The sequence below is a fragment of the Struthio camelus genome, chromosome 2, assembly GCF_040807025.1.
Source record: "Struthio camelus isolate bStrCam1 chromosome 2, bStrCam1.hap1, whole genome shotgun sequence".
Classification (NCBI taxonomy): domain Eukaryota; kingdom Metazoa; phylum Chordata; class Aves; order Struthioniformes; family Struthionidae; genus Struthio; species Struthio camelus.
The window spans coordinates 116,041,191-116,303,134 of NC_090943.1; the positions used below are offsets into that span (position 1 = coordinate 116,041,191).

Here is a 261,944-nt window from a genome sequence, read left to right on the forward strand (position 1 = left end):
TTCTGACTTCAAAAGCCTGGGATTTGACCAAGTTCTTAGTTTTCAGAACTTTTTTTTTTTTTTTTTTTTTTATGTTTGGAAACATAACAGCAGATCCCTGAACGATGAGCTTGATTTTCAGGAAGCATGCCCTAAATTACAAGGCACTCTGAATGCTGTAGCCACAGCCTGTAAAGAAGTGGCCTCCCTTTCCACCCAAAGCTGTGGGTATGGATGAATACAGGCATAAATAGATGCTGCATGGCTTAATTCACCCCTTCCTGACTCAAAAAGGAAGACTAGGCAATAAAAAACCAGCACCACTCAGTCTGAATTTTAACATGTGATTACTTCCCATATATTTTTCCTCTTATTACAAGTATTTGCCAAAAAGTTTTTCCTTCTAATCTTCTCCTCTGGACTGCGATCACAGGGTTGATCTTTTTTAGAATTTGCTGTCAGCACCAAATAATAAAGAAATGAAAACCTGAACTTTTGCTTCACTGCTGAATTAGGCAGAAATAAACATGGTTGTGAGGAATCAAACCACAAATACGTTCAAAAACTAAGGAAACAACATTGTTGGCCTGAGCAATTATTTATTAAGCTCTCTTCTCCCTACCCCTTCTTCTTCTTCTTCACAAGAATCACCTAAGTTCCTGTCCACTACAATTTCCAAACATTCTATTGGAAAATGAGAAATAGAACTGTACAAGATAATATTGTCTTCAAATAAATGAAAAGTCTACAAAAAAGATTACATGTGAAATTGCTGGGAATTAGACCATCTGCATTCTAACTCTGCTGAATTCAGCAGATCCATCTACCTACAAAGCATGGGATCACACCTACACACCCTTATCCAGAGGACAAGAACTTGCTAAATAATACATGCCCTATCAATTGCTATAAAAAAATTTCCAACTAGTTAATCCCTTTTCTTTAGCACCAAATATTGGCAGCCTGAAGACACCAGGAGATTATCAAAACAACATATACATGCACGTTAATTTCACTAACTGCCCTATCACATATTGCTGGAAACAGAGTATCTTCCAGCAAAGCAAAATGCCTAGTTTCATCACTATATGAGACACACACACATTCAAATATTTTGCCACAAAAAAATAAGCTATAAATCTGAAATCTTTATCACGTGTGTGTGACTTCAACTGATAAATTTACTGAATTAATCAGTGGATCTTGTGATATTGGCGTGCCAGGGTCTTTAAGCAGCTCATTAAGGAATTTAAAATTCACTGGAGGCAGTTTGAGCCTTTTTAAAGAGTGGTTAGGGCTAAGAAGATATTGCCATCTGGTGGCGACAGCTTGCTGAACAATAATCCTCCTGTGCATTCTCTGAAGAACCAAGCCACCCCTCTTCAGAGGGCTAACCACTAGAATGCCCTGATTGATGGGGAAGCAGGGAGATAAGCAGTTAAAAGAAAATAATTATAAGATGTCAAAATATTCCAGTGCAGTCACTTTTAAAGCACAGTTACGTAAGACTGGCACAGGAGCGATAACAGCTTTTATTAGACCTGCTAATACACTTAGGGGAGAGGGGAGGCAGAGGGGAACCAAAACCAGACAAGCTTTAAGCTTCACAGTCCCTTTATCAAGGCTAATAAGCAGAAGAAGAATTAAAGTTAAACAGAGGATAGAGATGCTTTCTCTTAGTCTGATTACAACAATTATTTAGACCACGTAGGAGGGCAAGTTAGCAACAGGGGAGCAGGGGAGCGTCAACAAGGTAAGAAGGTGACACCATCATCTTCTATGGAAGAGAGAAAGAAAAGGGTCATCAGAGCCTTCGTAACTGGGCAAATTAATAGCAAAACTGTATTGGCCCTTAAACCAGTGTCTCTGCTGAGTCCATGGCTCTAGCATACAGAAATTAACAGATACATCTTTTAAAGATACAAGTCTTCCCTGGGGGGTCAAGTTAACACTAAAATTTCATTCCATAAGGTGATCTCTCCTTACCAGGAGAGCGCACCATCCATGGGATTGGCAGTGATAAAGAAATAACAAGAATTACATTCAAAAGAACTCTGAAGTTGCACTTCCAAAAGTTAAGAAATGCAAAAAACGAAGCTTTGCCCTTGCAACTTTCCCTGCAGCCTCTTCTGCATGTGCAGAGTCAAGACAAAACTCTGCAAACCTATACAATATACGCTAAAGAAATTCGTTCTCCACGCTCCTTCAGGAATACTGGGGAAATGATTGTTTGCATGTTCTAAATTGTACGAACCACTTCTGTGATAAATATATAGAGAGAGAGAGACACTTACACACATACGATAAAAACATGTATTTTCGACTTTACATATATAAAGACTTCATATGCATTTCTGCAATATTAATAAGGCAGAACAGTGATGTGGGAATAGATTTATAGTTCAGTGATTTCCGACGGTCAAGATACGCTTCACAAGAAAAAGATTCTGCACCTGAGACAAAATTCAGCTACCAATTTTTTTTTTTTCGGATTGGGCTTGCTTCCTCCTCATCAGTTAAGCTCTTAAGACATCACCCAGCCTCTCTTTCTGCAGCTTCCTACAGTTGCAGGATACAGAAACCTGCGACCCCAGCAAGTCCCCTCTCAATTTCGTCTTGGGCAGGGAGGAGCAGCAAAGCTGCTGGAGAGAAACCACAGGAAGAAGAATGGATCTGGCTAAAATTACAAGCTTGACTTTATACATACGAAGTCTAAAATGTATATACAAAAGCACAATGGAAAAGGCAATGGTGTATGTGTATGTGTATATATATACACACACACACACACACACACGCCTCATATATGATGTGGTGGTATTTATTTATATATTTATTCATTGTATTATCAAAAATTTAAATAAATTCCCAAATCCACTAAAACTGTGCCAAGAGCCACACAATCAAATGCGCTACATATGCTATAAGTATTACTAGATTTTGACAGATACTCTATACCATTTAAAATCTTAGACTATTGTTGACTCACTCTACTTGCAAAAGCAAATGCTTTAACTTCCGTGATTCCAAATAGGACTAGTAGACAACCATAACTCCATGAGAGGGAGCATTCAGGACCTAAGTGAGCATCAGGCACTGGATTGGAAAGAATCTCCTATAAAAATAGCTGAATTTCTCCATAACTAAAAACATTTTTGCACTGACAAAGGAGATCTTAGCACTTCACAAAAGCAGCAGCAAATACTTCTAGATGTTGGAAATCCACCTATTTTCACTCTAGTTTAAGCCCCCAGTTTCTGGTTTTCCAGGTCTCAACCTAGCACTTGCAGAGACTCAGAGCATATTCTGGAGGGCATTTTGGACAAGAAAGCTCCCATTTGGTGAAAACGAAGGAAACATTTCTGTAGCCAGTCACTCTAAAAATCAGTGATCTTAAAGTTGCTCAGAAGTTAGAGATGTCAGAAACAGTTAAAGGAGGAAAATGCAACACCTGAAGCAGTTACAGATGTATGATGCAACGTAAATCAGGTAGTAACTGAGTCCACTGTAATCACCAGTTTGCACATGAACATATGGACACCCCAGAAAGATTTGTGCACACATGCCTAAATATACATGTACACAAACAGACTTAAGGAAAATAGCATAACCCTGTTCTTAGGCCTGCACCACAGGGGAATTAACATTTGTGTGGGTCACCTAACATACTGCATTGCACACGCAGGGTGCTGTTCTTTGGCACAGAAGAACTCGTCTCCTACATTGTTCTTCTTTCATCGCACTCACATAACACTACTGAAGATAAGTCAAGAGGCCCCTGTTTGTGCATTGTTGGTTATGTGGCTAAAAATGTTTGCTTTTGGCCAGCTGCTCCATTTCTACACCCTTAGTTCCACAAATGCAACATCAATATAGCTCTAAAAAAGACCCATAAAACCACAATTAGTTTTTTCATCAAAACATCAGTCACATCTACTCTGCATATCAAACTCCTTGTCTCATCAATCGGCAATCATAAAATCGTTATTTCCAAAGTGCCTGAGCAGAGCAGGTTGGAGGATGAGGATTTAAGCACAAAGGACTGTACTTTTTTCCAAGTTTTCCAAGCACTTCTCATCCCATCGTGTTGAGAATTTTGGCCCAGTACTACAGAACCTGCCACATTCCAGGTCACGTGAGAAATTCATTCTAGTAACCTCAGGATGTTGCAGAGAGAGCTGAACTACCAAAATAATTTTCTTATATAGGCTCCTTCCTGCCTCCAGGTAAGATGTTTGAACAATGCCTGGGCTTGGTGAGTATGTGAGCGTTAATAGGGCAAATAGCAACCACCAGGACAGGTAGCTCTTCAGTTCGTTGTGCAGGCTTGCCCTTGATGGGAGCACGGATTTCAAGGTCTTTTATTTCAATGCTCATTTTCTGGTAATCAGAGGTAGTTGGCATCTGTGGAACATCAACATTTCTGTCAAACGTGGTTTAAATTAGATTTCAAATTCGTATGGGGAGAAGCAGCACAAAGATGCTGCAATCACGTAAAGCTTGTCTCTTTAAAAAAATTCTTCCACAAATACACTGACCTTCCTTTGCCAGCGTAATCTGGTTCCTGTGGAGGCAGGACAAAGATAATTTCATCTAATCAGAAAAGCAATCTGTTCTGATTTTCTCAAAGCTGAGGAATGCAGTAAGAGGCCTAAGGGCTAAAGTATTTCAAGGTATTACAGAAGAAACTCAAGCATGAAAGCAGTACCATGAAGTTGGCTGCATTAGAGATCTGACGTTAGGCAATCATGGGCATGAGCAGTGACAGTCTTTTCTCTCGTTCTCCTGTTTACAAGGCTGGTCACCGTGTTTTTAAGTTTTAGACCCTTCAGATGGAGAGAAGTCCCTGCTCTTGAAAAAGGCCACCAAAGTTTCTAGCACATGTTTAGGGACAAGGCAGTATGCGCAAACCTTTCTAATTCCCCAATTTCCCTGAGAAAACAAAGTAATCAACAAAGCCAACTCTGAAGTCATCTACTACCAACCTCACCTTTCTCATGACTGCCTCTTCCTACCGTACACTTGACAGCAACCACTTCGTAGCTCCCACTTGAGAGCTGGGGCAAGTGGCTCGTAATTTCAGAATTTTCAACTACTCTGAGGTGATTAAGGCAGCAATCAAGAAAAATTAGCCACGGCATGAGCTCCCAGCCTCCGAGAAGCACTCACTTTCTTCGTTATCAAAGCTGCACTCTTAAGTGCTTCTGATTAAAGCAGAGAGCTGTCTCGGCATTTGACACAGGGCTCAAGCTTTGTTTTCTCTATCTCCTAAGCCTTTCCAAAAAAAAGTTTTATAAATTAGACTGTCCTACAGAATGACTTAAGCCAAGGCCTCTCAACCATTAAAAGCACAGCATCAAGTTTATAATCAAGATAATTATTAGAGTCTCATTATGAATATACTTTAAACCAGCCCTTGTGTCAGTGCAGTAATATACTGCAGCTTGAAAAGCAGTAGTAACAGCAAAGGGTTTACTAATTTCAAGTAAAAAGACATCAGCCGATTTAGTTCCCCTAACAGTCTACTCTTGCTGGAGTGCCTTTGCTTGCAAAGGTCAAACACGATTAAGTTTTACAAAGCACTTGGCACTTTCTAGAAAGTGCCTCAAAAAAATTTCAAAATTTCAAAAAATTTCAAAATCTCTCTGTATCATCTGTATTCAGACTAGAAGTAGCCAGTCCAAAAATATTTTGCCTCTCCCGTAAGTGCAGCAACATATAACGTCACTAAGACACTAGTTATATAGAGTTAGGAGTGTTTCTTTTCTTGTACTTGAACGTACGAATGACACTGGATCCACAGATTTCTTTTCTGCTACACGGAAACACTTGTATGTTCTAACACTGAAAGTGCAATGGAAATGGTGTGGGGGGCGCTGTCATTAGTAGAGGTCAGTCTATAATCCCAGTCAACCTTTCATGCTTCTGACATTACTGCCCATTTAAAATTCAGCTCCAGAAAGGCAACAGCTAAGTCCTTGAGAAGGTGCTTTAAAGGCTTATCCAAGATTTCCAAGCGACATGAAGCAGCGTTTTGGAAACCCAATAAAAAAAATATTTAGACAAGGACCAAAGCAGGTTTGCTAAGAAGCAGGATGGAACGCGTGTTCGAGAACAGGGGCTTGTGCCTGAAACATCCCTTCCCAACCATTTGCCCCAACACTTGTGCCTCAGTTTCCCTGTCTGTAAAACCAGGATAAACCATGCTTACAAGACAGACTGAAAGACTCATGAAGATTGCTATTTAATTACTATCCACTCTGAAAACAGCCTAGACATTGATCACCACTGACCACCTCTCTGAAATCACCTATGCACTTGAGCCTACATCAGCATTAGTACAAATATAAACTTTCAAGAACATCTTGAAACAGTTATTGCCAGCAGTATTTTTTAAAGCAGAACCAGGATGATAAACAGACCAACATTTTTTAAAAAACAATTTAACGCAAGTTTTTGATACACAAGTTGAAAAGGTAAGAATAATTATTTCAATCACCTTCCACTTCATTTTTATTCACTCATTTCAAGCGTCTGAGCTCAGACTCCTTGGCTACAATAACAGCTGTCTGTCTCATGCATCCATGCCTGGATACCTTACCAGCCCTTAAAGCTTCTCTAAAGAAAAGGGAGGGAAGGGGCAGCATTCTATCATTGCCAGTAAGAGAACTATAAACTGGGATTCAGGACCCTGCTGGCAGTATCATCACTGTTACACAGCCTGGCATCAGGGTTTAAATAAACTGGCACTTTAACATGGTTGGAGATGCTTAGATCACAAACGTGGACTTAGCTAAAATCAAATTTAATACACAAACTATTACATCTAATCTAATACTACAAACTATTTTTCACCCCTAACAGTTCCCAGATCCAGTTGACTATGCAGACACATAAACCCTTGACCCAGCACAAGAGGAACAGACACCGACTGTTTCTTTGGATGGTAGTACCAGCCTAAGGCACAGATACTTTACCTTCCAATCTAGCAGTAATGAGAAAGCCAGAGAAAAAATAAAAAAATAAAAAAAATCAATCGTTTTGGTTTTGTGCAAGACATTTCTACGTAACGCTTCTGATTTAAAGGGCATATATATATATATGAAGGTAACACTATCACTACCCTCTACTCACGCAGGCCTGTCAGTATCTTCTTAAAAGCAATTCTTCTTAAAAAAATGTGCACACTCTAAACAAAGGAAAACAGAATTAAAAAAACCCACAGAACCCCTGATTACTACTGGGTTACACTGTTTGAATGCCCCTGGAAAATAAAGGGGGAAATAAAGAAATCTGTCTCATATTTAATTACGTCATTAGTTCTCAGTCCTCCCTACAGGAACCCAAGCGCTTGTGAAGGCTGACTTATGTGCTCAGCCTCCCCCTCCTGGCCAACATTTAGATGTACCACCAGACTAAGGCAGCCACAAGATCAAGGTCAGCAAAGAGGGACACTCTAGTGTTACACAAGTATTTGTGCTCCAGGATACAACCTGCAAAGTCATCCAACGGGAACTGGTGTAGAAAGCAAAACAGTGAGGTGCACTGTTCACAGCAATGTAGTTACAAAGAGGAGATGCAGTATTTTATCCCAGCTGTAAATACAAAGAGCGGGGCTTTTCCACATTATAGTAAATGTTTATTACGGCTGTTCCGTAGCCAAGTAGATCTTATTCTATCTTTTACCACAGGCTGACGCAAGTGTTTGCCCTGACAAGTCTGTTGAGGCATCAATACCTAGGGACTCCAAACAGGAAAAAGAAAACTCCGTTTGTCACGATGAGTACGTAAATCCGACAAGCCATCAGCATCCTCAGTGTTGTGTGCATTCAGGCACCTGCTCTCCATTCGAGCACTGAATCTTCATCCAATCCAGCTTCATATTTACAAGCGGTAGCTAAAAGCAGGGCAGTATACAGCCTGTAAAGTGAACTAGATACACCTACTCGGTATTAGTAAAGTCTTTTCAATGTACACTCAGGGAGAAGTTTCAAAATAAGAAGGACACTACTACATTTTCAATTGTTTATTTACACTTCAGCTTTTAATATCTTTAAAGAAGGCCTGAAAAATACGTTTCGCTTATTGATTTTGTCTTTTCCCCTTTGGCAAAATGTCACTCTTCCATCTCACTCCTCCCAAGAGGATAATGAAGTTTCAAGTTAGTGTTTGTTTTTTTTCCAATACGTAAATCAGCTTCAATCATAGCAGCAGAAACATGCAAGCCTGGACAATAGTGTCTGTCAACAGCTTTTAGAGAATCAGTAGAAGTGCACAAATAGTTTGTGCATTAATACAAATATTTTTTTTTTTAAATGTACTGGATATAATTTAAGTGGGTTAAATTTCGTGCCCAGAATAACTACAGAAGCTATATTTTCTACTTAACAAGGGGTTTTTCCCCTAAACCAGTATACTATCTTTTTAAAAGTGCTATATTCATAAAACTTTAAAATACCACTTTGATACTGTATACTTGTTCCACTTTGTCCTTTTGAGAGATCAGAAAAGCAACCTCTGATGCATATTAAACTAAAGTTGCGCATTTAGCCTCACATGACTTTATAGGCATCATCATTTGATCATATCACTAGGAACAGAGAAGACTATTTCCCCATGCTTACATACACAAGTAAGCAGGCAGACAAAGCAGGAAGTTCTAACCATTTCAGGAACAGAGACAAACGATTTAATCCATATTACATAATTCACTGAATACAGTTGATCTCATCCAAAGTCACTCCTGAGAGCAAAATAGTTTTAGCATTACATTTTATACACAGCTAATGAAGGGATTACTGGAAAGCAACAGTCTCCTTATACCATTAATGAGTACGTGGGTTATGAGACCTCTCCACACTTCCATTTTGAAGACTTCATGCCAACCAATGACCACATTTTACCACCATCTGTTTTGTATGTATTTAAAAAAAACTTTATCATTATTTGTTACTTTATTACTGGTGGCCCTTCATAGTACTGCTGACAGACATCAAACCTGAGTTGGCTGCACTGACAAATGACTCCTTTTTCCTGCTTGCAAGTCCTGAAAGTGCTGGTTACCCCTGAAAACCCCTGTGCACCGAGATCTCTGTACACTCTAAGATCTTCCCAGTTTGTTTGTTTGTTTGTTTGTTTATTTCCCTCCTTCAAGGCAGGGTTGACTGCCCTTTCTGAAGCAAACTACATGCCGCAACTATTGCCCTCATCATTTTCCATGCGATCAGTTTGGATCAGGCTATGAAGTTTGATGTGTCAATGTTCTGTTAGAGATAAAATTGGAGAATTACACCATTCTCTACCAGCGGAATCAAAATAATCATGACCTTAGCACAGTTCTTCCAGTTACTGGAGTGAAAGGAGACTTGAACGCAGACACTGAAAACCTATAACTGGAAACATCTGTACTTGCATGCTTAAGTGAAAAGACAAGCAGTATGTGTATATTCATCATTTTCCTTGCATATATGCAAGATTTTATAAAAATTATATCACAGACAGCAATGACAGTACATGATGTAATCACAGGATTAAAAAAAAACTAGAAATCAAAGGCAACCAATATAATGTAATTCTTCTCTAAAACATTTTTCTCAGCTAACATAACGTGTGCGTATACCAAGGTCTAACACGCTTAGCTGCACCACATCAAGTCAAGCTGTCCAAGAGCATACACAATTTTGCTTACAGGAGTATCTCTCTTCCATAATTTTTCAGTTTACGAATAATTCCCTGCATTGGATTATGCTTAGTCAGAAGCACGTATAATATTTTGTTCCAATATTACTGTTGTTGTTTTAATGACATATTCAGAGATGAGGCAAGACACAGGATTAAGTGCAGGGAAGCATTTCAGACCCCAAAAATACATTCTTTAAAATTTAGATATACATGGTTAACACAGGTAGATCTACCCACAGTTGCATAAAAATGACTTTCCTTTTCCAAAGGTGAGCAACTAAGGCTCACTCAGTAAACATCAACTCTTCTGCATCGTGGAATTCCTTATGGGTGTCTGAATCATTCAAATTGTGATTCTGAATATCTGCTAAAATGGAATTACAAAGTGAGTAAGTTAGCATTCTTGAATTAAGTACCCTTATGAAATCCAAGGATAATTAAGCTGACACCTGGAAGACACCCAAAAGACCCCAAGATGTAACAGAAGGTTGATTATTACATTCCCGCACAATTCAAGCAAACTGTTAATATATTAAAAACATGTATTTATGCTATTTATACCTGCTGGATATTCAAATTATTCTGTCCCAAAACAAGATGGATAATTATCCTCTCTGCAGCTGAAAGCAGCCAGAAAACAGTTCACTTCTTAAGAAAAAGAATGGAAACCCTTATTAATTTTTTCAAGCTTCAATTACAACAGTCTAAGCCAGAGACTTACGCAAGTAAGTTTTAAAATAGCCATTTGTTACAAGTAGCAAGTTACCATGAACAATGAACTTGTTAGGAATCCCTTCTAAAAGTACGACACACACAAACAGGCTACCCAGCAGAAAATCTGTTAACAATTTTATTTCTTTTGTAATGTTAAATATTATGGGACAGGATTGTAAGGATGAAAAACTCTCAACAATGCCTCACAAGGGATAAGAAAGAAATTCTGCCATGATACTAGCAAAGTAAGGTAAAGAGAAAATTTACACAGAAAGAGGCACCATTTCCCCCAGAACACCTCTTGTCATATTCCTGAATGAGTGGGATTAGCAATCTAATAAATCATTTTTCAAGAGGTAACAGCAACAGATAAAATTTTAAAGGATTATTAAAATAACATTTACAAGACTCTGAACAATTTTTGAACTCTTATTAAAACCACAGAAAGAAAGAACAATTCTTTATTTATGAATTTTCATAAAGGACTGAATGTGCAACTGACATCTGCTATTGATGATTTAATGTACAATTTTGTCCAGTAGCCGAACAGTTTGTCTTTTTAAATTGTATTTTCTAACCGTGCGAGATCATTAACGGCAAAGCCTGTTATGATGCTGTACACAAAAATGGTCACTTGGGCCATACTACCAGTGAAGTGGTAGATAAAGAAATCTTTTTATGGCCAAGGGAGGAGGAAAAAAAAAGGGAGGGGAGGGGAGGGGTCAAGGGAAGAAAAGAAGCCGCATTTTGCATGCTTCTCTCACTCATTCTTTCTACAAGATGAATTTCCCTAGAAAGAATCCAATGAAAATGGCTGCAATTACAACAAGAAGTGAAGGAAGAGAATTAGAGCCATTATCTCTGAGGGCCAAGGCTGTGGGTGATCCAGATTTATCCGAGTGTGCTACCTTTCTGAGCCTCAAGCCTTCATCCTGAGGGGGGGAAAAAAAATACATGCAAAAAATTTATGAAGATGTCTTCTTAATAATCATGAAAATTTAACTCAAAAGCCAATCTGACTGGTGAACACCTAAGTGAAGTAAAAAAAAAAAAAAAAATCATATGGAAAGTAACACTGTACCACACCAAAACCCAAATATCATTGTGAAGCTTGCAAACTATAACATCTCAAATGAGAATAGAGAATCCACCTGTGCATCTCCTCACCTCTGGTTAAGAAAGACTCTGAAATTCTTTCTAGGCACAATAAAGATTCTTGCTTTTACTTACATAGTAAGAATTAAACAACAGTAACTCCTCATTAATTTTGTGCTGTATTTCTCTAAATGTTCCATCGTCACCAAAATTACAGGTATGGAGACAACATTATTTCAGGATTCTTTAAAAGGCTTTGATGGCCATTGCAATTTTCAGCTACCCAACAACACACACAAAAAAGTCACAAAAAGTCACAAACTGACTAGTTATGGGTTACTGAAATGGCACTACTAAATAAAGTTACTGGAGAGTAATATATTGTTTGTTTACTACCTCTGGCCATTCATTTGTTCTTGTTCACTGACCTTTTGTGACACAGTGCTACTGCTTTCGTTCTCACTTATTCATTTTTAAAAATGAATACTAATGTGCTTTTATACAAAGCTACAAATTAAGTCTGCAATAGAGAAACCCAAAGTAACTGAGACCACCTTAAAAGGGAATATCTTTATTTCATTTCATTTAAGAAGAAAATAGTGTAGCTTCAGTACCTCATTCGTAACAATGACAAGATCTGTCACTGAGGAGTGGAACAGATATTTTAAACGTTAATTTCACTTGCACATATTCCTGCATTGGGAATCACTAATTCTTAGATCAATTTATAAACCTAACTTTTAGAAATAAACTTAAGCTACATATTCAACTGCAGACAGACTGCACAAGAAAAGGTACAATAACGTATGTTATGAGGGTATGAAGACACACTACTCAACACTTGCCCTTAAAGGACAAAAAAATTACCTTACAAATTAATTTTCACATTTTAGTAATTATATCTACTTTCTGGAATACACTTGCTTAACACCTTTCATTATAAACCAGACCTGCCAGCCAAGAAAAGTGGACCCACTTCAATATAAACATGAAAGCAGAACTTACTCTCAAGTGCCGATTTTCATCCGACAGCTTCATAACTTCTGCCTGAAGTCTTTTGCACTCCTCCACTAGCTTCCTTGTTTCAGTATCATTAAGTGAAACACTATGTGGTTTTGGCATCGGTCCATCCTGTTTAGATGTATTCAGTACTGGGGCGGATTTACTTGCATCTATATCATTCTACAAATATTAAGAATGGCTTGAGAATTTTACTTACCTAGAGAAAAATTATTCACAGCTTAAAACTGAAACAATCCAGCTACTAATGTAGGACAATGAAGTTTATATTTACAGTAATCTAATCAAAGACTTGTTACCAGTTCAATTCTGATTAGCACAAATATTAAAAAGCAACAGAATATTTGCACAGTTCACATTCTGTACTAAATGCCACTGAGACAGAAAGCAATATTTAAGTTTCTTAACACTGACCCCAACAGGCACCCAAAAGATAGCATTCACAAAATACACAATACATACATAAAATAGCACTTGAACTCGGGGAAAAAAAAATAAGGGAAGCAAATAGTGCAACAGTAAAAACAGATCAAAGTAAAAAGTAAACAGCTGTTCTTACAAACTAATTTGTTACAATTGTAACTAGTTACAAACTAATATGAAGTATGTATGGGAAAAATATTTTGCGCTTAGAGCACTCCTTACTAAAGGAAAACAAACCATTGCATGAATACGGAACTTAAGCCTCACAGCATTTCTGAAATACATGTTACTAATTTTGAATACAAGCGAAGCATCACACAAAAGGCTGTGAGAAAGCTATAAATAAAATTAATCTAGTTCCTGCAACTCTGCTCAAAGTATACAGTTATCTTCAGCAGACATTAAAAATCCAAAAGATTCAACTGTATAGCTCAGGCCACCATTCACAAAAACATAGCGTTCATATGGCAATACTCTCAGATATAGCTCATAGCAGAGATTCAAGCCTCTATTCTTGCTTGATTTGCTACGCAGCTACGTCACTTAGACCATGACCACATTGCAACCTTTCAGAACATCAGGTTAGTCCAGGGTGAGTACTAACTGTAACAGAGAACCTATTAAAAGCTAACATAGCTATGTAATAACAAAACAAAACAACTAAATAAAGATTCTGATTTGCAAGATTTTCATCAGTTCCTATGCAAACAACGGTGGTTTGGTCTACTGCCTCCGCTTCCATTTTACATCTTCCACAATACCACCACAGACAGCCTAAGAGCCAAATCCTGCTACATTACACAGGTACTCCTAATGGGATTAAAAATAAATAAATGAATACTTACTCATGAATAAGTAGAGCACAATTTGTTTCTTTTTTGCTGGTTCACTAGCTAAACAGTACTCCTTTAGTAGTACTGAAACCTCACAACATTCTTAAGAGTCATCTCCCTGGGACAAACCTGCTTCTTCTGGTGTCTGACCTCACTGACTGGTTCCTTCATGTCAATCTTCTGGCTAGGATTGGGAGGCATCTGAAGAAGGTTATTGCTGACTGGAGTGAAATACATGCGTCCTGGTGTAGGTATATCCTGAGGTGGCAGGTGAGCCTTACTCTCAGGACCTGTCTGATTTCTTTTTGCAAGGGAGTGACTAAATCAACTAAAGGGTTAGGTTCTGCAACCACATGCTGCTACTTCGAAAAATGTAAATATTATGGACAGGCAATAATATGAAGGTATCACATTCAAGGAAAGTACAAAAGGTGTTAGTTTTGTACAAAGCATTACATTTTGCTGATGACATTTTAGTGTAAAATTAAAAATAAGTACAACTTTTCTAATATCTAGGATGTAATTTAATAACATGATAATAAACATAGAAGAAAGCCAACTCAGTACCTTCATAATAAATGTTTAGCTATTATAGTTTTAGAATTTAACGCAAATATAGGCAGCTGACAGCTGAATAAGAGCCTGCATCTCTTAAGTTAACATTTATAAAAAAATTACATCATACTGACCGACATCTGGTCTGAAAAATATCCTCACATTACACTCAAAGGTATATTAAATAAGAATAGTTACAAAGGCAACCACTGACCACCTAGCAGCCTTCATTCAGATCCTTTATGCATGCAAATTATGATACTTTCTTTACATGGATGGATTCTTGCTACTTCCCCCAATACACCCTACAGATTATTTTACAAACTGGATAGTGTTAAAAAAGACAAGTCCAGGCCATGGAGTGAATAAGGCTGTTCACAGATATCCTGCTTCAGCACTTTAATTCACAATGCTAAAAGCAGCAGAAAAAGAAACGCAAAAAAATCAGAGTTTACAGTATTTACGCTATAAATCAAAAATTTAGGGTTATCAGGGTAACAAAATGTTAATGCATAAAAAGTTGTCACATTCTTCAAAACTTGTAGGTAACTGACAGTTAACTATTATTCCAACTATCAGGCAACACAAAATAGACTTCTTCAGTCTCACCATGAATTTATCATCTCTACACAATTAGAATAGATTGTATATGAAGTGAGCAGCATGAGGGAAACAGTGGGAATTTTTTTTTTTTGTCTGATTACCCATCCTTTCCACTACTTTAAAGATGCATTTAGGACTCCCAGAGCATATACACAGACCTACCCCTAATCAGTACTTCCTTTTCTAATTCAGCTGAATTAGAAACAGAATGTTTAAAATTAAAAGCATTTAATACTTCAAAAAGCAAAGAAAGTAATTCAGCTGTCACTGTATACAGTACCATGCTGTGCTGAAGATTCTGTTTTGTTTTTAATTGGCAGCAATAAAATGCTTAAAACAAATATTCTCAAGAGAAGCTACAATGGGAATTACATATAACCTGTAAAGGCAACACTATAACCTCTTTGCACTGCAATGTGTAACTGTGTCTACAGAATGTCAGTATTCATACTAAAATTTAATACAGCTCACTCCACACGTCACTATGCATATTTACATCAGTATAATTTGGAGTCCAGTTTCTCTCCAGAATTGTTGAACTGCTATTAGAGGTAGTAAATAAAAACTGTATAACAACAGGATTTTTGTCAAATGTTAAAGATGGCCTTCTATTTTAAGATTCATCTCATTAACTGATTAGGATGTGATTCCTTAGACACCATGACTAGGACTCAACTTACTGAACTTCAGCTTTCTAGACGACCCATTTCTAAAGCTGGTTTTCTAGCCTCTCTTTATTAGTCAACGTAGAAAGAAAAGAAAAACAAACCTGGAGATACCAATTTTATTTGCCATATCCTAGAGGCAGGGCCATCAGTTGACTACAGAGAGACAGATGCCTAAATTCTAACATTTCTAACATCAGCTAGCTAAAAATATATGGCACTGATACCATAAAGCAAGTTATGATAAATCGTTATCATTGTCAACACTGTGTGAATTCACAACGTATCAAAGGGCTGCAGCCATCAAACAATGAATGCTGGTGAGCGGTGAGAAGATCAGGCCTCAGTGAAATTCGGAGAAAAAAATAATCACGGAGAAGTTGCATATTGCACATCCCTCCTGTCTGTTCAATTCAGTACAAATACCTACAATCCATTTAACTCTCAATTTAAGTATCTTTCCAAAAAAAAAATCAGGACAAATTTCTGTGATATCCTAACAACCAGTGCATCAAATAGTTTCTTACTCTTTTCTTACTTACCAGTTTATCATTTTCGTTGGGCATTTCAAACACACATCTCAACTTGGAGTCCATTAACTCATCAGGTTTTGCCTCTTTCCACTAAGACAACAGTTTATATGGTTACTTAACATGTCAGAGTTATGCAAACATTGAACAGTTCTTGAACTTGCTCTTCAAATCCCCCTCATATATAGCTGAATCCTGTCCTTACCCTAGCTGCAATTTTCAAACTAGCTTTTAAACAATTCTTCTATTGTCCATTTTTCACTATTACATAAATAACAAAAGCTGTTAAAACCTAAGCCTGGAAATGAAAATGTATAAACTGAATGCAAGGATAGATCCAGACTAGATTGAGAGGGATAGCAGGGGACAGGGAGGGACAACACAGTGGTTTTCTGAATGCACAAACAGGAAAAAAGTGACGTTTGAGTTGGTCTACAAACAAAGTTACAGCCTATCATTCCTTGGTAGATGTACTCCTTATGTCCTACTTTGGAAGCATCAATGTTAAACAATGGATTGAAAGACATATTTCAGTGGTCCATATTTATTTCCAGAATAAACGTTTTTCAATTATTCGTATTTTAGATTTTTTAATCACTTCTTCCTCCTTTTACTCTATTAGATTATTATTTGTAACTACCATAAAATACTGTAAAATTACATTATGATTTGGGCCTACAAAATACTTCAAAGCAGTTTACAAAACAAAAAAAATTAAATTCTAATAATTATCAATATATTTAACTAACTGTAAAACAGGCCTGAATGTCTCTGCCCAACTGACAACTAACTTTTCATTCATGTGATTGCCTTAAGTCTTTAGAGTGAGGGATTGACCTGAGGTCTGCAGCAATTTTGTTTTCCAGTAATAGGTCCTCTGAAGTTACCTTAAGAGTGGCACGTCTTGCAGAATGAAAGACCCAAGATTTCCATAAAACCTTTGTAATTTTTGTTATGTTTTTTCAGTGGCATTAGTTGGATAGTAATTTATAACTACAATAACTGATTTTCTGCAAGATTTGTCTTTCAGTATTCTATACTTTAATATACTGAGAAAGCAAGTTATTTTAAAGCTATTTCTAAAGTGGATTTTTATATTCTTACCATATAGTTACACTTCACTTAACCACACATAACCTAGAGCTATCAGACTGTGATAAGTAAACTAGACCAACAAGGAAGAAAAGCTTTTGAAACACGTGGTTAAAAAACCTAACAAAATCCAAAAGGTTTTCCACTATTTCCAGTGGAGAGAGTCCGTGAAGAGAGACGCCACGAGCGGTCTTTACCTTCGTGTAAGGGGACACAGCCTAAGCCTGCCCAGATCTAACGGACTTCAGTGTGTTGTAAAAGACTGCTCTATCCTTTGTTTCATCCCCCCTCCTCTACCTTGAGCTACTAAAGCGAACACTGAACATACCTGTGGAAAGACAGGCAGTCCTTAAAACACTCTATAGAGACAGTAGCCCGGGCATCATTCCCCTAAACCTTAACATGCATGATTATGAGAGCCCATGTACACCCTGCTAAATTCTGACAATTGAAGGCTTCCCACTGCTGCCAGCTTGGGAGATCAGCAACAGGTGTCCTGACTTCTGAACAAACAAGCACAATCTATCCTACTAAGTTCCTAAATCTCCTCTTTCTGGATCTTCATCAGCCCAATTTGCCCAAGAACTGAATCAATAACATGTTCTATTAAACAGAAAGTAAATCAGCTGTGCAGGCTTTAACTGCTTGACTATCTTGTAGAGGGACATTTGAGGGCCTTAGCCTCTCAAACATCTGAATTCCTCAGAAACCCATTCAACATTTCAGACAAACACTTCTTACACCAAACGCACTCATTTCATATAGCTTACTTCAGGCTCGCGGTTTGTACGTACTCTGCATTCCTTCGCTCTCAACCTGTTTATCCTCTTCCTATTAGCTGCATATAAGATACAACAGGCCCATCGTTTTACCACTAACCTAATCTTACCTAAGATTCACTATTTTCTTTCCGTTCACTAGGCAAGTTCCAAGCACTGAGGTTGTATTTAATATTCAAAACCCTGAATCACTTACGGAAGTCATATTTGTTCAGAGAAAATCCAATTTTTTCCTCCAAAAATGAATTACAAATAAGTGATTCATTTAAACTAAAACTTAAGTCTTAGAGAAAAAGCTACAGCAGTCATTCTACCTCATTTTTACTTACCACTGCCTCCATATCTGAAATATTTGGTGGTGCATAGATTGTCTGTACCATGAACTTGTGTTTACTCTTCTCATTTGGGTCATAGTCAAAAGGCTGTAGCATTACTGTTCAAAAGAAAAATAAAGTGTAAGATTATGTGGTTCTTCAGCTAATCACTGTAGTAAGCACTTTAGGTTTACTTTTTACTAAATAGACACTGAAAGGTAAAATGTAAAGGCAGTTCTGGAAATAGAGCAGAAATACACTGTAGCAATAGCTGGTGACAGGAAACAAATCTTACAACTGTTAAAAATTCTGGTTTTTAACAGTGTTGGGTAGTTTGGAAGATTATTTTTGCAATTACCATAGTTAAAATATATTTAACATACAAGTAAGGATAAAAAAAGATTCTGCAAGACAGATGGGCAAAAAAATAAGCAAACATCCTAAGACTTCTCTGTGCAATAGATACGTTTTGAGGTTACTCGAATGGAAAGATAAAAGATTTATAGTACATATTACGACAGCTCCTCAGGGAAAAAAAGAGGGCCTACATTAGGCCCCAAGTAGTAGGGCAAGTTTGACCGATTTTTAAAGACATATTAATCTAAGTCGGGATGTAAACTACTGAAATACTTAATTTAAACCACAATTATTATAAGACGTCATTATACAGTAAAGAGCTGCCTAGGAGCTTTAATGGAGCATCTTTGCACTACCTTCAAATTCAGCTTTTTTTTTTTTTTTCTTTTTAAAAAGATTTATAGTGCTTAGCTATGGAGTAACTACACAATGCACTTTATTCAGGTTTTAACACATTCTTAACTTTAAGTACAGTCTGACAGTTAATATTTGTCCAAAAGTACTCCAAAATCTAGGCAGACTACTAAATGCTACAGCGCGTTTTGGGCCTCCAGCGCATTCTACTGGGGGAGAAGGAGAGGGAAGGGATTCAAGATCAAGTTCTTTGTAAAGGTGATTTTAAGTGATATATTAAAATAAAGCTCATAATACCCTCTCCTGGTGTTTAATTTTATATATTTTTGTCTGTTTACTTTCAGACTTCTACACACTCTAATGTAGGTTTAAAAAAAAAAAAAAAACCACTCCCGAATGAAACTGCACGTTTTGACACATGACCGTTTGCTCTACAAGTACCAGAGGTACCATAGGCGAACAGTTGGGGGTTCTGTAGGAGTAAAACACTTCTTGAATGATAGCATTTTTACCGTACTTCCAGCTTTCCCAAGCTAACAGTTCTGTTGGGTAAAGAACAGAAATTTATATTGCTGAAGCTATTACTCTGAAGTGTACACAAACTCGGTTAAAAGCAAAAAAAACAACCCACATCAACAACACTATTTGCCATCTCCATTATTTCTACAGCATTATGAATATTGCACATTATTTTTAAATGAAAGCTTTAAATACAGAAATACAGTACCTTCTTTCATGTTGTACAATGCCATCCAGGAGCAGACTGTATGTTTTTATACTGCATAGAGTTGCCCAGGTCTCCCTGGCATCACTATTTTTTAGGGGTGGGAGGGGAGAGGGGGGTAGCTCACAAGGACTGAAATAACATGACATGCATAATACAGATCAGGAGAATCTTTTTTTTTTTTTTTTTTTTTTTTAAACAGGATATAGTCACATATTCTGGGGCACAGTATAAGCGTTTGCAGAAATAGCTGAATACATGAAGTTTGTTAGGATAGTGTTGGAGGACTGCTGAAGAGAGGGATGCACAGCTAATACAAGCTACCTCTTGTCCTTGCTGTCTGTCTGGAGGAGATCTTGAAACAAACTATCACATTAACCCCTTGTTCGCATTTCCCTTCTGAAAATATTCGCTGACTCACTCCAGACAGGAGCCCAGGACCACACAAATTTAAATTTAAAGTGTTTTTCTGTGTGTATACGTATACAACTTGGACTCCTAGAGGATGAGGACTCAGAGTAAACAGTAGAGCTAAGTTATTTGACAAGGTAAATACACTTGTCTTCCACCGAGAGTGAATTTCAGTTTAGCATATCCTTATACAAAATAAAATAGAAGTTTAAGTCATTTCAGGTAAAAATTAAAAAACTAAGAATCACATTTATGGAGTCTTATCAACAGGTATCTCTACACTTCTCTATTTTACAGCAATGAAAAAGCTAATGCAGAAATACTGATTTAGCTAGGAAAACACACTGCACGCTCTGAACAAGGTCATCATATAGCCTAAACCAGCTTGCTCTGTGAACTTCAGTACTGCTGCACATTTTTCATCAATTAGATTCTATTTTCCACAAATCTGAACCTTCATTGTGTACTTCAACATTTTTGTTTTCACTAACAGAGAAAATTCTTCCTGGTAAGAATAAACTACAGTCTATGAAATACAGTCTATAAAATACAAGATACAGTACCAAAATGACTTAATGGCCTCTCCAAACTCACTAGTACCTATGAAGTTATTCCTCAATTTGATTGTATTTACTTATATAACTTAAACCTGAGATATTAAGTTGCATGTTGCAAGTGGTTGCTACTGCATGATTATCTGATCTTTTTCTTAAATGTTGCATATAGCATAATCAAAGGAAAAGTAAAAAATGGCAAGAAGATGTATTTCACAAATGAAGCACATGCAGCACTTGACGTGCTTTCAAACAATATATTTGGAAAGGTTTAATGCTAGGTTTCTTTAATCCTTGATCTCGTTGCCCACATCATAACTGAGCGAACCACAGGCTTCTTCTAAGGGTGCAGGCTATAGAACAAGTCTTAGAGGTAAACTGCTGTGAACATATTATTGAATAGCATGCAGTATTTCAGTTTTACTGAGCCAAGGAAACTGATGGAATAACCTTAACGGTGGCAAAGTCAGGTTTCCATCATCTGAGAACTTCTTCCTACACTGGCAGAATCCTTGGGTAAATAAATAACTTTATGTTCTTTGACCACTTGCTCTCAGATGAAAATCTGACTGGATTGAACAGCTGCACAGGTAAAGACAATCCATAGATTCAGAGAGCTCTTCAAGCTCTGCTAGGTTTTAAAGAATCATGGAAAAGCACATCAATATATGAGGCCAGAATTTTCAACAAGTGTTCCTGAGGTGTCTGAATAGTGCTCAGATCACTTCTAAGGGAACCTAGAAGGGAACCAGGCTTCCAAGGGAAGCCTTGTTAACAGGCTTAAGTTTTCAAAGCAGGAGGACTTTAGTTCCACAAAATAAATTTTAAAGGGGTCTGAAAACCAAACTTAATTGTGAAGGACAAACAGTAACATGCTATACTCGGAAAAGAAAAATCAACAATAAGCAATTACTATACATGATACAATAACAAATAGTTAATTTAGATCATCAAACTAAAGGGCAAGCTATGCAAATCAACAGTAAAGAAAAATGGCTATAAAAAATTAGTATTTCTGGAAAACATACAAACGTGGTTGAAAAAGGTTACCAACTTATTCAAAGTTGCACGACAGACAATATACCCACGGACTTCCCTTAAAATGAGTACTAAGTCCTACATCTGAAAATTAATTTAAGAACTAGCTTGACTCTGAATCAGTATGATACATTATACAGGCTGAAGACAGCTAACAAACACCTCAATATTTAGTTTTGAATATGGAGTTTCAGTCAGTGGTATGTTATAGTGATTCTTCTCTATACAACTATGCGAGAGAAATCTATTTATAATGATATGAAAGATAATGAGGCAGCACTGAAAACATTCATTTGAGAGACTGATGAGATAAAGTGGGTCACTAGAAAAATTCTCTGCACACTTGACTTATCAAACGACCCAATTAAAAAAATAAAAAATTAAGACCATACTTCAGGGAAGAGAACTTAACTCTGAAAAGCATCTTGGGCTTGCTGCAGCTAAACAACTGTACATAAGCTTCTGGTAAGACAGAAAAAGGAACACCCAAGATTTACAGCTATGCAAACTGGAGACTCAACCAACAGGTTAGTTTCCCTTTACTGGGGAACCTGAAGTTCAAATATTGTTTACAACTCAAGTTATTTACTGCTTGTAAAAGAACATTTAAAAAGGGAAATATTCAAAGAATTGCAAACATGCTTCACAACAGGCAAAGGGAATACTTCAATCTATTCAATTCACTGAAGAGAAAGTCTAGTGATATCTATCATGATCTGTATACGACTAGCCCTGCGGAAAGTTACTCTAACATTTTAATCAATCATAACCCAAATTATAATCATTAACTCAAAATTTTCCTGAGCTACTCCTTGCAACTTTTGGATATATCATCTGAAACTACTTCCCCCAACTTCTTTTCAGCTGAAGTATATGAAACTGAAAAGTTCTCAGGATTGCTCAGTGCTTCCTTTTTGCTTCGTTACAGTTCTGCAGCGGTTCTACGAGAACCTTAACTACACTACCATCAGCTATAGATGTTACAGGTATGAGCTTCTAGATCTCCTCCAGCCTCTAAAACCGCAACTTAACAACAGTTGATTTCCATCTCTCCAAGTTGGGAAATATGATGGGTCCACAGGAAAGTAGAACTCTCTCTCCTCTTGCAGTCCTTCATTTGAGAATGTCCGTATTCAGGAAATTTCTGCATCACAATGATCAGGAGAATGACCCACCAAAAGCATTTACCAAGCCAAAAACTGATACCTACTCTTTCCCCATGTCTTTGAGAATGTCCACTTGCCTGATTCTTAACATCTAGTCCTTCTCACAGTCCAGTACAAGCTTAAACCATTTTATGTCCAGCTAGTAAAATTCCGCTGACTGTCAAAATAATGTAAGCCAAACCTACATGGAATTTCATGGAAAAAAAAGATTGTATCCTCTGGCCTCAGGGCTCATTCTCTGCTGTATATTAAACTTTTTTTCTTTTCACAAAAATGGATTAAGAAGTGTTTCTATAGTGAAACGTAGTAGATTTTTTTAAACTACAGCTCCACCTAAATAACAAAAACTCTCTTTCCTTAAGTGTCATTTAACGGTTACCACTTAACACATACCAACATAAGTGGATAAATTAAAGCGATAAGGTCCAAAAAACAGGCACCAATACTGTGGTCAAAACAACCACCCTATCATTCTGAACGTATTTTTTAAATGCCATAAACTGCCAAACGTTAAACTCCAAACACATCGGAGCGGCCAAGCAGTGTCCCACTTCAAGATATAAGCATGAATATAGTAGACTGAAGCAAAGGTACTGTTAATGCCACTGCCCATCTCCAACTTCCTTTCTGCTTTACACATTGAGAACTGCAGGTAAATGTGATAGTAAATATCTCTGTATAGAAGATTTCCATACATTACTGCAGCACTACCAAAAGTTGACAGTTGCACTAATGAAGAGGAAGAGTTTTATTTTTAAGAATCTTTTTAAAAAGCTGATGTACTCCCAACAGCCTGTAAGATCACTGTTAGAGAACTTCACAAAAGGTCTAAAAACACATAACTTACAACTGAGTATATACGGATACCTGAAACAATTACAGACAATCCTGGATCAATAATTCCACTGTTCGGCCTCACGCAGTATCGACGAGGTGCTGTGGTCTTCACTTTGAAGCATACTTTTCTATCTGATGGATTTCGTAGTTTAAGATTTGTGGTTACTACATCTGTGAAGGGACCTGAAAAAAGGGTGTTTTTTTAAAAAAAAAAAAAAAAAAAGCATGTTTTTCAGAAAAAAGACCTTTGTACAGTACCAATCACTCTTAAAATATAATATGATTACAACAACCTTCTAAAAGCAGAAAGTTAAATCATAAATCTGTTAACTTATGCTGTTACATGCAAAGCATGCTCTACCACTTTAGTTATGCTAAAATACATTACAGCAATGAACAAATATAACTCTTAAATAGCATGAAAGCTGGTGCAGAAAGTTCACATATATATTTTCACACAGACTTGATTATGCTTATTTTCCCAAAGCTTTCTTAATATTCTAAGTAACTAGATGGTAATGATCATATGCCAAAGTAAATTTTGGTGTATCTTTGTTTAGAAATGGAAGCAAAATACAGTTTGGAACTCTCTCAAATATTAAAAAAACAAAAACAAAAAAACAAAAAAAAAAAACAAAAAACGAACTGTTATACTGAGATATACTATCTGCTCTTGAAACTTCAATTTCTGCTGCGCTACTGAGCGGCTACAGCCTTAACTGAAAGAGACACCAATCTCATATTTTAAGCTCAAAAATAGGCTTATACAATGTTTATATATAAACTCTAAATGAGCCACAGAAAATAAATTTTCACTGCTGTATTTACCTATTTTCAATGCAGCGTATTCTCTAAACCGTGTTTTTTTGAAACCATCAAGATATGAATGGCCTCTAAGGCTAAATCAGGCAACAGAGGCAAAGTCAGCTGCACAAGCTCCTCTTCCAGCATAGATCATCTTCACGTGATGCCATAAAGCAACAGCTTGACAAGGAATAAACGTTCATAGTGTTCTGAACTGCGTTCATCTCCCTTACGCTTACGACATCTGAAAGCAAGACTGTGCAGGTACTGAAAGAATATAACTTCGGGACTGGATTTTTATATAAACATGAAATTTTTTCAGTACTATTTAATGTGTACATTAAGAACGCTCTTTAATGTTATTTAAAAATTATACATCAAATTACTACAAAATACATTTCATAGTTATTGAAAACATGACAACCACTTACTCATTTAAAAACATACACATACATACACGCACACACACAGCAAACCTTTAGATTAAATAGGATGAAAAATATGTAAGACATGAACAAGTGGCAAGGTAAACTAAGCTACTAATTGCATGAGATAAGGGAAGTCAATTCTCCTCTGGGTACATTATTTCACAACAGATGTCTCTGGACTACTCCGAAGCAAATGATACTGACCACTACCAAACATGACCAGAGGGCTTACTATCCACTATTAGCTAGAAACTTTCTTCCTATAACCCTACATTCCCTCAGTCCAAATCCTCGATTCTGAAAGAATGCTAACCACAGTCTTGACATAGAAATGATGAGATACAAGTCAATAATGAACTAAATTACTAAAAGTGGAATTATCGAAAACCAGAACATAATGATTTAGATGGAGACACACATGAATCAAGTTTACATTTAGTAAGGGGGGAGAGGGGTTGTGTGTTTTTTGTTTGTTTGTCTGTTTGTTTTGAGAAAATAGTAACCGCTATTCTAAAAAACCTGAAAACTTTGCTTCTAATCTGGTTTTATATGGTAGAGGAAGATCATCGCCGTCTTAATCCAAGCCAAGATGAGGTGGTCCCCTGCCAGGAATCTTTACAAAAACTGCTTCAAAGTTTCCTGCCACTTGTCTCCCAATAGCTCATGCTGTATTCAGTCACATTGGCTTACAGAGTTTGATCCAGAAATAACGCCCATCTCCCATACCACAAACAGAACAAATATCAAATATCTGAAAACTCTTCTAAATCCAAGACTGCCAGTATACTCAGAAAGGTCCAAACCTTTATTTTTTGAGCTATACAAACATTTTCTGAGGAAGTTATTCTGGGAATTTTACCTACAGCCATCTAGGAATTGCCCTTGCAATGCCCAGCTGCATACCATACTTTGGATTTGGCTTTCAAAGCCTCTTCTTTTGCAACTCTAAACAACCTGAGGTTAAAAGTAAGAACAGAGAGCTCTAACTGCTTCTTAGTCTTCATGAATACTATTGCCAAGGAAATTCTGCTTAAACAAAAAAAAAAAGAAGGCCCAGTTCAGAGGTTCATTCTGAAAGGCACTGTCATCATCAAAAGGAGCTACATCATTCCCAAACAGGCCTATCTCAAGACATGGAAGCAGCAAATTTCTGAAGTGACGATTTTTTTTTTTTTTAAATTACAGTGGTTTTTTTTAAAGACATGAAAGGTCCCTTCATGCCTTCCTTCTCAAAGTTTGCACAATAACAGTAAGACGTGATTCAAAATACTCCTCAAATTATTCTGATATTTCCCCTTTGAGTTCTAACATCACGTATGAAAGAAATCCTGCTTTTGTTCCCCAGATACAAATGTGTTGAACACAACACATTTCCTGGATGCTCTCCCTCCCCTCCAAAAAAAGCCTTTAGCTTTAGTAACATTTTTTAGCATTAGACATTTCTCCAAAAGCAGATTGAAATCTTTTTCAAGGACTACAGCACCCTTTTAACAATTCTACCTTTCACCTGCTTTCCAAGAGCCTCAAAGGAAAAAAACTATATAAAACCTCCCAAGACTCACAACCATTACATTTAATAAATAGCTGCTAACAAACTGCTGCACAGAGAGAAACAAAAGGAAAAAAAGACTAGGTACCACTTTCTTGCAGACCCCAGCTACTTTGGTAATTCAATGGCATACTGACAGACAGCACTGACCTGGCCACGGACAGGCAGGAATAAGACCTTTCTGACACAAGGGCAGTAAATCAAAAAGTATCTGCTAGCATTCAGAGAAGCAGCACGGTCTAAATTACATGACATATCCCACAGGGGAAAAAAGAACAAAACAAAAAAATATGAAGCAGCAAACGGAATACTGGAGTTCCCACTCACACAAACATACATACCACTACCCCTGTGCAAGCGGGGAAATAAAAGACGACCTGGAACTCACAGGCTGAGTGCAAAAGCATAAATTATATGATTCCATGAGGAAAAAAAAAGAAAAAGGGATCGGGAGGAGAGAAGGGATCGGGAGCAAGAAACATTTTAGGCCATGCTACCCAGTGACCACATCATTTAAACTACATATAGGCTCATTTCTCTCTGCACCCACCAAACAAAAATACCTCATCTACTATCCTTTGCCTAATACTCCCATTGTAGACTGTCTGATACTATCTTTTATTTTTCCAAACTAAAACTAGGAGCTCTTGGATCTGCAGCTAGGGTTTACAGAAGCTGTGGTAATTCAACTAATAAAATCCTCAAGCTATACTGATTTAACTGTGATGTACTCTGGGAGTCAAAGCTATTCTGAAGCGCATAGGGAGTTCAAAAACCTTTTTGGCAGTGCAGACTCTAGATACTAATTTCACCATCTTTCTAGAAAAAAAGCTGGAGGAAAACAAAAAAGAAAAAAAAGCTAGTCTATCACCACTGTTTTGAATGGGGTAGTGACTATCTAGGCCAAGATTTTTCCTATTTGACTTTTTTAAGAGCCTTAGAAAGGCATGAGAGACACCTGCCTAATCACACTCAGAAAAACTAGAGATCTCCAAAAATACCATGCAATAGATTTTTATTCCAACCCTTTTACACTGCAGCCAACACAAAAATTAATACAGGAGTTGCCTCTGGCAACTACACACCTTGGACTAGATCAAATAGTGGCCAGGAAGAAATGACACAGATTCTGCGGTTTCCACTGCTGAAGTGCTGTCTCAAGTTTGCCTGCTTGCCACAAGCTTGCCTGCTACGCTGCAATAAAGCCAAAATATTATCTACAACTGGACAGGCAGGAGCTGTACAGAAATATTTTTGACCTATAGTGTCATATTTTCTCTTCAAATTTAGGTCTCCTTCCAATCATGAGCTCTGAAAGTCTGCCTTCTGCCTCCTGGAACGGCCAAAACACAGGGTAAAAATGATGATGTGAATATGCCTATCTACAGTAATAAGGAAGAGCTTAAAGGAACCTTGGCATTCTGCAGCACCCACGGGAAAAGGCAGAGATGACTGCAGATATCTCCGCTTGCTGGTAGTACAGAGCAAACTAACAGAAACAATTTTTGAGAACAGGAAAGGTTTGCTTATCAGAAGCTCAATTCTTGGAAAGTTAGAAAAGACTACCATGATGTACACACAACACGTGTCACAGAACACCTCTATCTTTGTATAGAATTACATAAAATTTTCAACTAAAAGGCAACTTGTAGAATTGTACAAAACGGAGCATGCATTATTCAAAAATTCAGTAACGGTTTATGTGAAGCTTAGTTCATGCTTTAAGTTTACCATTCTCTTCAATTTAAGATATTGAACTGTAACTGTTCTAAAATCTGATACCTAAGCTGACTCTGCCAGAAGGCACTATACTTCATGCATGGAACCTAAGTCTAAGCTGTAAATTACCACAGTAAAATAATATATTCAGCTACATCTAAACACTATACAAGCACACATAAGGAAAAAAAAAAAAAAAGTACTTAAACTGGCAAAAAAGAATCTGAACGTCTTTAAAAAAAGGGTAAGTTACAGTGTTACCTTCAAAATTTTTCTGAATGATATGCTCTTTTTCCACTGCTGCTTTATCATCTTTGAAATTTTAGAAGCACTTAAAACATACTGAAAATATCACGGTATCTTTTCCAAAACAAACTCAGGCAGGCTATTTTTCTTTCAGTGTACAATAAATTCAGGCTGGCAGATAAAGAAAAATCATTTACCACACTTGAAAAGTCTGAGCCCTAATGAATGAGAAAGCAGTTAACTGCATGATATCAGTTAGATAAAACTAGCAAGACAAATTTTGAGAGGAACAGGAAAGTTCCAGGAAACTTTTACAGCACGCATGACACGAACATAGTTAAGATCTACATCAACTCATTCTACCACTATTAGAAGTAACAGGAGAATAAATAAAGAGTGTGTAACATAAAAACATTTATTACAACATATGAATGTAGACTATATGAGAACACTTTCCTTGCTCATCATTTGACAAAGCAGTTTACCGAACCATCTGTAAAGGATGTTCTCTAATGTCTGGGATGAACTTCAGAAGTAGAAGCACATCCAGCTATTTGCTTCCTTTAGGAGTCACATCAGAACAGCAACAACAACAAAAAAAAAAAGAGATGCATTCAAAGAATGGGCTGGACATATTAGAAAGCATATCTTTCCTGTAATGTTAGAAAGCATATCTTTCCTGTAATGTTTTGCTATTGTGTGCAATGCATGAGTAGATATAGACGACGCTATTAAGATTTCTTTTAAATAACTGGCTGAAATATCCACTATGATATACATAAGCAACTACCTTCAAAAATATATATGCTGATTGTGATACTCAGCGAAGTTGAAAAGAATGCAGTGACTTGGAGACAACAGTACTTTCTACAGGTTTCTTACAGTCAGAAACTCCAGCTTTCCTTCAGTGTAGGTAGAACGCTAATGTCCTGATTACCTTCATGTTTTCCCTCATATGAGTTTATGCAGTTACTCTAAAAGCACTTGGGAACATTGATTTTTCAGCTTATACTACTACAAAAGCAAATTTATATTAAAAAAAGTATAAGGAGAAGGAGAAAAATAAATTGCCAGTGTTAAGCTGAAACTTGCATTAGGCAAATGAACTTTGGTCTAAATGGAAAACTCTGAAGGCAATCTTCAAATATACCCAAACTCCTTCTAATTACTTCATGTACAATGTACTAATTTCTGATGTTCTTCTAAGGCAGAAGAAAACATAGGTAACATAGCTGACATAAAATAAACACGAGGAATGCTGTTTATTTCCTGCAACTACAGTTTTGAAAAATTAATACTCAGATCTTTGTGAAAACAAAAGGAAACCGTAACATCTGTTGCCAATGAACATCACGCATTTATCTTCCTCTTGAAATAACCAAAAAAAAAAAAAAGTCATTCAAATATCCTATAAACTCATGTGGAAGAAAATTTCTGACTCTAACAAATCACCTATTTTAAAGTTATTCATGGTCTATGATGCATAACAGCTTAGGCTTCATGAATTAATGCTTTAACATTATAGGTCTGAATCACCAGGAATAATCAGTAGATGAAGTTGCAAGACTAATAATATCTACAAATGATCGTGGCTCTCACACAGTCTTTTACTTTTTGTTCTGCCCTGGCAGTTGAGAAATTGCTATTAATTTTTTTCTGTATTCTGACACTTATGTCCAGATTGATTAAAATTTTTTTTTTTTTTTAGTAAGAGAGCTGACACACCTGAATGTCCACAACTCTGAAAGACTGATTCTAGGCTACCACTACTTATCATGAGTAACAGATTTTACCTGAGCTCCTCACAATGACATGTTGTCAGCATCCATGCTAACTGTGCATCTGTCAAAGATTTTTTCCTTAAGAAAAATGCTGAGAGCATGTCCATTTTTTAATCCTAAAAGAGCTTGTCTACCTCTGTCAAATGGACAAACAGCCCAAGAGCAACATACACACAGCTTAATAGAGGTGCTTGTACAGATGCTGACATGTACACTTTACTGGGAGCAGGGAGCAAGAGAAACGGGACTCAAAATCTTTCGCTTGCCTCTCAGCCATGGAAAAGACATGAATACCTGGCATTTCAAATCTGACAGAGCAAAGATTTTTTTCTTACCATTGCTTCCAAATTCACCTATTTGTTACTGATTTGTCGTTAGTGACCAAAAACCACAATGAAAATGCAACGAGCATCTATCTCAAGGGTTGATGACAGCCACAGATTGGGACCAAGAATTCTGGTAAAGAGAACATTTGCTAGCTAATAAATTGGATAAAAAGGTAATGTCTCACATTTGATGGTAAACATGGACAAAGGTTTCTTACGCCTCAGCAATAGTAACAAAAAAACACTATTAATGACATGGTATTACATGAAGTAACCTCAGCCAAAGTTATTAATGCTTGTATTTCGTTTCAGTTTTAAAATCTAACAGTCTAAATCAACTCCAGTTATGTGCCCATTATTTATTATTTTCTGTTGAAAGTTCCATCATCCCTTACTTAGAAGGGAATGTTTAAAGAAATGTCGGTACTAATTCCATACCTGCAATTTAGCTTTATTTGATTACAGTGGTATTCTTACCACATATATAGTATTCCACATCAAGAACACATTAAAATTGGTAGTTTATAATTCTACTAGGATAGCGTTAAGAACCTAATGATAATGTTACTCACTCCCAAAGCTCTCTCACCATTGAAATAACAAGAGCAGTAGAAATAGTTTACTACCACTAAATATTAATATTTAAAACAGCAAGCGATGCTCAAAGTTCTGAAACAGCTAGTAAAACACAGAAGCACTCTTTCAGTGCAGACAGACACAATACTAACAATTTAGCTCCATAAAGGCTGTGTTTATAAATAGGCAGGACAATTAACAAATTTGATAACTACAAAGAGCTTCTTAGTTTTGAAAGAATACCAGTAGATCTGAGCAACAGAACCAGGTAAATAGCTCCCCCCTCCTTTTTTTTTTTTTTTTTAAAACTTGTGATGTGTTTTAACCAGCTATAGCTTACGAAAGGTTTCAATGGTGCTAAAGTAACCAAGGTCTGCTAGTTAAAATGCTCAATATACAACAACTTAGAACATGTATGCATCCTCAAATATAAAATTTGCAATTAGATACATCTTTCTGATCTGAATTGTAACATACAAGACACTCTTCAAAGTACAAGTATTCTGACTCCTGCTATGTAATTAGCTCAGATGACAGCTGTAATGACTCATAGTATTCCAAGGAAACCAGACTTCCTACAGAGCACCTGACCAAAGGCAGTTATCTAACACTTTTTCCAAAACCTTGACATCAAGGAGGTCAGGCTCAAACATTAAACATAATGCAAAAATTCTCATGGCTATGGTCAGTTTCCTTGCAAGTAGCATCCCAGAAGCCTAACAAAGTAAGTTTTTTTTTTAATTCACATTTCTCCCAGTACGGGCAGGAAGTTGTTAACCTGTAAATCAGTTTAAGGTGCTTTGCTTTTAGATAGCGTCCAACCTGACCCTCTTGGTACAGATCAGAGACCAGGCTAAGTATCAGACGTTTACATTTTCTACAGGCAGGTCTAGCTAACACTGGACCAGCTCCCAAAGACATCAAAAGCTCACTTCAATTTCAGGGCAGAACCACAGATTCCAGTGACCTTTCATCCAAAAGCAAAAAGATCCTCTGGATCCACAGAGTAGCGGTCTCCAGTTCCCAAACTCCTGAAAGCCAAGTACAGCATACCCTATATACTCAGGAAAGCATTAAACATATGCTTTAAATAAAAGTTGCATTCAGTCGCTTTCTCCTTACTCTGACATAAACTCTATTCCCCCGTTATCTTCACATCACAATATGAAGCTAAGCTAGTGCAACCATTTTTTCCAGAACCTGATAGCTGAACTCTACAGAATTACTTGGAGTTCTAACTTGAGCTGTAACATGCAGGTGAAAGGATGTCTAGCAGTTACCCAAAATAAACTGCAACAATCTTTATTTTCATTACGTATATTAGATTTAGTGCCCATATTAAACTAACATCACACTCCCACAAATTGTAATTATTAAGTTGACATTACTCCTATGTATATGCATTACAATTTCATGAACGACCCCTCTTGCAAAAAAAAAAAAAAAAAAAAAATCCAAACCTCCTTGTATCAGTCAGGCTTTTCTAATGTCTTAGACTATATCATGAAATATCGGCTGCCAGCTTAAGAATATAATTAAGTATCACCATTGTCCTGGCTATCCTTTAGGAACATTAGAAGGTTTCTCCTAGGTCATGAGGTTACCAAGTCCACGTTAAACAGATCATTTTGTAAGATGGCATCTGATCAATTCAAAACTACTTGGGGTATTCTTGCCCACATAATTTAGTAGGTTGGCTCAGACTCATACGATTAAGATTTGAAATTCAAATAAAGTTTATTAAAAAAAAATCTATATATTCATAGCCACTTGATAATAAATCATTTTTGTACCAATCCTACACCCTTTAGCCTGCATAGCTTTTTGTCTTCCCTAGTGCTTACTTCTCCTAATATATTTATAAATAGCAATCAGATCCCATTTCAACCTTACTTTTGCGAAAGAGGCCTCACTTTTGCTAAGATAAACAGGCCAAGCTCTTCTACTTTGTGTTAGTAACTTTTTCCTTGCACTATTCCCATTTGTGTTCATCTTCTCTGACTAGGTGTCACCAGGCACAGGCAGATAAAGCTTCATCAATACCTTAGACCATGATGTTAATACTCCCCTTACTACAAAAGCAAGGTATCCTATCTGCCCCTTTTCATGATGCATCATGTTCACAATAGGCCTGTGATTTGGCACTATGTTCCAGTCTTACTTCTCCTTCATTACTTCCAACTAAAATGGGCTAACAACAAAATTTCTGTTATTAGTGCACATCAAATACATGATTTTTTTTTGCATTCATCATGTCTAACTTTGCATTACCAGCGAGTTCCACAAGCACAATCCCACCTGTACCAAGGTCAATAATGAAGATACTAAACCCAGTTCAAACCCAACTCCCAATCCTTTAGAAACTTGTTTATTAAGCTTCCAGCAGGCCAATACTTCCTTGCAGTCTATTTTATAACTTGTCCCTTCTCCTCCTTGCGTTTTTCCACTAAGCTCCTTTCATCTGCAACTTTAAATTATTTGATAGAGAGGTAACTGAGAAACTAATAACAATGACATCCAGTAAATCCAGTGGTAAGGTCAGATTTTGTTGGGCCAGTGCAGGGAGAAGGTAAAGAGCTCAAGAAAAGAGACAGAGATAAAGAAGTTAGACTGGCACATTCTACCCAGGGCGCTCAGGCTGCACTTTATTCCATGTTCCATTTACCTCCATGTCTTTAATTATTCTTTCCTCCAAGGCTTTGCATACTATCAAGGTCAGACCTTTTCAAGCCCCCAAATGTCAAATTAAAAATTACTCCAAGTGAGACACACTTACAGAAACATAGGAGGAAAGACCGGTGATGTGACTGTCTTTTTTAAATTCAGTCAAGCAACTGTTTTCCTTTTTCTTCCTTATATATGCTTAAAAAAAATAATTGCTCAGAGTCCTACACCAGGATAATCTCTTGCAAAAGAAACTTAACTCTCAAGATCTTGTTCATATAGAATGAAGTTAAAAATATTTAATTCACATAACTATGTACTTCTAAACCAATATTTTCAAATTGTAAGATGAAACGTGACATCTACATACTCAAATGATGTACGATGCAATTAAATAACAATATACAATTTAACAAAATACGAGAAGTCATGAGAAGATGAAGAGGTCAAGAGCATTAGAAATTTTATAACAGCTTAATACCTTAAGGAAAACAAACTTGCTAAATTCTAAATTGTGTTTCTACATTTCTGTTTTCAACAAGTATCACATCAGAAATTGCACTATTAAAACCATTTTCCTTTTCTTACACAAGACATTAGCATATATGCATTTATTTGGCTCACCTGACAAAAAAGCCTTCAATTTTGACAACCTTCACACTGGAAAATGTAGTACTTTCTCATTAGTTAGTAATTTTTATTTTTCCCCACTTTACACAAGTTCTCTGCAGCAGTCTTTTCCAACTTGAATGTGTGGCTTCTAAGCCGAGTGTGTTATAACCCTTTAATGACTGATGTTCACAAAGATCTGGTTATCCAACATCTCCCAAAGACTAAACTGGTCAGAAAATAAGAGAGATTCAAAAACCACATTCAAGGCAAACTAGGAACAATTTCTTATAGTAAAATGGACCATCAGTACACTAAATATTCAGACCTGTTATTCACATAACAGCTCTTCTTGTTCACGATAAGGTCCTATTTTTCAACTTGACTTTAAACAATGATATAGCACTCATAGACACAATTTATAATGATATATTATAGTGATTTCAAACACTTGCTTAGGCTATCAACAAGCACAATGAGTAGGCATTTTGCAGTAACTATGTGTAAAAGTGAAGCTTTTATACTAATGACCAGAAGCACAAGATGATGAGGTCTGGAGAGTGTTTCTCCATTTACTGAAGGTGTAATATTAAGTAAAACTGAGTCCCATTAATTGCAGGGAAAGGATAAAACATCTAGATCTTTACTGCTGTATTCTTCTACGCTTACAGTAAAATCATCCATAATGGAATCTTAAAAAAGAAAAAAAAAAAAAAGACAAACTAGATTTGCCAAAATATAATCTAACACCTATAATACACCTGGCTTGACAAATCAACACCACCTTTTATTAATCAGTTTTAAATGCAGTCTAACTACAGGCATAAGAATTACCACATCACCTCATGAGCAACTAGGTTAAAAAACGAATAAAATAAATAAACCTCTTCCATTCTGTCTCTCAACACATTCACACCAATCAGCCTCAAGTTTCACTAATACCCATCATAAAAATTAAAAAATATATATTAACAAATATTGCATGTGAGTGAGGAATCGACAGATAGGAATATAGGAAGACAAAGTCATTCCAGTAATCCTTTTCCAATTTTAAAATAAAATAAATCAAAGACTACTTGTTGAATGTTGGAATTCAACTCAATATGGGATGTTCAATTTTTCTTATTATATAATATTCACACTTAGCCAGAAGAAATATTAAATGAAAAGGAATCATTTCAAAGTGTGAAAAAGTCACAACTGTGCTAGTAATCATTTACAACCATTTTTTCCCCCTATGCAGTCTCACTGTTTAGTTTCAAAAATGTGATTTTGATTTCCTGATATCTTTATTCAGGAACATTTTCTACCCAACTGAGAAAACTGGAATGCCTCAAATTTACTGGTACTCTGAGCAGAGTGAGAATAGGGTGTAAAATTTGACCTAATCAAGACACACTCAAATAAGATAGTCACATCACATTTAAGGAGTTCAAACCCTGCCTACACTAAAGGATATCCTGGGACAATTTTGGCAACGAATCTTGGGGGCAGGGGATGGACTTAACAGTCAGCTATTTTTACCTTTCAATTCCACCTTCTCAATTTGCAGTAACACATAGCCTGTGTGCCAAGAGCAGTGCAGTGATTATAAAATAATCTACACCAATATTTTTGTATTTTTTAAAAGGTGATGGACACCTGCACTTCAGAATAAGCTGTAATATTACAGTGAAGCACTTTCTACTTTACCTGAAAATAGTCACTTGAACATATGTCAGCTGACAGGAGATGATTTTATACACTAACAACCCTAGTTTATGAATCAGATTAATAATCAGAAATTAAGTATTATCAGTCATACTGATCATTTCCAGTAACTCAAATCATCAAAGGGAAAATTTATTGGACACAGACATGCTCAGAAGTTGATTTTAGGCTGCCTATTTGCTGACTTATTTCTAGCCTCAATGCGATAAAAATAAAAAATGAAAGAGTGCGGCTCACTATTTTGAGACCTTTACAAAAGGCAATTGTAGCTGGATTTCACACACTTGTAAGCAAGAACTTCAGCACAGGACATCAATTTAGAATATTCAGAAGTTTCAATAATATCTGGCACTATTCCTTGTCAGATACCTCTGAATCACTTGAAATAAATGCTGAACACTCTCTACTAACCTCCCAAGGCTCATCAAATCAGTTAGCATTGATTTTCAATTAGGTGTTGCAAAAGCATGTCTTATAACTGCTACAAGATTTGGAGAAGCTTTTTTTAAAAGGACAATCAACCAAGTCCAACTTAAACACAAGCTATTTACAATTTAAAATTGGCTTCTTTGGTTTAACAAAGACCAGTCGAGATTCCACAACAATGCCGGAAAGCTTTGTACTGAAAATTTCAAGTGCTCTTACTTATCTATATAAGTGTTTAAAAAAAAAAAATTTTTTTAATTTATTTACCAGGAACCAATGGCCAATTACAGTAATCCTCACTCAACAAGAGGTACAGAAAATGACTATATGCATGAGTCACATGAAAAGACCCTAATACTAGAGGCCAATAATGTTCCACTTTCCAAATCAGTTGCTTTTGAGTATCTCATTTTCAATTCTTCCTATCCAACCCTAAACAAACCCAAACAATTACAGATTTGAAAAGCTAAACAAAATGCATTAGACTAAAATGCAGAAGAAAATTAACCTAAACAAGTTAATATGGCTCAAGACCTGGATACAAGAACCGTGGGTCAAATTCTCAGTGCTTTTCAGTGAGACTCTGAAAGTGATATTCTGTATTCTATCCACTGCCTCTTTTTCATCACTTTTAAGTATAATTATTTCCCTTGCAACGTGTGCACAACATTCTGAAACGCACTCATTTGTTACGTGGTTTTCTTTAGATATTCCTGATGGTTCCACAATCCAAAGAAACCTACCTATTACAGAAAGAGAGGGAAATAATCATGCTCCCAACAAAACGCTATTAATGACTGAAATGTCTAGGAATGCAAAATACTACAAAGACAGGATTCTAATATTGCAGTCACAGACAGAAATAGGTAATGTGTTAACCACCATGAGACAGCTTTTTAGACCTCCCTCAGAATTGAGTAGAATAAAATTCAGCATAAATGCTTTATTTTGGCTGATGAGAAACTTAAGAAAAATCAAGAACAGATTCATCAGGCAATGATGAATTTTAGATCTTGTCAAAAGCTGCTTGAGATAAGTCCTACTTACTTTTTCATCTAAACCATTGTTTGCATAAGAGCACATTAACAATTTCATTGTTCTCCTAAATGTCAGCAAATCCAAGTACAACTAGAGTACAGAGTACGAGTGACTCTCTGAGGTAAGAAAATCAACAAAACTATGTTGTTCTATTCAGAGGTTTAGACTTAAATCTGATCTGTTACACACGCATCATCACTATCAGGTCAGTAACAGCCATGGACAATTGTTGCAATAAAAAGAACCTTGAACAATCAGCTACACTGAAAAAAAAAATACTTTTTTTTTTTTTTTTAAACAAAGGCGCATGATTTTCTACACATAATTACACTTATTCTGAGGCCTACTCTCTCTTACTAACCAATCTGGTTTTTAAAAGACAATTCTCAGAATTTCCTTCTGCCACTACTATACTATTTAATGCAATACTTTAGAACTGAATTATTGTTTGTGGTACATAAACTTTTTTAAACAGCTCAGAAAAATAAGCAGTTAGAAAATATTTACTGAGAGAGCATTTGATGTGCTGCTTTTCCTACAGTGTATTGAAATACTACAGTCTCATTATGCTTCAGGTTTTGTTTTTCCTTAGTCTGCTCTACACAAGTTTTCGTCATACATGCATTAGCCCAAAACCAAAGTTCATGCCTAAAGATTACCTATTTCATACCGTAAACACACACCCCAATAAAGACTACTGATTGGCAGTCGCTTCACACAGACCTTCTAATCTAATATTTATTTGGTATTCCTTATATCCACAGTTTGTTTGTATCACACAAATACAACTTACAGAGTTTCTTCAAGCTGGAAGTGTTTGCAAGCTGCAAATTAGACATGGCAACTTTTTTTTTTTTTTTAATATACATAAATTTTCCTCCAACTTACTCTGACAAGAAGAGCACAGTGTCTTGAAATTTCAAGTGCAGGCAAACATGGTAGCATTTTAATAACACAAAATACAAGTGAAAAAACTAAGTTTCCACTATGGTTTTGGCTCTGTGAATGTGCAATTTAAAAACTGAAACTGTCAAAATAGGAAGATGTGGGATCCAACAGATTTTGGGTTAATTGATCTGATGGATCAATAAAACAATTACAATTTGTTATAAATCTCTATGATAAACCAGACTTAAGCTTTATTTATGAAAGCCAGGCCAATCAAAGGTATTTTGGGGGGAATACAATGTTTCACTGTAAAACAAATATTTATTTGCTCTACTCGGCCATTAAAAAAAAAATTTACAACATCATAAAGTCTGCTTTATCCCCCTAAGACAATATAAAAATGAGCTTACTGAAAATAGAAAAATTTACAGGATTAGACAAGTGCATATGCTGACGCTGCTTACAAAACTTAAAATCAGCAACATTAATTTTTTTTAACATGATCAATGTTATTTAAACTTATATTTTGAAACTGAAAAGTTCATGGAGATTTTTCTCAATACTCATCATGGGTACTAAAAAGAAATTCACTGAATACTGAAAACTGTTTATTATACCATGCTTTTTTAGACCCCTACTTATCAAGTATCCCTCTTAGCTTTGGAAAGAGCTTATCTTTTCACAATCATCTAATTTGTGATTTATTAGGAGGGAAAAAAACCCAAATGCTAAAGCACTGACTGGAGCCTATTCCGACAGATGCATCTCATGCCACTCATAGTCATGTGGTTGGCATGAAATACCTGAAATACAGAAACTTCTGAAATGCACACGTTCCTTTCTCTCATTCCCAAGGAGCGAACTGCCTTTTTACATAAGTCCAAGTATTAACTGACAACCTGCCTGAAACATGACACCCAGGGGAAAACGGGGGCGGGGGGGACAGAGGAAGAGGGTGTCATTCGCCAAGCCAGTGGGTCAGATTCCCTCAGGGAGAGGGCGCGGGTGACCTGCTCACACATCCGATGAGTGATGGTGCAAAATAACACCACAGATATCAGCACCGGTTAACAGCTAGACTCAAGAGGCGTGCCCACACCGTGGGCCAGAGCGCGGGAGAGGGAAAAGGCCAGATGCGAAGGTAACCGAGTCCTCCTCCTCGGCTCCCCTCGCCGCTCGCTCGCACCACGGCAAGGCACCCGCTCCTGGGTCTCCCCTACCTGCTACAGATAGAGGGAGACCTTACGGAGCGGCTCGGGAAAGGATCCGCAACCACTCAGACCCCTGCGGCCGCAGAAGTGACAGGAGCGCGATTCCCCCTTGCCAGGGAGGAGGCCGGACCCCAGCCCCTCCCCGGCCGCAGCCGGCCCCGTCGCTAAAGGGCCGGGCCGGGCCGGGCCGTGGCGCGGCTCCGCCCGCCTCCCCAGCGGAGCCGTGACACGGCAGGGCCGGTGCCCGCGTCTGGGGCACAAGCGGGGACAGGAAGGCGGCACCGTGCTGGGGCGGGGAAGAAGGCAGCCTCCGCGGCCCCGACGCAGCCCCCACCCCCGCCCGCGGGAAGCGGGCGGCCGAGCAGCGGGCGCCGTGTCCGGCGGGGGCCGGGCCGCGGCGCTGCCGGGGCCGAGGACACGCTCGAGTCCCCGCCGGATCCCAAGATGGCGGCGGCGAAGCCCGTTCACCGGCTCGGCGGCGCCCCCTCCACCCTCACGGCGGCCCCGGGCAGGCGGCGCCCCGGCCCCGCCGCCCCAGCCGAGCTCAGATGCCTCGAAGCGGCCCAGCGCCGAGGCGCAGCCCGGCCGTCCGGCCGCCGCAGCGCCGCTCCCCCCCGCCCTGCCGGCCGGCCGGCCTGCCCAGCCCGGTTCCCCCTCACCTTTGAATTTGAGGTCGGTGGGCGGATCGAGCACCAGGATCTGCTCGTGTTTAGCCAGAGCCCCGGCGGCCGCCATCTCGCTCACTCGCTACCGCGGGAGGAGGAGTGGGGGGGGGGGGAGGGAGGGAGGGAGGGAGGAGGAGGAGCGGGAGTGGGAGGCGGGGAGGCCGGGCGGCGGCGGTGGCGCCGCTCCCTCGCAGCGGGCAGGCGGACGGCGGCTCCGCGCTGGTGCCGGGTCGCGGGCCGAGGGGCGGCCGCCGTGCCGCGTCGCGTCGCGTCGCGTCGCGCCCCCTCCGCGCGCTGCTGCCCCACACCCGCTCCCGGCTCCTCCGCGCCGCCTCCCCGCTCGCACTGCCTCAACAGCCCGGCGACGCGCGCGCGCACGGCCGGCAACGCCAGCCTCTCCGCAGGCACGAGGGCGGCGGCGCGGCGGAGGCGGCGGCGGGCCCCTTGCGCGCATGCGCACGCCTCACTTCCCCCCCCCCCCCCGCCGCCAGTTGACAGCTAGACCCAGCGAGATGCCGCCGCTCGGCGAATCACGCGCCGCGGTGCCCCCTCCCGGCCCCGCCCCTCCCAACTGCCCCTGCGCTAGAGCTGCAGGGGGCGCGCGAGCGGCGGGGGTGGGGGGTAGGGGGAACGGAAAGGAGCAACGGCCCCCTCCTCCTTCGGGAGGACGAGGCGGGAGCAATGCGCATGCGCGGGAAAGATACTGGGCCGCGCTCCTGGCTCGACGCTTTGGGCGGCTTAAAACTCGGCTGGAGGGACTACGGCTCCCGGCATGCAGCGCGGCGGCCGGGCGGAAGCGTTGCGTGCTGGGAGTTGTGGTCCTTGCGCTCTCCCCGCCCCGGGTGGCCGCCGGCCGGTGGGGCTGGCAGCGGGGGCGGGCGGGGGGAGGTGAGGAGCCTCTCCGTGCCGCGCGGCCGTTGGGGCTGAGGCAGGGGCCCGCCGCCATGCTGGGGGCAGAGACGCGGCCTTTCCGTCCGCCGCGGGGAGGGCTGCCTGCGCGGACGGGCTTCAGCCTGCGCAAGGGCAGCCCGCAGCGACGTCCCAGGGCACAACGATCCTCGCTCCGAGGCGCGCCGGGGTGAAAGGCCCAAGCCAGGTTATAAGCAGGGCAGCAGCATGCAAGATCAGAGAGAGGAGGGGGGGGAAAGGGCATCTTCCACCTGGCTTTAAGGTAGGCGGTGGAGGAGCAGCAGGGAAGGAGTTTCCAGAGGTGTGGCTCGAAATGTTAGCTAACTCCTGATTTCCACCAAGAACCAGCATCTGCTTTAAGGGTCACTGTTGACCGGCATGAAAGCAGTTCTTGACTCTTGCAATCTGGTGAAAGTATACTAGGAACATGTACAGGAGGAGAATAACCTATTTGAAAAATATGTCCTGCTGATAAATACACTGAAAAAATCACTTAAATGGCCTTCAGCACGAACTCACCATGGTTAAGAGTTGAGGCTCGCTTCATTTCCTCGCTGAATACGCCTCCCTCAGCCACAACCACAAGGAAGGGTTTTGAGGCCATTCGGCGGGGGGAGGCCCTCGGCGTAAGTTAGGTCCAGGCTCTGCCTTGGCTTGGGCAGAGCTTTCACGCTCCGTTTCAGCTGTCTGCCTCTGCTCCTAGTCTCCCACTGTTGTGTCTCCTTCTATCAGCTCTTCAGCACCTTTGTCCATGCCATCCCTTTCAAGCCACCAGGTCCAGCAGTTCTCCTGCCTCAGCCTCAACAGTCTGAGTAACTGTCCCAAGGGCAGTATTTCTGGCACCGGTCCTTCTTGGTCCTAAGGTTTGAGACATTCTACCACACTAATGTGAGTTTTAATATTGTCACTGACTGAAGAAGAAATATGTTGAGAAACACTGTAGAACAGTATCTCAGCCTATTTTTACCTAATTGCAATTGGCTTTAATAGGTGGAGTTTTGTGGTACGTACCTGAAAATGTTGCTAAAGGCCTGTAACTATTTTGGCTGTAGTTTTCCTGCTACACACTTACTTTATGATGCCCATAAAATAAGTTCTTAAATAGTGTCTTTATTTACAGTACAACATATTTAAAGTTATTGTCTGATGCTGGGCTTTGTTAGCATTACCATGTTCCGCTCTGTTTATGCATTCTTGCCCTTGGGATCTGGAAGATAAAGTGAAAGACAGATACATTTTTTTCTGTCCTACTATATTTGTTCTTCTGTTGTTAACCAGGACAGTTACTCTATTGCCTCCACCTTCTGTTCTTTTCTATTCAGGAATCCACCAAAGATTAAGCCACAATGTATGCCTCTCAGAAGTGATAAGTGAACTTAACCCAAGCCGAGTTTCTCCATACCAAAAGAATTTTTGGGTCTTGGCTTTCAAAGAATCAAGACGTGGAGAACTGCTCTAAAATACTAAACGCTACGAAAGGTTCTATCCTTTCTCCTTTTAACAGGGTGAAAAATAATGGTAGAGATCACAAATTCAAAAGTAGCTCCTTCAATCTAGTTTCAGAAGAGAGAAATACCTGTGTTTTCTAATTCTTTTATACAACTCTGATATAGGAAAATCTGAGGAGAAACAGGAGTTAAGATCTTTCCTTAACATGACAGCATGTCTGACAGGTTTTCTCATGCATGTTTTTCAGTGCAAACGCATTGATGATATACATGGTTGCATGTTAGATTATGACACGTGACATCAGTGGGTGTGTGCAGGTTGGAGGAGGACTGGGTTAATTCTTCAGCAGCACGTTAAGAGGAACTGAATGGACTTCAAGCCTGGGCCCAAAGCACGTTTTTGCTAGCAGAGGGAGCATCACAGAACCAGTCAGGTTGGAAGAGGCCTCAGGAGGGCTCTAGCCCAACGCTCTGCTCGAAGCAGGGGCGGTCAAAACTGAGTTCAAGCCATGTTGCTCAAGGCTTCGTCCTGTTAGGTATGAAAGCCTCCAAGGACAGAGATTTCACAGCTTTCTTGGGCAGCCTGTATCAATGCTTGCCTGTATGCCTTGATGTTTGTAGGGTTCTGCTCATGTAGTCTCACAGTAAAGGCAAAGTTAGTACATAAACACTGAGTGAATGGGTTAATGGCAATTATTCCTGAACATGTATTTTTAATGTAGTGTTTGTTGTTGTTCAAACATGTACAACCTTAGTAATGCATTAATGTATTTTGTTGCATTTAATATAATTTCTGATCTCATGCTTTACACAGTACTGCTATTTCACCCAAACTGAAGTCATTTTTTATATTAAACAAAACCTATGTTGTTGATTAGCAATACCTGGCAGCCTTCTCCAACATATGATTCATTTTTTTAAACACATCATAGCAAAGTTGAGGAATGAAATCTTGGCTCTATTGTAGTCAGTGGAAAACCTCTCACTGATTTGAGTGAGATCATTATGTCATCCCAGAAGTATCCTTAGTGTATTCATTGCTGGCAGAAGACTAACATTTGCTTAATCTCAGGTTAACATTTGTCCTGTGTGTTTGTAGATCTTAATGTTTTTCACACGGTGAGTTTGGTACCACTGTTATAATATCTCAGTTTGGAGATGGCTGGACATTTTTCAAAACCGTTTGCTGTTAAATATTAAATGAGTTCTCTCTATACCTGAGAAGTATCAGTGTTTATTCAGTCTCATAATACTGTTTTGCACTGTTTATTATTCAGGTGGTTTATTCAGTCCTACCAATTCTGAACTTGAAAATGTCTTTCAATGAAAGACTATCGTGACCCTCTTGGCAATTTCTTGCTGTTATTAAGATTGCCAGAAAAAGCAACTAAGTGCTATATCAGTTTGTCATATTAATGGGAAAATTCTAGATCTCGCTCACTGAAGTATCATATGCATGCTCCATTGCTAAGTCAGTAAATAAGTCAGCAAAGGTATACAGGTAAAAGAACATTTTAATTTCCCTTTAAGGAAATAACTTGCCTCTTGGTGCTGCAATTTATCTTTTGAAATACAAAACTATTCTTAGCATACGCAGAGATTAAGCATGATGTAGTCATAATTTACTTGGCTGCTAATGAATTCCAAATATAAATTTAGGCCCACTTGTTATATTGTAAATCAAAGGTAAAACCAAAGTCCACACTATTATAGATTTATAGCGTTATTCAAATGTTAGCACAGACCAGAGGAGTAGGTCTTAGTTGGATATCTTCAAGTTTGTTCAACTACAGGGTATTTCTCTACTTAGTGACCTTATGATAAAAACATACAATGTACTTTGAATAGGCAAGCAGAGAAAAACTAATCCTGGGAAACAATCAGTAACACAAAACATAATAGCATCCTGATAAATAGCTGTAGTGTAAAATTTTTGTACACTTCATATTTTGGACTTGCTTCTTTTCTTGCTGAAGACAAAAATGCTCGAGGCCATTGGTGGTACCTTAGCATTTAAAGAATTGACTGATTCCTCAGCCAACTGAAAATGGGCTAAAAGCCATTAGACATTCAAGGACACATCAGTGTAAGGCAAATGAAAAATGACAGTGTTGTTAAGGGAACAGATTTTTGAACACCATTTTCGGCAATTGATTCTTACAATTCTCATACATTCATGAGGGATGTAATGAGACAACTGAATATACAGAACATGGAATGTGTAATGTGTTGGTTTTATGTTATTTTCCTGTACTTGGTGGAATACATTGTTAAGTCAAATATAAGTATGCTTCCATCTGCTAGAGTGCACACAAGAATGATATGAGCCTTTCAATAGTGAGGTTAGTCACTGGAAGATCTTTTACTTTTCCTCTGCAGCAGCAGAAAGCTATGATTTGACCACAAACATTTTTGGTCTTTCTTCTTTTTTGTAAGGGTGAGATTAAGACCCTTTTTGTACGTAGTTATCATTATCGATGATGGCAGCAGCGTCAGGCTTCAGAGCATTCAACTACCACTTATATAGTTAGGCCCTTCCTTGTCAGTTTGAATTTAGGAGATAGAAAATGTTGATAATTCTTTGTGCCATTTTCGTCCAAATCTGGGCAAAGCAATTGATGCAAAACACTTCAGAAAGTAATTTGCATCTGAGCATAAACTCAAGCTCAAGGGCCCCATAATCTTTGAAGCTGCATCAACTGATAAATGGTTGTGTGCTGGGATGTCACTAGGACTGTCTGATAGCTAGACAGGGAATTTATGAGCAAGATTAGAGCAAGCAGATCCTGCGGTATCTCGAGCTGCCAGGTTGACCGGCAATCAGTACGTGGGACACCTCATGAGGCACCTAAACAGCAGGTCTTTCCTGAGCATCAGGATTACTGGGAGATCTGTACTATGCCATAAGTGGTTCTGGTGTGGAGAAGAGCCTTTGGTGTAGCTGGTGTTTTCCGGAGTTCCTGTGTGACGATGAATGCGGGGAGCAGGGAAGAAGGGTTGCTATGGGAGAGACTGGAGAGGTGGGACTGTGTGGGATAAAGCTCTAGAGTTAACATGCCAAAGTACCCAGCCAGCTATTGTTAATCAGAAGGTTAAAATTGCTAGTGGTACCTTAGAATATAGGAATGGCTGTTGTGGTTGAGATCAGGGGCAATATATCCCAGTGTGCTGATTCTAACAGCAGTTAGAAGTGGATAATCAAAGAAGAATAAAAATAGGACAGAGAGATGTATATGACACTTCCCAAGAGCAATCTCCAAGTGTCCAACTGATGGATTTCCTGCTCTCTGTGGACGTTTTTTCCAAGTACTTACCCAGTCTCCTCTTGAACACTTTTTGCATGTGTGACATCCTTCGACAAGAAGTTTCACAGATCTGCTATCCATTGCCTGGCCAAAACCCTCCCTTCCTGTTTGTTTTGAGAGTGGCCCCTTTGTTCTATTTGATGGCCTCTAGTTTTTATACCGGAAGAGACAGTGAACAGTCAAGCTCTAATCCATCCTCCCTGTTTTTGTAGACATCTATAACATTGTCTCCATAAGTTGTCTCTTTTCTACAACTGTAGCAATTTCAAGAGACAATGTCAGATTTTGATAACGTCAAAATCCAGTTTGCAGTGACTTTAAGAGAGTGACCTAAATAGCGGGAGATTTTGGACCAATTCTTTGAAGAGTTTCATCAGTTGAAGAACAGCCTGAGACAAAAACTGAGTTTGACAAGTCAATAGAAACATAAAGATCAAACTGCAGTTCCTCTCTCCCCCTTTCCATCAGAGCAATGACAAGTAGTGCACTGGAGTTAAATTTTTAAAAATGTATTAGCACTGTACAAAAAAAGTAGCCAAAAATAAAGAATACATAGATAAGTATATAAACATAAGTATGTAATTAGAACTGACCACCAGACGAGAAAAAACTGTCTTAAATAGCAGTGGTAACTTGAGAAATAATTCTACAAAACCAGCATTGTGGTGTTCTATGCTCATTACATCCCTATCAATTTGATATTCTTACAAACAAAATCGTGCTCTTTATCAGTGTTAGTTTGAAGAATTCATTTGGCAACTGAGAGTCAAATTTTACCTTTCCTTTGCTGTGTTAATACACACAGCAACTTTGTGATGCTAGTTCTGACCTCAGCATCTCCCGAGCATTCGCACGAAGCCCTCGAATTATATTTTCAAATTATGCCTAGGTTGAGTTGTAGTGGGTCACAAGGTAAATAGAATGGAATAATGGCATACTGATGTGCAAAAAGGCAAGCATTGTACTGACATTCATGAATTGCTCTCCCCCTGCTAGACACTGGTAAGACCTGCACCGAAGCCCTATCCAGTTTTGGGCACTGTCCTTCAAGAAAGTTGTGGGATAACTGAAGGGAGTTCAGAGGAGAGCCCCCTTCATGCCTAAGGTCCAGAAAACATGACTTATGAGAACAGATTGAAAGAACTGAGGTTGTTTAGCCTGAGGAAGACAACATTGACTCATGCATATGTTAATAGTCTTAAAATACATGAACAGCTATTGCAAAGAGAAAGACAATAGTCTGCTCTCAATTACCTTGGGTAGGACAGAACATAATGGGCTTAGACTGGAGTAAGAACATACAGCAGATATGAAGGACTTTTAAGAGTAAGGGCAATTAGTGAAAAAGATTGCCTGGAGAGACTACGGAGCCTCAGTCAACGGAGACCTTTAAGAACAGGTTAGACAAACATCTGTCAGGAGACACAGATTTAGCTGATCCTGCTTTAAGATATGACCCCTGGAGTCCCTTCCAACCCTATGCTTCTCTCACTGTATAAATTCCAATGTGCTCAAAGATTAAACTGATTATCTGCAGTGGAAATGTACATTCCCTAAGGTTTAAGCTACAGTGCATTAAATCAACAGGAATTTTTCCATTGATTTTAACAAGCATTGGATCAGGCCCTAATTGAGTGTGTAATTTGGAGCTGAATATGGAATTTGGTCTACAAGTCTCCTAATAGCATTTGCAAACGAGACGAATCCAGCTCCTTTTCCCAGGGTACGTTAGCTCTGCAATGCTTACAAGAGAAAGCAAATACCCGCTGAAAAATCAGTGCTATATTTTTCTTACAAAATCAAGTAGAGTTGACTGAAGATAGACACAAGGAGCAGACCTCAGGGGAAAATTTAGCAACTTTTCTCAAGGAAGAACACTTTAAACAGCCATATTTTACAGCAGCTAAGCAAGGCCATACAGAAAGAGGCAGCAAAAGATATATCAGCAACACTTTAAAAATAAATAAGTATCATGAACATGAGAACAAAACGTTTGTCTCTCCTGAAATATTAAATTAGTTGAGAGTCTGAAAATGGGCAGTGCAGAAGAAGAGGAAAAGCAAATTGAGAAATTCAAGTTGTCAATGAATTCAGTTGGTTACATAGCGATGGACAAAGAAAGATCCATTCTCCAGTAGTCTGTTATCAAAGAGCATAAAGATTTTACTCAGAACTGAATGATCAGTTAAATCACAAGCACTTAACGGCAGCTAGAGCCCTGCTTGTGCAAATGAATAACTTTAGATCCTCTGAAATCCAAGTGAATTCTCATATGCATGCACTCAAGTGTTTGCGATTAGCAAAATCACAGCCTATGCGGGCATCAGCAGCCATTCTGCCTTCGTGGGCTGTGTGCCTCTCCTGGAAATTCCTCCTCTGTAACCCTGGTGTTGTGGTAGGAAACAGATAAGTGTTCAAGAGGCGATTTTAACAGGCACAAGAAGTTAAGGTTACTAATATAACAAACAAATGAAAAATCTTTGCTGTTGATTAACTCATATCGAGGAGAAAAGACACGAGGTTTTCAGAATTATCTCCTAATTCCAGCCTGTTGCAAAAATGTCTAAGTGTACACATAAGCTTGGGCATTTTACCTGATACACCATTTATGAAATATTTATTTCCTTTGCATTCAAGGGAAAAAAAAAGAAAAAAGTCTGCATAAAATTATTGATGGAATCTTTCCCTGCCAAATACTGAATTATTTATAGCTTAATTGTCCAAATGATACCCATGAGAACTTGCTAGCTTGCAATATGCAATTGATACATTGTGCACAAACAGGGACTTGTCTTTCAGACTTTGTTCTGGTGCTTTGGTGGGTAACCTAAAAACAGGTACAATCACTTTGCAGAAGGGGAGTTGGAATACTTGCAACATCTTGCTGTGGTCCTCGGGACAGTGTTTTTGAAATAGCAAGGGGTAAAAAGGTCTGCAGAACACCCCATGTCAAAAAGGATGCTCTGCCATAGGATCTCCCCATGTAGGACCTTTCCATTCCCAACCCACCCACACCCATTGCTCAAAGGTCTGTTATGCCATGCACTGTTGCCCGACACTCTCCTTTCCCTGTAAGCAATCCATTCCCTTCTGCCCTTCAGCAAATCCTACTTGTGCTATAGGCACAGCAACCGTGTGCTCCATTCACCACCTACAATCACGAGTATTCACCGTGTTCCTCTCTCGACACGAAGCGCTAAGAGGGGAAGTTAGGTGAGCGTGCCACCCACTACTTTGGTCCTGTGCCCACATGCCTGTTGGAGAGAAATACATAAATAAATGTTTCACTGTTAAATTCCTGAAGTCAAATGCTTGTAAATGTTTTGTGAGCATGCCTTTTAATACGGACTTTTACCACGCAATCGCTATTTTGTTCCACAGGTTTCCTGGCTTCAGTTCTGCTTTTCAGAGGGAAACACATTATAGTGCATTGAGACCCTTCTGCTCCCACTCCGTCACCCCAAACCTATTTTCTGTCCTATTTTGCTCTTCTTCTCCCCTGCCTTCTTTCCTAGTCCACACTGCTCCTGCCCCTTTCTCCCTTTTGGCTTACAGACACATAGGCCTGGAAGCTCCTCCTCCTGTCACTTCTCCTCCAAGTGAGGCACATGCTTTTTCTCCTCCGTTCAGTGGAGCCACAATGGAGGAAAGTGTTGTCCCTAGTATGAGCGAGACCAGTCTAATACAAAATCCAAGTCAGCCACTGCAAACCTGGGTTTTTCTTCCTGTGCCTGGCAGTTATTTCATTTTTTGCCCCTTCACTGTGAAAGGCAATTAAAAATTAGGAACGTGGGAATCTATAGCAGATCAGCCAGTAGGCTCTATTCGTCTACCACCCTTCTCTTGGGACCAGCACCGGAGGCTTTGGAGAGGTGCAGGTCCCACCTTAGGCAGATGAGGGATGATCTGTATTCCACATTAAATCTCATCCTATTTTTAAATAATGGAATATATATAGGCTTAAGACCTGAGGGATGATGTTAAATATCCCTTAGCTTTTTTTTTTCTTTAACCTCTTTACTCTTTCTTTCTCCAGCAATTCTTCTGTCATTTGCAAAGTTATCAGCAAAGATTTTTATCTTTTCTTCCAGATCATTGATAAAGATATTGAACTGCATCAGTCCCTTTGAAGCGCTTGAATAACCCCACCAGAACAGAATAGCAACATACTGATGTAGCTGCTAACCAGTTCTCAGAGTACTTGATACGGGTAAATTGGTTTTGTATAGTACTGTTTTTTACATGACTGTAAAATAATGTCATATCAAATGACTTAAAGTAATTCATGTGTACTAAGTCAATGTATCTACCTGAAGCAATTGCATTTTAATTTCATCTCATTTTATTGTTTGAACGCACCTATTTTCCACAAAAAATGTATTGATTAACAATGCATATGCTATTATCTATGAATTAATTTCTATTCCTTCCCATATCTGTCTTCACATTATTTTGCCCAGGGTTTATGTTGTGCTTGTAATTACCTGAACCCGTCACATTTATTCTTTACAGCCTGCCACATTCACTTTTTACCAGTCATCTGAATTTTTCCCTGTGCACCAATATTTGTTCAGAATGAATATGGATGGTTCACGGAGTATCTCTGCCAGTTTTTTTAATACTCTTGGGAGCATTCAACCCTGAAGATTTAGAAGTGTTTTGCTTTCACGGATGAAAATTCTCTCACACATACCGTGAAAGAGAGAGAATTTCCTATCACTTCATTATTGTAACAGAAAAAAAAAAAAAGCCAGCTTTACAAAGTAGCTTAGTAAAAACTGTGCTTTCTTATCCAGGAACTATTCCCTAGGTGAATTCAGTTTCACTCACATCAGAAGCAAAAAAGAAATTACTGCTTTTTGCTCTTTGTTAGCTATTCAGAGACAACACAATTCTGACAGAATGAGCTGAGCTGGATTTTGGCTTACGCATCAGTAATGAAACTGTTAACCAGCTTAAAATGCTGGATGTTCATTTTGGGGGATGTCTAAGCCAAAAAGATCATTCTTTGGTCAATTTTCACATTCTAAGCTGAGTTTCCAAGTCTGGCATGCAATCTTCAGCAAATCTTAGGAGACTTAATCTGGATATCCTCAGTAAAAAGAGGAATTGCATCATTACATTTTTACTAAGTCACATTTTAAATCTGAGAATTATTTAACGAGGCTTTTCCTTAAAGCGTGTAGGTCATGAGTTTGGGAATGCTTGTATATTCCAGTGACATCATGCATGATATTTCTTCACAATTTTTTTCCTTTAAATTCATTCAAAAGTGAAATGAGCTTTTAAATCTTGTTTTCTGTCTCTTTGAAGGAAAATAGGATAGAGGTTTCTGGATGACTTATATAGGCCACTGACTCAGTTTTAACGTTTCAGTAACATCATCTGAACCGTTACAAAAGACTGAACAGGAAAGATGGGCTTCTGGCCACGATATAACTGATCAGATTTCAATTCTGTTTCAGTCTGAATAACATAGATGGATTTATTCTTAAGCCCAAGCAGAAGTAATCCACTTGATGGAATGACCATAATGGCACATATCAGTATCTGACTACTTTTTGAGAAAGTAGCAGAACAGTAGGGTGTACCTAAGGTGAGCTAAAACACAGACTTTTGCACATTTTCCGTTTTCACTGTCTTTTTTTGCCTTCATGTGATTTCAGTAGCTAATTAAATGCAACACTTCCCATCACTGAGTCATTAGCAGATAGCAGATGAGATCATAAGTAAATGAAACATTTGCAGTTGCCTCACAGCAAAACTTAAAAATGCACATAAACAGCATGAAACCTACTCTTACATGAGGAAATACAGAGGCCAGTTCTGAAGCGGTAGAGTTGTCCCCGAGAGTGTGCTAATTCAACATATACACAGGCAACCTCAGTCCTCAAGGCCTCAAAGCCTGACTCAGAATCGCTCTCATTCAATGGATTAATTGAAGGATGACAGTTTAAGAGAGGATGGATCCATAAACTGGAAGCAACTACCCCGGTGGGAGAAGGGTAACAATTTACATTCTATCAAAATCTCATTCTTCATAAACTAGCTCTGTGTACAAAACAAGCAGGTAAAGGACATACTGTGACATTACAGTAACGGTTCAGTAGATGCCTGGAAAGTATGAGAGAAAATGTTTGCATCCTCTGATCACTCATTTCCTATGGCATGGTTATGTATGAAATCAAATAGGCTACTTAGCTTGAAGCATGATTTGCTTTTATTTCCAGCATGACCTGAAGATACCAAAAGAAGGTCAGGAATTCCTGAATTTTGTTTTCTTGCCTGTGGCTGGCTGGTTTAAAATATACTTTGGAATTATCTGACAACCAGGATTTAGTTATGCCTTGCAGCACCTGCTAAGTGGAAGGAAAATCTCCAATGCTTATTGAAAATGGCATGGAGAACAACATCTTTCCTTGAATGTCTCGGGGAACAGGGATCTCTCATGGGAATTCGGGCACCATTTGCCCCAAAAAGCAAGCGATCTTCAAAAGCAGACCTGTCAGAAGGCACCCCCGACAACTGCAGGCACTCCTGTGCTACCAGAGATGTGGGCTGAGTCATCATGCTGAATTGCTAAGTAACCACTTTCCCAGAGCTTGGAAACCCATAGCTCCCAGACATCCTCATCTCTCTGTCGTTGATGTGATGTGAAACAGGGCTCTCGCATGATGGCTCACTTTCTAATCTGATAGATGCTTCAGGCCCTGTAATTTTTTAAACTGTGTCTATCACACAAGGAAAGATGCAATTTTCTGCATGATATGCATTTTTCACTGGTGCGTGATTTGTAGTGAGATGTCTGAAAGACTTGCCTGCTGACAGCGATAACTTGATGACTCGTCTTGTGGATTTTGTAAGGCAACAATTTTTTCCTGGGAAAAATAAAATAAAAATTCCTCCATTTTATCATTCACTGACAGATATATTGTTATTGTAAAGCCTTTATACTCCCACCAGTACGCACTTAAGAACATACTACATGCTGCGGTTAAATCAGTCAATGCAAATGCACTATATTTGTCACCACCTACCTCATCCTTTCTTCCTTAGCCTTCTCTGGAACAATTTGTCCTCTTTCATGCAAAACTGCCCATCATTCCAAGACATCTTTTGCCCAGAACCAAGCTTAATGGCAAGCTAAACTATACAGGCAAGATGGCTACATTAAGTGCACTGGTGCTCCAACTCAGTAACCTGAGTAATCTGTCATGAGCAAGTAATCTATCTTGGACTATGTGAATGGGGAGCATCTTTTATTTAATGGGCTTTGTGCCTTGTAAATTCCGACATAACCAGAGGTAAAGACAGAATACTACTTTTTACAAGTGGAGTCTTTAGCCGCATGATGCAGGCTTAATGATTAATTAGCTAGGGTTCTCAACAACAGTGCTATGTGGCAGCACCTTGTAATGTATGTTGTATATCCACTCTTTGGCCATTTGTAATGTGATATCCTTTTTACCAGAAAGCTAAATTTTCTATTTCAGACATCCCTTTTATTCCCTATCACCTCCATGGGGCTGTGACCCACCATGAAGAGTATCTTCCAGACTAGGACATCATCATGTTTTTTGCTCTGTCTTTTCAGTTCTAAAGATTATTTTCCCTCTTCAGAATTTTATAATCAATGATGTGACTTGTTGACTTTGTTCTCATTTCATGAAAAATATTTCCTCTCCAGAAATTTCATCCTCTGGAAAAGTAAAAAAATTGACAGAGTGAGATGAAAAACTTCCAAAAACAGGGACTCATTTTCTGATATCTCTGATATGAGGCAACGAATTTATCTGTTCAGACCCCTTCTTCTAGATCATTATGAGTTCACATTTCCAGCATATCTCAGAAGCCGCCTTTGTATTCAAAGCCACTGAACAACAGAGTCACCTCCATTGGAAATGTCAGCTACCAGGAAGATTTCTGTTGCTTCTTACTGCGACTTTTGGGAGCACAATTGTGAGGAGAGCTGGTTAGGTGCCAGCAGGCAGTTTAGGTTGCCACCTTGAAAGCAAACGTCCCTCAGAGCAAAGAATAACCTCTAGAGTGTGGTAAAGCTCAGAAGGTGAAAGGCATCTCTAAAGGGAATGGTGCCAGGGAAGCTATTTCATTCTCATTTGGATTCCTGAACGACTGAAGAAATAGCACAGAAAATTTAAGTCTTTATTTTAAATGTCCTCCTTTCTGAGGGCTCTTACTAAATGCCTACGCCACATTTTATGCTTTTTTTGGTAATAATATACAGTGCAAAATTCTATAACATGATGAACGTGGATAGGAAATGCGATATTTGGTAGCAATTCGGGGTTTGTTGATGACTTGATTTTTTGCAGAGTTAGCATAGTGAAAAGGGATTTTGAAATGCACTGTGTCATCCAGGTTGCATCCATTGCTCTTTCATATTAAACTGCTATGAAACTTCCCAGCATATATTTGTCAGCAAAGCGGCCAGATTCTTTGAAGAAGACAAGCAGCAAGGATTTCTTTTATAACGGGCTTAATCTGTATTTCAACTCTATTAAACAAGTTAAGAGAGACTGTTAGTATCCTCTTATTCATTTCTATTTATTTGCAAAAACAGCCATGCTATCACTTGCCCTCAAATCCTGTTATATTGACAAACAGGATGAAATGTGTGATGTTCGTTTTGCTCAAGGGCATCTCTTAGACATGTAATCTAACTTCCTTATTGATTGACACTAGCCAATATATACTCAGAAGCCTAGTGATTGTCTCCCTCTGTCTGTAACAGATCATTTTCACAGAGTATTCTACTTACTGTCAAAAACAGTAGGGGAACAGGGATTTTGGTGCTTGAAATTTATCTTCTCATTTAAAACATGTATTTTATTGTAGTGAAGGGAGCAGAAGTAGCATTCACTAGGCAAAATAAGTGTGGACTAAGTGGCCTTCAGTGGAAATACATTTGTGTTTTCTAAAATACTCAAAGTGTGTTAATCAAAAAGGTTGAGTTTTTCATCATAAAAGAGGCATGTGTCAGAAGTTCTGAAAGATGGTGAGAAAGAAAAAGCTCAGGTTCTCAGGGAGGTTTTAAGAAAACCAGGTCAGTAATTTTCAAAGAAGGAGCACACCTTTCTGAAATACTTCAGGGAAACTCAACGATAAAAATGATTTCTGGCTGGATTAATTTAACAACAGACAGAAGAGGCTTCTCAGGCTGATAAATTTTGAATATGGTATCCAAAACCTACCCAGAAACCTCAAAAATCTTTTCTACCATAGTGCCAGACTTGTCTGCAGTGAATAATGACATCTTATTAAAAACTTGTTAATTGGCATGACACTAAATGCAAGTTAGTGCAAGTCTATTACACTCTAACTTCTGCCGGTGTACTATCTTGAAGTTTTCACAGTAACTGTGTTACTAAATAATTTGAATACACTGATACACTGAATCTATTGAAAAGGCAATGATTGTGAATGCTAATATAATGAGCACGTCCTCATAGTCCTACAAAACACATAACAGTAGTAAGTGCTAATGCAAACTTAACTGCATCAAAACATGCTTGTGGGTAGATTTTAAGCAATCAAAGTGTAGAAATACAGACGGTTTCGCAGTAAGGACACTCTTCTTGCTCAGCTTAATCCAGAGAGGAGAAAACCATCTGAAATCAATTTTTCATACATGAAAAAAGCTATGTTATGCTACATTATGCTATATATTATGCTACATTATGCTATAACTTATCCCTTCTCATTTTAACCTGCTAAAAAACATCAGCCATTGATTTTATGGCTTCTAAAGAGAGTCTTACTTTTGGACAGTGGAAGAGAATTTATATCAAGTCATGAAGTCATCATGTGTCCAGATATTAAAAAGCTGATCTAATCACAAGCAGTTCTTAGTAATGGTCAAGAACACCATGACACATGAATGCATATCTATACATGAATGCAATCCTATTGTTGAAGCCGAGTCCTTCGGGAGCAACCTGCACCAATTAATGGAGGCGTTTGTACAAATACTTTTAGCCAGCCTGTCCTCACAGGAGTGTTTTAACACGTCTAAGAAAATTACTCTGGGGCTTTGTGTAAAACAGCACAAAGGAAGAAAAAAGGATCCTGCAGCCAAGCTTACTGTTTTGCTTTCAGGGAAAAAAAGACATTTCACAAACCTGATAGTAGCCTAAATGCTTTTACAGATTAGGTGAGGGGGCGGGAATATGAAGGAGATACACAGACTAGTTCATCAGAGTTACTGCCCTGATTTTGGAAGAGCGCTCAGGAGATCACAGCAGGGTGTCCTATGATGCTCTTTGCAGAAAGACTGAAGCTGCGTTAGTGAGGTTTTTTGAAATCTGAAATGCCATATACTTTAAGTACCTCAAGACACAACCTTTAGTCTTCAAAAGGAAAACAGGGGGTTCAATTTCCAACCAGTTGTGCAGCTCCCCTCTTATTGCCAAATACAGCCCCAAACTGACTACTAGAGCAATGTAAAACATCCCATTGACAGTGGGAGGACGCATGTGTCAAGGTGCACAACTGTCTTTCCTCACTGAAAAGAAAAACTTCGGATTCACTTCTGATTTTCCAATATACAGACAATAGTTAAAGGGGGCTTACTTATGCCTTTCTTGAGTTAAGTACACACCACCTTTTGCAATTTATGATTACATATCTGGGCTTGTTTTTATTTATGAATAGCTGGAAATAGATGCATAATTTTTCAACATGATTATACACTCTTTAAAGCAGGGAACTGACCCTGTTAGGTATCGTCAAGCAGTAAGTAAACTTATAAACTGTGTAATCTCTCCTTTGAATTACCTGTTTTTCCTTGTACAGAGAAATGTGCCATGCTGTTATTCAAAGCTATTCACAAGGTTTTATACTTTGTTTCTCATGCACTGGTGTACGTTGAATTTACCATGGCAGTTAGAAAAGACTTGCTCCAAAATCCAATTAAAAAAAAGGGAAAACTTTATTCACAGTCCTCATAGTTGCAGTAACAACTTTGAAAATGTGAAGCAGACAGTGCAAACAATTTCTAGTGATTTTGAAGACCTCTTAAAACAACAGCACTAGGTAGTATGAATTACTGCATACTTCTTAAGGGAGTGTTAACTCTAACCCCTAAAGACAAGCTCTAGGGACATCAAAAAAACAAATGAAACATACTCCTAAAAATAAAAATGTAAATAATAGAAAGTGTGATTTGAGCCATACTACTCATGTTTGCTATTCAAAGCGAGTGGTAACTGCAAGCTTGCTTTTCACTGACAGCCTCCCTTCCAAATTTCCAAGCTGGTGCTGGCTGCTCAAATACCTCTCTTTTGCTGGGTAATTTAAACAACTTTTAGCAAAGGGATTTTCAAATACTCTTTTGCTCTTTAAAAAGGCTCACCTGCACTCTAGGATCCTTCCGGAACGCATTCAGTTTCTGCCAAAAGGGCAGTCGCACAGGTTTCAAGCAGCATTTAAATCCGAGTTAAGCAATCCACAGACTGCAGAGAGCCCTTTTCCAAGGGCAAATCGTGTGAAAAAGGTGATTTATTTTGTTCTGCTTTACTGAAACCAGAGACATGCCCAAATCAGAGGTATTTAAAACATTTATTAGCGTTAATCATTGTAGGTTAAATAAAACACAAAAACTACATTTTAGGCCAAAAAATATTATTAGGTATGATACAATTAATATGTAAAACAGAAGGTAAAGTATTAACAGATTGCAGCATCCCATACATGAAGCGAGTGGGTCCAGCCCAGTCAAAGCCCTTACATAAAACAAAACAGAGGAAGAGTACTTAGCATGTGTCACTTTATGCTGACAATTTATCACTGACTCTGGTTTAAATAATTAAGGTTAGGATAATGAAATAGATCGTCATTGTACTGAAAAGGTCTGATTATGGGTCAGAATGCTCTCATGTACAATCTATCTGGTAATGCTAATTACCACGTACAATGAAGGAGTATTGAAGACAAGGGATGAAAGGTGACTTCTCTAGTAATTAATAGAGACCCAGACTATGCTGAAGCACTTCAGATAGAACAGCTGTACCATAAACAAAAACAATCACTTTTTTTTTCCTTTTTTGGAGTGTAACTAATACTTCGGAGTCCCAGTTTTTGGATAATAATGGCCTTTTTCATATTTCTCAGTCTGCAAGACAAACGCTTTCTGTCATATGCCATTTTCATGCATAAGAATGGCAAGTCAACAATTGTACCTATGTGCATCTCCATCTTATTGCTACCTTCAACCTGTAGACCTGTAGCTTTAAGTTCAAGATGAAATGATCATTAACCAAAAATCTACTTACAGTATACAATATGGAATATATGTGAACCAGACATAGTGAAAAAACACTACATGTCAGCATAACAATATAAAACTATACTTATATACACAAACATATGCAGAGCATATATGAAAACTAGTTCCTTCTTATTTTTTTAAAGTAACTAGTTCATGACAAGCCAGAAAAGCAAGTCACCCACAACTGGACTGTCACAGTCTTGAGTGATGGTGCAAACAGACTCCACCAAACATACTTGGCACTGCAGCTTGTATTTCAGTCCTGTCACCAGCTCTCTTGAGAAAACCCATCTTTGACAAGTCCAGCAAGAGCTGCCCAGTGTAGAAATGCATCACTATTATTAGAGCAGATCAGCTATGGAGTCAAGTGCTCCCGTACAGTAACTTCATTCTTAACCAGCCACTAACTACTAAGAGGAACAATGGCTGCTACTGAAACTTTTGCCTTCAAGTCCATTTTTTCGTATGTCATTTTTCCAACTATTTATGAAGGGTGGCAGTACTTTCCAAGCAACAAAAGGAAGCTGAAATCATGAATTTTATTTTTGAAAAGCATAATTTCTAAAACAAACCATTCCCCATTTGAAAAGGCAGATTGACACACAGTGGATAGGCAGCACCATAGTCACAGGCTAGCCCTGTCTACAAAGCAAATGCAAGTTACTCTGCACATCACAGTGGCCTATTATTCTTTCACCTGTAACTTCAGAGGTAAAAAATTTCAAATTTCAAAACTTTATTCAGTCAAAATACTTATTAATTAAAAACTTTTCCTGGACTAAAACTAGAATTTGGTGATTTAGATTTGGCCTAACTAACGTAAGAATATCTTTAAGCCTACTTTGCTAGCATTTGAATTTTAAAATTTGCAAGAGAACCATTGTGACAATTTCCAATTTAAAGCTGTTTAGCATATAACTCATAAATCTGTTCTGCTCCACATACAGCTCAACAGCAGCTGTGAGAGTTGGTTGTTTAGGGCAGTAATTAGTCCATACAGATTGGCATCTATTGCCGATTCTAACATGAGTTGTATTACGAAGCTTTCACACATCTCAAGTAGAGGTTAATGTGTTTTTGGATGCCACGTTAAAAAAAAAAAAAGTATGCCAAACTTCGGGTTATGAAAACAACTTAAACATCAGTTATGTGCAACTAATGTGTATTGAATGAAAATTTCTAATACCTTTAAAAATGCTGGTTCAGGCTCACCTTGTTTTCTTGGAAGCTGGGGCAGCCTTTTGCTGGTATTTATTTAGGAAGAACAAGACTTCTCGCAGCACAGGTCCCATAAATTTTATGCATCTGTGCTGTTGATCAGTTTGATATTTCTTGAGTGCTGAAGGTCAGACTAACCTCATCTGCATTACTGTAGTTGCCTGGGCTCCCTCAATAGGCAGCAGAAAGCAACAGGCACCCCTGGCAGACTCCCTTATAAACTAGGATGAGATGAAACGTTCCCTAAAAGAGCCTGTCTGCTCCCTCCCCGCACTATCAACAAAGGCTAAGATGACTGCTGAATTGTCACTTGAGGAACCCTGGATTATCTCTAAAATGCTTTCTCCAACTAAGCAGTGGTGCAGATCATAGATCAGCACAGGTAACAAAACTGAAAGTTTACCTTAGACCCCATTTCTTCTGCTTGTTCCCTGTATCTGATTCTGTACGTATTATCCAAGGACATATTCTCATGCATGAGTACTTTCCAAAGAGTCCAAAATATCTAAGACACGGATTGTATGTGAAAAAATACTGTTGTTTAGATTCTTAGATAAAGTCAGATGGGATATTTCCCACATGTAAATGGCCCTCTGAAGACAAGGAAACGTTCCCGCAGATTTCAGCTGGCTCTGGTTCAGGCACTAATAGCCAGTTCCATTTTATCAAAGTAATCTCACAACAAAGCAATCAAGTCTGTTTTCGTGTATAAACATGGATGCCCACCTCTAGCCTGCCTGCACCTGATTTAAAGTGTAAAGTTATTTTTCTCTTTTGTTTGCTTTTGATACAAGTCCCCCATCAAATGTACAATAAGGTTAATTTTCCTAAAAGAAAACAAATTAATATTGTAGAATGCAGGCTGGTTCTGAAGTCTGCACTTCTTACCCTGCTTCAGATTTCCAATGGAATTAATGAAAAAGAGAAATTTGTAATTTATCATCTCAGTCACACACATTCAGAAAAGATAGAGGTGCAGAACACATACCATTTTACATTATTGCTAGTTCATAACCACCATTTTTTTCTTCTACACTGTATTTTCAAGTGATTCAAGCTTTAAAGGTACTGGAAAAGGGTCTGCCAGACCACATCCCAACATCTGTGAAGAGACTATTCTGCATGTGAACCAACTGCATTTTAAAGAAACATTCCGTTTCATTTTGTTAGATTCCAGCCTGTAACCTCAAATTATATCATGCTCTCTTAAGCCATTTTTGCACAAAAGTATTGCTCTTCCATCAACCTCCCTGACACTTCCTGGAAACCTACAGTGAGACAAGGATGGTGTCCTCTCGACTCACTGTGGCGGTGTGGCTCTCTGTCTTACAAAGGAAGCGCTATCTTTGAGCGGAGAACTGTAGTCTAGGGGACAGGTTTGGAGGAAACCTCAAAAATAACCAAGATTAGGCTGGCATTTATGTTCTTACAATTCTAGTAATTAGTAAAGCCTCAGCCTTGGAAAGGAAGTACATTTGGACAAAATGCAATGGCTGGAACTTCAGGTCCTTCTGGGACAGACAGGGAACTGCATGGCGTTCAGCCATCTCCTTTATGACAACTCCTTCTTTTATATGCTCAACATCTCCTGGCCCAGATTTTGACTTACAGCCTGTAAAAATTGCACTCATTTGGATCCATATTTCTAATTAGTAAATTCAGTCCATTTCTTGCTGATGTTTACTGATATCATGAGATGAAGCTACAGGTTTAGAAAAACACAGAAGCAGAGTCCAGCTAGAAAAATGGCAGAGAAACTGCAAGACAAAATTCAGGTTTTATGGTTTTTTTTTGTTTTTTTTTTTTTACACACTATTACACAGAAAACTGTAAAAAAAAATGCCAAATCCACTCTGCAATGTAAGAAGAGAATATTTTCTAGCAAATCTAAAATTGTTTATGTATAAAAGGTTCTTTTTATTTAAAAAAATCAGTCATTGGCTTAAACAGAGAATCAGAGTACTTTGCCACTGTAATTTTGATAGGATATTAGAGGATTTTCCAACTGGGTTTTGCAAAATCCCTTTGAAGTAAAGCTTTTTGCTTCTGGTCCTTGCATTATTACTCATTGGGAGTGTTGATATTACTGCTGTCAAGATAAGGAGCCACATCACTGAGATCACGAAGTCCTTTCTCAGTGAAAAAGCAAAGGGTGCTGTTTTTCAAGTAAATCAAAAGAGATCAAGTTGGGTCAGCAGCACCGCCTACCCGTCTGTGAAGTCTGCTTTCCAAGTTTGATTGCTCCATTGTTACCATTTTCATGAGGGTCTAAGGGTGGAATTTGCCGACCTGAAAGACATGAGGAGACAGTGAATTACATTTTCCCGATGTAGCCACAACACAGGCAGATACTAGTTAGGATGATTTAGCTTGCGTAAGAATTACATCTGAGATTTCACCAGAAATGACCGTCTTCTGTGTACCTTGAATCCTCTTCCTTGCATCCTGTTTATAAGAGAAGAATGTTTTCACAGCTTAAAAAAAATTCATCAGATATGCCCACTCAGAAAGCACTAAATATACGTATAACCTAATTTCAGTGTATTTCAAAAACAATTATCTTACTGAGAGCCCTTACAACAAAGAAACAGAAATTTCTCAGCTTTCTCCTAATTTCACTTAAATGTGTGAGTGGTGCTAGTTTAATTAAAGATCTCGACTCTGTTAAATCTCAAAGGCATTTACTTCTTGTACACTGGAGCTTTACAAAACACTGGAACTAAACACACGCTGCCCACGCTTGGAATAGAAAAACAAATCCGTTCTTTTCATTGAATCCCTCTCTGCTTTTGCTTGTACCTGTGTCTTCCCATCTGACAGCTTTGATTACTTGAAAAAACAAAAACCCTACACTCTGTACTTTTTAATCACCTTATTGTGTGATTATTTAAAGTGTTTGGAAAGAATTTCAGCATCACAGGAGCTCCAAAGATCTCTCCTGAGGCAGAAAGCATGGCTCCAAGCCTCTGCCATGTGCACCTCTTCTGTGCTGCTGCATCTTTTGTCTAACTGGCTTCCTACTCATGGAGGACATGTAATATGCTCACTAATTATAATCATAAAAGCAAAAGCAAGATCTTCCCAGGTCCAGTCCTCTGTCACTGGTACAGGCCTGGCTTTTCCATTAAGCCCTTTGTGTATTCTCTCTGTCAGTATCTTGGAGAGCTTGCCGTCACGGTAACTTACTTTCTCATGACATTGTGGATTTGCTATAGATGTTTCCTGAAGTTGAATCTGCTTTCTGTGAACTACTCCTGGTTTTACCATTACCCATGTCAAATAACAAGAGTTACAATATTTAACATGTTTGTTATGTGATACTTTCAGAGCATAAAATCACTGAAGAACTCTTCATAATGCATCTCAACCTTGCAGTTCAGACTTCTCCTCACCTTTTGCTGTATTTATTCACAGTTCTGTTGCTAAATGTTCTGTAAGTTTCATATGTTACAGTCTGCTAATTACTAGAGATTTTTTTGGGCGAGTTAAAAGCATTTAGGAAAAATTCAATCCCAATGAAATTAAAACAGCAAAATTTAATTTGCAAAACTCATCCCTAAATTACCTTTAATCAAAGCCATCAAAATTTCATCTATTGTATTCAACGATACGCCTGAATGTACGCCTGCTCAGTTCTGAACAGGCATTTTCTGCTGCAAAAGCATATGACTACTGAAACGGAATCTTGGGTGTTTGTACAGCCAAACAGGAGGGCAAAAATTCCTCACAGTACTAAGATAAAAATACTGTATTTGACCCAACATGGTGAGAAATAAGTATCCTGAGGGCTTCTGCATGCACTGACATTACAATACTGCACTTTGTTTTAAGTCACTAAAATATCAACTTTACCCCGCTTATAAACGTTAAGTCTAAACATAATGCAAATGCCCTTCCAAAATAAAATAAAAAGCAGAATGAGTGGTCACAGATAGACATTACATGCATCAGTTCTGCCGATTTGGTTGGAGACAAAGAGAGTCCACTAATTCTTTAAATCTAGAGAATATGCAGAACCTATTATTTGTAAGAGGCTTTTCCAAACAGGTAATGCTGACATTGTAGAGATGCAGAGAGAACAACTGCATTAGGTTGTTCTAATGTTCAAGCCATTTCCAAAGCGCTTGAACTCAATCCCAGCTAAAATAAAACCCTCTCCCTTTGCCTTAGAGCACAACGTAGCTGAAAATGTTGGAATCAACTGTCATGATTTCCGTAACATACCACTACGCAAATGCTTTCTCAACATTTAGTTCTTCTACCAGTAAGCTTGGAGGAGGAGAGCTTGTACAGGCAAACTAGCTTAAAGTCTATTTTAGAAGTCCACATGAATGATTTATTATGTTACCTCTATTTGTTTTTCATCCCGCATTTCATAGTACTTACTTCAGAGTTTTAAGTCTTTTCTAAAGCACTCTGATGGGTATGCACAAGAGCTTGCAGGCTTATCTTTGGAGCCAAAATATTGCAGGCTTCAAGGTCAGTAAGCGCTTTGTCCAATTCAGAACAGGACATAATATAGTCGGACAGAGGACACAGTTAAGAATCACCCTGGTTTATTCCATTTCTCAAAACAACAAAAACACAGATAAAAACTACAAATAATAAAAAAGAAAAAGGTCTCTAGACATAACATGTGCTGTTAGCTATTCTGGCTTTTGAACATAGGTACTGTTTGCTATTAACTGGTCGTGTTTTCTGTTGGTTGGATTCCCCCTTCGTATTCAATATGAGGAAATAAAGTTTTAAACTGCATTTTCAAGTTTCCAAGATTTTTTTCAATAGGTGAGTACTCTCTCACTTATTATTTCTCTTGTTACCATAATTGTTAAGCCATCAAGTTAAATCATTTTAATAACAGGACTTATCCCTGTTCAAGGAACTTTTAGCATCTGATATACAATTGACAGTAGCAACTCTCTCAGAGCGTAAAACTCAGTCTAACAACTCGGAATTGGCCCCACAGCCAATGACACTGTGATTCTTCACCAACCGCCAGAGGAAATAATGTTAACTTTAAAACTGTATTTTCATTACAGAGTAATGGATCTGGGTAACAAGAAAACATCAGTCAGAAATCTGTTCAGCTTTAGAGAGAAAAGAAAATACTGGGTCCAGTTTGCCTCTCCCTGGGCCTCCTTAACAGCTAGTCTCACAACAGAAAGGTTTAAGAAAGTGCCAAAAGAACTCTAAGGATCAGCAGTGAAATGCTGAGCCTTCATCTACATTTGGTGCTTCCAAACCAGATGAATCACTATAACTGCCTAAAAGCACTGCAATCATCTCATCTCATAACTCAGCTCTTGATAAATACAGCATCAGTAGCCCCAACACCAACTCAATCTAGCTGGCACTGAGTCAGAATCAACAGAGGTCATATGCTGAAAACAGTATATACAGTATATACTTTAAAACAGTATATACCATCTCATTGGCATATAGTCTCTGTTCCAGAGGAATAAAAGACACCTCTGTATTAGATAACCTCCAATATTGTTGTTTATGCTACTTCTTTCATGCAGTTCAAGTCAGAGGAGAGCAGTAGTACCCTGACATTCAGCCCAGTAATTCTCCAGTTTAAGAAATAAATAGATTAAGACAATTCATCTTCAAACCAAAGACTACTCTATTAAGATGAAGTATTCTCAAAAGTTCCAGATGAAGTTCAGATGAAACTCTCCTGTTGCTTAACTTAAAAGAAGACAAACTAGACCACAAATAAAGTATCTTTTACACATTTTACATAGCAGGCTTATAATTAGCCAGCTTACCATTTGGCTAAAGAATACAAACAGCATTTCATGACCACATGAAATGGTCAATCACCCAGAGAAAAATAAATGTACGTACATTTATCTAAGAACTCTGGCACTGTACTGGTGAAATTGGGAACTTAAAGATATACAATTAAATCATTCTAATAGAGATAGTATAAAGTTCCATATGGTTCCTATTGCTGGTATTTCTATGCAGTAAAGTCCATTGATTGTGATTTAAGATCAGATTTTGTAACTGCATTAATTACCTGATTATATATTTGGTTCTACTTCACTGATGTTTAGAGCATCATTCTTAGATTATTTTGTGCAACAATACTGTTTTATAAACAGGCATCTCTACACATGGGCACAGGTCTTGGGGTCCTCTATGACCTCCTGTTAGTAAACACAGCATGATGTGTAAAAAAAGTAAATCACAAGAGACTGCTCAAAGATGGAATTACAGAAATTGTCAAGGCTCTGAAGTGAAACATCCAAGTTAAGAGGTGGAAAGCACTACATCAACTGTAACTCCCCTTTCTGGCATGTCTGAATTGGGCTGAGGCAGCCCAGAATGAAGGTCAGAGCCTTCTCCATATGCCTGGTAGAGTTCCAACTTAGGCTATTGAATCTGAGACTTGTTAATGTAAAGAGATTAATCAGCACTCTGGGAGTTGTGGTTCTGAGAGTGCCAGAGGCAAAGAGATTGGGAAATGAGAGGGTGGGACAAGAGGTAAACAAAATGAGAGGAGAGAAAAATGAAAACTGGAGCAAAAAGCAAGAGAGACAACAGGGACTGGGCAATAGTTCTGCAAGAAGAATTAAAAAAAAAAATCACAGATGAGGATTGCTTTGTTGCAGCACCACACTTCCAGCTGCAACAAAGCAATACTCATCTGCTTTTTTTCTCAAGTACTCTCTTTGTTCCCTTTCAAGCGTGATACTCCAGTTACAAGCTATGACATCCATTAGCTCAGAAAAATCAGGCTTGGGCACTTTTTTTTTTTTTTTTTAAATGAGACTAGTATTATCACTGACCAGTGCAAGACTGTACAAAAGGTTAGAACATCCTTAAAGTGGAGAATGGGCTACTGTGCTGGCAAAAGTACAAACACCACAGTCCCTTGGATACAGGGTGCTTCGCAGCGCGTAACAGAAAGAAAATGGATGTGACTGACCCAGTACCATATCGATCCAAGCTGGTACATCCAGACAATCCAATTCAGGTGCAAAAGAAGCACAGTCCTATTAACAACTGCAATAAATCTGGTTCTGGTACTAAATGGCACATCACAGTGCTGCACTGTGGTTTTCTGTGCTTTTCTTCCATCTGTTCTTTTTCTGAAAATTGTATAAACTTAATTTTTAGGGGCTGGAAGAAGGGGCTTTTCTCATTAGTGCACAATGTGAAATCGATTCCTTGGGGCTCCAGAACAGCAGTCTGACAGCTGTCACAGCATTCTGATGATATGACTGCTGCGACTCACCTGAGAAAAGCTAGACTTCTTCAAGTAACGGTACAACGGTCAGAATCTCCTCCTAAAATTGCCATCTGTACTACAGCAAGGTGAGCCCCTGCAAAGCACTGCTCTCTATAAACCATGTCAATAAAGCACAGCCACCCGTGAGATTCACGTGCCTGCTTCATTCACAGCAGAATGAAGCAGGTACATCTCATCCAACAGTTCTGGTATTTGCATACATGATCCTCTCTGCGCCTGTACGACTTACAACAGTCATACTTCTTATCTCCCTAAATCCTTTCACCCTTTGAAACCAGTTTCACTGGTATTTTAGGATTTCCCCATGTCTCTCACTTGGGTTATATAGTTTGGCCCACTTCACTAGTAAGGGCTAACAGCCACTTCTCCCCATTCTCTTTTTCTCCTCCATTTTTGCAGTGCCCCAACTGACACAGAGAGGAGTGCTGTTCATTTATTTTTGTAAATTTCCACACAAGGTAACACATATTTACAACATCAACAACATCAAAGATATTGCGTAATTAAACATAATTAAGTTGCAATTATTTTAATATTGCTAATAACTTATCTAATAGCATCTCAATGCAAGACCCCCCCCTCCCCCCTTTTTAAGCAAGAAGTGCAGAATTCTGATACTGAAGTTCTGGCTAGGAGAAACACTAACAACTATATTTTGCTCATGTAATTAAAATCTGCAACAAAAAAGAAGACTTAAGATCTTACAATCATCCAAGCGAACAACAAAATGCCTAATGACTGTAATTACTAGGCGATCCAACCTTGATTTGAGGTTCTGCTCTAATTAACTTTGGGCTCTTTTAGTTTGTTTACCAGTTTATGTTGAGGAGATCTCTGATGGTTGGAGAGAAATCCCAGCACCTTACAAATTTAACAGTTGTCCAGAGGCTAGTAAGTTTTGCTCCATTAATTACAATTTGAAGGCAAGAAGAGGAGACATAATCCTTGAATATGAGGAGCAAAGCCACAAAGAAAATACTAGCCAACATTCATTTTATGTAAGCCAGGGCAATGGTTTTTATCCTTTCACGGTAGATGACTGTCCCTTACAAAAATTCAGTTTTGAGCTTGGGCTTCCTTAAAAGTGGCATATGTGGACTGCTGTGTAATATAAATGAACTTGCTGCCTTAAAATGCCTTTCATAGACCTCTTCAAAGCAGTTCACAGACGTCCATAAATCAGCAGACAACAGAATAAAAACCACAGTATTTCTCTTTCACAAAGCTCTAGAATTGTCCATCTACAATTCCATTCATCTAAGCAAGTCCATTTTAAGTCAGTCAGTGCAAGGATCAAATGTGTTTTTTCATCTGAAAAGGATCACGCCCAGTTCTCACAGACAGACATTTTAAACGTCCCTCTGTAGTCTTTCCAGTATACAACCTGTTAAACCGTATACGCTAGAGGTTTTTTTGTTTTAGTCTCCTAGGTATTTCTAGGAAATAATCATTTGGGTCACATTAAATACGCAGCATCAGAGTTGCAGGCAAGGCATTAGGAAATCAATAGCTTCATATATTTAAAACGGAGCATTTACCACATGAAAGGTTATATCCTGAGCCAGAAACACTCTGCTCTAATTAGGAAGCCTCGTCTAGGAAGAACCTTCTTATATGGATATCAAAACATGAACCTGTCTCACATTCTCTGAGTACTGGCATCAGTAAGATTGAGTGCTAACAACTCTTTACACGCTTTCTGTACAGCATTTCTGATCTTATTCCTCACTTCGCTCTCACCCGCATGAAAGAGGCTGAAATGCTTCAGCCTCAGCTTCTGTGGCAGCACACTAGTCCCCAGTAGTTGCCAGGCTTCAAAAATAATGTACAACCATCATTTCTTTTTGTTTAAGCACTTGTTTATTTCATATTTCATTTAGCTAGGTATTCTTCAGTGGTTTCTTTGTCTCACTGTCTGTTTACTTTTGGACCTGCTGAGGCAAAGTGGTATTAACCTAGGATGGACATTCTCAGCTCTGACATTTAAAAAGGGTGGCTTGTATCAGTTATGTATTCTTCTGTTTCATATATGGGACACCTTCATGCTATTATAGTAGGCAATATATGTACATTAAAGAGAAACAGCTCAGTGCGTGATAGACGTGAATAATACAGCTAGGACTTATTTTATTTGTTAAGTGAATGGGCCCCTGAAAATTACAAGGATGTAACTGCTACAAAATTACAGTACACTTGGGAAAACTTGTGTAGTCATTAAAAACCAGATGGGTAAGCCACCTTCACAGGCACAATCAATGGTCAGTGCGCTAAAACCCCACAAAAAAGAAGGGACAATACAGAAGTGGTATGACCCACTTGTACAGTCCATGCATAACTTTACTGCTATTGCTTAATACATTCCTGGCATTTTTGTTGCTGCTGAGGTATAAACTGGTGGCAAGCTCCAAGAAGCTGCTATGCATACGATTATTCTAAGGCTGGAAAAAAGAAATTAAAACCAGTTGATCCTACGAACTCTCAACCATTAAAAAAATGTGATGTTTCACAATCACAGTACGTCTTTAGTCAGGCTCTGCTAAATGCAATCAGGATGGATTGCTGTCTGAAATCAGAGGTACAACATACAGCCAGGAGTTGCATTCAATCATGCAGCTTAGTGCAAACTCTCCAGGGCAGAGAACATCGGCTTGGCTAACAATTTGGCTTAGTCTGTCTCCTTGACTTTATTTGCTAACCATATCGACTGCAGAATCCCCTTCCTCTTGAATTTGCTCCATTTTCCCGAAATCAAAACCTTTCATTGATTCTAGTCCTTCACATCTTGCAGTTTCCCCGAGAAGAATAATTAAGGACAGTGTATTTGTGTTGAGACTGTGCAACTAAGACGTACCTCAAAGCAGTCTGCTAATCCTAAGAGAGACTTCTTAAATAAATAAATATCTTTTTAAAATAGTGCAACATAATATCCTTAAAAATAGTCACCTCTCCATAGCCTCCATAATTTTGTTAAGATTCATCTTGTTACCAGCCAAACAACCCAGTCCCCCTTTCCCCCCCCCGCTTTAGATCATTACCTATAGTAATTCCTCCCCCCTTCCTGTTACGCAATTTCACTCAGGTCATAATGTTTTCCTTGGAAAAGGGGCAGATGTTAGACACCTTAAAAAGGAAAAGTGATTATGCTGAAATACTCCTGGGAAATGAAAAGTGTAAGCAAGCACGAGGTAACTTTCTAGTTACATTAAAATTTAGTTTACTTTTTCTGTTTGTTATATCGACTTCAGTAAGAATTTTAATGGAGAAACTCTCCACATATGTTGGAACATCCTCTCAAAGCCAGGCTGTAAAATAGGCAATATATTGAATTAACTGTCTGCCTAAAAAGTCTTATGAAAACTGAAGTTGCTGCCTCGTTGTTAAGAGGCTGAGGAGCAGAATCATGCCCTTCTACAGAAGCACAGTGAGAAGCCACAAACTCTCAGGCAGTGTCAAAGGAAAACTAAAGCCGCAGCATGACTTTTTGGGCATCACATGGATAAAATTAGTCAACAGGCCAGAAGATATTGCCACAGAGAATCTTCATACATAGAAAAGGCAGAACTGCTGCCACTGAACTTGGGCCAAAGACTGACTTTCTTGGAAAATGCAGCCTACTCAGTTGAAGCCCTAAATTCAAAGACTGAAGTAGCATAAGACAGGAGAAAGTTATTATCCAGGCCCTCTGCTCAGTCACAGAAATAATCTACATTCATATTAACTCTCCTGGCAGTTAAGCATTTTTCACTTGGTTTTCACTATATTTCTATAAACATATACCACCAAATCTCTCCTTTCTCTCCTCTGAGTTCTTGATAAGGTCACAAGTACATCCATTGAGACCAAATATTTCTATATATAGAAATAATTGCCTGTGGAATTAGGTGCACTTGCTTAGTTATCTGGTTCATACTAAATTCAATTTAGCTGATTTTCTTCATCTAATATATCCATTATTAGGGGCAGTGCATGCTGCCAGCTGCAGCATTGCCCATTAAAGACATAAATTAATTATTTAGTTACACAGCATGGAGGAGTTCCTCTACTAGAACATTCGCAACCACTATACACAGATAATCAAGTAAACTATCACAAGGAAGTACTGGTTCCTTCAGACAGCCATGTTACACATTTGTACTTTTTCTAAATAGGTAATAGAAAGGTAGTGTCTTCTAGGAATATCAATTCTCATTAATTCACAATTTCAAATGCATCCTTTGCAAGCAAAGCAACACGTGAACAGGCCCTGTCTCAGGCAAAATGTGGTAGATGATAAGGCAATCATCAACATATGAAGAGAAAGAAAGAAAGAAAGAAAAAAAGACCTTAAAGAAACAGATGAAGTTGAAATTGAGCTGCACATGATGGCTCCTAGGCTTCCGTGCCCTGAAACAGGATTCAGGGAGAGAAGGAACCACCAGTACTGGAAAAGGATCAAGTTAGCGATCTCTTACGGAATCTCAACCCCCCTGCAGGTCCAGAAGGGGACAAGATGGGCTACATCTGCCCATCTTGGCGTGCTGAGAGCAGGCCAATGATGATGCAAGGCTGCTCCTTATCACCTCTATCGTCTTTGAAAGATTGTGGAAATTGGGAGAAGTCCCCAAATGACTGAAGAACGCCAAATGTGACACGCCATTTTAAGAAAGATCAAGAAGAATGAACCAGGGAACTACAGACTGGTCAGCCTCACTGTTGTCTCTAGGAAAATCGTGGAGCAAGTCCTCTCAGAAGCCATTTCTGAGCGCGTGAAGGTGAAAAAGGTAACCAAGAACTGTCAGCATGGATTTACCAAAGGTAAACCATTCCTGATCATCCTGATCGCCTTCAATAATAAAATGACTAGATCTGTGGACTGAGGGAAAAGCAGTAGGTGTTATCTACCTTCACTTTAGCAAGACTTTCAACACTTTCTCCTACAGCATCCTGGCATCCAAGCTGGGATGTTACAGTCTAGATAGGTAGACTGAATCATCAGACTCAAAGGGCAGTGGTTAACAGTACGTAGGCCAGTTACGAGTGGAGAATCTCAGAGGTCTATCCTGGGACCTCTCCGTTTAGTATCTTTCATCATCGGCCTGGAGGAGAAAAATTCACTATTGTCTTCTTTGAGCAGAAGATTGGACTGACGACCTCCGAGGTTCCTTCCAGCCTGCAAGGCTATGCAATTCTCTCTCCGCTTTCAGCCAGGAACTGAAACTGGAATTCCTAGAATGCAAACTGAGTAAGACTTTTTTTTCCTTCTCCCTGTGAGGGATGTCAATCTCACCTTGTTTAAAAGATCTGGAAAGAAAATATTTTTTTAATCGGATTCCACTGCAATGACTATTTTCTACTTATCTTAGCCCTCCAGGCACTTTCTCAACAAAAGAAAGTTTTATCAACATAATAAGATCAACAGTATCTCCTCTACAGCGGGCTTAGTGTGAAACGGAAGATGTGGCCCAGGCCGGGATTTATATACAGAATTACGTGGAATAGGCTTACCAGTATATACTGTTTTGCTCTAGCGTATTCAAAGTCATTCTTACTTTACACTGACATAAACACCAGTCATATTACCAGCCCAGGAGGTTGTTCCTATTCTTGGGAAAAAAGTTCTTAGACCTGAAAGAGAATTATTTTCAGATGCCCTCTGAACAACCACCGCAAGAAAAATTACTTACTTATTCCTTGAAAGAGTTCCTCAATGTTAACGGCATTCTTAGCACTGGTTTCAACAACAATTGCACCTATAGATTCTGCATACTCTTTGGCATCCTTCATAGGAACCTCCCTACAGAAAACATTGACAAAAAGAAGAAAGCAACTTTTCAAAAAAGATTTTAATTTCTTAGTTGCAATTTCTCATATCTTGATCTTAGATTGATTAAAATTCATTGATAATTCCTGTTTCCACCCAGGTCCACGTAAATACAACCAAATAACCCAGCATGACCAGGTCCAAGACATGAAAAACCATTGTGTACTTCACAAAATAATGTGTTTCAAAGGGCCCAGGTGTTTTTAGCACGGTATGTGGTAGATTCCTTCTTAAGAAGGAAACCAGTTCCAGAATGTACACGGCTGTTTATTCAAATTAACCACTGTGATCGTGCACTTGATTTCCTTTCATAAGTCAGTGAGTTCTTAAAAGCCAGACTATCACATTAGTACCGTGAGTTAATATGTACCACATCTGCCCAAGCACAGCTATTCCTCATAATCCTCCTTCAAAATGGCTTCATTTTCATGCTCCTGTTTCTTCCCTCTCAAACTCATATGAAGATAAGACTATGATTCACATGTGTATCACAGCTGTCTGCCTATCTGACCTTTCCCTAGCAGAAATACTATTAAAAAGAGTTTTGCAGCCAAATAGTTTGTGTCAACCATACACATTAACTAAATCTGAACCTTCCTGTAGTGCAACATAAGAGACCTTAAACATGGATTAATCAGAAATGCATTAGTATGACCTTCCTTACAAAAGAAGTGTCATCTTTTTTCTTGTTTTGAAATTTAGATTATCACACTCAAATATCAAAATTTCACTGATGACTGGTTTGCAGATTTCTTGGACCTGCTGCTGAATCCATGCTTTAAAAAAAGGAAGATAATTTAAGTGACATCGCCATTTATTCTTTTGTTGGTTTGATTTTCAAATTTGACTCTACCCAGAAAAGCATTAAAACACTATAGAAGAGACATACAACTCTTCTGATCCAGCCAGCAAGCAGAACTATCCATACCAAGCACTCAAACAAGGTGCGTTACAACTCTTCTAAAAGAAAACAGTAAGAGCCTCATATATCTAAGTGTTTACAAGCAGCAGGAAAACAAGACAGATCCCGAAAGAAATATGAAGGCCACTGTCTTCAAACACATCAGCATGAACACTCTGAGTGCGCCAGATTTGTTGGGAGAATAAGACCAGTCAGCGCCACTTTATGAAAGCAAAGTTGCCTTAAAATTGCTGGTAGAATATCCTCATTTCGTAGCCAACGCTTCAAATGTCAAAAGCTTGTAAATGCAACTTAAAATTTGCAAATGACCTCTGCTTCAGATACAAAGTAAGCCCCATGCTGATTTTGTATCTGTCTGAGTCAGGTGGGTAAAGCCAAATCTGGATCTGCCTGCTACTGTCCGTAACCATTGCTCTTCCTCATTTTTGAGCAATAGTGCAGAACCAGAGACTGGAAGCCAATGCGCACTGCAGATGCAGCAATTCAGGGGAATACACGTTGGGACTCGGGGCTGCCAGAATTGTTTTCTTTCCAATTGTTCAATATATCACCTAGCATGTTTTGTGCGGCATTATAGTCGTCTGTTGCACACGCAGAACTGGCTTCAACCTGTTGACCTCACAGCACTGAGGTACCAATCCAGAGATTCCTAGTACAAGTGTCTTAGACTTTAACAGAAGGTACCTAGACGAGAGCACAGCAATATAATTTCACAGTTAGTTTATAGAGGTAGATATTTTAAATAAATATAGGTCTGCTGGTCATAGGAAAGAAGTAGAGAGGCAGAATAATTGCTTCCCATTTATTACAAACTGTTTCCAAAAAACTAGGCTGCAATTCCAGTAACCGAATTTAGATCTTGTTTCCAGTAATTGCTTACTCCTATTAAATGTCTTTCTATTCCAAAAGACACAGGGAAGGCAGCACTCCTCTTAGTAATTCTGAAATGGCATCTTGGACTTTATTCTGAAAGGTACCACCATCTGCAGATGATTGGGAAGGGGGGGAAAAAAAAAAAAGGAACTTAACTACATAACATTCAAACCACTGCAATGAAAGAAATTTGGGAACACAGGGCTATGTAATGAGGACTTTCATCTTGCTCTGATTTAGAGGAGAAGCACATTTTAGAATTCTGGGCAAAGGTAAAACAGCAGCAAGTGACCATATTCCTAGGAAGCACTATGAAACTTCTTAGCCTTTTCTGACAACGTTTCTAAAGGAAGCCTATAAGCTTCCACTACAAGCGGGCAATAAGCATGCCATCCAACGCTGCCAGGACTGAAAGGCTGTATACATCAAATGTAGTTATCCTAACCTAGACGTCAAGATTGCTGAGATTCTACTTTGTGTGAAAGAAAAAGCACAAAAGCCAAGAAATGAATAAACATAAGGCAAGGTGAAGTGGCAAAAAGGCAGGAATCGTCAGTGGAGTGCTGAGATAGTATTGTTCCAGGGCTACAGGGAAAGTGAGAAGAATTCTTACTTTGAAAGGTGCCAATTATTTCATTTGAATGTTTCCCAAGCATTCTGTTCATTCAATCTGCCTTGAGATGATCTGAATATTTACTGAATAAGTGTTCTAGATGAACAAATGAATGATCTGAACAGAATTCTCTAACCAAAGACCTGGCACTTTCCAGTGAACATGATTTATTAAAAAGGTGCGCCATATTTTTAGGGAGGAAAAACACTTCTCAGTTTCTGTTATGACTGACTGACTTCTATGTTGCTCAAAAAATATTTTGGACACTTATAGCATTTTAATATTCAAGTCTCAGCTCCTTTCTGTTAGACTGTTTTTCAAAGACCTGTCAGAAGGAAGAGATTGTTATTTAAAAATACGCCAAACACTCAGCAGTACTAGAGTTAATACCAAAGATGAGGATTTATACTAATCAAAATTGCCTGTCCACCAGTAGAAATTTCTTCAAAGTCAGGGAAGAAATTTATTTTGATAGAGTGCCAAGACCTGCTGATAGCCTATTAACGACACTGAGCAGAGCAGCATGAGTCCCAAGTCTCCCAAATCTATCTTGGCAGCTCAAACCCTAATTTTAGGTGATAAATGAGGAGGGTAACATGTTAATGATTGTAAGAAACAGTGCCAGCCTCTTCCTAGAGGAAAATAATAAATTCTTTTTGCTTCCGTTCATTCCTCCTTACATTATCTCCTAGAGTGACAGAGATGGCTGAATCAAAAAACTGGGAGCCGGTCAGCTTGTCCTCTTTGCTTCTATTCATGTTGGTCATAAAAGCAGCTCTCTAATACCCAGCAAAACATCTGTCAAAAGTATAAAACCGAAGCGAGATGCCAAAAAAGCATTCAAACAGCAGCTTGCTCTTGTGTGTTCACATCATATTATTTTTAAACTCTCCAACCCAAAAGCCTATGTATTTCCTACACCCTGGAGAAAAAAATGCGATAAATTGGTGACACATTTCACCTAACAGCAGTTTTACTGAAGTTAATTTTAAGACAGGAAACAGTCAGAGAATACATACCACTGCATGTTTTGCATAAACAATCAGAGTTCTGGAAGAACTGTGAAAACATATCACATATAATATAGCCCACTCTATTTGCTCACCAACATCTCTTTAACCGGACATCACCGGAGAACTTTAGAAGCAGAAAAGGCTGGGGGAATGCAAAGAAAATAACTCCATGAAGAAAAAAAATTCCCAGAACTGTTCTCAACTATTTAAACAACCACAACAACAAAATGAGCAAGAGGCATTTGCTATTTTGAGGACAATGAGCAGCATGCAACACCAGAATATTTTGTGCATGGAAGAGTTGTACTGACTGAACAGGAGCAAGCAAGAGATGATCAGTCAACAACAGGTATTGCTTGAGGAAAACTCAGTGGGAAAACAGTCACTCTGTGAGGAACTATGGTATTCTCACACCACTTCACAGTGGAAGTTTTTCTCATGTCCCCATGCACACTTGTCTGTGGCAGAACACCAGTTAAAAGCTTGCTGGCATGGCACATACCACCGAAGGGCATAGCATTGCCTTTTAACTCACTTGATTGATTCATTTGCACCGATTGCCATCTGTGACAATCTCCAGACTTAACATCCTTGATTTAATCTGATCTAATCAAGTAAATGTATTGCTGAGAACATTTAAGCAATAAATTTAAAGTGAGTCTCAGGGAAACCAAAAGCTCCAATTTGTCCTCTTTTTTGTTTTTACTTTTATAATTCTTTCTTCCTTTCTTACTTCACATTTGGAAACCTTTTGTCTCATGTTTCATGACTTGCTTTCACAGTGTTGACAAGCTGATTGATAAGTGTTGACAAGTTGTTCTTATCATCATGTAGGAGATGGCAATATACTATCTGTATCCTCCACTTTTAGGCCAACAGAAGTCAGGAATCTTGTAGGGTCAGGGCTTGTTCAGGTCTTAACAGAAAGCAGTGATTTTTTTTAGTTCGTGTTGGTTGATAAGTGACAGGTTGGGGGGGGGGAGGGAAGGGAACCAGCACAGGTCCATCCATATGCATATGTACTGTATCATGTGATTGAAGTTACACATATGTATCACGGCTGTGGTGAATCTGGGCCAAAGTAACAATTATAAAACAGGGGAATGTATTTGAACCATTATAAGAGCCTATGGCGTCCTAAGAGGACAGTATCAAATTTGGCCACTAAGTCTATACTCAGAGCTGAAGCAAGAAAAGAGAGAGTTATGGCCTGACACAAAGGATTACTGTTGTACAACAGAGCGTGCTTCCATTTCCAGAAAGGACAAACACAAATGCAAAACAGAAGAGCAAACAGAAGAGCAAACCTGGCTTCCAATGCATCACAAATAGGATCATCTTGGTTCGTCTGCAGGAGGGTTGAATCTAGCCCTCCCCTTATTTACCCGGGGAGTTCTCTGCTTTATACATGGGACATGAACTTGCAAAAATCCAGAACAAAACAAAAAAACATATACACGCAAAACTTTCTATACCCAGTATTAAGCCTTCATTTGATTAAAACGCAGCATCTCTGTCACTCCACAACAAGGGAGGCCTGAGTTGTCATGAAGCAATTTAAAATGACACTGGTACAATCAGTTAAATAAAATGATCAGATGTTTCAGTTGCTGTGAAGTGTGGTAAGTTCACAAAGCTTCTCTGAGAATAAATGTATTCTATTTTAGGCCCATCCTTCTAGCTTTACATCGCTGATTTTGCTCATGGCTTAGTATGTGCTGCACCTTTTAACACAAATTAAAAACAAGGACAAAAAAGAATACTAGAGTTTTCTGTTCCCCGTCATTCAGCACCTGGAGGGTACAGACTGTACAAATACAGAGGAAGGGCTGCAAAAGAGAGATTGAAAAAATATGTATATAATTCTAGTTGAGCTGCTGATGCTGAGGTGTGGTTGTATATTCTTGAAAGCAAACATATTGATAGGATGGCTGGTGTTAGGAAAGACTCAGTACAGATGACCAAAATGATATACTATGATAACAACAAAGCAAAATGATATCTGTAAATATTAACAGCAATCAATGCTACAACAAAAATAGAGGTATTACCTGATATCTGAAAGATCACATTTGTTTCCAGCAATGGCCATTACAATATTTTCAGGACCATGTTCTTTTAGTTCTTTCACCCATTTCTTCAAAGTATGAAATGAATCCTAAATCAGAAAAATAAAAAATAGCTAACAGCCTCGTCTCAAGTATTTGGTTATTTTTCAAAATTAAAGGAACACAGCTTTGATGGTCTTAATGCAATGATAATCTCACAGATCACCAGGCCAAAAGAGGATCACTGTAGCTATGCAATCTGCTTTTCAAACTTAAGGTCACGAGGCTTCCCCAAATTAATTCTTGCTTGAACTTAAAAACTTCTTTTTTTTTTTTTAAAAGAAAAACATTCAATGTTGATTTTTTATATTTTCACTGCTGAAGAAACCGCCACAGCTCTTCTTTTAAGTTTAGCTAGTAGCTAGTATCTCTCACTGTTAATGTGAGCTTCACTTGTTTACTTTTAACTTCTAGCCAGTGGATTACCATCTCAACCACTGTCATACTTTCAGCAGCATCTAGAAGAGGTATGACTCCCACCAGCATTTCTAACTCTGTGACGTGGTAAACCTCAATTTATTCTTTCCTAAACTGAAGAGCCAGGTGATAGTTCATCTGGCTTTTTCTCTCCAAGTACAAAATTCAAACACCTGTTGAGGCTGCCTACTTTTTAATAGCACAATTCCAATTTTGTTATACTAATGGACTAATAGCATTAAAATCACTCTTGTTCCTAGAGATTCAATTTTATTGTGGGATGGTTACTGAAACTCAAACAGAGCTTCTAAATAAGTTATAGCCAAATTTTCCCATCAGAAGTGCACATGCAAGTTGTGCCTAAATCAGTAAGGGCTGTACCTGTATCTATGAGGGGACAGCACAGCCAAACATCTGGGGGAAAAAAAATTAATTCCACTATAATAGTCAACTCTCTGAACATTAAGCATCAGAAAGTGAAATGCGCATTCACCTTCCTCTCCTATTTTCCTCTCTTCATTCTGCAAGTTGTTCCACATAAGATCTGAGAAAGGCTGGCAGAACATAGTTCTATTCTTATAACGCATTACAAGATTAACTATCAGACTATCAACTATTTAAATTAAAAATAAAAATCCATCAGATGATTCACTCTTCCTCATGCTTTCTTGGCAAATTAGCAAAGGAGAACAGTACCACTGTGCAACAATGGCCACAATCATCAGCAACAAATCATTGCCCTTAGGCACTGGAGAACCAACCTTGCCCTCTCACCCTAGTAGTAAATAATTTAACTTGCAAGAAAGCATAAAAGTGTAAGCGAACTATCTTGACCATCCCCATATCAATGTCTCGTCTAACTCGGCTTTATCAGTGGGGGTTTCTTTCAAAAGCAGTGAAAATGGAGTATAACTAGAGCTTCCTAGCCTCTTCTGTATGAGAAATGAGCAAGAACAGTTTATGATCTGAAAATAGTTTTCATTCCAAATTAATAATGTCGAAAAAAGGTCAGAGACTTACTACTTCATTACATTTTTCAAAATAAAGCAACCATGGACGACTTCAGTATCTCAATACAAACATAAGATTATATGCATACTTAAAAATGATTAGTTTTAAAAGCAGTAATATGCGAACAATAGAATTTCTATTCAGTTAATAAAGCAGCTAGCTGCTTTTTGTAGTAATAACTCAATTTTATATAGAGAATATAGGCTGCAGGAGGAGGGGTGTTGCAGGATATCATGCTGTCTACTTAACCAGAGGAAATTCAAAGCACCTTCTCTAAAATACAGTCTCTAACCTTTGTCTGGACAAATTCTAAATAACACAGAAGCAGGACTTTACATTTAAATTTTGAAGACACCTAGGCACCTCCGTCCAAATCTAAACAAACTACTCATGCACATGTACCCGACTGATATGAACAGGAAATAGCATGTAAATGCTTCTGTAGTTGTGGGTTTTAACTCAAAATTCAAGTGGAATAGTTAGCATAGAGAAACAGTATACAGAAAGTCTTACCTGTTTGGTGATATCATAAACTATCACAGCTGCTGCTGAACCTCTATAGTACATTGGAGCCAAGGAATGAAACTGTTCAAACAAATCCCCCCCCAAAAGAAAAAACATCATGAATCAATCAGGATTATCACCCTTTGCCACGTCACAAAGACATGCCATGATTATTGGACCATGAACTCTCATTCAAGAAAGAACAGGCCTCTTCAGTGGTTGTCCATCTCTAATTTTCCTCAAATCCCAATGAAAGAGACCTCCCTTATCTCCTGGTGTTCTTCATCCCACTGTATTTATCTAATTAGCACTTTCTAGTTCTACGCATCTTTTCCATTATAGTGTATGGACTCTGAATAAAAGTTTTCATGTGAAATTCACCTATATTTGGAGGCTAAACCTAACAGTATACACCTGTAACATAGGTAAAAGAAAATTTTGCTTTGTAGTTTCAGCAGGCTGAATTCAAGTTGGGGTTGAGTTTTATAAAACATAGCAAATCACTCAGATAAAATTAACTTGTAAGAAAACTATTAACACCTGTCATGTTGTTATTCTGTACAATACCTTTTCAAAAAAACCACACAGGTTCTTGTTTAGTTATCCTGTACTATCACACCTATTTTGAAAAACACAAATTCTTGCAAATTAAGTGTCTCTTCAGCTTCCCCACCACCCCCCGAGGGAAAAAACCTTAAAAAAAAAAAAGTAATAAGTATGTTTGTTATAAAAAATAGCTTGCCAATGAATAGCACAATTTTCATCATTTGCCATGACTACACAGTTGGTTTAGAATTTGAGCTTATAATTACACAGATAAAGGCAGTCAATAAGCCTTTTTGTTGATTCACCTAAATCTTTTCTTAAGGATACCAAAAATAATCTTTCTCGGAAAATATGTTTTGTCTCACTGTACTCACAGAACCATTTTGCAAATTTTTGTTTGTACAGAAAGTGGTCTGTAAAATCTTCATATAAAGCTGTAGCTACTAACTAAGGTCAAGTCCTAAATTAAATGTGCTATTAGGGCTGGATTCAATCTCAACACCCAGTGAATGCGCACAGACCAATGCGTTATACTGCATACCTCTGCAGACTTACAGCGGGATATATGCCTCAGAACAGTACTTATGAACTGAGCATTCAGACTTAGGTAGTCCAAGTCTTCAGGAAGCTTCCAACGATAGCTCAAGGATATATGCATTCCTGCCCTATCATTTTCATCCAGTACTAACTCTGAGGCAATTTTCATGGCAAAATAAGCAGAAGTATTATTTCACTCCTGATAATACTGTCTAGTCATGTTTCTTGTCCTGCCATTTTTCACCAAACATTTTACTAGGAACACAGGCTCCACAGTCATGCTGCTTCACATGCAACATAAACCAAGTTATTTGTCAAAATGAGTTAGGACTGTTTGCCTGTTTGTACGGTATTTATCACAGACCACGCATTCTAGTTCAAGGTCGATACTCTCTTACAAGTAAGGATGCATACTACACACTAACAGTGACAGATGGTCAAGTGCTGAAGTGTACTGGGGAGAGAAGCAGGTGGAATAGCTCATTAATAGGAGAAAACAGCAGGAAGGGGGGTGAGAAAAGAAAGGGGCATCAGTCAAGAAGCTAGGTCTGAGGAAAAGTGATCAGTCAGGAGGGAGTTGGGTAAACGTGTTTTTTCTGGGCTTTTAGAGAGTGGCTTTAGTACGTGTTTAGTGCAATAAACTCTTTCCAGAATTTTCAGCCTCCCAGACCACTGCAGAAATTCCCAGTGTGTTATGTTAAAGCACCTTGACTATTAGGGAGCGTATCCGTGGAGAGCAGATTTGACTTTTCACTGTGTATACAAACCCCTCCCAGTGTGTCAGCTTCGCGGAAAAAGATGTCCTACATACGCTGATTTCATTTTAATCTAGATTACAAGGTATTCATGAATTTACAAAGAGCTCTCAGATAACAGTAATCACACTTCACAGGAGCCATGGAGTCAAGCTCGCATGCTTCAAATTCCATTCAGGCTGGCCCAGAAAGCACATTAAGAACCTGTACAATTTCTTGGGAATTTTTCTCTGTTGCTATATTGACCAGGTGACAAGTACACTTTTCATAATAGCTATTTCACTGAAGAACATTGCCAATGTTAGTGCCAGAATAAAATATATATATAAAAAAGCAAGGTTCTTTCACTGGATGCTGGACAAGTAGTTTTTAAAGGAACCTGGATGTAAACTAACCTATTTTTTTGGTAGGATTAATTTTTAGCTGGATTCCCAAACCAGCTCACTGTGCATCAGAGCCCCAGCCTCAGCTGAAAGGAAGGAGTGAGAAAGTCCTGAGCAAAAGGAGGAAGGACAGGACCGCTAGAAGCTAGATTTACATTTAAACCAAATTCAGATAGCTCCACACTTGCAGAATAGCTTTGTGCACATCTCAGCAGGTGCAGTCTATTCCCACGGTCATTTTTACCCTTTTTCCTGGAATGAAAGCAATAATCATTTTAATCATGCAGGTAAAAATAGAGAAACAAAGAACTTCTTTTAGAAGATTTTGGGGGATATTTTTAAGCGCCATTTGCATGAATTAAGTACTTGAACAGTGTGTTGCGTTTCAGTAACAGAAATGCCAGACTAAGTCAGTTGGCCTGTTCTTGTGTCAAGAAACAATAAAAAGTGGCAAGCAGAGGTACAGTAAGCAGGAGGAAAGTTTCTCTGATATTTAAGACAAAGTAATCTACTTAAATATTCCAATTCCTTGCAAGCTTGGAAGGAGGGAAAGCAAGAGTACAAGCAAGGTAGATTCAGAAAAGCAAACGCCTCTGAAGGGCACTCATATTCAGTAGTTGTTGTTAACACACACATGTGACCTTCCTAATCTAACATACTGAAAATCTGTTTGCTTGCTCAGCTGAGAGGGTAGTTATTTCCTCTTTCATTATTTTACAGCAATATTTTAGCTATAACGAATGTTAAGAAGGGAATGCTTTTTATCCATATTTGGACATGTAGCTTCAACATTTTTTTAAAAATCAAGTGATGGATTTCATCATTTAAGTTTATATTTCTATTTGGATAAATCGACATTCAAGATTTCATGCTTTACAATAGAGAAAGTGATCAAAATGGTATTAAAATATATGTTAGTGCATTTTCCTAGGGTCTATGAGGAAAAAAGTACTTTGAAATTGCTCAATATAAACTGAAAGTGCACTAGTAACAAATATCGCAAGAAATCACTGTTGTCCGTGAGAAAACATAAAAAGACTCTCTGCAACGGTGAATGAATCAACAGGGATTGAAAGTTTGTACTTCAGAATAACTTTCATCATTAATAACAGACTCTCTTAACAAATGTGTTTTATGACCATGGATTTTCAAAGATCACAAAAATATCAGTAAAAGTATTAGGCAAATAATAAAGCAAAGTCTTGAACCTTCTCTTGGCCTAATTACCTGGAAAAAAGAGTCGCGCAAAATTAATTAAAGGGGTACAAGATACTAATGTGCACATTTTTCACCTGCCAAGGACCAAATGTGGGACAGAAGCCCAAAACAAGTGACACACAAAAAAGCAGTTCACAAAATTAAACCTCATGGGATTACTTTCCATATTATAAATTCCAATTTCTATAACCTTGATTTTATAGTTTGGTATTTCTATATCCAGTAATTCCCAAGCAAATAAGGAGAAACAGGAGCAGCTCAAGATTTGGCATTAGAACAACTGTTTCTCAAGAAGCGTTGCCTGAACACTAGGGTGGCCGGCCACCCATGGCTCTGCCCCACACACCTGCAATAGGGACACTAAGGTTCCTCTTCAGCTGCACCTCCTACCTGGCCGAGGGGTCAGTCCCTCTGTGTCCTACAGCTGAGGGCAGCCCTTCGGCAGTTCTAACCTGCACTTGGAACTAGGAGCAGCACCCATCAGCTCAGGGTAACAGGGAAATGTAGGCCTGAAAGGGTCATCAGTTAGCTCCCACCATCAGAAATAACCACAGCACTTAAACTCTTTCAAAAACTGATCAACGTCCAGCCTAAAACCACTCTTTTTTTTTTTTTCCATGCTGCTCCTACTGGCATCATATTATTTTGATGACTACAAACATTCTGATTTCCAGCCTGCAGGTGTTCCTGACCAATTTACACCCATTCACTGGATCAATGCTTGCCTTTCCGTGAAACATCAATAGAACACAGGCTTTCAAGCTTACTTTTGCCAGGCTACTAAGCTAAGGCTCTTTTAGTCTAAAGATGAGGTGATCAGGAGAAGGCCACTTTCTCTGCACCTGGTCCACGTTAAGTTCACCTTTCCTGAATGCTGGTGACCAGCTTTGTATGTAGCTTTCTAGATATACAACAGCATTAACTGTACTTTCCCTAATACGTATTAGTAAACACACTTCCCTTTCTCGTGGCTGCACGATCATCCTGTAATTAGTAAATGCACTCACAAGCTGCTTTTCTTCTCAGTTTCCAAAAAATCATCTAAAACTTTATACCATGCATTTTTCCTATGAGTCATAGGGTACAGGGACTTGCTATTTATACTACTGATTCTCCTCCCACTGCTTCATTCTTCATTCATCCTACCATTTTCCATAGTGTCCTTCTAAGCACTGAGAATACCTCCCACCTTTGTATAATGAGTAAACTATCACTAGCAGCTTACCTAAGATGGAAATTTAAAAGTTCTGTGCATCTCATTCAGTAACCACAAAAAGTTTGCCGATTTGCACATAAGCGCTAAGGTGACATACAGGGAATACTGATCCATTCCTACCCCTCATGAGCCTTTTCTCCTTTTGTGGGGTCTGATCACTACTTGTACAGCTGAGGTCACTAACCCATACATTGCATCAGCTTTAAATTTTAGGGGAGGACTTTTCAATTCAACAGCTATATCCAGGCTGAAAGGGCCACTCCAATATAAATAAGGAACCTATTTTACCACATATACACTTACCAAAGAACAAAATGAATGACTGGTGTAACTTTGTGCAGTCTTTATGACTCTTCTTCCCTAGAGCATACTATATGACATAAAACAAGTTGTGTAAGGATTGGGGAAATGCTGAACTGGGTTCAGGGGACCTTGTACTTACACCTCACCACCACCACTTTCATTTTGCATTTGTGGTTCATCTAAGGAAGAGGTTTTGAGGCCACATGTCTGTTAGCAAATTTCCTCTGAAAGCAGGTCCTCTCTTTCTCTCAGGATCTGATTAGAAACAACACAATATTTAAAGCTGTACAGCTCCATACCATAGAGGACAAATTCAGTCTTAGGTTGTGTACATGCAAGTTCAGTATAACCAGAGGGTATAAGTTGCACTGGTTGACTGCAGGAACATTTGGTGATTCTTCAATCCTAGATCTGGCCATCTCACTGAAGTCAACAGAAGCTTTGCCCTCGCAAAGGACAAGAAAATGGAACAAAGAGGAGCCATTAAGTAATTTACCACCTATTTAAAAGCTCTAAAACATTCTGCTTTCTATTTCCTGTGCATTTCATTATGGAGGGATATAATGCTTTTTACATTTCCCCTGTAACAACACTACAGAATTGAGAAGAAGAAAAACCCACAAAGTAGCCATATCAGAATACTTAGAAAAGAAAAACAATTTCAAAAAAAAGCACAACATAAATCACACCCAAGCTGCTGCACTGTAAGTCTCTTAATCATGTCTTATGTAATGCTGGTTTAGAAAGCAAAAAAGAGACCAAATAAATCCAGAAATGGAGAAGTACCACTCCTGCCTATCTATAAACAGACTGACAAACACTGCTGAAGACAGTCTGGATTCATTCAGTCTGCCAGGCACACCAAGGAACACTACTAATTCACGTCTGAAGCTCTTTACACTATCCTATAGTGCTACACCCCAGCACTGGCTTACTGCCACACCAGCGCTGTCTCCTCTAAGCTCCAAAGCCAAGGGAAAAAGATACACACAACCCCTCTATTGGATTTCTTTTGCCATCACAGACTGTAAACAACATTTTTTCTTGCTGCAAAAAGGATTATATAACTGTAATACAATACATATAATATAAACAAACATAGCTGGAAAGAGTAGAGAGTAATCCACATCAAATCGGTGCTTAGTTAGTATCACACACCTTAAATCAGGGGCTGAATATACCTAAGACTTTTCCACACAGAGCCTTTTCAAGCATCTGCAGGTGCAAAACAGCACAAGATTTGCTTCCTGCCAGCTGTAATTATTTGACTAGATTTCATTCCCATTTTTGAGAAGCTGCTCTCTGGCTATGTATGTAGTATCTGAGTGGCCAAGCCAGACCACTCAGCTACTCCTGAGGTCAGACTCTTATACTTCATCAGGGTGCCATTAATGGTAAGAACAGCCACAGCTTCTAGCACTGTGCCAGCTGCTCATATGTGTGGGCAGTGACATACCTTTGCAATTGTCGTCGTCTTCCTTTTTACACACACTCACATTTCTAGACTAGGAGGCTCACAGTCCTTGATTCCCTCACCCACTCAGCAGTTCATTCCCAGTCACTCAGCAGACAATGCCAGGCATCCCATCTCTCCAGTCCTCAGCCCTTCCTGCCATGCCACCCGCCCAAACCCCTTCAGTCCTGTCCCCTAACCCACTTGAAGCACATCCTTCCTCACACTCCAGCCCTGTCCTTATATCCTGGACCAAAAAAAATACAATTCTGTTAACCACTGAGGTTCTTGTCATGAAGAGCATGGCAGACTAGTGTGAGAAACATGTTATTAGTGGTCTATTTAGGAGAGCTGCATTAACCGCTTGTGTGGCACAGGTCTGATAAGCACACACATGGGAAGAGTCAGAAGTTGTCACCACTGTGTCTGCATAGCACAAGCTCTTTTGGCATGGTTCGTGTACCATCAGCAGTATGTATTCCACAGCTTGGAAATCTCTGCTTTATGCCTTGTCCAAGTCCGGGCAGTAGTGCCCTGTTCTGGTCTTCTCTGAGGCAGTGGCTGCCAATAAACAGGAAATGTGGTGTGTGAAAAGAAGCAAAGGAAAAAGGCAGAAACATCAAGTAGATTATCCTGAAACATAAGCTTCTCAAACAGAAGAAGCAAAGAGAAGGATACTAAATTCCTGAAAGTCTCAGCTGGCAAAGAGTGAACGGAAAAATGTTGTGCATGATGCCACTATTAGATATGATGTAGTATTTTATAACCTCGAGTAGTTTTTTCCCTACATAATTCAAGGCTGAGATTCTAGTTCTCAGGGGAGGTCCTTACACTGGGTATAGGAAACTGCCTTCATGCTGCCTAAGCTGTGGGCTACCATCATTGTTACGCAGATAAAACCACAGAGCAAAATTAAGGCTACGTCTTTACTGCAGAACTAACTCAAGTCATCTATGCTTGCTGTTAAGTCCCCTCAGGGTAGTCTGGTTTTAGTGGAAACATCCATGAGCTAAATGATTAGGCTAGCAAGGCACATGCTAAGAATTGTTGATCTGTTCTCATTTGAGATTGAATCCACGCAGACTAGCAAGTTCTAGCAAAACCCAACAGTACTGAGTTATGGGGTTTTGTTTCTGGAGAACAGTCAAGTTAGCATGCAGTTGGATGTCACAGCTGAACCAAATTCAAATGGTTTGTTACTACCAAACAGCAAGGTCCTGTCCCTCCTTTCACCCCAACTCCTGCCCTTGTGGTCTTCCCTAGTCTGGGCTACAACTCTCTCTCTCTTTTCCTTTTTTTTTTTTTTTTTTCCCTAAACTCTGCCAGGTTGTTTTTCTGCAGGATTAGCAAACGGCACAGACTAACTGAGAAGCTCAGCCAGCAAAAAAAAAAAAAAAAAAAAAAGCAGAACCACGTGCCTTGGAGCAGAGGGAAACAATACTTTCCCTTAAAGAGCAGTTTAGATATCACATCTAATTGCCAACTTAGGGGAAACCTTCCAATCAGGGCTGCAGCAAAGACAGTGACACTGTCTTTCCTTACCTTGTGACTGTGTTTGAATCACCAAAACAACTATTGTCACTCAGAAGGGACTGTAAAATGCTATAGATATCTGGGCTAGTCTTTTACTAGAAATGGAACAGTAGGAAAGAAAGATAATAAAAACACAACCAAAAAAAAAAAAAAAACCAACCCACCCACCATCGTGAAAGTACTTCCTATTAGGGTTCAAACTGGGCTCAAGTACCTGAGGCTCCTTTTTTAAACAAAACAAAACACCCTGGAGTTAAATATAGTAAATTTTAAAAGGACATAGATAAATACTCTTGCCCTGGAAACATGGCCCTCAGGCTCCCTATTTGCTGCATTATTCTTCAGCTGGCAAAATGGAAAGCTGGCAGCCACCCAAGGTATTCAGACAAAGCAGTCTAATTAGAAGCTACTTAGCGCATCATGAACCGAAATATATGCTAATAAAAACATCATTAGCTAACTTGTGAAGAGATTGCTCTTAGGGGAGGCAATCTTCGCTAACAATAACATAACTGTTGTGAATTTAAGTCCTGAAGTCCAGGGCAACAATTCAAGGCTGATGGGGAAAAAAGCAAGATGGAAGAAAAGAAAAATGTTTCAAAAACATTTTGGAAATAGTTGGGTGGAGGGAAGTGACACTGAAAAAACAGAGTAAGTGAGCCGATCTGACAGCGCATGAACACAAAGCACTTGGTTCTGCAGAGACCAGTACTTAGACAGAGAAAAGCAGAGGGATTTTTTTGTTAAGTGTGCAGCTGGTTTAAGGTTCTCTCTATATAAGAAAGGGAAAAGAAAAAGCAAGACAAAAGGCTTAACAAGCTCTCTCCTTTTGTAATCAACTAAACTACAGTGTACATTCTCTGCAGCAAATGCTGCTGGAAAGCCGTGTACTAATCTCCAGGGTCTCCTTTGAGAAGCATGCTGAACAGGCACTTCTGTCATAATGTTGCTGGGAGTGTTTTTGATCTCCATTTCCTACTGTATTCTTGTCGTTACGCAGAAGTGACATTTGCTCATTATTTCCTACAAAAATGGAAATTCCAATTCCTTCTCAGAGAACTCTGACTGTGTATCCAAGTTTCCTCACACAAAAGAAAAAAATATTATATCTAGTATCCCTATGAATCAGAAGCCATCTGTTCTCCATGACCAAGCTCTTGACTTCCTAGCCTGTATATTACGTTCCTTCAATGAACTCAGGTATTACAATAAGCTTTGTGAACTAACAGCAACCAACATTTCTGAAGGCTTGACCAGTTGAAAATGGATATCTGAATGTTGATTTAACGCCTCAAGGGGGTGCTGAGTGCTTCCAACTCATTTCCCTCTCGTCTATGCTTCCTGAGCACCCAGTACATGACTTGTTTTCCAGAAACAGCCACATGAATTTCCACAGTTTTTCCCAACTGACTGAAGACAGCCAGTAGGCACACTAGTTCTCTCAGAGGATTGCTTAAATAAGCATTTGTGACTAAGGCATTTCAGAATGGTTTGTCTACACCCTTCAAGCCGACACTTTCCTAGCCTGTTACACAGAGAAATCTATGAACGAGTAGCACAGAAGTGCTGCTGCTGTTATTACCTCCTGCCAGGTCTACTGTTTTTAAGGGCTGAGCATAACTTTTAAGCCTCAAGGAGGCCTTCAGTTACATCTCCTAGGAGGTACTGTCCTGCTGGTAAACTCTGCTGTCAACAGTGGTGCGTAAGAGCAGACTGAGGAAGTTCAGCCTGGAAAGCACGAGAGAAGGACACCCTAAGCACGCAGCTACAGCAACAGGTGGCACAGCTGGGGAAGTACAAAATACCCTGACTCCAGAATAAGCACACCTAAGTCCTATGCTTGGCCTTGCATTTAGAAGAACAAAGCCAAACGATGACAATATTGAAAGAGCAGTAAGTCCTAAACATAGTTCTTAGCAGTATAGACAACAGAAGTGTTGAGGAAACATGCAGACTTATCACTGGAACACAGACCTTAACAAAACGACAGGGAACAAAGGAAGGACAACAGCTCTCAAGGCATAAACACTGTTTGGAATACATCTGTTAGTACACTGTGAAAAACAGTGATAGGCCTGAAGTTTGGGGTAACCTGGAGGTTTTGCATAATCACTGTTGTTCAGAGAAATAAATTAACAGTGGCAGACATTCATTCTTGAACAGCAGATCAAAAAGAGTAACTAAAGTAACTAAGTAGCTAGAATCCCAAATACAAGTTAGAAGGAATAAACAATTGAGAAGCACAAAGTGTTGAGCTGTAAAATGGGGATGTTCCACGGTATTGAACTACTTGGAACAATATCGACCTCATCCTGGGAAACTGAGCTCTCTCGGTAGCTAGTGCTCAACATCCATCAACATGATTTACTGTACCACTGCAGATTCCAAAGGCCCTAGTAAAGGATTGAGAATAGATTGTGCAAATACAGAAGAAAAAGATGGTCCCTGGCCTAAAGAGGTTGCAGCTCAGGATTACGCATAAAAACTGTAACCTCATTTATCTGGAATAGATGCACAGCAATTTAGCCAGATTTTGGTGGTCACTGCTCGTTATCGTTGGATTAAAAAAGAAAGAGAGAGAAGGCACGAATGAGCAAGAGAGAGATCGCACATGCACGTGAGCAGATGATGTTTAACTGAAGTATATTTTTGGAAAATGACTAGCTCAGTCAAGAGAGGAAACATAAGGGACTGGATGGGAAGGATGAATTTTGTGTCCAAGAGTCACAGCTCAGTCACAGATTTCCTGCTTCAAATGAGGCATAGTGAATATGATTTATTAATATATACCTACTTCAAAAAGTAATACTCTTAATGTGTTTCGAGATGCTTAAGACTATGTGGGAAATATACTAGTTATTATATCTAAATCTCAAGAACTGAGTTTTGTGAGCTAGAAGGAAAAAAGAAAGCAGGGTGCGGCAGAGAGAGAGAATAAACACGGAAACACAAACCATGGGAAAGAAAACCGAACCTCTGCTACCTATGACCACTGAAACTCCACATACACTTGCCATATTTAGTTAGTTATCAGTTCCAGATTATGCAAAAACAGAACAAACAAGATTCAAGGCAAGGGAGGATGCTGTACTTGACATATGTTTTTAAAGATCCCTATTCCCATCATAAATAACATACTGAATTGCTAAGAGTCAATGGATTTCATCAGGCACGCTTTACATCATACTTTACATTGCATTTAAAAACACAAGCATTTCCTGCACCTAACAGCAAAAATCTTTATTGCCTACAAGTCCCATGCAGGGTGTGAGGAACACAGTAGGATGTAGAAGAACCCATATTACAGTTTGAACAAGCATCTCATTTTTCCCAATCCTAAAATGAGAATAACAGTTACATTTTTCTAATAGCAGGAACAGTGTCATTTCACATGAAAGCATGAAAATACTTTATAATAGGTGCATGGGTTTTTGCATTTCTTTCAAATGTCCCAACATAAACGTGGGCATATACTATGAGAACTCTACAGTCAGCCTATACAGAATATTGCTGCCATTAAGACTATTAAAACAAACAAACAAACAAACTATGCCCATATTCAATGTCCCAACACAGGAGAACCTCAGAGCCACCACCTATGCTCAGACCACCGGCCAGGCCATGTACTAGATGTCAAGCTCCTTCCAGTGTGAATGAAAGCTGCCACACATAAAACTGATGAAACAACAGAGGAATTGCCCAGCTAGCTAAAGACTGGTTGGGCACAGCCTGAGCTGTGCTGAGGGAAATGACCAACCTGATTCCCACGGCATGACATCAGCTGCTGCAAAAGATCTGAATCTGGGCAGAGGTAACATCTGCAGGCTGGGGCACAGCTCTGCAGGGAAAAGGAACCTGAAATCCACAGTGGGCTTCACTTTTAGGTAAGCTGTGTTGTCAGCCTGCCTCTGTGTTTTCCCATCCGTGAAATGGGAACCTGTACATCAAGTGACCGCTGGCTACCTAGTTCACAGAGCCCTGTAAAGATTCATTAGATTTATACTCGGGAAGCCTGAAGCTGAAAAGAAGAAAAGTGCACCAACACTTCAAAAGAGATGAGTATAACAAAAATGTACCGCAAAATAATACTCACCCGCTCCTGACCAGCTGTATCCCAGATCAGAAATTTATGAAGCTCATTCCCACAAGGCACAGTTTTAGTCATGAAGGATGCTCTGCAAAGGAGAAGTAACAGCCAGATCTCCTTTACTGATAATCCCCGATAAAGAAGGAAACAGGAATTCGTAAGACCACCAATATACCACTATACATGCTACCTATAGACTTTACGCACATTTGCTGGGTTAGACTACATACGGGGAAACCCCAAACTCTTGATAAAAACACCCTCTGAAATGAAAGCACCCGTATCAGATTAAATATGTAACACATATATATTTATTTCAAAAGGAGGGAAAAGCCTTTGAGGTTCAGATGGCTCTTTGTGTGTGGGCCGAGGAACTCAAATGCTCCTGCCACTCACACGCTGCTTCTACCGCTAGTTAGCTCCATCTTCTTGGAGATGTGGACCTGAGAACAAGCAAGTCAGCATCACACCAGGCTACGAATACATGATTTCTCAGTTAAATCTAGGAGACTGGAAATGTACACTACCACTGATTATTTTGAATCAGACAAGTCACCTGCTGAAACACACACGGTAAACAAATAGAAGAGAGTTCTCTCCTAAATATAAAAATCTTTGTAGCCTCTTTGCTATTTGTACATTACAGCACGAGCTTACAAAGATGCATTTGATACAATGCACTGTCATTACAAAAGCACCAAATTACATCAAATGACATACAACTGATCAAAATATTTCCCGGGGATGATACACCAGAGTTTCCCTCTACAGCCATCTGCAAATTGCTCAAATTTAGCGATGCTGCACTGCATATAAAAATATTAAATGAAGGCAAGAAAAGCAGAGTTTTCTTTGGTTGGCTTCAGGGTGTGCGCTTTCATCTGTCATACTTCTCGAAGTATTAAGCAACACTTTACAGCTTCAAAAACAGGAACTTTAGAGCATCAGCAGCTGTTGTGGGTTACAAGGATCATATATTTAATACCTTTGGTTAATTCAGAGCGGGAAAAAAAAACTTATCCACATAGTTGGCCTTTATAGACAAGCAATATCACCCGCATGTAAACTAGCACTCACATTTGAATCCTCAAAAAGAAAAACATTTCCCTCTGTTACCATAATAATGAAAAATAATGTTTTTTTTTTTTTCATGTGAGCAGAAGACATTGACTTAGCAATGACAACTACTTGGGAAAAAAGGCTGATGATGATTTAGAACTAAAGGGTCACTCAAGTTTTCATCAATTCCTTCACTGCAAACAAGTATCCTTCAATCAACAATGCTATTCATTATATGCTTCCCTCCTTCCCTTTTCTCTGTCCATTTTCCTCTACTCATTATATTCAGGAGTCCAAAATTGTTCTGGAACCTCAAAAGGTAATGTCCAGCTGACATTCCTTCCTGCATTCAAAGATAGAGGTTTGGAAGAAATCTCCTAACCCTCTGAACAATACACTCAAACAGCATTAGTCCTTCACAGAAGATTTAAAATAGCTATAACCCGCAAGCAAGATCAACCCTTCCCATCCAAACTATTCCTTTGTAAACAACATAGATCAGCTTCCTCTCCCATAAGAGATCAACAATTTTCAAAATTTTCCAGGTAATTATGGACTAGGGAGATTTATTCCTAAAATGGTAAAAAGAAAACTTTTTGGAATTAAAGTCAGCTATATGACTAATAGGCTTCTGATGGTCTGTCACTCAGAAGTTTGGCAGTTTTATGATAAACAGGGGCGAATTAATTATATTTTGTTTAAATTGCATTATCCTGTCATTCTAAAAATAGGGACAATGTGACACATCCTAAACTTAGATGAAAGCATATACACATCTGGGAACAGATGCTGTTAACATTTCGGGCTAGCCTGACAATACCTACAACATAGAACTGCTGGGAACCCTTAATATTCCTACTACCATTGCTTGAATGTAGGACGTCTTGGTAATCATGCAAACCACAGCCTGTTTGGGTTGTGGGGTTTTGTTTCTTCAAGCTCCAAGGATCAGATTTGGTACTCCACTGACTAGTAGGAACTAAAGTGATTTTAATCCTAAGGTCCTATGACCAAGGCATCATCTAAAGTGGGAAGCTCTTGACAGATAAAAAGAAAAAGATGCAGCGTGAGTAAGAGACCTAAGAACCTCTCTGTATAATATGGGTGAAGAAAAATATGGTCAATTGTGCAATGGACAGCACTAATAAAGGATTTATAGTATTATTTAGGTTTTAGGGGCTTACTTATAGTAAAAAAGAGCACGGTTAAGTTTTTCTGTTTGTTTGTGTTAATGGAAATCTGAAATCTCTCTACATTTACATCAATACAAACAAGATCAGGGCTTGGCCTCAAGTCTTTCTTCTGTGAAAACCCAGAAGAACTAGTCCTCACTTATACTGATTTCCTAATTGTTCTGGTACATAGAAAGGAAACGTTTAGTAGTGTAGGTGCCATCGTCACCCAGGGAGTCCATGACATATATAATACCATATACCTCTGCAAACAGTGAAGTAGACCAAACAGCTGGAAGTCACGACTGTACGCAATAAGTCAATATAGAGTGCTTATAGATAGCTCCAGAGGAGAGGTGATTTCAGGAAACTCCAGTCACATCAGAAATGGCACAACTTTGTCAACTTCTCTATGACATACTGCAATATAGTAGGCTGAGGCCCACTCTGTATTACCAGAAGAACGAGAGCAGAGTAGACCTGGTTCTGGGCCACCCTGGACACTCTAAACAGGTAACGTGAGGTGAGAAGAATTAAAGGCTTCTAAAGGGTTAAAAAGAAATGATAAATTAGAAAGAAAAAGAAGACATACAATTACTCAGAGCCTTTAAAGTTGGGAAAAGAAGGGAGTTCAACTGAGGGAAACAGGATAAAAAAAAGTATATTAAAAAAAAAAAGATACCATGCAGAGTACTTACCCAATAGTAGGACTAATATTGTGATCAAAGTGGTCCTGGACAAATCGACAAACTATGCTTGATTTCCCAACCCCAGTATCCTGGAAATAAATGAAAGCATGACAGTGAATTCAGCAGATCAAGATACCAAAAGAGTCAAATATTAATTTGTGAATAAATTCTCTCTACTGGTAAGTGGAGCAGACTAGACATTTAAAAAGAAAAGATAGTGCATGGATTATTTTTAAACTGTCATCATTGTGCACGTAACTCCCCAGTTCTCTTCCCAAGATTCCCTTCTCTTGGGGAAGGGGTGCATTTTATATTCCTGTTGCGAACATTGCAGTAATTTACGCGCAGCCATTTACGAGAAAGGAAATGCTGCACTTTCAAACACATGGTACATCACCCAGCAAAACCGTCATCCAAAGGGACAATTTCAGTCAGACCTGTTGCAAGGGTAGCCCAAGTATGCTTCCAAAATAAAACGCTACTAACCTTTGGTATACTAACTGTACAAACTTAGTACAACTAACCTTTTTAGGGAAAGACAAACAAGCATACTGGGTAGAAACTCCATAAAGGCTTTAGGTGTTTCTGGTAAGGCAGGAATCCAAAGAGCTGAATACCCCACAACACGCAAATATCCCTACGCAGGTTGTGTTATCGGACTGTGGTAAAACAGTATTACTTAGATACAGCACAAGTTGCTCTATACACTGCAACACGGCAGCCCGCTTCCATTTGCGGTAACAATCTTTTCCCCCAATCAGTACGGAAAAATAACACGACTATACAGTACTAGAATCAACTTCAGAATTGCCTCTGGAGGAAGGAGGGGTGCAGGGGAAGCTTGATATCACTCAGTAATACTATTTTAGGCATTTAAGGTATGAACAGCGTCCCCAAGAACCCATTGTTTTCCAGTTTCTCTGCTGTTCCATGAAGCCTCAATGTTACGTACAAAAACATAAGTTACACAGAAAATTATAAAGGAAAAATTATAGCAGTATCATTGCATCTCCAATAGAACTGCAAAGAGCCTCCTCAGAGACAAAAAGGATGCAAGGAAATCAATCTCGACCTTTCCAAGACATTAACAAGGAAGCCCAGGGTCCAATCTAAGTCATTAACAAGTCATTGGAAAGTTTTCCATTAATTTCATCATAATTGATCATAAGGACTATCTGTAAGTTCCATTCGTTCCACATTTTAAGACGTTGAACTAATTTATACAAATTTCTCAAAAAGTGGCAAGGCAAGAGAGCACAGTTTGCTGATAACTCTACATACGTAATTACATATGAGAAGGAAAAAAAAAAAAAGCCTTTGCCTTTCCTGTAAACCATTTTGCAATCTTGCAGCTTCTATTCAACTGTGAAAGAAAAGAAAAGGTAGTATTTAGAGTTCCTTCCCCCACGTTTACACAAATCTGTATCACCACTGCAAGCAGTCTTTATATACAACACTTACTAGAAAATCATCATTTAAACCCTCGTATTTAATTCAAGACAGTCCTTAGTCAGCTTAAAAGACATAATAAATGCTCATACTACACCGACTGTTGTTTATATGTTCAATCAATACACAAAGATCAAAAAGAGTAACAGTATTTAAAACCAGCCCAGTAGCCTTTGGTCAATAGCAGCAACACATCCTCTTGCTATTCCCAAATTTTGCCTTCATTATCAATTCCAGCTGATATCTCTGTACAATTACTAGACTAGAATGGCACAGTGCATTTTTTAAAAAGTCCTCTGTGCTGAAACTGAGAATCTAATTATTTTGTTGGACTTAAACATTCTGGAGAAAACCAGAACTACCACTCTGGAAGAGAGTTGTGGGGACACTGTTTCCTACACAGTACTTAGAACCAGATATTGATCCCTGTGATGATGCCTTACTCTCCTGTACCTTTTTCATCTCCTTTGATAAGTCACTAATAAGGGCAACGGCAATTAAATCACTTCAGTAAGAGGATCTTGGTGTCCGGCAGGGATGTGACATCTACAAGTGAAGATTAAAGCATAGCGCATTTTTCTGCAAGCTCCTACATCTTCAACTTTCAGTTCATGACTCTTACTAACATTTCACGCTAATGTTAACAAACTTTACAAGTTTCTGTTTCCCTAACATCTCTCCCACCAAGTACAGCCAAACTTAGGTACGTAGAGGCAATCTTAGACTTCGCTCATGTGATTGCTTAACTATCTAGTGGGCTAAATTTACCCCTGTGAATATATAACTCCAGTGAAATCAATGGACCTGGACCAGAAATGAACCTGGCTTACTGTCTTTAGGACTATCACTACTGCAGCCAGTAGCAAGAGCTTTCCAGGAGCCAGTTAACTTAGTACCTGAAGGGGTTCAGTTGAAATATGCACGCCCAGCTTCTGTTTTATTGCCTTGAGGAACTAAAAGGCCAGCTACCAGAGTATAATTAGACCACACAAAGGAAATAAAAGAGAAAAAACTTCCTTCTTAGAGTAATAATTATTATTCTATCTCTAGATTAAAACTATCCAGACAATTTTCAGTCCATGTTCCTATACCCATCAAGTAAGACACCCACCTGCCTGAAAGCAAAGCAAATCATGATGTGTGAATGTTATAAAACAACTTGAAAACCTAGTAGAAATTTTATATTGCTAATCAGACCCTATCTTTCACTTACAATAGGGAGGTATCTTCCAGGTAGACCTCTCAGAAGTCAAGGAAAGCATGGCTGCTTCAAAGAAGTAGAACAGGCATCCAAAGAAGTAGAAAAGGCATCCACTTCACTGCTTTACTTTACTTTACTCTTTACTGCTAAGGCCAGCTCTGACCCCAATTCCTGACCCCAGAGACAAGAGAGAAAGTCTAGAGAAAGAAAGACTTTCCCTTGGTCGAGGAGGATCAGGTTAGAGATCATTTGGGCAAACCTGACATCCACAAGTCCATGGGCCCCAATGGGATGCACCCACGAGTGCTGAGGGAGCTGGCGGATGTCATTTCTCCAGGCTCAACACAGGTACATCCCTACGAGTAAGAAGTCCAGTAAAGTGGGCAGAAGACCTGCACGGATGAGCAAGGAACTCCTGGCAAAACTCCAGCAGAAGAAGGAAGTAAACAGAATGTGGAAAAGGGGACAGGCCACTTGGGAGGAATAGAGGGACGTTGTCAGAGTGTGCAGGGATGCGACAAGGAAGGCTAAGGCCCAGTTGGAATTAAATCTGGCAAGGGATGTCAAGGACAACAAGAAGGGGTTCTTCAAATACATCAAGAGCAAAAGGAAGTCTAGGGAAAATGTGGGCCCGCTGCTGAATGGGGTGGGTACCCTGGTGACAAAGGAGACAGAGAAGGCAGAGTTACTGAATGCTGCCTTTGCTTCCGTCTTCACTGCTAAGGCCAGCCCTCAGGGATCCCAGACTCTGGGGACAAGAGAGGAAGGCCAGAGAAAGGAAGACTCTGCCTTGGTGGAGGAGGATCGGGTTAGAGATCATTTGGGCAAACTTGACATCCACAAATCCATGGGCCCCGATGGGATGCACCCACGAGTGCTGAGGGAGCTGGCGGATGTTATCGCTAGGCCACTCTCCATCATCTTTGAAAGGTCCTGGAGAACAGGAGAGGTGCCTGAGGACTGGAAGAAAGCCAATGTCACGCCAGTCTTCAAAAAGGGCAAGAAGGAGGAGCCAGGAAACTACAGGCCTGTCAGCCTCACCTCCATCCCGGGAAAGGTGATGGAACAGCTCCTCCTGGAGGTCATCACTAAGCATCTGGAGGACAAGAAGGTGATCGGGAGTAGTCAACATGGATTCACCAAAGGGAAATCATGCTTGACCAATCTGATAGCCTTCTCTGATGGAATGACTGGCTGGGCAGATGAGGGCAGAGCAGTGGATGTTGTCTTTCTGGACTTCAGCAAGGCTTTTGACACTGTCTCCCATCACATCCTCCTAGGGAAACTCAGGAAGTGTGGGCTAGACGAGTGGACGGTGAGGTGGCTTGAGAACTGGCTGGATGGCCGAGCTCAGAGGGTTGTGGTGAATGGCGCAGAGTCAAGTTGGAGGCCTGTGGCTAGTGGTGTCCCCCAGGGGTCAGTCCTGGGTCCAGTCTTGTTCAATGTATTCATCAATGACCTGGAGGAAGGGACAGAGTGCACCCTCAGCAAGTTTGCTGAGGATACTAAACTGGGGGGAGTGGCTGACACACCAGAAGGCTGTGCTGCCAGTCAGAGGGACCTGGACAGGCTGGAGAGGTGGGCGGAGAGGAACCTCATGAAGTTCAACAAAGGCAAGTGCAGGGTCCTGCACCTAGGGAGGAATAACCCCAGGCACCAGTACAGGCTGGGGGTTGACCTGCTGGAAAGCAGCTCTGCAGAGAGGGACCTGGGAGTGCTGGTGGACAACAAGTTAAACATGAGCCAGCAGTGTGCCCCTGTGGCCAAGAAGGCCAATGGGATCCTGGGGTGCATTAGGCAGAGTGTTGCCAGCAGGTGGAGGGAGGTGATCCTGCCCCTCTCCTCAGCCCTGGGGAGGCCTCCCCTGGAGTACTATGTCCAATTCTGGGCTCCCCAGTACAAGAGAGACATGGCGCTGCTGGAGAGAGTCCAGCAGAGGGCTACAAAGATGATGAGGGGACTGGAGCACCTCCCCTATGAAGAAAGGCTGCGAGAGCTGGGCCTGTTCAGCCTGGAGAAGAGAAGACTGAGAGGCGATCTGATCAATGTCTACAAGTATCTGAAGGGAGGGTGTCAAGACGGTGGGGCCAGACTCTTCTCAGTCCTGCCCAGTGATAAGACAAAAGGCAACAGGCAGAAACTGAAACACAGGAAGTTCTGTCTGAATATGAGGAAAAACAACTTTCCTGTGAGGGTGACAGAGCATTGGAACAGGTTGCCCAGAGAGGTAGTGGAGTCTCCTTCACTGGAGATATTCAAAACCCACCTGGACACTATCCTGTGCCACGTGCTCTAGAAGACCCTACTTGAGCAGGGGGGTTGGACTAGACGATCTTCACAGATCCCTTCCAACCTTGGCCATTCGGTGATGCTGTGATTCTGTGATTCACAGCAATGCATTTAATTAAATCTTCTTACTAAAGCTGCAGAAAGCATTCCTGCTGTCATGTTTTGTCCTTTGCTATCTGGTCCTTCTCTTCAGATATCCTCCTCCTCATTGGATTTGAGAAAATTGGGTGTTTGTTTTGTCCCTTTTTTGTCAAGAATTATAACAGATCTGTCAAGCCACGTGTCTGGGTAACACTCACACATGCAGATGACTTATTTTTCAGTTTTTAAAGTTCTGCATTTCATTAGATTTTTGTTTTGTTTTGTTTTTTCACCCTGTAATCTGGTTCTTTTGTTTTTCTCCATGTTGGTATATATACAACATCAAACATGGACCAAGGAATAAACATTCAGCTTATGTAAAAGGTCACAGCAGTACTGAGCTGAATGGATTTGACAAGTTTCAGCAGCTGAGAATATGCACTCAAGAATTCTGTGGCACTTCAAGAAGCAGATCCTGTACTTCTTCAGAAATATCCTTATCCATGGGAAATCCATGGGTTTCAGCACTATACTAATTGGCACATCATAATCAAGAGTGTATCACTCCATGAAAGGAGGGGCAAGAAAAAAATAAGTATAGAATATTTATTCTGAATGAAGATGTTCTTGATATATTTGCATGGAGTGAGAAAGGTATACTGAGTCATTTATACCATCAAAAGAACGTTCAGGTGAGTCATTCATGGGACCAGTTGCACGTTTTGCTTTTCTCCTTGCTTCTTCATAAGCCTCATAGCCCACTTACAGAACATTAATTACAAACTGCATTGTACCAAGATAAGCAAATGGGGTGGGGAAGGAAGGAAAGGAGTAGAAATGTAATAGAAATAAATGAACGCCTGTAAGCTCACGAGAAGTAGCCACAGTTTCAGAATCTCCCACTGGTCAGCAAAATGGATATGCTAATCCAAAACAGATAGACATTCTTGATAAATATAAGGAATCGATATAAGCATGAGCAGTTCCTTTCACCCTGGAAACACGCTCTCTATTCCTCTAAAATCCCTTATCCACAGATTTAGGTATGAGGATTTTAATAACACCAGAATGGAGAGTAGCACGCCACAAAAGCAGCATTTGCACCCACGTTCCTACTCACAGAGAACCAACCCATTTGGCTCTGCTCAGCTCACAATACTGTAAAGAAGATGAGATTATATTTCAAGTCAGCAGAATTACAGGATACTGGCAACCAATTTGCAAGTAAACAACAATTCACATGCTGATTTCTTCCGGTCAATTTGCAGCAGCATAGAGGAAGATAAGAAAAAACATAAGTTCAATTTGAACAATATATCAAAAAACAAAACAAAACATATTCTTATTACAAATAGGCAATTGGTATATTCCTCGCTCCTCTCCAGATGGGTGCATGTTGGCAGAAAAAAACTAATGCAAGAAGATCCAGCTCTGTAGTTTAAATCTGGATGTCTCATTTATACCTTTGCATAACTATAGGCCTCAGTCCTGCAATCATTTTTCTAAATTCAATCGAACTATACTACTCTGTAAGCATGTCCCTGATTAGGGACCTATTACTTCGCCTTGCTATTATAATAGCTTTTAATGGATTCAGATGGGTCAAGGCCTAATGTGCTGAGCAAACTAAACTCTTCATGTAAATTATTTTTACATCCAAATTGGAATAAATGTTGAATTCACAAAAAAAATCCACACACATTGTGACTGATGACTAAGCAGCGGTCCTATAATTATGCACATTGCTGCAGCAGCTATTTCATTCTTGAGTATGCAGTATCTTTCTATGCTGGGTTAACAAGCAGGGCTTCTTTAATATATGTAAAATAAGATAAACCATGCAAAAATCCTTTTATGACTCGAGGGTTTTGGAAATGCAAATAAAACTAGACTACCATACAGTATTTCACAAGAGGAAACAGCATGCTAAGAACAAACATACTGAAGAAACTCCCTCCTGTCCTCCCACTTTCAAAGTGAAAAGAAGGAAAAAGAACATCTGGCTTGTAACCACTACAGATCTCATGACTAACTTCCCATTTCAGCTTTAAAAGGCAGTTCAGATACTCTGGTGATGGATGCCACAAAAATCTGCATGCAGAAGTAAAGGAGAGCTGATCTCTACAACATATGGATAAAATACATAGCTCCTTTGGAGGGGCAGGAGCTTTGCTGTCGACTTAGACAACGCTAGGAGTTGACCCACAGTATTTCAATCTGTATAAATTTTACAAAATTAAAAATATCTCTCCCTCTAAAGCATTTCTTGTATCACTAGGATTCATTTGTGGCAAGATCTACAGGCAGATGTCTCATTAAAATTGCCTGGGTTTAACGCGTGTTACTCATATATCACAAAAAGAATGATCACAGAGGTTATTAACTTTCAGGGTTCAGAAAAAACAGAAAAAACACCTTATTTTTCAACAGTAGTATCAGCAATACTTGAAAGTGACAACTCTTTATCTTTTCTTTATAAGCAAAAAACCTATTCCAGGCCTCATCAGGCTTCTACTGAACTCAGCATGGCACCCTCAAACCCTCACAATGGAAATATCTCTGTCCCTTAGAGCCAGTTGGTGCTGGGGCTCCCCAAAGGATCACCTGCTAACTACCCTAACTGCAAAGGCATCACAAACGTTTGACAGCTCAGCCCTTCCTCTAAGGAGCGCTGGTCAAGAGAACAAGAACACGACCTACGTAATCAGGGTTGATTTAACGGTATGCCCCAGATAGCCTCTCCCGGCGTACCTTCTTCAGCGCATATGCAGCTGGAATTACAAGGCTGCTCACGCTAATGAAAACCCAGGTTGTAGGCAAAAGGCAATACCAGTAAACTATTTTGAAGCTTCTGCAGGTCAAGTTAGCATCCAGGGGTGCAATAAATTCTTACATGCACCAGAGACAGCAGTGGTCAAATTTGGCCCACTGTTGATCCTCGCGATGCACCTTTGAATGAAATAATGCTGTCCTGTGTCATCAGCTCCAGACACAAAGAGGAAAAAAAAAAAGCTATATCAAACATGCAGAGCAAGGGTACAGTTAAAAGCTGTATCACTCTCACGGAAAGAATGTGACCTCAGCTCAGAGAGGAAATTGGCATGTGAAATAAGGAACAATTCCTGGCTTCCAGGCACATATTCATGGCACTCGACAAATCTCTTGGCTGGCTTATTACTAACTGAAAAGTAACAAAGTAATCAGTTTATGCTCAAGATTTCCCAAGCTAAATTCTCCTCTTTGTTATGCCGATTTCATTCCTGTCAACGGTAAGACAGACAAGAAGCAGTGGTCCTGCTTTGCAGAGCACAGAATTTTCATTGTTGAAGGAATTAAGATGTAGAGATAAAAACATTTTAATTGCCTGAAGTTGCCAAAAAGGAGAAAACTGTCCTTTATCTTTACCACGTGATATTTTAATTGCAAAAAAGGCCCTCAAAATCTCTGCAACTGGCCAGTCAAATCTGAGGTAGAAAGACAGATTAAACTCCCGGAGAAGAAAAATAATCAATGAGACTTAAAAATAAATAAATAAATAAAAAAGTGAACGTGGAGAGGCCTAGTACTTCATTCTAGTAGCTCTACCAGGCAGTGCTGTATAATACAGCTGGCTTTGACTTGGCAGTTTAGCTTCTGCATATTAAAATAACTGTTCTTTCCACTGTAAGGTTTGGCCATGGTTTAGATTTAGATTTATAGTTCAAACTGCCTGGCCCATACCCATTATCCACAGCAGGACTTTTGATGGCATTTGAAAATTCATAGCAGTTCAATCACATGCAGTACTGCCAGATGGTTAGCGTTTTATTAGCTACCATCAAACAAATTGCTAAGCCTGCACCATAAAGTATTGCTGGGATTTTGCAGAAATGTATGCTCAGTTCTGGTCAAGCCCAATCTATAGGAAGAATGTCCTCATGCAAGGTTTGGCATGCAGCACTGAGCTATTTAGTCTGCATCTTTGCTGCTTTCTGACATGCCAATCCTTAACCCAAAGGCAGATGGTAAGGCCTGAGTATAGGAATACTACTATCTTTTAACTTCCAATACGAGGCAAAAAACTAAAAAATCATCCAAAAAACAAACCAAAAAAAAAAAAAAAACTGTGAAGCTTTGTCATTTGCAGCTTGCTTTAGTCCTCTATGCTCTCCATTTACATTTTAATCATTATTCAGGCCATCAGAAGCAAGCAGTATTGCAATATTTTCCATGTCTTACTAATCCAGTTACAGCTGCTCTGTAAGGCTGTGGCAGGCAGCTTGCAGAGCATCTGAAACTTGCTTTGGATTTTTATCAACTGTATGAACATACAAGGAGAGTTATGCACAACAGATTCCTGATCATAGTTTCCAAGGGCAGTATTTTAATCCAAGAATCATTATACCCAATAAACTTTTGCTAGCCTTAAACACGACCTTCCCTGTATTTGAGTATCACTTACTTGTCTGAAGACACTACTGTAAGGAGAAATAATACCCTTCAGGAGACCTAGGTTCAGACATACCACTGGGACTCATCTGAATCTGCCAAGTGTCAGGCTTGTCCCAGTGAAAATGTAGCTATTCATGAGCAATGGTGGCTAGGAAGAAGAACAAATAGCTTCTTGCTGTATTCAGTTTTTCCATCTGTAAGATGTATCAAGTGAGCAAACCCCACCGCTGCATAAGCACACAGATGAAAATACAAGAGTAGCTCTTAAGATTGACACCTTGGCTCTCAGCTGCTTCGTAAAGCTGCCTGAGACTTTAGGCTGCACTAGAGGAATGCAGGCTGAGGTGCTCTGAAGCCTTGCTTCTGTGCTCAAAAGAATATGTAGCACATTCAGGACAGAGAATTTTTGTAAATTCCAGTTTTCTGTACAGCCCTGTATAATGAGAAAAAAAAAATCCAGGACGCACAACATGATTATTGGAGAAGATCCTTTTCCTGTTGATTTGCTGGACATATGTCCCAGAGTTATGGAACTGGGCCATGGGCACACCTGCTTCCCAAAGGAGCAGCGTGATTTTTCAGCTATGGAGCCACCTCCCAGACAGTCTCTCTACCAAATGACAGAGCCTCCTCCCCAGTTCTGCCCCATCACCACCACCTTTAACTGGCATTTGACTTTATGACTACTCCTGGGACCTCTGGTGAAGAGCTTGCATAAGCCTAGCATGTACTTCTGCAACAAGAGCTCCAGACAGGATCAGATACAGTCTTACAGTGATATAGACAATTACTGCAATAGTCTGTGGGACACTCAGTTGCAGAGCAAATTCTGAAAGCAAGGAACTGGAGGCAAGAGCTGGCCTCCAGGACTACTAATGTGTTATCACGCACCTTCCTAAATGAAAGCGATTTGCCAAAAGCGCATAACACTCTCATTTAATCCTGGAACTCAGTTACTCGGGATCCGAACAGAAACTCACTGATGTTGATGCAACTATGTTTTAGGGGGAGAACAATTATTTTGCAGTTTCTCACTTCTTCAGTACAAAACACTGCTGTTCTTTTGGCCATCTCTCCATGTAAACCATACAAGAACATTCCAGCCTACATTTCTGTTTGTCATATACCCTTCTTTTAAGCTCAAGGTTATGCATTGTTATTGCTATCTTTTCTCATCTTTTAAGTAGGTCAGTATATTATAAAGTTGGAATGATCTGTGTCAACTTTCCCCACAGTAAACATCCTACACGCCACTTGTAATTGCCAGCATAATTTCAGGCCAAAGATGGTACTGTGCAGCATGAGTTAGCTGCAAAATAAGGCTTTTTCCTCTGTTGTGCACTAGAATTAGATTACATCTAATTCTCTCTACAAGTAGGAAGTGCATTGCTTGTTCTCAAAGACATTTTTCCACCCCCAATCAGGTCAGTCTTCTTATATTACAAGATAGCCTTCCCTCCTTGTGTTGCAAGGATCGTATTTAGCACAGAAATTATAAGCTCAGGACTTGGCTCAATCAATCTGAAATCACTAACTGTTACATGAGAATAATAATTACTTGATTTCACCTTGCAACAGCATTATGAGAATTTAAGGTAGAGACAGTTGTAAAGCCTGCAGCCACTGCAGTAACAGTGAGCAACTTAAGTGCCTTAAGAGATAGTCAAATGCTGAGCTCATTGGTTTGGTATTTACATGCACCTCAAATATCACCCGTGTACTCCTAATAACCATTTTAAAATAGAAAAGTAGAAATAAGCCCTGGCAAGCAGATATCTGGCCTCTGAGCGTACAATGTATCAACTCATCCTTTCTACTTCTTTTCTGTTTGTCCTCATTGGTTAGTAAAATGCTTACAATGATCGCCAGCTCTGCTTTGCCTCCGAGCTGGATGTGTCTACATAATCCTGTGCACCTCTCCTATTCCCACACAGCCATCGAAGCAAAACATCTGCTGCCAGGTTTTGGCTCCCTTGCCAATGTGATTATTCAGCATGCGGCTTCCTTTCGCATGCATCCTGCACACATCCTACTGTGCAATTAAACTCAGGCACGGATAACCTCTCTGCTATCTACTGTACTTGGAGCCAGCAAATGCAGTCTTACTTGCTTTGCTATTTTGTAGATTCCTTCATAGTTAACAGGTCTCTCCACACTCATTGAGACAGTTTCTCGCCGCTGCATCCGACCAGATCTTAGCCCAGTAATCTTTTAAAGACGGAAAACCCAAATGCTCAAGTTTCAAATACACCTTCTTATATACTTTCTTTAATAATCTCCTGTATCTTTTGCTTTCTCAAAGACAAAGAAATAATATTTTCGACCCCTTCCACCCCACTCCTGGACTGTAATGTTAGTTAAAATCTCTCCATCTACCTTCTTGTATCAGAAATATGCCCAGAGACCCCAACCAACACCACTGCCTCACCAAATCAGAAATTTCAAAACCAAACCCAAAGGCCTAAACCATTTATCACCCTATCAAAGTGCTGTGCTTGGCCAGAAATGGGAGAGATGGGACCGAGACAGATAATATCTGTACAGTAGCTAACGTTAACAATTAACTAATGTTCCTAGAAACGATCGTATCTTTGTATACACACAGTCATACAAAACCAAAGCCTCCCTGGAGTGCTTCTAAGATTATTTGGCATTATCCTGCTGTCATAACTAGGGCTCCAAACTCAAGCTCTTCACGCTGAGTGGAAGGCATGGACAGTCATGGCTGCAACTTGAAGAACTTCAAGGTGAGCAGACTGGCTCCTCTCTCTTCCTTTCCTTCCCTCCTCTGTTCCCCAAACATTTGGTTTTCGAAAGAATTTGCCCAAGTGTTCTCTCTCACCTGGCATTTAGATATAACAAACCAGGACTCATCAACTTCTCCTCAGCTAGCTGGAACTGTCTTCACTCCACTAGCTTCAGCCAAAGATTTGAAATGTAGAAAGACTGCTCCAAAAGTGGGGACTCAAGAGAAAAAACATTATCACCTTGACAGAAGGCGAGACTTTGCTGGAAAAATGACACAGACAGTTAAAAAGAGAGTTATCTTTCCTCAATACAAAGTCCACTGAAACGGCATTAGATCAGCAGTAAGGAACAAATCCTTGTTTTACATTGTAGTAGCACTGGGTGACAGGATTAGCAGTCAGCTGAACTATCCGAGAAACCAAGAAGCGGCCCACACGACTGCTACACACTGACTCATCCAGAGCTTATGTACACAGCTGCTCTTCTATAACCTGCCAACCCTATTTTTGTAAAGTTGGCATGGGAATAAAAGGAATCTTTATCTGTGAAAAGGGGGACTGAGAAGGAAAAGGAAAAACAATGGTGCTTCCTTCAAAGCTATTTTTAATAACTCTCATATAGAAAACAATAATAATAATAATGAGGCAAAACAGAAACGTGGTCGATGAAGACAACGTGGCCTGGGGGTCAATTCTCTAGCTACCTCAGCTCCTTTTTCTTCAGCATAACTCATGAACAGCAACATTGAACTATTAAAATAATAATAATAATAAATTAAGTCAGCCTGTAGATTTAAAGCATTGGAATGCCCAGCTCTGCAATTTTTTTAAAGCTCATCCACTTAAGTCAAAAAAACCCTCCATACTCTAATTCTAATTTATATGTTTAATCATTGCATCATACTATAGAAAGCAGCAGCTAAGCACACTGCCATGCTAGTATGTGGCTGGACTGGAGAAATAACAGTTTTTCTAGCATTATTAACAAACAATTTTCCCATGTCAAATTTCTAGCTAATTCTCTGCATCTTTTCTTACACATTTCCTTCCCTTCTCCACACAAGATATCAAATTCAGAGCAGTAGCTAAATTGCCAGGAGAAATTAAGATTTTAAATTGAGATCAAAGAGCAGAATCTCAATCAATCAATTTCGTAAGCCCTTTACAGGCATGCGGTAGGGACTGCTGCAGAGGAAAATGTGCTTAGCCTGGTGAAAAAGAAGATGGGAACTTGGTGTTGATTTGCATTCCTCTGTCTCAAACTATGGCTTTTGGGGGCATCAGCTATTCAGCCTCTACAGTTTCAAAAAAGAGCATGATGTTTACAAAAAACAGGTGGAAATAAAGTGCTATCGTTCTAGTTAACTCTAGCAAGATGAGAGGATGACTGGAGAAATAAGAGGAGCACCTTTCAGGTAGCAGTCACACGTACGCGCGCACACACGTGGGCTCGCACAGACCTCTCCTCCCGAGTGGAAACAGACGCCAAAGAACCTGCAAGAAAATTCCTGGGGAGAACCCAGCAGTGCAAAGTCTGAGGACATCTTTAGACTTATTTACGCTTTACACTACAGTAAAGCAGCCTTTGAGTACAACAGCATAGTCACAAACCGCATAGAAGCAGTCCTGCCTTTTTGCGATACAAACAGAGAATGCTTTGTCTGACAATTCACAGCAAATAACTTTGCTTCAAAAATTGACTCAAGACAAAACCCACAGCAGAGAGCAAAATCCTTTGCTACTTGACACAGCTACCCACAAAAGAAACTACATCAAAACTAAACAGCCTAAAACTGCTCTCCCAAAGGCTGCACAGCACTGCAATGCAAAGAAGGGCATTTAACTGTGTAACAGCACCACCTGGTGACTCCAGGTACAAAGGGAAAAGAAAAGGTGACAACTTGGCCATAGCAGGACAGGAGGAATGGAGAAAGAGCACTGGATAAATTACTCAAGTGAGCTGGGAACCAAGAGCCTGGGTAAGGAGGCAAAGATAATTAAATGGTAGAGCTGCAAGAACTAGCCAGGCGGGACAGACAGGAGGCAGGGACGGTAAGGAGACGAAGATTGCTGGAGCAGCTTCCTTCAAAGCATGTCTGACCCATGCCACCGACAAACATGAACTTTTCTCATTGCTGTTAGCACCCAGGAGTGTTTCGTGATGATGAACGATGGGCATGCAGCAGAGGCAGCTGTGAAGGTACGTCTCATATCCCACCAATAAATGATTGTGGTACCACACTAAGAAAATAAAGAAGCCCCAAATCTGCAAAGTGTCAACAATGCTGTACACCTCAAAAGGAATTTTCCTTTGCCCATGTTTATGAGATATACAGCTGTTGTATTTTACAGAGCCATTACCACCCAAACAAGAATCATGTCTCTCTACTTGCCCTCTACTGATTTCTGAATCATAGGACCCTGTTGACCAAGGCATAAAACAGACAGACAAGTAAATCTACTGTGCCAGATGTCCTGATAAGAAAGTGTGTTATCTCACACTCTGTGATATGCTTTCTCATCTCTTCACTCCTACTGTCCTAATTCACCTTAATGACCTCTCCTAGCTACTATCTTGCTGATTTCCCATCTGAGTATCACCACAGACACTTAACTACGATCATTTCCTACTACTTAATTTTTCAGATGAGGAAGAGAAAGGAGAGTCACAGCTTACCACAAGAAAATTCCTAGTCTGGTGTCACAGATGGGTGGTGGTCACTATTCATCCCCTTCCCCAACTAAGCAGTGCAAGGAAATGTGCAGATCCCTTGAGAATGTGAAACTTCGCCAAGGAGGAGCTAAATAAAGCCAAAGTTAAGCAGGACTTGCAAATTTTAATAAATAAAAAAAATACCGGCAAGATTTTACTGACAGCAAGATCTAATTTAAAACAAACTCTGACCAGTTGTGTATGGACAAATTTCCAAGACAGTCACCTTTTAATGTTCATACAGCTCCATCCTTTTCCTACCCACTATATCTACCCTTTTCCTACCCACATGCATTCGCAAAAACCCACTTGACCTACTATGTTTCACCCAGATAAATTCCCATTAAAAAAATACAGTAAAAGTTTGTGTGAATGATAACTGCTTAAGAATTCAGATAATTGGCCCTGAACTTGCAACATGTAAGGAAGGGACATGTGTAAGGAAGAAACAAGTCACTGTACCTCACATTTTCAATGATAATGAGTATTGATTGTAGGCTGTTATCTGTAGAGGCCAAGTGCATTGCACACTGGCATAACAATCTGGTTAAGTATCGTTTATCATCATCACGCAATGCAGTGATCAGAGAAACTGAACTCAATTTTCAGACGAAATACGTAAATAACCTGAGGCTTTCATAGTTCAGTAAACAGCATCCTGACAAATTTTGTTTTTGAGTACAGTTTTGGCAGCAAAGCTGGTATAAACAAGTTGCTGCTTGATACGAGTTTCTGTTTATACAGAACACCCTGTCTCTGTCAAGGGTCATAATTTTAAGATACAGACTCATTAGTGTCATTTACTAAATTAAAAAAAAAGGGGGGGGGAGGGGATTTGAACACACACCTGTCGCCATGTAGAAGGTATACAAAAACCTTCAGTTGGTCTGGAATTGATAATCCCAATCCAGACACTATAGTTTTACATTACAGAGTGCCCACAAATCCCAGTCTGGATCAAAACTTCTTTATGTAGCTCAGATATACAGAGTTATTTTCTCTCATTAAAAGAAAGAAGTGATTCTTACGCAATCAACTATATGCACATCAACTAGGTATAGTATTTGAAGAAACAGTGCTCGGTGTTCAGTTTACTGTTTTAGTAATATAAAAATTGCCAAGGTGTTGCCTGAAAGACTTGTAAGAAGATTAAATTGCCTTCAAATTTGCTTGTGCAAGCTCAGTAAGCAACTCAATTCAGTGTTCAGACACTTCCCCCAATCTGTAACTAGCTCACCTGCACCATATTATTGCATTTCATACCAAAAGAGGAAGGAAAAAGCCATGTATATCTTGAGTGTCAACTGAAACACCAGGCAATTCTAGAGAAAAAAAAAGAAGAAAAAAACCCCTCCAAACTGATCCTTTCTCTCTTGCACCAAAGGGCAAGAGAGGAAGAAGGCACAGTTTCAGGGTGTATCTATATAAAGTCATTTCCCCTAACAAATGGAAATCAGCATTATGGCTCCTGATCTTTGCTCTGAGTTAGAGGAGCCCTGGTAAATGTCAGCTAAGGACTACCTGAGACAAACTACTCTTTCTTGCTTCCATACCCTCCCTTTCCTCTGCGCCTGCCCCTCACATACTGGACACCACCAGCTAGCTACAAAGATCAGTTCCAGCAGCAGCTTTAAGTTGGCCAAATACTTCCCTCTGCTGGGGGGATTCTCAGCTGGCCAGATGTGGCCACACTCCAGCTCCCTTGATTAATGATTTCATAACCTCCTCTTCACTCATGTATCCTATGGATTTGAAGTTCTCCCCAATTCAAAAACTATCACCACTTAGTTTAAAGTGTCATATAAGGATCCATCTGTTCCTTTTTCCCCTCTGTCACCCATGCAACTAAACAGAAAAGATAATAGCAAGCACAGGGTAATAAAACCTGGGGTTGAGTTATTTTGTCTGTGGATTTACTATGCCCTGCTGTGAATTTACTGAGAGTAAAACCTTCTGCACAGAACAGGTCAATATAATAAACGGACAAAATTATCAGTATAAGGCCCTGAAGAAGTTGACTTCCTGAATATTTTCATCTCCTGTGGATTTCAGCAGGAAAGAAACTCAGCACCTCCTAGAGTGGGCACCACTAGTGCTATGAAATTCCATTTTTAAGGGAAAAGTCCTTTAAATGGCTGAAAAGTTTTGTTTTGTTTTGTTTTTTTAAGGGCATCTTCCTCTTTTTATGACAGAAATAACCAGGAAATAAGCATATGAACAACTGACTCACAGAAGAAAGTTTTGACACACCTGGCTAATTTTTCACTTCTTCACTCAGAAGTCAGAATCCACACTAACAACAGTCAAAAGTATATGGACTTTGCAAATCTCAATTTAGAATTGGGAAACATTTCAAATGGCAATGCTAAACCATGAACTTCAGCACAACTAAAAATATCTACTCAAGGGAGAAGAATGGCCCGGCTAGATGAAGAGTGGATTTGATCTCCCTCTCCAAAGCAGGAAAACAGTCACACACAAGGGATGGAGCACTCCCTTTCTGCAAAAACTATTGGGATTGTAGCCACAGTGCTCAGATCTTTGCAGGACTGAGTCCAAAGTCCCCACACACCACAGACCACGGCAGAAAGACAGGGACAGGATGCTGGACAAGATCTCAAGTGGCCCATAAAATCCTACGAGAAGCTCCCTTTGATTTAGCAGAGCTATGACAGAACATTCTCGAGTGGTCAAAAGTTATAGCTTAATTTAACGCAACATAAACAACACTTCTGCAAGTTCAGTTGGAGCAAAAAATGTTTTGAAATGTGAAAAAAATAAAGCTAACTTGCACAAAGTTACAGCTTTAAAAGCAAAAAGGAAACTGAAGACTAAAATCAAGGGAGAAGTGTTGGGGTATTTTTTTTTCACCTCACCTTATTTTTTAATATATTACTCCTTTTCTTCTCCTGCTCTGCTTTGTGTGGTTTTCTGTTCCTTACTTTCAACTTCCCTCTTCCCCTTACTCCTTCTCAGGCGTTACCTTCTGTGTTCCTCAATCTCTCCCACCGGTCCCCTATGACTCTTCTAATTCTTTCCCTCCCACCTGAGTCTCTCCATTTCACTTCTCCACTTCCTCTTTCTCCATTATTCTCTTTCTTTAATACTTTGTTTCTAAGTCTGCTCTATGCTGCCTTTTACATACATCTTTCTACTAATCATCACTTAACTCAAGCTATTCCTGGAACAGTTTCTGGGCTGTAGGACCCTTAAAATAAGTCCTTTTATTTTTTTTTTTTAGTTATACTACAAGTCCCAAGTGTTATTTCTCTCTCTCTTTCCACTCATCGGCCTAAAGGAGAAGGCAAACCCGGCCACGCAGAATTCTGGATCAAATTAAATTACCTAGTCAAATGAAGCACTGTCTCCAGAAAGGCTACCAGGTCCTGAAACCCAAGCAGAGGGAAAACTGGGCTACCTCATCTACTTGCAGTGTTAAATGACAGCAACCACTCAGGAGCTCTGTTATCTTAAATACCTAATTTACCTGAACTTTTTATCTTTGTCCTCTACACAGCACTGCATTCAACAGTGTATTAAAGTATATGCTTAGCTTTAAGCTTGGAATTAAATTTAGCCTATTCAGCAAAGGCCGAATTATGTACCCGGACATACCGCTGAAGAGGGATTACCCACGTACTTAGAATTAAGCATGTGCTTAAGAACTCTGCTCAAATTAGGGCTTCAGTAACATAATCTTAAATCAGCATTTATGTTATCTGGATTTATACAACCGCCATTTTTACTGCTTAAAATGTGCTCCAGGTGCCAGTCTAACGCCCAGGCAGGCTAACAAGCATACTCTGAAGGAGGAAAAAAAAAAAAAAGACAGAACAATTGATTCTGAAGACAATTAAACAGTACAAGTTATACCGTGCTGCTGGAGTTATAACCGTTAAAGAGACTAAATGTGGGACGCAACATTTAATTTCTTCATTGCCATTCAAGCAAATTAAGATGAAAACATACAGTACAATTTTCCTTGAATTGTCCACAATAGTGACATCATAAAATACATAAATATACAAAAAACTGACCTAAGGGATAAGAAAGAGGAAGAAACCTTGTTTGTGGCATGCTCAAGAACTGATTAAAGGATGATTAGCTGCGTAGTATTGCAAAAGTTGAAGTCAGCATGGATTGTGCACCATGAAAGGCTTCTGGCCTAAATTAAACTTATGTGGTTGGAAGCTTCCTGTTCATACCAGCTTTAACAAAATATATTGGAAGCGTTGATTTTATGACCCTTAAAAACAGATCTACTTATATTCAGCACATTTTGAAAAAAGAAAAAATACAGCGAAAAAAACAGGTTGCCTATTCAATAAAGGGAATCTGTTCTCTTTCATTTCCCAGATCCCTCCAGGAATTAACCAACCACCAGATTTATCCAGCCACAAACTGGAAGTGTGCCCTTATGCACTGGAAGTGGTCTGTGTTAGTCAATGACAGTTTTCTTAAATTAACAAAGACTATTTTATGCAAAAAATATATATATATTTGCTTCTATAGCAAAGATATGATAAAACACCTCCAATTTTTCAAGTGTAATATGCTTCTAAGTCATAAACTACTAGCCACAGGGATAAAGTGGTTCTCCCCAATCCAGCTCTAAGTCACGTACTTAAAAATGCATTGAAGTTCCAAAAGCCAAGCTGAGTCTTAGTGTAACTCCACAGCATTCAAGGAAGTCCTTTCTGAGACTATTTTCACTTCATTCTTTTGAAAGCCTGGCAACCCCTACTACAGCTTCTCTACACTGGCACACAGCAGATTTTGCCCACATACCTATGAATTCCTCTTCTGCCACTGAATTCCCAATATCAGCCTCACAAGCAAGAAATGAGCATGCTAAGCATAAACCAGAGAAGTCTAAAACTGCTCCAATGGATCCCAGATATACTGGGATACATTAGAGCATACACATGCGTCACCAGTGAGCATGTGAGGACATGCAAATGATTTTAGATTGTCCCAGCACTCTGAAACACAGCTTTGATAATGAACTATTAGGTCATATTTACACTTACTTAGTCCTGCAGTAAATAAAACTTAATAGGCCAAAAATATTAACAGAAAGAATTCAGAATTAAACCCTCTTTAGGAACCTTTTCTTACTACTTCAGCTCCATAGAGAGGTTTTAACGTAAATCCGCCTTAGAGAGACCCTAATTACAGATGAATTCATGCAAGAGGCTGATACTTATCGTTTTAAAAGATTGCTCTGACAATTTGTATAGTCCCCTGCAGTTTTGCGTGGCAGTGACTGCCCAGGCCAACTGGGACACTCAGTGACGTCAGCAACATCCTGTCACTCTGCTGACAAAGGAAGAAACATTAACTCTGGGATACAAAGTGTTTAGTAGCTGGATTTCACATACAGCTAACATATACTTCCACATATCTCCCAAGCAAGTACTTAAGCTGTTTGAAACAAAAAGTGCAAAACCCTAGCCGTTCTACTGTATCCTCCAAGAAATACAAAAACCACACACTAGCATTTAGCTTTAAAAATAGCTGTATGGATATAAAAAAACATTTGTTCTACTGACTGTTGTTCAGCTTTCAATAGTGGCTGCAAGGCTAGAGACTGTAAATTAAAACTACGATTTGCTTATGTAAGGCTGTGTTATGAACTGGCCCATTATCCACGTTCACTGATTGTTTTCTTAAGCTTGGATTTTTTTCTTATGTTGCTGTTCAAAATTGCAAGTTGTCATGGGAAGAGTGCATAAAATGTTTCAAAAGAGAGAAGAAATTTCACCTTTCCTGCTGTATTACAAGTTCAGTTGAGGTGGAAGTTAAAACACACACACACACACACACACACACACACACACACACACAGAGCCCACAAGACCCAGCCTTATTTAGGCCCTAATTTTCTTCTGCCTTGCCCCTTGTGCCATTATTCAGCCTGTGAGGTAGGCGGAACATGCTACTCCATGAGGATAACACACTGTTCTGTGTTCATTTACTTTGGAAGTCCCTGTGCTACGGCAGCACTCAAGCACCTTATGGTGAGAGGCTACATAATTCCTTTCATACGAGCTGCCAATGGGCTGCAAAGGTGAAGTAAAGCCAGCAGGCCCGACAAGCCCTTACAAGCTGTGGAGCGCTCAAGGCTTGTTCTGGCCCTTTCTGAAAAGCTGGAGATGATCTAACCAATCAGTGTGATTAGTGCTGGATGGAGAAAGGGTGTTTTTTTTTTTTTAATATTTTACAATGCAGCTAATTAACCAAAGGAAGTGGAGGGGAAAAAAGAGCCTAAGCAGATGGCTTAAATCTGATTTAAAGGTTAGTAGGCTAAGCAGTTACAAATAGCAGGCCATGTAAACTACATGGAGAAGACTAGGCTGAATACTAGTTTATATTAGCTTTCAAAGGGAAGTCCATCAAAGAAAGAAACTGCAAGGAATACAGAAAACTGTGCATCCACAGCACAGATTTGGAAACTAAGAAGCAGAAGAGGGAATAGGTTCTTGTGTTACGGGTAAGCACTTCCAGCTCTGAGACAGCAAAAGATTGTTTAAGTGAAGGCAAGATCATTCATGCTCCCAGCTTACAGATGAGCTTATTGAAAGAAAGAGCCTAGTGCTGAAAAAGACTGAAGCGTTTGAAGGGCATACTACCTAGTCTAGTGAGGACAAAAAGGAATTTGCTCCTTCCAATGTCAGGATCCAGTACACTGGACTAGAGGAACCCACCCAGTACCCCATTACCTTTCCCAGTCCTTTTGGAGGGTATCACTGGAAAGGGTATCGCCTTCGACATTCGGCTGGCCCCAGAAGTCATTCTGGGGATAACCCAAGCAGAGGAACCCCCAAACATCCAGACCGAGATGATGACAATGAGATCAAAACCACGATTCCAAACTACAGCACCATATCAGCAGCTGTTGGGACCTGATCACTAGACCTTGTGAAGCTGAGAAAATACAAGTTCCCCTGCACTGAACAGCTTGTTTTCTGTTTTTCCCAGCATCCAAACTGCACAGAAGATGGGGTCACTAGTGGAAACGTGCTAAAGCCTACTGTGTTCCCTTTCAGCACAGCCCTTTGTCTTCCTCCTTAAAACCAAAGTGTAGGAAAGGAAGAAAATGGTGCACAGACAGATCTCATCCAAAGTGGGATGCAACGGGGAAATACATGATCAACAACAGTCCACCCAGGTAGGGTCTTCGAGCCCTAACAAGAGGGTAAACGGAATTTGGAAGAGGGAGCGCAAGCGAGGCAAAAGAAAAGAAAGCAGCTGCTGGAAAGCAGCTAGACCTGAGCTGTAGTTGCAGCCTCTTTGTAAGTAAACGCCTCTCATCAAGCAGTTAGTTTTAGAAACAAGGGGTCCTTAAATGTTGTCCTCCAGTAGGAGATCCACTTTACATCAAAGTCATCCATCTTTTCCTTGAACTTGATAGGAAAACAGGAAAATTCAGGTCAGCAGGGATCTCTGGAGGTCTCTAGTTCCACCTCCTGCTGAAGCAGGGTGAGCTATGAGGTCAGACCAGCTTACTCAGGGCAACTTGAAAACTAAGGATGGAGATGGGAAGGTTGCTATTGGGCCTCACATACCACAAGGTAGCTTTTTTTTTTTTTTTTCCCCTCCAGAAGCAGTATTTCACAGAATCACAAAATGGCCAAGGTTGGAAGGGACCTCTGGAGATCATCTAGTCCAACTCCCCTGCTCAAGCAATTTGCCATTTGTAAGCAGATGTTAGCTTATTAATACCATGTCAAAAATGGGTTTTGAGGACTAGACTGTGATGCTAGCTGTGCAAGACAGAGAGGAAAAAATCATAAGCTTTGCCCACCTCTTTCCATGTACATTTAAAGAGAGGATGCAGAATACTGGAATAAAAGAGAAGAAGGTCCATATACTTTTGCTTAGAGCCCACGCAGGGCAAAGAGGGGAGAGCACACTACCTATCTGAAGTACAGCAGAGCTGGCAGTCCGATGTCAGCTACCAGGACGCCCTAGGTTTTAAGGAACATTTTTGCATAGGTGTCCCCTAGAGGCGAATCTCTACCCCATTCCTCCTTGCCCTCTGCCACCCAAATTGCAATCCCAATACGTTCCTCTGGGAAAAGGTATATGCCTTCAAGTCTTAATTCAATTCTAATTAAGGAGTCCCTTCTTCAGGAGTTACAAATGAGCAGCATTGTAACATTTTTTCCAGGTATTGGTCTGGAATTACCATGTCAAATTACAAGGAGCTGTCTGGCTAAACAGGCAAGTACATTCAGCTAATACGTTGCTGAATACCTGGTCTTTTATCACTAAGAACAATAGGCAACATCTGCCTACAAGGAATTTTCATTAGACTATAAATTACTTTTAGTCACTTTATGCAATGAATGTGGAAACTGCAGGACCACATCTTTAAGGGTACTGCTATGAATTGATTATGCGAAGGAAGAGATTGTATCAAAATACTATATACTATATATATAATGTATACTTCAGTGTTAATTTTCAAAGGTTCATGTGCACACTGCAAACTCATATATAGTATGAAAACCCTACTCTAAGTACCTATACAGTAACGGCTATGTGAAAAGGATGAATAGTCTGCATATACATGAAACAACGTCTATCCGGCCAGTACACTTACAAGAGCTACAACATCCATGTACTTTGCTCAGACACAGCCTAACTTTTGCAAAATTTGCCAGGGCTGTAATTTATCAACACTTTTCAAATACAAAGGCCCTGCATATCCAGAGGCCTTTGTCTATGACTGGCCTGGCTAATATAGGTTACATTTGTCTCTTCCTTACATTGCAACAAACCTTATCAATAAGGTAAACCACTGCCTTAGAAACAAAATCTTATTATCAATAAAATTCATAGAAAATATATTATAAATGTTAACAAAAATGGCCTTTGAATCTGGCCTGATTTTAAAAACCAGTTAAAAGGAATCATCTGACCACAATAAGAGGGAATTCTTTTCCTTTGTTTTTTTCACAGGTATAAACTTCTTATATGCAAAGTTTCCGACTGCTTCACACAGCCTGCATCAGTGCAAATTTACTAAGTAAAGCTGGAACTGACTTTGGGCAGCGTTCAGAAAATGGAGTTTATTACCGATTCCACTTCCTTATTTTGGTAAAAAGAGAATTGATTTTTCTCAGAATTACTGTGAAACAAGAATAAGTAGTATTTCAGCCAATATTAAGAAATCAAAGAGAGGGACAGAAGCAATGGGTTGGGGAAACCTACACAGGCAATTTGTTAACACTATAACCAAAAGATACATAAACACAATTTGACAGACAGTACAGCTACAGCCTGCCCATGATTTATGGATGATAGCCAAAGCTGGACGGCAGCATCTCCTTCAACAAATAAGTATAATCAGCAGATCAGAGCTGTGAGTCGGTTGTCAGTTGACTGGAGCTGATTATTAGTCTTCCCACCAACAGGCAACAACCAAGTGCAATTATTTTTCTGCCTAGTTTATTAATAATAAGCAGCTTCCCACTCAGGTGTCTCACAACTACTGAAAGGAAAACCTGTTTCAAGTTCTGCCTACTGCTGTTTTACAACCACTCAAGAGCCTTCAGTTTGTTGCGTTGTTGTAGATGAAAGCAAACTTTGGCTTCCACACTTATCTTTTCCTAGGAGGCTGTTTCAGGTCTAAGACAGTTTTCTACACCATTCCATCCAAAACTTCTGGAAGATATGAATAAATAAAAAAGCGCTGGAAATATTTCAGGAAAGCAGTAAAGGCAAGGTCAATATGAAAACCTGAATTCTGTTCCTCTGTGACTGTATATGATAAGTTATTTACATATAGATTTAACGTCTACATCGCAGAAATTTGATTGTACCCACTTAAAAATTTTGTAAACAAAAAGGAAAAGGTTAATTTGGGCTTCTGAACACAACTATTTGCTGATGTAAGAGGAAAAGCATTTCTCACTTGCTAGATTGTTGGATTTTCTAAGCAATTCTTTTCCCCAAAATAAACTAATCACAGTCCTAGTCTTCTTCAGGATCCTGGTAGACTGTTCTTCTGAATGGCAAAGGGGACAAGGTAATACGGACACTGTGTTTATGCACAACTACAAACTTCAGAGTATTTTTCACCAGGTTTCCCAAGGAAATGTAATCACACTGTCTGTGCATCTGGCTGCCGGCCTAATAACCGTACATGCACAGACTTTTAAAATTGCTGTCCACTTTTAAACATGATTGGAGGTAGGGCTCGAAGTCCTAAGATATACTTTTCCCTACACTGCAAAAAAAAATAAGTGGCCAGGAAAGAGACATAGATGAAGGCTCCTTTGATGGAAATGCTGCAACAACGGATACTTGACACCAGGGACAGCACAAGACAGCCATGGGAAGTCGTGATTCAGAAATTTCTCTCATGAAGGAGCTACTTGTTTAAACAGTAAACCAATGAAATGCATTTAAATGAATCAAGAGATGGTCATGGACCATTAGCATGAAAATAGTCTCCGTTCTTCACTTGAATTGCTATTTTGTAAATAAAATCTTACAAGGCACAACATTTAGTTAACAGGCACAATTTTTTCCTTTCATGGCCGCCGTAGTCTTCTGCACTACTTGGGTCCCTTTTGTTCCATTGTAGGCCATAACATTGTCGATATGTGCGTGCCTTCCTTGCATGTACTCAGCTTAAAGAAAGATCCTGAACTGGTACAGCCCACCTAGGGAAACAGTTGTCTGTTTCTGCAGCGCTCCTATGTGGGTTGGGGCATCGAGGCACAAAGAGGCACATTAATAACAACTAATGTTTTTAAAGTCAATAAAGAAATAAAATTGTTGTCTTTGATAAACACCAAAACTACCTTAAGGATTCTCAGTCATATGTGTTCAGTATAACATCTAGTTAAAAAAGAACAGTGAGCACTTAAATTTGTTACTGAGAAGTTCTGGCAGATTTTGCTACAGGCTTTTTGTTCTGCATCCAGCAGAATCCAGGTCTTTCCATTATCATAATATGAAGATAGGAACACCGGAGAGATTTTCTTCTTAATAAAATCACAGTGCATATTCACCTTAAATAATCAAACAATTCTGAGCTCAATTCCCCAGTCTGAATGTGCAGACACTGCACACTGAGATGTACGATACATTGACATTGGCAATAGACTGTTCTCCATATATAGCAACAGGGATTCAGTTGTGGAGTAACTCCTGTGGAAATCTCCTTCTCCTCTATAGAGAAAAACCTCACTCGTTTTACAAATTTAGGCTCACAAACTTCGCAGTATTTTAAGACTATGTGCTAACAGAATACAGGCCAGCAAGTGTCTTCTAATGGGCAAGAGAATGGAAACACAAACAAGAGGGTGAAGAACTGGAGTCTCAGGCAAGGAAGATTTAGGCTCTGTGTTTGGAAAAAACTTTCTACAGTAAAAGTAGTTAGGCTTTGGAACATAACACCGTGGAGAAGTGGAAGATTTTTAGGAACAGGTGAGACAAACATATACCAGAAAAGTTTTAAGACGAGTTGATGGAGGTTTGGGGCCAAAGGATGATCTCCTGAAGTCTCTTCCAACCCTAACTTCTATCATCCTAGGATGATCAGTCACAACATAAAAATGTAATAACAAAAACAAAAGGAAAGGAGTAATGGCGGTCTCTTGAGATGGCGGTAAGCCACCTCCTAAAGTTGCTCCAAAGAACAGTCAGTTTCCTCAGGAAGTGGCAAAGACAAGAAACTTTGCCTCAGCTGTAAACCTGGCAGTCTCTTCAGTGGATGCCACACACAATTATGTCAGGACTTGGCAGAGTAACTGCCTGCAAAAAGAAAACGTCACTAGCACACGGCTCTCAGCAGCCACCACCAGATTAGAAAACAAGGGAGCTCTTCCCCACTGTGCACCCCTGCCACATTTCAGCACTGAAGGAAGGCTCAGGAACACACCAGCCCCTCTTCGCCGCTCTCTCCTTCGCTCCCTCAAGAGAGTTTCTACTCAGGACAGAAATGTCAGGCAAGCCACAGAGGAGCTGCAGTCCATCTCACCACATAGATTTGGATGCAGCTAAAACCTGCTCAGTACCAGAAGCAGGTGGCCTCTACACAGAGGCAACCAATGTGAATAAACAGCAGATTGGAGTAAGAGATCAGAAGAATTTGGGGTAACAAGATAAGACATTGTGCAGATGCTTAAGTTCAGCCTAGTAAACGCAAATACATGTTCCACGTGCAAATACATCACTGCCCAGCAGCGATAACTCTCTTTCATACCTCTGTTTAGGAGCAGGCTTGAGGCCACTTGCATGGCAACACGCTCAATAGGGCTATTCAAATTGTAGCTCTTACACCTAGTGCTGTGAGGCGCTGAACAATTAGCCAGGCATCCTGTTCCTACCGGCCCACCAGCAAGCTGGAACCATCTCTCCTCAAAGAACATCACCTTCCCAAATTCATGAACAAAGCTCCATGACCAACAAAGCCTAGCTCCCAAACTGACTCATGCGTAGGCTTGAGTTGCCCCAAAATTCCCCCTCATCATTCTCTTGCTTCTTTCACAAAACTTACAAACCTCATGTCTATCCCCTTGTTGTGCACTACTCGAGGCTGCTCCAAATTTCTCTCAAGTTACTTCTGAGGAGGAAAAAGTGAAACGTGGATGCCCAAATCCCAGTTTTGATAGATTTATGTTCAGAACTATGGGCCAGGTTCTCTCTTCTGCTACAGCATGACCTGGGCAATGCGTGGGAGACAACCAAGAGCCAATAACTTATTCTCCATCTCTATCGCAATGGCTCCGGGCCAAGTGCTGGCCCTGAAGTACTAGACTAGTTTATAAGAGCTGTTTTATGGGTTAGTAGAAAAGTGGCAGCATGGAGCACAGCTCTGGTTTCTCCATTCCCCTCTCTCCTCACCCTCCCAATGAGACCTTGTACAGCTGAGCAAGGCTCCGGGGCTTGTGGAGAAGGTGGCTTTGCCAGTGTTACGCCAGCTGCAAATTCTTCCCCACTAGGGAATTCTGAGCTGGTAGAAACAGACACGTTCCAGGCCCTTTGCACAGCTGAGGGCTGTAGATTGTCAGGGGAACTGATACAGAACGGAACTGTGATCCTCCTAACTGATTTAGGGATGCAATCTAAGGCTCTGTTGAGAAGAGAAGAGATACATAGGTTAGAATCCAATTTAATGCTTCCTGTCCGACAAGGAATTCATCTCAGGACTTGGGCGTGTCAGACTTTACTGATTACTAGGGGAACTATTAGACACAATACAGATTAACTTGCCCTGTTGCACAGATCTAGGGAACTATGTCCAGGACCTACTGAAAAGATAAGTATTAAGATTCCTTTGGATAGATCTGAAAACATATTTTAGGGTTGCCATGTAACTTCTAGGCAGATCAGAAGATTAATGGTTGCACTTGTTCACACAGAGAGGTACACAGTTGCCCTGTTTTGGAAAGCTGAAGCTTACAAGTGATTTGTCTATTATGGACCCTGCCGTTTTGGGAAAACAGAACGCCAGCCTCCATGGTAGGATGTCTATGATCACAAGTAGACGGTTCTCCAGGATTATAGCCTATTAAAACTCAGGAAGGAACGGCTTCTCACCAACTACAGACACTTGTATCTTCCTAAATGTTTCCACTGCCACCCTATCATTTTAAAGAATCTACTGAGTAATGGCATACTCCAAGTAACACAGAGCTGCTTTCTGGGCTTCTCTTCCTGTCTTAAAACAAGTAAACAATTCCCCTGCAAAACCTCCAGTACTTTTCAATGTTACAAAACAGCAATAAATTATGGGCAAGAGGAATGTCATTCCACAAGACATTTCATCTCTAGAACATTACGGGATTTTCTCCTTGGGGAAAAAAATAAAGGCGCATCCACATACTCTACCACAGACTCCTCAGGTTTGTTTAAACCACATTTATTTTGTCTCTGTGCCATTTTAAAAGCTGAAGGCAGGAATTCTTACTGAGAAAGGATGAACGTTCATTGCCAAATACTTCGGGTTGAACTCTTCAGTGTCCTGGCACCACGTCCTGGCTCTTACTCCAGGGCAAAGTACCCACTCCTGCTGGGGTAAGTGTCAGCACACAGCACAGGGAACTGGAGTGTCTATATTTGTTTGGTTTTTAAATCTGCAATCCAGTTATACTCCATGAGTGAGAATTTACTCTAGAACACCTTCAATCACACAGCTTTTCTGAAACTTAATGGCAATATGGGCCTAAAAGCTGTGTAACTTATGCCTGGTCTATTTGATACATTTGATAAATGGCATGCCCTGCTAGTAACTATCAAAAGATCTGGATCTGTATGGGGCTCTCCTAGCAGTACTTGTAACAATTCCATGAGCACATTTTGATGTGAAGTTCCCTCTGAGCAGGGCAAAGACGGGGGCAGGCGGAGCCAAACTGCAAAGCTAAGCACATTGTTGCTCCAGATGTTAAACGCACATAACGATTACACCCAAAAAGGGAAAGAACAAAAATAATGAGCTCGCTGAACCAAGCTTTAACGAACGCAGGCAAGTAACCAAACCAAGCACACAGCAGATAACTTGAGGCGTATGAGAGAAGACAGGAGGAATCATCTCTTCGCACAGACACGGAGTTATGATTGCTGCTTTCCCTTCTTTTCCATCTCCCACCACGCCAGCCTTGGTTCAGCTAAGCCGGCAGGACAAGTGACAGAAACTTCAAGTCTCCCGCAAAGAGGAGGCGGGAGTGAGAAGATCGAAAAACCCTTCGGGGCTCCGACACGGGAGGGAGGCGGCCCGCTGGGGGCGGGGGGGAGGGCGGCAGGCTCGGCCGCGGCTCCCCCCGACGCTACCATCTCCCCGCTCCCCGCGGCGTGCGCGCCCGCGGGGAGACGGCGACCCAGCCCGTCCTGCAAAAGTTCCCCCCCCCCAAAAAAAAAACCCCACCCCCAAAAACTACAAAGCAAAACAAGCAAACAAAGACACCCAAACCCTCACACCCACCCCGCTGCCGGAGGCCGGCGCGCTGCCTCTGCCAAGTCTCGGCGCGGAGGAATTCACCGCGGCGACGGGCGGCCCCGGCCCCGACCCCGGGCCGCCGCCGTCAGCCCCGACGCCGGCGGGGCAGAGCCGCGGGCCGGGCAGGCGCTGCGCCCGGCGGAAGGGAGAGGCGGGCGCCTCCGTGGGGAAGCGCGGTGGGGCGCGGAGCCGCTTCCTCTTTCCAGCGCGGCGCCCCCCCCCCCGCCTCCCCTTCTCCCGCAGCCCTTCACCGCGGAGGGATGGGGGTAGAGGAGGCAGAGGAAAGGGGAAGCCTCCCGGCCCGGCGCCGCCATCCGCCGCAAGCAGGGCGGCCCCGCCGCGGCGGGGAACGGGGCGCGACCCTCCGCGGCCCCTTCCCCGCCCGCTACTCACTCCAAGCAGACACACTTTCAGCTCGCGTATCGCCATCATCTGCGTGGGGCCGAGCCGCTCCGCATCCCCCGCCGCGCCGCGCCTCTCCGCTCCGCACTGCCCCGCCGGGGCCGCCCCCGGAGCCCGAGCCCGAGCCCGAGCCGCCGCCGGTCACATGCGCGCGGCCGCCGCCGCGGCCCCGCCTCGCCGCCGCGCTTCCCGCCCGCCAGCGGCCCGCGGGCGGTTCCCGGCGGGGCGCGCGCGCGAGGGCCGCGCGGCGGCCGTTGGGCTCGCGGCGGCCGTTGGGCGCGCGGCTCCCGCCCGCCCGCCCGCTCACTCGTTGAAGTGACACGAAGGTGGCACCAGGCCGGGGCGCCGCGTGGCTGCGGCCCCGGGTGGGTTTGGTCAGCCACGCTGGGGCCCCGGGGTGAAGGAAGGTTGGTGGGTTCAGGTGGCTTCTTGGCATCAGGAGTGAAGGGGCTCATTCCCGAGTGGGTCAGGGAGCGGCCCCCCAGCTCTGAACCGCCCCTTAAAACGGGGCAGCCGAGCCGGTTGGTGACCGGGGAGGTACGGTGTAAATACCTGCCGCTGTGAGAAAAATAATTGGTGAGGTCCGCACCCGGCATGGGACTACACGTCTGCTTAGTCCTACACACCAAGTGCTGGTCGAGATGTGGGATCTGAACTGTTTCGCTTGTGAACAATCTGAATCGATCTTAACTTTTTTTTTTTTTTGACTTTATATGTGCAGTAAGCATTTCTGTACCTAAAAGAGTAACTCTGCTTTTATGCAATCCCGGTACGAAATAGCTGCATTTAATTAAAATATCCACTCTAGGGTTGACAATAGGGCTGTATCCCACACATAAAGAAATCTGGTAAATAGTGCATTACCACTAACTTCAGGACCTGTCCACTGAAATCAGTGAGAGGGATTATAAACCGCTCCAGCTTTTCTCTGCTCTCTGTAGCCAGAGTCCTAGCGTTTATGGAGAACGGTTGCATGTTATAATCTTGAAAAAGCAGAAAAGAAGAGTCTGTCATGTATTTTAAGTCCATCCATTCTACTCATGGTTGGTTTTGGTTTTTTTTTTTTTGGCTAATTTATCATTTTAAACAGGTAGAATTGCTAAAGGATGATTACGGCAAACGTGATTAGTCATTATGAAATTACTGCCACGTCACAGGAGCTTCCTGACAATAAACTCTTGTGGCGTTCATTATGTCATTAATTAGTTCCACATTATGTCCTACGCTCACATTGACAGGCCAGAGGAGAACGCGTGCACTCTTCCAACTCTCCCCAACCCTAGGCCAAGGAAATGCTTGGAACAGAGCAGTTCCTATCCCCAAGGAGGAAAACACAAAAGCATTTTTAGTGGAGCGTCACAGCTTGTCAGAAGAGAGTATCAGAAGATAGAGATAAAAGGAGAGGCTCATCAGAGAGATGCTTGGCATTTAATTAAGTGGGGTTTTTTGGAGAATTTAGAGAAACAACAATCACAGGTTTCCAATATTCTGCAATATTGGCAGAATATTGCTAGAATTCTGTCTTCTCATTGTCTTTCCACAAGAATGGATTATACAATAAAGTCTTTCAATAAGCAAAGAGGATACACTCACTAACATGGGACAATTACAGCCTTGCAGTCATAACACAACTAATTCAAAGCAACTCCAAATTTTAGCCGGGAATTACTTCTACAGTGGACAGGAGGTGCAAAGTTTTAAGGCTTTACACTATCCAATTCCATCTTCTCTTTCATTTTTAAGGCTGAGTTAAATGTTGTTCCTGTGACCTTGATTCAAACTTTTCCAGTGTTGAAGGACTACGATTCACAGCCGGTATTACAGTTCAGGATCATCTTTTGCATAAATTAATTATTGATTTTTTTAAAAAACATTTCTATGTCCTTCAAATATCCCTTTGGTTCTCTAATCTCACCTTTTCTTTGCTCCAGATTTTGCAATTTTGAACTTTAGGAATTTTTGCTTGTTGTATAGAAATGAAATGCTATACCAAGTGAACTAATTTCAGTAAGAAACGCTTGAATGCTGTTATGCTAGGCTGAGGATTACAAGAAGAGACTGATAGAGGAGCGCTGTGTTCAAAGCTGCTCAGTGTCACAAGTACAGCTGGAGGGTTTGTCTGTAGCTGCACTCAGATTAAGCTACAATGATGTAATGGTGCTTTATTCCTAAATGGTATCCATACATACAGCAGCTTAATGTACTTCATTATATGTTGCATTGACTTTACAGCCTTAGTTGAGGGGCCTTAACTTTCCCATGCATCTCCATGCACAAACACGCAATAAAAGTTCCGATTCTGGAAAGCACTTGCTTAAGCCTGTCCATTTTCAAGATAGTGTCACATCCCACTAACTTCAACGCACGTCAGGACGTGCTGAATTGCTGTCTTGATTCAGTACCAGCGTAATACAAAATAATGCCTGAGAAATCTGTCGAGGAAAGCAAGTCATATTTCACATTTCCATATTTCTTCTTATCTGTGGAAACTTTTCCTAAAATATGCATGATGAAACAGCAGTCATCACTAAAAGCACTGCAAGTACATACCTCAGAAGCTTACTTCTGAAGACAGCAGATCCTCAAGCAGCTAGTTACAAGCAATCAAATTGCTTAGAACAGTAACATGAAGGTGACCCAGTGTAAACTGCTCAGGCTTGAACAGCAGGAGGGCTAGTATCAAGAAAGGGCAATTTTACTTGTACAGACAAAAAGTCTGATGGGCTGGAAGGAAAAACACCAGAAGGAAAAATAACTCGTTGTACTGGCCTAAAACAGAGAGGCCCTAAAAAAACCCACAAAAATTAGAAAAAAGTGAGAAAAACAATACAAACAGACATATGCTCAAGTATTTTAAAAAAAGCTAATGACGTTCCTTCTTCCAGGAATTGGCATAATCCTTGTATTTGTCTGCATGCAAGAAGCTGTGGTCAGGAAAACATTTTTGAGGAATTTGTCATGTTTCAGTGTTTTCACATGTCTGGTTAAAAGCAAATGAAAACAACCCTTTGCATCCTAAAGGTTTTCTTTTTTTCCTTTTATAGCAACTGAATTAATAAATATAAGTTTTGAAACGACGTCTCACCTCACCTCTTTTTACCCTGTATTTCGCTTTTGGGTATTTCCAAGCAGTTCCACTTTTCAGTAGCAGTCCCTCAGGACTTTCAAGTAATTCACTCTCTCCTCAGAAATCATTTGCTTCAGTTTTCAAAAACTGCAGGAACCAAATCATCCTTTAGTTTATTCTAATTTTATAAGAGTGCAGCTTCACCAATTTCAAACTTCAAAATAAGAGTGATTACTCCTAATCTACCCTTAGTGTGAGAGATTTAGGTCCTCAGAGTCGGGCTTCAGCCACCAAGATGTGATCTGGTCAAGGTGTTCTGACTATGATATTTGGAAAGTTTATTCAGGCCTGTCTCCATCATGAAATTCAAAGTAGTCCTACTTGCCATGGGAGAATAGCATTGAGGAATCCTTCACTTTGATTTCCTGTTCTGGAAAACCTGCTGGAGCAGGACTATCCTCTCACTCACCCTAGGTCTGTAAGTGTAACACTGCTGATTTCCTTTGAATAGGCCCAGCAAACTGCACTAGAAAGGAAGGAAAACAGCCTTCTGGTTAGAGGCACAAGACCAGGAGGCACAAGATCAGGAAAACTGATGCCTCCAACATGGCCTTGCTATGTAACCTCAGGCTAGGTACTTTACTAAGCTCTGTCTCACCATGTGGTTTTGCAACAGTTTCTGGAAATTGAAGCTGGGGCTGCTGCCATCCCGTCCTTTGTCCCTAGCCACATGTTCCTGCCCCTCTGGGGCTCGTGTTGGCAGAAAATGTAATCCTACATTAAAAAGTTTCCTACGCCCTCTGTCTCTTCCTCTCTGAAAGAAGTGTAACGGTATTTATCTAGCCCATATGGTAGGCAAATGGGATACTTGTGAGGTGCTGGCGGGGTTCCCAGGCTTAGGAAGCATCTGCCTTCTTCCACCTGCTTTCTCTCTTTGGTGAGCGACATACGCCGAGCTAGATCCCGTCATGACCCTGGTGTGTGCTCAGCTCCCCAAACTGCTGCTGTCTGCCCCAAGTACCTGATGAGTTACTTCCTTTCTCTCACTGCTGCTTTCCCTCTGGATTTCTTGGCAAGCATCTTCCTCGCACAAAAATGTTATCCCTCCTCCTCAGCTCAGCCCAGGCCCTCCTACTGCGGGCCGCCAGCCATCCCAGTTCTTATTCCCAATGTACGGAAGGAGGCAAGTTAACCCCTCGCTGCCGGCAGAGAAACATGCGTGTGCCTCCCTCAAGGACATGAACGTGCAGCACAGTCATGACTGCTACGACAGAAATTTCACTGGGGTCTGCCCAAGGAACTGCCAAAATCTCTTGAAAGGAAGGCAGCTGCCACTGAGCAAGCAGTTCGCAGGGCAGGAAGAGCAGCTTCTGGCTCAGGCTCTGTACCATGTGCAAAATGCACTGGTTACAAAATGGCTAAATTTCTGGAAGATGTTCTTTTCTGTTTGTTTGTTTATTTAACTATTCAGAAGGTTAGAAAAAGGCTGCCCATGTCCCTGCCCAGGGACATGAAAACTAGGAAAGTGCAGGAATAGCATGGCAGAAGTTGAAGGCTCAATGCTGATTTCAGTCAGATGTCTTAAGCCAGTGCAAGTTTTTAACTTCAGTAGAGTTTTTCCACTTCATTTGGTGTGCAAAAAGTAAAGCAGATCCTTCGTCGCCCACCGATTCCACCAATAAAGCCAGGAGAATCTGCAACTGCCTGTTACTTCATTTTATTGTAGAGCTGCTTCATATTTTAGCATCCCTTGTTTGTGGCATTTATACGGTCCAGTCACTCTCTCTTTAAGGGAAAATCTGTTGGAATAAATTGGAGGGAAGTAAACCTCTGCAGGTTTCTATTTACAGTTTCCTGGCAATTACTTTGAAAAGCAGCATTATTGCTTTCAAAAAGATTGGGGATTATTTGTATAAAGCCTATCAGTATGCTTCTTGATGGAACCTAAAACAGATGTGCTGTTCCTAATGTGGTAGGAAAGATTTCTGGCATAATGCATGTCAGTTTGTAAAGAATGTCAAATTTAAGAGACTGGTTCTCTGATAATCCACAGGGCAGATATCATAGGGGATTGCTAGTGAAAAGTAATAAAAGTTTTGTCTTTTGCTGCAACTGATGTGCCGTAGCCCCAAGCTGATGATAGTAACACATTTATCCTCTGAAACCGTTCTACATGGAGAGAATCAAAAGAGCTTCTTTCTGAGCCCTGAAAAACAGAAGCTGAGATGCAATTTGAGAATACTCTACAAATACTCTATGTGAGTAAGCACAACGAAAGGATAAAATCTTATTTTAACTGAAGGAAAAATTTTGGCTTAATAAAAAAGGAGACCTAAATTGGCCTTAAAGGTCTGGTAGACTGGTAGCTAGGAGTAGAGCTTTCCGAGGCTTTGGAAAAGTTTTCTAATGGCAGCTCCCAGGGCAACAAATGAAAAGCAAACTAGTTTCAAGGTAGAGCTTGATAAATGGAAGAACAAGTTCCTGAGATGACTTGAATTAACAGAAGTCTGGACTCAGTCATCCGACAGATTGTTTGTCTGTGTTGCAAAGTAGATCTGCCAGTTAGTAACAATTGTTGAAGTTCAGACATCAGGACTGATGTATCACCACAAATGAATGAAGTTAGAGGTCTTTCTATTGAGATCAAAATCACCAGTGTATTTCATTTAGTCAAACAAAAGTTATCCAACTGTTTCAGCCCCAACCTATGTAGGCTGAATTCATATTATTAATTACTGATGAAAGTTACATATCTAATTAGCAATCCCTTTTTCCATATGAATCTTTAAAAAATACTTATATAAGCCAACAATGTTGGCTGAGTTCTTTCTCAAGTTTCATTTCATACGAAACATATGCATTGACTTGCTGTGTTTATAGTGCAAACAGCAATTCAAACAAAAGGTTGCTGTGATTTCATGTGCCAATGCACAATTCAAAATAGGACTCTCATTAACTGTGGGCATTCAAGGTTAAGTTTCAGTAGTGTCCGTAGCTATTGTAACATGTTTCATTTTGCAGACCTCCTCCTCAGGCTGCCCATTTTGAGCACAGTTGGAAACGTCAGAGTGATAGATAATCATGAGTGAATCCATGAAGGTAACATGAATTGTCTCAGTTTTTACTTTCTGTAGTGCTGACACTGGTTTCCTCCTGTCTTTTCATGCTTCTGAGGTATCTGATACTTGTTAGTCGCTGCCTGAAAAGGGGAATGTAAAGATTAGCTTCATCGGCTACATGCTGTCTGATTGGAAAGATTATCTGAGAGATGTCTTTACTTCTGGCAGAAAGCCTTTTAAAACCGCAGGAACTCTTTGCAGCAGGGCAGCCATACCTTCTTGCCTTCCAGTTCATTGCAAGAGCAGCCCAGTAAAGGTCTCGTTATAAATCACAGCCGGATTTACTGAATAGCAATGCTGTTTCTGTCTAGCAGTATATTCCACAGTGCAGTATTCTCATACAGAATAGTACAGTATCCAATGATTAACTTTGCCCATTAGCTTTGTATTGGGTGAAGGAGCCTGTGTTTACTGCCAAATGAAAGGATTTTCCACAATCCTCCTTTTAATTAAGCTTAGCCGTGTAAAGTATGAAAAGGGCATTATATTAAGGCCAAAGTTTTATTGTCAAGTAAGCAGGCTCCTACTGTGTATATTGCCAAGTAGAGATAACAGGGCTCTTATGCAGACAGAAATTCATGTCTTGCCAAGTGGGCATCAGGTTTGTCTAAAATGTGCCCAGTGTGTGTGTGTACTGCCAGCCAAAGAAGATTTGCACTTCACACTGATTTTGCTCACAAAATTCTCAAGCAGTGACTGCATGTGGATAGGTGCTTCTTCTGTTTACAGAGGACCCAAAAAGGGATCTTGAAAGTAAGTTTCACATTAGAATTTTCACATTGGAAAGGCTACCTGCATTTGCCCACCCTGGCGTTACAGTAGTTTAGCTGGTGAATAGAATGCCTGTAGCCAGTCTGTGGTGTCACTCCTAGCTTTTATTATTGGTGAAACTGGATATTTATCATAAACAGTTGTGAGGGGACTGAAAAGGTTAAGGTAAAATTCTGGTGTAAGCAAAGGGGGTGACTGAGGAGACATCTTATTAACTCAACTTGACCTAGTTGTTAAGATTTAATAGGCTGAATAAAAACAAAAAAAAAGAAAAAATGGTTTGCCCTGATTCACCATCACCAGAAATCAGCTGGGTTCATACAACCTTGCACATCATTATAGTGAATGGATTCTTTGCAATCTGAACAGTAAATAAGAAAATCTGAGAGAGAAATCTCAGAGCAAGAGAATAAATCTAATCAAGAAGTTGCTGTAAAAAGTCTATCTCCATTCCAAAAAACTCTGACAGCATGAAAGGTAGAGTTCCCAACAATTTTTTTTTGTTTGTTTCTGGAATGAAGAAAGTTTTGGTGGGTTTGACCGAGTTTCAGTCTGAGGTTGGGGTGTGACCTCTTGTCTCCTTACCACTAGTCTAAACAGTCCTGAAACGTGGAGGATGTTTGTTTCAAACCCAACCCTCTTTTTTGGGTCTGTGTCCTTTATGAGGATAAAATAACCCCACTAGAAACCTCCAGTTTTGCAAAGCGCTAGCCATGCTGGCACAGGTTATAAATTTGTTGCTATGATGTCAGAATTTTTCTTCTTAGGGACAAATCCTTGTTTAATACGTGTTCCAATTTCCATGTACTTCAGTAGTTGTTTAGCCTGTTTATGGACTTTAGAATTTCCCTCCAACACAGATAGTGGAATTTGTTCAAACCTAAGAATAGATTAGAGGTACATGCTTTGTTCTGGAGGTTTTTGAATGTTTGGTAACGAAATATTCTGCAAAGAGGGAATGCATTATTTGATCAACAACACTTTTTTTCTAATGGCGAGCAAGAATTTGTTAATCTCTTCAAATTAAAAATAACTTGTTTGGGTCCTGAGCACACCAACAGGTTCTAATTGCCCTCTCATAACTAACAGCTAAGGGAAGAGCCGAAATTTCAAATGTGTACAATTCAGAGTATTTTATCAGCCCAGATTTCTGATCCTCCCCTTATATAATTTTTGATGGTTTCTTTAGAGATGACTGAACTGTGGTGGATGCATCAGGTCCAAAGATCCTGCCGTATGCTGTAAATGCTATTGCTTAGGACAGTTAAATGCCAGGCAGAGTTCTATACTGAGCCTGCATTTTAAGGGTACACAGACATATCTTCACCAAGTAGCAAGTGGATGAGGAAATCACATCATCTCACCCTCACAGTTAGAAAAGCTGTAGGAACTGAGGAGACTAGAACACAGCAATAATTGTAAAGCTCCCCTGTGAAGGTGTAGTTTAAGGAGAACTGGCACCAGCTATCTGTAGTAATGGAGACAGCAAAATGAAGATCTGTCTGAAGAACAACCTTCAAGAGAAGCTACCACAGTCGTAATCTTTATAATGATATCAGAAGGGTGATAAAGCGGATTAGAATATTATTAAAGCTTTGACACTCTGAGGGAGCCAAAATATCATTCAGTCAAAACTGGGGAAGGAATCAGAAGCCTCGTTTTGGTGCTAGGGCATATAAAAAAAAAGCCTATTCTTGGACGAAATCTGAGTTTGAGATAGTGCTACTGAGGCCAAGTCCTTCCAGCAAGCCAGGTGGTTGGAATGGCAGCGGGTACCTGGCTCCCTGGTTCAGGTGTTCACACAGTCTTCAGCAAGGGAGAAGCACAGACGGGGAGCAGTTCAGATTCTGTTCAAGCTACTATTTTCACTGAACTTCTGGGCATATGTCTCAACTCTCGTCCCCCTTCTGAAGAAGATCAAATGAACTGCACCTCGGTGGAAAGATCCCATTTGGCTTGGACAGAGACAATGAGAGCACTTTTCTTCCCTTCTGGGCATCTAAGTGCTCTATGTCGTAGCGCTTGCTGGTGGCTGTATACCAAACAGCAACCTGGCAAGCAACGCAGTCAGACCTGTGGAAATAACAGAGGGGGCATGGGAAGCTGGGTCCCGAATGGTTTGCACAGAGGATGGTGAAGAAGTGAACTCACAGTTGGCTTTATTCTATAGGAAGGGAAAGTAAACTACACTTTGTAAGGCTCTAAGACTCCTGTCAAAATGCAGAGCTGTTTCGGTGTGTTTTCCCAGCAGCAAGTTCATAAAGTCTGATTTATTCCAACATAGCAGTGAGAGCATAAGCATCACTTTGAGGCAAACATCTAGAAACAGAAGGGGCACCTGTGGAAATATTTGTGGGCTGGTCATCCTGAAAAACAAGTTCAAACTGAGGGTTGGTTTGTTTAACCAGCCCAAGGGAAGAAGAAAGACACACAAGTAATCATGCTCAACGTACATATGCTGAGTTAGTGGTATTTAAGGAGCTAAATGTATAAGAAGCAAGGATGCAAAGAGTTTTAAGGATAAGAACCTGTAAAGCCTATCTTAAAGCAAGACATTCTACTCCCAGCTCTATCTGTATGAAAATCATATCTCTGGATCGAAGGAACAAGATAGGTCTAATGGCTTGGGTTTTTTTAACGTAAGCCAAATGTTCACTGCCTCACCTTTAACTTGCACTGGCATGCTGTACGCAGCATGCTTTTGTGTTTGCTTACCAGAAGTTATCATGTGATGAGTAACGTATATAAACTAGAGCCTTCTAAGAGAAAGTACTTTTAATCTATTCTTAGATCCCTAATATCTTGAAGTCTTGTTACTTGACAGCCTTGATAACTACACAGATTAATTTTTAAGTGTGTAGGTGGAGGACACAACAGCAAGCATGACCTTCTGTCTCATCTATTTCTTGCTGAGTCAAGGTACAAACTAAAATCTTCCATGTATACTTAATCTAATCTAATCTTAAACTACATTTGAGTGAAAGGATGTAATCTATTATTTAGAGCTGACCCATTAACATATGGATTAGTAGCATTCATACCCATAAAATAACTCAGTCGACAGGAAACTCGGAGAACAAGATAGTGTCTGTGAAATATTAATTCCCTATACCCAGGTCTTTAAAAACAGCAGACTGCCTTTCCAAGTCAAACGTAGGAAGCCCTCTGAAAATGTTGAACCATTACTGTTTTCTGTACTAAATCTTTTCCAGTTAGGACTTGTCTTTCTCTTAGCTCCTGTAAGCAGTAGAGTTCACCTTGTCCCATTCGGTCCCCATTTTGGAGGAATGTGACTCTTGCAAGCTACCTCTCCTCCATGAAACTCTTCCTCATGGAACAGGGTATCCACAGCCTTCCTTTTGCTGGTTTTTCTTTTATTCTGGTAGGCTGCCCTACCTCACAAGGTTTCATCACAGAGGCAGCTAGTGCCATGCATCTTCTGGGTGCACACAAAAGCGAAGTTGCTCTGTCGATCGGCCTGCTGCATCCCTCAGCACTGCAGTGCAGTGGGAAAGCACAGCCGTGCCCTGCCCCTTCAGAGGTGACTATGCCCCAGGAGTGGGTCAATGTGGAGAAAGCAGGCATCGGAGCAGACTACTCTGTTCCTACTCCTTAGCAAGCAGTATGAAGAAGAGAGGCAGAAATCTCTATGAGGAGTCAGAGACAAATTAAACACACTATCTTTAAACAGAATTTTTATAAAGATAATGTTTTCTGTTTTGTTTTGTTTTTTTTTTAATAATTGGACATAGGAAATCTCTATTGCTTATGCTCGTATGAGACCCTCTAAGTAGGACTTAGCCTCCCGGTCTTAGAGCTCATTGTTCTCAGTACAACTAGCTCTTTAGCCTCAAACAAAATTAACACTGTGGTTTTCCAAATGCTGCCTGAAAAGAGATGTGCACAGTGCAGAGAATGTGAGGTATATGCATGCCAATGTACAATCACAACAAATCCAGCTCAGCAGGCTTATATATGTTCAATTAATAAACAAATTTTCTTTAGCTAACAATGTTACAGCCACTTTACTAAAGAACAGATTTTTTTTTTAAATAGATTTTTCTCTGTGTTGGAATTGCAGACAGTGTCCCTTTAAATCAATGTCAGTTTTATTAGCTTTATTCATTCCCCCGCCCTTTGCTCCCAACAAGTCCGGCTGAAGTCTCCTTGCCAATGGAATATCTGAGGGTGAGTGATGCAGCTTTCTTATTTTGCTTTGCCACTTTGTTATTTTCACTGGGGTCACTGCAATAAATGATACTTGAGAATATACTGATATTCTCATGGGATTAATCCATCTTTTTCCAGAAAGATTTCCTGAGACAAACATATTCCACTAAACCATTCCTTTGATCCCACCCACATTCCAATACCACTGTGCATACTTTGTCTGACTTTCTTTATGAATCACCCAATAAAACTCACTCAGTTCAGGAGATTATTGGCAATGCTACAGTCTACATACATTAAATGTCATTTTAAACAAACACTTTCAAACCTGAGATTTTGCCAGTGCTCAAATCCAAGAAAAGGTTAAAATGCAGTAATGTAAAGCTTCTTAATGCACTCTTGGTAAAAAGTATATCTCGCATCCTTGAAATATTCCCACAATTAAAAACTATTACAACTCACGTTTATAACACAAACAGGCTCCTAGTGGTTCAGGCTCTATATCATGGTAAAAAGAGGAAGAAGAAGAAGAAGCAGTAGCAGCAGCAGCAACGGTCATTTGTATATCAAGTAAGCAAGTTGATCTGGAAATTATTGAGACAACGAGCCTAGCCAGGAATCGCTTTAAGAGTGTAATTGTCCTTTAACATCTTAGGTAATTTAATTAAACAAAGGAACTATTTTTGGATCAGACAGTTCTTTAAACTTTTGGTACTTGGTATTACAAATGATCTGGCTCTGTATTTTGTCAGATTTCATAACTCTTACTGTATCGCCAGCTTTCTCAGAGATTATACATGTTTTTATTATCTTGCTTTGTATCCCTTCCAGTTGTGTGTACATTTATTTCTGACAAAACACGTCATTCTTTGGATTTCCTCCCAGTTCAGTAACTGAAAAATTCTATTTGGAAACTGGCATATCTCATTCAGTTTTCCTTCTTGGTTTTGGTAGCTTTTGGTGATTTGTTTTCTCTGCTATACAATCCTTGCTCGTAGTCTGTAGCTGCTACGCATTTTCTAACGCTGAAAATAACACACAAATTGGGTCTTTTAGAACATTCTCAGCCTCCACTTTTAAAAGAACAACAATTTCAATTATTTCTTCGGGGGACTGATCCCAGCTATGTTTTGCTTATTTTGAGTGTTTTCCAAATGAAATGAGGTTTAGGTCATGCTACTGTCTGTCCATACATCTGTCTGGGCTCAGTGCAACATGAACTGTAATGACACGGTTGCTGACTGAGTTGGAGCACAGGTAGGATGAGTTCGTATCTGTCCTCAAAAGACTGTGTAGACACACCCAGCTAAAGGCTGACTCTTCCAAATGATCTAAAATACATGCGTGTAACTGTCTTCCCTTGAAATTCATTGTGCGTCCTATAAATGCTGAGGTTCTCTAAAAAAGGAATCTGGGGGATATAACTCCTTGACTTCCCCGACCCTAGCATTTCTCAGGTTGATAGATTCTAGCAATTGCACAGACCAGGACAATAAGCCATGCTCAAACCGATCATTCTCCTGACATGCATCCCACTGGCACCTACTACCCTTCAGATCAGCAAAAAAAGAGCTTAGTTGCCTGTTTAGGCATGTACCCGGTACTCCCTGACTAAATGGATTACACTGTTTTTGCCTGAATAGGGTGGCCAAGAAGACTTCCAGCCAGCTAGCATTCACATGGGTTGCAAAACAGAGTCACTGCTGAACCTGACCTAAGCCCAGCTAAAATCTGAAAAAGATCTGTAGGCATGTTGCCAGATGCCACTTCTGCTAGGGCTTGGGCTTTGTTTCTCTTTTACTTGGGAGACACAATGTGGGTATAAGAAGCCAATAAGAAGGTTGAAAAACTGTTTATGCAAAGAGAATTAGAAATGCCATACACAGAAGCTTGCTGAGAGGAGTTTGGGATGGAGGACTGAGAGGAAACGAGACCCTATAGTCAGAGGACAGTAGGAAGGATCATAGGAGGGGACTAGCTGGAAGGATGTGAAACTTCTGTTGGGGGAAAACTGCCAGCAGGGAAAGCAGGTGGTAATTCAGTCCAACTTTTCCCTCTGGGATATGTACTGGAAGCTGAAAAACCAGTCTCTGGTTCTGAAAAGGAAGAGTGTGAGCCTATTATTTGAGCCAATATCTAGGCAGACCTTGAGAGATGCAAATTTAAACTCAGCAGACCAGGAAATGAAGTAGTAAAGAAATGCAAATAATATTCATCTGAAAATCAGATTAGGTGCTGCCAGGTAAGGACTGGTTTGGTGGGGAAGGGAGGCTGAGGAAAGGCTGGAAAACCTGCCTGACTCAAGGGCAAGTCTAATAGGGATGTAAGGTCTCGCTTGGCTTACAACTCGGGGTTGGCACATTAGAATCCATGCATTAGATTGCTACCTGTCAGATATGTAATGGCATCAGACAGTGACAAAGAGCACAGAATTTTTTTTTTCCCTATTTTCTTCTTCCCTCTCAGGCCTGATGAGCAGTTACATGCACATCACTTTGCTTCTCTTGTTCTCTCTTTACCTACAAGACAAGAATGTATTTCCTTTCTAAAGGACATACAGATCGAGGATGAAAGGGGAGGATACCAGTGACTAGCTACAATAATGTTCCAGGTGCATACCTATGTGGTGGCTGTAATTTCTTGAAATAGTCGAAGTTCAGACATTGTTTCTTTTTCTCTCTATTTAAAAACAAAATCTGCAAGAGGCATTTCAGCATGGAAAAGGTTCTCAGTTTGTGGTCGCCCTGTCACGTTTTCTTCCAGTATGTCAGTGGGACATAGACTTCCGAGAACCAGGAAATCCAGAGCTACGGCACATCAGCCCACCCTGAATTCTGTCCTGTTTGAGCAGTGATTCAGTCTTCCCATGCAATACGTACGCAGGACCACACACATCATTCCTGACACAGAGCAGCTGACGGCTGTAGCACAGCTCTGTTAAAGGAAAACCTGCGTTCAGGTGAGTGGTACTGCAAGAGCATTCCCTGTGTGTGTGCGTGTGTGCATTTCCGTTGAGTATGCTGCACCCAAACGCTGAGACACAGATCCCTGAAACAACTTCATGTACATTAATTCTTTGTCCTCTTTCACTTGCGCACCTACAAGATCAGATATAGAGGCAGACTTTCAAGTTGCCCACCATATACCTCACAGGACCCACTCAAGCAGTGCCCTCAGCCAAAGGAGCTGGGGATTTACCACTGATGGTGTCTGCAGCAAAAGGAGGCTTGTGGGCTCCCTCGTAATAAACACGCCTCTCTTTCTTTTGACCACACACAACTCCGCTACCATCTCATGCCACTGATGCAATAGGTTTGCCTACAAATAAATGCCAGTAGCCATTGCAAGCTCCCAGTGCAGCCTTAAGGTTGCATTAGTAGGTGCCTCAGTTTTGTACGTGCTAGTTTTCAGAAGTTTAATTATCACTGAACTTGACTTCCTGCAATGACATGAGATACCCACGAGGCAAACTTAACTTTACGTTAGCAAAGTTCTTTGTCAGCAAATTTAGACTAATTCATTCATGGCTGTCATACCAAAAAGCCTCCTAGATCCATCAAATCCTGTATCTCAGCAGAGTCCTGAACAGGTACAACTATTCACGTGCAGTCAGCAAAATTACTAATATGTATATTGTTTACAATCTTTCTGCGAGGCCTGCACTTGGAGCAGTGACAGCTGCATTCTGATATTCACAAATAATCACCAGCTCAGGCTCTTACTCAGGAAAATGGGGAAATTAAATAAAACTGTGGTGCACAATCAAAAAATTTGTCATCCACGAGTGATGAGTCAAAAAAAAAAAAAGAACTCAGGTATTTTTTACTGGGGGAGAGAAAAGCACAACAGGTAATAGGAAAGGGAAGGGAAGAGAAGGCTTTACAATGTACAGCCCTTTTTAGCATAAATGCTCCAATAGATGATGTATTTTCAAATGCAAAATTAACATGTTTCAGGCTTCAGCCTCCAGGTTTTTACATATGTCCATTTGTATTATAGGTACTCATTTGTTTATGTGGGTATATATAGTCTAATGCTTGTGAGCTTCAGTCATGGGCCAGTTTGAGCTAGACACTACAAAAAGAACAAAAAGATGGTCTATAAAGTAGACAACTCATTGTTTTACCGTAAAGCAAGAGACAACAGATGTATGCAGACAGAATCCCGGGGGAGGGCAAGAAAACTATGAGTCAGTATTACTCAAGAGGATGAGCAGTTGTCTCAGTGCACCAGAAGTCTAACCCTGAAAAAAGTTTTTTGTAGGCTTTACAGGAAAAGAGAGTTTTTGAGGAGGAATCTGAAGGAAGGTAGCAAGATGGCTTTGCAGATATTTATGGGAAGGACTTCCCACACAGGAAGGGAAGCCTGGGAGAAACGCAAAGCGGGTTAACTTGCGGTCATTGAAAGCCTGGCATTGTTTTCTGATCAAACAAGGAGACTTACTTCTTCACAGCAAAGGAGAGCAAATAAGATATTTTCACGTGTGAGTTCTTGGGCCTGCAGTGTTCTCGAGCCTGAGGCCTTTATGCCTGCAGCAGTTTTGACTGAAGAAATGTCAGTAACCCAACTTCAGAATAACTTTTTGCAAATACACTCAGGTGGATATGAGGTATCTTGTGTTTAACTTGGTCATTTTTGTAGTTTTGAAAAGATTTATGAAGTACTTTATATAAATACTATAAGGATCTTGTTAATTGCTATGGGCTTTTCTGAGATAAGTCACGTATATATAGCAATAAAGATGTCTTCTATCACACGTGAAGACTCTTGCCACAGTGTCTTCCATTTGTATCTTCTCATTCATAGCCTTGGCGTCCATCCTTTGAGCGTATTTTTCTTGGGATATAGCGTTCAAACTTGAGTTTATCTATGCCTTAAATTTCTTATTTTCCAATGCCTTTAAGGGTAGTCAAACAGATTATTAGAACACCAGCACAAAATGGGCTAGAATATTTTGGTAGGTGCAAAAGTATCCTTAACACGCTTCAGCTAATAAAATGAGAAGTTTCTTATGAAATTTTTCTTTCAGAATTAGATACATTATTTTATGAAAGTCGGCTCATCACACTATCTGAGAGAATCAGTGCGTATTCTTAGAATATACTTAGAAGGTTTCTATTTGCCTTGTTTGTGACCAGTAGGAATCTGACAATTAACCTGAACTTTAGGTTAGGCCCTTAAATAGTGTCTGGGGAGATCAAGGTATAGAATTTATGGTCTCCTTAAGCCAGGAAGTTTAGAAGTAGGGCTATCTAGTTACTTATTCATTATGTGGGATTTGGTTTTGTGTGGTGGCATGAAGCCAAAAAAGGGATTTTTCTCCACGTATGTGTCACGGTATGAGCCAAAGTTTTTGCCTCAGTATTTTTATTTGCATAGGAAGAGACCTTTCCTGCTGACTACTAACAATGGTACTAGGACCAGTTTCATCTGAGGAAAACAGTCTACTAGTTCACTTGTAGGAGAAACAAAAAAGCAATTCCTGAGCAGTTATAATTTGTCTTGTAAATCACCCTGACCCTATCCATATTCCCACCTACAAACAAAGAACTAACCACCACTTAGGAATACCCCATTCACATAGGAAGACCCCAAAATTGGTGTTAAATTATGTCAAGTATGCTCTCTTGCATTCATCATTTTACCCTGTTCTATTACATAAATGGTCAAGGTAGTTTTGATGCTCTCAGACCATAGTAATCTATATTTAGTATGCATTACTACCTGTTTGTAACGAGTAGGAAAAAGGAACGGAAAACCTTGGTTCCTTCAAGAACAGCAAGTGCATACATTTTAGGCAATTGCTACTGACTTCAGAAGAAGAAAACCAGGCCTTGATTATGGTGAAGACTGTAACGTGGAGAAGAAAGAAACCTTCCTGGAAGTAATGTACAGTAATGGAGCTAATAAAAAGTTGTTCTTTGAGTATGCTTTATTTTTGTGTTCTAGGCCTATTGCTATCATATCCAGCATCGCCAGCTATTTGTGATGTCAAATATTTCTACCGAGTCTTCTCTTAAATTACACTGGTAGAGAATAGCATGGTCCATATCATGTAGTCATGGTGAATTTACTTGATTTACTCAGTTTTTAAGGTTATATATTTGAATGAAAGAAATGCTGGATAATCTGCATCCAGTGGGCCCTAGTGATTTCTCTAAGGTTTGAACAGCTGTGAAAGAAAGCAGTTTGTTCTTACAGGAATGGAAGGAAAAGGATGTGTGCAGTTTCAAGAAAGATTATACATTTTCAGCCACTATGGCAAAAAGAAGGAATTACTATAGGGATTAAATCCTTAAGTGATTCACAAAATAAAATGAAAACAATGGTTCGGTATTAAAAAACTACTTACAAGACATGACGTCAACCCTGTTGAGTTAAAAATTGATCTACTAAAATTGCATCCCTTCTGAATAAAATGGACAAAAAAAAACTTGTTTTGCTATTCTATATCTTAACAACACCAAAGATGATTACAGAGATAACAAAAAGATGGTGGAACACTCAAGACTCCCAGTTAGCATCAGTTTCGGTAACGGTCCTTTTCTTTAGCAAGTGCTACGGGTAGCTGCAAATTAGAGCATTTGTTTTATCCAGCTTCTATAATCTTCCAATTTACAGTGGAAAAATCTATCAAAATAAGTACAATTAATGACAAAAACACCCCCGGTTTCGGAGGGCCGGTTCACCAGCCGAACTGTAGAGGTGCCTCCACGCGAGTTACGCGCCAGGCAGGAGGTTGCCGGCTGGCTAAGCCGGCCGAGGTGTCCGGGTGGTGGCCCGGCCGCTTTGCGGTGACGGTTCTCTGCAGGGTGACCTCACAAAGCCCCAAAGCCGGGACTTTTGTGACCCGGCCGCCTCGTGGGGACCCTTCTCTGCAGGGTGGCACTAAAAAGCTCGCGGGAGGACTTTCGTGGCCGGGACACCTGGCAGGTGACCCCACAAAGCCCAAAGGCGCAGACTTTTGCGGCCTGCCCGCTTCGCAGCGACCCTTCTCGCCGGGGTGACCCCACGAAGCCCGAAGTGGGGACCCCTCGGGCGAGGGCAGGGCCGCCTGGCTTCACCGCCAGCAGCCGGGGCAGCACCAACGCCAGGCGGTGCGGAGCGGGGGAGCCGGAGCCTTTTGAGAGGCGGCGGGGGGTGGGAGGGGAGGGGGAAGACGCTAGGAAGGAGCCGGCCGGGCCAAGGGGAAGCGGCGTCAGTGCCAAGCGGGCTCAGGCCCCGGCAGAGCGGGCGGCTGGGGGGGGGGGGTCCGCCAGCGGCGGGGCTGGGGCCAGCGGCGCGGCCAGGTGAGCGGGGCGGCCGGGAGGCGGTGGCCCCCCGCTGTGCCCCGGCCGCGGCGCCCGCGGGCAGGGCTGGGCGGCTCCGGGCGTGAGTCAGTGCGAGGGGCGGGGAGGCGAGGCGAGGCGAGGCGAGGCCGGGTGCGAGCGCGGCTCCGCCGGGCGGAGGCGGGGGCAGCGTGTCCAGCCCAGACCCCTCCTCCCGCCTTCCTGCGCCCGCCCGCTCCTTGCGCCGCTCTCTCGGGGACACTGGGAGACGCTGCCGCCGCCGCTGCCGCCGCCGCCGCCGCCGCCGCCGCCGCGCCGGGCCTGCCCCCCCCCCCCGCCGCCGCCGCCCCGCTTCGCCGCTCCGCAGCGGGTTCAATGTAGCCCGGCACCCCGTGGGGGCTACAGCAAAATGGCGGGTAGGTAGCACCCCCCCCTTCCATCCTCCCCCTTTCCACACACGCCGCCTCCCTAGCGAGGCACCAGAGCCCTCCTCCCCCCTCCTCTCCCCTCCTCCTTCTCCCCCGCCCCGGTTTAGGAAGCGCTTCCCGCAGCGGCGCCCCCTCCCCGTGTCTCCGTCCGTGCGTGGGGAGCCGCCGGGGTGGGGTTGGCATGCGAAGGTGGGGCGGGGGAGGGGGTCCGCGGGGCGGGCTCGCGCGTGGGCGCGCCGGTAAGGTGCGTGCGTGGGGGTCCCCTCCCCTGGTGGAGGGGGGGGCGCGGCGGGCGGGCTGCGCGGGTGCAAAGCGCGGCCCCGGCGCGTGCGGGCGGCGGGGCCCCGTGGGTGGGTGGGTGAGTGGGGGCGTGGGGACACGCGGGGGGCGGCGGCGGTGAAATGCGCCGGGGCGCGTTGGCACATTGTGTGTCTCCCGCAGATCTGTCGCTGCTCCAGGAGGACCTGCAGGAGGAGATAGACGGCTGTGAGTGGGGCCGGGGGGCGCTGGGGCGGCCACGGGCCGGGGGCTTTTTTGCGGTTGAGGAAGTAGCTTCAAATGTGAATGCCCACGGTGCATTGTGGGAGGAGGAGGAGGAGGCCATGCTCCGCGCTTCCTTATGTACATAAAATCCAGCCGGGCGTGCGGGGGGCAAGGCCGGGCTGAGCAGGGCTTTTCCTGGCGGCGGCGGCGGTGGGGGCTTGCGGAGCGGGGCAGGCTGGAGTGAGGGGCTGCTGTAAGCGGGCTAACGCGGCCGCAGGGAAACGCGCTGCGTTGGGCGGGCGCGCCGGGGAGCTGCCGTTAACGGTCGTCGCGCGAGGGCCGCGTCCCTCGCGCGGCAGCCGTTAAGGCGGGGAAGGGGGGGAGCGGGTGGGGAGGGGGCGGTCATCGCTCCTGAATTGCGTGGGGAGCTTCTCAGGAGGAATGAGCCGGGTGGGTGCTCTCGAGCCTGAGGCCTGTGGAGTTTGTTTTGTTTTGGTGTCCCCCCCCCCCACTCAGCCCCCTTCTTCTTGCAACTGATGGGGAGAAGGAGAATCGATGTTTGGGAAAGTGTTACGTCGGGGGGGGGGGCAAGTTGCAGTACATGATTCCCGTTCAAAGTGCTAGTTCAGAGGTATGAAGGTTGAAAGTGAGGGCTGTGCAACGTGAATGCAGGTGAGAAGGACGTATATGGGTAGTGTCAGTGTTAAAAGAACTTGGAAGCCAGATGAATTTTATATAGAAAGTGAAAATGGAGGCGTCAGCTCTTCTTGAGGTGATTCATAGCATAGGCTTCGGCTATGCGGTCTGCTGTAGGTTTGCAGACCCTTGTCACTGTCTGAAGGTACTTTGTCTACTGTGCAGCCTTCACAAGGACTAGATTGCAGCAGTAAAAGCTTTCTTGGCTTAAATGCTTCTGGGAATGTTATTTACACTTTCCAGAAGTTAACTGGAAACATCTTAGTTGTCTTCTGTTTTGTGAACTGATTAAAATTTGTTCTATTTCTTTTTATGTTGTGTATTGCCTTGCACAAAGAGAGAGCCTTTTTGTAAGACTCTCCTCCCCCTCGCCACCCAGTTCTGATTGCTTGAAAATCAGATTGGTAGTGTAGCTGTTTGAAAACTTTGTGATTAGGTGAGGACTTTTAGAAAAGTGTCACACTTTTAAGAATGTATGTCTTTTTTTAATTTCCACTTAGACTGTGATTTTTTTTTTTCTTGACTGTAAGACAGTAGTTGAAGTAAGAAATGATTATAGTCTTTAGAGAGATGATTTGTAATCCTTGGGTTCCTGGAGGTGGCTTGAATGTTGCAGTCTTGCCTTTAAAAAGGAAGAAATTATATATGCATGGAGATATGACTCAGTTCAGATGAGAGCATTTTGAAGGCAGCAGCCATAGAAATCTAAAAATTTGAAGCCTCATAAAAAATTAGTGAGGTTCTGATGGAAGTAGATAAAAGTGAATAGCTCATTACTTAAGTGTATTATTTTTAGAGAAAGCAGGAATCTGCATGAAACAGCATGTGCTGTCTGGACATAATTTGGTCACACCTGATGTCTTCTACAGTTTTGAATTTTATGTGATTTTGTTTTCGAGAGGTGGACATGAGCTAAAGAAAAATAACACAGACTGAAGAGACTGTATGTATGTAGTCGATAGCGTTATTTCTTACACTTCTTTGAAATAGTCATGCTTTGTATCTATGTACAACAGGTCTTATGCAATTTATGAAAGCTTTCCCAGTTGATGCATTATTTAGGATTACATTTCATGTTTGCACATGTGAAATAGGCAGTTTCAAAAAAAACGACAAACGCTGCAATTTTTGCCTGGCTTTCCCAGGCCTGAAACCCCAGCCTACAGTACCTCTCTGTTGTACGTTTGAAAGCTACTGTTTTCAGCATTGGAGTTAGAAACTGGTTTTGAGACGTATTCCGGAAGTAGTAGAATGTACTTGTGAGGACACTGGAAGTGCAGGCAGCTTTTATGCGTGTGCAGTTCTGCCAGCTGTGGTCTTGCTATTAGATGTGCTAAGCTATAGTAAGGACAAGCAAGGAAAAGGAAGCGTGGGCATACCTGTAGTCCAAGTGGTATAACTTAGAAATTATGTAAATGTAAGATAGTATGAATTATAAGAAAAGACTGAGATGAGATAGACTGGCTGGCATAGATTTTCAGTAAATCTTTGTGTTTTTTAATTGACTGGGTATCAAGCAGCAACAATAAAAACATCTCATCTGCAAACTACACTGGAGAGAAAGGCAGGAGCGGTTAAAACTAGCTGAATATGTGAAGATCTGGATTGGACATCTGAAACTGGACCGCTGGTTAGGCGTACAGCTCAGAACATTTTACTGGACTAGGCATTTTTCAGTAGCTTGTTGATGAGTCCGGGTTTGATTCTGAATCACAGAATAGGTTTTTCTGGTAATGATAATAATTCATAATGTGGTCTACTGTTTTCCAACACAATAAAAGCGTAATTGAAAATAAAAGAAGGATGTGAATCACTAAGGTAACTAATAGATACCTTTTATTGGTCATGTTCTAAAGCAGTAGGAGAAAGTTCTGGAGTTGAGGAGAAACAGCAATATGCGGTTGCTGCTGAAAGTATCTATAAACCAATCTATCTATAAACCAAGTATCTATGCATCTTTATAGCTATATAAAGCTAAGAAGAGCTTTTTAATGATTTTTGTCTTGGACCTCTCAAGCGTTTTACTTGAAAGTTGGAGTTCAGTCGACAGTTTGCCCAACAAGTTTGCAGTTTGTGCCTCTTATTTATTTTGCCTACTCATTGGATACTAATTCATCTTATTATATATGTAAACTATTGTATCTTTGGAGTAGTGTTTTAATAGTTGCCTGTAGAAGAAAATTTGCCTTTTTCCCAAAGAAAATTTGATAAATGTTTAGCTTAAATGAAACATTTCTAGATTTCAAAAGAGATTAGTAAATCTACTTCTGGAATAATAGGAGATATTCAGAATGTAAGGGGAAAACATGGATTTGCAATTCACATTTTTGTTTGTTTATTTAAGGGGCCAGAGATTAAACAGGAGCTTTCATAAGAAAGGCTTTCAAAGAGTGGTTGATAAACTAGCTGGATTGAGTTTAAATAATTCATTTTCTCTGTGGTTTGCATTTCTATTTTGAAAGCTCCATATTATTTTCTGTTCTTGGTTGCTTGGTAACCGTTAGAAAGCTCTAATTTTTTTCAGGTGAACGCATGCTTTACACCCGATGGTATATTTCCTGGACCGTTCCTTTCCGTAGTTGCATAGCTTGGCACGTGGTTTTTCAGTACCTTAGTTTTAGATAATATTTTGCTTCTGTAGAGTTAGCTGGTGATGTTAAAAGCTATGACAGTGATTAAACAAATTCTTTCTCCTGTATTCAGCCAGTGGTTTTTCCTTGTTCAGAAGTTTGAAGTAAAAACATCTGCAGGGAATGTATCCTGGTTGAACATAGAGAAAATTACAAAAGAAATCCAGGTCTTAAAAGTTAAGTTTTTATTGTGAAATGCAACTTTATTATTAACTACTCTGCAAAATTAGAAACATATAATTGCATTTCATCTGTGTAAAGGTGAACCTAACAGTCTTTTCATGATAGCCATTAAGGAAAAAACTGAAAAAATGGGGAAAAAGTTCCTGTTGGCAATGGGATGTGGAGTCTTCTGTAGGCTTCCAGGCTGAATTTTCACCCTTTCTGGCTACTATACAAAATAAGGTAGCAATTCTCTTTCAGCTGTACGGTTACCCATAGCTCTCTTTGGACTAACTGGCTTCCTTGATTTTCTGTCTGAAATCTTGAACAGTAAATGAAAAGAAATAAATGCAAATGTGGCTTTTATATGTATCTTGTGAATACAAACTCAAAATAGAATGATGTAGCTGTCTAAGCTAAACAGAGAACAAAACAGAAAATAAGCAACAAAGATGATTGAAAAGTCAACAGGGGAAAAAAGGCAGAATTAAATGTTTCTGCTGGCAAATAAAATGTTCTTTATGGCTCTTCCTAAAGAGGTTTCTTCCCCGGGGATGTTTCTGAAGGTTGAACTGGTCAGTACAGAGAGATGCAGTCAAACCTACCGTGATGCTTCTGTCTGTCCATTGACGTGTGTAGGATGAGTATGCTGAAAAATGGAGTTATCTGTAATTAGAATCCAGATTGTAAAACAGGGTAGCTTTATTTAAGTCAGAATTTTAATTGTGATTTAAACCAGCAGAGGAAAGCAATTTTGATTTAATAATTGTTTTCAATCTTGTTTTGCATTTGTACTTACTTTTTGAAGAAAAACTTATTCTCACAGATAACTGGCAGCTGTATTTAAATACAGTCCTCTGATAGTTGTGAAGTAACATACATGTTTTGGCAATTATCTAGCTTAACCTAGATCTCTTCAGATTCTGAAGCTTTACTACTTATCGTGTCAGAAAATGGTGAGAGCGTTTATCTTTTTCTGTGCACTTAGTGTTCAGGTGTTTTAATTAAAGATGCAGAAAGCCGTATTTTACTATCTAAGCATCTTTTAGATAGTTCTAGTTTATAACTGTTAAATGAGCTACATTTTATATATATATATATATATATATAAACCCTATTTTCCATATCATAACAGTTTAACAGTAAGGTATTTTTTGCATTTAACAAAGATGGTGTTACTGGTGTGTATTTTTCTAATGGAGTAAACAAATAGTTCTAAAGACTTGAAAATTAGAGCGAATATAATATAGCAGCTTTTAGCGCTTAGCATTTTTTAGTGCGTAGTTCTCTTCCTTTGATTGGAAAAGGAGGACAGGCCTTTCTAGCCTTTCTTCCCAGTAGGCTTCTCAGCTCTGAGTCAACCAGTTATTTAGCTGAGTCGAAGAAAATAGTCTTTGCGCATCTGCAGATGTCAAAAGCTGATTTGACATTGGTGAAACGGTCTTGTCTCAGTTACTCAGAAAATCATCCAGCACTAGCAGTGAGTTTGTGTTGGTTGAATGCTTTTAATTAAATTTTTCTATTATATTTTGTGTAGTACATAAGAATCCTTTCAAATAGAAGCTAATTTTCATTTGAAATGCTTAATATCAATTTAATTTTCAAAGTTAATTTTTCATAATACTGAAAGTTAAAAGTTTTAGTTTCTTTTGTTTTCTGTATTTCCCTGTGGTGTCAAATCACAGTTACAGTTTGATGCTGTGTTTTGGCTCTTGTTCTCTTGCAGTGAATTAGGCATTGTGTACTAGGATAACGTGTGTTTTATATGTTAAAACTCACCTTACCTCTCCAGCAGCTGTGCATAGTAATATCAGGAGCTTTTGTTTTGTAGTTCCTTTGTTCCTTCGTACTGCTTTACCACAGAACAGAAATTACCACATTTTTTATGCTATTTATTGTTACGTATGGACTGCAAATCTGATCACTTCTTAGATTTGTTTCTGGCTTTTAGTGTAATTAAACTTTTGACATGACATTAGAATGCCTGATCTCTTAGTCCCAGCAGAGACTTTTCTCTCTGGTGAGAGAGCACTAAGATGGTCTGAGTTCCTGGGTTGATATTTCAGTAGCATGCAATATTTAATGTCTGCATTGCAGAAATATTAACACAAATTATTGGCAGCCTTTCTGTAGTGCTCAGAATCAGGTCTCTAGTGTGACTGTGATTCTGTTCGTTTGGGAATCTAATAATCAGTTTTTAATGCTAATGAAGCATACTTGTTAAGTCTGTTGTTTTCCCTAGAGATAACATTTTAATTCTCCTGACTCTTCAGTTCATTTATTTGTCTTTTTAATATGGTGACTCTCCCTCAAAGAAACTAGGAGACTCAGGTGGATAGCTGTTTCCCCATGGAATTCTGGTTTTAGTGGTCTCAGGTGGATAATGGTTAGTCTCTTTCTCGAGCGACCTCCTAGGATGCTAGAGACAAGGAGGTGATGCGAGAAAAGGGTTGTGCTTGATTTGACATAGGCTAATGAACCTTCCTCATGCAGCTGCACATTTTTTCCTCCATTACACCTAGCAGAGGATTGAAGAGGTGGTAATTTTCCAGGGTTTCTGCTTTCCAAGGCCAGTAGCATCACTTCTGATGTGGAAATATGCTTTTTACCAACTACCTTTTGTGGTGTTGTCTCTGGTGAGAATCCTCAGGTAAGGTTGCCAGCTCCCCCTTTCTCTTTCTTTTTTTTTCTTTTTTGTTCCCTAATTTTTGCCTAGGGCTACAGGGATTCTCCCTCTTCTACCTTTCTTTCCCCATTTGGAGAAGAAGCTCAAAAAAGGAGGAGGGAAGGAGTCAGGAAAGACATGGAAGTTCTCAAAATCTTGAGATTTAAGGTGGAAACCTTGATGTTCATGCAGTCGTTTCTGCCTGCTGACCTATTGTGGAGGTGGCAGACTGCAGCATGTTGGAGATAAAATGTCTCACTTTCCTGTATGTCTTTTGCTGCTATGACTTTCCCTCTGTGTGGGCAGAAAGTTTTCGTGTTAAGAGTAGTAGCTGAAGAAACGACTTGTAGCAGCAGCAGAACTGGATGCAGTGATATCTTCTGCTGTGACAGCTGGAGTAACAGTTCTGTCTTTGGAAAGAGCGAGCCAGGGACAGCTGCCCCCAAAGGAACCCAAAACATCAGGGCTTCTTTGTCTGCTTGACTGAGATGGTGCATTTTTTCTTTTCTGCCAATGGTGTGTTAAGATCTGGTCCTATGGCGTGGGTCAAAAGAGGCATCAAAATACTTTTGTGAAGTAGAGTTTTTTTTATTTGCCATTTGCAACAGCAGAGCAACTACACTGAGAGTTGAGAGTACTGATGATTTTTTGGTAATAATTATTATTTTAAAGGTAAACAAAAATGAAAGGCAAATGGTACAATAAATATGAATTATTCTCATATAATTTTTGTAAAAACTAGAGATATTAATTTATGAAAGTGACATTCTATACGGATGATAACACAGACTCTTGAACTATTTTTTCTGATGAACAAGTCTGCTTAGGTGTTTTTATGTCTTGTTGCCATAGTATCTGAATGGCTCTGAGAATTTGAATGTAAGAATGACCACCTTTTCCTTCCTCCCTAGCCTGCGGGATAAATAGCTTGATTAGTCTGTAGGGATACTTGTATGTGCATGTATGTATGCTGTATTGACAAAACCCTACATTAAATAATTCTGAAATTGATGCCCATGGCTGTTCTTACTTTTTTTTTTAAAGAGTGAATCCAATGCATTCTTTACTTTTCAATATTCTCCTAGTTTTACACTTTACACTTTTAACACAAACAGGAAAAGCGTGAAGAGTTGCACTACGAATTTTCCCCTCTGAATGCTCAGGAAACACTAGGACATGTCCCACCAAGGCCTTGGAATGCTGTCAAGCACAATTTGAAGACTATTATCTGGGATTTAAGAGGAGAGAGGCAGTTGGGAAATGGAAAATGATTTTATATTTGCAAAACTGTATTTTATAGATTATGGCTTTGCTGGTCACAGAGCTTGTCTCCTCTGCAGCTTCTAGCCCAAGTAAGCGTATTTCAGATACTGCACTACGGCTAGCCAGACTTGATCAAAAGTAAGCGCGCGTGAATGAAGTAGAACAGTTGGGTTAAGTAGCTGATGAGCTGTAACCCAGGGTGTCACATCACCGTTGCAAAGCTAGCGCAAGCCCTTGAAGCATCTGAGCTTCAACTGCTTACTTCATAATACTCTCCCTCCCAGTTATTTGAAGTTCAAAGCATGGGTAATTGGAACTTGATGTTTTTGCGTAGAACAGATGCTGAGTTGGGGCAAAACTCGAGTGCTGCTCCCAGTTCTGTGAATGCGCGGGTTCCGTTGCAGCAGGACTGGGCAGAACGTCTCAGTTGAAGATGGAAGTAGGATTCTCGGCATAAAGCTGCAAAATGCTCAAGTAGTCGTAGGGCAATCAAAAAGAAGCAACAGTGCTCCACAGTTTGAGGGTGGATACCTTTGTCTGCAGGGAACTTCCCGAGGAGGAAAAAAACCCAACAACCTTAGACTACTTCCTGCTAGCATTATCTGACTTTTACCTGGTCCCAGCCTTGTTCCAGGATTCTTAACTGTATGCAGTTGTTTGGAAAGGATAAGCGAAGGGGACTTAAATAGCAGGGGACTTGGATACCATGGTGATGGGTGTGACATGCTCCCAACAGGAAATTGGTGGACAAAATATAAATTGTTGATTGTTTTAACTGGTAGCTTGGATGTCCTTCTCTTTGTTTCAATTTCCTTTGGAGCAGGTTTTGCTGCAGATCAGACCATTAACCGGTGGAATGTACGTTCCACTGTTGTGCAAATTAATAGCTAGTGAACAATATGAGGTGGAACAAGTTTTCCTTTCTTTCAGAGCAAATCGGAACTTTTCAGTGCTGCTTGTGTATGCCTTGAAGAGACAGATGTATCTGTAGCTACACCTATCCTTGTTGCTTAAAGGATCTGGTATCACCCCTTGTTTCCTCTGATGTTTGGATGAGAAATGCAGTTCCTTTGGCATGCTTTATAACTGCATTTTTTTTCTATTTAAAGCTTTTGCTAAATGAAAGTGTTCTCTTAGTCTACGTTATGTTTGGTCTAGTGCTCATTTAGATTTGCTGTGCCATACTTGTGTAAGGCCTGTGTGTAAATAACTACAGATTTTGAGTCCTGCATCTTTCCTTTACCCACTCCTCCCACAGTAAAACCTATACCCAAGCTTTATTTTAATGGATTTGCTCTATCTGTGCTTCAAGCCGTTAGCAAGTTCTGCTATGAAAGTACTGCACAGGGTCTAATGTGGTAAGCTCAGTTGTTAGCACGCAACTTTGCATCAGGGCTGGCTTGCATTTCCCTCTTCTTGTGTTCTTCCTTGCTCCTGCTTTTTCTTCCCTACCTTCTCCCCCCCCCACCAAAAAAAACCCATGAAATTTTGAATGCGGGCAAAGAAGTTTGCACATGCAGATGTGACTTACTAGTCAGGACAGTGCTCCCTGTTTAAAGGGGGAATTTGTGAGAAGAGGCAGAGAAAAGGAAGTGTGGTCCTTACTTGTGCTAATATGCTGGCCAGTCTGGAATCTGCGGTTATCGCTTACTGATCCTTTGTATACTTCTCTTTACCTGTCCAGTGCTTTTGACGAGCAGAATCGTACGTTGTTCAGAGTTGCAGTTTTCACCATAAACATTCACCCTTATCAAGGTAAACTTGTGGCATCTCATTTGCATTTTTGCTCTCGGACTACAGCAGAAAAATAGAGATAGTAGATTTTAAATGCGTCTTGGAAAAATCACCTCTTACTTTCTGACAGTGGGGTCTGTAATCGCCAGCGATTGATTGCCTGGATCAGGCAGACAAGGTGGTGGAACTCAGTATTGCAAACATAGTTTGTAATATGTATATATCTGTCATTGTTATAGTGTTTGGCTAATGTTATTGAAGCAGTGCAGTAAACTTGTGGTAGTAAATGAAGCTGACGTAGCATGACTGATGCTTTGGCCTGTGATGTCACTCTGCTGAACTGGAGGTGGGATACAGGGCACAGCAAAAGAGCAAGAGTAAGGAATTTCTAACTGTGGACAAATACAGATGTTTAGTTTCCATGCTTTACTAAAAATTTTATTGTTGCTGCCGTGGATTTCCCATTGCAGAATATCACGATGCAGAATGACATCATCTCTTGCAGAAAATGAGATGAAAAATAATGTGTTTACAACATTGAAGGGCTGAGAAGGCTGCTTATGTTCTAAAGAAATCTGAATGCAGGGTGAATTTATTCTTTCGTAACATAGAGGATGGTAATTTAGAACAAAACTTGCTGCTATTATGTTGGGATACGAAATCAAATGTTTGCACTCGTAGAGCTACTATTTTCATTTTAGAATTAAACTGAAAAATTCCTTGCTCGAGCAGCAAAACAAAAATAGGTCCTTTCTGCATTGGAGTGCTGTATTAACCTGGACGTCCTTATTGCAGCAGTCATTGTAGAGTGTAACAAATAGCCTATGCTGCAGTTGAATAAAAACTAGTCCTAAAACGGACTACTTTTTATTCGGACTTACCTGTAGCAATTGTTGTAGAGATTTCTTAATACGTCTTGAGAATGCTTTGGAAATGCAGAAGATAAAATGAGGGAACTTAATGCTAGGTGGAGATCTTGAATCTTTAAAGTTATTTGTTGCTTGATTTTGATAAATGAAAAATTGCTCATTAAAATGAATGCCACGGAGCCCGTAACAGATACAGAAGAACTCAAAAAAGTGTATGTCTAGCCTCGCTACCAAACAGTCTATGGTGTGAGAGTCGCTCATGTATTATTAAGCAAAAGAAAGATTGTAATTATTTTTGCAAACGTGATCTTGTGCTCCTTTGTGGCAAAGACGCAATCTGATCAAGCTTTTTTGAAAGATACTGTAAAGATGAGATATGTAGTATAAAAATTAGCTCACTTGAAAATTGTCTTGTAGGCTGTCGTTTTTTAGGTAGCTTGAGTTTTAGATGGACTTGTGCTTTGTTGCTGTATGACTTCTCAACTGGGCTGGTCCCTCGTTGACTGAGTGCCTCTCTGCATAGTCTGTCTCAGCAGATGGCTGTATGGTCCACGTTAGTTAATAACGGTGGCAAGTCATTGTTGCATCTGTGCAATAGAACACAGGAGAATTTAAGGAGGGATGCATGTGTGTGAACATATTCTTGGTACCGTATGGAACAGATGCAAGAGAGATGGGGAACCCTGAAGAACTTGTACTAAAAATAGTCAAGACGGACAAATGACCGAACAGGAAAACGAAGGTGCAGAGAGAAGAAATGACCTGGCTTGTGATCAAAGGTCAGTGGTAGAATCAGATGTTGAAATGAAATTTAACTACCAGTCTGGTGCTTATTTTGTTATGCTGTGGTGCTTGTGTGCAGTGGTAGTAGTGTAGACTTTTGAAGAGAAAATTGCAAACTACTCAGTACAAACACAAGCAATCTAGGTAAATTAATGCATTTCTTCATTTTATCCTACTTTGGTGCTTATGTGGGCTGAAAATAGTGGTATTGTGATTACTTTTTGCACTGTTACTCTGTTATTGTTCCTCATCCCACCACCACTAGTTACTTTGAATGTACAGGATAGGACAGTTTTACAGAAACTCCTGGTTTCTTAACTCTTCTTCTTCTGCATGTTGACGTGAAAATGTAAGCCCAGACTATGAATACCTGGGCACTGAACTAGCGTTAGTTTCGGTGATGTTCTGTGAGCTTTAATACCTTCTGAGCATTTGGTCCTGACTGACTTGTACAGGTTTGAAGAAGGACAGGAACTACAGGAAGCGACCTAAAGTTTTTCTGCAACGGGAGAGAAAAGTAACGTGTAGCCCCGTTGCTTGGTCTACATTCTGAAACGAGAATGAATCTGGACGTTCGCGTTTGTAAAGTGTCCACTAAACAAGCCACGTCTTAATTCAGAGGTGTTTTTGCATTTGTTCCTTTGTAAAACTTACAGCACGAAAAGTACTGTGGTACTCAGATTTGAGCACTCAAGGCTAAGTGGAAAGCAGAGAGGGCTGGAGAGGCAATACTTTAATTAATGTTTGCTAACATGCTTTGCTTGTCTTGTTTTGAGTGCTAGCTGTCTTGGAATAACCTTGAAGTATAGGGAGTATCAGGACTGACTAGGTTTATTGAGTAACATAAAATATGCTTGTGACACGTTTTGGATGAGAAGGGGTCAGACTATTGGTGAGTCATGTTTGGGGCAAGTTAAAGACAAATAGCTGCCTGAGGGATTTTATTAGTGTGGGAATTCTACTGGGCTAATGCTCCCTTCAGCTTAGATCAGTGTATTGATGTTGAAAGTGAAACTAAAATGTGTGACATCACTGTGTAATAGTACTTTCTGGAATTATAAAATGTTCATGTACAGATTAATATATTTTTATCACCCCTCTCTTCCCTGTTGATATTTGTGTTGCTTTTATTCAAATGGCAGCATCATTTTAATCTCTTCTGTAACTAAGACCTCAGATGCTGTGATTATTTAAGTAATAAATACTGCTCAGCATCCGTGACTGGCAAGTCAAGCTTCCTGCAGTGCTAAACTTAGTTTTCTGATGCACACATACAGCAGAGCCAAGTCCATACTGGCTCATTTTCTAATTGAACCAGTGTGAGACCTGGAACAGGTAAATTGTAAGCAGCTACTCATGTTTTTTATCACTGTGATATTAAATCTAATATAAAGTAGACTTAGCAGTTTGGTTGACTTACCTGGTTTTACAAGGCAAGAATTATCGCAACATTCAGTTAACTAAATCAAAGGCGTCAGCTAGCCAGCCAACTTCAGTGTGAGTTTGTGCGTTCAGGCACATATTGAGCATACATGAAATCATGACGTTCTGCAGTGTCTTAAGATGGCATCTTCAGTTGGACCACTATAGGAGTATTATACAGTAATGAATAGAGACACAAAATAAACAAAAAAAGGAACATTCAACACAAAGTTGAGGTTAGGAGTAGAGAAATAGAGGAGGAAAAACCAAAAGAGGAAAAACTAGTGGTGGTTGGTATAATGGTCAGCATATTTTTTTTATTGATGCATTCAATGTCATTGGGAATACTGAATGATAGCTAAATAGCAATTACTGTGTCAGGGACTACATTTTGACATAGTTTCCTCAGTTTATGCTTTTAAGTGTATAGTCTGATTTACAGATTTTAAAATAGGATTTAGACCCTGTCATAGAATTAAATTCGTTGAACCTTTTTCACCCCATGCAATTCATTGTGGCGCATTTAATTGTATTGAAGTTCTGCAGTTTAGAAATAGATCCAAGTGCAATGGTTTAATTGCCTTCTGCAAGATACAGTTATTGTGGTATCATAAAACTTAAGTTAACGCAATCCATTTCCTGAAATGAGGAGTACTCATGTGCAACTTCCATCACATATGGATGCTGTATGAATGTGTTCACTGGCTTTTGAAGCATATCAGCCTTCAGAAACTAGGATCTCACACCCAACAATAAGATTTCTGTGTGTAAGAAAGGTGCATACTAACGTGGCATACTTAGAGACAAAGAAAAATAAATTTCAGATTGATTGAGATCAGTTTCAAATCAATTGATGGATTGAATTAAAGGCCTGTGAAAGGAAGTAGCCTATTTCTTGTTAACTTACTTGGCATAAAATCCTGATTTGCATGATGAGTGATCTTTACCCTCCCCCATCCTCTTCCTGTGAAAATAAAATTGATTCTTGAAGGAGAGGAAAAAAAAATTGTGTGACGGTCTCCTCAGGTCTGGGCAAACACAAGTTCAAACAGTTGTGTAAACAGCAGGTTGCTAAGTGCTTCCCCTTTGTGCTGCAATACTGGGTTATGCAGCTGACCTTCTCTTGAGCCTTCCTGCCCCCGCTCCCCCCATTTATTATCCTCTAAACATCTCCAAGAGCACCAGTTTCTGTCCCCCAGCTGCTGTTCCACCTACTTTGACTCTCCCAGCTGCTGATACACTTCATCTTCCTTTCCCCTAGCTCCCAGATTCTTCTTACGCCCTTCTGTCAGCGTGCCGTGCTCTTTTGCCTCTCGCCTCTTTGATTTATCTCAAGAATTTCATGTACTACCAACAACTGCAGAATTTGAACCCTCCTCCAAGGATAGGATTTATTTATGGCAAATTACACGATGTCCACTCGTTCTCCAGTTAGAAAATGAGAAAATTACTTTGTAGGTAAAGGAATGCTATTAACTCAGTTTAGGTCTGAAAACAGTACTCTTTTAGAGAAGCTGGATGTATACAATTTCACATTTGAAGCATGGTAAGGAAGAAGTTAGAAAATTGTATCTGCTTGCCTGCATTGAATGTTGAATATTGAAGAAAATGATACAATATGTCTGATTACCAGTTTACATAATATAGTATAATTGTATGGAAGGTGAGAAGAGAATAATCTTTTCTTTCCTCCATGGATCTTATGTTTCAAAATTCAATATCGGACTCTTACCTGTTTGCCAGTTTTCAAAAGGCTTTTCAGAGAAATGTGACTGAAGAACAGTTGTACAGTACTGTAGTGTTGTGTTTTCAGGAGGAAAGCCAGATGACCTGAAATAATTCTTGCAAATGAGTGATTGTAATTGCAAGTTTTTGCAAGTAAGTGATTGCATTTGTCAAGCAGACTAGAGGGCAAGTGGAAGCTAACAAAGGTGGTAGTTCAAGTCTTCATCCTTCAAACAACTATGCAGGGGTGGGATGGAGCCCTTTTCCACAATGTTATGGTTTTACGTAAAGGTGTCTGTTCATATGAAGTTGCTTATTTATGTATGGGTTTGTGTAATTACTGAGTATGTAATAGGTGAATCGTACCTATTCTATTTGATAGTCGGATGTAACAACGCACATTTGAACTTATGTTTTGTGTGCTTTTGTTTAGATTTTTTTAAACTTCCTATTTATTCTGTTAGAGAATGTTATATTAAATTTTTATCTGTGGGTTAATTGCAGCTGTGATTTTAGCGCGAGTGTCTTCAAAAAGCTGACTTTAAAGTTAGCTTAGTCATTTGCCTTTTACAGACAAAAACGTCACGAGCCTCGGATGTTTAATCAAACATTGTATTTGGGAATCTAGAGAAAATGACTGGAAAGATACGTAGTCCAATTTACAGACAATCGCTCTTGTATAAAAAAAGGCTTGATGGTGGTCAGGGGAAGCTAGGGGAAATGATCAGAGGAGATGTAGTGCAGTATTTAGTAAGTACATTGTAAACAGGGCCTTGCCTAGGCTTCTGTATCTCAAACCAACAACAGACATCATTTTAGTGTTAAACTATTGTGATTATAAGGAATATTTCTGATGTCTCTGATAGTTGGTGTGGATGACTACAGCTCAGAGTCTGATGTGATTATTATACCTTCAGCCCTGGACTTTGTCTCACAAGATGAAATGTTGACGCCTTTGGGAAGACTGGACAAGTACGCTGCAAGTGAGAACATATTTAACAGGTATGCTTTTTAAATGTCTTCTCTGGAGAACAGTGTGCAAACTATTCATCGGATTCAAATCGGACTCAAGTTAATTTGCATGAATACAAATAATTAAAAAAAATTTACAAAATTCTTCAGTTCCCACTCCTCCTTCTGCTTGCTGATGCACCCTCTACTTACAGAGAACAAAATATTCATGCTAACAAAAAAAAAAAAATTGCTTACCTGTTAAGTAACTGCAGTTCAGGACTCAAACTTTTTCTTGAAATGGACCATAACCTGTTAGTTTTTTATGGACACATCCATTTCTGTTGACCCAGGGCTAGTAGATAATTGTTAACTTTATCCATAAAACCGTGTGGAAAGTGACATTAGGAAAATATTTAATGAAAGGTCAGGAGAAAATAATGAACAGCGCTGTAGCTTGCCAGAGGAACCCAAGTATTCTGCACGTTCATCCTAATCTATAGACAACAGTTTGACTGTTGTCTATAGACAGGTGTAGCTGCTTCTGGTTATTGAAAACAAAAGACATGTGAACAGGAAAGTCTTACCTTGTCCTGTTAATGTTTTAGTTTAGGCTTTCCATTTTGTATTTCTGTGATGCCACTGAGCTAGTCGCTTCATTTAGAAGCGCAGGTATTGTAGAACACCACACAGACACACACAGACACGCACACACAGTGCAAGAGAATGGAGCTATTTAAAACCAAAATTTATTTTAATTGTAACTGTAAATAGTTACAAAATCACAGAAACACCTTAAGTATTGTTGAGGTTTAACGTAGTTTGGCTTGGGCTCCAGGTACTTTCAGAAAGTATGCTTACTTTTATGTTGGATTCTTAATCTAGGAGGTCTATAAAAAAGCACACTGTAGATTAGCCTATTCATTTTGTTCGCGTGGCCATAATTCTGTAATGATTTAGCCGTAAGTTTTGCAAGGCCACTCTGTTTTTATTCCGATTGAACTAAAGCTAACAATTTTAGAATGGTTTCTTTTACAGCCTGCGTAAATGTGTATGTATAACTTAGTTCTGAAATGATTGATTCAACCGTTTTCCTGAAATCCAAAGTTTGTATTATTTTATGATTTGAGGTGAAATCAGCAATTTGCCAACCTGGAGGGGGCTGGGTTTTTTGAGATTTCCTGGGGCGGGAGGGAAGAGGATAGAGCCTTCAGGCTTGTGAGTATTTGATTTGTGACGATTATGTAATAAAAACCTGTAAGGAGAACAAATTTCTGAGAATCTCAAGTGGTGTGACTTGAACGTTGAACAAGAATGTTGCTCATAATATTTTACTTGCCCATCTAAGAAAAAACTGCCTGAGTCTATCAATGTGGATCACATGGGGTGTGGGGCATGTATACACTTGAAATCCTGTTGATGACAGCGTCCAGCTTCGTGTGCCCTGTGCTTGCCTGTGTTTTTCTGCAGGGGAAAATGGGTGGGGTAACTAGAGTTTTCCCTGTTTGTTTTTCTTGCCTCTGTAGACCTGTTCTTTAATTCTAGATCTCTTTGTAGGCCTAGGTGTATTATTTAGCACAAGATAATATAGGAAGTAGTATGAGATAACCATTAGTGATAAGACTGTGAGTAGTAGTTGAATCTGAAGGCAACTATTCTAGGCATCTTATATCAATTTAGTATTAATTAGTCTGAGGAAATATCAGAGAGATGTTTGCTAGACAGAGATGAATTGGAGTTTTTCATAGGCATGAGTTCAGAAGAAACAGATTAAGTGTAGTTTACTTTATGTCTTTTTAGATTAAAATGATATTCCCCAATTATGTATATGTAGATTCAAGATTATATTATGATTGAGATAATAAAACCACATTTCCCTTACCTTGAAGCTGCATTCATATAAAAGTTTCAATTTGTATATGTTCATACCCTTGAAACATGATTGTTGAATCTGGGTAAATCAGAGTAAGATTTTATATATTTATTTATTTTACTTTAATTAAATGGATGAATTCCCTTTTAGTGTTCTTTGAAATAAACTTTATATTTCATTTATGTATTCTTTCTTTTTGCATGTGTTTCTGTTTTCATTTTCTCTATCTGGTAAGTCATCTGCATATGTTTCGTATTTCTTTAGCACATTATCACATTTGTAGTACACGATTATAGTGAATGATTACAGTGAAACTGTTTTTTTTTTTTTTTTTAAACAATTAACACAGAATCCTAGTTGCCTTTGAGTGGGTTCCTTGAACACTCCAGCTTAGCTGGCGTCTGGAGGTCAAAGCCTGTTGCTCTGAGATGAAACTCGAACTATGTCTGCATCCTAAGAAATATTACCAGATGAGACTTGAACTCGCAAAGAGGAATTTCTTCCTTATTTACACATGTATGGTTTTTGATAGGGTGAAGAAAGAGTGAGGCAGGGAAACCTTCAGTAGCTTTCCACTAAAAGCTACTAAAGCTTGCTGGGAGGAGTTGCTGTGTGCCAATTTGGGCATGTTGTTTCCATTCTCACTGTTTAAGTGTTGTTGATCAAGCACCACAGATGTTGTCTTAGTCTTTGAGACTGGAAGGGAACCTGACAAATGTTATGGCAGATGATCCTTCTTGCATCTGAAAACCAAGGCAAGTATGGCTACGGTTATGTTTTATTAATGAACTGAAAAGACAACCTCCAAAACAGATTTGAGAAGCATGTCTATCACATGCCTTAATAATCCGATGTCATATTGCAGCAAGAGAAGATGCATAGTAGAGAGCCGAGGCCTTCGCCCTGAAAAGCAGGGTCTCCTTGTGTCTGGCAGCACTCACGTGCATGCATGACGTGGATGAGGATAACAAAAACACCCTTTTTGTTATTTGCTTTAGAAACCAATTGCTGGTGCGGATTGGAGCATAGTTTTGTTTTTTTTTACCTCCCCTTCTCATTGGAATAATCCTCTGAATTTTCCTTGACTTTCTTGCCATTAACCTGCTTCTGTTCCTCATTAAGAAGGCTCAGAAGTGTACAGCACTTACCAATAGATCTGCCTGAAAAGGGAGATAGTTTCTTAGCGGCAGGCCCTTGCTTTTGATCAGCCTACTTTTTAAGGAATTGTGACTGCCCTTTCCCTTCAAAACAAAGCAGATCGTGGCAGACTCGCATCCTTCAGTATGATCAGTCCTGGCTATGAATATAGATATTTTTAAGTTACCATCTTGTATCCATGCTTCTTCCTGTTCTGAAGTACTTCTTTGGTTTCCCCATAGAGAAGAATATTACTTGTAAGGGAGTTTTAGAAGAGTTCTGTTGTTGGAAAACTTAGTGGAGCCTTCCAAAGGTGGGACAAACTTTGTAGCATTTTCAGCTATGAGAGAGCTTATTCCTTCCTTTCTTTTATCAGAAGCACAGCGTACTTCCTGTGACTGAGTGGGGACAGATTTGGAAACCCTGTAACTGTCTCCCATCCTATAGGCATACTCTTCTGCAGAAAGAGGCTCATCTAAGTGCCAGTATTGACCATGGTGACTGTCAGATGTTTCAGGATGCTTTCTAATTGTCTGCTATTCTCTGAAAAATACCTGCTATTTTTTGAAACAGTTGAACTTTGAAGTACTGACAGAGCAGCACTCAGCAGTTACTGAAGATGTATTGGATCTAATCTATATATCTTCAGAATCTATACTCTGTGATGGAATGAGGCTTTTTAGGAAGTGAGGAATCAGTTTCTTTTTGAGGAATTAAAGGTAATGATGAATTTTTAGAGATCCGTGTCTCAGGACCATGCTGCAAGCCCTTCCTTTTCTCAACTCTGTTGAGCAGGGACAGGGCCACCATTTTTACCCTATAGTTGACAACTAGGACTTGCATGCAGGAAGTACCCCCACTGTAACAGGAGGATGCTGTTTTCATCCTTCTGTGCTGCACTGCGTATCAACAACTTCTCTAAGGCAGTATGTTTGGTGGGATGTTGATACTCGTATCAAGACCTTCCTAAAGGTTAAGAAAATACTGTGCCTCATTTTTCATGTAAGTATGATCATATTATAGCCAACAAATTGATTCAGAACTTGTCTTCCTCAGCTGCCCTTTTTTCACCCCGCTCCCTTTCCTTCAGTCTATGCAGCTTAGCCCAGTGTAAACCTCCCCTTTTTTGGATGTTTGGTGGACACTGACAATAAGAAAATGCCAAACTCATGCCAAAGTGATGCAGATGAAGCTGTAATGGAATTAATTCTGACTATATTTGTCAAAGAACTTGCTGTTGTAGGATAAATTAGTTTCTTGCTCCTCTTTTCTATTTTGTCCCTTCCAGTCGTCCAGTCTCCCTCACCCCACTGTATGTCAGAGAATAAATTCAGTAGAAATGAAACAAAACCCCCAAACATATTTTTGCACACAAAATGATAGACACATGCATACTAAATAACAATTATTCGAGTTTAAATTTCATGAAATAGATAAAGTGTACCTTAGAAATGTATGTTAAAATCATATTAGTATAAGCTGAACTATTAAATGTCTAATTTTCCCACTTCAAAAATACTCCTTATATTTACAAAGGCTAAGAGGGCATGAACCTCTATGTCCATTTAGCTGTTCTTTTAAGAAAGGTACAGAGATGTTTGCTTTGAAATTGGGAGTAGATTGAGAACATGTTCTGAGATTATTTGGGGGGAAAAAAGTGCCAAGCTAAGCTACTACTAATAATGCTCATATAATTTTGAAAAGTCTTCAAATCTTGATTTGGAACTTATGCTTAAATATGAAAAGAAAAATTAATGTCTTATTTCATTCTCTCTCTCTCTTTTGTATGCTTGCTAAATGCACCTCCTGTACAAATGAACTCTGTGCCTTTTATACTGTATAGTAGAGATTTATTAAAGAGTTAATAATGGTAAGTGGGAGACCTCTGGTACGCTGTAGTTAGGCCTTTCAGAAGCCTCAGTACAGATTCCAAATAAGGTCAGTGTATAAAAGGAGTTTGCATGAGCAAAGCAAAGGTATTTATAGCTCTTCTCCGAGTATATCATTGTAAATCCCAATTATGTCCTTATGTGGGGAGTCTTTGAAATATCTGTACCCTGCATGTGGACATAAAGGTAGGGTGTTTATAATCTGTCCCCCTTTTCTCCTGCTGCTGACAGCGATGAAGTGGTGCCTTTAACGTAACCTAACTGCGAGTCCCTCAGTTTTCTAGCTTTGAACAAACTCTCTCCATGCTTGCTCATGAAAACTTGAACAGATGAACCTGAATGTTGCTAATTATCTTCCACGTCTGCATATAATAGCTAAAGTGTTTCTGCTGCATGCTACGCTCCAGCCTTCAGTCCGTGCTCTTTCTTTGGCTAGTCACCTGTTTAATGTTTAAGTAGTTGCAAGTTTCACTTGCCAGAGCAGCTAGCGAAAGCGTGTTTGGACCTGGAGGAGTCAGGTGCCAGATCTCATTGAATGGGAGAAAAGACGTAGCTCTGTTTGGAGCAATGAAGACAGGAACTTGGTATGAGGTGAGGGGCAAGCACTGCACAAACCCTTGCTGGAAGCAAGAAAGGAAGGGCAGGAAATCATTAAGCCTAGCCTCAGCTCATGGCTTGATAACCGAGAGCAATGTACAGGTAACAGATTTGTGCCAGTGGGAAACCACTGACGTTGTCATTAATGTTGATGGAGTCATTTCTGTCATATGTGTACTTGGAGAAGTCTTATTCCCTGTTAGAAAACACTCTGGAGATTAAAGCAGGCAAAGTACTGCACATGTTGGCATTATCCCCAGAGGAAATCTTTTCGTCCCTTTTCCTGTCACGTGTATCTTCTTGCCTTTCTTGAGCATGAAGTAAGTTCACTTGATTTTTTTTTTTTTTTTTTCCCTCCTGTGTCTGTGTCTAGACCAGGCAGCTCATCCTTCAGAGCTCTCTTACACTTACACAAATGCTGGTACTCATCTCTCAGTTCCTGGGCAGGCTACCACTAGCCTTGTATGCTACTGTGCATCGGTATTTTATTGCAGTCCTCTGTAGTATGCATTTTGTGGCTAGACCACCAGTGCTTGCATGAGAAACATCAGACTGCTAGACAGGGCACCAGGGAGACTTGCTTACTCTCTGCTCTCCAGTAAGCAGAGCGTGTTCAAGCATGAGCTTGCAGTCCCAAAGTCATTCCTCATTTTTTGCTTAAATGCTAGCTCTCAGTCTGTGGCAAGTGCAAGGTAGGTTCTCTTCTGTGTCCTATGTTTGCACGTTGGAGGCACGCAAAGAATTTTGAAAGATTGTTGGGGATAGTGGGAGAACTAGATCAGAGCCCATAGTGTTTAGAGGACACAAGTGGACTTCATCTCCCAGAATGCAGGATAGGCGTAGTTAGAGATTACCTGTCATCACTGTCTAGTTATCCCGTTGTGTTTTCTACAAATGAGCCTAGCTTGCCCTGTTACCTTTCTACTGTAGTGCTTTTACAAGAACCTGCCGAAAGCAAAATTGGATGCGTTGATTCCTTTAACTGCCGAAGAGGAGTACCACTGGGGTACGTGTGAGAGGCATTATTTATCTTCAGTACAGGGAAAAAAGTGAATGTCCCTTCCTAGCTTTGAGTGGATTTAGTAGATAAACCATATGTGAAGTAGATATATGACTTATGTTTTCGTCTCCTTCTTTTGAGCAGAAGCTTTTGTGGTCTCTTGCATGGTGTATATTTCTGCGTAGCCATTTCACATCTCAGAGGAAGTACCAAAGACACTCAGTGGGATCCAGCCGCCACAGGTCAGGATACTGCTAACAAGGCTCTTCATGGTGCTGAGTCTTTTTAAAATGCCCAGCATGGTAGGGGTCCATTCCAGAGTCCGCATGAGCCAGATAAGATGTAGTGCTGGCTATTGTTGAGGTTCCTTATTCACTGTGACTGTTTTCATACTTGGATGTCCATCCATCCCTGACTTAACAGGTAGAATATTCTGAGTGCAAATGTCGAGTAGATATCCAGACTCAGTCATTGCACCAGACAGCTTGGATATTGTCTTGTCATATGCTGTATAAGGAGTGTGTTTCCAGTGGGAAATTCCCAAGAATAGAAAGTGGCAAGAAAGCTGTATCTGAAATAGAAGAGGTGCTTGAGGTGGTTAGCCTAATATGATTTGCAGCTCTTGTGGAGTCACCAGGATAAAAGGAAATAGGCAATATATTTAATTTGAAGCATATTATTCTAGAAGTCAGTTCTGTCTCCAGGGCCAGCTTACAGTAATATCTGGGTGGTTTGTTCCAGTTCAATTGTGCAAGGAGTTGGTGAACACCTCTTATAGCTAGATTTGCTCACATCCGTTCTCTGGTCAAGATTGTTGTGTCTGCATCAGTGGTCTCAAACTTCCAACTCAGCGGGTCAACTGACCTCTCTCTCTCTCTCTCTCTCTCTCTCTCTCTCTCTCTGTTTCCAAAATTGTATTTGATCTGTATGAGAGACATGCATCCAGGCAGGCTGGCATATGAAATACACTTCATCAGTTCCTCTTCTCTTTTCAGAGGAGTCCAGCCCTTTCAAAAGACCAACTCAACTCTTCTTCTAGGTTAGTGCGTCACACAGTTTGTTTCCCTAGCTGAACTTCAAACTGAAAATCAAGTTCTCTGTCTAGAAGTGTTGCATTTTTTACCAAGGTGAAAGTTGAGTAGAATGAGGAAAGGGAAATTTGTTCTGCAAAGAGTTTTTGCAGCTTGTTTCACATGTGAAACATGTAAATTACTGATTTCCACTTTGAGAACATTTAAAAGTCTGTTTAATTTTGGGCATTCGTGAAATGTCAGTAGACTTCTCCGGTCACATGGAACTGTAGAGCTCGCAAGGTGTCCTATACACCAGGAATGTAACCATCTGTTTGTTATCATTTCATGGCAGTCTTTCACGTTCCTCGTTTGTCCTCAAACTCTGTGGGAGAGTTTATGTATCTGCTGTTGCTTACTGCCTTTCTGTTTGTCAACAGTGTTATATCTAGGCTACCTCCTGACAGTAATTCCATCAATCGGTTCTGGAAATATCTGACGCTTGTCCTGTGCTGCTTCGGCATTTTGATAAATTGCTCAAGGGCAGCAGAAGAGTTAGCAGTGTGTTGGACAGTGTTTCTTGATCCATTCAACTGTTGTGGTAATCCTGATAGCTCTTTGAACTAGTGAGTGAGTGCTCCACCCACATTGCTCAAAAGGGTGAAAAATGGCATTAAAGAGACAGCCATGTGCCATTGCAAGCTGTTTTTGAGAAGGAAGGTTGGCTGACACATGTTGTCGGCTGTGTTGTTTAAAAACGTAATGTTAAGGACTCCCCAGGTAGCTGATAGGTATGAATTCAAGCCAAAGGCTGCAACAGTAGCAGGACAAAAATCCAAATTGGATTGTATCTTGTCATTGACAAGTTAACCCTTAGAAAAATTTCTCATGACTTGGCAGTTGTAAATGGAGCGACCCTGACTTGTTTCACGTTTAATTAATTTTCATTTGCTACTTTGCTTTATATGTGTCCCAAGAATCGCACATGCTTGTGCGTGTGTTCTGTTTATTTTTACAGTGTGTGCACGTTTCTCTGTATAGCATTTGAATGAAGTATAGCTTTCGAATGTCATCATTGGTTTGGAAATCTTCAGCTTGAGTGCTCATACTTTCATTTGTGAAAATAAGCTCATAATTCTATTTAAAACTGTCCTGACAATAGTGATGTTGCCTTACTTTGTATGAATCAAGTTAGGAGTCCAACATTCGGCTCGTGTGTGTTCACTCGACAAGTAATTACCATTTGTTAGCTTTGTGGCTGGTTTCCATTATCCTTGTAAACTGAAGGGCTACTTTTAATGTTACATTTGAAGTTAATAGTTCTTTAGAATTATGCTGAACATCAAAATTAAGTATTCCTAAAGCAGTACTAACTAAAGTTACTGAGTTAAAAATGAACCTATGTAAAATTTTACTGTTTGGTTTAAGAAACTTGTATGATTGCGTGACTTTTTGATTTAGATGTGTTTCTGGACACAAATAATGCTGTTTTTTAATCTTTCTTGTAAACTAGGCAAATGGTGGCTCGAAGTTTGCTCGACACTTTGAAGGAAGTCAGTGATGATGAGAGAGATTGTATTGCTGTGTTGGAGAGAATCAGCAGACTAGCTGATGATTCAGGTAGGTAGTGTTAACCATGTTGTTGAGTTAATGAGGAAAAATCGGTGTTCCTGAACTTGGATCTCTCACCTTCTTTCATGTGCAGCATAGGTTTCTTACAAAATGCAATAAAATGCTGTAAAATTCCCTTTCCCTAAATCATCCCCCCCAAAGATGGTTTTTTTTTTCCTTGCTTTTTTCCTCAACAACTTTAAGCCCCTTCAAAATACAGGATTAGAACTTTATATCGGTGCGTTTTTGAATAGATTTTTTTACTATGTACTTATTTGGCTGATCAGCAAATCTGTGTGATTACTTTACAATTTGTAAATAAAGATGAATTTCTTGCCTCAGAAAGAATCATGCAGAATTCCCATTAGTTTTGAGTTTGAAACTTGAATTAGAATTTGAATGCTGAAGTTGTTAAAGACTGATCCCTTTTAGGCAGCATTCAAGATCGGTCCCAGCTGTGGGACCAGTGTTTCTCTTCACATTTGCTTATGGAAAAAGAGACAGGAGGAACTGGTAGAAAAGGTGCAGATATATTTAAGTGATGACTGGGAGGGGTTTGTAGGGAGAGCGAGGTTTTTAACTCATGAATGTTTTGAGACCACTGGGTATTTGGGATAAAAGGTAAAAATAGAAGAGGAATGTGAAATAAATGTGAAAGACAAGAGAGAGTGCTTAAAAGAAAAAGAAAAAAGTATGAGAGAAAGGTGGGAAAATTGTGCGGATAGAGCTGCAACAAAATTCTAGGCTGAAGAGACTCTTCAAAGAGTTGAAGGGCTTGAATTTGAGAACCCAGTGCTGATACTATTGAAGTACCAAAAGGAAGAAAAGAGGCTTTAGCAGCAAAACATTGGAGAAGATCTAAATTTCGGTTTTTTTGTCATTGTAGGAATGCTGTGGAGAGTAAGAGAAATTTATATTAAATCTTGTATAAGAAGAAAATTTATTTCTTCTTTTAAGGTCTTTTAATTTTTTTCCCCTTCATCCAGAATTGCAAGGCATAATGCTTTGCAAGGATAAAAAAAGTATTCTGTAAGAACCTGCTGTCTTCATTTAAAATACACATTTTGTTTTTTTTTTTGTTTTGGTAAGCAAATGTCCTTGTTTAGCTAGGAAAAATAACATGTAAACATTATGTAGTTGTTTTGAGTACATCTCCAAGATTTCTTTCAAAGAAAAAAATCACTGTTCATTTAAAATTGTGTTTTTAACCAAAAACAGTGGCATGCCACTGTCTCTAGAGCACTTTCCTGGCTAAGCTCTGATTTTTAGAATCTATACATATATACAGCGTTGGTTTATGTGTGGTTTTTTTTTTTTTTTTGGTTAAGACAGTGTTGATCATCACAAACTTTCAGAAGTTTATTTTGAGTTCTGAAAATAGGGCAGGTATATCCAGGAGAAAATGGTCTTGTGCAGTAACTTTGTAGCTATAGGGGTTTTTTTTGTGACCAGCTGAGTGTGTCAAACTGAAGTTTGTTTAGGTAGAAAGGGAATGAAAACCAAGAGCTGAGCTAAATTCAATTCATTTCCTTTAAAAATGTACTCCACCCTTGTTAGTCAGGGTTGATATTTTCTCAGCGTCAGTAAAAGCAACATTTCAGGCTTTTCCTGCATTATAGAAGTTGTCTCAGATCTGCCAAACTAGTAGCACTAGATTCTGCAGCTGCCCCATGAATTAAATTTCTGCAGACTTAACTGTGGGTTTCATGCCTGGAGCAGTTGCAGTACTGGACTTAGCCTGTTTCTATAAGATAGGTAATTAGAATAATCCTTAGGTCTTAAACGATATGAAAATTCATTAGGGAACTAGATGTGCTTTGTATCTTTCTCACATACATGTGCTTGGCTAATATTCAAACTACAGGGCAGTGGTGGGGGAGTGATTGGTTGGTTGGTTTGTTTGAAGATTGCTATTACTAGAATTGTTTTCTATTTTTCTCTTAACCTGATGCTTTTTTTTCCGTTTAGGGTTGTTTTTTTAAGCTCACTCTGTAGGACTTAAAATGACTAAATTTGGCAGGGGGGAGAGCTTGTAAAATTACTTGTTCATTTTGACTTGCTTGGTCAAAGCCGAGTGTCTGTATAGTTAGAACCGTCTTGGAGTCAAACTTTTGTGTTTGAAAGCATGAATAAACAAAATCCATTAGCGTGAATTTTTGGGAAGTCAGACTAAACTATGTACAAGCCTTCTCATTTTTAATGGGTGATACTCATTGCTCTTATACTTTTTTTTTTTTTAACTTTTTGGGATATTTTGCATCTCCTTGTCAAGTCAAAGAAGGTGAGACTTTTCTTAGCAGTATTGGGAATATGAGGTTTGAACTGAAAAATGAATGTGGGATACACAGTATCCACTGCTGCTGCTATCTAAAATACAGATACAACAGTCAACAAGAAATAACGCTGTCCTGACGTTGTCTAAGCAGCCCTCTGTCTTATGGATGCCTTGCAACTTCTGAAGTCCTGTAGCGGGGCTGATGTTTTTCAGGCAAGGTCTCTGCTTGAAAAAGAAGCATGCTTTCAGATTTATTTATCAGTTGGGACTCCAATGAGACACCCATTTCTGTGTTTGAGTGCAAGAGAATTTCAGTCTCACTAAAACAATTACCATATTTATTCTTAATCTTATGCTTGGCGCGATTTACACGAATCTTGACATGCCAACTGCCTAGCCGTGACTTAATTTTTTTAAGGCATCATGACAAAGGCAAGAATCAACCCTGAAATTATTTTTTTAAAAAAGTGTGACAAGAAATTGTCAAAGAATAGCTTTTGATGGGATGCATCTTGGACTCTTCCAGGCATCTTTTATTGATTTCACTGATTTATGGAGGTTTCTTTGTGAGGGGGAAAAGAAATCGAGTATTGTATATACAAAGAAATACTATGTGATGTTTTAGCATCTTTCTCAGCAGCCAGTGTGTGGGTTGCACGTGGACAGACAGTTAATTGCAATGGTGTAATGTGCAAACCATGTATGTAATTACACATAAAAATTGTATGAAGTAGGTCCCCTCCAGACAGGACGCGAAGCATTCTGGATGCTTTCTAATGAACGGGACTATAATGCCAGGTCACGTTCTCTCATGCGATTTTGCAGCCTTAAGCTGACTAATACATGTTTATTGAAAAAGTACTCGCCTCAGATGGTGTTAAAGAGGAGATACTCCCAAGACAATACTGCCAATTTTGAGGTACTGAGGGAACACAGGAATTGTGTTGCTCCAGTATCATACTCTGCTGCGATCTGCAGCAAGTAATAGCTGTTTCTCATAGCTCGCTAGCTCCTCTGTGGCAGTTGAGAAATAATGAGCTTCTCCCTACCCCCTTGCTTCCAAAGAAACCTCTTCTCCAAATCTCAGTTGTTTGGAGGGTTTGTTCTTTTCAGTGTTTGTTTTCATTGCTGAGGTTGGGTGTTACTGCTCGGTCTATGATTTTGTTGTGGGGTTTGGGATTTTTTCAGTCCTTCCAAACTCTGGGCTTCTGTACCATCTTTGTTAATGAGTTCTCTTCGATAGTTACAGCTGTCTTAAAGAAAGTGATACGTTGTATTGATTTTTTTGAATCTCCTATTTAATTGCTTTTTAATTTTTCTGCTTCTTCAGGGATTTAAGTGTGGCTTTTAAGTTAAGTGTTTTTAAGGTATCTTTGAACCCGTAGAGGCTCAGTGCCTGGCAAAAGTTAATTTAACCCCCAGGAATCTTTGTCAGTATTTAAAAGGTTATGTTTGTAGTGAAACAATAGGCCGCCTTCATTCTCAAGTATCTTCCTAGACTAGATGATCTAACCTAGCCACAGACTTCTGTGAGCTTGAATAAGGCACCTAGTCTTTTCTTTCACCTGTATAATTTAGTATTGTCCAAATTATTTTTTTGCGCACCAACTTATGTCTGGCTTATGCGATGATATAGGGCTTTATCCCTATGTGCACAGGTATTCTTATCTCTTTCTTCTCCTCAGCCAGAGCTGAAACATTGGAATTTTGCTCAGTGTGCTTTCAGAAATGGGCACCAGCAGCTTTAAATTTTATTTTGTGGGAGTTCTTTTAGTAGGATTGACTGTATATTCGTTTCTAAAAGATATGTGGTATTTTAGTGTCCTGTAGAATAGATACATGTAAGTATTTTTTCTAAAGAAATGATGGATAAAAAGAAAGTGACTTCCTGGAAGACCAGTGCTTATTTACTTGAATGTATAGCCTACTAGAAGATTTTCTGGATGAAAAGTAGTCTTTTTTTTTTTTTTTTTTTTTTTTCCCCACATAGAATCAGTAGTGAATACAGTTTGCAAAACAAATTAAAAAAAATTAGACTAATCAGTAAGTTTTGAGGCTGTGCAATGAGATTTAATGTGGATAGTCTCACAGCCTTAATTACTTAGTAGTGTGTTCAATGTATGTTAGTCGCACCATTTCAATCACGGCTGTTGGTATAGTGAAAGGTACTAACAGTACTTGTCCAGTAACACATACTACAGTGTTCCATTTAAGAAAAACTTCATGTTTAAGTAATACTAATGGGGACGCTAATATGTCCTGTTCCCGGCAGCCAGGAGCTCCATCTGATTTTTGCTCTATCTTCAATGTTTCACCCACCTCCAGCTACATTATGAATTGTTTCCTCTGGGAGATGTGACCCTTCTTTGTCTCCCCATGCTTCCGGTTAGTGACTGATGGCAAATTTCCCCCGCCTCTAACTAGTTATTCTCTGTTTCACTTCTTGATCTGCCAGTCACTATGGAAATCCATTTCTGGCTAGTTATATGGAAAAAAAAACTTTGACTACTGAAGGAGCGCACGAAGACTACTCTGTTTGATGGACTCCTATGCTAAAAGGGACAGGCTCTGATTACAGTGTATTTTTAAATTTTCACTTGTCCAGATTTTACTTCTGTCTACAAAAGAAGTAGGATAGTTGCAGGGACAGATGAAACAGGAAATGAGAGAAATTGAAAGGGAAAAAGATGACGACCCTAGAGGAAAAGAGGGGAAGAGAAAATGGTATATGGGAAAGAAGGAGATAAATTTTTAACAGATAAACTGTGGAATTTATTTTATTTAGGCTTTATCTTTGACCATGCAAATACCAGCCAATTTAAGAGAAACTTGCTAATCCAGCACTGTCGCCATGCTGCTTGACTGATTGTGGTCTGCAGTATGCTGTAGACTTTTTATTCAGGCTGAATGCAGAAATAGGCATGTCTAGTGGGGGCTCGGGGGTGTCAGTCAGCATGAGAGTTTCCTATAGTGCTTGTTTATCTGTAATGCATATAAATCAATATTTTCATTTATGTTTCACCAAAATACAGTATTTTTGTAATAATGGAAGTGTAAATGCAAAGCTATGCATTCATCTATTTACTCCTTATTCTTAACCCTTCATAGCCCCTTAACAAGAACAAAATTAACATTCAGATGTTCTTAAAACATTCAGCAAAGTTATCAGTTAAAGTAGAATTAACACCACCATTAGTTACTATTCATGCATGTTTTTACAACGCAAGAACCTTACAGACCCTCGCAAATGTAAGGGAAATAGAGTGCTGCTTGTATTCCAGAATGGCCATTTGAGGATAATGAAAGCTGTGCAGAATTTCTTCCAAACACTGTATGTGTTGCAGAGTAAGCTATTGTGAAATAATTCTATAGTTGTGAGTACTTGGCTCTGGAGTAATCACTTCATTTACGAATAACTGTTCTGGAGTAATTAGCTGGTATTATTTTGTGCAGCTCTGCAGTAATCCCCCTTTCGTTTCCAGTATACAGCTAACTGTGGTGCTTCCAGGTGGTTCAACATTGCAGAAACAGAATACAGTGAGAATTGATGCCTCCACAGGGCTGAAATAAACATTACATGTGCACGCAGTCGCACGTGCACGCGCACAGGAAATCTAAGTGTTTGTGCGTGACCGGCTAAATAAATGTGTTGATATGTGTGCTTATAAGAGAGATTATATCAAATTTTAGGGAAAATAAAAATACTTTTAATTGGTGGGGAAAGAGCAGTTAATGACTTCCAGCACTTGTGGAGTCAGTTTGGGTTATTGGTTTATATGATGGTTAGTGAAAAGTAAAAACAGAAAGTTGACATATGCAGACCAAAGTCTGCCCAGGTTCTTGAGATGCTGGAAGAAATGATTGGTTTCAGGTGATCGGGAGACTGAAGGAGGTAGAACTTTATCATTTTATTCTGGGAATTTCTTTTCAAATTTATTTCACAAAGAGGAGAACTGGAAGTCTGTTTTCATTTTGTTTTATCATTCTTAGTTTTGCTTAATTTCTAAAACTCAAATCAGTAATTCTGTGTCTAGAGGATACATGATAGAAAGAAATAAAGTGTTTTTAAATGAGGAAAATAAATATGAAAGTGTGGCTGCTTCTGATTTGTTTAAAACTTTTTATTTTTGACAAATTGCAGTTTCTTTCTAGTAGCCTTCTACTTCTAGGCACAGACTTGCACATTCAGGAGATAAAATCTGAAAAGAAGAGTATTTAAAAATACATCCTCTGCCAAGATGGAAAAATACTGCTACGAGCAAATGTTGTGGAGAACGTAATCGTACACAGTAATTTTCCAGAGTGCCTAAAATAGAAACTTCTAATCATGCTGTGAAGTGAGATTCTCCACCCAAATTTTGTTTATATTGTGTGAAAGCCTGGTCCCAACTGTATTGTGCGGTGCAAAAATGTATAATACAGATGTGTTCCCCAGTTGGATGAGCTTATGCTTCAAGTAACTGTATGTAATAATTTTAGCGGATACTTTGACAGTCCATTCCCTGTGTTGATGACTAAGCCGTAGATCTGATTAAAAAGAACATAAAAATTTAAACTGGAATGGCAAGCACTGTCATGTACTGAAGCCTGCTGGAATCTATATTAGAGCTGCTGAACTTCTGAGCTGAAGAGGAAGCTGAGGAATGAATGAAGGCAATGAGAGAGGCCTGTATCTTTAGTGAAAGTATTTGGCATTGTTGCTTGGGTGTTTAGGAGACATAATGCAAAAAACCTGCTCTATTGTAACCCTGTCGGACCATAAGATTAGGCTCTGTTCAGTACGTGCTTGAATGTATGCCTCAGTATTTGGAAGAACTGAGCTCTTACCTAAACTGGGAAACTTAAAGTTCAGATTCTTGAGTAGCAGCAGTAATTCCCCAGAACAGCACAAGTGCTTTTTTGATAATGAAATATGGTGATGCACTACACAGCCAGTTACACGTACAACGTGTGTTTGTTTTTAATTGACTTTACCAAGACTGCAGAGTTTCCATGTTCTTAAAAGCTAGGATATGTAAGAACTCGGAGGCCTTCACTGTCTTAATTTGTTCCTGAGCGTGAATTTTACAAGTCTTGGATTGCATGGTCCCATTTGTGCTTAGGAGCTCAGGAAGCAGGGTTCTTGCTTAATGTGAGCAGCTCTTCTGTATTGTCTTGCAGTGCGGCTGCTCTCTTAACTGATGCATAATAGATGAACTCTGTTCTGAAGACAAAACTATCTTATGTTTTTGATAGTTGTTGCTATCTTAATGGTGTGCTTCATAACTAAATGCATTCATGGATTTTTTTTCACTGCAAATCTAGCTGGTTTGGGGAAAGGGAGTGTTGCTATTGCTTTATTAATGTGGAGATATCAGGGTCAAAGCCATCTGTCCGTTTTGAGTACCGGGACTGTGAAGCTTTATACATAGCTCTTGATAAGCTGAGTACAGAGCTACTGTTGTGTTTGATGGCACTCGTGAGCACTCTTCTCAGCAGTGAAGGCATAGAGTTTTGAGATTAGGAAGCCAACAAAATGAGTAGTGTGCAATTACTCACTCTGTGGAGAGTTTGGTTTAAGCATTTTTACATCACTTCCCCCCTTGCAAAGGAACAGATCAGGTTTCCTACCCAGCCGTGTTTTACTTCTTTCACTCTATTTTAATGGTACTATCAGAATAAGTAAATAAGTAGTCCCTGCTCCCTCTTACCATCACTTGCTTGCTTCTACCATCAGAGAGTTCTGCTACTTGACAGAAATGTGTGATTGCACAGAGGAACCAATTTAAGAACCAGTTCTCATGCTGCTGTGGTGAGGCAAGAGCTGTATCAGCCTGATCAGTTCTTGGATATGGTTTGCTAACTGGCTGCACAAACAGTTGCATTGGCATAATGGAAAGGACCACTGCAAGTTTTGGGTTTGGGAGGATGGGAATGGCCAGAAGCAAGTTCAGAAACCATTTAAGAAGCACTGCTGCCAAGCATGTAGCCTGGGCCAAACTTGTCACTCACTTTCGCTTGTGTGCTCGCTTGCTCGCTCTCTTCCGCTCGGGCTCTCTCTCTGGCTCGCGCTTGCGCTGTCTTTCTCGCTCGTGCTCACTCTTGCTCTCTTTCTCTCTTCTGCCATCCCCGCCTCCCCTTCTCAGTAGATAGCAGTGTCTTCCACCTTCTGTAGGGAATGAGGCAGGGGTCCTAAGAAGTGAGAAAGAGATCCTAGTGGTACATGTTGTGACACAAGCCTGCTGCACCCTCAGATCGCGTCCTGGGCAAGTCTTGAAATAGCAGACTTATGGGAAAGATGGAAGCGAGTCCCTGCAGCCCTGGCATTGGGCCCTGCTTTCGGTTTCTGGTCCAGCAAGTTCCAGTCTTCCTTCCCTTTAGCTGTGGATCTTATTTCATTGTCATTTGCCTCTCAGCCTTCCCTCCCTCCTTGTCCAGCCTGCCCCTTCCTGGTTATGCTCTTTCTCTTCACAGCTGTGCTTCAACACCTGCTTTTCTAGCCTTTGTGTTTTCTGGCTTTGAATTGGACGCTTTTCCTCTGTTGATTTGCCTGGGTACTAGGAAGGGAGTTGCAAGAAGCCTGCCTGTTGTGTATGCGCATTGTTTTTTGCTCCTGGCTGGAGCGGGAGGTGTTCAGCCTAGCCTGGGAGCACTGGAATAGCACCTCCTCAGTCGCTCTTAGGTTCATCTGCAGCGTATTCAAGTGAGATGTTCTTGGGAGAGGGGCTGTGTATATTCTGTCCACAGTGGTGATGGCTTTCTCGATCCCAAAACATGCTCAGCAAGGAAGGAGTCTTCAACTTGTAGCTGCTGTAACCTCTGTCAGGTACTGGGCAGGTGGAAACAGAGGGTGTTTCAGGGCCTTTTAGCTTAGCCACCTTTGGGCAAGTTTTCACACAGATGGAAGCAGCACCTTCCTGATGCAAAAGTACTCCCTCCCTGTCGCGTTTCAAGCTGTTCTTCCAAAAGTGAAGAAACTAGGCCTTGCCATATAGGAGGACCAGAATTTAGCGTAAGAGGAAAATAGCTGGTTTACCAGCTTTAGTTCAGAGATCTCATCTACTTCAGTTAATTTTTTTTCTCTTAAGGAAACCTCGTGCTAAGGCAGAACTCTAGCTCTAGTATCTTGTGTTGTATTGGCTGTTTTGGCAATGTTTTATAGGCACGTGAAAGATGAGTTTTTATAATAGGAAGTACCAGGCAACTTTAACAGTAAGGGGTGCTACAAGCTCTCCTTAGAAAATTGGGCTGATCATTAGAAAATTGGACTGAAGAGAATAACTTTTGATTCTCTGACTACATTTTTTGGAAAATGTACTACTAGTACGTTTGAAAAACTACTGCTAGTAGTCTAGGAGACTTTTCTTTTTCGGTAGTGTCAACAGCCAGCCTATTCATTAAGTGATTTATCTGGGACTTCATCTTTTATTTTGGACTTTGTCAGCAATTGCTAAACTTCACAGAACATTTTTGTATGTTTTTCTGTAACAAAATTAAGCATGTAGCCAAAGAAATGGAGCCCTTACGTATTTTATTACTTTGTATGCTGTGTCCTGTTTTATTGTCCTCAGTGAAGAGACTACACAAAGTGTGGAGCTTGCTTTATCTTTTTTTGTTGACGTCAAGCCTAAGTTGTCACTTTAAACCAATTTTCACCAACTTTGCGATGAATAAAAAACCTTAAGAGGTTTTCCAGAAGCTACTAGAAAGATACATGACTGTTTCCATCTAACAAAAACATCAATAGCTTTAAAAAAACAAAGAATGGGAAGGATGATGTGTGTTGTGGCTGGCTGTTCTGCTTAGTGGAATCTTTCCCACACGAGAGGCTGTGGCGAGGAGCCTCCTCGGCTCTTTTCTTCTCAGAGTAGTATCAGCGTTGGGTTGGCCTTCTGCTTAGCAGAAGTAGGAAGTAGGTAATTACCTACTTGGAAGTTGGCAGGGGGTGTAGGGAGTTTGAAGAGAGATTCTGATGCTCATAATTCCTGATGGCTTGCTCTTCTATACCTTTTTTCATTTTTACCGTGAGTGTGGATTCAGTCTTTTGTAGCCGTTCAGCAGTATATAATGTACTTTTACTTGATTTTGTAGAAAGGTGTGGTTCCTATCAAAATGAAACTCAACATAAACATGCCAACATAAAAACTTCAGAACAGGGTTTGTATGTACAGGACTGTAAAAAGTTTATTCTGGCAGTGTACTTGTTAACATCTATAGTGTGTGGATTTTTTTGTTTGTTTATTTGTGTTTTTTTTTTTGACTGTCACAGAGCCAACAGTGCGGGCAGAATTGATGGAACAGGTGCCTCATATTGCTATGTTTTGTCAAGAAAATAGACCTTCAATCCCGTACGCTTTTTCCAAGTACTTACTGCCTATTGTAGTACGGTACCTTGCAGACCAGAATAACCAGGTAAGTGTCTTTTAGAAACAGTTTATTAAATAACTAGTTGAAAATACCTCGTATGCACTTTTCAGCCTGAATAATTTAGGATGATACAAGTGTTTAATATTTTGGAGTAAATAAGGTTTTGAATGACTTGAAATACATTGCACTCTAAACTTAGCTGAAAACAGTTGGAATTTTTTTTAATAATATGATCTGTACTGGTTTCGAGGCTTTTATCTGGTATTTAGTCTTTCTGGACAAAATCATACACAGTTATTTTTCTGAACTTACATATTTTACTTTCTATGTTTTAAAAAAAAAAAAAGGGACAGTAGCTACAAAAAACCCTCACTTCTTGGTATAGTTCCATTTTTCTAAGGCCATTACATACACAGTTATTTGTATATTGGTCTAATAACTTCTGTTTTGAAAGCTCACTTTGCACTGAGGTTTGTATGGGTTGTGTCTCTGCATGTCTGAATTAGCTCACCTGAAGCTTTATCTAGGCTTCTGCAAGTCATTTCAGTGATTACAGAGTAGATTAATCCTAGGTGGTACGTTACTTGAAGGATATGTATTTTAGGCCTCTGAATTTGAGTCACTTTTCTTCTTACCGCTTTCCAGCTTTTCAATATTTAAGAACAGGTACCAAACCCAGGCGTATTTTTCTAGTAGTGGTTTTGCTAATTCATGTGTAATGTAACAACCATACTTGTGCTTGGTATGTTGCTTACAGATTCAGTTATTCTGTTCAGCCTCTTAACCACTGTTGACACTTCATAGCTCATTTGGCTTATTTGCTTATAAACAGTGGTTTCAGAATGTCTTTTCAAAGTTACTGCATTGCAGGATATCATCTAGTCCCTCATCTTATGTAATGTTTTTTTCTTCCAGGATGCATGACCTAGATTTGTCAGTGATAGGTTCATGTAGTACAAATAAGCCCGTATTCTCAAATTACATAGATCATTCTCCATAACTCCACCAATTTCTGAATCAGATGCAAACTTCTACCAATCACTTTTGGAATTTCTTCCACGTGATCAGCAGATACATGACCTTGCATTTGTAGGTGCTAGGTATGCAGATGATGGATAACGTTAAGGACTAATCCCTGTAGAAACAATCCTACTGAATAATTTTTACCTCTGTGCCTTACTTTTTTAGAGGTAATAGTTAGCCACGTACAAAGCCAATTAAAAATGGTTACCTCGTTTTTGTGTAGTTTTTTTGTCAGGTAGGACTGAGCCAAATAGTCTTTCAGGAGGTAAAATAGATTTGAAATGCGGTTAATTCTTGTCAGTCAGACTCCGTTATCTCAGAAAAAGAGGGCTTGTTTGCTAAAACTCATGTTCCATAGAAATGTGTTACTCCCCATTAGCTGTGTTACTTTTCTTTATGTACTGCATTAGCTTTTCCATGACGGCTTTTTCTTGGCATTGCTGTCCTGTCTTTTAGGAAGTATGTAGGCGGACGCTTTTATAATAGCATTGCATTAGTTTACAGTATGCACATGTTCCTTAATCTGATGTTTTTTGTTTCAAATATGAAATGTTTGGAAAGAGCGCTTTAAGAGCGTATGTGCACTCTCTCTCAATGCCATTAGCGTAGGTGCGTAGCAGCGTATAGGTACAGCTTCAAAATGCTAGGATACGTATTTCTTTTCCTCCCATCCCTTCCCAAGTCTCCTTAAAATCCTTGGTCCAATTTTGTCTTTTTATGATAGGTAAGAAAAACAAGCCAGGCAGCATTGCTAGTTCTACTGGAGCAAGAACTCATAGAGAGATACGATGTGGAGACCAAAGTATGTCCTGTTCTGATAGAACTGACAGCTCCAGACAGTAATGATGATGTGAAGACAGAAGCTGTGGCTGTAAGTAATAGTGATGCCAAATTACACAGTCTGAAATTTGTTTGAACGCAGTGATGCTTAGGTGTCTCCAAGAATCACCTCAATGTGGTGTTAGAGAAAAAAAATTTATATTACTATCCATAACTAATCTGTAAGTTTTCCATGCTGTCTTACGTTCAGTCAAGGCTGGATTTGAGTTAAATGGCATATGTTTGCCCTGGAGAGAGAAAAAAAAAAAAAAACCCACCTGAAAAAAACCCACCTGGACAAGACAGCACAAGAGATTAATTTTATTGACTTAAGAAGCATGTGCTGTTGTTAGCTTATTGTTTTTTGCTTGTTTGTTTATTATACGGGGATTTAAATTGCATGCATGGAAAATTTCCATCAGTGGAAAATCCTTAAAGCTTGACCTTTATTTGTCTTTGCTTTGTATCTGTTCTCTCTTTATTGATTTTTTTTTTTTTTCCTTTAATGTTGTATTGGGAAAAAGTAATAAGCAGCTAAGTTGACTAACTCAGCTGTTTGCCTTAGATACAGCTTTGGTAATTAAAAAAGTTCTTATGCATGGAATTAAAATAGTAAGCAAATTAATGAGTTAATTTATAAAAGAGAAATGCCAGAGATGATGTGCTTCCTTATGTTCCCCTTGAATTTTGCAGTTTACATGGATGGTTTTATGCTAGGTGAATTGTGGGTGAGGGAGGGGAGGCTCACTAATATTTTTCTTTCATAAAGTGTCTCTGCTTGTAAACAACAAGCAGACTGGACACTATTGCACTGGCACTAAATTTGTCGTACTTTCTCAAAGAAGCTTATAGATGTAAAAGTACATAAGAAGATCAAATTTGAAGCGGAAATTGTTTTACCCATGTTCATTGTTTTTTAGCGGTTAGAAAATGATCATTTATTATCATAGGAAAATAAATTTAAATAGTTCTACCAGTGTGACTGATAGTGTTATAAAATTATATTCAATTACCTCCTTTTTAAAAAAAGGTGTTAGTAAAAATCAGAATGAAAGAGCGGTTAGAAGTAAAAGCTTTCACTTTCTTAGGTATAATACACTTTTTCAGTAATTTTATGTTAGGGAATTGTAGATGGGTAATGATAAGTGCTAATAAATTTAAAGTCATACAGAAGCTGTAGAAGTAACTCGACCATTTTCATTGTCATTAATTTTTTGTTAATTGTCAAGAAACAATTCCTTAAGTGTTGGGGTCATGAGAGAATGTTGTACTTGGTTATTTGTTGATACTTCTAAGTCTATTTGGAAATATATGATATTTCTGTAAGCTCAGTTATCTCCGTTAGTTAGGATTCTGATTTAGTTTGCTTGGTGAAGACCATTGACCTTGCAAACTGTGTTGCATTGTGGCAGTGGGAGAGTGAAAAGAAATAAATGCTTTTTACACAAGCAACCCAACCTTTTCAACTAAAATCTGGATTTTGGGGATATTTTTCGCAGTTTTCAATAAAATTAATGTATATAGGAATGAAAAGCAAATATAAAAATCCTCTGTAAAACTGACATGACACTGTATTGTGTAGGCATTCCTAAATAGTGTTTATCTTGCCATTAGATAATGTGCAAAATGGCCTCCATGGTGGGAAAGGACATCACGGAAAGACTTGTTCTTCCTAGATTTTGTGAGATGTGCTGTGACTGCAGAATGTTTCATGTTCGTAAGGTATGAATTATCATCATCTGGTTCACATCATCTGTGAAAGGAGCGTCACCAACTTAAAACTTGATTTGTCTAGAATGATTTTTTCCTCTTGGTTATCATCTGAGCCAACTGTAAAGTGAAAGCTGTGGGGCTTCTTTGTAGCTCGGATTTCCAGATTTTATATTTGATGCCGAGTTTTATTCTGTATCCCTGCTTTTATTATTAAAAAAAAAAAAAAAAGCTGCTTGTCCCTATGACTGTTCAGGTAGCTATGAAAATGTGCACCACCTGTAACTGATACACTATCAGCTACTTGAGCTCGTAGCACTGTGTGTAGATATAATTAAAGAGGTTCATTAAGATGAAATAAACTAATACGCCATCACGGAATTTCGGTGTTGTGTGTTGTGGTTTCACTGTGCCGTTGCATAGCTTATTACTTTTAAATATTTGTGCTATTTCATTTGACAGCACTTTTAATGTTCTTATGCTCCTTTCCTTTCACCTAGCTGTTGGGGTGGTTCTTTCATGATTAAAAAATGGTTGATTAAGCATTAAAAGATGAAAATAATTTTTAGTTTCTTAACCATAGAGATTGATGGAATAGGGAAGTATCTGATCCTGAGTTAGCACCAAAAACTTTTATTTGGCTTTAAAAGCTGTTTATATTCTCCTTTGACTTTGCTCTAGTTAAACTGTAATCTTGGTGGTTGATTTCTTGCTTTTTCTCTGTAAGGTATGTGCAGCCAATTTTGGAGATATCTGCAGTGTGGTTGGGCAGCAAGCCACTGAAGAAATGCTGGTAAGTCATTTCTTAACAGGATTCTTTTTTTAATACAAGTCAGTAATGGAGCCGGACAAGATCCGAGAAAGGCAGTTAAAATGATAGGGAATTGCTACATTCTCCTAATAAGGAGAGACAAAAATGCTGGGACTCTTCAATTTGGAGAGAAGGCTAAAGTGAGGTTACAACTGAGGCTTACAAAATCTTGAAGGTGATTAAAGTGAATGCAGAACTCTTACTCACCAAGTCACACAAACTGGAGCGAGTGGGTACTTAATCCTGGAGCTAGGAGAGTGGATGAAAACAAATAAAATACTTAAGGTTGTGGAGGCAGAGAGTATGGGCAGGTTGAGAATGATAGTAGGCAAATTAACGGACAGCAGAACAGTAGAGAGAGATTAAAGGCAGTAGGCAGGAATGTGTCTTCTGATGTTTGTAACACAGTGAAGGATTGTGGCTACTGGAGGAGTATCATGGGAATAGGCTTCTGGGAGTGGCCAGGCTCCTGTGGTCTCTTTAAATGGTATCTCTTAATGGTGATGTTTGTTGATTTCTTGATTTCGTCTTTTAAGGTTAGGTCTGCCAACTCTAACAAAGCCTCATAGCCCTCTCTGGGAAGGAGGAGAAGGGCACAAAAGGAAAAGAAAGAGAAAATAAGTGAATCTGGATGATAATAAATGAAATAAAGGGGAAGAGCTGTGGACTCAAAATGAAAAAATCAGGGAACCAGATGGGGCAGTGAGCAGAGGATTCTTAAAAGTGCGCTCCGCGCCCTCAGTGCGTCCAAGGAACCGGTGGATATTGATGGGCGTGGAGGCATGACAGGACTGGGGAACAGAAATCTTGACAGTCTCTGAGATCCCTTTTCAAGTTTTTTCCTCTTGGTGATTTGAATGGCAAGCTTGCCCAGGGCCAAAGGAGGGTGATGAGTTAGTACTATGAGTTATTGGGAGCCTTGGCTAGAGAGAGCGTAATGCAGGCACAGCTTGACACGAGGCTCTGCAGCCTCCTGTAGATGTGGTACTGGCCTAAGTGGGCCTAGTCTGACCTTCAAGGCATCTCTTTATTTTCTTCCATTTGCAGCATTTTTCCCTAGTTACTGTGTGATTCAGGCCATTTGGTGCTGGAGTATCTTTGCCATAGCCCTGATTCACATCTGCTATGGTTCTTGATTAGGGATGTAAGTTGATTTTTTTCTCCCCCCCCCCCCCCCCCACACACACAAATACCCTCTTCGTAGTGATATAATTTGGATTGAACTTTGTGGAGGGGTGCGATTAGACTATGGAAAAAATATTATTTATGGCAAAATAATAACATTTGACTGGGCTGTTAATAAAAATGTTGGTTGTCTCTTTCTGCAACAGGAAGTGGGTTTTTTCTGCTTTTCTTAGGCTATAAAGAAAAGCTGAGTGGCTTTAGATAAAACTTAATTTTGCAACGCAAATGCTTTCTGTAATCGGAAGCAAAATCCAGAAAACTTCACTGCAGAAAGTACCAACAGCTGAACATCAGTAACTGAAAACAGGGCTGTAGTAACAGTCATTATATTGCTTGCATATTACCACATTGCCTGTTGGAAATGAGGGCAACCATGTGATGACCTGCTTGCCTTGACTGCCTCACTTGCCTTCTGTTCACCATTTTGTTCTTACCGATATTTCCAAAAGACCCAAGCACTGACTATGTTCAGAATGCTTATTTTACTAGTAAAACCACTACTCCATTAAAACCTGTTTCTCGTGCACCAAATGGGATGTTTCTTTCCCCTATTCCTCCATGCAGTTCAGATCCTGCATTACAGAACAGGTGATTAAAAAGACTGTTAGCTCTACTAATGAAAAGAAAGGTTTTTCCTTCTTTTTGAAGATGCTCTTCTCTTGCATTTCAGTGGGAATCTTATAAAATCTCAAGTGGCCTTTGATGGGTAAAATGTTAATGCACTTGTATTGCTTGTATTTGTGTCTCTTTTAATGCTATCTGCTTTAAAAGAATGGTGTAAAGAGGAGGAGAATTTGCCTTATTGTAGGTTTTCTGGATTTAGGGATGTTTTTGGAGTTTTTTTTCTTGACGTAGATCAGGTGAGAAAATGGTTATTTTCTGGCTGTTCTTCAGACACCTTCTTGTCTATCTGTAAGTTATATGAGGACAACTAATTAAAAGGGTGGCGCTGTTGGATGTTTATTCTTTGTTCTGTAAATGTTAAACTAATATATTTGTGACTATGAGAGCAGCAAACTTGATGAAGGAAATGAACGTGAGAAAAGAACTTGCTTTGGAACACGTACTACCTGTTAAGACTTGCAAACTTACTCACTGTGTTCTGAACAGCTGCCAAGGTTTTTCCAGCTCTGTTCTGATAATGTGTGGGGAGTTCGGAAAGCCTGTGCTGAATGCTTCATGGCAGTTTCTTGTGCAACATCACAAGAAGTCCGGCGGACAAAATTGTCAACGCTTTTTATTAATTTAATTAGCGATCCTTCACGATGGGTAAGAATTGTTTTTTATTTCTTAAATAGCTGTTGTAGCATAAGGACTTTACTGTGGTACTACATATAGAACTCTTTCCCATAGGTATGGATAACGTAACTTGTTTCATGTACCCAATGCAAGATTCTTCTCAGAGTGATTGGTTTGTCAAAGTGCAGAAGGATTTCCTCATGTTCTCATTGTTGCATATTAAAAAAAAAACAAAACAAAAAACTATGTCACTGGGACAGCTTTTTTTTAGCTAAAGAATTGCCTGTTACTTAACATTACTAGAAGTCATCAAAAGAAGTGGAAATTAAATGTGATTTATTTATATTTCTTTAGGCTGTCTACCACCTCCTTTCCTTGTCTTGAAAATCTACCCTTCAAATGTTGTTAAATTTATTAGCGAGCAGACTACTTCCCAGAGCCCGGAAGGGGGTCTTGCCGCACAGGAGCGTTTGAGCTCTTAGATCCTGGAAAGACATGCAGAATTAATGAATGCCTATTAATGCATGCCTACATGCATAATCCAGCAGAATTAATCAAATAATAGAAATGGAGATAGATGACATGATGGGCAAGGAAGGGGGGAGTAAACTGGTGGAGAAAGGCAGAGCAAATGAAGGAAGTAACCACATGAGAAAGGGAAAGAAATGCAAAATCTATGAGTCAAATTCATGATAGTGAAATGTCTGTTCACCACACCATAATTTTTCCTTCCAAATTGTTAAGATCTTCCAGTGACGTTCCAAAATTACCGGCTTTTGCTGTTAAATGGCTTTGATTTCTTTGATTGTGACCTGTGATTTAACTCTTAGTACGCGTGCTCTTTCCCAGCTTAAAGCTTTTCACTTAGTCCTTTATGTATACAGCTGGTTGAGTGTTTCCAGTCAAAAGTCTCTGCTGTTGCTTTCCTCAGTAGACCCGTGACCCTTCTAACTCCTAGTAGCAGTTATTTGTGTCCTGTAGGACAGCAGTATTTATAGGTTTTTTTTTTTTTTTTTTTTTCTGGGACCCTTTCCACTAGGTCCGTCAAGCTGCCTTTCAGTCTCTGGGGCCTTTCATATCAACTTTTGCTAACCCATCCAGCAGTGGCCAGTATTTTAAAGAAGAAGACGGTAAAAACCCAGAGGATCATGTTTCTGCACAGGAAAATAGGTAAGAAATTTGCTAAAGTTGTGGATTTCTTATTTTTCTTGTGTATGAACCGCAGGTTAAGAAAGTCAACTTTCCTATAGGAATTGACTGTCTTGGTAAACAAAAAAGAAAAAAAGCCTGGAACCTGTTGCCTTACTAAAAGGACTACTGGGAATCTTCAGAGACTTACTAAAAATACAGGACTATTTAGTAATTTAGGATACCTTATTTATCTTGCTGTGCTGTAAGTCTCGTTCCATAAAGAACAAGCTGATAGCATGAGTATGAATTTTCGTGAGCATCTATGTTTGCACAGTGTTTGTCTTCTAAATAGTCTGTTTGCTTTGGTACTCAACAGTGAACAGATCAGGACTGCAGAGGAAGTCACAACAGAGGATGAGCATAATAGGATAGACGATCTGTCTTCATGTGTCAGTAATGACGAATTTGCACCAGAACTTGAAAATGCCATGGAAGATCGGAATGCAATGTCAAAAAACTCCCAGAGGGAAAGTGATTTCCAGACTGAGTCATCTTTTCATTGTACTTTGTCTTCAGAATCTTGTGGGAAAATGGCCGATGAGAACAAGCGAAGTTGTCACCACTGTACAGCAGGACTGCGGGAAGCTGGGCTGAGTTCACAAGAAACCTCTCTTTCAGAGCAGGAGCTGTATAACTCTTTCCATTTCTGGAGGACTCCACTTCCTGAAATAGATATTGACTTGGAGCTTCAGCAGACTTCGGAGAAAATACTCAATAGAGAGGTTCAGGAGCTCACTATACCAGTGTCCCCAAACATTCCCATGGCAACAAGGAAAGAGTTGGAAGAAATGATAGAAAATTTGGAGCCCCATATAGATGATCCAGATGTTAAAGGTATAGTAAAGATACTGAAACATTTCTCGTATTTGGAGATGCACATATGTTGCTTTAGCAGTTTGGGCTTTAACCTTTGGCTTTCTTAACAGCAGTCAGAGAAAGTACTTTCTCCTGGTCCTCAAAGAGATTGTATTTGCTTTGACTTAATTGGGGAAAAGTGGTGATGAACCAAAAGGGGACTTGTATTTTGGCAAAGCAGTTTAAAGGTAGTATGAGTCCTTCTATAAACTGGGTGCACATACAGTGCAGTCTTTAGTGTGTAAACTTCTGGCTGCCTATTTTGACAGTATAATCAAATAGGTGGTTCAATGGTATAAGCTGTGGATCAGGCATTTTTTGTTAGTGAACGTGCAAAGCAGGAAGGCAGATTTTTTTTTTCTGAATATCAAAGCATGATGTGTGTGTGTTTCATTTTATGAATTATCCATTTTATTGTTAATTAACTAGTCTTTTCCATTTTTCTAGAAGACTTTTATTATTTCAGTCTCATGTTGTCTGCTTAAGTGTGTCATGAGTAAGTCTGGGTCAAGCTGTGAATTGAGTTCTTGAAGTGAACTCACATCTTCCATTTCAAAAACCCTTGAAGGGTGGAGAAGGGCTTAAGTCTGACTAGCTGATGGAGGAATACCTCAGAGACGTCTCCTGGGCTAAAATGACTTGACTGTTTCACTTGTACCTACTAGAGATCTGTTTCTCTCGTCACTCGTATGCTGAATAAGTCCTAAGGCACATCGAGCTCAAGGGTGACAGACACAAAGTCTGAGTTACCGCTAAGGAAGAGAGCTGTGTTATTCTGGAGCTGGAGAATCCATAGGAGAAAGCAAACTTTTGTAGCAGAAAAAGTAGAAAAGAAAAATGGAGGTGGAGGGTAGAAAAACAGACATTTTAGAATAAAATGATACTGCTTTGATCTTATCTCTAGTCTGTCGTTTGGGTGATATGCTAAAAACGTCTCCGAGATCCATAGTGGGCTGCTTCCAGTTAATCCATTGTAAAGTCAGCAGGGGAAGCTTTTTTTGCTTTAAGAGTGCTTTGAGCCCTCTTTCTCCCAAAGGAAAGAAGTAAGAAAAAAAAATGTCAGCTTTGCTAGTGATCTCAATATTCAAAAAACCCATCTCTGAAGCACACTGTTAAAACTGCCATTGCTGTTCAGATTTGTCTATAAAACCTTATTCTATCCAGTTACAAAACACATCTTAAAGGTTTTTTGTTTTTTGAAGATTTATGTAGGTTAGTGTTTGTACATCCAGAGCTGTCCTGTGTTATGTGGTTGTTTGTGTCATGTGTATGTGTCAATGTTTTGTTTCAGAGCGGTTATTTTGCTGCTCTTTGAGTGGATGTAAAGAGATTCTCTGTGCTGTTATCGACTAATGCATGCATTGCAGTTCAAGAAAGCTGTTACTAGCTTGTCAACCCCATGAGTTCCAAGTGCTCACAAGTTAGGAAAGGTTTGAAAGGTTTGCTAGTGCCGTTTAGTTTGGTTTTGGAGTGGGGGGTGGGGGTGGGGATGGTCTTAGTTACTCAGTTATCTTTACTTTCCCTTCAAAACCATTTACTTTGCTAAGACTGTGTACTGAAGCCTTATGTAACACACACCTTCTAAACCCTGTACTGAATGCCTAACTACCTGTTTCAGTTTTTTTCCCCTTGGCTATGCTTTCATTATTCTATCTGAGTACTTCAGAAGCAGGGACTTTGTAACATGCCTGTTTTGATTTGGTGGTGCTACTATTTTCATTTTATACAAAGTGGAATAAGGCAAAAAGAAATTGAGAACAAAACTGATAAAATGAGTGCATTAATTTGCATGCTTGTCTGAAATACTAAAGCGCACACAGAAGTGGTGGCTATGCAGACTTTATTTTGTAGGTAGCTCACTTAATGCCTAAGTGTTGGACTTTGCGCTCCGTGCTTGCTGACGAGTGGGAGGTCAGCTCCTTCTGGGGATGATCTGGAATGTCTGCCTCTCTGCTCATGACAGTACCAGGAACTATACTTCCAGCTTTATCATCTAAAACTGTTGTTGCAAACTGATGATATAAATATTCAGTACAAAATCTAATTTGTTCTTTTCAGTGTACATAGCAATTTTATAAAACTTATTAATTTCACAGCTCGAGCTTACTCGCTCTTGCAAGCGTTTGCCAAACAGCCCTGGTCCCAAGCCGCTTATATCGGATACCCGTTGAGAAGGCTGTTGTGTTGTTGACTGCTTGTAATGAATTTGTGTAATGAATGGTGTTGGGGGGGGGGTTTTTTGCCTCTGAGACTAGCCACTACGTTTTTGCAGGCTTTATGCTGTGAGCTTGCTGGCTCTTGACAGTGAGGTAAGACTGAGCTGGGAATTCTCTCAGGTGTCCTTCCCCCCCCCCCCCCTTTTTTTTTTTTTTTTTTTAAAAGAAACCCTCTGACCTTTTTTCTGCACTTACTTTCTTTTGGTTTGCTGTCTCCTTCCTGATTCCTTTTTCTTCTGCTGTGCCCCTGCCTCCATTGCTGCTTTCCCAGCCACAGGACAGGGGCAGATGGTACAGTGTTCTCTGTGATAGGTGAGCAGAGGCGGCCTGCCCTGCTGCAGAGCTCCTGTGGCTACAGGTCTTCTGATTTCTATAGCAAATGGGGCAAACTTCCTAGAGCGACCACAAAATGAAGTCGGGGTGAGTTGTCGAAGGTGGAGCTTGGGAATGAGACTGTAGCGTATGACACTGTGCACGTGTCAGTAAGGTTAAGTTGCTCAGATGAACTTAATTCTTGCCTTTCTTAGCTTCTCACGATTTGATTTCGCAACTTCAGCATCCTTATCTTAATGTGTTTTGTTTTCAAAAATATTTTCTGAATTGAAGACAAAAAATCCTTGTGTGAGACCATGTTGGTCCGGGTCATTGGCAGGGCTTTTAAAGGTTCTTTAGATAAGTCTGAATTTTTATTACTTGACTCTAGAATAGCTGGTGATGGTAATGAGCTCATTTCCTTTGTGGAGCAATCAGCAGAGGTGGTTGATTTCCATTTTGCCAGCTGGTTTCATACCCAGTCCCTGACAGTGGGAATTATTAAGAACTGATAGCTAGGGGATATAGATACAGGGAGAGGAAGATACAGAAAGATAGCTGTAGATCCAGATAGATAGCAGAAATGGATAGCTAGGTAGATGCCCAGGGGATACTTCAGCAGACCGTGGCAATGGGAAGGAGCAGTTGAGCTTGTGCAGCCTGGAGTATAGTCCGTTCAGTGCATACTCCAGTCTTCCAGATGTGTGGCTGCCAAACACGGGTTACTGTCTGCGTATATAGAACTGTGTTTTGGGCTTTGTTTGTTTGGATAATTTTGGAAAGTTTGTAATTCGAGTGTTTGTTGTCTTTGTGCAGTACACCTTCCAGTCTCCCTTTCAAATTTCAAATCCCTGGTCTAAGGCACGGAGTCTGATGAGGTTTCTGGCAAATACTTTTTTTTTTTTTTTAGGTGACCAGCAAACCTTCACAGAACTTTTTTTTTTTTTTTTCCATTATCTCATTCTCAGAAAGGGGTGAACGGCTTTAACTGGATCTTACTCCCTAAAATCTTTACCCTGAGGCCTTATTTCCAGAACTGGCTTGTTGCCAAAGTGATAAATCCGAGTAATGGGCAATTCAGCAGTCAGCAACCAAGAGGAAGAGAGCCTGTGTTCTAGCAGACAAGCTCTTTTGGGTAGCAGAGCTATACAAGCTGTGCAAAGTTAAGCAGTGGTATATAATCCATGTTAATAGGACCTTTCCGGTCCATTGGCCAGACATCCTGATGGTCTCATAAACTGGGAGATGGAAACCTGTACGTTTCTTTGAAGTGCCAGCTCGTTTAAAATTTCGCAGGTTCTTTATTCTGGTCACCTTTTAAATTTTTTCCAACTCTTTTGAGGTGGCTGCTGTCTCCACTTACTTCAGTGGTTGCTTTTCTTTCCCCAGCTGTTTCTTTCTTTATGCTTCCAAGGACACTTTCTTCAGCTTTCTTTATCTCCTTATGTTCTGCATAGGGAGTCTTAAATTGTGGAGTGTCAACTTTTCCTATTATTGGAGGGAGAGGTTGACTTGCAGGTTTGTGGGGCTGTTGCGTATGCCAGTTACAGCCTGCTTTGCCAAATGGAGATGTAACATGGAAAAAACAGCCCAAATGTGTGGTTTACCAGAGACACAAAAAATTGAATTTAAAATGGATTGATGCCATTCTCTTATTAGAGGGATTTATATGTTAGGTTAGGAAGTTTATATGTTAGGCTACTGGCTCTGCCTGCACTAACAGTCTAAAATACATTGTTAATGAAATAGTAGGTGAGGAGAAAGGGAGAAGGAAGCTCCTTATTTCAATGTCTTGTTTACTAGAATAGTCTTGAAGGAACTCAAGATCCTTATTGGTTGGGTGCTTCAGGTTATGTTTCAGTACATACTTGCATCACTGTATCAATTAATTCAGCCTGAAAGTAATTTTTCCCGGAGGACCAGGAGATTAGTAAGGCCAGAAAAGGTATATTTTTAAATTTAGAAGTTATGCCTGTTATTTTAGGATGCAAGTACAGTAGGCAATAGAGTGAATGATTCCTTGCTGAAGAACGCTTCTCACCTGAAACAGAAGGCAGAGGAAAAAAGAGTTAACGTGGTTTGAGATCTAGTAAGCATTGACCTTATCTTACCAGTGCAGTACAAGAGGTCTGTATTTTACCCACCTTTAAGCTCAAGTTTTTACTGAAGTCAGTTGTGGAAGCTAGTTAGCAAATCTCCTTCTAGTCTTCCTCCAAAAGCCTTGCCTCCCAAGAATTCTAGTGGATCTCTGTGTATCCTGGGTGAAAGGGGAGCCTTGCCCTTTTGCTTGTACTTTTAAAGTACTTGTGGAAAACGTTGCCTGTTTTATGGCTGTAGGGAGGCTCCCTGGAAGGGGAAAAGAGAGCAGAAGCAACCGTGGTGAGGAGAGTGTCAGCACAGATCTTCGGCTGTATCTGTGTATGATGGGATCATGCGGGGGATGTGCCCTGGCACCTGAGCCTGGGGTGGTGATTACAGCTCATCAGGACACTGTCTTGAGTTTTATATCTTCAGGGCAGCCATCCAGAGCTGCGCGCATGCACACTGACTGTGTATATGGCATTTTGACTAGGACTTTAAGGTATCTAAGGACTTTAGGCCATCATCTTTTGCTGAATGACTACTTTGGAGTTACGATTAATGACAGGACCTTTGGAGGAACGTTTGAAGTAAGAAGGCGTTTGCCAGTAAGTGATATCCTTGGGAGTTTTGCCTCTCCTGTCCTTTATCCCCCAGTCTTGGGATTGTAGAGTTGACAAGAAACTGAGGAAGTGCATTTTTGTGTCATATCTCCCTTAGGGCAGACAGAGGGAATCGGGGTACATGTGGGCTCCATCCCATTAAGACGAGAAAGCCTCCGAGCGGGCCTGTTGAAGGTGTGCAAGCTGACAGTGAGGCATGCCTTGGGGCAACACGTATTGAAAATTCCCACTTACTACTGTAAATATCTTCAGTACTATTACTAGAGCTCTGTGTGGATTTTTCAGTAAATACATATTCAGTGTTGAAGCAACACGCAATTTCAATTCAGGGTAAGACTTTTTCTTGACCTTTAACTGCAAATTAAAGGAGTGTACTTTCATGATGATGTCTTTCATGAAAGTCATCTCCCCAATGTTCAGTTTAAGTTTCTTGTTTCATTTCTCTAAAAAAATAAACTGGAAATCTGGGTTACCATTTCTTACCCTAGTAGGTGGTCTGAAATGACCATCTATTTTGCATGGTTTTGGCGTGTGTGTTTTTGTTTTTTTTTTTCTAACTTTTCAATTTTGCAGAAATTTACTAATTTTGATCTTACTAATTCTCTTATACCTGAAAGTTCAAGGTTTATTCTTCTCAGTAAAGTAACACTCAAATAGTGAGGTCACAGCAAGTTTTTGTTAATCTTGCGAACTGTACTGTAAAATTCCTAAAATTTTAATCGTTAATGTGGTTTATGGATATAAGTTTAAACTAAATTGTATTTTCTAAAGTAATGATTCATTTTATGGTAGAAGTATTATTATGATACTAGTTTTGTTTTTAAGGTTACCTATTTGCTGTAGGCTTTTCCTGCTGAGGTGAATTACAGGAATTTTACAGCAGGGAAACTTTCAGGTATTTCATTAGAAATTTGACACAGTTATGGAGCTAGCCTTGCATGTTGAAAACATTCATCTTTACTTCTGTTCATCAGACCCCACTTAGAGACCAGTTAACCTGCAGTGTGTTTTGTGATTGTTTAGTAGCTAGGATTGTGCTGAATTATAATTTTGCTTATTGTAATGAATGCATTGCATATCTGTTTCTTCTGTCTACAAATTAGTCCAGCTTTGAGCAACCTCCCCCCTTTTTCTTCATCTCATTCTTGTTAGTAACTCCATCAAAAAGGCTAGAGGGTGACATTCGCATTCCGTGACTGAGTGTGGCAAAGTGAGATTAAAAATGCAAATACATGGTTTGTCATTTGATTTCACAATTTAACATTTAAGAAACCTTGGAAAAGCCATTTGTCTGTGGGGAGCAGAGCTTCTGGGTGACTGGTGAAATCATATGGGTCAGAAAATTACTTCTCCTTACCTTCTTGAAAAGAAGTGGAGAAGGAAAGAGGCAGAGTAAATCAGTTTGCACTAAACTCTGTGCTGCTTGCAGCTAAAGATTGCCTCTGATACCTGATCTGCTTAGGTCAGGCTACACCCAAGCAAAATTGCTCAACACAGCTTTTTTTTTTTTTAATTAGCAGGAAGCAGAGGGATGGAAGGCAAAGCAGTCTCAAAACTGTTGGACCTTTTTCAAGAAAGTGGATGGCAGAGCAGAGCATGAAGTACTAGTTCTTTCTTTTGATGAGTAAGAAGAGATTAAACAGTGCAGGCTTCGTTATTCCTGTGGAGGGTGCAAGGAGTATAAAGTATCTTGCATAAAAAAAGTTACTGGGATCTAGGACCTTCCTGCATAAATCTTGCTTTAGAGGTGCTATGAAAAGGTTTAATGGCCGTAAAGAGAGAGAGATACATAGATGCATCCTCCAAGAACTGAAATTTCCAGCTCCTTTCTGTATGAATAAGGCTCTATTCTCAGCCTTTACTGGAATTATTTTTCCCTTCACTCTCTTCCCTCTGCTCCTGCAGAAGACCATGTCAGTAAGTTAGTGTTCATGTGTTCGATTCCGTAGACTGTTTGTACCATTAATGTGTCCAGATTCTTAAAGAACTGATCCTGCCACAAAAGCAATCTCTTACACTTCTGGGTCTCCTGCCTTAAGGACAACGTTCCGCTGAACTGCAGTGTTGTTGAGCACCTCAGAAAGGAGCAAACCTTGAGTCTGCCTTCCTTTTGTGCTAGTTGTCCCAGTTGTGGGATTTACTAATAACCAGTACTGCTAAATTTGCTGCCGCTCAGTTCTTCATCTGATTAGTCAACTTCTGAAAGTTGATTTGTGGCTTGACAAAAAGTTTGTTGCTGTTCAGCCTCTTGTGTTTTTCTCTTTCACGTGCAGCACAAGTGGAGGTGTTGTCTGCTGCACTCAGAGCATCCAGTTTGGATCCTCAAGAAGAGACAACAGTCGGCATTGGCAAGGGAACAGACTCGCAGAGTGAACTAAGCGTCAAAGACCAACAGAATTTTAAACCTATCCTGGGTGATATTGTGCCTTTAATTGGTGACACTGTTGAGGTAAGAAGAAAGTTTTGTGCTAGATTTTTTTTTTTTTTTTTAATGTAGATTTTCAGGACTCCAGTAATAGAGGTGTATTCTGTGTTTCTGCAATAATTGCAGCCAAATGCTTCCTACTTTTGGCTAGCGTGATATTCAGTTTTGTTGCCTGGAATTGCAGCATTAACTACTAAAATAAAATGACTTATGTTGGATGTTTTTGTTCTGTGCTTGCCTGTGCAAATTCTTGAAATTGTTTCTGTTGAAACCTCTGTTGTGACTATCATGTTTTAAGACATTTTAGTGCTACTACAATTTATTACTATGAAATTGCCTTACTTTAAAACAGAGCCCTATTAATAACAAGCAAACCCCTTCCTCCCACCCCAGTCTCCCACCCTTCCCACCCCTTTTTTTTCCCCTTCTGGAGAAAGAGGTACTGTGTTCCCGGTGGAAGGGTTTTACAGTAGCTTACTGGCCTTCGTAGAAGGAGTTCGGGGCTTGTGACCTATGTTGTTGGGCAGACTGTGGAAAGGGAAGGTGGATTCTAGCACTAAAGTTTGTTGCACTTATTCCTTCAGCTCTGCCCCTTCCTCCCCGTCACAAGTCTGTGGCATTTGGTGTTCTTATTTTCTGTTCTCTGCTGTGTGTTAGATGAAACCCACTCTATTCACTGCATGTAGTGCCGTAAGCTTTGGTGGTATTGAAAGTTATGTAGAAAGCAGTGATTCCCAAATTTACGTTCTGTAAAACCACAGCAAGGAATATGTTTGCACCCTGTTGCCTATATAGCTTTTATATAGACACACATACATATAGAGTTAGTATTTTGAGGTGCAAACTTGATAAGGGCACGTGTCTCTGAGAAGTCTAGGAGTTGACATTAGTCCTGTGGAGGCTTTTTTCAATCCTCTTAAAATTAAAAATGACTGAGGATCAGTCATTTTCAGTGTTTCACCTAAGCTGTGTGGCCACCTTATAACCCAAAAGTGTTTGGTGGTGGAGAAATGTGACGGTTACTTGGATACTGCTGTTTATACACAAAATCGTAATTTAACATTACAAATGTATTTTTAAAAAAAAAAAAAAAGCAACCTTCTGTCCCCTCCTCCCCCCCTGCCAAAATCCCAACAACACCCAGATACAGTGCTTGTTATATTTCTTTAACATAGCATCAGTCATCACTTCTTGCTAATTCTAACCTTCAAAATGATAGTGTAAATGAATCCTTTGTCCTTTTTCTGTTTTTGGGGGGCGGTGAGGGAGGTGGTAGGTATTTATTCAGAGGGATCTGTTCCTGCATTTTATTTCTTCACAGAATATGATGCCAACAGAAAGCTAAAGAAGCTATCCTGTTTCTGGTTTACATTCTTTCTTTATAGGTGTAGGTTTTACTCTTTAAAGACATGCTCTTAACAAACAACCAACTGGCAGATTGTTACTGGCACTGAATCAAGTCCTCATTTTACAAGTGAAAGGATGTCATAGAGGTGACCTAGAATTTGAAAACCAAACTGTGATCTGTTGAGCAAGTAGACTGCTGCCCCTAGCAGAAAAGACTGCTATGATTTTCGCAGGTGCTTTTTAATTCTCAGTGTAGCAAAGAGTCGATACGGATACTGGATGCTTTAGAAGAATTAGGCTAGAGTATTTTATGTTTGAAAGCAGCCCTCACAATTCTGTGCACATATCATAAAGCAAAATCAAATTCTGCTTGCTCTTCTGCAGCTGTGTAGGCTCCTGAAGGAGTTAATGCTGCTTGTTAAAGAGAGCATTCTCTCTGTAAATGAAAATACCTGCTGGAATAAAATGAACAGATATGGCTCTAGTACATAGATGAAGCTTGTTTGCTGAGGATGAAGGTAGCTGTTTTTCTTCCTCAAGAACGGCCTGTCTTGTTTTTTCTTAAAGTTATATGCTCTCTACAAGGCTTGACCAAAAAAAAAGAAAATTGAAGAATGGCAGTTTTTTCATAGAGTGGGAACTGGCAAGGGAGAACTCAGTTTTTTTTTCTTTGTTTTTATTTTTTCTTTTGTTGTTTTTTTTTTTGGTTGGAGGTAGGGGGAGAAGCGAAAGAAAAGAAAGAAAAAGGACACTGGAGTAAAATCAGCCCATCTCTCTGGAGGAAGTACCTCCCTCTAAGTATGAGGGTGGAAGCCAGCAGGAGACTGCCTCAAATGTGGACCCCTGAGACTGCCCTCTTCTCTCTGTGTTTTGGCCACCTCCCTTGGCTGTCAGGAGGTACCAGTGTCAGTTGTTCTGGTGCCCCTGGGCTGTGTGTGCGCCCTGTGGCACAGAACAGAGGTCTCTTTGGAGCACAGAGCTCTGATACACCGCAGCTAAAGGAAACCTTGCGTAAAAGATTAGTAGGTAGTGATACAGAATTTGCATCTCAGAAGTGGTTGTTTGCCAGTTTGGTACACAAAAAAAATTTCAGACTAAACCCTCCTGCTAAATGTTTATGTCCTGGTTTTCTGTAATGCTCACTTTGGTTTGTGCATGTTAAATGGAAGAGGTACAGATTGAACTTGAGCTGCAGGTGTACAGATTCTGCATGACTTAAATACTGACTGATGTGGCAGTCCCTTTGTACTGAAGCTTTTCCTTTTGGAATGCGTTTTTGACTTTAAAAGTGGCTGAGTGAAAATGCTACCGTCTGTGTCACCCTTCTGCATATTTAGTTGCTCAACTTACTTCAGTCAATAAAGTATTATTTTTAGCTTTTTTTAGCTGCTAGTCTTTTAGAGCCAGGGTAGCAGAGAGTGTGTGAGATGGTCTCTTCCTTTCTTATGTAGCAGAATGGATCGCTAACCTCTAGACCCTTACACCTGGGCAACTCACTGAAAGGGCCGTGGCTGTTTTGTGTTAGCTGCCTCATAATTTCTTGATCTGAAAGAGGTTGAATCTGGTGACTCTCTGAGAATGCTGAAATTCTCTTTCATAGATTTCTGAAAAAGATTGAGTAGATAAAAGAGTGAAGAAGTTTGGCAAACCAAAATCCCGCAGCGATATTTTCAAAGCCTCTGTAGGTTTTATAGGTTGAGTCGTATCGGCTGGACACATTCAGTTACAGAGTCACATGAGGTTCTGTTCTTTCTCTAGCTCTTTGACACTACCTTGCTGCTGCTAGATAAGGCAGGCAGGTGACTCAGACTGCAGTGCCCGCCATATGCATTTGCCTCACAGCTCTACCTCTTCTTTATCACATGTAATTACAGCTCAGTGACTAAAATTACAACGCAGTGCTTAGATGAAAGCAGTTCGTGGAAGAGGAGAGAGTAACTGTCTGAAGTTAAACCAAGCAAGACAGAGGGGATCCTAGAGGCCTTTTTCTAGAAGTTCATAGTTTTTTGTGCTTGAAACAGTCGTTGTCAAACTAATCTGCGCAGTCAGTAGAGTAGGATCATTCTCAAAGTTCACGTTGAGCCTGAGAGCTCACCCTGCAGCATTTGTGGATAGGTGCTTTGGATCATCTCTGGCAAAGACCTTAGACCTGTTCTGCCAGACAGCAACCTGATGTACTTCTCAAAATTCGTCACGTACTTTTTGAAATTCACAGTTGATTATGTAATGCCCATTGTATCTGGGAAACTCCACTGGTACAGGAAGTGACATTGCATCCCCTTAAGCAACACGGTGTATCACAGTGTATTGAACAGCTATGTTGCTCTGTAGAGATCTGAAACAAATCTTGGTCTTTATCTTTGGGGCCCAGATGTGTACCCAGGATGCTTGAATGATTGCTAAAACTAAAAAACAAACAAAAAACATTGCTGAGAGAGGCCAAGAGTGTTGTCAACAGCTATGGCCCACTAGGGCTCTCCATAATCGGGTGAAACCCATCTGCAGAGGAGACTATGGGACAATCACCTTCAGTAAAGGAGCAACAGCATAAGTCTCATCAGTTTCCACTCTAAAGTGCTTTGTTTTGACCTTGTCTAGCACAATTGCAGAGCAACAAATTTGACTAAATCCACTGCAGATGTTTTCTCATTTTTCCTCCAGGGAGGAAGCAATGTGGTCCATATGTTAGTTGTGTTTTCTGAACATAGTCTCAAAGGTGCTCATCTCCTATGGTGATTTTCATTCCATAAGAATCACAATTGCCCAGACTAAGAGGAGCCTTTGTTTTAAATTTGAAACAGAAAGATTTATCTAACAGGCCTTTTGATTTGGGGCTATAGCAAAAATGTATTTGATATTAAAACATGTGTCCTTTTAATCTAAGGAAAAGACCCTGAGGTGAGGGCAGCACTTTGTGATGTTGATGTTTGTCTTGTGTTTAATCCTTGAGTGTATCTTACGTGACTTTTTTTTTTCCTTTCTCTTGAGTAGAATATGGATTCCACTCTTCACTATATTCATAATGATTCAGATTTGAGCACCAATAGTAGTTTCAGCCCTGAAGAAGAAAGAAAATCCAAAGTACAGGTAAATGACAGTGACTCTTGTTTTTCCTACATCAATCACAGAAGCAGGATTATTTTTTATATGTGGGAAAACTTTTACACATTTCATCCGATCATTTTTGATGCAATGTATTTTCTGTACAATGCAGAAAACCTCTTGAGTAGGCCTCTCTAAAATACTATCTTCAGTGTTTCTAGAGATAATTCAGCAGCTGCTTCTTTTATTGTGTATAAGAGAGGACAGCATTTTTTTGACATGAGAACAACTATCCTAGACTTCCAGGCTCTGGTTTTATTGGGTTTAATTCTCTGTGGAAACGATCCTGTAATTGAAATTAGCATTACTGAAGAAACAGGATATTTTCTTGAATATTTTGAGTGGAACTGCTCCCACCCCCTTCCCAACCTTTTAAAGGAAAGGTGTGGAGGTATGTTTCATTAAACTCAACCTATTTAAAAAATATGTATACAGTTTTTTTGGTTTTGCTTAGTTCAGCATTCACTATGCCACCCTGAACCACCCTAATGCCAGTCCCTCTTGCTGCTCGTGTGAGCTGTGCTATTCAGCAGCTGTGTGTTAGGGAAATGTTCTTGCGCACCCCACTGAGGAGAGTTAGTGCCTGAGATAAAAACTGACGACAGCTGAAGCAAAGAAAGTGTTAAAAGTCAACACAGAGGTATTCACATCGTTTTATTTTAGAAGTTTTATTTTTTCAGTGGAGGGAAGGGTTGATCTTCACTAGATCTCTTTGTCCCTGGAGAAGCCTTTTCCCCTCTATTGACTATTTAGGGAATTTGAAAGCAGTATTGAACACCTTATATATTCTGTGTCCTCGCCCCAGCCTCCTTCCCCAAGACGTTTTAATTTGACTTTCTTCTCTCCCCTCCTCCAAAAGACAGGATTTTGGAAAGACTAGTTAAATGATTTTTTTTGAGCGAGTCTTGTCATTTGCAGTTATACTCATTTTATGGATGAGTTAACGCGGGCAAACTTTGTGCCCAGTTTACACAGCCTGTGAGTCTGAATGTTTGTAGAAAAGTAGATGGTAATCTCTTAATTTCTTGGTCTGCTTAAGTAGACAGTGATCCATCCACTCATCTGTTCTGTCTGTGTATTTTCAGATAGCCCCCAAATGTCGTCATTTCTTTTACTGGTGGAGCTTTTGATGGATGTCTTGTCAAGATAATTCAGTTAAATAATATTCCATAGCTGTGGGGAAAAAATGTTATTCTGACTGTGCGTCCTGAAATGTTAACAGTCTCTATGAGGATTTACTGAAAATAGTGTAAACGCTACCCTTTTTGCTATAGGATGTTGTACCTCAAGCCTTGTTGGATCAATATTTGTCAATGACCGATCCATCTCGCGCACAAACAGTTGATACTGAGATTGCGAAGCACTGTGCCTACAGCCTACCAGGTGTGGCACTTACGTTGGGCAGACAGAATTGGCACTGTTTGAAAGACACCTATGAGACGCTGGCATCTGACATGCAGGTATGCTGGACTTTAGCTCAAAAAATTCGACAGTGAATAATCCGTGAACTTTCATGTTGATGTGTTGGTACACTGGGTGTTGGGTTGCTCTGTTTTTTAGGGGCAGTTTTCTGTTGCTGATGTTAGTTGTTCACACTATGAATGACACATTGTCTTGGAGGAAGCTGGGAGTGTGTGGTGCTGAGGTAGCAAGCAAGTGCGGGAGGTTGATTTGAGTGCATGCGTGGAGGTGGTTTTCTGGTGGGAGTGTGAGGAGAGGTCTCTGATCTCCTCTGCTCCCTTGAGATGTTGTGGCAGTGCTTGGGATTCTCACAGGTACGGGAATTCAGGCTGTGCTGCTGTGCGTGAGCAGACATGTGCGCCCGCAGGCATGTCTGGTGCTCCGTGAGTCAGCCTCACGCCGAGCCCTGGTGGCCTTTTGATGCTGTATCCAGTTAGTCATAAGGGGGAGTAACATCACTATCACAATGCAGCATTGCTGTTTTAAAAACAAATACTAGAAATAGCAGTGTTTTTCTTGTTGTCAGGTGGTAAGGAGGCAGTTTTGCGCAGTTCACTGTTGGTTCGTAGTTGTTTCCAGTCCTCCATGTCTTCCTTTTTCGGAGATGCTTTCTTTTGTAAGCGTTCTCAGACTACTTCACCTCTCTTGAACTTGCTGCTGCTGTGTCAGAGCAGCAGTTCTCAGTGATATGTAGTGAGTAATTTTATACATGCTTATTGCTCATATTTTCCAAAATGTTTTGCAGCCATTAAAAATAACCAAATAATAAATTAAAACATAAGTAAAAATAAATTAGTCCATATTTAAAACGGTCCTGAGTTTACCACCAGTCTAACCTGAATTAAAACTGAGTCACCAAACCAGGTGAAGAAACGGAACCCATGCTAATTGGAAAGTGCTGGTTAAAGAAGAGATGCAATTTTATTTTTAAAAAGGACTTAATTTAAATAGTTAATCCATTAAAACAGTGCTTCGTCAAGTTAGGGCCAAAATAGCTCTACTGGTCACGGACTGCTCAGCACTCTATGCATGAAACTTTACCTATTAGGGAAGTCAAAAGATTCCAGCTGAAGTATAATGGAATTTATTTTTCTTGTTCTATTTTGTAAATTAAATGAGTGATAGCATAGCAGTATGGGACTAAATTACCCAAGAAGAATGTGAGGCAAAGAGTACAAAAGTACTGTTATCAGGAATACTATTTTTCTTTCCTGAACATGGCAAGTTAAGTATCTTTGTTACGTTTATTTGCCTAGTTCCTAGATATTCTGGTGGAACAAATTAACGGACGGCTCAAAGGTCATAGTTTCTCCTGATTTTTTTTTTTTCCCTCTCTATTTTTTTTTTTTTAATACTTAATTTAAATCATTACATGGGACACACCAATACATGGGGGATAACTATTAAATGGAATTGTAAGTGCTGGAGCTCTCAGAGTCTGATGGATACTAACTCTCAAATGAAAATAGAGCTCTTGGGATGATTCATTAATAAAAAAGTGTGTGTGTGCGTGTATGTGTGTATATATATATATATATATTTTTTTTTTTTACAGTGGAAAGTTCGGCGGACGTTAGCATTTTCTATACATGAACTTGCTGTGATCCTCGGAGACCAACTCACAGCTGGAGATTTGGTTCCTGTCTTCAATGGCTTTTTAAAAGACCTGGATGAAGTCAGGATAGGTGTGCTTAAACACTTGCATGACTTTCTGAAGGTATGTCTGTGTTCAACTTTGGCCCAGTTAAATTGTCTATTTTGCTTCATTTCTTTGTTTACACTTGCTTTTTAACGTAACACCAGTATAACACTTTTTAGACTGCATAAAAATATCTGTTGAATACTGGAGTATCTTTTGCAGGAGATTCGTGTTGCTGATTCTTTCTTTTCTCTGAAGAACCTGGTCTGTGCATATGTATTATATGTATGGGTGCCAGCGGTTTGTATTAAGTTTTTTGATGGCTCTAACCTCTTGGTAGCAATTTTCTTTTCTGACTTTTTAGAAATTTTTCTATAACTGTTTCCTTTTTGGAGCTGAAGCATACAAATCATAAAACCTTTAAAACTGGTTCTAGCTTTACTGCTTATCCTTATTGTCTCCCAGAGGAAAAAGTAGGAAAAGAGTTAGATTTTTGCCTACAGTAGTACCTTGTGTACTCACACAATGTCATTATATATGACTCATTGACTTAAGCATGGTACAGTTTAGCCCAGAAAAGCAGAACTATTGCTAAAGATTATTTTTTGAATCAAAACAAGCTTTTCACTGATTGTCTTTTAAACCTCTTGTTCCATCTGCTTATTGTTTGTAACTTACATTTCTTTATGCTTACTGTTACAGCTTCTTCATCTTGACAAAAGACGAGAATATCTTTATCAGCTCCAGGAATTCCTAGTGACGGATAACAGCAGGAACTGGCGTTTCCGTGCGGAGCTGGCTGAGTAAGTGGCTGCCTGGGTGTTTGTTTTTCTTGTGGGCATTTTAAAACGTTAAAATCGTAAAGCAAATGTCTTACAATGACATTCTTCGTTTTGTTTTTCATTAGTGGATTATCCTTATCCTTCTCCATTTGTCTTCCTCGTTTCAAAATTCCCCGTGATTGTATATCACTTGTAACAGTTGGGACTAGAATGTCTTTTCCATCACCATATGTTGAAAACATTACCTTCTATAAAAAAAGAAGCTGCCATAAGAAAGGACCACATCCAGTTCCCTTTCAAGTTAGTAGAAGTGTTTTAGCAATTTGAATTCAAGTTGCTGAGTCTGATGAACAGGCTGCTGCATTCATGAAATAGAGGAGATCAGGATTCTGAGAAGTGTGAAGAAGGTAAGTAGCAGAATATAGACCTTAGATTTCATGCGAGCAGACTTTGGCTTTTTCATGGAACTGGTAGGTTAGATCACAGGGAAAGGATGAAGCTGCTCAGGAAGGCTGACAGGTCTTTAAGGACAGCGTTCTCCAAGCAAAAGAGTGGTCCATCTTGATATTCAGAAAAACATGTAGACATATCAAGAGCCTGGCTTGACTACACAGGGAACTCATGACAACTTGAATACCAAAAGGCATTATATAAGAGGTAGAAGTGGGGACTGGCTAGACAGGGGAAATTTAGAAATGCTTGGGCTCAGTGCTCAGGCATGTAGCATAATATTAGGAAAGGCAAAGCTCAACTAGAGCTGAGTCTTGCAAGGGTATCAAGATGTAGCTACTGCAACATTAACAACAGAAGAATAAACAAGCAACATGTGGGACCACTGCTGAATAGGGCTGGTGATTTAGTGAGTACTTGGTACCTCCTTTGCCTCAGTCTTTCTTCACTGACAGTTGCTCCTGTGTCTCTGTGCTTGGAGGCAAAGTTCAAGGGTGATTGAGGAACAGCTGAGGGATTACTTGAGAGAACTCAACCCATGTAAATTCATCAGACCAGGAAGGCTGCAACTGAGAGTGCCGAGAGAGTTGGCTCATGTAATAGCAAGGCCATTCTCTATCACCTTTGAAAGGTTGTGGATATTAGGGCGGGTCACTGGCAACAAGAAAAAGGCAAACATTGTACCTGTCTTTAAAAAAAAAAAAAAAAAGGCCAGAAGGACAATCAGGTGGAACTGCACTTTCATCAGCCTCACTTCCATCCCTGGAGACATGATGGAGCAGGCCCTCTTGAAAGCTATTTCTGGGCACATGAAAGAGGAGGACTCCTTCATGAAAACAGTCAGCATGAATTTACCAAGAGAAAATCATGTCTGAATAGCCTGACTGCCTTTTATGATGATGTAACTGAATCTGTGGACGGGACGAGAGCTGTTAATGTCATTTATCTTCGCTTTAGTAAGGCTTTTGATGCTCTCACTGTGTTCTTATATCCAGGTTAGGACATTATGATCTGAATGGCTGGAAACTAGACGGATAAAAAAGAGTAGCTGGATGGTTGGGTTCGGCTAGTGGTTGTTAATGGGTTTTGCTCTACCTGGAGTCTAGTCGTAAGTGGTGTACCACAGGCGTCTGTCCTGGAACCTCTCCAGTTTAATACCTTCACCAATGACAGGGAGGAGTTAACGGCGTGCGCTGTCATCAGGGTTGCTGATGACGCCAAATGGAGGGGACCAGCTGATGCCCTCAGGGGCCTTACAAAATCCAGTGAGTGACAGATGCCGAGTCCGGCACATGGAAAGAGCGAGCCTCTGGCAATGAAACAGGCTGGGGACTGACTACCTGGGGAGCAGCTCTGCTGAAAAGACCCTGGGGGTTGTAGAGTAAAAAAGTATCCGTATTTTGATAAGTCTCCACAGTCGCTTAGAAGCGCTTTGTAGACATGTGCGAGATGTCTGTATCCGTTACGAGAATGCACGTGCAAGCCACAGTGTCATTCAGCTGGATTGCTGTGCTGCATGCATGTTTTATCAGGGTCTCTCTCTTGTAAATGCAATGTTGGTTCCCCTGCCTCTTTCCCAGATACCTCATTCTTTGAGATCTTTCAGCATTTCGTCATTACGTGGGTCAGTGGCAATTTAAAACCTACAGGTGATCCATGGTGGAACTGGTGGTGCTGAAGATGATCATTTTACTCTTCAGTAACTTTATTATGGCCATATTGTGTTGCACAGCAAGTGAGGCCATATAAATTATCGTTTTCACAGTTAAAGATTACTTTTGTCATATTTCTCATGTGCTCTGTGCTTTGTCTTCTATCTTTTAGGCAGCTCATCTTGCTTTTAGAGCTCTACAGTGCCAGAGACATCTATGACTACTTGCGGCCTATTGCTTTCAGCCTGTGTGCAGACAAAGTGTCTTCTGTCCGTTGGATTTCTTACAAGCTGGTAATGAATATCAATGAAAAGCAATCTAAGTAAATTTCAAACTTCAGGGCGTGGCAGTCAGAAGTAATTTTTATATATTTATCTCTTCCCATTTTTTTTTTTTTTACAGGTTAGCGAAATGGTAAAAAAGTTGTATATGGCTTCAACGTCAACTTTTGTGGTAGACCTCATGGATGAACTTGTTGAAAAGTTCTGTAGATGCCGCAAATGGTCCGGTCGGCAAACTTTTGTCTTTATCTGCCAGGTAAAAAGTCATTTTGTTCATCTGTTTTTTTTTATTGGCAGGGAAGACGAGCAGCTGGAGCTCTTTAGCTGTCGATACTTTTTTCATGAATATTTAAGAACTTCTTGCCCAGGGGATAGAATTCATAGCCTATTTTCTTCAGTGTTGCTCTATAGTTGAGCTTGCATGGAGATGCTGCAAAATAAATCTATCTGCTTACTTGGGAGTAGATACCATTACTAGACATGGTTCTGATGGCTGGTTAATCAACTAATCGCCTAGCACTTTTGCGTGAATCTGCAGTTTAGCGTATTAACTTCAGGTTGTCAGAACTGGCTCTGAACGTAAAACACGCACATAATAAAATAATCCCAATGATGCCTGAGTTGTGACTCAGCATGAAGTGAGATTTTCGTGTTAATGAGACAACATGCTGCAGCAGCTGCTTGTTACTATTTTGGGTGATCCTTTAAAAATCAAGTGCTGGAAGTTGCCTATACCTCGTTAGCCAGCTAACACAGCTTTTTCTGAAAGAAAGTATTCTCGGAAAAATAAACAGAAGAGTTGAAACTAGCTAGTGCGGTAGGGGAGTGGTCAAATTTGGAGACCGTAGCAGAGGAGCAGACTGGGAACCAACAGGACAGTTGCCCAAGTGAGACAGTTTGAACTCTGAAGTATTTAGATAAATGTGAGCTTTGAGCTTATTTAGAGAAACGTATGGCTACTGTGGGTGTTTGTTAGGATAAACGTTCTTGTCTTAACCTGATACCTAGTTACAACAAAGACTAAATCGATCTTTATATAAGTGTTGGGAAGGTCTTTTATTTTTCTTCCTTGTTATCAAATGCTACAGTGATAAGAACTTAAGAAGCTGTTAGATCTTATGCAAAATAATACAGGTTTCTAACTGAGTCTGCATTTTTTCAGACCTGTTTTGCTTCATCATGTATGACTTCATGTTCGAAAGTATTGTACCATATTTCAAAACTTTGTTGATGCTAGATACTGTATTTATTCTGTGAAGGTAATAAGGTCTTCCAGCTGTTGCTCCGGTATCTGTTGGGATTTTATCCTCTCTGTGCTGAAATCTAACGAAATTGCTTCTCTCTTCTTGCCAGACTATCAGTGAAGATGACTGCTTGCCCATGGACCAGTTTGCAGTGCATCTGTTGCCACACTTATTGCACTTGGCATCTGATAGGGTTCCAAATGTTCGAGTGCTGCTTGCAAAAACGTTAAAGCAAACCCTTTTAGAGAAAGGTTAGTGGTCAGAAATAGTTGCAACGGGCTGATTGTGCATCATCTTTGTTAGTTATTTTCTGTCTTTCTCCTTTCCTGTAGTCAGCTGGGAAAAAAAGAAAGAGCAGCCGATGTGGGTCACTCTTGCTTTTGCAGTCTCTGTGGTGTGGGGGTGTTACCCTGGCTGATATAAAACCAGGAAGCTTGCTGCTGGTGTCAGAGCCGCTGTTCTGTAACACTGGGTATATATGAGTTCTTCCTCCTATGCCAGCCTGTTTTTCTTGCACCATTTCCCCTGTATGAACTAGTTTATAGGGATTATCATGGCACAGAAAGCATGAATGAAATAACTAGCAACTGGGCAGTGTTTGAGCAATGCCCTTTGTTTGGTTTAAAAAAAAAAGAGCTTGGTCGATGCTGTGCGTCATAAGGATAGAGAGGAAAAATCCTTCCGTACAAATCCAGCATCTATTTTCTCACTGGGGAAAAGAGACTGCTGCTGTTTGTTTGTTTGTTTGTTTGTTTTAATATTTTATGGTGGCAGTAAGAAGGTTTCTCTAGAGACTCTACAGGGGAATTAGACATGCTGCTTTTTTCAAATCGCAGGCTTTGCTTAGGAAAGCATTCCCACCGCCTAGCAGATGCCAGAAAAGTCAGCAGAGCTCAGATGCCAAAGCACTGTCACGGAAAATACCATTACAAATATGCCATTTTGTAAACAAGTGAAGTGTGCCCACACTTGGAATACCTTTTTAAGTTCTGGCGACTTTCTTCCTCAGAAACGTATACTGACTTGAGACTGCTGTTTCTAGCACAGAAAATTTTTGGAAGTGTAGAAATAGTGTGAAGAAAAATGCAAAATGATTAAAATACTCGACAGTGCGAAGAATGCCAACTCAGAGGTAGATTATCAATAGCTGCCTTGTATATGCTGGAGGCCCTGAGTAAACCTGTAGACAATTACCGTGGATCAGCTGATGCGCAGTAATTTGTTATCCTCTGTTGACTGTGTCAAGGCCCTTAATATTATTGCTGTTGTCGTGTAGTATTGGTATTTTGTTTGTCGTCGGCTTTGTTTTGTGTTCCCCGCCTGGATGGTCCAGCTCCATTTTGCATTGCCTTTCTGCAAGCTTTTGATACGGTCCTTGCCTCCAAGAGGTTGTGTGTATGATTAGGGGTGGTGGATAGATTATGAAAGATAGATTTAAAAAATAAGTTCAGAATTTGTTAAACTGCAGAGAATCATTTACCTTTCCCACAGTCTGTTTGTAGTTACGCTGTTGTTATACAACTTGTGTCATGTAGTTCATGAATAGTTGTCAGAAGTTGGGACTTCTTCCGTTCTTCTTTCACGTTACCCTCATTTTATTGCTGGATAATTATTTGGCAAGCCTGCTAGCAGAATGGAACGGCACATCCATGGGTTTGTGATACCTTTCCTCCATCCCAAATATACACATGCTCCTTCCGAGTCTCTTGCAGGGATATTTTTTCCTCCTTGCTTGTGGAGTCTTTTACACTGAAGGAGTGCAGAAATCTTGTACTCTACTAGCACTATTAGAGCAACTATGCCCTTATCATCTGAAACATGCAGTGATTTTTGTAAAGTGAATTTTGTGGGTATATTCAGAAGTGTATTGCGTGCCTGCTCAAACGTTCTGGTTTAACCATACATGTGCAATGTGTGGTCTCCTGAGATTTTGAAACCTACGAGAGCATGCTGAGGTTTGCGTTGAAGTAGCTGCTATTTTTTCTTCCCGTAAGTCTCTTCCATTTTTCTCTTACAGAATATTTTCTAAATTCTGCCAACTCTCATCAAGAAGCTGTGGAGCAAACAATTATGGCGCTACAAATGGATGACGACAGTGATGTCAAGTATTTTGCAAGCATACATCCTGCCAGTACCAAAATTGCAGATGATGCCATGAGCACTGCTTCATCAACTTACTAAAAAGTTCCTGAATGTTGCTATAATTAAAAATTAAAACAAACTATCCTCAAATGCTCCTAAAATGGATGATCTAGGACAGCCTCTTCGGAAGGAGAGATTTCTTGCCAGACTTAACAGGTGGATGTTATCTAAACCTGATAACCAGGGATTTTAAGTCAAGAAAAAGTAAACGTTACCTATGTCATCTTGACTTTAGAAAAACATTGCTCAGAGGATTATTTTTGCCACCGAAGCCTTAAATCTTCTGTCTTCCTGAACAAATGAAACTTGAATTGGCAGATCATTTTCATTGTAGAAAGGATGTGATTTCCAGAGACCTGCATTGTGTTTCTCCTGAGGAGTTAACTTAGCAAGTATTTTCTGTAGCAACCGATAGATGGAATAACCAGAAAGGCAAATTTATACCAGGATGTAAGACCTCCAGTATTAGCGCTAAAAGTTTTTATCATTCAAGGACTTGATTTGTGTGCAGCTGGGCACACCCTTAAGTGGGAATAGCTTTGGTGTGTGTAAATGGGGAAAAGTAGAAATTTGGATTTCTCTTAAGGGCTCAGTGCTAACACTAAACTAGAATTTGATTTTAATCCTTAAATGCAGCATATTGCTGTATCCATTAGCAGAAAACTTTGCTGAGTACCTGTGTCCTAATTATTTTCATGCTGGTCATGACCTAAAGGAAATTTATTAGCACATGTACTTTAAGTCAGGTATTTTTAACTTGATCATGATCGGCTCTGAGGTGCAACTTTTTTCTTCCTATACTGTACATATCTGTGAGCCTCCTTGGAGTGCTGCAGTCTTTAATCATGTTGTTTAAAGCTGTTGTGATACAAGTTGTTCTCTACTTGTCCAAATAAAATTTATTAATAAGACTGAAAGAAATCTTGTGACCTTTTTAAGACATTAAAAAAGTATTTGAAATCTAAGTGTCCTTTTCTTTTTTGGTTCTTTATGCTTGACCAGTATGGATGGTGGGGTGGGGGGGAATTGCTTAATGATTGTGCGGAGTTTTGTGTTTTGAGATGGAATATACTGCAGCAGAGATATGCTTTGGTCGTGCAATTGAGATTTTGCTAGATTCTCTTCAAGAATCCCTGTTGTTGTGCTTGGGAACCTGTCGCTCCAGTTTGAAATGGCATCTTTGCTGAAGTGAATCTGAATGTCGGCCTCAATCCAGATTTACAGGAAACTGTGAGCTCAGACTGCCCTTAAGCTATGTTTAGTCCTTTGAACACTTTTGTTTTCCTCTCATTTAAAGTGACTGATACAGTGTCCACTTCTGTGTCTTCCAGGGGCAGCTTGCCTATGTCACCTTTCTGCAACCTGTGGAAACTGAAGTGTGTGAAGCTTATTTTCCTGAGGAGTTAGAAATGGCTATGGCAACTTCTCCTTGATGTATTTCTGCAGAAATCTTTCATTTGTCAGTCAGGTGGCCGATACCCTGACAGTTCAGCCTCAGGCGGGTGTCTCTTTCCTCTCTGTTTTCTTGGGAAAACAGATTATTTTGTAGTTTCTTCTGTAGTAAATAGGGTGTTGCTATGTGCTCCCCAAACACCAGCTGTTGATACTCCTGTGCCTGGCCATGGAGGTGGTTAAAAAACTGAGTCATCCCTGTCTGCCTCGAGGTTTGGCGAGGGGCGGGGGTTTGAGGGATTTTTTTTGTTTGTTTTTTGTTTTTTCCCCCTCGCTTGTCCCTTTTCTTATCAAAATTGACTCAAAATTGGAAACTGCAACTGTATGCCTGGTTCAGAACTTTCTGTAGTATGGGTAACAATATTCTATTCTGCAAATCCCAGAAGACTAGTTCACTGGTAGTGTGCTGGGTGACACCAGATTGTCAGGAAGCAGTGTGCTCTTCAGGCAGAGGGATTTCTGAGCTCTCCCTGCTGCCATACAGTGATCAGCTGAAAGTAACTGGTCCTCTCCCAGGCCAGATGATTCCTCTTTTAGAAAAATGCATTGAAGTCCCATCAATTTCTGCATTTTTTTTGAGGGTACATAAATCCCTTCTTGTCTGTTCTTTGTCACTGTAATGACGCTTGTTGTTGGTTCGTGTGTGTAATTTTTGAGGTGATTTGGATCAGCTGTCTGAACTGGAGAATGCTTCAGATGTTCTTCAAATTGTGAATGGAGTGCATTATTCATGGAATATTGGGTTTTTAAATGAATTCCTAGCATTTGGAGTCCAGAATAAACAACTTTCACTGAGTTGTCATGTCCCAGCCTAATTCTGTTACTGGTAACACTAATCCAGTAAAATGAAACACTATATGTGATCTCTTTAGACGTTTTCTAGTATTTAGGGGTAAGGTACCTTTTAAATTGAAAACTGAGACTCATCTTCCTGGTGCTTTATTTTTCTCCATTCTGTATTTCTTTAATGCTGTTGTAGGACCATGGATTTGAGAGGGCTTCTGTCAGTAACAGGTAGCTTAAGGTCTGCATATGTCAGTCACTGCTGGGAGGCCACTTGGGGTTTGCCATTTGGGCCCTCAAATCCAGAAACTGCATTCTGCTGTGTCTGCTCTTCTGCTTCTGTTGGCGCCGTGACAAAGCTCACTGATAGCGTTTACCCAGGATCCTGGCTTTTCCTGAGGATGATCGAGTGTTGTCGATTCCAGAGCGCCTTAATTGCCCTGACTTGTAACAAAGCAAGATCAGCTGCAGAGAAAGTGCAAGAAAAAGCTATCTTTCTCCTTTCTCTCTCATCCAGCATGTCGTTTATTTGCCGCCTCATTTCTGCTGCTTTTGGAGATTCCCAAGAAGTGAAAGGGAAGGAAAGACTTGCTTTATTCTCAGAATTGCCCAAGATCATTTGATCTACAGCCTGAGGGACAGAGCCTCTTTTACTTAAATCTGATTGGGGGTTTTCTCATGCAGGCAACATCAGCAGTGTCAGTAATCCAAGCCTGAACCTAGAATGTCTGTAAGTAAATGGGGTTTGGGGAAATGCAGCTCTCTGTTCTTAGCGGTGAAAAAATAACGTGTTTTTTTTTTCTTTGGGGGGGCAGTGTCTGGGAATGACACAGAGCATATTGCCTCGTGTGTGTGTCTCCCCTCAAGATTCAAGCTGTGCCTCTAGTTTTCCTTTGTCAGCCAGGATTTCTCAGACAGAATGTAAGGTAGCTCCTTGAATTATCAACGGTTTCCCAAAAGCAGTATCTACCCCTCTCTCCTTAGTAAAATGTCAGATTAGTCTTTTTCTAACAATTTTCCTTATTTTCATTTTAATCCCTTGACTAACTCCTCTTGGAGTTTCTCCATGGGAAATTCTTTTTTTCCCGTGTCCTGGTTACAGCACTGTCTGCCTTTCTCCTGGTTGCTGCCATTTGCAGCGAGTCTGTCTAATGTTGTTTCTTCCTCAGAGACCCATAAGGATTTGGTAGGGCCATTTCCTCACCCCACTGTTTTTTTTTTTTTTTTTTGCAGATTTCATGCCAATAAAACTGGCAAATGTGTGGAACCTTACGAAGGATGATTTGTTTTTAACCTAGACAAGACTTGACACTTGAAATTTTTTTTTCTCCTGTTTTGAATGCCCCATATGGTTGTTGCATAAGCTCCTGGCCCTGTGGATGTGATTCTACTTTCATTAGGACTGCAGAACAGAAGGCTAATTTCAGCCTGACTGAAATAGATGTTTGCACGGCTTTGGTAACCCCAGCAAGAGAAAAGGCAGCTCTGTTGCACAGGTAAAAGTCTGGTTGTGATGGTTTTTTTTGTTGGCTCAAAAGATCATGCCCCCCTCAATTATTTGTGCAAGTGTGTGGTTCTCGTATGTTACCTCTCGCCCCCTTTCTTCTGCACTGTGTATCTGAGAGCAGAGTTTGGAGATGGCTGGTTTGAATTAGTAGTCAATGAGCTGAGAAGAGGGAATAGCAAAATCTGTCCTGTGGTTCAGCTGTGCTCTTAACTTTTGATCAGCTTTCTTCCCATAGGCGAGGTTTCCATTTGTTTTGCAGTCGTTGGATGTGGAAATTTTTGTTTAATGGTCATATTTTCTGACCAGGTTTCAGCCTTTCTAACTTGTTAGGATGGGAAGAGCAATCTGAGACTGGCAGCTGGACAAAAGCTGATACTTTTTTCCGCTTCTTTTCTCGTGTCAGTTCTCCCCTCTGATACTGATGGGGAAAAGCTTGTGTTCCTATTTATGCTGGCATTCAGACAGCACGAAAAGCGTGTTTCAGGTAAGTGATCTTTTCTTTATATGTAGGGTCAAGGTATGCTAATAGATTGCTTTAAAAATATGACAGCAAAGCTCATTGAAAATGTGCACGATGTCCTTTTTTTTTTCCCCCCCAGTGCTTTCAGACTGTGGCTTTTAGTTTTACTTAACACAGTTTAGATTAGAAAAAATAAATAAATTGAGAGTAGACAGTAATGGAGATGCTTTAGGGTTCAGTTGCTGTATTGGTTGGACTACATCTAACTGATTAATACATAGTGAGTTAGCAAAGATAAGTAAACAGTTGTTTACACATCTTACAGCCCTCCAACCATGATAAATAGTCCATTTTAAATACCATGACCCATTTAAACAGAAGTGTAGAAATATCTCTGTATGTAAAAATATTTTAAAGGGATTAGCTGCAGGTGGTTTTGAATCACGACTGTGAAAAGTGAAGAGCACTGAGCATGCTGCTTTGCATTTTTCCATAACATAGCCACTCAGAGCAGGAGAGAGATGCAGTTTGAATATCAAAAGAAATGTGAGCTATTTTTAGTCAGTTCAGGTATTCTATACAAGAAAGAACCCAGACAAACTCGACTCGAGTAAGACGGCAGCACAGACTCAAACAAAAATTAAGCCATCTCTCTCCTACCGTTTATTTGTGTTGTGATAGTCTCTTCTGGTCTCTTGACTGAGATTTTTTTTGTCATCTTTTGGGTTTGTGTGCTTAACAATTTTGGTTCCTGTAAGCAGTACTATCAGTAAAGACTTCCTACTCATATATACCACTTGGCCCCACAGTGTGATGAAATGGCAAGTGGCTCACAAAGCAAGGATGAGGTTCTGTATACAGGAGAATACAGCAACAAGAGCTACCAGGACTGTCAGACAGACATCTTCCTTACGAGCAAATTGAGTTCCTTGATATGGAAATCTTGGATGTAATATTCCCATCTGTGAAATCACAGTATCTGCACTGACAACTTTCTGAATCATCTGCCAAGCTGTAGCTGAGCAGGGCTGTGCTGCCAGCTCCTTTCCACCCCGAAAGGGAGCTTGAGGCTAAGGGCAAGGAGGCAGCATTGCGATTCCTCTCAGGAGCTCCTCGTCTGGCAGTCCGACAGGGAAGAGGGTTTGGGGAGGGACGGCCCGCTCCGCCAAGCCCCAGTTCGCAGTGCCGAGCCCTCATTCTCGCCCCATTCGAGTGGGACTCCAGTCCACTCAAGCCTCTGCACGTTCCTGCTTGTGAGGATGGAGGAGCCTTGATGTGAGAGGTTGTAGAGGAGCAGGGACGCAAGTACTGCCTAGGTACAAGGGTGCTTGGCGCGGCCTCACTGCCTGCTCTCTTAAGGGGGGAAGAAATTAGGTTGGTTTTACACTGCTTCCAAGTGTAGCCTTGTGGGGAGTATTTGGTAGGAGGGTGGTGGGATAGTGGAGTGCCATTTGGCATGTAGAGAAAGTCAGTTGCCAAGTCAAAATGACTTGAAGAGCAGCCTTAAAAGTTTTAGGATGAAGTGACCTTGTTTTTTTCCCTGACATTTGCCATTCTCTGTCCCGCAGGTCGCCCCTGTTCCAGCAACTGTTATTACAAGTTGTAGGAATGCTATCAGCTGCTGTTACCCCTTGATGCATGAGAGCCATAGAGCTAGCTTAGGCAGTAAGTTTATCGTGTTTAAAATCTCATGCTTTGCAACACAAGCCTTTGAGACTTGGCAGACTTCCTTGCTCATTTGGTTGTGATAGACCGCAAGCAATACAAGAAACTCCAGACCAAATCTGCGTCTGAACGCTTGGACTGGGCATCAGTAGGGGTTAAAAGCATCACTGGTGAGTTTTAACACATTGTGCCCAAGAGGGTCAGCAGTGAAAGTGCCAATGCTCAGCCCAAGCCATGGAGAGTTTCAGGGGTCTGTTCTCACAGGGTATTGTTTTGCTTGTTGGAGTTGATGATAGGAGATGCAGAAGCAGCCAGGATCTTGGCCCAAGGATGTGCTAGTGAGGCTGAGCCTTGTGTCTTTGATACAGAAAGGACTGATAGCCTTGATGCAGAAGGGAACATGATGCCACTGGCTTCTGCTGTCAGAGTATGTTTTGAAGAACAGTGTGGAGAACTTGGGCTGTTATAAGCTGTACTTGATCTGGTTGGGACCGTTTTTCCCTTTGCAGATGAAGCACTGCAATGAGTCAGAGCTGCATGCTGAAAAATGAAAAGCTTGACAAACCAACGCAGGCAGCACGAGGAACAAACAGGAAGAATTGAAAGTCTGTGTGCAGTTACAGGGCTGTGATCTCTTTGGGGTTACGGAGATGTGGTGGGACAATTCACACGAGTGTAATGCTATGATGGCTGGGTACAGGCTCTTTAGGAAGGACACACTGTGGGGTGAGGAGGGGGAGCTGCCGTTCATGTGAGAGAGCAGCAGGAATGCCTGGAGCTCTGCCTGGGGACAGGTGAGGGGCCAGCTGAGAGCTCATGGGTCAGGATTAGCAGGCGGCGCAGCAGGGGTGACATTATAATGGGTGTCTGCTATAGACCGCCTGGTTGGGAAGAAGTGGATGAGGCTTTCCACAGACAGTTGGAAGAAACTTTCATGTTCACAGGCCCTGGTCCTCTTGGGGGACTTTAACCACCCTGATACCTGCTGGAGGGACAACACAGCAGGGCGCAAGCAATCCAGGAGGTTTCTGGAGTGCATTGGTGACAAGTTCCTGACACTGGTGATCAAGGAGCCACTGAGGAGACGTGCTCTGCTGGACCTCGAAAGTATAAACAAGGACGGACTGGTTGGAGATGTGAAGGTCGGGGCAGCCTTGATTGTAGCTAACATGAGATGGTGGAGTTCAGCATCCTACGGAGAGGGAGCAGGGTAAAGGCAGGATCACAACCCTGGATTTAAGGAGAGCTGACTGCTGCCTGTTCAGGGACCTGCTTATAAGAATGCCATGGTGTATGGCCTTGGATAGAAGAGGGGTCCAAGAGAGCTGGCCGATATTCAAGGATCACCTCTTCCAAGCTGAAGAATGGTCCATCCCAGCAAGCAGGAAGTCAAGTGAAGGCAGCAGAAGGCCTGCCTGGATGAACAAGGAGCTCCTGACTAAAACATAAAAAGGAAGCATACAAGAGGTGGAAGCAGGGACAAGTGACCTAGGAGGAATATGGAGATACTGTCCAAGCAGGGATGGCGTTAGGAAATCTAAAGCCCATCTGGAGTTGGTAATGGCAAGGGGCGTGGCAGGCAACAAGAGAGGCTTCTGCAAATGCATTGGCAGCAAAAGGAAGGCCAGGGAAAATGTAGGCCTGCTGCTAAATGGGGCAGGGGCCCTGGTGACAGATGACGCAAAAAAGGCAGAGATACTGAATGCCTCCTTCATCTCATTGTTTACTGATAAGACCAGCCTTTACGCATCCCAAGCCCCTGAGACCAGAGGGGAAGTCTGGAGCAATGAAGACTTCCCCTTGGTAGGGGAGGACTGGGTTAGGGGGTGCTTAAACAAACTGGACACACACAAGTCCATGGGCCTTGACGGGCTGCACCACAAGTGCTGAGGGAGCTGACTGATGTCGTTATGAAGCCCCTCTCGATCATTTTTGAAAGGTCATCCCTGAGGACTGGGAGAGAGCAAATGTCACCTCTGTCCTCAGGGAGGGCAAGGAGGATCTTCAAACTAGAGGCCAGTCAGCCCTACCTTGATCCCTGGGAAAGTGATGGAGCAACTAATCCTAAATACAGTTTCCAGACACGTGAAGGACATATTGGTGATTGGGAGAAGTCAGCATGAAGTTAAGGGGAAAGGGAAATTGTGCTTAACCAACCTGACAGCCTTCTCTGATGAGGTGACTGGCTTAGTGGATGAAGGGAGAGCAGTGGATATTGTTTACCTTGGCTATAGTAAGGGTTGTGACACTCTCTCTAATAATGAAATCCTCATAGACAAGCTGATAAAGGACGACCTAGGTTAGTCAGTGAGGTAGACTGAAAACTGGCTGAACTGTTGGGCTGAGGGTTGTGATCAGTGGCACAAAGTCCAGCAGGAGGCCAGTCACTAATGCTATCCCCCCAGGGGTCAATACTGGGGCCAGTAGTTTTTAACATCTTCATTAATTTTGCAGACAGTAAAAAATGGGGAGTGGCTGATACACCAGAGGCCTGTGCTGCTATTCAGCGGGACCTTGACAGGCTGGAGAGATGAGCAGAGAGGAACCTCATGAAGTTCACCAAAGGGGAGTGGAATAGCCCTATGCATCAATACACCTGGGGGCTGACCAGCTGGAGAGCAGCTTTGCAGAGAAGAGTCGGGGGGGGGGGGGGAGGGATGCTGGTGCTGGTAGACAAGTTGACCATGAGCCAACACTGTGCCCTTGTGACAAAGGGGCCAGCAGCACCCTGGGCTGCATTAAGCAGAGTGTGCCCAGCAGGTGGAGGGAGATGATCCTTCCTCTTTATGTGGCCCTGGTGATACCATGTCTGGAGTGCTGGGTCCAGTGCTGGGCTGCCCAGGACAAGGGAGACATGCACCTACTGGAGTGAGTACAGCTAAAGGGCCGCGCAGATGATTAAAGGACTGGAGCATCAAGAAGAGGCTGGGAGAGCTGAGAGTGTTCAGCCTGGAGAAGAGAAGGGCTCGGGGGGAATCTTGTCCTTGTGGATAAATACGTGATGGGGTGCATAGAGAGGATGGGGGGCCAAACTCTCCTCAGTGGTGCCCAGCGACAGGACGAGAAGCAATGGGCAGAGGCTGAAACACTGGACACTTCACCTGAACACGAGAAAACACTGTTTTGCTGTGAGGATGTTTGAACGTTGGAAGAGGCTGCCCAGAGAGGCTGTGGAGTCTCCATCCTTGGAGCTATTCAGAACCTGCCTGGACAGGGTCCTGGGCAACCTGCTCTAGCTGAGCCTGCTTGAGCAGGGGCTGTTGGACCAAATGGTCTTCAGAGGTGCCTTCCAACCCCAACTACTCTGTGCCTCTGATTAGGCTTGAGCAAACCTCTTTTTAGCAGCTGGTTCAAGTTGAGGATTTATTATTATTATTTTTTATTTTAAAGATAAAATCTTAGGGGGTCAGATATAAAGTTCTCAGCTCCAGGATGCAGACTTCAAAAATTAAACTTAGCTCATTAGCCTGAAGGAACAAGGCACTCAAAATACATGGCCCCAATACTAATACTGGGGTTAGTAGATGAAAGTGGAAGCTTCTTTTTCAGCAATAAAGGATTATGAATTCCCAGTACCCCGATGTCTGTCTTAAGATAGTGTTACACATGTACTGCAGAACTTACTTTCAAATTAACTTGCTGCACTGGAGAGGAAACTTTTGGAATAGAAAATTTTGTGACAATGAATTCTACCAGAAGTCAGGGGCCTTTTGTTTTTGGTGAGACTGAAGCTGAACCAGCACTAGAAACTTGGTGTGGAGACTGCTCCTTTTTGGTTTGTAAATGACTGATTTGAAAGGAAAAAAACAAACAAACAAACAAACAAACAAAAGAACACCTGTTCTAGACACAGGTTCAAAAGGACTATTAAAATAGATAAGGGGCGTAATGGGCCTTCCCCTCCCCCCCCCCAACCATTTTGTTAAGACTAACTTTTTCTGAAGTAATGCTCTATGGAAACATTCACAGGATGAAAGCAAATAAGCCACATCATTATCACACCCACACAAAAATTGATTAAATCCAGACTACCAGACCTGACTTTGCAGTCTTGTTTATTGATTTCATGAAGGTTTAAGTAAGTAAGTCTGTCTGCTATTTTGTCAGCAGGTTCTCCTAAGGCAGTCAGTAAATACAAGCCCTGCTTTTCCTTATTGGAAAAACAGTCATACTCTAAGCCCGTTTAAATGAGTTCACAGTAATTTGGTAATAGGAGGAAGGCTGTCTGACTTGGAGCTGTGGTCTAGCCAAGACTTTTGCTTGTATAGATGTCATGAAGCTGGCCTATTCTACCGGCATTTGCTTACATGACCAGGTGGTGGTGTTCCCTTGGGAGGTGATCGTTGTAGCACTGCACGTTAGTTTTATTGTAAGGCACTCTGAAATGATAAGGAAGCTGACGAAGTGGTCTGAACAACACAGACCATTCTATTTTATTTACTATCATCTGATTTAGTAAAAAACAAAATCAGATCTAACCTACAGAGTTGTTCTTCAGCTAATTTGCCTTACTGCAGGCAGACTTCAGAAATCACTGCTGCTAGCATGGCTTTTTCCCTACGAGGACTATCATCAGATGACTTTCTGGTAGTGCTGCTGCCACCACCAGACTTGCTGGCAGCACCCCCCCACCCCGCACTTCTTGAGGGTCGTCATGCCTTGAGCAGGGGCAACAGGAGCAGGGGCTCTGCCCTGGTCCCCTCCATGCAGCAGGGCAGCAGCCTGGGCAGCCCCCTGCCCCCACACAGAGCCTGGGGGATGTTTTAACCAGGGCTCTGAGCAGGAATTGGGGCCTCGCTCCTGCCTGAACCCCTGCACCAGGACCAGCCTCCCACTTTCAGCGCACAGGAAAGGTAAGCACAGTGCTCCTAGCAGATGGCCTGCGCGTGTGCTTTTAACCACAGGCTTTAAAGGACTTTTATCAATAATGACGTTTTTCAGTAAGTAAGTGCATTTCTCACTGGGGCTATAATTTGTTTTAAAAGAAGATTTCAAATAAACATCTCTCCCTTTGGTGTTTCAAGCTTCCAATTGCAATTGCTATGTTACTGCAGAAGCAGCAATTCAGCTTTCATTTCAGACATCTCACTAGTGATGCACACTTCAAGTGCTTTCTTACAGTTTGCGGGAGAAAGACCTGTGTTCATATGTTGCAAGTAATAAAAATGTGAATAAATTTTTTTTTTTAAACCGTTACAACTGAAATTTCTAGTTGTTATAGGGAAATAAAGACTTTATGGTCTTTGATCAGTTAAAACCGATTTTCGGCTGACTAAGAGAAGCTTTTTATGAAAGTCAATTGCAGACTTCTTTTCTGTAGGAGAGCTAAAATTCATAGCGTCATTTCTGGTATAAACATCTCAACTGCAGGTAGACAAATTAGAAACTACTTCAAATGGCTGTTGAATTTATTTGCTTGATAAATACAATCCTAACAAAATAAAAGTTAACCAATATTAAGAGATTTGTTTGAAGAACATTAGAAAAATCCATGACAATTTGATAGGAATTAGTGTGAATTAAACAAAAAAGTTTAAATATTGCCAGCAAATATAAAATGTATGTAACGAAGGCATGGGAGAATGTTTTACAGTTTACATTTGTCATCTGATCACATTTTCTGTCTTTATAAATTTTTCCAAATTTTAAAAAAATACTATGCTGTTTTCTATAACATATCAAAGCATTATTTGTACAAAATCAAATCATGGCCAATGATTCACAACAGTGCAATAGGTAGATAGATAAAGAATACAACTGCATCCAACAGGTGCTGAAAAATAAATATCCAGATTAAAAAATAAGAAGCCTATATGCACCCTGTGGAGTTACTGTCTATGTATCATGTGACAAGTCTCATGAATGTATTTGAAACATTAAATGGCCCTTAAATGCCAGCTTGGATGGAGGCTTTTGATTGCTAGAAGCAGTAAAATAGCCAAACCAAAAAGCAAGTCCCACTTTTTTTTTTTTTAAACAAAAGAAAAAAAAGTCTATTGCTGAACCCCCCCCTCCCCCCCCCCCCCACTACCTCCAGTTGGCATCGTTCTTCAGGTTTATTTGGAAAGCACAAGTGACTTGCATTTCTGTAGATGGAAATAGTATATTGCTTGGTCAGGCAGAGCTATCTATCTTAAGCAACATAACCCATCCCCATCACTGACTAAAGCATCAGTCAGTGGCTTACTCAGAGGGACTGAAACATTTAAAATGGATTAAGAGGAGGCTGTTGGCTGTATGAACAGAGCATATCTTCTACAGCCATGATGATGGTTGTTTTATAAATGAGCAAATGGGTTATCTACATTGCTAAAAGACATTAAGAGCTCCTGATGAACATTTCCATCATACAGAGACATAAATAACATCTGTCAAGTTTTACATTTATTCAGTACATCTTAGAACAAAAATGAAGTTGAGGGCATTTGTTAGGTAAACGCGATACCCCACAGTCTCCCACCGTTTTAGCCAAACCAAAATAAATTTAAAGCTCCCTTGTATATAATCTGCATCAGAAAGGTATCAAAGGCACAAGCAAGAAGTGACTAGGTAAGCAGAAATAACGTGAATGAGAATGAATAGATTCACAAGGCAAATAATTAGTAAGTGTGGGTGGGTTTTTGTTTATTTATTGAAAATGAGATCTTCCAATTCTGCTCCAATGAATGCAAATAATGGTTTTGGTTTAAAATAAGACTGTTACTGAATTATTTTAATCAATCACCTGAAGGAAACCAGTCTTGAAATAATCAGTACTAGCTGGAAATCTCTTCTGGTCGCTCCAAACTCATCTGACTCTGATGAGCAGAAGCCAGAAGTATTAAAGAGACAAAGTCTCCAGGGCTTAAAAGAAAATTTTCTTTACATAATGTACACAGCCAGCAATAATTTGTGCAGTTTGAATAAAATTACAGTAATTTGCACAGTTCAGTTGGTTTTATAAATACCCAAGGAGCCTGATCAAATTGGAGTTTCTTTCCTGTCTTTACTTGGTGATGGCTTGACTTGCTGCTCCTTGCTTGCTTTTGGCTGCTCTTTGGCTGCTTTTGTCTCTAGGACACTGTCTCTTTGCTGCTGAGAAACACCCCCGCGTTTTTCTGGCTCTTCCTCTTCCTGCACCTGCTGTTCCGATTTAGCTCGCTGCAATAGTCGAAGCTGTACTCTCAGTTCAATGATGGCCTCTCGCTCCTCATGAATCGCTTGGTTCAGGTGATTGTTCTTTATCTTTTAAGTAAGGAAAAACAAATGTCAGTGCTCCTTCTTAGAAGTAATTCCTGTAGCTAGGGGACCATTAAGCATTGCACAGTAACAAAGCTCTGCTGCTAACCCAGAAGGAAATGTGCACCTACACATAACAGTGATTTAAAAACAGAATGCATAGAAAAAATAATCTACCCTCTTAGGTGGAATAGGTGGTTTATAGTGATCAGAGACTTTAAAGCTGTAGCCATCAAAAAAGCAGCTATAAAAATGAATACTCTTGCCCTCCTTGTGTAGGTATCCAGCACTGACTTCACTGAAACTTTGCATTTAAAAATCACTGCTGAACTTGCTTCATCTAACTGTGTGGAATTCCTGTGAATTACAAATTTTATTTAACAAAAAACTCCTTTCATTTCATTCAGGAAGCAAGGTTAGGGAGGTCTGGTAACAAGAAGGCTCTGTGTTCTTTTGTCTTGGACACAGACTTTCTTTGCGTATGTCCAGTCCTTGCTGTACTGTCCACTAGCCCTGTGTTTTAATGACTTTTGGAGTCTGTGGCTAAGAACAGAAATTAAAATTTTTGGTTAAGGCTTTCTACCCTTTCCATGCCTAGGTTTTTTCACCAGAAATAAAAGAGAACAAGACTTGCCAGTAAATGCCGAAGCACAGTTTATTATATTTAAATCGAGATCTAAGCACTCAAACTCTTCATGTAAAAATCAGCTCTGCTCTGGTATTTTGTCAGTCTGGTTCGAGGACCCACTATATCCACCTGAACTTGCATCTTTTTCTAATTCACCATATGGAAAGAATGGTTATGACATACTATGAGAGTAATAAATCCCCTTCAGAAGGTGAGCTAGTAACACCACCGCAATGGAAAGACATCACTATTGGTCCTTTCCAGCAGCTCTTCACACAGTGGAGACTCATGCCTCATGCCCAACGAGAGCAGACCTCATCAGGTTTTTTGCAATATTTAATTTTCCCTTGTGGAGTCAAAGAACTCCAAGGTGTTCAGAGAGTGTGCAGTTCCAAAGGATGTGAAGAGCTGCAGTTGTACAAATAACTGCCTTTGTTTTAGAAGGACAACACGTGATGCACATCCTAACCCACACCTTTGTTCCCCCGCCTCCCTGGGTCCGCTGCATCGGAAACCAATTCCTCAGAGCCCTGCAGAGAGTTTCATGGCAAGGCAAAACAGGAGTAAATCAATCAGTCTGCACACGTGCAGAACCTCTGAAAAGACTAAATCAAGTAAGCAGTTAAGGGGGAACTCCAGTTAATGCTAGGATTCAAATCTTACCTCCAGTTCCTCATTCTGCCTCTGCAAATCTTCCAAGATGACTTGCAGCTCCTCCTCATCTTCACTCTCAGTTTCACTCTCAGAAGAGTATTCCTCAGTTTCACTTCGACCATGCTGCTGGCGACTGAAAGAGCAATGCCAGCAGTTTAAAACACCTCCTCATGTTTGCCAGAATTGTAGCAGAGTAAAACAGTTAACTTTTGTCTACTGAACAATCTCCAACAGTTTTAAAACAAAAACCGGACTTTGCTTTAAAAGCTTAATTTAATAAATGAATGATTTCCTATGGGCATTATTTTGGTGCACAGAGTCTACTTAGATCATATTTCTGTTGTTATACTAGCAAAGAAATAGCTTCAAAGGTGCAAAGTTTTTGAGATTTCAATACAAGGAACAGGCTTTCAAATATGCTAATGCTCACAGGGTTATCTTTGAAGTGTAGTTTTGAGTATTGTTTCAGAAGAATACGTATTTATTTTTAATCAAAGATTGCTCGCCTGGTTGGGGATCTGATGTGGGCAGGCTCCCTTTTACCTTTGTATTTCAGCTATTTCTGCTCGAAGGCGATCTATTTCTTCTTTCTCAGAGGCAATCTGTCTCCGCAGAAACTGCTCCATGGCCAGCAGTTCTTCTTGTTCTGTTAAAATCTCATTCTCCTGCAATGATCAATTAGTTCACCTAAAAAAAGCCTCAACTTTATGGCCTACAAGGAACATACAAGGATTACTCTGTAATGCCGTGCCCTGAGAAGCAATGAGATAACGCGGCTCTCCAAAATACTTTCAGTAGAAGTGGATGGCGCGCCTTCTTTCAACTCTGATTCATCAAAACCTCAAAGCAAATATAACTTCGAAACCAACAATGTCTTCTCTGAATCCTCAGATGATCATTTTACTGAATAGTTGTGGAGACGACCCATCAAATTCTGGCATGTTTGGCTGCCTACTTCTTAAATCATAGGGAAAGCTCTGGATAACTAGAAAAACAGCTAGAAAAACTGAATTCTGAAATACGTCTTTAAGAGGCATAGGGGGGAACAAATGCTGTGGAGAGAAGATCAGTGCTACTGAGGGAAGTGAAGGAAGGCAGAAAAGCCAAAATAGCTGCCCATACTTCCTATGATCAGCGGGAAAATAAGTAATATTTATTAAAACTGGCGAGATTTGCAAGTGCTTTCTACATATGTTTAATTAACAGGAAAGGTTCTGTATTTTTGTTGCGCACTGTCTCCTTTCTGCTGTTAACAGTCTACCACCCTTTAGGTTCACTCCTGCAGTAAGCCATTCTTTCCCTACTTTATCTACCATTAAAATAAAGCCTTAATTTTTGTGGACAGAGAGAGAACCCTATAAGCTTTCAGTTTCTCACTGTATTGTAAAGAACAGAAGTGTGTTTAATGATTCTGAAAGAGATGGAACAAGAAAATAAGATAGCAGACAGATAAATGCTTGCCATCTACCTGTGCAAGCAGAATATTTATAACTTCTTCATTCTCATTCATTTCTTCTTTGGAGACATCCTCCTTTGAAAGGCTAGCAATTTCTTGTGCGATCTTTGTTTCACACTCCTGCCAGAGAAAGAGTACAACTTTAAAAGGCCAGCCTCCCCAGTCATTTTAATTTACTGTAAAAAAAAAAAAAAAAACACAACAACTTGGAATGTATTTTCTTTTCACATTTAGAAGAATCACTGTCTCAGTTATCTTGAAAGTTTACAGGCAAGTCTGTTTTTAATTTCAAGGCCTGCAAAATAAAATACTGGAATGCTATATCCATTGCTTGCCCACCTTTCTCAGATATGTGACAGTTTAAAAAAACGCAGTTGAAGTCTGTTCGCTTTTGAGCCTTGCAGTTACTCATTCTGTTATTGCAAAACACACTGTTTTAAGCATGTAACAAATATATGCTCTGTAAAACACTAAGCTTTTAATCATACATTTTGTTTTGCAAACAGCTAGAGCCTCAAGATCTTGCTATACCTAAGGAGAGCCAGATAAACAGATAATGTGAGTGCTCCTCAGACACTCTTAAGCTGACAAAATATGCAGTAAAGAGATATAAAAAGGTGGTTTGATCTAACTGCATTGACTTTGCACCGTCACAAAGTAGGGAACGTTCATCTGTTATGTTCCAGGTTGTAGGAATAGTAATAAGACTATTCCATTCCGTAGCTGGAAGTTACCTGCTCTACCTGAAGAACACCATCCTGGCTACGAGCACAGGAGACAGAACTTACATTCCAAAACAGTAGTGGTCAAATGACTCTTTTCCTATTGAACCCACAGAAGCATTCAAAGCAATATTAAATACATATATCTATCTGTATATCTGGGAAATAAATGGAACAGCAAAATTGAAGTATTTGCAGTTGACAGAGAGCTATCTGAAGTCATTCCTTTCCCATTTTCCCCTAAACATGCATTTCCATTCTTTCACAGCTCTCTAACTGGAGAGTTACTTAAAATAATACCAAAGATTATTAAAAATGCTTTCTAGAGTCAATTTTACATGTTTTTTCTTTAGTGTTTGCAAGCTAAAACACACAGAGCAGAATGAAAACTTGAATCCACAGCTAGGAAGTGATGATAAAATTCCACAGCAACACCTGTCCTTTCTAAATGCAAACTGTAACCCATAAAATACTCATTGCAAACTATGAACATCAGAAAAATAGTCTCCAATCTGTGATTGTAGAATCATCTCACCTTGATGGTATTTTCAATTATAAGATTAAACAATAAGGCTGAATGATGCTCCAAAAGAAACAGGGGTAAACAGCGAATAACCTATGGTCATAAAACTTTGGAAAGAACTGCTGCAGTTAAAAATATCCCTACTTAAGTTTCATCTGTGATTTAGATGTTTGGTCAATAAATAGAAAGCTACCCACCTGTCTCTTAGCTTCTCTTAGTTTCCTTTTAAGAGCTGTTAAAATTCTCTGCACTTCCCAGAGTCTCTCTTCTTTGGATAAGTCTTTTATCCCTGCCTGCAAGTCTCGGTGTAAACAGTTCAGTAGGAACTCCTAGAAATGTTGCCAAAGAGATCATAGTCACTGCAATGATTGTACACTCAGTTAATTTTCCCGACTTTAAAAATAATTGATTCATCTTCTGTGGTCAAAGATATCTGGACTGCTCCAGACGATGTTCAGGGATTTTTTTTTTTTTTTTTTAAAGAAAATAGCTTTGCAATGCTATCATCCAGTCTTAAGGAGTTCTAAATTATTCAGTCTTCCTTATTTAAATCTTTCTTCCATTGATAGTCTAGGATAATTTTTTCATAAGTTATTCTCCTCCACTATCACGTTTCACCTATATTCCATTTTAAGACCTAACCCATAAATCACAGTCCTCGGCATGAGTGCTCAAAGTAGTTTCATTAATTCCTTCTTACATCATACATTTCTCTGGCAGAAATCCCAAGTCTATCCTCTTTTCTAAAAAACTGCTTTACTCTTTAAATTCTTTCCAGCTAAACCATTAAGGTTTACTTCTCAAATGTAACTGAATCTCAGAATCTTAATATTAGGTGGTTTTTGCCAGTTTGTTTTATATCTGAAATTTGCTCATATACAATTACTTGCAGAAGAAAAAAAGACATATCATGTGGCCTCCCTCTCCCCAAGTCCCCTCTCCCTGCAGATGCTGAACTTCTGCATTCTTCTAGCCCTCCCTTATTCTGACCTGATCTTTGCGCTCGCTGTCATCTCTCTCTGTAAGCAGAGACAGAGAAGCGAACTCCCTCTGCAGCTTATTTGGTTTTCCCTCCCCTTTGCCCCCATCACCCACCCACCAGGACTCTCAGCACTATTTACAGTGTAAACTGCACATAGCATTAAGAAGGTAAAGTGGTATGACTGACTGTGCACTGCCTCTTGCACCAGAGGGGCTTAGGGTCAAACTGAATCATTTAGGAGATTTTTATTACTCCATACAACACATTGCTACTTCCCTTCTGTTTAAGCTGTGAAATTCACTGTCAGAGGATGATGTAACTGAAAAAACGTCTGCGTGATTTTAAATAGTGATTAGATAAACTTGAAGAAGTGAAGAAAAGAAAAAGCACAAAGTGATCATAAGTAATTAAAAAACAACACGGAAAGCAGACTCAAAAAACAGATGCTACCACTGGGCTCAGCAAATCTAAGCTGCAGTGGGCTGGGACAGCTTACTGGGAGGTAATGCTACGTCTGCCCTCTCCCATGTACATCTGCTATCAGCTGCTAGGGTTAGCTTGCTTAGGTTAGAATCAGACCAGGTGTCAACGCTGTTTTCTTACACTGCATTAATCTGTTCTAAATCCACTTTCCACTGAAACCCCTCAAAGTAACAGCCTGCTAAGTGATGCAGTCTTTGTATAATGGTAACATATACAGAGCTGCTTTGTTGTGCTGTTTTTCAGCTCTCTGAAGTTGCAAGTCATTGCAACTATAGCAGGTTCTGCTTAGGTTATGAAATTTCCATTTTCAAGTTAATTCTTAGTGCATATATAAAGTTTCATGAATAACTGTAGGAACTATTAAGAGCATATGCTACAAGCTGTACAATGAGAAAAGGGAATAAGCATGTTTTGAAAAGGTTTATCTAAACTTACCACTATTTCAAGTTCACCAAGAAACCATCTACTTTAAGATAAAGGAGAACAAAACAGAAAAACACAGACTGTATTAAAGCTTAGTGCAGACAGCATTAGCACTAGCCAACATGCTAGAACTGACTTTTTGATGAGATCTTTTTTGCATCCTTTCTTCTCCTTCTACCCAGCAGATTAAGAGGGAGTATCTCTCCCCAAGGACAAAGGCAGTTTCTGTTGAGCAAGTTACCTAACTCTTAAATTGAATTTCAGAGATTTGTTCCTATTTCGAAAACAACATATTTTGCCAGATCTCTCCCCCTAATTCTCTGCTTAGAAGGTTAGGGGAGAAGCCAGAAGGATGCCCAAGCAATTGCTCTTAATACTGGCTGCTAAGAGTGAAGTATCATGCAGGTGCTACAGCAGCGCTGTATTATTAAAGGGTTCTCACAACAACAGAGAAATCCTGTATCTGTGCTAAAGGCTGATATGGCAACTTTAAGACAGAAGTAAAACAGGTCTTTAGTATATCAGAAGGGGCAGACGGGAAAAAAAAAATCACGAACCAAAAAGCACTAAAAATTTTTGGCTTCGTGGCAACAGGTTTGGAATTCTATTTTTCAAAGCCTTACATGTCAATCAAAACCAAGTGTTAACGTAAACTCAGCACATGATCGAGAACTAGCTAAAGAGGGATATTAAAGAAACCACATTCTTAAACATGTTCTCCCTATCTTCCCCCTCACCTTAAAAAATTCTAGGTATTAAGCAAAGCAATTCAGAAAAGATGTGGCTATATTCATCTTCGCAAGACCATAAAATATCCTTCCACACATGAAACGGGCAAGAATACCACTGCTCACAATGTTATACACAAATCATGCAACAAGCTTATGAAAATTTGCCACTGACTATATAAAAAACAGGGCAAAGATGAATAGAAAGAAGAATACTGAAGTAATCACGAACCTGTCGTCTAATTTCTTCTTTAATGCTTTCTTGTGTTTCTGGAAGTGCTGGCATTGTTGCCATATTTGACCAGCGAAGAGGTTTTGTCACTTGCTTTAGGGTCACATTCCCAAAGAACTCTTGAACATGTGTAAAAAATACATACAGGACACGGTTGCTGATCTGCAAAGAAAGGACAGACAAAATACTGGTTAAGAGAATGATTTACATAATCTTCTGGGTATTATGGTGCACAGCCTAAGATCATATCTTTCTCTAGAAAGGAAAGAGGCTCTAGTATGCCCCTCTATGAGTAGTAGTCATGTTAGTTTGTCCAAAGAGACTGAAATTTGTTTTAAAAATGGTATTTCAAATGACCCTGTACTGGCTTCAATAAATCACCATATGTTCACTTAGCTGTCTTCCATGTCTGTACCTCTGCGGCATTTTCACGCTAAATTCAAAATTATCACATGCCTTGCACGATAGCAATTATTTCTATCAATGGTAGACAGAGAAATGTATTAGATCTCCCTTTTTACTCGCGTAAAGGTAGCCAGTGATAGCTACAAGCGAGAAGGGAACACTGACCATACTGAGCTTATGCCTGGTTGCTGGCTACCTTCTTCTCTCCCTGCCAAAAACTGTAAATATTTTCCACTGCTTCTCTCTCAGATGATTTAAAACAGGAGAACAAATAGTTTGAAAGGATCTGCTGCTGTAATTCCTTGTTTTAACATGAGACAGAAGCAAATATTTATTTTGATGCTGTATCCTCCATTGCCATTCAAAAGTTTATCCTAAGAGAAGGGTTAGAGTTCTCTCACCACCTGCTTGCTAAAATCAACTTAAACAACAGAACGTGATTGGGCCTGCATTGTTCTACATTAATTGAATGTAAAAATTCAATATTGCTTCTTTTCTTAGCGATAAAGGGACTGGCCCAGCAAAATAATAATACCCAACCCTTTTGCTACTGGGTTTTCACTTAGACAATTAATTATAAAGTAAAGCCTTAGAAGAAAATCCACACCCAGCACTATGTTTCCATTATGCATTGGACTAATTCTGAAATGTGTTTAAATTAAAGTTTTCCAAGATGCTCGTTAAGAAATTACTCCAGAAATGAAAAATCTTACTAGAAAACTAAGTCAGTTGGTTTCCCCAGCAGTTTGACTGCAGCCACCAGAGCCATTACGGCCAAGTCTGCACCAAGACCATCTGTTTGCAGTCGAGGGTTCATTGGCTCGATATGGAAGTTAGGCAACAATACAATCTTCACTAACTTATCAATGAATCACAAACACATGGATATTGTGTATCTGCAACAATTATTAGCTGAATTCATTATTAATTTTAACTGCTGTTTACAATAGAATTAACACCCTGGCAGCAATCTTTGCAATGCTTTCATAACTAAACTGCATTTGAAACCCAAATATCAGACAAATGTTATGGAAGCTCACATTCAGAAAGCCTCTTGTTCCCCCTTTCCCATCATTTTAAGCTTCTGAGGAGTAAAGAGAAGCTGTAATTGAGCTTAACCTTGTAAGAAAATTTCTGATTCACACCTGCAAGAGAATACCTGTGTACAAGTCTTTCTCGGACTGAAGTTCTGCTCTAACGCTTGCTGTGTGGTGCACATACCTGGACAGTAGGGCTGAGCACTATAGAAATATTCTGGATGTTCATTTTTGTTTCCAGTTCTTTTGCAATAACATGATCCATGTGCACAATCAACCAAGAAATTAGGAGATGGTTACACTCTGGCAACTCTTTCAGCAACCTCTGGCACTCCTGAACTTTCTCAGCTTCTGTGCTCTTTCCACAAGCATCTTCAAAGCGGGGCATTAGCTCTTTGGTAAGCAAATTTTCAGGCAGTTCTCGCAGATACTGTTTCAGCAAGCTGGCTACTGTATTGGGCTCATATTCTTCCAGGTTGGGAGATTCTTCTCGATCATAAGCTGCTTTTAGCTCATCAACTTTTGATTTTATTCCTTAAAATATGTAGATGAAGAATTAAGAGAAATCTTGAACTGTAAATCTATAAGAACTATATTTAAACTTTCTGTCTGAGATGCATTTCTTTCATCTCTCCTTACAAAGCAAACTAACTGAGGAAGACCTTTTAAAGGTTATCCAAATGTGACAAAGTCAGAATCATTACTCAAAATTACAGGCTCACTGCTTCTCAAAGCATTAGCTACTACTGTGAGGCAAAAATATTGCACTTCGGAAAAGAATTGCAGCCAGCATTCCCTTACATCTAAGAACCTAAAATAGGGTGAGGGAGGATAGGGGAACGTAAGATCAATCGCGTATCTGCATTCAACTTCTTTGAGGTTGTTCAATTATACAGCCCCGATCTGAGCAAGGAAATATTTTATTATCAACAATGAATGTTGTGCAACAAGTTGTACATATAACAACCTTCCTTCGTTAAACCAAAAAACCATACTTTTTATTTTCCAGATTTCCAACTGGCTATCCTCAGTGAGACATTTCACACAAGATTATTTGAGGCACTGTATGACTAAAGGCATGTTTACAACACAGCTCATGTTTTCTGTAAGGTGTTTTTATAACTCACTGACATTCAGATCATCCAACAATGTTCTTAAAGCTCAAATACCCACTCGAGTAACACTCGCTTAATGTACTGCCACAGCTTGGATCAGACACAATAAGCAAAGCTGGGTGTAACTCTTAGCCCACAGTAAATGGAAGGTAAAATGGGCTCAGCTGCATTTAGTGAAGTCTAGACAAGTTAGCCATCACACATCTGCTGGTGCACTGGAGCTTGTTAAGCTACTGCAGTTGTCTTTTTGAGCCCTCAATGCAAGCAATTTTATACACACAAGAGGGTGCTATTGCACTGGAACATCTAGAAAGCGCAAACATGAAAAATGCGTTATGGGAAACAAACCTTCCTCCATCAAAATTCCTAAAGCGCGTACTGAAAAAAATACGCAACCAGAATGTTCCAATATGCAAGGTTGAGAAACTGCTTTAACTGTTACCACATTTATGCATCCCTAACAAATACCATGCAGATCAATAGTGAAAAAAGACCTTAATGAAGCCTTCAAAATTGTCTGAAGTACTGTTTTACAGTGCTAGGTAATAACTCGTTTCAAATGCTTTTCCTCACATTCCTTTTCTCACTTGTTCTGGCTCCCTTCACCATACGTACAGAAGTACTCAGACAAGTTATACTGCAGGTGGAGTTCACAAATATAACAATTGCTTTTTTTAATATAACTAAAACTGATGTTTTATAAATGCACAAACGTATTATGTAAGCTTGTGTTACACAACTAACCATGGTTAATTATCCTGGTGTTGCTAGGCTTTAATATCGAAGCTTGTGTTTTCTGCACATTATTTAATTTGCTCAAAGAATTTTTAAGAAGAATATTATACAATGGAAGTGGATGGAAAAAGCAGCTTGGTGGGAAGCTCAAGTAACAAATGGCTATTTCTCAGCTCTGCTTTGCCCATCAGCCAGCACCACTTTGCTAACGCAGAAGATACAAGCTGGCCATACCAGCACACTTTATACATAGTTATCGTCCTACCACAAAAGGCTAAAATAAATATATTTTTATTGCCATTGAAGAGTACCACCATATCAGCAAGTTCTCTGGAATTCCAGACTCATGGGTTTGCTTAAATTTAGCTACTTGATTATCTTTTAGGTAATTAAAATTAATGCAGCTTTACGTGGCTGCATGTGTCGAAAGTGATAAAACAGTAAGAAAATTCCAAGTATAATTCTTAGAAACCTGCACCTCAGTGTGCTCAGAATACCTGAAACTCTGTAGATGCCTTCACATTTCATGCCATACTTCTCTACGTAATCTATACATTCACGGAAAACTGCTGGCAGGCGGATGCCATCATACATCATGGTCCTGTCTACTGCATCAGCCAAAGGAATGCCAAACACAGGTCTATGACTTGGAACATCCACTTGAGGTATCTCTGTCTCCTGAATTGGCTTTTTCTTTTTCTTCTTCTCTTTCCACTGTTTTACAACATCTGCTGCAGTTAAGTCTTTTGACTTCTTCTCTTTATGTTTGTCTTCCTTGTGTTTGTCTTCCTTGTGTTTTTCATCTTTGGGTTTCTCTTTTATTTTAAAATCCTTTTCCTTTTTTTTGGAAAAGCTGGGTTTCTTGAAGACATGTATTCCCTTGGACCGCTTCAACTTGGAAGGACTTTCAGCTTCATCACCAGAACTGTCCTCTTGAAAGGCAGCATAACCTTCCGCTACCAGACAAAGGAGGACAGATGTAAGTTTATTTAGTTTATATATCTATTTTGTAGCTAGGAGAGAAAAAGAAGGGGGAGGGAAGAAGTAACATGAATTAAAACTCAAGTGCCTGCCTGAGTCTTCAGAAGGTTCTCTTAAGTTATTACAGAGTTAAGTGGACAAGGATTAATTCAAAGTTGCATATTCACATCAAAAATAAGCCACACATCTCCTGAATGATCTAAACATCTAGTATGCCGTATACTTACTCATCGTGACAATGTCCATCTTACGGGCTATTTTCCCATTTAATAGTCAAGGAACTGTAAAATAAAAACAACTGTCTGGCAACTTCTATGTTCCTGTAATCAACAGTATAAGAGTTGCTGTTAAGGATCATCTGCTACATACAAACATCTCTAACAAAGTCCCAGTAAGAATAAACTAAATTTCAATCCCTTAATTGCCCAATCCCTTCCCAAAATGTTACAAAATTTAAGGCAATCATGAAGTTAATGAAGTTTCAGCCTCAAATAAAAATGCCAAAAAGGTGAAAAAGCCCAAGCAAATTTACTTTTCCATTAAGGGAGTAAAAAAAAGTGGAAGGCAGGGAAAAAAAAAAAGGAAAAAAAAGAAAAGCAAACTTACTTTCCGTTAAGGGAGTAAGACAACTTCAGTAACACTAGCACAATACCTGTCAATAACGTTGTGTATTTGTCTCAAAAAACCTATGTGAGAGCTTGAAACAAGTCCATGGTCAGAGTATGCTGTTCCAGCTGCAAAATACCAAGTGTTGTCTAAAACACATTACACCACAATACAGAGGTGTATTAATTACACCTCTGCAGCTAGTCCTGCCTATCCTTCAGGCAAGAACAAGGAAAACTTTAGAGGTGGATTTAAAAAAAAAAAAAAAAAAAGGCACAAACCCAGCGACGTACAAACCAACACAACTTCCGAGACAACGAATTGTGATCTTACATACACAATACTCCTTATAAGGAAAGTAAGCCTGAAACCCGTTCAAAGAAGAGATTTTAGGTATAATTTGCACAGCCTAGGCCCCCCAACCCAGTGGATAACAAGCTCTTGCTTTTTAACATGATGCCCCCGTTATACGGCTCCTTTTACACTCTTCCGTTACTGACAATCAGTCAGCGCCTCTGCCTGAATGAAGCAGCACATCGACAGTCAAGTGCTGTTTCTTACTGAATAGTTTTGGGTGGTGGAAAATCAGCTCATTACTTAGATTATAAGAGAAAGCATCACGGATGAGATTCTAGGCTGTAATTCTTACAGGTTAAAGATCTTGTTCGTCTTTCCCATCCTGGACTCTTCCCTAAGATTGCCAAACACATGCACTTTCATGGAAGAATGGAGCGAGTTCAGCATTACCCCTGCCCAAGTGAATTTTTAAAATAAAAATGCAAACTTTAACGCGAGATCAGCCGGCAACCAGGTCTCTGTCCTCCCAGTTTACTGGCTATACCACGCTCACTCTTTTTGTAACTTAAAATTGGAAATGGGTAGGGAAACCTCCTGCAAAGTATAAACTAAGGATCCACACTTTACTCTTATATGGAAAGTACTGCTGATGCACCAGCTATGGAGCAAAAAGAGGAGCATACGTTACCATTACGCCTTGTGAGAATGAGACGGGTCTGGCACTGAGTTTTAAGACAGGGTTCATAGGTGCAGTTTCTGAAGTGAAAGCTAAATCTTCAGCACACAGAGTACAAAACAATGTCCTCAACATTTCCTATTGCCCAGCTTTTAACAGCTCACTATCTAAAGAAGTGAGGTTTTTTATTGTTTTTTTTTTGTTTGTTTACTACGTATAGTACTGGCATGTTCTCTGTGAGTCACATACAGGGGACCTAAGCTTGGAGTTTGATTCCACCAATAAACAAAGCACCTGTGTTACATGTCTCAACACTCAGCGTTGCAACACAAATCGTCCTCCTGCCTTTCTAGCTCTTTGGTAATGCAATACCAGCAATAGCATGTGTTCCTGAAACTGGTATTTCTTGACTTCATGTGAAGACATGAAGTAGCAAGTTAAATACAAACCCAGACTATTTTAATTTGTCTCAGTAATGTAATTCAGCAAAGTTTAGGAATATACACTACTCTCAGATTCACAGAGAATCTCTCACATGTCCCTTCTACAATAGCCTGATTTTCTTCAGACGTAACTATACTGTCGGTAACGAAATTACTGTTACTGCTTTCGCCAGCGATGTAATATACTGGAATACAAACATCCTGAATATATACAGAAAAAAGTAAATTTATCAAAAGCTAAAAAGTAAATTTATTCAGAGCTTCTTCACGCTCTAGATCAGTAAAAAAATAAAGTTTTGTTTGCAATAGCACCTATTTGGTTATTGTGCAAGATGAGAATGGCCTCAGTACAATTTCCAACAGATCTCCCTCGACAGAGATCTAGTATCCACCACTATTGTAGTGACCACCTTCATCAGCACTTTATACAGAAACGGAAAGGATCCTTCGTAAGCATGGAGACAACGTATAATTTCATTGTTCTATCCAGGACAATTGGGGGTACTATTACAGCTTTTACATGGTTGCCAGAAGTCCATATGGATGATGCACTCCTGAGCAGAAATTATTTTGCAGAAAAATCCCTTAAGATGCTGAAGAAGTAGAAAAGATGATGAAAAAGAACAGGCTCCTATCTCCTACCTGATGGTAGCTAGCAGGAAAGAGTTGCAGATCGCTAGAACTCCAGCCAAGATAGCAACCCAGGGAAGAAGATAAAGCTTAACATATATTTGGGGATCAAAGATTGTTTAGAGCAGGTTTAGGATTCTACTGGAGTCCCAAATTAACCATAGGAATAATATTAACCATATTCTCTCAGCTCAATGAGAATATATGCAAGAAAGCCCCAAACAATGGGAATACAGTTGTCAAAAATATTTCCTGGAAAATTCAGAAGAGTCTGTACCTATGACACCGTTATCTTTTTACAAGGTAGTTCAGCTTACAGTTCAACTAATCCTCCATTTTCCACATAAGAATTAAACAAGGAAAATGGATTATAAATAGAATATCCTAACTGCATATTGAACTCACCCTGTCCAGTGGTACCAAGCTCAGAAGTAAAATGAGTGAGAGATACGCAACATACAGACTCCCTATCTAAAATTGATCTCCTACAGAAATTCTGCTAAATATAATCGCTTTTTCTTTCGAACAATTTCCTACAATCTTCATCTTCTGTAAGGAACCACATGTTTTATGACTTTACCAAGAGGTGATTACTGACAGGAGGTTAAACTTAACACAAAAACACCGCCCCCCCGCAAACACACAAAAACCAAACCAAAAAACCAATTACCCGGTTATAGTCTCGCATGAACCATTACCGATTCAAAAAATCTGCTTTTGCTCGCACACGGCCACATTCCAAGTTCTTGCATAGACATGTGTTTTTTTGAATCACAGGGAAAGATCTGAGTTAAATCTATTTCAGTAAAAAAAAAAATTAACTGTAGCCTAAACAAGTCTCCTAATCTAACTCACTGCAGCTCATGAACACTCATACTATCACAGAGGAGCAGAGGGTATAGAAGAGAGAGGCTGAAACTGTTTCTTTCAGCAGTTGATACTGCACATGAAAACCAATACTCCATTTAATTTCTTATCATTCCCACCAAATTTTTAGTATTTCATTTACGTTCTCCCAGGATAACTGCTTTGCAGTATTCGGTTATTGCTATTAACATGAAAAATATCAAATCATCATACTAGCCACATAAGAAAAAAAAATCCCTTGCTAGCATACAAAAACGCTTTCTTAAAATAAACAATAATGCTGACGCTAAGAATACATCATTTATGTAAATAAGATTTACCTGAAAAGTTAACTTGAGAAATTTTGGGCTATTTATCCCTCTCCACGTACCCTGTGTCTCCAAGCACCTCTGAAGTCTGTATTTGCAGTATTCTCAAAATACCCAAAGACTTTTGTAGTATTAAAGTTACATACTATTTTAGGAGAGTTTGGATAACACTGTCATTAATTTGCTAACATTTTAAGCTCCAGAAACATTCACTCGGTTATAATTTAATGTCAATAGTTATCTTTTTCTCACTGAAATGTTCAGTGATATTTGTTTAAACCCCAAATTACGTGATCATGGCAGGTGGTGGCACGTGGCCAGAAAGGCTGCTGGTGAAAATAAATAATCTGAACACATGGTATAGAATTTAAAATAAACAGAAGATAATCAAAAGTATGGAAGGAATAACAAAAGAAAAGGCTGGAAGGGGAACTCTTAACTGTGTTAAGCAACTCTAAAGAACTCTTGTTCATTAACATAAGTAAAATGTTTGCTCTGGGTATATTTACAGGAATGTCCATATTTAGATCGCACATGAGGATACTGAAAGCTTCCTATTTAACTTACTCTTATGTTCGACTGGCATTTATATGGCATACTTCTAGTAGGGCTAAGAACAATTTTCACATTACAGCTACAAGAAACAATTTGAGTCTTCCAATGTTTTGCATTTTCTTCTTCTGGGAATTTACTTCATACCTTTAAAACTTCTTCTAAATAACACAATTGCTTTTTATCAGCCATAAAACGTGTTGTCATCTCTTGCAGAAGTAGTTACAGTGTTAATGCGCACAGCACTATGCATATTTGCTGAAGAAGCATTTTTCCTCTTCAGCCTTCAGTGAGGTTATCACCATAAGACATGCAGAACTGTACCACAAAGAAACCCATACTATGCATAATGCTGACCTCTAACAATACTAAATTTAAAGGCATCTCATCCACAGTTCTAACAGAAAGTTGATTTGCAAAGAGAAAAAAAACACAACTAATGGCTTGTATTTAAAACCATCCAAAGAATCTAGAAATTTCATCATCAGTCAAATCTATTCAATATTCTGCATTAAAGGTATTTACATGAGAAAAATAAAATGAGGAATGCATCTTCTCAAAACCAATATTTGAAATTCATATAGGTTTTAAGTGAAGGTTAAAATATTTTTGAGTTATGGTAACCACTAGGCACACAGTCTTTTAACAACACGCCTAAACTGTGGTAGAATCAACATAATTCCTGGATTCCAGGAAACTGGTTTGATTAAAAATAGTGCAGCAGCAGCAAATATATAAGGAGTAATTATTTATTTAAATACGTGCATGCCTATTACAAACAGACACAATGTGCATTCTAACAAGCCAGAATATCATGTACTATCTCATTTTTTTAAGCAAATTTCTCATGTAGGTGAGCATGCAGCAAGGTATAATGGCATCCAGAACTTCCAGCCTCCAGAGAGACAGGAATTATGGAACATGAACATTATTTTGAAATTTTGTTAAAACAAATATCAGTAAGAAGAAGCACTGACATTCAGGCTGTGATATTTAGGTTTCACAGACTTGAGACAGTTAGGATCTTTTTGATGCCAAGAGCACTTGGTATCATCTCAGCGTTTCTGGGTGCTTTGTTCAGAAGATGTAGGAAGACTATATTGAACAAAACCTATTTCATGTTTCCAGAATTTCTTGTACAAGTGTAAAGGCTGGAAGTAAGATTTTTCTTTTGTGGTTTTGGATAGGGGTGGCGGTAGTACTTTGCTTAAATGAAAACTTCAATTTTAGATGCCAAGACACTGACAGAGAATGGATTCTATAGTCAAAGCTTTACTTTCTCCCAACATTTAATCTGTCAGTTCTTGTAATTCAGATCCTGACGCTGGCTTGCACATTTCTGGACTCTATAATACTACTTAGGCACTGCTGGAAGAAACTTTGTGATTATACTTAACCAAGAAAGTAAAGAGGGAAAAAAAAAAATCATAAGATTTTATTTCCCCTCAAATACTGGCGCAGGGTGCACATAAAAACGTGAGGTGGTATACAATGACAAACTATATGAGTACAGGAGATGCAAAGGAAAAGAGTTAAATTTGTTAAAATCTACTCTTTCTAATTTAAAAGTATAAAAACCAGGTCAAACGTTCAGGTTTTTTTTTTTTAGTTAGCATGCCAGTTAAAATATCACAGAGCCTTCATTTGGAAACACACTTGGAAATCTCCAAGGAGAATATGAATAGATAATGGGATAAGAAGAACTCCACGCCAGACAATTGCCCAAGCACTATTTAAGACTTTGGATAAGCATGCTTATTAGTAATTCTGGGCATGTGCTTGGCACCTGTTATCTGAGAAACAAAAAACAAATTTTTTTTTTGTTTAGGATTTTTGGAAGAGAAACAGGTATTGCACAAAGTCTGTTTGTATAAGCTCACTTCTTTCACACCTAAATAGGTTAACATTTAAAAAAAAAAAAAAAAAAAAGCACTGGACATCCTATAGAGTTGAGACAGCGCATGAGAGAGTGTGCAAGAGAGTGTGACTACAAGAGCAAGTGTGAGAATGAAATATGAGAAACTGCCAACTTACTTCTCTTTTCCTTCTTCTTAAATTTTCCTTTCTTCTTCCCATGCTCCTTTTCATCATCAGATACTATATCTGGAGGCTCATGCAAGCTGTCATGAGGTGGTGAAGGCTCACCAGTGCGGTACAATCCAGGGAATTTCGTAGGACTGATTTCTTCAGAGCTGGGAGTACGAGCAAGACCCCCACTGTGTTCTACCCGACGGTGTTCACTGGGGCTGCTAGTGGGAGGCAGGAAGCACTCAGTCATTCTGATTCCCTGATATCAAAGTGAAATCTTCTGCTACCTGTCCATTACACCTGCAGCAGAAAAAAAACACCCCACAGAATTTAAAAAATTGAACAGTATGTTTCATACTTGCAGAATCTGTCCATTAATTCCTAAGCCATAATCTTGCAATACTAACGCACTAAGAGAACTGTCAATTTTAACCTTCTCTACTTTATGCTGTTTAAAATATTATACATTAAGTACCATAACATTTTAACATTTAAAATAATTCTTATACAATTCAGGAGTCTGCATACTAATTATTAATGCTTATAATAAAAATCAACATTTCGTTTAAACTAAGTGACTAGAATTTCTGCTCAAGTCCTAGCAGGCAAACAAGCCAACTCTAAATTTTCCACGTAAAATAGGCTCTTCTGGAAGCTCAGAGTATTTGCGAGCACTGCATTTAACGCAAAGCTCATGTTCTTCTTTCCCAAGCATATTTTACAGATGCAAATAAGGACTTGCCTACCCTGTTGCAGTAAGAAAAGAAGACTCCTAAAGTCAAATTCATCTTCTATTCATGCTCATGCAAACTGAAGAATGTAGAAATTGAACGATTAAATTTTTCCGGTATAAAACAACCACAACTTCACATTTGGAAAGGCTATACTAGGTCAGCTGCACTCAGATACAGGTACATTGTTCACTAGGGAGTTATGGCAATAAATAAATAAATTAAAAAAAAAAATCTCAGATGAAAACTACTGAAGAAAGCCAATTTATAAATTCGCAGCAGCGGAGCTTGTTAGCAAAGCAAGAACTCTTCCCAGCCCAGATAAATTTCAGAAATTCTACAGGAACAGATATGCCATATGGGACTTCATACCTATGGAAATAGCTTTGCTGGACTCGGCCTCTTCTGTCTAAATAGTCACTCAGATATGAGCCCTTCTGTCAAGGGAAGGAACAGAAACAAAAATAGAGCAAACTCCAGGAAAAGAAAAAGCCATTTTTATACCCACTGGAATACTTGGATGACAGCTCAAGTCTTGGTTATATGGTAAATTTAATCCAACTTAAAAGTCTGTGCTGCTGCTGAAAGGAAACTGAGCTACTGGAAGACAAACACAAGGAAAAATGATTTTGTTTGTTTGTTTTAAGCTAGATCTGCTCTGTAATCTGGCCCACTATACGGTCATACAAGTGTCAGAGCAAGCACAAGGAAGGCTGAGTGCTGGGGGAAGGTGCACTGCACTGCTGATTTGATGTGACCAAGGTCACTGTGTAACCACGGCTTAAAAAAAAAAAAAAAAAAGATTTATAAACGTAATATTACACACAAAAGCCACAGCAAACCTATGTCTGCAAGAATTTTAGTTATGACAAAAATATGCCTGGAGAGAATAACTCTGTCTTCTGTACTAGCCTATGCACTCTGCAGTCCTCTCTGGAACTCTTGCTATTTAATGTTGATGTATGGATTACAATTCCCCCCCCCCCCAAAAAAGTCAACTCTTAGCTAAGCTAAGCAAACTCAGATAGTCAATATTTTATAAAAACTCATTCAGAGAAATTAAAAATACATACTGGCTTAGCTGGAACTCCTGATCTAGCACACAAACTGGACTATAAATTCTTATCCAAAAACAGTCTAAAAGAGAACAGTATTAATATGGAACATAGCTATTCCCTGTGAGGTAGTTTTTTTTTGGTTTTTTTTTGGTTATGCTTATTTGGAATTTATTTTGTTTTATTTGTTATGGATATAAAATACTGCACTGTTATACTAATTTGAAATTGTTTTTAAACAACTGACTGGTGTCCTGAAACAATACATTTTTAATACAAATGCACAGGTGTCTAAAGTTGCAGGCTTATAGATATCAAAAAGGGTCAAAATTTTCCATCTAGAAGCACATTCAATATTAGCAATGACACAGATTGGCAACGCTGTTGCATCTTACCTGAACATTAGAATGATATGTAAAATTATTTCCCACCAACTCTTTTCATTTAACCCCTCCCCGTTCTCACACATACACAAAACAAAGAAACAAACAAACAAACATCACCAAAATCTACCAAAAGCTGTAAAACTGTAGAGAGTACTTCAACAGTAATTCACGGAATGAAATTAAAAATATTACATATGAATATTTTCTGAGAACAGGATGGACCACACCTATAAATCAGCCTGTGTCTAGGGTGAGCAAGACGGGTAAGAGAAAGAGAGGGAAAGGGTAACGCCATTGTAAAGGCACAGAAACGTCACCCTGGAAAACGAGAACCTACATCCTTGCCTCTGCCAGAGCTCTCCTGGGATGAAGCCAGTCAAATCCCTTACCACATTACACAATGTTGTTTAACAGTGTTTTACTCAGTCACTGAATTCCGGGGGCCTGATTTGCAGGATACTGAAGAGCATGATATGGATTTGTATTTTCCCAGGTTAATAATTTTACATTTGTATCCACTTCAGCAGGATCTTCTTTTAATGATTATTAGTGCTAAACTCTGATCCTTCAATTCCCTGTATGTCGAACGCAGTGAAAAATTCATGTGCATTTGAAACAGTCTCTCACTGCACAAGATCAATTACAAAGTGCTTATGGAAATTAAGTTATTCAAATCAGAAACTGAATAGTATACAGTAAGTCAGAGAATGAGAAACAAAATATTCATGATTATCTTTTAATTGATCACTGTTCATTCTTTATTCTGACTGGAGTAGAGATGCTACGAAAAAGTGAAGATGGTAATAGTGCGTATTTGTAAATGGAACAGATTAAGATTGCAGTCACATTTCATAATTTCTATTTATATTACAGCTTTAATAAACATTTTTTCACTATTTTCTGTGTGCATAATTTCCTAGGCCTTTAAATAAAACAGAAATTCCATCATGTTCAAATTATATCAAGGATCATCAGCAGAATCAGAGCCTTAAGGCCTATCACAAACATCTCTTCCACTCCTACTAATGGATGATAATGCGTTATTGCCATACAAATGTGTACCTTTCCTCTGGCTTTTACAAATACTTGCTGTCAGCAAGGTATGGTGAGATTGAAAAATTGTGGATCCTCTCAACATTTTGAGAAGGAACATTTCTAACTGGCAGATTCTTCTGCCAAATTCTAGAGCTTTTCTCCCCATCAGTCTCTCAGACTTGACCTCACCTTTTCCCAACCTGTTCCTGTTTCAGTCCCATCTCTCTTCCCTAGCAGGCTCTTTGCTCCAAAACTGTTCTCTTGACTATACTGTTCTAATCGGTCAGATTCAAGAGATCGCATGGAGATCCCCCACATGAGGAAAAGCCACGCTATTCCCCCTATTAACATATACACACAGAGCTAGTCCTCATCCCTGGTTCCAGCAGGTGACTCTCACTGCCTTCGTGAGCTGATTAAATTTGCCACCCGCTCCGACAGGTTTCTGCTGCTGAACTGGCTCCCGGAAGAGTTCAACAAGCGCTAGAGATGGAAAGCAAAAAAGGGGTTGAATCATGATGTCAGGAAAGTGACCTCCCTCTCTGGGTAGCTCAGTTGTTTGGTGGCACTGCACACCAGTTCAATCTCTCTACATTTCATCTCGTTCTAATTATTTTCTCCATAATTTCAAGTTTCAGTTTCTTTGCCATCCAGTAAAGTACTCCCACAGTTTCTGTCTTGGTCTGTTTCTCCTTTTCATCATCAGTATGTCACACACAACGCTCATTCTTCACCTGTGCCGGCCTGTGACCCAAATTCCTTGCTCAGTCTCGTTCTCCCCCCTCCCTGTGTTCCTTTATTCAGTTGGTTCCCACTCTTCTGCTGCACATTGCTTGCTTACCAGAAACAGCTCTCCCCTCTTCTTTTCCTCCTAATTAGTTCCAGTTTTCTCCTAGACATTCTTCTCCTGCTGCAGTCATTTGATTCCTCATTGTTAACTGCACCTCATCTTCTCACCTTGTCCACATTTCGCCCGCTAGCTCTCAGTCTCTCCCTAGCGTCACAAGTTGTCATCTTCCTTACCTTCCTACCAACAGCAGACTCCTCAGCTCTCACCAGTTCTTGTTCTCTCGATATTTTTGTTTCTACAAAAGCCAAGAATGTTGTTGCATGAGCTCTCATGAGCTCAAGAGAGCTTCTCTCAGCACAGACCTAGCTATTCTCTTCAGTACCCCGCAAAACACATTTTCTGGAACATTCCTCCTGTTCAGCAGATTTGAACCTTCAAAATAACTGAATGCGAAAAATAAAAAAAAGCCTTCACTGAACACCTGAATTGTGACCTTTCTTCTATCGCCCAAAGAAAGGCTGAATTAGAAGAGGCTGTAAACACAGAAGGCAAAAGGTACATTCTTAATGCAAAAACTCATGCTAGCCATCACCACTGCCTTTCAAGTCCGTTCACCAAGCATAAGAACGGGGCATGAGGAGAGGAAGACGCCTGCAGAACTAACACGGCCAAAATAACGTACTCTTCCTAGTCTCATTCTTAAAAATAGCTGAACTCTTCCCTCAAAAACTCAGCCTAAGCTATGTACCTGGCAAGTACAAATTAATTTTAAAGAGCCAAGCTTTGACAAAGCTGTAAAAAAATGAAGATATAGAGAGACATGCCAGGCAACCTTAATAGACCTCACTTATTACAACATGTCATAAAAATTGGCGTTAACACATTGAAAATAAGGCACAGTTTGAAAGACCAAACAGCTCTTTTGTAGTCAGTACAGAAGGCTCCATCATTTCCATTTTGCACTAAGTCTGTGACTTTGTGCCTTCTAATCAATTACAACAGCAGAAGCAAATTAAAACAGGTGACTGCATGCACTGATGCCGTTCTGTAAAAGTGCTGTGCAGAATGAAAGACACTAGGAGTTCTTCTGCAACGAGAATTATGCAAGACCACACCTGAGGCACCGTGGGTGTCCCCAGATCACTTCATCTCCCCACAAACAGGCACGCTCTGAAAGTCCACGTTACAGCAGTAACAGTCCCAAGTAGTCAGCAATAAAGGATGGAGGCAGAGTGGGAGCACTCACTCAGGTATCAGAGCCTACTGTATGATAAGCACACAAAAATCAAGATCCAGAACACAGCAGTGTTCCACGGTGTCAGGCAATCAGTCCCAAGATCTAGACATGCAAGAAGAAAAAGGAATTATCCTAGTAATAAGCACAGCTCACTCTTGCAAAGTAGTGCACCAGAAGAGGACAGAACACAAACTATCACTTGCGGTCTGAAGATGTCAAAGCACTTCAGAAACAGTGGTAGTCTTTCATACAACTCCTGAAATGGCTAAAAAGATGACTCAAAGATGAGAAAACAGAGCTGGGAAGAAGTCATTTGCCAGTGCATACAAGTCTGAGACAAGTATACATTCTGCATCTAGTCCAGACTATTACTATTCAGCGTGTGAGCCATTAAAACCATGGTCCTTCTAAGAGACCAGCGCATTGATAAGTAAGGCCATACTTAATCGTCTTAAAGTTACTGCTGCCTGTCAACTACAGCAACAGCTTACAGAATAAACAGCTTCTACAAACTTAAAACTAACAAACCATTTGTTTTACCCATCAAACTGTGCTGAGGTTTTATTAGTGCAATAAAATACAACAGTTTAAACTGCCTTTTGAAAAAAATGATGCCATTTTCACAATGTACTGAAGAAGCTTAATAAAAAAAACACTGCTTTTGCTCAAACATTTCTTAAACTGCAACTCTGCCTTGTTGCTTCAATTACATGCAGTCGAACAGCAGAGTAACATCAGAGGCCATCTATTTTATTTAACAAGCAGTACCCAGGTGCACAAGCAGTGCCCTTTTCTTTCTTTCATAAGGCAACATGGCCATGGAAGTAGACAGAAATGGGAAGTGCATCATGTAGACAGGTAAAGCAAGTTTACAATTTCACAAGTCAGAGTAGTGGCATAAACAGAGCATTAAGTAACTCCCTTGTGAGTCATGCACTCTCTATAAATAGCAATAATTAAAGCCTCAAGGAGGGCTTTTACAATATTTTTTGGATGAAGAGAATAAAATATAAATTACAGGATCCAGCTCCCAAAACTTGTATTTTGCAAGATACATGATGCTATAAGAATGTTAAAAATTACCTTAAAAGAGAGCGGGCAATCAGATCAACTCAAGTCACGTAGGAGCAAGCTGTACATTTTTCCAAAAAAACGCCAGCAACAGATCAGCTCTACAAGTAACAGAATTAAGCGTGCTCCCACTTATCTTTAGATGGAGAAAGTCTGCCATGATTACAGTATCATCCAAAGTATTTCCAGTTCTGTTCTGAGAGTCTGTACCACCTCAGAGGCAGTGATACACAAATATACAAAACTAATGTATACTTAGCTCTTGCCATCAGTGAGTTATAGACCACATCCATATCTGTTGCAGGATCCAGCCCGAGTTCAGCATAATTAGCAGTATCCAAGTTACTCCCTTTTATCAAGGGTATCGCCGCTGTTCATTAATTCATTCAATAAGAGACCCAATCTTAAAAAATAACATCTGAAACACTTTAGAAGCACCAGAAACAAGGTCATCTGTTAATTGCATTACGATAAAACCTCCATACATGTGGTAGCATCTACTTTTCAGTTGAGTTCAGTTCAGGCAAGAGAGTTCTCTCAGGTGATCAACATTTTGCAGACCACCACCAGGCAGTAATTTTTTGGATATGTTTTCAATAGACAGTCTTGGGGGAAGCACTGGGAACTAAATCTTGGACTCATGGAAAGAGTTAAGTGCTTTGCTCTAGAGAGAGCATACTTGAAATGGCAGAGGAAAAGCTCCTGTCCCATCTGTGACTCAGCTTCCTGTACTGTCTGAGAGCGAGGTGAATCTATGCTGTCACACTACCTGTTTTGCCCCAGCATCCTACTTCTCTGGTAAGGCACACTGTGATAGTTTACATGTAATTATCTGCTCCAGTACAGGCTAAAACAGGTATCTTGGAAAAAGAGTCTAAGCACAAGTCTTTATGATAAGATAATGAACGCAACGATACATAGAGGACAGACAAACTACGTCACGCCTGGCTCCCATGCTCATTCTCATCCTTCAAGGATATTTCAGCAAGTCCCTTCCACGTGTTAAAGCCCCGTCTTCCCCAGTTAAACCAACTGTTACGGAAGCAGTTTTAAAATGGTACGTTATATTTTGATCACAAACACATATATAAAAGGCATTCTTGTAAACATCTAAAAAACTAACACCTGGAAAGACTGTCATGTAATGGCTTTACACTGCATGACTCTAGTGAAGTTACAAGCAGAAGGTATGGACACAGCATCATGACACGGGCGGCTACTGTTACCAGGCCACACTTTTGCAGGATTATCCTGACTAGCAAGCTACCTGCACCACAATTGTGACTCCCCACTCAGAGGATCACTTCTTATTCTTCACACTTCTTGGGCAAGTGCTGGTCTACCGCTCAGCATTTTCTCATTCTACCCCTCTGCGCAAACTGCCCCTAGCTCTGATGTTCTTGCTACCACAAAGTAACCTGGATAGCAATGCCTCCACTATTCTAACTCAGATGGGCCCAACTAACTAGTTTTCCATGCCACAGGTCTAGTCCAACTGCTTCCCAGGTTCAGTCCTTCTCCACCAGCCTTTTATTCCCTTCTCCCACGTGGCTTCATGCAGTTCAGTATATCACAGAATCACAGAATCGTTTAGGTTGGAAGGGACCTCTGGAGATCATCTCGTCCAACCGCCCTCCTCAAGCAGGGTCACCTAGAGCATATTGCCCAGGATCACATCCAGACGGCTTTTGAATATCTCCAGGGAAGGAGGCTCCACTACCCCTCTGGGCAACCTGTTCCAATGCTCAGTCACCCTCACAGGAAAGAAGTTCTTTCTCAGGTTCAGATGGAACTTCCTGTGGTTCAGTTTCTGCCCGTGGCCTCTTGTCCTGTTGCTGGGCACCACGGAGAAGAGGCTGGCCTCATCCTCTTGACACTCCCCCTTCAGATACTTGTACACGTTGATGAGATCGCCTCTCAGTCTTCTCTTCTCCAGGCTGAACAGGCCCAGCTCTTGCAGTCTTTCTTCCTAGGAGAGGTGCTCCAGCCCTCTAATCATCTTGGTAGCCCTAATCAGAACTGTACCTCTTCTCTCTCACAACCTGCTGCTGACCATTCAGATATCCAGCATCTAGACCTACACAACTCCAGTTTTACCCTTCTTCTTCTCCATACTCAGTGCCTTATCTAATCTCACTCTAGGGCTGGTCCTTGTTTCCCAAGTCCTTTTTTTACCTTGCCACCTCCTATTACTCCCACACTTACTCCTAATTAAGGCTTCTGAAAATTATGGTCCACACAGAAGCAAGGAAACCTGGGAGGTCATCGCTGCAAAATTTAGATTTCCACTCTAAAATGTGGACAGCATTAAAAATGTTTGCCTGCTTTAAATATTCGTATTACAGAAAAGAAACTTTTTTCCTGTTATCTTTATTCTCAGAAACAGTCAGAAGTATTTGGTTAATGTTTTTTGTTTCTGTTTTTAAATATCAGCCTAAGAAACTAAACCTGGCAACTTTCAGGCCAAATGAAAATAAGGTTAACTTTTGATAAAGGCTAAAGGGTCGAGAGCAAAACTAATAACATGAAGTGTGCTGCAAATTTATCAAATGCTTCTATAGTTCTGAAAAACACCACAATGTATAACTTTTATAGTATTCCTCCTTGCTTAGATTGGCTTTGGAAACAATCCTTGTATGGCAATCCTGTCTCTCTCCTCCTTTCACCTCCCCAAATTCCCACCGTTACCCTTGTGCCAGTACTAACACTTGCGCAGCAGAAGAGCAATTTTTACTCAAGCCACTTAATAGAGGAAGGGAGGAAAATGTAACATAATGCTGTGTGCAGTTTACTTTTTATTAATTGCTATAAGCGTACTTTTTTTTCCCCCCTGGAACTATATACAAAATTTACACCATCACATTTCAGAAAGGATCTCTAATCCCTGGTCACCAAAGGACTGCAGCAAGTCATATATCTGCTGATGATCACATAAATTAATCTATTTTTTATACTCTTATCAGTTGCTGAGCAGAGCCTATTTATTGACAAATTCCCCTTATCATAGAGATTTCAATAATTACAGTAGATGATGATACATTAATAATGACATTAGATGTAATTATCATACGTTCACACCTCAGTCCCTCAAATTAAAGCTCAGCCAACTTGAAAATACCAGTCCATTTAGTGGAGTCAGTTAAAAACAAAAAAATCACCCCTCCTCCAAAAACATGACTGGTTAAGCTGAACTTACTAGAAGCTCTATTCAAAAAGCAAGTTATAATCACCGCAGTGCGTTCGTATGCAGAATATAAGACAACGGATTTGCCATCAAATATTTTACTAGTGTTGTGCATTTCTGATATTTTTTCAAAAACTTCTCCAGATTGAACATGATAGGTCACAAAACAAAAGAACAGAAGCTAGTTTTCCAAGGAGGCTAGAACTCTGCACATTCAGTTCTGTCACCCAATTCAAAAAATCTAAGGCTATGTATAGCCTAGGATTTAAGGCCTTTTTCTTTTTCTTTTCTTCTTTTTTTTTTTTTTAAAGAGTGAATTAGCTAACACATGGTAAACTGTTCCAAAGACATACTAAGATATTCCAAAGTGTAAACAGCAAATATTAAAGACACTACACAATCCATGTTTTGGCTTTAACCCTGGTAACAAAGTTGGGACATGTCTGCACACCAGAAATAAGTAATGTAATAACACACTGGCGTACCCGTGATAGCATTATTTTGCTTGGCACAAGCAAGAGCAGCAGTAAAGATGCAGCGGGACATGCTGAGGCTCCTGCCAGCAGAAAGAGCTCAAGTTGTATGGATACCTTGAGCAGACACTCAAGTTTACCTGTACAAGCAGAAGCCCAGTGCCACTGCATTATCAACGTTTTTCTGATCTATGCTAATCACAATGAGACCAGAATGGGTATGTCCCCCTGCAAACAACCCTTAATTTTCATCTGTTGATTTGTCCTTTAAAAGCCATTTGCTACTACACAATAACACATTCAACTTAGTACAGGTGAAGCCTACCAATACTATGTCAACTAAGTAAATCTGCTGATTATGTGGAGGAAACGACAAAGAGTGGAATACCCCGCCGGAAGTACTGGTACGCTGAATTCAGACAGTGTCTCTTTTTAATGCTTTATTGAGATATTGTCTTGCATACTGGATATCAAAAAAACAACCAGGAGTGGCATACTTCTTCACTGAAGTGGCTGAACTTTGATCCTTATTTTATTTAGAGAATTTTCACACAGCATTAAGTCCATTTCATGAAAGTCACTTCATAACCCTTTAGCTGGGAGATCAATATTAGCAATTTAGTTTATTTTACCAAAGTCAAAGAAAATCTGATTCTAAGGCATTATGATCCAAAGAAGTTAGCATTTTCTGAAAATACAAATAATGCTACACAAGCCTTTACAGTTAAAATTGTGAAAAGTTAAGCTTCTTGAGCTTTACATTCAATTTTTGCCACTATGCATTGAATGCAGATGAAGAGCTGTATGAATCACAAGCTGCGATTTGAACAGATAATTCTGTAACATATGGCGAAACTAAAAACAGCTTTGCTTGGATCTCTTCATAGTGTTACATATGACACAGATGATCATTTTCAATATATGACTTTTTCAAGTTTAAAACCCTGTGTGATCCATTGCAGCACAGGCAAATCACATCCAACTTTCAGGGAATATTTTGTTAAATTAAAACAAAACTATGGTGGCTGAAATGAAACCCATTCCACAGTAACAACGGAATAGTAAAGAAAGACTGTGATCTAGGAAGACTGGTTACTGTACAACAGCTCCTCTAATATTTTCTTAATTATTTTTTTAATAATTGTGCCACAGCCAAAAATGGAGATGCTGCAGATAAAATGCCTGGTGAAGGCAGAAAGTGAAACTCTTGAGTTTTTTTTCTAGGTCAATAACCACTAATGGTAACTTGATACTATATAGGAGCTTTTATCAAGTGTGTACTGAGTAAAATCCATTGTAGTTTGGGTCTCCACGCAAATGTTCTCCCAACTTAACTAAAATGGATAAGAGCATGACTTTTCTGAACTTCCAGCACAGCACTTTTAGCAAAATCTTCTTGTAGATGCAGTTTTAGTCACAAAAAGAATTTTTTTCTGGTAAAGCTCATTTCATTTGGAGGTCTGGTTTGAGCCACGTTAACAAAATAATTTTTTTTATTGGTCCAAGCTATGTCTGTACCAATGGAATCTGCTGGCAGAGATACAGATGTCTGTCAAAATCATGCTACACAAAAGTAAAACTCTTTTGACTATGGTCTATGAGCTGCATACAATAATAAGACTGTATGATCTCCTCTGCTCAGGCATATTTCCATTAACATCAATGGCAAATCTTCATCAAGACTACACGAAGAACTTAGCCTTTTTGTAAATTTTAGGTTTTTTTTCCCCAGAATTGGGAATCATAAATTCTGTTTTCCACCTCTGCCCCAGATTCGCTCTATACCCAGAGGGAAAGTTCATTTAAATATATATAAGCTCAGTAGATTATTAATTATGATGAACACTACCACCTCCAGGGCAGAGATGTTGCAAGCTTCTTGAATGCGAACACTGAAAACATTCACAAATACACAAGGCAAGGTGTTGCACCACCCAGCTTCAGGGTAGCAGCTGGTCTGCACAGTTTTCCTCTATAGTGAACGGCTAGAAAGTACGGAATCCACCCTCTGTGGTCAACAGAGGCTTTTTCAGGGGAAGCACAAGAGGATTACTCAGTTACATTATGTACTGACCCTACTGATTTCCCCCTTCAATTCTATTTCCATTACTTATCAAGAATGTTCTGCGTCAGCAAAAGATAAGTAGAGTTTTATACAGCTTGTATGTCTGATTTGAGGTTGTTTGTTTTTCCTCACATTAAAGATAATATAAGTAAAAGAATTCTACATCTTAAGTTACCGTGTAGAATTCACTTAACCTTCACAGACAGAAAAAGGAGGCTGGGACTTCCTAGTAGAAAGGTTGCGAGGAAGAACTTGGAAACAAAGTTTGGAGAGAAAGCATTAAGCTGAGGTACTTTTGGTTGCTATTTCATTTCCTAACAAAAGAAATAAAACTAAAGATGGACAAAAAGTGTATGATGCTTACTTTGGAAGGATTTGGGTATCATTTAACAAGTGATGAACTGATATAGCAGCAGTACCCTACAAACAACCAGAAGTTCACAATATTTAACCTTATGCCAATTTACATCGCAACACAGCCTTACAAGGAAATTTATGTGAAACATCAGCTTTCTACAAAAAATGTATAAATATCTTAAGAATTTCAGATTAAGTTCACGTACATTTCCCAAATCAAGCTTTAAGTCATCATGTAGCCCAATGCAGCAATTTTTGGTAATCTTATGGCTTCAAAGCAAAACATCATTAGAAAAAAACCCATCCATATGCTATGAAATGCACAACAATTACTTTTATCAATTTAATTACTAAAATAATAAAAACAAATGAAATAATAACACAGATAGACATTAAAACTGTGTATGATCTGCCTGTGGCCAAAAAGCTCAGTACTGGACATCACAGGACCCAGCAAGTTTTGACTACCATTCCCAAATCTGTTTTGCAGCCTTGTCTACACAAGGAGAGTCAAGCTGTTTTTAACAAAATTAGTGCAATTAATTTAACAGAAGCCCTAGAATATCTAGAACAAAATAGTTTTGTTCTAGACACATGAATGATTCCAGGAATAACCCAGGTATCAGTGTAATTAAATGTTAAAAACACGCCTCTGTAACAAAAGCAGAGATGCAAAACAGTTGGGGATGGAAGGCACCTCTGAAGACCATTTGGTCCAACAGCCCCTGCTCAAGCAGGCTCAGCTAGAGCAGGTTGCCCAGGACCCTGTCCAGGCAGGTTCTGAATAGCTCCAAGGATGGAGACTCCACAGCCTCTCTGGGCAGCCTCTTCCAACGTTCAAACATCCTCACAGCAAAACAGTGTTTTCTCGTGTTCAGGTGAAGTGTCCAGTGTTTCAGCCTCTGCCCATTGCTTCTCGTCCTGTCGCTGGGCACCACTGAGGAGAGTTTGGCCCCCCGGCCAACACCATCCATTACTTCCTTATTTGACTGTTGATCGTTCTCTCCCTCTCCTGTCATTCCTAGTTTAAAGCCCTCTTTGCCAGGTTGGCCAGCCTGCTGGCAAGATAATCTGACTGTTGTAATGATACACACTAACTGCAAACTTCTATGACATATGCTTCCGTATGTTTTAGATGCGTTCAAAGTCAGACTGAAAAAGCATTCATAAAGAACTCGCAACCTAAGATAAAGTCAAACCACAATAGAAAAATTAACATCAGGTCCTCACAAAACTGTCAACATGCAAAAGGAATATTACAGGTAACGACATTAAAACTTCTCAGGGTGTTTTTTTTTTTTTTTGGTAGAGAATACAAATCTTGGCATAGTCTAAGACATTTGCGATATAGTTACTTCCAAAAAATTAGCTGTCCCAATTCACTTTGTCAAGGAACTTTGATCTGAATCCACATCTCAGTGTGAGAGTTGCATTAATTTACTGAACCACACCGACAACAAAATAAGAACTCTGTATATTCAACACTTCCTCTTTCATTTTGAAAGTTGCACTTCATTTCCCCCAACAACTTCTAAATCATTTTCAAAATAAGACAGATGAAAACCACTTGATTGCAGGGTTTGGGTTATATGAATTTTGGAGAACTACAAACTCAAATTTTCAGGATTAAAATTTCAGAAGCATCACCCTTCTTCTGTGAAAGATCATCCTATCTGATGTTAGCTTACAGTAGTACAACACCTAAACAAATTGTAAAGATTAAAACATCTAAAGAACAAGAAAAGTTGAAATCACTAGGCTGAAATAATCCAAAGAGTTTCTGGGTAAATCTATTCCATTGGATGTTTCTTCTGTAAGATCTTATATTTTTGGTCTATTCAATAAATTAAAAAGAAAATAATAATATTCATGAAGAGCTCTTTAGCCTATCTTAAAATTATAGTATCACTTCTCAAGCAACCACTACCAAAAATTTTTTAGAAGAGTAAGGGAGCAAACAAAAGAATACCTTTTTCTCATGTCCAGTTAAAACAAGATATTTCAGATTTTGTAAAGACTGGCATTATGCCTGTATATCAGCTGGTTCACAATATTAAAATATATTGGAGTTGGATTATTACAAATATAGGAAAATGTCTGACAACTAAATTGTCTTTCATCAAGCTTTCTTAAACAAAGATACTCAATAATAATTAAAAGTACCGTATTGCAAAAAGGAAAAAATAAGCAGGAACTATGGATTTCCAAAGTAATACGATGGAAAAACTCTACTAACACCATGAAACGAGAGCTTCATTGCTGGAGTGTTTAATTTTAGAATTTTCAATTTCCATTCAACAGAATTTATGCTAATAACAGCCAGTGAAAAATTTTTTTCACTGTAGCATACCACAAATTTCTGTTTTTTGAGTGGAGATGTTCATATTTAAAAACACATATGGGTGGGCTAGAACTGTTAAAAAAAGCAATCAGTCTAATTACAAGGATAAGTTAAATGTTAAAGTTCACAAGAACGATTACAGCAAGAGACATAAAATTACAGTTTCTTGCTCTTATGTGTAACTCCTATTCTAAAAAGTTAGGTATGGTTTTAAAGAGAACTGAAGTTCTTCCAGAAGTCTTAATTCAATTTTTGTGAAAAAGGGAAGCGGTAATTTTTTGTCATTGTGATAGCTCTTTTTCCACAGTAAACAGTACTACTGTAATATATTGTGTTTTTAAAAAAAAAACATTTATCCAGCTCAAGGCCTGGTAGCACCACAGGACTATGTGCAGTCCGATGAATTCCTTCCCACCGGATGTCTTTCTTCTAGCAAGAAGCTCAATTATTCTCTATACAAAAGCCCAGTGATCCCACTGAAACTGTGAAAGAGGTAGCAAGCTTCATACGCTGACTTAACCTAGATCATATACACAGAAACACGAGAGATTTCATATTATAGAGGACAAAAGTGAAACCTTCCTGTATTTTATATGAACTGCTTATGTTTATGAACACATGTTCATATGTTTATATTTATGTTCATATATGAACTGACTTGAGCGAACAGTTATTCACATCTTATCTATAAAACAGTCACCTTAAAACTAAATTTATTCTACTTACAATAATTTCCAGTTTGGTTCAAACTTGCATTCTGATTCAGAATTTCAAACCTTGGCACAGACTTACTCCTCATGCTTCCTCTGTAACAGCCATCTGGCCTCTTCCCACCTCATGCAAGCAGCCATCACTCTTCCCTTTCTTTCCTTTTATGTCTCCAGAGACTAAAATAGCCAGTCTAAAAAAGCTCAACATCTTGTGAGCAAGAAAGATAATAGGGAAGGCAGTGTGGAAAGGAGAAATCTGCTGCTACTAGTGCCAAAGCTGCCCCTTTGAAGTAGAGGTCAGCAACTACAGTTAGGCAAAAGCACATTCCCCAGCAGATACAATAGTGCATCTCTACACACACATACATTGTCTTCCTCAGCTTTGTACTTTGCATTGGGTTGTACTTGGTGAGAATCATTAAACCATCCCCTGTTTCCTCCAGGAAAGGCAGTGACCTGGATAGAAGCAAGCCAAGGATTGCCTACAGGGTCACACCATAAATTCATCTGTAACAGTAAAAACTCTAATCCTACTTTTTAAGAACTCTCCTACTGGAATTGATTGCTTAGGGTCTGCATTTCTTTCTCGTTTTCTCAGCACTTAAAACAAAAAGACAGACGATTAATGGTAATTATTAGGGGCAGGCCAGTGAGGATGCAGCGACTTAAATCACTTTTTTCAATCATTATTATATCAGAACCGTTACCTGATTTAATTCTGCACATAAAAAGCAGCAACACTGAATTTGATTATTTAAAACTCAATATAACATTGTCTCTACTAACCTCTTTTTTAACTGGGATGTATACCATAGTCATCCATTCAAGCTGTTAAATAGCTCCCTACACTTATTCAGATCGACATAACTATTATTTGGTGAGCACTCTTTTATTAGACTATTAGTTGCTTATTTTTTATTCAGTGTATTATGTTAAGATGCTTCTGGAACAAACTGGGAATTGCTGAAGAATATAAACGCTTACTATCTGTATTTTTGTTTGCTCAGTGTTATCTAAGCAACATAAGGAAAAAATACCAAACCACGTCCTCTATTTAAACATGTCTTCTTTACTTACCAAAGTAGTTCACTACTAGTAGGTGGTGAACTGACAGCTCTTAAACATTACCATCTCACATTTTTGAATTAGGAGATGTCAGTCTCCCATACCTACTTGAAATTCATAGGTTAGGCAAGAAAAATATGCCTTCCCCCTTTTCATTGCACAAGTAATAATAAATGAAACCAAGAACGTGAATTACATTTCTCAAGTGTTTTTGTTCAGCCATATTTTATACAGGTATTAACTTTTTTGATCTTCCTAACAAAATATCTAAAGCACTGAAGCCACTATACTTTAATTATTATAATCTTTTCTGCAATTTTTTCCCTACCAGTTCAAAAACTGTCACAATACTTTCTTTATGAATCCTACATAAAACAATTTTGCCTAGTACACTACCTAGTGAGAACACCATAAACTACGCTTTGACTGGATCACCAGTCCTACCCTCACTTAAGCAATTATATATATTGCTCCCCATAGCCCTTTCTAGCAACTTCTCCATGTAAACTGCCACCCCCTCCTTTCAACTAGCTTCTGCGGTATGTGCCCATCTACTACAGCCTAAAGAAAAGCGTGCGTGGTGGTGGTGGTGGTGGTGCTACTCAACGTACGAGATGAAGGCGTGCTGGAGGGCTCTTTCACTCCATAGTCCCCTCACAGCTTCAACTAACTGTGTATTTGCTGAAGCCATGCTCAACAGGGTTGATGGGCTGCCAGGGGGAGGATATGCAGGGAAGGGAAAAGAGTCATACCCTTCCTTTTTCCAAAAGCAACCTGCACGCTCACCTTTCTGGTTTGGGCCACGGCAGGCGGGAGAGAACTGCTATTTGGACAGTAATCATCTTTCAACACCATCCAGTTGGGCGATGCAGCCTAAGTGCAGGACTCCCCCAGGCTATATCCAGCCCAAAGGCAGGATCTTCTCTTTTTGATCAACGATTTCCGAACTATGGTGTCCAAGGTACCGGTGAACAGAACAACTGATGGATTCTTCAGGTGAAAGTCTGAAGTAGGCACATGGTGAACCACGGCTAGTTTTAAGGGTAGCGAGTGATTCACTGGTTCAAAATATTCTTAGACGCATTAGTCCAGAGTAAAGCTTAGTAGGTTATACTAACCATACAGTTAAATGAAGAAATAAGTCATACTATATTTTGACATTTAGATACCAGTTACATGACATCAACTTTTAAAGAAGGAAAATAAGTTTGCATTTGTCCGTATTTTTACACGGCAGCGTTGTTCATATCAGTCTGAAATAGCTTGTCAGAAACAGCACTGTTTACTCAGAAAACATCTAAGCCTTTGTTGTAAGAAAATACAGACAAATCATACTAGGGAAGTGCCTAGAAGATACGACTAAGATCACAATCCTAAAGTGTTAACATACAGTACACATGCACATCACTTTTGCTTTAACTACACCTACAGAACTAAGCAATACAGCACTGAAGCGATAATACAGTTATTGCAATACAAAGACAACATATTCCAGTATGGACATGCACATACAGGGAGGGAAATAAGCTACGCGATACAAGAAATCTTTCTACTGCATCTAAGTACAACTGCACCAGTGGTTTTACAAGTGAAAATTTTACAAACAACAAATAAAAAAACACCCCAAAACAAAATCCTCCAGCCCCACAAAGAAAAAAACCACATTTAATTAAGAAAGAATGATGCCAGAATTGCAGTTGAATTCTTAAAAGTCTGAAGCAGCTATTCCAATCTTCTATTTCCATTTCAGATACAGCAAAACTAAAGAACAGAAATTATTTTCCCAGAGTGATAGAGAAGAGATCCCTAGAACAGGAAACTTACAGTTCCCTGCTCTTCCATAATAAACACCCTACTATGGACATAATTACCTACAATATTACAGCATATTTTCAGCACATTTCAAACACCTCGAAGTAATAAACATTCAAAAACATAACTGTTCGGAAGCTTTTCTTCCCCACTTTTTACTCCTCTGCAGAAAAGAGCCCTCCACGAGTACGTGCCACACTGATTGCATAGGACTATATCAAAATGAATTATAAGTTGTTGTATGGCATCATTCATCAGAAGTTGCATGCAACATTTCAAATTATATCAAAAATGAAATCAAATGGACTCTTTAAAATTTGGTAATAAAGTCATATCTATCTACAATCAGACCAAACATAGCCTTAATATCACCCTTGAATTACACTGCATTACAGCGATGTTGAACATTTACAATAGTAGGTGCTTCAAGAGCTTTCCAGGTGAGAAATAGATGTGAGAAGGCAAATATTGCTGTTTTGCTATACTGGAACAAAAGACTTGCACAAATCCATCTATTTTATGCAACTTGTAAAAAGGTCCTAGCCAGTTATTCCTGATTGTTATTCTTCGTTGAGGATGACCATAAACCTTAGGGACAACAGAAAACAAACTGAAACCAAAACATTCTCGGGAAGAGATACTTTCAAATTATCACTGTGGTTTCTTGGTATTTTCATTATGGTTTGTCTTAAGATACTTAAGCGCTTAAGGGAAGAGCTACTTTTTTACTCATGTATGATGCAATGGTACATGATGTACACATTTTCTAAACAACATCATGAGGCAAGCAAACACAGCATGCTTGGACCTTGCTGAGCATACTAGGTGCAAAACTATAATGATGTCAATGAGAGTAAGAGTTTTCTACTTTTAAAGATGTAACCTCCAGCTGAAGGTAAATGAATAATAATAAAAAAAAAAAACTCATAGAAACCGAGGATGTAACCTAGAACACCTCTAATCTCAGCCTGAGCGACAGCAAATCTGACACATGCTTTGGAGCATGAGATTAAGGTAATAAGAAAATACGGCACAGGAGGAGCCTGACATCCACCCAGGGATGCACAATGCTCATTCTCATTAAGGACACGAGCGAAAAGAATGTCATCAGAGAAAGCCTAAGGACCAGATCCCTCTCCTGAGCAGTAAGACAGGAGACAAGACAGGGCTGGGACACATGGTCTCCGTCCCCAGCACTACCCCGCTCCTCCACTGGGGCACGCACGCCCAGCAGCTCAGCCGCCTTACCCCAGAGCTCTCAAGGGGGAAGCCCCCAGCCGGGGACCGACCACCCCTCCCTCCCCCCGCCGGCGGGGACGGCTCCTCGGGCAGCGCAGCCCACGCTGCTGCCCTCCGGACCGGCCAGGTGAGAAGGCGGCGTCTGCGGGCAGGGAAGAGCCGGCGACCCCGCCGCCCCTCACCCGGGGCGCCTGCCGGCTGGGGAGGCCTTGAGGCTGCCCCTCCCTCCCCCCCCGGGCGGCCGTTGCCGGGGGCGGGGGCAGGCTCCCCGCCACTCGTTATCCCCCCACCAGCCCGGAAGTGGCTTCCTCCTCGCCCTTCACCGGGAAACGAAGGCGGCCGGGCTGGAGGCTCCCGCCTCCGCCCCCCTTCCCTCCCCCCATCGGAGCACTAACCGTCGGGGTCCGGCTCGCCGGCGCGGCGGCTCCGCCTCGGCCTCACGCGCGGGGCCCCGCCTCGTGCCCCATTCCGCCTCCGCCGCCCGGCCCGCAAGGACGGCTCAGCAGCGGCGCGAGCTTCCCCAGCGCGCATGCGCCGCCGCCGCCACCTCCTCCGCGGCGCGGGGCAGAGGCTCGCGCAGGCGCAAAGCTGCCCAGGCCGGAGGCGGGGGGAGCCAGCGCGGGGGGGGGGGGGGAGAAGTAGGGCGCGTGCGCTGTAGCGTTGGGGGAAGGGCGCCGGGCCCGCGCGGGGACACCACCCCGGAAGAGGCGCTCTGCGCACGCGCAATAGGAGGGCGGGGAGACGAGACGGGGCAGGGAAGGAGACGCCCGTCATGTCCCTCCCCTGCCGCGCTTCCCCCGGGCGGGCGGGGCTTGCCGGGTATTGTAGTTCCCTCGGCGGAACCCAGGGGAAGGGGTAGCCGGTCGCTTTGCGGGCGTCGGACTACAACTCCCAGCGACCTCGCGGGGTGGAAGGCGGCAGCCGCGTGTTAGGCGGCTTCGAGGTTCGAGGCGCGGCCGTGCTGTCGGCCTCGCTCGTTCTTCAACTCCCGCGAGCGCTGCGCTGAGGGAGCGCAGGCTGTTGCGGGGGCACAAGAGGCTCCTGCCTCGATGGCTTTCCGGCCCTCGTCGGTCGTGGGGGCTGCCGTGCTCTGTGGTGCAGGACCCTGGCCTGCGGCAGCTGTGGGCCCTGCCGGGGGAGAGAGCTCCTCTGGCAAGCAGCCGGTGGCGTCCTGGGAGGGAGGCGGAAGGCCGAGGTTCACCTGGAAGCCCTGCGACCGGGGTGCGAGGGGAGCTGGTCCCAGCTGCAGGCAGCGAGGCACTTTGGGGCCAAGGGCTGAGTGGAGCACCGCTGAAGGGGGTCCCCGGAGTGACCCCTTCAGCACTCTTGTTTCAATGACGGAAAAACTTCATAAAGTTCACCGAAGGCGCCCTAACCAGACAGGAACAAAAATCTGCTTCTTTGAGCAGTTTTACGAGAAACATAAGCATTGGGAACGATTCATCAAGTAGTCTACGACTAAACCTGTTGTGAGATAAACCCCTTAAAATTTTTAACAGTGGAAAGTCAACAAACGTTGAAAGACACGGAACACAAATGCAAGAGCTGACACAGCTCTGTAGCTGTTTACATCCAGCCTGCTTTCTCAATAACATTGCTATCGACTTCCATGTTTACAATGCAAAAGAGAGCAGCCATCTACTTTGGCTTCATCTTGTGCAACAGATTTGAGCTTGCATCATTACCAGTTTGTCTTTGTGGCATACAAGAAATTGGAGAAATACTCTGTGACTCGAGGAGGTGATCTGTGCCAAGAAACACATCTCCAGCTCAACTCGCATCCTGTTTATAGTGATATTAAAAGAATTTTGTATTCTTTGTCTCTTACCATACAAGTTTCTGATTATGTTAAGCACCTGCATATCTTGAATCCTTTTCAGGATTCCTAATCAACAAGGGAATTTGTTCCAGTAAGAAGCAGACCAGTTCATTCCCACAGCCTCAAACATAATCCCTAAGCTATTGGACACATTAATACTGTGGCAGTGTGCCA

At 40.1% G+C, this 261,944-nt stretch overlaps 4 protein-coding genes and 1 long non-coding RNA gene across 31 annotated transcripts; 2 read left to right on the top strand and 3 right to left on the bottom strand.

The window, feature by feature from the left end:
• Positions 1–7,990: 7,990 nt before the first annotated feature.
• Positions 7,991–40,734, bottom strand: VAPA (VAMP associated protein A). The gene is made up of 6 exons (XM_068932165.1): positions 40,359–40,734; positions 23,755–23,907; positions 18,299–18,402; positions 16,111–16,191; positions 12,475–12,651; positions 7,991–11,306 (listed from the first exon to the last, which is right to left on the bottom strand). Exons 1-6 carry the CDS (start codon positions 40,432–40,434, stop codon positions 11,148–11,150), a joined length of 750 nt encoding a protein of 249 aa, XP_068788266.1. The 5' UTR covers positions 40,435–40,734; the 3' UTR covers positions 7,991–11,147.
• A 17,356-nt stretch (positions 40,735–58,090) lies between these two features.
• Positions 58,091–125,448, bottom strand: RAB31 (RAB31, member RAS oncogene family). Of its 2 annotated transcripts, none has more exons than XM_068932166.1 (7): positions 125,264–125,448; positions 95,013–95,092; positions 92,090–92,171; positions 80,062–80,133; positions 78,064–78,170; positions 72,455–72,564; positions 58,091–61,819 (listed from the first exon to the last, which is right to left on the bottom strand). In XM_068932166.1, exons 1-7 carry the CDS (start codon positions 125,300–125,302, stop codon positions 61,722–61,724), a joined length of 588 nt encoding a protein of 195 aa, XP_068788267.1. In that variant the 5' UTR covers positions 125,303–125,448; the 3' UTR covers positions 58,091–61,721. The 2 variants fall into 2 exon arrangements, with proteins under 2 accessions (XP_068788267.1, XP_068788268.1); XM_068932167.1 differs by having other exon boundaries at positions 61,290–61,819; positions 125,279–125,425.
• Positions 125,449–136,372: 10,924 nt separating this feature from the next.
• Positions 136,373–142,319, top strand: LOC104139118 (uncharacterized). The gene is made up of 3 exons (XR_693044.2): positions 136,373–136,417; positions 139,163–139,358; positions 142,197–142,319. It is a non-coding gene; the product is annotated as an uncharacterized lncRNA (long non-coding RNA).
• A 1,493-nt stretch (positions 142,320–143,812) lies between these two features.
• On the top strand, positions 143,813–210,769 carry PPP4R1 (protein phosphatase 4 regulatory subunit 1). 25 transcript variants are annotated; one of them, XM_068932171.1, is made up of 21 exons: positions 143,813–144,083; positions 144,537–144,581; positions 155,260–155,376; positions 159,394–159,529; positions 168,498–168,604; positions 179,119–179,261; positions 180,964–181,110; positions 182,673–182,780; positions 183,496–183,561; positions 185,875–186,033; positions 187,043–187,173; positions 187,511–188,028; positions 195,553–195,728; positions 200,043–200,138; positions 201,428–201,613; positions 203,170–203,331; positions 203,956–204,056; positions 206,310–206,430; positions 206,540–206,674; positions 207,772–207,913; positions 209,680–210,769. In XM_068932171.1, the coding sequence occupies exons 3-21, from the start codon at positions 155,355–155,357 to the stop codon at positions 209,841–209,843; spliced, it is 2,820 nt and encodes a 939-aa protein (XP_068788272.1). In that variant the 5' UTR covers positions 143,813–144,083; positions 144,537–144,581; positions 155,260–155,354; the 3' UTR covers positions 209,844–210,769. The 25 variants fall into 25 exon arrangements, with proteins under 25 accessions (XP_068788272.1, XP_068788270.1, XP_068788277.1 ...); XM_068932170.1 differs by lacking the exon at positions 143,813–144,083 and adding an exon at positions 144,191–144,284; XM_068932177.1 differs by lacking the exon at positions 143,813–144,083 and adding an exon at positions 144,196–144,284 and having other exon boundaries at positions 159,445–159,529.
• Positions 210,770–221,061: 10,292 nt separating this feature from the next.
• Positions 221,062–260,556, bottom strand: RALBP1 (ralA binding protein 1). 2 transcript variants are annotated; one of them, XM_068932195.1, is made up of 11 exons: positions 260,347–260,510; positions 241,504–241,568; positions 240,407–240,700; positions 233,510–233,968; positions 231,347–231,696; positions 229,721–229,882; positions 227,070–227,201; positions 225,640–225,747; positions 224,715–224,836; positions 224,181–224,304; positions 221,062–222,895 (listed from the first exon to the last, which is right to left on the bottom strand). In XM_068932195.1, exons 3-11 carry the CDS (start codon positions 240,648–240,650, stop codon positions 222,632–222,634), a joined length of 1,965 nt encoding a protein of 654 aa, XP_068788296.1. In that variant the 5' UTR covers positions 240,651–240,700; positions 241,504–241,568; positions 260,347–260,510; the 3' UTR covers positions 221,062–222,631. The 2 variants fall into 2 exon arrangements, with proteins under 2 accessions (XP_068788296.1, XP_068788295.1); XM_068932194.1 differs by lacking the exon at positions 241,504–241,568 and having other exon boundaries at positions 260,347–260,556.
• Positions 260,557–261,944: the final 1,388 nt, after the last annotated feature.

Coding starts and splice junctions, on each gene's coding strand:
- RAB31 (XM_068932166.1), bottom strand. CDS start 125,302: ATGATGGCGATACGCGAGCTGAAAGTGTGTCTGCTTGGA. Junction 72,565..78,063: donor TGTGATCTTTCAGATATCAG/GTAATACCTCTA, acceptor TGTTTTCTGTAG/GGAGGTTCCTATGAAGGATG. Junction 61,820..72,454: donor GGAACTCTTTCAAGGAATAA/GTAAGTAATTTT, acceptor CATGTCTTTCAG/GTCGGCAAATTCCACCCTTA.
- RALBP1 (XM_068932194.1), bottom strand. CDS start 240,650: ATGACTGAGTGCTTCCTGCCTCCCACTAGCAGCCCCAGTGAACACCGT. Junction 227,202..229,720: donor AAGAAGAAATTAGACGACAG/GTTCGTGATTAC, acceptor CAACATTTCTAG/GAGTTCCTACTGAACTGTTT. Junction 222,896..224,180: donor GGCAGAATGAGGAACTGGAG/GTAAGATTTGAA, acceptor CTTACTTAAAAG/ATAAAGAACAATCACCTGAA.
- PPP4R1 (XM_068932169.1), top strand. Junction 144,582..159,393: donor GCAGGAGGAGATAGACGGCT/GTGAGTGGGGCC, acceptor TGTCTCTGATAG/TTGGTGTGGATGACTACAGC. Junction 201,614..203,169: donor CGCTGGCATCTGACATGCAG/GTATGCTGGACT, acceptor TTTTTTTTACAG/TGGAAAGTTCGGCGGACGTT.
- VAPA (XM_068932165.1), bottom strand. CDS start 40,434: ATGGCGGCCGCCGGGGCTCTGGCTAAACACGAGCAGATCCTGGTGCTC. Junction 18,403..23,754: donor ATTGTCTGTAATTGTTTCAG/GTATCCGTATAT, acceptor TCTTTTGAACAG/TAATGCTACAGCCTTTTGAC. Junction 12,652..16,110: donor CCAACGAAAATGATAAACTG/GTAAGTAAGAAA, acceptor TAATATTTGTAG/AATGATATAGATGCAAGTAA.